The sequence below is a fragment of the Passer domesticus genome, chromosome 1 (genome assembly GCF_036417665.1).
Source record: "Passer domesticus isolate bPasDom1 chromosome 1, bPasDom1.hap1, whole genome shotgun sequence".
In the NCBI taxonomy this organism is placed as follows: domain Eukaryota; kingdom Metazoa; phylum Chordata; class Aves; order Passeriformes; family Passeridae; genus Passer; species Passer domesticus.
In genome coordinates this window covers 86,021,949-86,310,306 of record NC_087474.1, presented here as the reverse complement: position 1 = coordinate 86,310,306, position 288,358 = coordinate 86,021,949, and the positions used below count along the sequence as shown (strand labels likewise).

At 36.2% G+C, this 288,358-nt stretch overlaps 1 long non-coding RNA gene across 1 annotated transcript; it reads left to right on the top strand.

Annotated features, from left to right (window-relative positions):
- Window positions 1–142,804: 142,804 nt before the first annotated feature.
- Window positions 142,805–262,411, top strand: LOC135304952 (uncharacterized). The gene is made up of 8 exons (XR_010366204.1): window positions 142,805–142,978; window positions 179,266–179,346; window positions 208,016–208,126; window positions 212,936–213,001; window positions 249,289–249,381; window positions 258,076–258,203; window positions 259,137–259,396; window positions 261,586–262,411. It is a non-coding gene; the product is annotated as an uncharacterized LOC135304952 (long non-coding RNA).
- Window positions 262,412–288,358: the final 25,947 nt, after the last annotated feature.

Here is a 288,358-nt window from a genome sequence, read left to right as displayed (position 1 = left end):
AGGTGTGTGAAAGTTGTTTCTTTCTTCTGAAAGATCCCTTTTATTTCTTTCACAAACAGGGCAATCAATGCAATGATATTGGTGCAAAATACCCTTGAGTTTTAAAATGTTAGTTTACTGGATTGTGGCAGCTTCACTGAAATTCATACATGACAGGAAACTGTGTTCCTTATATAGAGGTTTCCAAAGGCTAATAAAGCATTCTCTTTTTAGCAGTGAGTTGTAATTTCTATATTTTGTGAATAAAATAACAAAACACAAATATTTAAAGCGAAAATTTTCTTGGAAATCATTGTTTAGAAATTTCACCCAAGCTCACACATATATAGATATGCTTGTTAAAATCAGAGTAGTTATATGTATAAGTTAGTTGTGCCAAATCATCCTTGTACTCACTCTCCACCAAGCAGAATTTTTTTTTTGTCATATTAAAAATAAGGTTGCTCTCTTGATTCATATTGCTGGTTTAAAAGTCTTGCAAAGTTAGCAGTGTCTTCAGCAACTTGAATCAAAATCAACTTGGGTAAAAATATTATCTTAATGTCATACTGGTTATGTTATTGCAATGCTGCAGGACATTTAAAAGGGGCTGAATGTTACGGGAAACAGGCTCTTTTCCCCCCTTTTATTCTTTTTAGCTTTGGAGAAAAGGGAAAAGCAAGGAAATGTTCAAAATCAAAAAGTAATCTTGGAGCTGTGCAGTGTGATTTCTTCACTGTAACTTGCCTTGAAACAACAGCCTTTTCAACAAAATCAAGGAAGTGTCACTAGCTCAGACATTTTTAACATGGACCTATACGGTTCTCTAACAATTAGTCTTGTATTTCCTCCTCTATGTGGCTGCCTCATATAAGTTGCAGCTGTTACTTTAGCTTCCAGGCGGTTTGTACTCATTTCACTCTGAAGAAAAGACAATAGTCCTTACCTGGATTAATCTAAGACACCCTTGTTTATAGCTGTAGACTTTCATCAGAAGTTTCGTGAACTTAGGTAAGACTGTATGAAGTATAATAACAAATACCTGAAGAGCTTTAGAAATATTTAATGAGATATTTTCTTCAAATGAGTTATTTTAATTTCAAAAGAATCTTAAGTAGCTTTAGAGGATTCCTGTGGTCCTTTGTGTTGCACTGCATGCAAAGCTCTTTTCTGCTCATGGTCTCTGTGATTTCATCTGGAAGGAGTTAAATTAGTATGTGTTCAGATTCAGTTTGAAGCATGCTATTTGCATTTGTTGTGTCCAGGTGGGCACAGCTCTCTCTTCCTGAACACTTTACCCAGCCAAACACCAAACTAATTCAGTAAAACATTAGAGAAATTGTATTTACATAGTCCCATACTAAGTACGAGCAAGTTAGGCTATTCAGAAGAAGCTGACTGAAAGCTGTGTTTTCAGTAAGAACTTCTTGTTACATACCCTGTAAAAATTCTGTGTATTTCAGCCTCATCTGGTTGACTGTGATCCCTGTGCAGCTGAGATAAAAAGGCACTTCTGAAACAAGACTCAGTCTACCTATTTGCTTATGGTGAGAGATGCCCTCCATGTTCCAGTGATGAGGGGGATCTTAGGATCTTGGGTTGGAGCTCCAATGAGGCCTCTACTATTTAGGCTGTTGACAGTCTGTGAAATGAACTCTTCCACAAAACATCTCCATCTGGTATGGTGAACTTTGTTTTTTGGTAGGAAACTCTGATCAGCTTGAGACAGGCTGGTGCAAATATTTACTTTGCATGAGCAGTAAACATAGATGTGAACTGGGAAGAAATCTAAGCTACCTAGGCAGAGGTACTGACAAGAGTAGTATGCCTGTTGGACATTTGCATATTTCAAAAACTGACCTATAGAAAAACAGAAAATAATTTCAGGTAATTTCTCATCCCAGTTAACAAAAAAAAAGGAAAAAAAATCAAGTCTGGCTTCTATTAAAGTAACCAAGCAAATACAAGAAAGCTACAGCATAGAGGAAGTTTTACCTTCTAATAGATGAAGTATAATAATGGCTTAAAAGAACAAGTTTGCATTCCTCTGCATTTAAAAAAGTGGAAATAAGCATGTGAGCAGAACTGCCTGTGGGATAGATAGGCATCTGCTGATTTTACTTCTTCATCTGTGTTACAGTTTTAGGCATTAAACTGCACTGTTTTAAGGAACTTTAGGGCTTTTGGACAGTTCTCCATATAACTGGAAACTTCTACTAAAATGTTAAAAGTTCATTCTATTTCTGCAGCAACAGGAAATAACCCTAATTATTATGAACTTTGAAATCTATGAATTATGATCTTTAGAAATATCTTTAATTTTAGAGGCTAACAACTGGATGGGGATTACATTTTTATTTTGTCATAGTCTGTAGCAATTCAAAAATTGCCTGAAATATATAAAAATTATATAATAGAACTTATTCTACAAGGAAGCATGAAAGCAGCATGGTGTAACTTCCAGCAAAAAGATCTCTTTTTCTCCTGCAAACCTGAGAGAAGATTTACTCTATGAAAAAAATCCCCAAAACCAAACAAACTAAGCAACTCCAAAAGCCCAAACAAAAAAGACTTCTATTCTCTTTCTCTCCCACTTATTAAATTATGCTGTTAGAAACATCAGTCCAAAACATAAATCCTATGGGTAGCACTCTCTGGGTTGAGCAATAGGGTTGCATTGACTGGAGGAAAGCTGCAATAATATTTGTTGCACACTAGTATTTCTAAGCTGTAGTGCAAGCTAATTTAGCTCAGGTGCTCTCATCATCTCCGTGGCAACAGTCCAGAGTGCAGTGGAGAGCTTGTATAGGCAGCCCCTCAGGTCCTGAGAAGTTCTGCTGAGCCACTGCTGCTTTACACTTTGCAGTTAGCCTGCAGTTTGGCCCCATGCAGCAAAGATTTGAGCCCAGTGTGCTCAGAGCACACAGAGTCCCTGCAGGATCATACTGTGGTACTTGCTAACCAGTTTCCACCTTTCAGTCAGGACTAGAAGGGGCTCATTCACAGCCTCCTATCTTACACAGTGCACATAGCACATGTCAATCCATTCATCCCAAATTCAACAAGGTACAGTCAGTCTTACCTATTCAAAATAAGATACGTCAGCTGGAAAGGAAATATGAAGTAAGCTTTCCTTAATTTTCTTTTTTTGACTATTGGATTTTTAGATTTGCCATCTTGCTACCTGAAGTCACAGCATTTTGGACTGTGCTTTTTCTCTGGGCAGTAGTTTGCTCCTGTACACTTTGTTTCTCTTCTCCTGCTGCTTCTTTATGAGAGGGACAGAAAACACTTCTAGTAATGGCTTATAGTTGTGAATAAATAGAGCAGATGTGAACACTTTCTGCAAATGTTTTACAGTTTACTGATTTGCATTGGAAAAGTTTGTATGGGGAAGATTTTTATGTATGTCTCATAATCTATGTGTGAGAAAAAAAGGCGAGTTGGGCTCATTCTGACCTCAGAAAGTACTGGAGTCTCACACCGTTCCTTTTTTTTATTTGGCTTGAAATAATTTCCTCTTCTGTTTTTCAGATTCATGTAAACTAAGAAAATATATATAAAATCCTGGACTTACATATTATATTTAAAGAAATGCAAATCTAGGACTTTGCCTAAAAGCTTTTGGCAGGTACACGAGGTTCATGCAAGCTGAAGCTGTCAGTGTAAAGCCTTCCTGCCAAGGCTAGAGATTGGTTGCCAAAAACTGTTCAGTGAACAATGCTGCTCTGGATAGAAAGGAAAAACCTCTTTAAAACTTGGTTCCTATGGCCATTTGTCTGTTTCATGTCTGTAAGCTGCTTTTGAGATGCCAAGGCCCCTGCCTGGGTGCTGAAATCCCATTGGTACTCAAAGATGCTTTGGTCTTACCAATTTCAGAAGGCAGATAGGAGTGCCTATAAAGAGAGTGCCTGTGCTGGCAGGCACAGATGGGAACGAACGAGCTCTGCCTGCCCTTCTCTTGCCAAATCAGTGTGAAAGGCGTGTCAGACCTTGCTGAGGGGTGCTTTATCACTGCCCCAAGAGCTATGCAGCTGCATTAGCTCTCACCCAGGTGTCACGCAGCCTGGCTAGCACATGTCTTTGTACAGTCCTGCAGATGGACCTTAATACCTAGGCCTTAATATAGGTATAAAGTTCCCTTTGTCCCTATTTGCTTTCCCCCTGCATATAATGGTATTGTAATCCAGTGAAATTATTGGTTTTGTCTTTCAAACCTCATGAGGTAAGAGCAACCTACCATAAGCAGAACCTCTCAGTATCACAGACAGAAAGACACAAGGGATTTTAATGATTTATTTCTCCAACTCCAGAAATTCAGGATGCTCTTGGGGCTTGTAAATCATATTCTTCCCAATTATAGGCTTCCTAAAATTCTAGTTACCTAGAGTAATACACATAGGATAACATTATTTGCTTTATAAAATTAATATTTTGTTGTTGCTTCTGTTGTTGCTTCTGCAACATACATGCAGCATTTAGTACATGATTAGAAATAATTTATAGATTTTTCCCACTTCTCACTTGTTGACACTTCCAAGTATCTTGTCTGCTTCAATTGTTATTGTTATTGTTAACAGTGTGTTTTAGCTACAGTTTTATCTGTATTTCAGTGCTTTCCAGTTTATTAACAGTCATCTATCATATCTTCTCAAACACAGGATGTGGTTTTTGGCTGTGGCACTCTGGAACTTTCTGCAGCTTTAGAGAAACTGTTAAATTTAAAGGACAGGAGATATTTTTCTTTAGATAACAAATAATAAATAGGTGGACAAAGTTTGGTATCTTATGAAAAGGTTTTTCCAAATGTCAAATATTTATAAAAGTTATTATCTGCTGAAGAGTCTTATTCAATTTGCAGAGTGTCTAAATTCAACCAAAGATCACAGGCTTAATGAATGTTTACTCCTGGCAAGCCCCAAGTATCTTCCTAACTGCCTGATTTAAACTCTTTTATCTCCGTGTTAGGTGTGTCTTTTTCTCTCTGAGTGGAAACAGTAACATGGATGAAATTCAAGCCAACTAAATATGCTTTCCATGACAGAAGTATGAATTTACAGTCACAGATTTTGAAAAAAAAAAAAATACATTAAATATAGATACAACATATTTAATGAAAGAAGTGCTAAATATTGGTTAACCCTTCTAGTATGACAAGAAAAGGTAGTAAGACTGATTTTTTTTTTCCCTAGACTCATTTGTACTGTAGTCTGTTCTTGTTTTGTGTGCATGAGAACATAGCCAATACCTTTCAGAGAACAAATTGAAAAATTGCTTTAGAAATGGTTGAGATGCAAAGTGAGATCTAAATGTGAGCTAGTATCAAAACAAGGTAACAGATCAAATGTTAAGGTTCTTGTTTTCCCTCTCCTGTTCTGTATCTCTTTGATTAAATTCTTGCTCTCCTGTTCTTCCCAAAACTCCTCCCAACCTTTTTTAAGTTTTAAATGATATATATATATATATTTCTTTCCCCATATAATTATTAAATCACTTGCTACTACTTGGATGAAACAAACACTCTTGGTTTTTTAACTTTCTGATTACTCTGGGTTTTCCTGACTATGCTATGAAATATTCAGCTGTAGAAAGGGTGAAAGAAGGGAACTGACAATTGTTTTGGTTTCTAGAAAGTAATAAAGGTTCTTTGATAATTTATAATTTGCATGTATTTTTTGTGTTTATTTTTCTACATGGAAACCTGTGTTCTCTTGTGACTCACCCATCCCCTGCTTTTCCCCTTTTTGCATCATTAATCTGTCTTGCAAGGACTGATAGCTTACCTACAAAATCAGCTACATTCATAGGAGAATGGCTGCTACTTCAATGAAGTTACCTTCTCCTATATTCCTCATATCATGCTGACCAATAGAACATAAATGGTAAATGGCCATGATGCTGGGCACTGGAGGTGCTGTCAGGATCACTGCTGTTGAGTTTTCTTTCATCATCACCTCATGTGGTCCAATCATTTTTATTTGATTATTTTAACTAAAGCATTTTTTACCAACCAATTTACTAAATCAGGAATAAATATATTTTTCTTTCTTATGGCATTGTGTGTTCACACCCACACAAAATGTACTGTTTGAAGGAGGCTTTGTGCTAAGCAGAAAAAAACTAAAGCCTGAATTTCAGGGTCATAGTGGACCACTCCTTTAGGAAATATTATGACTGCCACCTATATTCACACAGCTTTTACTGCAAAACCTGAACCTCACATTCAAATTGCTTCAGACCTCTTTTTCTTCCAATGGCAATTTTATCAGCAGAAGCACTCCTACACTTAAAGGTGGTATGAAAGCATATATTTCCTAAAAAGCTGACTTTTCAGATGTCACTGCTTAAAAAAGTTGAAAGTCTTGCTTTTGTAGCTAACTTGCAATGTTAGAAAGAAAGGGGGGAAAGTACTTAGTCAGGAACATCATTATATAAAATCTACCTTTTCTTAGATCATTTTAATGTGCAAAAATACAAAGGGCTGAAATTCACACTGGGTAATTTTTTTATGTTGAGGATATTCACAGCATATATACTTTTTGCATTTTTTTCAGCTTTACTTCTGTATTTGCATCACTTTTAAGTGTTTGGTTTATTTTATCTGTGGAAAAGTCTGCAGTAATCTACTTTGAATTTTTTCTCTGCAAAAAAAATAACCTCCTCTTCCCCTTGAAGTGAAGAAGTTTTATCCTTGTCATTAAATTTGAGGTCCTGGTGCTTTAGTCTAATTCATTTCATATATGCAATATGTCTTTTTAGCCAGAATGAAATGATTATTTTTCCTTTCCTAAACTGCTAGACTTCTGGGGTCATTTCTTTTCAACTTTAGGAATGGGGAATCCAGTGGGTGAGTAGGTTCAGATTACATGTTTCTGTCTTGTGAAATTTAAGACCTTTTCAAGTTGTAGTGGTTCCCCAACCCCTTTTATACAAAGCATGCTAAATATTTTTCATTGGGAGAAAAAATCCCCAGAAAATAAATTCATTTTTACCACACACACAGCTACTCAACTCTTCTGAAACTGCAAATACTGTCTTGTTAATGTTCCTGTTTTGGTATTTTAATGTATGAGGCCTAGAACTTTCAGACTACTATCTTCAAAATTTCCATTTTTACTTTTTTTCTCACATTTCCATTACCCTCCCATTGCAAAATAATTTTTCTTTTAAAATATGCTTCTGGTAGCACTGCAGAAAGCTCAGTCATCCAAGACTGGGTTTCTGGAATATCCAATCACTGTGCAATGCAGTTTTTCCATAGCCCATCTGATGTCTTTTGTCCCTCTGTGAATGGAGGTTTTAGACTTCTGATGAAGTCCTGTGGAGAAACAATTGGAAGTCACATAAGTAAGTTCTGAAATCCGAGAAAAAGGGCAAGTTCAAAACTAGAAAAGTCAGTGTCAGGTGGAATGGTAGTCAGTTGACTACATCTTTTAAGAAGAGATTTTGAGTGGCAAAGCAGAACTGGAAGAAGGTTAACAAGAGAAAAGCTCTGTTGTGAGACTAAGTCAGATAGATTTGCCCATCACAAAGAGTGGAGAGGAACAAGATGAAAGCTGGCAATCAGGATTCATGCTTCAATAGACCAATGCTTACAAAAAGAAAGAGAAAAGACAGAGAGATACGCCCTCAGAAAAATGTGATGGTTAGGTAACTCCTAAGTATTCAAGTCTCTGTGCTGCCTGGTTGGAAACAAGAATATAACAATCTTCATGAATATTTTGGCTCCTTCTGCAGGAGATCTGTACACTTCAATGACCAGCTGTCATCTGAGCAGGCTATATCTAAAAAAAAGTATTCAGAATATTTTCTGTAATGTGGGTGTCTAGCAGGCAGAGGAAAAAGATTTTGAGGTTCCTACTATGACAGCTTCAGTTTGGTTTATACTAGATCTTTGAGCACCCTGCTAGGTATGAAACTCAGTGTGTTTTTCTACACAATGATTAAGACAAACAAAGGTAAACACATAGTCATCATTGATGCTCAGCTTGTGAGGAGGCAGTAATACCTTATGTCAGCCATACTCAGATAGCACTAAGACACAGGGAACTACCTGGATAGTGTTTCTACAATATGGAAGTGACAGGAAATAGAAATTATGTGCCTAGATACAAAATAAGTTAGAGAGCATCTTGGAATTTCAAAAGATTCCCTATGAAAGAGAAAATAGCTTTGGGTAACCTGAACTTTTCCAGTTTAGAAGGCAGCTTCCTTGACTTGCGTTATCTGAAGGAACAAAAGAATGGGACTGACATTCTTTCCTCTCTTTCAAATTCCTTTTGTCTCTATAGAAGAGTGGATTAATATCACTGCATTTTATTCTTATTGAGACAAATAATCTTGGTGCCTATAGCCCTATGTTTCATGTGCCCTACAAATCTGTTGTGAGACTAGATACCCAAAGTCTCACCATCTGAATGAAAAACAGCGAGCTGAAGTGTGTCCAAAACAGTGACCAGTGTCTTCAGCTTGCTGTGAGCAGTGACTTAGATGGGTCTCACATGGATTTCAGGGTCATGTTTTAAATACAGTTTGAGCCATCAGTCATAACACAGACAAAAAGTCTAAGGAACACAAAGTTGAATAACTTGAACTTCATCCTACAAGCCTGTATGACTCACAGTTTATGGAAGCAAATTGCCATGGTTGCTGTCAGCCCCAGAAAGGCCAGTGACCAAAATAGAAGCTTTCATTTATTCTTTTACCTCAGAGACAGGTAAAAAGGTTGAGGCATATTTTGGAACAATGAAGTCAAGTTTGAATTTCCTCTGACACAACTGACTATGGAGTTAGTGATTTGGCTCTGTCTGCTTCATTTTATCAGCAATAAATGAGTTTAAAAGGAAAAGGCAGAAAAGAAACTGCAATTTTAGTTTATTCCTTTTCACCTCTGTATCTTTCTTGTTGATCCTGCATGGCAAGAGGCATATTTTCAAAAGGAAAACATCTCTTGCTGTATTAAAAAAAAAACCAAACAGTTGCATCCCTATCTATTAATCAAAGAATACATTTTTCCTCTGTGTTATCAGAAAAAGAGGGTGTTATGATTTAAAACTCTAACTTTGTATAAGGCAGCAATACATACAGCACTTTGTTTTTGGGCTTTTATCAAACAATACATTTCTTGCATAACCATTTTCCTTGATATGTAATAGTCTTGTGACTGGTCTGTACTTTCACATGACTGTAGTTGCTCATCACTGAATATAGAATCGGATTTTTAACTTATTTAAAAAATAAAACCATAAGAATTAGCTTATCAGACTAGATGTTTTTAAGTGTAGAAGTAATCAGAGATATTTTTTGTGATACATATTTATTTTGTTTTCCATTTCTCCTTTAGAAAATACATAATCAACAAGAGTGACTTCTATGTCTTCAAAAGACTTGTCATGTGAGACTGCAATTCAAATAATATTTACAGTATGTGCTGGTGTATCCTGAAAAGTCCTTAATAGTATCTGAAAGTCCAAAGCAGTTCTTTAAGAATGAAGAATTTAAGAAAGAAAAATTGAGTGTATTCTTTTTTCTTCTTGCACCTTAGATATCTTTAAAATATTCCACAAATGAAAACATTGTCAAGTGCTTGTCTTGAAAAATCTTCAAAGTACTTCTTAAAAGAACCTAAATATGAAACTATCATCAAAAAATGAAACTACATATAAAATTTCAGCATCTGAATCAAAATACAATGGAAAATATTTCAAATAATGAAAGTGTAACAAAGAAACAAAAAGAAAAAAGTAATCCATAAAAAATTATTTTAAATCATCTTATATGCTTTCAAATTTGGGCCATTTGCATAATTTCACAGAGTGCTCCCCAAAATGTTTCTGCATGTCTCTAAAGAGTGGTATGGTAGAGGTTCATGGAGGATCTATGCTGTTGTTGCATTGCACTTATCAAGTGATTTTTACGTCAGATGATGTTGCCAGGAAGCTCTTTCCCAAAAAATAATTTGCAAAATGAGCTAGTATTAGATCTCAGTGTATCTCAATACATCTTAATTTGCTGGCTTAAGGAATAATTGTTTTCATAGAACAGATTTCCAGAAGTTATTCATTTTCACTTTTGTGCCAGGTTTTCAAGGTGGATCTTTGGAGCTACTGAAGCTTTGAAGTGAGTGATTAGAGCCTTCCAGGGGACCCACTGTACCAGCAAGGTTTTTCATAATCTGTCTCAAAATCTCACTGTGGGAATACTTTAAAATTCTGTTCTTGTTTATTATTTGAACAATTTTGAAAATCTGTTTCCACTGTTGCATAATTTGATTAATGACATGTAGATGTTTAACAGTGGCAGAAAAATACTACTGCAAGCAAATCTGTGCATCTTGACATGCCTGAGCAATTTCTTTCAATGGATCATATCTGTAACATGGAAGTAATTAATAAACCAAAAAGATTACTCTTAGAGATGAACTGGGCAAATGATTAAATGCTCTGCTGCATGTCAAGTGTGCTGGATGGAGCATGGTGTTCTGATGCAAGGCACTCACCACTATAAGAACACTTACCAGTTCTTGGCCTGCCTGATTCTGAGCATTTGCAAAGGATATAAGAAAACAGTTTTTGGAAGTCCATTTTATCTAAAAGCATGGGTCATAACTTGAGTTTATAGTTTTTTTACACTGAGTGTTAATTTTCATCTCCTATATATGTATATTTTTCAATATTTTGCTCAATATATGTCTGATATTCTGTTAAGGATCAGGCTCGAGAAACAAAATCTTGCCACAGCAGCTTTACTTGCCACAGTAGTAGGTTGAAATAAATTATTTTTACTTTTTCTTCTTCTTGTTATTTTTTCTTCTTTTTCTTCTTTTCTATATCAGAGAATACAGTTTCTGATTGTTCTGATGAATTTCTAGCCACAGTTGTGCAAATCCAATGTGTTTAGAACTAGCGAATCATCCCAGTGGAAATACATTTGCCTATTCCTTGGAACACAGTCTTGTAAGAATATATGACATGACATCAATAAATCTGCTATCAGCTTGATTAGGGTTTGAAAATCATTGATTGAGAATGAAAGGTTTGCATCTTACTTGCTAAATATAGAGAGACAAAGGACTGTACCTTATTTATTGGGAGAAATAAATGGAAGCCCATATGCTTCCCATCATTTTTAAAGACATCCTCTTGTGATAAAAAGCTTATCAATTACTGGGCAGCTTCCCAAAATCTTCAGAACTGCATGGCCTCTTCCAGGGTGATTTCAAAACATAGGTGCTGGATTGCATCCTTCTATTAGAGGTCAGTTTAATCCTGGTGCAGTCACTTACATTTCACAAAACAGTAAAGTGGAACATGGCTGTACGTTTAGGACAAGGCTTTCCAAACTCAAAACAACTTTTAAAAAAATTTCCAAAACAGCAATCAAATAAACAAAAAGGTTGAGGTGTGTAAAAATATGCGTAAAAAATATTTTATTTTTTGTCTGGATCTTACATGTTACAAAGTGCAAACTCCATTGTTAATTGATCTAGGTTTTGTTACTGAATTTGGCTACACAATTTGTTGTCCTGACTTGCATGGAAAGTGACCACATTTCAGTTTCTTGAAGCCAAATTTCCTGACTTTGATAGACAGATGATGGAAATTGGTTTGAATATTCTCTTTTTGTTTGGGCAAAGACCCCTCTGAAAGTGGTGAGGGACTGTCAGACATAAGTGTGCTCACTGCTGAGAGTTGGGTAGTAATTAATGTTTACAGAACCCTTGGAAATAAGTGATCAAAGTAATTCAAAGCACTGTAATTTGTTCTTGAGGTACGAACATGTTTGTACATCTCTCTAACCTACTCAAAGTTATACTACAGTCATGATGGACTGGGACTGTAGGCCAAAGAAAACTGCCTTTGGTAGAAAATACAATGTGCATTTATCTTTCCTTTGCATTGCACCTTCCATCGTGCTTGAACTGTTGTCGTCTCAAAGATAAAAATGCAGTTCCTTGTCTAGAGGGCACAGTTTTACTCAGGTTTATTCCTAATGATAAGGTGGACAATTTAGAAAAGTGGGAGTAAAAATCCTTGCTGTTGCCTAGGATACACACTCAAATGGCTGGGGAAAAAAAACAGAAAGGATACAGAAGTTCCTGCTCTGAGGGAAAGCGCAATTTGCACCACAGCAGAGAACACAGTAGCACTAGGCAAGTGGAATACATGAAGACACAAACATCGTATTAATCATGCTTTCTAACAGGATAATTATATTCAAGTTGGCTGCATTTCCAGCAAAATAGGTCAGTGGTTTCTGGCTATACAGGTATTGCAAATCAGTCTCATGCTGAATGGACAAATACAGGGAGTATAATTTCACGTAATATAGCAACTTGTTAAATTTGGAGATCATGATCAAAAAGTTCTGATAAATCACTTACTTCACAATTTCTTTTCAAGAATCTATTATGTTTTTGTTTTGACACTGAAGAAAAAGTAGACTGAATTATGGAAGAAGCTGCCTAAAATAATTAAGTTTTGACATTTCTTTTTCTCTGCTATTTTTTACTTAAATAGAAACTGATAAATCTGAGGGACTCAAGTGAATAATTAAAGCACGTGTGCTATAAAATTTCCAAATTATTTTATTTTGCTTTTGTATAAGATAATGCTCATTTGGAACCCTAATTAAATAAGCAAAAAAAGAAGACATGACATATACTATCACAAGTAATAATTATATTTCAATTTCTAATTTATATCCTTCCCCAGATCTAGGGATTATGTACATTTTTTAGGAAAAAAATTCATATAGGCCTCATCTTCTTAGAGGTCCATCTTTAAAAGTGAAATGTTGCATCCTTTTTCTGCATAAAACCCCTTTTTCATTTTAACAAAATGGTCTGTCTGGTATCCAGATACCAGATAGCATTGGTAGCATTGTTGGTTGCAATGAAGATGCAGCTGAAGATGTTGAACCCTGTTGAAATGACTGTGTTTGCTTGACCTAATTAATGTGTTTATGTCTTTCAAAATCACCTTTCCATTTTTTACAGAAGAAAATAGCTCTTTCCAAGCATAAATATCTTTCAAAATATCAGCTTGTTGAATGCTCTTCTACTTTTCTACTCCCTGAAATTGTAGACGTCCCCACTGGCTGATTAAATCCTTATCTAATGAACAGCTCATTCCAATTGCTAAACCCAGAAATGAAAGTTGCTTTTGTTCCTAGACCGAAAAAGTGAGACAAGGGAGCAGAGTGTAACAGGGCTCAGTACATCCTCTATCAACCTTGGTACAGGTTCACTCACAGCCAATATCAGTTAAAAGCAATAAAAACATAGGGGACCATAATAAGAATGTAACATTAATCAGGACCTTAAAGAGCTTAACAATAACCAAGACCTTATGCATCACTTTTTTGACACTGTTTCAGTACCATGATTTTTGGACTGCATGCCTGTATGGTGAAGTCAGCTTTTTGAGGCTTAAGATAGTGAGATCACTACTGAAATGACATATCTTTTAACTCTGGGAATTATCCAGTTGGTATTTTAATAAAAGGAAACAAGGCTGCCAGGAGACAATATAATTTGCTCTTGGTTTATTTTTTGCTTATGAAGCAATAATTTTCTGTCTTTAGCTTAAGAGACCTTCTTTTGGATGAAGAGACAGTCAATCTTTAGTTACATCATCAGTGTTTATAACCATCACACTAATGCATTCAAATTTAGAACAGCTAGCCCAGAAGAGGATAAAACTCAGTGTGTTGATGTCTATCCTTTGTTCCAATCATCATTACACATTACACATATGGCACAGCCCAACCACCAAAGGCTCTTCAATACCAGTGAAATAAGAGACCTTCTATAAATATTACACAGAGCTGGATTATATTTGCAAGGAATACTGAGTCCATGTTTTATTTCAATTTGTTTTTGTTATGTGAATTTAGTTCTGGAGGAAGATGCTCTATTCACAGCTCTGGAAGTGGTTTACTTTCTCAGAACTGGTGCTGCAGAGTCAAGTCAGCAATACTGACTTCCCAAATGCTTTAGTCATGGTGTAATCACTTATAAGGTAAGAAGAAATCCACCAACAATGAAGTTGAGTTAGTGCCAGTATAGCAGTTTATTGATTAAAAAATAAAGCAAACAGTTCTGCTTCCAAACATGCTGCACTGTGTAGTTGTCACATGTAATAAAATGGCATCTTGTGGTAAACTGCACCAGAAGTCAACTGTTTCTTCTTTTAGATATCAATATCAGACCCTTAGATAAGCAGACCTCAAATCCTTTACAAAGGCAATACCATTTTATAGTAATAAATAACATTTAAAATTTTGTTTTTGTCATGGATATCATGTCCTAAAGATAGACCATTTTGTTAAAATTATTAAGAAGGTAATTGGTTATAATATGACATTGTAAATAAATAATTTTTGGGTATGGGTGTTCATCAGGTAACAGATAGTTTATGAAAGGCAGAGTTGTAGGGCCTCCTGGTTGAGAACTAATTATTACTCTTAATAAAATAGAAAACATTCTCTTGTACATCAATAATTTATCTTAACAGTCTTATATATCTGGAAGTGAATACATCTTTTGCTGTGCTCTCTTGCACCAAACCATTAAAACAATATGTGACCCCTGCTCTGCCCTGACTCTTCCTGCCTAGCTACTCCTGGGTCTTCCTTCCAAGCTGCTCATTGCAGCCCAGCCTGGGACTGCCAGTACCCAGGACTGACCCAGGACTGCTCTAGGTCGACCTGTGTCCTGGTCATGGTTCTCTCCCTTGTTGTCCTGGCTAATGGACTGGATTTGCTGGATCGACTTAGGAACTGCCTTTAGGCACCTCTGTCTCCATCCCTCTTTCCAGTTCTCTTTCTCAGAAAGGTTTTGACCTGTGTTCCAGCCCTGGCTCCATCTCTGTTCTATGAAAACTAAGGACTTTTGTTGAAAACATCCCTCAGATATTTTTTACCATGCTGGTTCCAGCCTAGAAGTTGTGGAAGAATGAAATACAGTCAAACTGGGGTGTTGCTTTCTGTTGGTGTACTTGAATCTATTTGAATTTGTCTTATCTATGTGAAGATGCTGTGTCTCCAGCTGAGTCATCATTAAAATAATTTATATGAACCACACTCCATGTAGTTTACCTAAGTTATGTTACTACACTCTAAATGAAGGACATAAATAGAGAAGGAAAAATAATTTTTTTGCGATTGTCTTGTTTCTAGGGGATTTGTGAACTACTACCTATATCAGCAAGGCTACTGTGTATGGTTCAAAAATTAAGTTAGTGCAATAAATGAAGAATTCCTTTCCATGTGCTGCATTGTCATAAGAATCAAACACTATTTTTGCTGGTATTGGGTATGTCAGAGGTGCGAAGTCAATAATCTGTGACAATCAATAAAGCTGAACAAGCAAGGAGAAAAGAACTGATTTGCTTTACTTGAGATTACAACCACACAGATATGAGAGCACGAGGGTTTTAATTTGAGATGATACAAGAAAGGATAGGACCTATATGTTTTTACAAAATTTAGATGTCACCATGATGCCCCAAAACACTATTAAACTATGAATAACAGGACATTTTTTAACTGAAACATATCTTTATACCGAACAGGATAAGAGTGAATTGCACACAATATAGGATGAAGTAATCAATTTAAAGTCAAGACCTTAGCTTTTCATTATATTTAATAACAGACATTTCCCATTTTAGGTTTCCGTTAAAGTTAGAAGGGACAAAATCAAATAAAATCTCCACAGAGAAGAAACAATCTACCTCTAAAATATCTGTGAGTCATAAATTCAGAAAGTGCCTAATAAAGGGACCTAATTCTTTTATATGTTTGCTGATATGTATCTTCATAATGCTTTACGTTTCTAGTTTTTCTTTCAATAGAGCTGCTCAAGGATAAAGCATCAAGAAAGTGAGAACTAGACAAACTTTTTCACCTGCCTATTAGTTTAAGCAGTCTGTGAATCTTCATTTGAGAGTACATACATTTTGACAAAAATAACATACTTTCTTATTCTTTCCCCTGCTGGGATTTTGCCAATTTAATTCATCTAAGATTTTGAAATGAGAAGAGGGGGAAAAAAAACCCCAAAAGCCTTTCAGCTAGCAGGATGTTGAGCTTTTGAAGTTCTATTTTTATTTTTAATTGTATTTTAATTGATTGGTGATTGTGCAATAGAAATAGAAATCTACTCAATAGAAAAACTACAGGAACACATTAGCAAAGTAAGGTTTTTGCCAGTGTGTGTCTACAATGACCTGTGGTATGCTCACTATGTAATTCATTCTCTGGCTTCTTTACTGAGGCTGTCAACAATGGGGACAATTAGAACTAATTGTAATGGTAAATTTAATTGTCTGGATGACTATACATTATATGGAGAGTGATGTGCTTAATGACCCTTGGTTGCTACTGACCCAATGTATTTTATCCCTCGCTGCTCTTATTTTTATCTGCTTTTCATTGGTTTGGGTGTCATGAACCCACTGAAGCCATTTTGTCTTTCTCTGACACAATCAATGCCAAAATCTGCAGCAAACAATGACTCTCTCATGTATAATTTCAGGATGAAAACACATCCATCAGGAAAGATATCCCACTTTGATATTCAAGCAAGAGAAAATCCCTTGGGTCTATTAAGAAAGTTTTAATGTGATTTAATAGAAGCATATTGTAATATACTTTATATATAATAATTTTATAGTAATATTACAGTAGAAGCATACTTTGCTGTATTATATATAATTATAGAAATAATAGTCTGAAGACCTTATTCAAATGCTCCAGCTTCTTATTTTGTGGTTTTTGTTTGTTTGTTGTTGTTTTTTTTTTTCTTTTTTCTTTTTTTTTTTTTTTTTAATCCAGTATTGCAAGATGAAGACAGAGACTCTGGATCAGACTGCAGCTCTGGGATAATGATCTCAGACTGCCACAAATATGAAAAGTCTTAACTGAAAATATTTCAAATCAAAATATACTGATGCACAAATTTTTTAGTTTAAGAGTTTTCTTCTCTGCTGTGTGACTTGAGGGTGACTGTGTGACGAAAGCTAGTGCAGAGGAGAGATCATTGTCTTTATATACTAATAATGGTCTTAGAAGTCTCTCTGGGCAAGAAAAAAAATGAATGGGCATTTTTCCTCATTTTTTCACCATGCTACTCCATTATTATCATACACAATTATTGTAACTTCCATTAATAGAAAAGGGAAATCAGAGGTCAGGATGCTCTAAACAGCTGTAACAAAGATACTTGTGCATAATAAAGTGGATGATGTTTGATTATAGGGCCCAACACTGGCCAAACCAAAGTGAAATAACAGAAAATCCTTATAAAAGAGACCCAATGCAATGCCTGATTCTAACAGATTCTACTCCAAGCAGTCACTGAGGGATGATATGGAACAAATGGGCAGAAATGGTGGCAAAGGGGAAAGGAAAAGACAAATAAACAATTTTAATGTGACCAAAGTCACAGCCACCTAAATCACGGAACATCTTGGATTGGAAAGGATCTTAAAGATCATCTGAAGATGATGTACCAGGATGCCATACAATAGATCAGGTTGCTCAGGGGCCCATCCAACCTGGCTTTGAACACTCCAAGGGATGGGACATCTACAATTTACCTGGTGAGCCAGTTGCAGTGCGTCGCCATCCTCACAATGAAGAATTTCTTCCTAACATCTAATATAAATCTCTCTTCTTTTGGTTTAAAATTAGTCCTTGTCCAGTCACTATCTGCCCATGTAAAAAGTCCCTCTTGCTCTCCTTTTTAAAGCCTCCTTCAAGCGCTGAACATCTTCAGTAAGGTGTCAGCCAGAGCCTTCTCTTCTCCAGGTTGAGCAACCCCAAGTCTCTCAGTCTATATTTGTAGTAGAGGTGCTCCATCCCACTAGTCATTTCTGTGGCCTTCTTCTGGCCTCACTTCTGCAGGTCCATGTGTTCCTTTTGCTGAGGACCCCAGCCATGGATGCAGCACTCCAGGTGGGGTCTCACAAGAGCATTCATTCCAGATGATTTAGAGTGATATGGATCGTAACAGTTTAAATACATTTATATGTACCAACTTTCCCCCTCTTACATAAACAGCCTTAGCAGATCAAAAAGTCTTTCATTTCATCCATGTCATAATTGTATTTGTGTGTCTGTAGGAAATCTTATCTTTATATTTTGTAACTGGGACTTGCATAACTTTCTTGCACTTGTTAAACTGCACTCTGTGACTGAACAGATACAAATATTACTTTCAAGAACTTATATGTATTTCTTACTATGAACAATTCCAATAACCCTAATACCATTCCATTAACTTTTTCTTGAAAGAAAATTTCAAAAAAGATATCTTTCACAGGATGCAAGCACAATACCTATACAGCTACAGTAAACAGATATTTAAATACTCATTATTTTTCATCCCTCACCTAAATTTAATTGCACAGTCTAGTCAGTTGTGAATAAATGAGCTTTTAGAACAAGATGAATATGTGTAAACATATATACACTATTGAGGGATATATCCACCTTTTAATATAAATAATGGGCAAAAATTTCAAGGAGGTGTAGGACTGGTTGTAGACCAGCTCTGCTTTCTTGTGCTACACATAGAGCTACAGTTAAATACACACCTACAGACTTGTAGTGCTGTGCAGATGCAGACAGCAGTCAGGCTTGTGCCACACAAAGTGACAATGAAAGTGTGGAGGGCAGTGGGAGCTGACCCTAGGGCTGCTTCCAGGGGAAGTTCAGCATTTCTGTTGAGACCTTATTATCTCCATGAGGCTCATTAGCTTAGGAGTAACACTGGATAAAAGCCACTAAAGTCCATTTGGGTCTGAGCTAATACCTCTGTGAGTTGACCTGAACACTCTGGGAAATGCAGTGCCTCAGGAAGCTGCTCTCCAAGAGCCTTTGCCTCTCACAAGATATCTGGGAGAGTGCAAATGTAGAAGATTGCTGGCACCCTGGAAAAGAATTCTTTGGTGGAGTTTAATATCCTGCTTTAGACCCAACAAAGGTTCAAGGTCACTGCAGGCATACAAGATTGTTTAGAACTGAAGCACGATTTGGGCTCAAAGTCATAATGATCTGCCAATGTGGTTTTAATATGTGAAATAAACCTTTTAATTTTTAACTCCATTTAGCTTCTTTGAGACTGAAGGGCCATGATGCATTCTTTTCGGTGTACTTTATAATTTCTTTCATATGAAAAATTCTCTTTAGTTTGAAGAAGAGAATTTTCTGATAAGAATGTCCTAAGCAGGTCTATCCAACAGGCTGCTGGGTGTGTTTAAATTCTAATCAATATGTATACTGAGATATGTGGTTATTTGCAAGCAAGCCAGTTCTGTATGTCTAGGCTGCTATGAAACCTTACAGAAAATTAAACAGAAACTGGGCTCTGAGCCCAGGAAAACAAAACCACCACTGCCAAAAAACAGTACACTGAAACATTATACATCTGACATAATACCAATTAGTCTCATTAGCTTTGTGTTTGCAAAAATCCTTTCTTAGCAGTATTATTTTTAAAGCCCCCTCAGCCTGATTCTGCTTGTAGTAAACATGTAATTCTCTACTTTAACTTGTCCTGTGATGTTTCAGTGCTCAGACCTGCAAACCCAACATATTATTTTTTGCTCATGAAATGTACCAAAAAAATCATGTCTCTGTTTTTGAAAAAAAAAATGCCCATAATGCAGTCCTTCAGAAAAAAGTGAACATATAGCTCCTCCTCTTTTCCCAAAGGGAGGCTCCAAGGTGTGAGCTATCTTTTTGTGAGGTGTAAATTATTTCTTAGTTCAATAGTGGGTAAGGCTAGCTGCAGGCACTGCCCAGGTTGTACAAGAAAGATCATGTTATAAGTTTTGTTCAATAAATAATTATGCTCCTTTTTCATGATTTCTTTGAGGCTTTTGATCACAAGAATGAAGCCTGTGGTTCTTTCTATTCATTTGGGGTTTTTTTTCTCTTCTGTTTACAAATGACTGACTCACTACTGTGTGATCCTGAAGGGTTCACAATCCAACAATGGAGTGAATCAGCCAAAACAGTCATGTCCTGCTTTAAATGAGCAGACTGTGGGTATTCAGAAACACCTCAGCTTCAAAAAGCAAAATGCTTACATTGTTGATTGTTAGAGCCACGGAGAGAGGAGCTGGCCTTGTGATAAAATGCTACTGGCACACATTTCAAGAAGGATTTTTATATTTGTATCCTGTATTTTCTGCATGCTATTGAGAAGTCTTGCAGGAAGTAGATACTTTCAGGTGCATTTGAATATATGGAAACGTGGCAAAGTCTGTCAGAGCATGAAATCAGATTAAATGAAAATACTGAGTCATGGAGTGGCAGTGGAGGATGCTGTGCTCAGAACAACATTATTTAAACAGTGTTGGTGGCAGACAGGCTGGCAGGCCACAGTAGGACATGGTTTGGTTTCACAGGAAAAAATAAGTAATTTTATTTGTGGCACTGCTGTTCCATTCTTGTTTCATTTCATCTGTACATCACATTTTGAAATCTCTGCACAGCCAAAATACAACAGGGAATGTGTAAACCTGAAATGTCTCAGTCTGGTCTCAGCAGAACATTTCAGTTTCAGTTATATATTCTCCTTTCATTTTGTTTGATTGTAACATTTGCAAGAGTTTCACGTTGAAGTTACATAACTTTTCAGTGGCATAGGATGGATAGATCTATTATAGATCAGTTGATCACTGATTTATTGGCATCTCAAGATAACAGCTGGAATGAGATACGAAAAGCAACATTCAAACAGAATGTTAAATTTGATTGCATAGAGACACAACACTAAAGACCTAACTTACCTAGCTTCTTGCATCTTGTTGATTAACACAACATTAAGTGAACACAAGCTACTGCAAAATACTGGTTGTCAGAATATAAAAGAAGTGATTGCAGTTTAAAGAACTGCACAAACAGGCCCAGCTAAAAATATTGGGTTTGAAATCCTTGCAGTTTCTTGAAATTATATTATGTGTAAGAAAATAACTGTGCATTTCATAGGAAATGGCCAGATATGCTGAAGAAAGCAAAATTCCATCCTTTAAAGCAAGAAGAGGAAACTCTTCTGCTGCTTATGTCTCCTATTTCAAAGTCCATAGTCACATGGGTAAATTGGTACTTTCATATAAGGTTTTAAGAAAAGAGTGGGAGCATGACATCTGAAAATTAATTCCTGAACATTTCTGGTATGACTTTATAAACTTTAGTAAGCTAGACTTATAAAATAATTATTTAGCAGAAAAAAGCTTAAAATGTTCACTTGAAGAATCTGAATGAACTACCTTCAATTAAATCCACTGACTAATGAAAATACGATCATTCAGCTTTATAATGTGACATTTCAGACACTTTAGGGTTTTTTTCCTCTGGCTCTTCCTTTATAAATAAAAAATGAATGATAATTATTCAGGGAGACTATTAAAAGAATAGAAAAATGTAATAGAATACTATTTTTTTCAGTGTGATCTACATCAAATCAACTTAATGAAGCCAAAGGACACTTGTTTAGTCACTTCTAAATTTCTGTCTTTATTGTGCCTGCCAACACTCGGAAACTGTCATTCACTTTTGTGCACTTTTTCTTCATTACAACCAAGGCAGCTTTTTCCCCTCTATTTTTTTTTCCCTTTCAAACCAATTAATATGAAGAGTAAGTTTACTTTGTATTTTAAAAGTTCAATTCAAGGGGTCCCTGCTGTTAATTTTTTTTTTTTTGACTTTTCATGAACATGCAGGGACCCCAGTCAATCAGTACATGCACAAACAGACCCAGCCCCTGTTATGATGAACTTACAGCCACAGCTGACAGCAGGCAGACACTGAAGACTAACAGGGAAAGAAAAGGCTTGTGGAAGAAGTTGTGAAATGATCTTTGCTAACACAAGCACAGCCCTGACTGCTCGGAAATAGTGAAACAACAGCAGAAGTTCTCATTTGTCTGACATTTCTACAGAAAGTCTTACCTGGAGCATATCCAGTCTTGTCTGGTTTAGCTGTCTGTCGGAGTCATGTGCTGTTTCTGACCTTCCCACTGAAAGGCTGACCCTAGCAGCAGCACTGTGTTGTCCATCTCCCTTGCCTCACCTTTGGACTGAGCTGCAGCCCTCAGCCTCTCCTAGTTCAGGCCTGGATCTGAAGATTTGCTTTTGCCTTTTCCAAGACCACGTGTCCCCCACTGCCTCCTGGGGCACAGGATGAGACTGAAAGGCCATGATGCCTGCATATAAGTGCTGTTTTGCAAGTAATCTTTTCGGCAGAATCATTTTGCATTATCTAATTGCAATCAAGCAACCAGTCAGTAATCGGTGTTTCCAAATCTGTTTTACATTCTGTCAAGCAGAGACAACGCTTTAGGATGAGCTGCAAGGTCTTTTGTCAAGCTAGTAAAGGTTAGCTGAGGACATAGAGTAGACACTTTCATAGCTTTTAACCATCACAGAATTGTTTCACGAGGCCCTATTTGCTCATTTGGATATACCAGAAAGACTCACTTTGAGCACAGTAGCACAGTACATGTGAATGAATTAAGATAGTAACCATGGTACTCAAGCTCTAATGCCTCTAGAATTGCTGCACTCATAACCCTCACAGAAGCTGTGTTAGATTGAACTTGGTTTTATTATTTGCCAGCTGCCTCCAAATTTCTCCTTTTCATTACATATTTTTTTCTGCTTGTTGCTCAGATACTAGTGTGGTGCTGTCTTTCTTTTCTAGTTGCTAGTCAAAATTTGTAACTAACCTCCTGAGAAGGATTCACTAGTAAATTAGATTAATTGCGAAGGATTCATCATGAACAGGCATCTTGAAAACCTGAAGAGCTCCCTTTTCTCTTAATCTTACCAATGGATACTCTGGTTTGTTTTTGTGAAACTGCCTTTTGCAGGGATCCTTTGGCAGCAGATGTAAAATCCCTCCCATGAATTCTACCTTGAGAGTCTGTGTTTCTTGTTACTGCATTGAACATCATAGTCTAATAGATCTGAATTATCAAACCCTTGTGGAATTGCTGATGTTTTTCTTGCCGACCATGAATCACATTATCTCTGCCTTTATGTATTTAACTTTTCTTGTGTCACTATTACAGCATTCTCTATGGTGCTGGAAAAGTAAACGGGGATAAGAACAATATTGTGGGGTTTCCCACTCCCCTCCAAAAAGACAGCATTTCTCCTTTTTTTATCCCAATGTCAACAAACTCCAATAGGAAAAGTAAGCATAAGTTGCAGTTAAGTAGCCTGGCTCTCTCTCTGGCTCAGTTTGCTGATCTACCAACAACTCCTGCATCTTCTGCTCTGTACAAACACTTCTTCCTCTAAATAAGTGTGCTCACACTTTGGAGCTTTTGTTTAATCAGGTTGGTTTTTTAAAAGACCTTTTATCCCAGTTCAGTGATACATATTCTGTGTAAGTTTAAAAGATCCACATCTTTCATGTGGTGGTTGTTGTCATTATTGGTTTTGGTTTTGGTTTTTTTTTTTTTTTTTTTTTTTTTTTTTTTTTTTTTTTTGTTGGTTTGGTTTGGTTTGGTTTTTTTGTTTTTAACACTGCAGTTTGGGGTCACCTTTCAGCCTAATCCCTCAGGCACTTCTGGCAACAACCTGAGTTGCCTAGTCTGGCTGCCTCTGGCCAGGGCATTGCATTCAGTTTGTAAATTTTCTCAGCACTCTTGATAGGGCTCTGTCTCTTAAGAGGCACAATTCATCCACAATTCTGTCACTCTGCTTTGTAACATTTGCCTGGATTGGATTAGTGTCTCTGCAGGTGGTCTGTCTCCATCTGCACTGCAATGAAATGGAAAGGACTGAAGGCAACTGAGTGCACTAATCATTTCTCAGGGTAAACAGCCAGGCCAAACTACTCCTTCTAACCGAGCAGAACTCACTCAAGAAATCCTAGTCACAAAAGCATTATTTTTCTGCATCAGAATCTTTTGGCCTACTGTTTGATGAGCTAGTGGTAGCAATCTGTGTGTGTTCAGACTAGTTCTTCCACCCAGTCCCTTCTTGGAGTGCATAAATAATGAATCACTGAATTTTCATCTCTATCAGGGGAAAAAACTGGACAAAGTCACTGCTCTATAGTGTAGGCTTTTTGGTTTTTTTTTCACTTTAGCCTGTATAAGTCTCATTAATCTATTATACTTGAACTGTTGTAAATACCTGACTTTCTCATAGTCTGTCACTTTAAAAAAGTGAGAAAAAAAAAGTTATTTTACAACCCTTTGAAGACATTATTTGAAGCACTTTAAAGTTAATTTAACTCCATAATATTAATTTTAATTTTAAAAAATTATGTAAAATTTTCCCCTCTTTTAAACAAAATTCTATGAAATGTGAAATCTTAAACATAATGGATAAAACTTGACTTATAATAAAAGTGCACAAGTCCCAAGGAGGAAATAAAATATGTCAATGGCACAATATTATCTATGTTCCAAAAGTTGAATGGGTAATTCTTCAATATTTTATTTTTCTTTCTATTGTATCTGTTACTCTGATAAACACAGCAGAAGAAATTATTAGCTTTTTCAAAAGTAATTGTTATCTTCAACACTGAACTATCTGCAAGCTTCAGAAACATCAATTTTATAAGAAGCCTCTGCAATAAACATTCGTTTTACACATGTGCTCCTTAAGTAGAGAGAATATTAAGGGCTTGGTTCTGTTTGCTAAACACAGACATTCAGAGAAATCCAAGGATACCCAAGACATCCACATTACAGTAAAACAACCAAGATATGCCTGTCTAGTCTTGTGATTCTTGTCTTGGATATTTTAAAGTGCATTAAATATATGTGACCAACTCAGTTCCAAAAGTCCTTTTATTTCAGCTGTCACCTGAAAAATACCTATGACACAGTTCTAATGGAGCAGTTTGAATCATATTGGTCTCTGCTTTGTGCTCATACCAGTTTCTGTTGGTGCTTTTTGCAGGTATAATTACTAAGAGCCAGGTCCTCGAGTCTTTCAGATGAGCATTCAGACGTGGCACTCATGGACATGCTGGCCTCTGAGCTAGACCTCAGCTGCCCCTTTGACTCCAGCAGACTGAAGGAAGTAGTTTAGTTCTCAGGATGCTGTTTAAGAGCCACTTGAACCCAGAAGCAGCTGAGATCTGCAGGCTGGGCTTTGTGCAACTTAGTAAGGAATGGTTTCACTGAGTCCCTGCCCATCTGGTGAGCCCTTCCTCAGCCACATGCCAGAGTTCTGTCAGGATGTGAAGAACGCTCTTCCCTGTTTGCAAAAGCACATTTCTTAAGTCTCCTCAGAAATCCTGACAAAAGAAAGTTACTGTCGTAGCCCTGAGGGTACCACCAACTCTGACCATCCCTGCCCACCGTTCCCTGGGCTTGCCGCACTTCCCACAGCCCAGGACCCCATGCCAGCCCCCCAGAGCCATCAGCCCCTGCCCCAGCATTTCCCCAGCAGGGCTGGTCTCCATCTCCCCATGGCTCTGGCTGTCAACTCCACCAAACCAGGCTTCAGCCTTCATGGTGATTTCTGGCTTGCCCTTGGACCTGGCTTGTAGCTGTGGATCTGCCCAACTGTGTCCACCCCTGGTTCCCCAGAATCCTGTCTCTTGCTGTGCCCTGACAGATACACAGTAAAACAGAGCATCTTATCCCATTTGTTTGATAAGATGCTTAAATACTATTTGTTCTAATGTCAGGAGGTTTTTGTTTGTTGGTTTCTTGACTTCACCCACCTTGACCATTGTTCAACTCAAGACAATAATTATCTATTTTCTTTCCATATAAATGACATCTAGAAAATAAGACTCCTGCTGTGCCCACAGTAAGCATACAGAAAGCTGGAACCTTCCATATGTTAAAATTAAGTGCTTTCTGATATGGTTGTGCCCAGCCTCACCAGTTGAAACACCAGCCTTTCCATAACTTTGTTAGTTCAGGAGTAAATAAATAATGGAGGAGTGTGTGTATACATCAAAGTGGGATCTAAACATCAATTTCTAAATCTTTACAAAGGATACTTTGAAGCAAAATATGCTCAGTGTGTATTGTTCAAGCACCAAATTGCCCTGAGAAGTGTGAGCATGAGAGAAAGAGCCTTTTTCATCATCCGGTAAATGACCTGATCACTTTTGCTTTCTGTTTTAAAGGGGGTATCTTTGGGCCTAGGTCAGTGAAAGCCAGAGATACTTCGCTACAGTTCAAAATAACATCTATTTTGTAAAAAACAGTGAGTTGTAAGACATACACATGTCCTTAATGACTCCTGCTGGGTGTCTGCTCAGTGTGCTGCCTTTCTGTACCTTCCTTTTGGAGTTTTAGTTCCCTCTTTATATACAGAGACTGGGTGCATGGGTATAATATGCTGGGAAGCCTTGTACTGGATGCTGAAATGTCAGGTGATATGAAATGATACTGTGATGCTTGAATTCCACCTGTAAATTTAGCTGATGATGGCACACATTGGACCTAAGCAGGCCCACTGAGTGAGCCTCACATGCTGCATTGCAGTCAGTCCAATCACTAGGTAGTATACATGCCCAAGCATGCCAAGCATGCCCAAGATGTGCACTCTCAGACATCCTTATTTCAGCTTGTCTAATTAAAAAATTGAATAAGTCTTGACACAATAATTCCCTAAACAAATTTTTATGAAAGTCAAATAATTGGTGGAGGAGGGCCAGACACTAAACACAGCATGTTAATCTCCATGTGTGGAGACAATTATTTCACAGACTTTGCACTTGTGTCTGGCTATTGACAGGCATAGACATGATGCAGTTTGGGACTTTTAGTAAGATATAATTTTGTTTGTTCTTTAATTAAAATCTTTACTGGGTACAGATTTATCCATTGCGTAGCAATGGAGAAAATTTGCACAAATGGCAGTAAAACCTGATGTAGTACCCCTATCAGTATGAGCTATAGGATGTTCAAGACTCAGGACAAACAGGACTCAGAGGCCACTGGAGTGTGGTGTTTGTGTCAAGAGGTGTCTGTGCTGCATCACACAGAGCACAGGCTCCTTCAGATGCTGAGAATAAGGAAGGATGGGACAGCAAGGATTGCAATGTATACAGCTTGCACATCATGCTTGCCTGTATGCTTGATGATTGTGTAACTCATTGCAAGACTGTAATTGATTATCTGGGCTTGTTACAAAGTTTGGTTTAGTGGGGTATTTTTGTTTGTTTTGTTTTGTGGTGGGTTTTGTTTTTCTTTTTTGGGGGGGTGGATTTTTAAGATGTTGCTATTCTGCAGAAGATGTCAAATTTCGCCCACAGGTTTTTCTCTCAAGGTTGTAACCTGATCAGGAATCATTTCGAGGCTGTCAGCTCTGTGATGGTTGGATGTCAGTTCTGTCTTCATGTTTGTTTATTAAATCTTTCTCTGTTAATGTTCCCTATAATTTTTTTTTTTTCCAGTAATTTTTTCATGTTTCTTGCCTGCTTTTCTCAGGCTTCCAGAGTGCAGGCAGAGAAAATAACAGCTGAGTGACAAAGGACATTCAGGGCAGTGTGCATCTTCAGAGAGAGAGAGAGAGAGGGAGAGGAGGGCTGATAAAGCTTGATACAGAGGGATGTTTCCTTTTGCAGAATGCACATTGAGAGACGTCTTTTCCTCCGAGAGATGTGGGACTCAAATAGTTATTTTAATACTAGCAAATATGCTTGTATAACTAAACCCTAGCATTTTCCTTGCAATAGTAACAATTTGATCTAAAATGCAAAACTGCTCTCGAGCATGCCAGGCTTTTTGTGCTGAAGCTCTTAAAGGGCAAACTGCAGCAGCAACTGCTTTCATGTTAATGACTGCTACAAGGAAGGACTTAATTTTGTGATTCATAAATATCATTAAACTCTAATTTATAAACATGATCCTTTCAAGATATAAAGTAGCCAATCAGGTCAAAGCAATCAGAATTTCTAGATTTTGTGTTTTTAGCATAAATTCCTTATTTCTGTCTGCACATTCTCAATCTTAGGGCTGCCATTAGATTGTATTAATGAGAACATGACACCGAGCCAATCTTAGCAACAGCAGCTGTACCAACAAAATGCTCTCCTGAGGAATATTGATTTCCTTTCTTGGATGTACTTAAACAAAGGCTGGTATTGCAGACATCTTAACCTCTGTGTGTGCTTTAGTCTTCTGAACATTACTGCATCATTGCCTTTATTTATGAGAGAGAATTATTCTGCACTTTGACAGAGATGTATAGCTTTAAGTGCTTAATTGATAGTCAGCACATGCAGATAAGCAGGATTAACCATCTTTTTAAAAATGTGTTTTTCTAAACAGACTAGTTCAATAATTACATTTTTGACATTAATAAAATATAACATAATATGAAGCCATAGTGGAAAAGAAAGGCAAGCACAGAACACAAAATGTTACTGACTTCTTGGTAGAGATAATTGGTCTTTTTCTCATTAAAAGTGTGTGTCATTTCAGGAAATGCTTCAGAGAGGAGACCAAAATGGTTACTTGGGATTCTTGGTGCTTGCTGCAGGAGACAGTCTGTGAATTATGCCCATGTTTAGTGATTGCTGGAGAGCTAGCAGATCTAGCCGGACCACAATTCACAACTCATCTCAAACTTGCACTTCCATGCGTTTGTCTTCCTTGCATTTTTAACACTCCTTCTTCTGCTCACAGTGTTACATGTGCTGTTCCATTTGATAGCAATTTCATGAGATTCAAAAGTGCACTGATGGTCAATGCGAATTCTCTGCTCTTCAAAAGCCTGATATATTTCTGCATAGGTATTGACAAGTAACATTTGAAGTGGATTACTCAATGAACGAAAAGCAGTTCTGGAGATATTTTGAAGGGATACAGCATCATCAGATTAGGTGCACTTAGGAGTGTGCATAATGATAGTTTTTACTAAAACTGGAGAAAAAGTTGGTGCTTCTTGCTTTGAAATGAAAGAGGAGCAAAGTACAAACTCAACATGTGAAGCAAAGATCAAATTGAGAAGTGTCTGCCAAAGCAAACATCTAGGGTGATAATCTTGGGCTATATTTCATAATGGTACAGGGGACATTCTTGTTGAATTTCATTAGCTGAGTTGCTGTTGTTCAAAAAAACCCGCTTGAGCTCTGTGGCAGCAGTTTAAATATATGGTCAGCAGGAGCACCACTGCTAGAGGGAGGGCATGAAGAAAGCTGTGGTATCTGCCGGATGCACTGGACAAGATAGATATGGAGAGGACAGCGCAGAATAAGTGTCTCTGCCACTGGTTAAAGGTTCATGTTCAGGACTTCAGCACAGGTAATGCAGATTCAAAGGGGTCACTCAAGTGATGGAAGATCTCAGTAAGGTTCATGGTGGATGCTGCTAATTTGATATCTTTGCTTTTTATTTTGTTAAAGAATCCTTGTTTCTACCCAGAAGATATGGTAAATTTCTGGGAAGGAGATTGAGAGTTTTTCCAGTTGGCTTCTTGCTGGATTGCATGGAACCTTTTTGAGGAAAGAAGTGACTAACTCTCCAAAGCAAGCAAATATGCATAGCATAGCTGAGGGGCACCTTTGCTGAGAGTGAAGTAGGGCAGGCAAAGCATCTGAAAGACAACAAGGAACCAGGAGCCTGCAGCACAGCAGACAGAGGAAGACAGGTGGGAAAAACAGGGAGCAGAAGAAGCCAGGCCTCAGGGGTCATGAGATTTTTTTTTCCCCAACAGACCCAAAGGGGAAATGTTCAAACTTCAGTATTGTGCAAATCTCAGTCTCACCCAAAAAGCAACTGAGTTATTGAACTAGGAGCAGGCCTAGAGCCAAAGGGTCACACTACAAGGACACAGTGGATGGGAGGGGAGTTGTTTATGAAACATTTTTATTTATAATCTGCCTCATTCTCAGCTTTCTCTCTTCTAAAAAGTTTATTCTTATTAATGTTGTGATGCAGTCTGGCTCTAGAGCTTGCATGGCACGACATGACTCTGGGGGCACTTGCTCTGAGAAATAGGTGCTGACAGACCTACCTCAGGGTACTGGCAAACTTGGGGTCCCTTCACAGCTATGCAATCCTAAGTGACATCCTAGCAGGCTGGCTTCTGCTTCTGAAGGATCAGGATATCAGAAGAGGAAACAGAACATTAATTTTATTAAGGTTCTATGTGCATGTTACTGGGCTTGCCAGTTGTTACTAATTCGGGCATATGATTACTTAGATTTGATATGAAACATTATAGCTTTTTCTTATTCTTCTTCATGTGTTTCCTTTCAGAGTTTCTTCTGCATAAGACTCTCAATCTCCTATCAGTACATTATAGATATATCTATTTAAAATAGACGTTCCAGATTGAATTTTAAATAGTTGCCTTCTGGGGATTATTTGAGTCTGGCCCCATTTTTGTTTTCTTTACATGTTGGGGCATCTTTTAACACCACTGCGCATTCATTTAGGAGCAGAAGTTTATTATTCTGCAAATTCAAAACTGGAAGTGTATTATCATTTTATACATTATTTTATTAATGAATAAATACTGCCTTTGACATTAGATAATGAATTGTCAAGAATAAGCTTATGTTGCAAGAGTCTTATGAATTTTTTTTCCCATAAAAATACTTAAAATTTTCAACACATTGCACCTCTTTGTCTTTGGAGTAATCTGCAGTAGGAAGTTGTGTGTTTGTCTCATGTTTTCCTGCCTGTTTGATAGCAAATTCGCTTTTGGAAATTCTTTCTTAACAGTTTTCAATGCATGATTTTCAGCAGTTACTCCAATTTCAGTATAGTTATTTGGTCTCTGAGCAACACAAGTGACTAAATGTAGTGCACACACAATTTTCAGTTTTGAGAATGGTGTAATGAGATGGGTCTATTAAAAAGACAAATAATATGAACACATGTGGGAGAAAGAATAGCTGGTGGGTTTATTGCAGTTCATCAATTTGAAATAAAGAGAATTCCGGATAGGAATTTGCACTAATTTCAAAGATGCACAATACATGCTTACAAGCACACTTACCCAGATATCTGTGCAATAAACCTCCCAAATTGAACAAAAAGTCCAAAAAGAAAAAAACCGCGAAACTTTCTTATGAGATCACTTCCCTCCCCCAGCAATTAATCAGGTAATAAACTGACCAGTGGATGGGATTACCATGGGATGATGACATGCCCTAGGCACTAAATAAATGCAGCAATTAATGGATGTTGTACTTTCCAATCAAGAAGATCTGGGCCCCATATCTGCTTGTGTGTTGAACCCAGAGGTAGACATGATGCATGGCAGTGACATCTGTACACCCTGAGTACATAATATTTTGTTAAAACATACATTCCTTGTTGGTTTATCCACATTTCCACATTACAAACCACGCCTAATTGGGAAAAAACTAAAAACTCTCTACCGTGCTGTCTGAATTAATATTACCATAAAGTTAAAGACGCTAAAAATATTCTAATTACTAGTTTTCCCCTGTGCTACAAACCTTTAGGTTTTTTATTCTTCCTGCTAGATGAGTCTATACAAGATCAATCTTCTAAACCCAAGGAGTATACTTGAGCAATCTGAAGTAGCTGCTACACATTTTCAAGGACATTCCATGTCACAACAGTGGGACCATTGGCTGAAATATGTTCCACTTTTTGGTCCTGATAATGTTCCTGATCAAACCATTTCTGTACCTGTAAGCTGTACTCTCCAAGAAATCAATACTTTTCATTAAAGGAAAGTCATTAATTCCTTTTATATAGAGGAGTTCTGAAATGTGTCATAGGGTTTTACCTGAGGAAAATTAAAATGTGTGATTTGCATCCCTTTAAGATCTCTGTTAGTCCAGCTTTGTAGTCCTGTGATGGACTTTTTGGTCAACTCTGAGAACCGATATGATTAGTTATTTCACTGAAATAATTGTGTCTGTTACAGCTTTTAAGCTCTTCAGCGTTTAAAGCATACAGTACAATATGTAAGAAAATTATACTGAAGAGAGCACTGTGATGTTTCTATTTTCATTAGAGTAGTATGTGCTCTGAAGTGTATTTTGGATACTTCTACAGATCAAAAGCATGAACTCTGCAGTAACTCTCATTTTACTTTGAAAAATGTGAATTTATCTCATGAAAATTTGAAAGGGTCATCTGTTCTGAAGACTATGTATGTAGATAATCAACTCTCTGTATCACTCTACAGTCAGTTAATTTTTTCTCTTCTTTCTTTCCCTAATCCTTCTTGTTCTCCATTCAAATATAGCCTATTTGCCTGTGAATAATCTCCATTCTGTAGGCTACAATCTGCTTGCTTTTTGTCCCCTTAAAACTGCACACATCTATAAATATTTATTTCTATTTCTGTGCTTCAGAGTTTCCACACTGGACCAGAGATGTGTGAATGGCCCATTTTAGAGAGCTACCAGCATTAGATGCTCCAGAAGACAGAAATCCCTCAGCACACAGGCAGAGTATAGGTCATCTGCTCTTCTCCTCCCTGTTAAAACTTTGCAGGCCCTTTCTAGTGGTTAGGAAAGGGCATCAGTTCAGAAGGAAAATCTGAAAGCCCTTTCTAACTTTCACATACACCCACTCTAGTAATGGGTGTATATATATAAGGAACTCAGGTACGTTACTCCTGTTCCATCTCTTGCAAAGATACATACAATGTTTCTAGTATATAATGTCAAAGCTATAGAGCAGCCTGTAGAATTATTTTTTGGCCTGTAATGATCTATATATTTTTAGACCTGTAATGGCAAGAGTTGTTTCATTTTTCACAGGAAAATGACATTGATCATCTTCAAATAAAGCTCAAAACTTCCTTCCCAGGGCTGATAAATCAGTATATTGGGTTGCTATTACTTTTATCTCTCAAACAGATTCTTACCTCCAACCATAGGTCTTCTGTCATAAACATCATTCCATAGTGAATGAAACTAAAGATAACTATGGGTGCCTCTGGACAGAAGATATATTTCTATCTGGGTTCCAATTTCTACATTTTCTACTAGTTTATAGATAATTTGCTTTTGTATGCTGTTCTTTGTAGTTTCTATATTAATGATATATTTTTTATAAACATTTGGCTGAAGAGAAGGGACGAAACCTGATTAGAAGGAACTGTGATTACTCTGCCTATGGGGGGGACTTCGAGTACTTTTGGGAAGAGCTTTTCAGATGGCACGCAAGGTGGGAGGAATGAGAATTGAGCCAATAAAAAAAATTATTCAGACAGATAAATGGAAAAAAACTATTCATGTTTCTGGTAACAGTATTACTAATATCTCTGAGAAGACAGTCACTTTCTACCTCTTGTGAGTTGTAGATCACGGGTGATTTTTCAAGGTTTTTTTTGTGTCTGTGCCTGTTTATTTGGGTTTTTATGGTAATTTTTTTTTCTTTTTTTTAAGTGAACTCTTTAAAACACCAGAAGCAGTTTGCTGTCTAGAATCTTCAACTTTCTATGGTTTTCTTCAGTCAACTTTGGACCCCAACTACATAAATTGGAAAATGTCATAGAAAAAGAGTGCTATACCTGATTTGATCTGATCCTTTTTTTTTTTAAATACAGTTATGTTTCCTTATTTGAAGGCTTTCCTGTAGAGTGATTGAGGCCTTGGAAGAAATATATATGTGCAAGAGGAGGCTGAGGTTTTGGACCTAAGTATGTAGCTTCTAAGAAATGGACTGGTAGCTACATATCTTGTTATTAAAAATATGAAGAATAGCCTTGCTCAGTTGATAGTCCTAACACTAAACTCACAAGAGCTTTTAAAAAAAAATCATTACTCCATAATTTGAACTTGCACTTTGAAAACAATATGACTGAAAAATTATGTATGGATATAAGTATACTTACAGAGCCAGAGAGAGAGCCAGGCTACTTAAGTGCAGCTTATGCTTACTTTTCCTATTGGAGTTTGTTGACATTGGGATAAAACAAGGAGAAATGCTGTCTTTTTGGAGGGGAGTGGGAAACCTTAAGGTTTATTTGCTTATATGTGTAAAGAAAAGTATTTAAATATTAATATTTATTAATTAATGAAATGCTGTTGTTCATGATCAAAAAGGGCAGATCTCAGCATACACACAACATTTAGCTGTACTGAGTTGCTCCAACACTGATACACAGATAAACAGAGGTGTTTTATCTCTTAAAAAGATATACCTGGTTAAACTGAAAATTTATTTCTCATTGGCCTTTTCCAATAATTAGTGATGGAAAAAAGCATACAAATATATATGATTTAAATTAGACTTGCTTTTAATTTTTCAGATTAAGAAGTTTCTTAGATGCTTCTGCTTTCTTTTTATTAACCAATTTATCCACTCTAGTTCCAGTGCCTATCAAATTTTATGAAGAAAATGTTCTTAAAGGCTGAATTTCTACTTTTATATTTCCAAACCCTAATTGCAAAACAGAAAAGTGATTTAACTTGGTTTCATTTGGTCATACTCAGTGGGAACACACATAACCAAATCAGTGGTCATCATCATAAATGTGGAGCTCTTCCTTATTTTTTCTTTGTTCTTGTTTCATCTTCCTTGTTCCTTTAGGCTTATTTCTTAATTATTTTTTTATCATTCACTGTTTTAATTTTTTTTGTTTGGTTCCTTCCATCCATGTTATTTCGTTCCTTATTTTTGTCCATGTTTATGCAATATATTATCTCCTTCATTATCTTCTCAACGATCTACCTTTTATTTCAGACAGTTTGTCTTTCTATCTCTTTTTGACTGCTGCTTGACAGAGACTGCGATGACCACTTAATGCTCCCTTCAGCTGGCACTTGACCATGGCAGTACTGATGCCAAACCACCATATGTGAGAGAGATTTAAGGTGGGCTAAGATTGTCAGCTGTTATTTTCCTCATCATTCTAACAGTTTTCCAAAATTACCCTTTCCTCTTGCTAGCTCCAAAATTTTTGGGCTGAAGTGTTTTCTTGAGCTTTCAGGTCTCAAACTAATGCATGGCTTCTTTACTTTTATTTCTCAAAGGGAAAGCAAAGAGGAGCTAAAACTGAGAAGACTAGTGGACCTACCCCTTTTATGATATTTTGTTTGTTTGTTTGCAAGGAGATGGTACTGAGGCTTGGCCAAGGTCTGGGAGTCATGTTTCTTGGCTGCTATTGCTCCTTGGGACTCAACCAAGAAATCTGACACAGCTGTAGTTTTAGCAAGTCTGTTTTACATGTTGGAAGAGAGATGGTTTGAATGCTGTCAGCACTCAGAACTTACTCCAAAAGTTGGACAAAACATGTGAGCCACGGTTTGAAATGAAAACTTCAATGTTCATGGCTCAACCCTACACCATGCTTGACATAATCTTCTTGTTTGCCTAGTAGAAGGAAGTATTTTCTCCAGATAATCCAAATTCAGATTGAAATTTTAGAGGAAAGAGCAACAATCCCAGAACTCAGTTAAATTTTCAAGCTCAGCCAATTAAACAAAAATACCTATAGGGCATACTGGCAAAGAAGTCTTCTTGTGTATAACAGGTTCATGTGGAAAATGTGTTTATGTAGTTTTACATCGTTGTTTTTGATGCAGATAGGAAGTACAAGAATAAAGACAGATCAACTGGTTCACACAGAGAAAATCTCTGCTTTTCACTGAAGTGGGAATTGGTTATTGTTGCTTATTTTACCTAGACTAATGCGTTTCTCCTGTAAAGGACATTTTTTGTAAAATCAAACAACTAAAATTTCTTTTGTTAAAAACATTTTATTTACCTTAAACTGAAAATGATTAATTTTATTTTGGAGAATACAAAAATATGTAAAATCTTTGATAAAATCAAATAAAGCCACTGAAGTGCAAAACAAGACAGAACAACAACAACAACAAAAAATCTAGCTACTGAAATTGGTGATTTTGTTGGTTTGTAGCCACAAATTGGCTTGCTGTCAATTTTTATGCTCTTTCCAAATCCTAGTTGATTTGAACATTAAAGAAAGAAGGAAGGAAAGAAGAGGCAAGTCAAGGCAGCCAAAGCACCATGCTGATCTTACACTACAGAACTTTCTTGTGAACTTTGAAAAAAACAAAATAAAATACACCTTTTCCTTAAATAAAAAGCTTGTTTGTTTGTTTTTCACATCACAATGCAAAAAATTTAAGAATCTTTAATTTAGGTAATAGTGATAAAGGAGATAATTTAAGTCCAATATTGAGCTCACTAAAATGGAGGAAAATCATGCTGAATTTTCTCCTAATACATCACAATAAAGGTTCTGGTGTGGAGTGCTTATCAAAATCTCCAAATTTAATTGGAATTTGTATTTATAAATAATCTTTTGAGTAAGGTCATTGATCTAGGCTATTTCAACTTATTGAAATGCATGGTTACTGGTGTAGTTTCTGTATTCAAAGCAATTTTGGAAGTCACATTGATTTTAAATAAAAGGAATTTAAAATAGCCAGAGCCATCCTCACACCTATGTGTGCTGGTTATTTAGCTGCCTGTAGGTGACCTCTTGTTTACAAAGGATTTGTGATTACTGGTTGTGCTCCTAAGCATGCCTGAAGTATCTTTTAAGGCTCCTACATGTTTATTCTGCTTTCAGCTTTTCCTTTTTGCTGCTGAATTACAGAGGGTTGCCTATATGTACAGGATCACTGTGGAACCAGTGCATAAAAACAGTTCATAAGGGCAATATATTTAACAGTGTTGAACTAGATCCTTGAATGCCTCTGATTGATAATTTAGGGAGAATAAGCAAATACTTTTAACAGGTGAGTAATTTAAAAGATGTAGCTATCTTTTAACTGGCCACTGTATTGTCATTATTTTAAAATATTTGCAACCAATCTCCACATGCCTGTGCACTTTTACAGGAGTTGCTGGTGAAATAAAGTTTGTCAAGACTGCTTGAAAACAATCCCTTTGGACTTCAAATTTTATGGCATTTTTCTACTGCCCTTCTATTAAGGTCAATAAGACTTCTGACACTGACCTCTGTGAAAGACAGAGATCTGGCCTTTCATAAATCATTCCTGCCTCTGCTGAGATAGTCACATTTGGAATAAAAAGCTACCATATTCTTAGGCTCAAAGGACACATGCTAATTTTGAGTAGAGGAATTCAAACTAAAATAGGAATACAGAGATCCTTAGACTGGAAAGGGCAAGCCCAGAGGCAAATGAGAAGGCATGATTGCTAAAATTGTGGTATCAGTTTAACTAAAAGGAATTTCCATTTATATTTACTTGAATGCCTGTGCTGTAATGTCTGGTATTACAAGGCATTTCATAAAAGGCTGCTGCTAAACTAAAAATTCTCTGTTAAAATTACTAGGAAGCAACATTTCTGTGATGAAATACATGCTAAAAATATTGACAAGAATAAATCCACACCATTCGTTTGGAAAGCACCAGGCCTTTATCTTTGAAATTAACATTCACTGAAGAAAAAGAGAGGCAAATGAAACTGTGAAAAATGTTTTGCAAATGCACACCGCTTGCACATAAATTTCCTCTTCTGTTGAAGCAGATCTTATTTTATCTACTTTGAAACAATGCTCAACATAGCTGTAGTAATAAAATAGTAAATATTTCCAATCTCAGCCCTTTAACACTCAACTTCAGTGATAAGCAAATTCCAGAACCTTCAAGTACATTTTAAAGGGTTGCACAACTTGAAAAGTTTTTTTTTTAAATGCTCAAATTAAAAGTGAATCAATGAAGTGAAATAAAGAGCCATGAATTTCTCAAATTTCTAGTAATTTCACTTTTTTCATTAATCAGATTTTAGGCAGGCTTTTTGATAATTCTTCTTTTTGATATTCTAGTTTCCTTTGTAATTCCTTCCAATGACAGAAATGTATAGGTCTACTCCTATTCTTTGAAATCCATACCATTTAAGTGCCTTTTTTGATCTACTTTTCTTCCTTCCTCCTTCAATTGATTTGTAATCTGGCAGTGTTAAATATCCTCAAATCCTCCCCCAAAACAATACAAAAAGAAAAAAATAATCCAACAACAAAGCCCCCTCCCACAAAAAAACCCCAAAAAAAACCCCAAAACCCCTATATGTTTTGGTAACATTTCTGCCCTTGTGCTTCCTTTTGCAATTCTTAGCATATTTTTTCACTTCCTGCTCCAAGCCATTGTGGGCTCTTACTGTTTGCTGTGTTTACTTTGGGGATGGCTATAATTCAAGCTAAGACAAGTTGTTTAATCTCTGCATTATCAGTAAAAGCTTGTAGAATATTTTTACGCACACTTTTTTTTGGAAACCATTAGGCAAACATCCTACCAAATATTTAAGTACAGGTATTTTCTAAGCATTTGTAAAGGTGAGCCCACATGAAGAAGAATGTAAATTATGCCCTTACAGAAACCAAAATATATTTCTCAACAACAAAATAAGAACTTCTCTAGCTGAAGTTCAACTTTGTTGTTGCTTCTTAGGCAGTTGAGGGGAAATGGGAAGGGCCCTGCTAAGTTGCTTTCTTAGCGGAAGTTGAGTATGGTATAAATTTATTTATTTTCTCTTTTCATTGGGAATGCTCACCATTTTGGCTCTCTGCTGAGTCCAGATTTTTTTTCAGTCTGAACAGGATCACAGGATCTCTGCCTATAATTCCACCATCTGCTGGTAACTCTCTGGTTTTCTGTCAATACTTGCATGAAATAAAATTTACTTGGCTGCTGCTAACCTGAGTTAACTAATTACTACCCTCTGCTTTTCATCAAAGCATTCTACAGACATTTGATTTGATGCCTCCTTAATCCATCTCAGTGGAATGAATTTAGGCTATAGAGTATTCAGAAAAATATTTATGCATGAGATTGCAGGGCAATAACCTCAAAGAGCATGGAAATGGCCCAGGGCTGTGAGCAGGAGAGGTAAACACTTAATCCGGATCAGTTTATAGCTGAGGAAGACATAAACTTTCTGGTTTTGTCAGACTCCAAAAGTCATCTTAATCAATCTGTAAACCAACGAAGCATCTTTGTTCAGACCTTTGCATGTGGTCCAGTGACTGAACAATGGATTCTCTTGTTCCAGCTCTCCTCTTTACAAAGGAGGTTTAATTTCTTCTCCCAGTTAACCAACATGACATTTAGTTTTAGAGAAGTTTCCAATTGCCCACAGATCAAGGACAATCTTGCTGGCAGATACCAAGAACCTTCAGCATAAGAATGCTTAATAGACTGGAATATGTTATAGCTGAAATGGTGAGAATTGTGAAAATTGGTTATATGGTATTTAGTCTCCTATGCCTGGTGAAGTGTTTAATAACTGGAGAGTAAGAAAGGCTAGGTTTGTTTTTGGCTGTGTGTTAAAATACAACTTCATGAAAAACTGTGCCAGGACTTCTGGAGTTCTCTGTGTACTGAGAATTAAAATTGTTGCTGTTGTGCATCAGGAACTAGATTTTAATTTTTGTGGTAGTGAAGTCATACACATTACGTATTGAAAGCTTATTTTTAGTGATGCACTGAAAGAATGCTGTGTTCAGAATGAATTTTTTTTCTTTTAAATTTAAAAGAGGCAATAGTCTTAACCTCAAAAATACTTGAGCTGTGTACTTTGATAGTGTATGTCATCATTCCTCTTCAAAACAGCTGGAGAAGACTTATGAACATTTTCTACCCCCTGGTTTCCTAAAATTGCTTTCATAGTTTGCCAGCAGTGAAAGAAATGGATGAGACAACAGAAGTTCTAAAAGAGCAGTATTATTTTACAACCTCTCATCCTTGAGTAAGGTCTTAACATGACTGAGATAATGATAAGCATTTTGATCTTATTAATAATCTATACAAACAGCATTCAGGGTTTTCATGGTTTTTATTAAATTATTTTGTATCCACAAGTATCAAAATACGGAAGAGTTAGACGACTTTGTGTCTTTGAAAGTAATGTCTTAAATAAAAACAGATCCTCTCTTTAATAACATTGGTCTCATGCACATTTATTTGTGCTATCTCTAAAGGTACACATCAGATCTGAAAAGAAAAATAAAATCTTTCTTCATAACTGCAATTCTGCTCATTTATCAGCAAAACTGAAAATAAGTAGAAGTCAGGATTTCATGGGACAAAAAACCCCCACCCGACATCAGCTGAAAACATTTTGAAAGGATCATTATTTTTAAGTACTTACCTCAAACTCATGTTGCAACACTACCAAGAGGAAAGAAGAGTGTGATAGCACTGTTTCTATCGTAAATTAGTATCCAGCCTGCAGCTGTGTAGCTCATTAAAAACTGTGTCATTTAGGGATATTTTGAAAACACAGAGGTCCATTAAAGAGACTGGCAGTGTATGGTTGTCAAACAGACATGCAATTATTGTCATAATATTGCCATCAATTGGATGGGAGAAATTACACGATGAACTGAGAAGCTGTTTTACATCCTTTTGAGATTTTCCAGCACAGTTTTTCCTTTATTTAGGCCAGCCATCACCCGTCTTTGAATATGAGGACTCAGGGTGTTTACTGGGAGCCTTTGTGAGTACTAATTGAAACTTCTTCACTCTGGCTTCTGAGGGCTACAATATTTTCGTCCTGCTTTCATACTGCCAATCTACAGTGATTTACATTGCCATGTGACACAGATTAGTGTCTGGTTGTCCATTAAAAATCTGGCAATACCATTTCTTGACATCCACATTACTCTCCAGAGATGTCCTCTTGTCATGCTTGGGTTGTTTGGGATTACTGAAGGTGGGAATCGTGTTTCTTTCTTCCATGGTGGTGGCAAAGCACACATGGTGTCTAACTCACACAGCCAAACTATGGCTGCAGCTCACTTTGTCCACATGCTTTAGCTCTACAGTGATTATTTCCAAGAGTCAGTAAAGTCCAAGACTGAGTAAAGCTTGTTAATTCTGCTCAGGTCTCAACTACAGCTGCCTGAGCTGCTGCTACCCACTTGGCAGTGTAGCTGCAGTTTGTGTACTGGCTTGAAGGCAAGCCCTCTTCTGCGGCTTTTCCAGGATTTCCTTTGCTGGCCAGCTTCTGCCTCTGCTCACTGAGGAAGCTGAGGTGCACTTTATACACCTTTGCTTCTCTCTTTTCCTTCTCATTATAAACTGTGTCCCACAGTAAACAAAACCTCAAGTGACACCCAACCAAATTCTGGTTTGCAGGGTTTAGGAGGCACTTTTGTCTGAGGAGGTTGGGGTGGTTCAGAGGTAGGGACAGAAGCTGCTGCCCCTCATAAGACTTTTTTTATCCTTCACCAATTTCACTGCCTTTCTTTGGAAGAACTCCAGTTCCCCTTTTTGCAGCAAGGATCCCAGAACTGAGCACAAGTTTCAGAGTGCAGCCTCACCTGTGCCGAGTACAGGGGGGTGATCACTGCCCTGATCCTGCTGGCCACACTATCGCTCCATTCACCACCACTTTCTTGGCTCAAACATCCAGCCAGTTTTTTATCCAGTGAATAGTAGAGCCACAGGAAGTCAGTTTTTCCAGGAGAATGCTGTGGAAAACAGTGTCAAAATCTTTAGTAAAAGTCAAAATCATAGATTTGATTCAATTCTGTTTGCTGATGTTTGACTACAGTAATGAGCAGCTATTCGTAGTGTTGGTGTTGTAGATAAAATACAAAATAGTCCAGAAAGCCACATCTATTTTGATTAAAATTATTTGTCACTTCTATGTATACAAATTGGTTAAGGTCTTACTAGTGAAATTACTAGCACTCATTTCCTGCCTTCATATTTTTTTGTCACTTTGTAAGATGCTTTATGGAACTGGGACCTGAGAGGAATACAAGTTACCCATTTATCAAGAGCTGTGCATTTTAGAGAAAGACGTGTGTGGGGGTGGGAGGGGACGGGGACAGAGAGGGATAGGGGTTAGGTGGAAGCATATCACCTATCTGAGGGTCTCAATGATGTCTCGTTGCTCCCCTCCATGTGGTCTTCTTGGTGGTGAGGGTGTCCTGCCGTGGCCATGCCATGGCACCATGCGCCACACCGAAGAGTATGGATAAATATACACTTTGGGACAGGTGGGAATGCCCATGTGCCTCCCTTTCAGGGAGTCAGTTTGACACTGTCCCTTGCCACACTGAGGGTCTGTTGTATCACGACTACAGTGCTCTGGTGCAGGGCTTGGGGACCCCTTTGGGGGGGCCCTTTGATGTGCTGTGTCACCCCTTCTGCTGTGGATAAGCTTTCCCCCGGGAGAAGGGGCCCTCAGCTGGAATCCTGTGCACAGTGAAGGATGGGTGGTCACTGCCTCTGACCTGAGGTTTTCCAATACACACCCAAAGCCTCTGTCCCCCAACCTTTGGTGGGAGGGTCTGTGTGAGCCTGGCAGCTGATCGCCTTGGGGCTGTGGTCTCTTCCCTGAAGGTATTAGACTTGTTCTTCCTGAATGTTCCCAGCCCGGAGTTGTTACTTTGTCTTATCCTCATCAATGAGTGGTCCAGGGCCTCACCGCAATGGCCTATTAAGTGTGTGGTGGAATTCTGTAGCTTTTGTAATACAGTCCTGCTATAATAGACAAAAGTCTTTCATGAAAATGTTTAAGTCATAAACTATAATATTTCAGTCTCTGACAAGTGGGAATACCAATAAAAAACTACAGGGAAAAAATAATGGGCCAAATTCAGTCCTTTTTTCTTTTAATTGACTCTTCTGAGAAGATCACATAAGAATAACCACATAAAAAGCACTAATGTGATCATGGTTTAGGAGGCTTTCTTAATCTAACAGGTCTTATTAAATGCAAATATATTCTATATATTGGACACAATAACAAAATCTTTTGTCTTCTGAGGAATAATCCACTTCAGCTAACACCAGTCTTGAAGATACAGTCTCACCTTCTCTGTTTTGATGATGTGTATTTTTCCAGATCAGATTTTTGGGAAGGATCAATAGCTAAATGACACTACTCTTTGTGCTTAATCCCAACTGGAAAGGCTGAAATTTGAACTCCAGGATTTCCTACTACTTGCACTTTGCTTGCATAAATTTAGAGGATTTGGGGGCTGTGAGGACTGGTGATTCTCAGTGTGGCTAAATAAGGGCACATTTTTCAAATCTGGTTACCCTCCAAAACTGTATTAGGACTGAAAAACATGCAAATTTAAGCAGAACTCTGTGGTGTTGAGTGGTGACCATGTCTTGATTAAGATTAAGGATATAAAAAAATACACCCACCAACTTTCAAAATTATGACTTGTGACACATTTGTCGTGTGTCAGGCTCACAACATCAATCAAATCTTGCATCCAGTGACTGGAGTAATTATCTCATCCAATGCTGGATTTGATTATTTTAAGAGACATTTTCAGGGCACAAAAAATGTAAAACCTTTTAAATCACAATGATATGGAAACAAAAATATTCACTATACAAGGTCCTTTGTGCTTTTTGTTCGTAACACATTGACTTATGTCACCTGTTGTGCTACAGAGTCACTGATTACTAATGAACACATATTTGACTCTGTCATTGTCACTTGGGCCAGAAGTCTTTCTCTCTTTACTTCTTCTTCCTCTTTCTGCCAGCTGTATACATTGTGTGAACACAGATTTTCAGTTCTCAGGAACTTCTGTTTTGTATATTGCCTGCTCCACTGATTTTTTCCATCCTTGAGTGGTCTCTATATTCTGATATTTGAGTGTAGAATTTTGTATTTGAACAGGACTGCAGTGAATATTTGATGGCAAATAGCATTATAATGTCCTTTTGCACAAATGCTTCTAGCACCTTTCAAAAGGCATAAAGTCAATCTGTCGTACACAGCAAGCAAAAATAGAAACTGTCTACACTTTGTTTCTATTTAGTAAACATCAGAGTAGAAACTGTGTTTGGTTAAGGTGTGGATGAAATAAATTTTTTATTAAAAGGAATGATTGTTATAGTTGGGGCATCATGTTATTTGAAATGGTGAGATTTTCACAGTTGAAGATAAACCTTGAGCAGGAAGGAAGCAACAATCTGACTCAGTGCTCATTTGCCAGAAAGAAGTGGCAAAGTTTTCAGAGTGCAGAGGGTGAATTGTTTTTTATTCCCATCTCTTACTATAGTAATATGAACTGAGGGGATTAAAAAGGATCTAACTTCAGCTTTTGAGATGGCAAAGGAGAAACATTGCTGGATTATGCCTCCTGTTCTTTAGCAGGCATTTCTCTCCCTCTTGGGATCTGGTCCCATAACAATTATGTAGCTTTTCATTAAGATTACTGGGGTGCCACTGCAGTTCGTATTGACAGTATTGAGTGAGTAGTTTATGTGAGTACTCAGTACAGGGGTGCGCAGTGAGATCTGACAGAGCTGAATTTCAGATACAAAGACCAAACTTGTGGACCAAACTGGTGATGACTCACCAAAAAATCACCTATTGGAGAAAAACAGGAACTAAAAAGAGGTTAGCTGCAGCAAAATTCTGACTTGAATCAAGAATGATCTTATTTAAATGTGTCAGAGGAGGAGCTGTAATGTGCTGGATTGGCTTGTAGTGGATATCTAAACAGCAACAACATCTTAGGTTAGGGTGATTTTTCCTTTGAATAAACTTCAGCATTAATTAAGTGGGATTTACTAATGCAGTGTTGGCTTGTACTTATGACTCTCTCCATTCCATACTCTTTTGTGTTTTGTACACATTTGCCTTTTCATTTTTCTTCCCACTTACCCCAGTATGGGATAGAATTATTGGGACTTCAAATTTTTCTGCATCTTTTGCAGATTTTGGTCAGTTTACTTGAATAAAGGAAAAGATACTAATTTGGGTCCATTATTATTTTAAAAGAACAGTTTAATTACATCTTTCCACTTATGTTTATTTTGCAAGATTAATAAATCATATAATCTCAGGGAGAAAGATTTATATATCAGAACCAGTAGTCTGATATCATACTTGTTTCTACCTACCTTGAAACCACCAACATTGCAAATTCCATTTGATCACACCATTCTGATTTCTAATGCCATTTGAGTGCTTCCCACAGGGACAGATTTCATCAGAGGATTAGGTAAGAACCTGGTTTAAACAATACAGTTCCATTTTGTACTTATCTGCTAATTAATCATATATTCTTAAAGAATATTTATGCTAACATTTTAAGTACACAACTTATTTTACACAAGTCAGAGATGAGCTTGTGTACTAAAATTGCATTTTATTAATAGTCATGTTCCCATAAACTGCCCATTTGGAAACATGGATGTGGCATGGAAAATATTTTGCAACCTTAAATATAAGAGTGACTAGTATCAGCAGGAATGCAATAAATGCTGGGGTTTGGTTCCGTTGTCCACTCTGACTAGCACAGAAAACCTCTTCAGAAGTTTGGGTGACTAAAATCTAGCTACTGTCTCAGCCTGAATATTATCTGCAAACATATGAACGAACGATAGACCTTGGCTTTCACTTTTGCAAGGCCAAACGAGCCCAGTTTTTGTGCACCTACCAAGGAAAACACACATAACTGGCAGTGATAAGGACAACAGAAAGAAAACATTAATTACTTTGAGCAGCATTAGAGTAGAGGGCTCCTGCCGTGCTCCCCAGTTACTTGTTCTTCCCAGCTGCCTTCTCAGCTGGGGGCTCTAAATCAGCACTGTGAGAAGAGACAGAAATGACCATAATGTATTTCTTTATGGTGACAATTATCTTCACAATGTAGAAAGGTAGTTCTCATGTAGTACTCCAGACTTCTGTTTTCCAATTGAGTTGTGCTTATTTTTTCCTATCACTGCATAAATTTAGTCAACGGAGCTTGTCTTGACTCTGTTAGGAGTCTGATCTCTGAACATCTTTACAGAAAATCATAAATGCAAAGACACTCATCGCAAAACTGATGTGTTTTGTTTTCACTAGGAAATGTTTTCTACTTCCCTCCCCCCTTGCACAGCATGCATTTAAATTATGCTTGGTCAAATTCTCAGCTGCCAGATGTAGCATGGGGGAGGGAAGCATCTCTGAAACTTATGTTAATCCAGTGCCAGCTAGAAACTGTTTGGTCAGGGTAGATCCTAAGATCCTCTTCCCTGAGAGATCAAACAGAGACGTGAGAGACAGAATTTGGTCTCAACAGATATTAAATATTTACACAGTACTCTATCCATCTTAAGAAGTTACCTATATTTTTTCAGCCAATGCAGAAAAAAAGAGTATTTCTAGGACCTATTAATCTTTCATCTGAACTCCAGCAATCTGCCTGTAATTGAGTTATGTCTGATAAGTTCTTCTTTTCAGTCACTGGCTACAATAGAAGGAGACTTAGGGGTGAGCTCAAATGTAAATGTCTAGGTTAGGTGGCACAAATCTCTCCTGAGGCTCTGTTTACCTGGGTGTTCATCCTTCACAGAGAATTCTTTGTAATTTAAACAGTGGCATTTCTGCTCTTTGTGTGAATGTGGAGTGATGCACCTTCTTTTGTTAATTGATAGATATTCTTCTGGAGATACAGCAGAACCTCCTCATAATGCCTTTCACAGACGTCTGTGCTCTAAAAGTTAGTGAGGGATAGGATGCTAATAAATAAACTCCCAGATTGTCCAATAAGTCTGTGGTCAAAATATTCTACATCAGGCCAAGACATTTCAAATATTAAGAAAGACCTTCTTGCTTTGTTTTAATGTCTTTAAGTGAAGGCTGATCACTTGGAGTTTGGTAGTAAATGGTGGTACTGTAGTCAGAGGTTTTGAGGATATGTATATTTTAATGATACATATTTTAAAACAATTGATATTAAATTTTTCTTTGTAAATGCATCATTTACAGATATACCACAATTTTCATTAGCTTCCAGATATTTTCCTTCGAAAATATCTTCGACTTGTACTGGTTTCTTTCTTACATGCCTGGAGTTACATTGTGATATGCACCTGACATTTATTCCAAAAAGATTTTGCCTAATCAGCTATCTACCTGAACATCCTTGGAAGACACTTTTTGTGTCATCAAGGTCTCAGATTTTGCCCAACAAATTGCTAGCAAAATACTTAACTAGCAAGTGTTTTAGGTATGACTAAGTACCTCATTAACACTTTTTCCAAAAACTGTAGTGAGAGTAACTCCTACAATTTGCACTTTGGAAGAACTTCCACTTCCTATCAACCTATGGTGTGTTTTTCTGATCAAGTTAACTAATGATCCTTCCAGGAAAAGTCTCCACGGCTCTTTTTTGTTAATAGTGAAAATGGATGTAAAGTACAAAGTATGTGTATCAGCAATATGTAAGAGGCAGCAACAAGAGCATTTATCTGAGACTCAGGAGACCCTTGCTCCAGCATGAGTTTTTTTTATGTTACTGGATGTAACCTTTAGATCCAGATTTATCCAATATCTTTACTTTGGTAGACACTAGAAAAAAAACAAGCAAAAATTGGTCCTGGTTTCACTTGGGATTTCCTTTTAATTACATGATTGTCACACAGTCTGGTTTCTGATTTCTAGCCAAATCTTATGTAATTCTCTACACCTCACTGAGATAGCTCATCAGTGTAGCATAAACAGCTAACCTTACAGTTGCTGCAAATCACGGGGGGGAAAAAAGCATATCAATAATCTTGTAAGGCACATCCTCTAGATACCAAACATACTGAGAAAAAGATAAATCTCATGACACTTTCAGGCCTTTTATAGCTTTATTTATTATGGTTTGTATGTATGTCAGTATTTTCACCCTGAATTTTTTTCCCCATGGGGCATGAGCATACACTTTTATCTCATGCCTCAGTTTTCCTTATAGCCTGCTTGATCTCAATATTCAGAGCTCTTCACTTTTAGTCTGATGTAGGTGGATGAGAAGTGCCTCGCTGTGTAAAGGAGCCATATAGCCTGAGATTAAAATGCTCTGTTATGTGCCAGTAAAAAATTTCATCTGCTCAAGATGCAAGCAAAAAGGAGGAGAGAACTCCTGACTGAGTCGAGCTCACAATGTCATGTAGGGATATACACGTGCCTGGCGTGAGGGGGAAGTTCCCACAGCATTTCTGTCTGAGGAGCTATAGTAGAGAAACAATACAATAACTGTATCTGCACTAGTAATTTTTGTCAGATGTATCATAATTAGCTATATGGGAATACATTTTTCCCATTATAAAGAAACTAGGAGTGATCCTTCACTGTAACAATACAGTGTTTCTGAAGCCCAATCTGTTGCCAGACTCTCCTGTGCATATGCCACTTTCACGTTACTACAGATGTCAAAGAGTGGGTTCAGAATTCCTGGTGTTCTCTGTGCGTGGCTAAATTCAGTCTGGAGATGCTGCAAAAATAAATTATTTGAGATTGTGTTTGTAAGAGCTAGAACCTGGGGTGTGATGTGCATCCAAACTGATCTAAATTCTTGCGCTGTGGCTGAATCGTCACACAGCAGGGACTGACAGGAATATGAAATGTTTTCAAATCTGTTGTATTTAAAAACTGTGGGGAAAGGGTGGAAGTTCACTTTAAATTAGAGTGGAGGGCGTGGAGAGTGAAAGCCTTGTGAAATGGTACAGAAAGTGTCAGGAGGAGAAAACTCCAGCACCCTGTGGAATCAGGAGAGCAACACAACAGATCACGCTATCACCAAGAGGGAGGTCATAAGCCCCAGTAAAGAGGGGAGGGCACATATTCACACCCCTGTTCCAGCCTGTGCCTGTTGGGAGGAGTCCTTTCCCCTCCCTGGAGCAGCTGCAGATCCGTCAGGACTGCAGGGAAGGAACGCTGCTCCCTCCCACCCTGCCTCGCCTCCTCTGCTGCTGCGGCATCTCCACTTCTTTGGGGGTTTCGCAGGGCTGAGCTACCCAGATGCTGTTTATCTTGCAAAATGTGGAAGATAATTGCATTCATGTATAAGGACACAGAGAGATTTTGTGTATGCATTTGTGTGTGTGCGTGTGTGTGTGTGTGTGTAATATTTTAAGCTGTCTGGCACATTAATTTAGCCACCTGTCCTGCCCCTTTCTGCTGCACAAATTAGATTGTCTCAAGGGAGCCTGTGCAGCTGATTGGGTCTGCCTCGTTACTAAGGCAACCCTTCTCCTCTCTGCTATATGCTTTATAGCTCAGCTTCACCAGGCAAAAGATGGAAGAGAAAAAAAAAAGTGTTTCAGACCCTGGGGATACCAGTACTTAATAGATGCTCTTAGCAGACTTATTTATTCAGACAAGAACACAGTTTCTAAATGTGGAAGAGTGGTGAAGCAAGTAAAGTCAAATATATATATATGAAGGGGATGATAAAGACCAAATTAAAGGCTTTTACAAATGCCATATGAATCTTAAATTAGCTATGCTGTGTTTAGTTGATGCAAAGGTATCATGACAGGATATATCAGCAGCTGTCCCTTTGAAGGTCATCCCTGATTAGGAAGAACAACAGAAACTCTTTATGCCAAAAACCCCACAAACGTAGGGAGGAGTCCTTATGTCAGACTGGCTACAGCTCAAATGATGTTTTATGATCATTTTTCAGAATAAAATTTTTAGTTTGTTCCTGTTTCCTGCTTTTACGTGATTTTTATTGATTGAATACACCGCAGATATGGTATGCATTTTATGATGGAACAAGGCATGATTTCTTCTTTGAAGAAGCACTTCTTGATCTCATTATTTCTTCAGCAGCAAATCCAGGAACATGAAAAACAAAATAAACATGATTATACTCGAGGATGGATAACTGATTCAGGTAATTATACATGCAAATGAGAAGCAGGGATGGATCTTTGAGTTGCAAGTTCTAGTCTTTCCTGTGAGGACCTGTGTTCAAAAGTGTAAATTTGTGTTTGCACTGGCACAGGTGATGTGCAGTTATAATCTATGATGTACCTGTTTGTGTCTTCTTGTGGTCAGTCCATTAATTGTAGATAATCATCTCCGTTTTGTCATGTTGAGGGGATCAAGGGAAATGTTGTTTGGACATTCAAAAGTCTTTGTGTAGATAGGATTGCGGTGAAGATATTCCAAGGGTGTATATTTCCTTATAGATGGATTTAGATACTTATAACTGGAGGAAAGGTTCATACATATAGCTCTTCACAAAAACAGAAAAAAGAAGTTCTCAAGGAAATACAGCAAGTTGCATTTTGGGGCTTAGGGCTTGTTTTTTGCATCCTACTAAATAACAAAAATCATAGAGTTACAAAATGTCTTGAAAGAGACCTTAAAGATCACCTAGTTCCAACCCTCCTGCCAGGAGCAGGGACACCTTTTGCTAGACCAGGCTGCTCAGAGCCCCATCCAAACTGGTCTCTAACAAACCCAGGGATGGCACAGGCATAACCCATCTGGACATCCTGTTCTTATGCCTCACCACTCTCACTGTAAAGAATTTCTTCTTAATATCTAATCTAAACCATTGGTGCTTATCCTGTAAGGACATGATTTGTACATTCCCTTGTAAATTTTTTTTTCCATCTTTCTTGTAGCCTCCCTTCAGGTATTGGAAGACCACATTTAGGTCACTTCTGAAGTCTTCTCTTTTTCAGGTTGATGAATCCTAATTCACTCAGCCTTTCAAGACAATCCATAGCCTTTCAAATTCCACCCTCTGTTGCCAGACCTGCTAGCATCACAGGCAATATCCAGTTCAAAGAAGAAGACCTGATAAAACTCACTGCATTTGACTTGGTGAGGAGGAATAAAATTTCAGTAGTTGATATCCTGTAGGACACATGATATGTACCTCCTCATGATTCCTTGAGAAGCCAGCTAATATTTTTATTTAATTTTCAGTAATGCAAGTGGTACTGATCATATGAAACTCAAATCTTGTTAAAAGTTAATTACAGAATTTGATGCCTTTCCATGCTAGGCTGCACAGACAAAGGTCATTTCACTGTTTTGGAAGACCTTTAATTTCCAGTGCAAGTCAAAGTAAATAAAATGTTAGTGGATTCAAACTCTTCCAATATTCATCTCTCACTTTTCCACACTGAAATTTAACTTCTGCTGCTCACTTCTGCTTTAATATCTTTCAGTTTAAGATTTTGTTTTAAAACACTAAGAAAATTATTTTTTGTCAGTGATAGTCTGCAATCTGCATATTTTTCCCTGAATTTTTCACAGTGTAAGCTTTTGTAGATTTATCTTTTGCTCTAGTCTTGGCAGTTTGAATGACTTGAACCTTGAACTAAGAAAGTGGAGATTCAACTCTGAAATTTAAAAAAGAAATAAGTATCGGGAAACTGAAAACATATGTTAAAATGAGCTCAACTAGGTAACAGCATGATTAATTTCCACTTGGAACAACTATCTCTTAATTTATCATGGAATGGTTTTGAATTTGTGCCTTAGTCATTTATACATTATTTGGCTTGGTGTAGTAGAAAGCATTATGTGCTGGTCTGCTATGTAGAAAAAAGCAAGTTAGATGTATTGTTCCTTGTAGATATTCCATTTAATTAATATAAATTTTCTTCCATTAGGGTAAACTGAAAATTTTCATTTTTTGTGGCTATTAAGATACAAATGGTGCATTTTCCATTTCCAATGATCTTAAATGAGCTATCATAATGTGATTTTTATGAGAAAATTAATGAGTCACCTTGTAAAAAAACACTTTTTCAGGGAGTACTTTTATTAGGTTTGCATGGCAGGGGTTTTGTAGTGGTGGAAGAGGGTGCTGCACACAAGGGGATGAGTTGTGTGAAAACCTGCTAGAAGCTTCTCCATGCAAACATAGCCAATGTCATCTGAATCCAAGACAGACACACAGCTGGCCATGGTCAAACCCATCTGGGATAACATATTTAAGAAGTGGGGAAAAAACTGTGCAGAAGCAGCTGCAGCTGGAGAGAGGAGTGAAAATATCGAGGGGAGCAGCCCTGCAGACAGCAAGGTCACTGGAGAAGGAGAGGAGGAGGTGTTCCAGTCACTGCAGCAGAGATTCCCCTGCAGCCCGTGGTGCTGACCATGGTGAGGCAGCTGTGCCCCTGCAGCTCATGGGGTTCCTGGAGGAGCAGAGATCCAACTGCATTCCATGGAGGACCACATGTGGGGGCATGTGGATGTGCTTAAAGGAGGTGGTGACCCCATGGGAAAGTCATGCAGGAGCAGGTTCCTGGAAGGACGTGTGTAGAGAGGAGCCCATGATGGAACAGGTTTGCTGGTAGGACTTGTGACCCCATGGGGGACCCACAGTGGTACAGCCTGTTCCTGAAGGAGTGCACCCTGTGGAAGGGACTCTATGCTAGAACACTTAATGAAGAACTGCATCTCATGGGAAGAACCTAGCTTGGAGAAGTTAATGGAGGACTGTCTCCTGTGGAAGACACTTGATGCTGAAGCATGGGAAGAGTGTGAGGGCTCCTCCTCTAGAGAAGAAAGGAGCAGCAGAGACAACGTGTAATGAACTCAGTGCAACCCCCATTTCCTGTCTCCCTGTGTTGCTCTGGGTAGGAAATAGAGAAATCAGGAGTGAAATTGAGACCAGAAAGGAGGGAGGGGTGAGGGGAAAGTGCTTTTAAGACTTATTTTTCTTTCTCATTATCATACTCTGATTTGATTGGTAATAAATTAAACTAATTTCCCAGTGTTGAGCCTGTTTTGCCTCTGGTAGTAATTGGTGAATGATCCCTCCCTGTTCATTTCTTGACCCAAGAGCCTTTTTTTTTGGGTTCTCTCCCCTGCCCATCTGAGCAGGGGTGTGATAGAACAGTGTTGGTGGGTATCTGCTATCCCGTCTGCATGAACCCACCACAGTACTGAGTGCCCCAAGGAATTAAAAAATATCTCAAGTATCAGAAGACCTTTTCTTCATGCATCCCTTTTTTATGTAGCTGTTTCATGCAGTTCTGTCTTATGTAAAATGTCTAATTTTTATCAGAGGCATTTACTGTTTAACAATACAGAATTATAAAGAGACAGAAGCAGAGTCCTTAGCTCAGAGTCTTGTCACTTGCTCTGGTATCATTCCCATAATGTGATTAAACACTACTTTCAAAAGGTATTTATTGTCTTTCTTGCCCATTCCACCTACTCCAATCCTATGAGGAAACTGTTTTACAGCTTGATTGCTTTGCTGTATAGATATATGTAATTCCCAGTCAGTTTGCAATAATTTCTTTTGTGTCAACATAGCCTTTAACTTCTGACTTCTTTGTGCTTAATCACTTGGTGCTTCTGTAGAGACCAATCAAACCCTTCTCATCCTTTAGGCCTGGCCTGTAAAACAGACAATCCACTCTTGTAAAGATATCCTTTCCCTGAACAACCTAAATATATGTTCAGGTACATAATCAATCAGAAGCACAAAAACCACAGATTGTCTTAGCAATGCCTAGTATACTTACATAAATATTTATCTAAGTCTACTGGGAAATACCTTGTCTAAGTTGTCCTAATGTGCTGGGGACACATTTTCGTCTCTGTTGTCCAAATTACAGCCACCCTTGAATTTATGTTCTTGAAATCTTATTATCTGCTGACCTCCACCTGACAAATTCCTATAGCCTTCAGTGTGATGTGACATTTGGTATAATTAAATGCATCCTGTTTCCTTTGTCACTCTTCTTAATGTAAGCTCTTTTCATTTTGTCATCTAGTAATTGCAGTAGCAAGTTCTTACTTTAGAATCCAGGTGAAGAGTACAATTGTTAATGAATTTTGGGTTGTGGCACTGTAAAAAAAATTAAAATCCCTGTGAACAGGACTGAACTGTATGCTGAAGCCATTCAGAGAGACATTCTACCTTTGCTGCCTGCATTGACCTTTAAGTACCTTCTTCCTGGTAAAACTTACTGTCTTCATTGGTAAACTTAGTTCTAATAAGCTTCCTTCAGAAGCAACTGCTGTGGCTTCTCCCTTCACCCAGGTTTCTGTCTATCTTATAAATTTTATTTGTCTCATAATCCAGGGTTGTAGGAATGGTTCTGTCCCGCGAACTATTAGAAACCTTAAGTAGGTTCAAATTAAATCCTTTATTTCATCTAAAGATTGGTTATTGATTAGATTAGCCTGCTTCATTATATGCTAAAAAATACTAGTTTTCTTCAAAATTTTCTTTAAACTTTACATACTAGGGAAGCTATTTTAGTTACCTTGAGGTTGTAAGTTTATTATGTATAATACTTTGAGTGGGGTTGTGAGTTTATTATGTATAATACTTTGAGTGGGCCTTACAAATGTATAGGAAGCTTATGTGTAACTTGTATCTTATGCTTCCCCTTCCCCATTAAATGGGTCATTAAAATACTGATTTCCCCAACATTTCCAGGAATATGTGTCAGCTCTTTCAAGAATTCTAGGAATGTTATTTTTATATCCATCTCAACCTTAGCACACAAAACTTCTGAGCTTTGTTTCAGCATCAGGTTTGATAATTACCATGCTGAGATATACATTCCTACAAACCATTTTATTTGTGCCCCAGGTCCAGAATAGCACTTGTTTAAAAGCTGAGGTAAAATCACTTACAGTCATTCATATATTGTCTTTATGTTCATTGTCGCTGCGTAATGGCCTGTCTCCCCTTCCACCTTCTTAATTAATGTAAATTATGGACACTTTGTAATTGCTTTTAATATTCTTAGCATGGTTTAGTTCAGCCTCACTTCTACTGAATCATACTTTTCTCCTATACTTTTTGACCTCTAGAAAAAAAAATATTATTTGCAATTTCTCTGTACTTTTGCCTGCTTTTTGCATGGTAGTTATTCATTCTGTATTCAGGTCCACCTTGAATATTTCATATTTTTAGGCAGCTTCCAGAAAAATGTTTGTACTTTCTATTTGAAATCTGAAAGTTAAATCCTTGAACTTTTCAGTCTCCTTAAATTCTCAGTGTGTTTTTCCCAATGAAGTAACTTGAATTATAGGTACAATTAATCTTTTTCATTATTTATTTAAGTCAAAGAGAGTTTAGTTCATGATCACTGGATCCATGCTCATTTTTCAATACCTGGTTCTTTTAAAACATACTGCTTAATTAATTAAATTAAAAAAAAAAATTAAAATAGCTTCCTCGTTTGGGATTTTTTTTTGTTACTATTACCATAGTAATACTACTTGGCTTCTTGGTTTTAGCAATACCAGTTTCTTAACCTCATGCAGTTTTTGCTACTATTTACATTGTCAGTTCTACCCTTACCTCCATTTGACCACTGATTCTAGACCAACTATCATCTACTACTAAAGAAGGATAGATCCATGGTGTTACTGTTTATTGCTTTAATTTACAAAATCATGATTGCAGTTTCCTGTAATTTACATCACTTTTTATATACCTTTCTTCCTGACTTACATGTAGTATTCAGTTTGACTCTTGTCTCGTATACAGTTCTGACACATCACTTTCAGGCCTGCAGCAGTGCATATTTATGGGACATGTATGCATTTCTAGTCATTCACTTTTATGGCTTAATCTTCCTGCACTGGTATAGCAACAGCACAATTTGACTTTGCACCATCCAAATTTTTAAGTGGAATAAGCGCAGTATTTCATTGCCTATATAACTGACTATAGACATTTTAAATTACTTTTCAAAGAAACATAAATGCATACTGGGAAAGTGGTTTTGCTCTGCCAAAGCCAGTACCTGGAGTTATATCAAATTTGTCCTTTTCATCTGATTATCAAGAAAAGGTGTAAAAGTTCTCTGCACTGTATAACATATCTGTACTTTATCTTACAGAGTACAGTTTGATGTCTCAAATATAGTCAGGAATATGGTTTCTATCAAGCTAGGAAACACCTCTCTCCTAATCTTTCCAATTACAGGACCAAAATCAGACAGTGACCTGTTCATCATGATGGTAAATGGTCCCATTTACTCCCTAAAGTTTGTTCTTTGCTATGAAACTCTTGTCTATAGAATGTATGAATAAATAGACTTAGACCTCGGATGAGAAATAAACAGAAAGACTTTTTTCGGCTCAGTTTCCTCTGTGTTTCTGTCTTTTGTGTCCGTCTGTCAGATGTATTTAAACATTATTTTAGTGAGGCTTTCTTTTTTTGAATCAGGGTGGTGTTTGGATGCTATTGTTCAATATAAACAGCAGGAGACAAAACAATGGACACAGAATGTAATTTAATATTGATACACTGTAAGAGTTCAGCAGAGTGATTTAATTAAATGCTAGTGGAAAGGTACTTAACCTTTTCTATTAACCAGAAATTTATGCACAAAATGCAAAGACAAAGGCAGTTTGCATTAAACACTGACTTCTTTTAACTAAAGAGCTGTGGAGAGATTGATTGCATTTGCTTAAGAGGGAGCAGTGCTGCAAATTTCTTAATTCAAGTGGCTTCCATTTAATTGTCAAGTGGCTCCAGAAAAGGAACAACTAGCTGAGAATAAATGAGACTCCTTTGTTTCTGTTCCTTCCCAAGGACCCATGTTTATAATTGAAACATGCAGAAGATTCATATATTGAGTGGGTCTTGAGCTTATGGGTTTGGTGTCTAAATATCCATATCCAGAGAGAGGGAGAATCAGGGACACTGAGAGATTTATGAGTGTGTCCCTACCCAATATTCCCTAGACCACAGAGGGAGAATATTTCAGCTGTGGGAGATGGCTGTCTTTCTCACAAGCCCAACATACACTTTCCTGTCAGGCACATTTTCTTTCTCTGGTCACAGTTACTAAGGAAACCACCTCTTCTGTGTGAAGGCATCATAGGTGCCTCTTTTGGGGGCTTGAATCTGGGACTGCAGCCAGCCACAACTTGCAAATTGGAGCCTGTACTTCAGCATACTTAACCTTTGATGTGACCATACACATTACGTAATACAGAGAGCTCCTGCATGAGGGAAGTGGCTGAAGGACAAGTTTTCCAGGGAGGGAGGGCCAAGAAAAGCTCCCTCCTTCCTTGCTCTGAAAGAGTAGTCAGCAATGCAAGCCACCATTTATGGGACACTAGGAAGAGACTAATTTACATCCTCTTAGGAAACCTGATCTACAAAGTCGTACAAAGAACATTAAATACTATTCATAAAAGATATCATGATAGTAACTGTAACAAAAGTCCTCCAACTCACAAAATTATATATATGATGAGACGAGCTGACAAACTCAGGAATATATGAGCTTGAACCATCTCTGGCTTCATCATTCAAACCATGTTGCTGACCTACAAGCTCCAGTGATTCAAAATCAGGTGACTTAAGATATCACTGTTGCTGCTGGACATAGCTATTGATTTAAAGTCCCTTTGTCCTCACATGAGCAGAAGAGGAACTCATGATTCCAGTGAAGTGTGTCCTATAAACAATAGAAAGTATGTACTGATATGTAGCTAGTAGACTCCTAATAAAAATATATTTAATATTAAATATAAAAAAATTGCATCTGTGAATACCTGAAACACTGATACTGCTGTCTGAAAGGTTTTGAGATTACAATATTAATTAATTTGTTGATGGGTAGTTTCCATATAGCAAAACTTAGAGTTTGCCGCCATCGCTCCATGGGGATGAACAACACAGGCTGTGGGCTACAAATATTATTGGTACTGATAAAAGAGAAAGTTGGCTTAGAGATAGAGCGTAGTAATCTGAGATCCTTCAAAAGCATGCCATAGTTAGTTCCTTTTGCCTTGATAGATGACTTTGAAGGCAAAGTCCACAAATATTTTTGGACTCCAACTCCCGTGAAGGTATGGAGCTACTCACACTTTTCAGCGGAAGTTCTGAGTTCCCATAGTCAACAGGCGATTTAGACCTCAGCAAGTCAAGGGTCTCAATGTGTCTCTTTGAGAAGCCTGCAACATCTGTTTACAGGTAGAGTAAAAATAAATACACATGAAATCACTTTCTCCTACCTTCTCTTTAATTAGATGGTAACTCTTGAGTTAACTCTTTCCTGTGCTCATACAGTGTCTACCAAAATAGGTCATTGATTTCAGCTGTGGCCTCTGCCTTTGCCACAGTGTGATGGTAGTCTTCATGAAAATGAGTATTTCAAGCTGCCCTGTCAGCAGAAATAAAAAAGAATTTTAATGACTGTAAACAGATTATATGTTGACATTTGCCTCCTTTCTGCATTTAAAGTTTTCAGTGTTTAACACATCAGTTATTCTGAAACAAACGATATGATTTGCATTTAGGGAGCAGCAGACAGAACTCAGTAGTAGGATGCTGGACTGAAATTCCTCTTTGGGTTCTGAATTTTCCTACCACTTTCTAATTAAAATCCAGTTGTAGTTGTCTCATCAGGTGAGAAGACAGCTGAGTGAGGTGAGTTGTACAGCCAGATAGTTATAATTTCCTTAGCTCTTTCCTTCATTCTCCATGGCTAGAGATTTACAAACATAAATAATGAAATAAATTTAATTTGAATTATGCTATTCATAGAAATTGCATCCAGAATTCAATAGATTCCCGTTATAGTAGATATGAGTGATATTAGTCCCTTCTAACCTTTCCCTTTGTGTTTGCTCTCTTGCTTTTTCTGTGGATATAGTCTCTCTGGATCTTTTGAAGCTAAATGTGCAAGAGTGCAGTTGCATTTATAGGCACATGATGGAGGAAAGGAAGAGTGGTGAAGTCACAGCAGATCCTCAGCTTTTAAAAACAGATGATTTGTTGCAAATATTTCTTGATGCCTGCAATATGTGTTCAGTGTAAACAAGGGGTTCTGTGAACAGCTAATGAACTAATGAAGCCAGATTTCCTACGAATTTCTGTCTCTTGATTGACTTTTTAACTGAGACACACTTTCACATTATATTATGTGTAAAACATTCTAGCTGCAGAACATGCCAAAAGAGGCAGTCCTGGTTCTTTACTCGCTTTCTACCATGCATTACCACCCCATCAGATCTAGAAATTATACAGCTTAGAGATTAGTTTGAAACCTTCATTTGTGTGTGTGTGTGTGTGTGTGTGTGTGTGTGTGTGTGTGGTGTTATTCCAACTGGATCAATGAGCTTATTATCTCTAAGATCAGAACCTTTCTGCCAAGTTTGAAAATTAGTCACAAAGCTCTAAGGACTTTAGACAAGAAAGTGCATGTGTCTGCAGGCATATACACGGGTTGGATGTTTAAGTGGGATGAGTGTGTGCTGCAGTCTGATTTTAGAGTAGAGTTAAATGAATAGCTAAGATAATAAATGTGACTTTGAAATGTCTCTATAGCCGGTGACAATTCATGCCAGAGAAGGACAACATTTAAAACTTCAGGAACTTAAAGACACAGTTAACTATGCTACAATTCAGTATGCTGATAAGCAACACATCACACCTTCTGTCTGGATTTCCTATCGTTTTCAGGGGTCTAAGTGGTATGTATTCAATGCACTTTGATGAAATGAATGTGTAAATGTCACTAGTGGAATATGTCAAGATGTTTCACCTGATACATATGTGTAAACAGTCACCTTTGAAAAGAGTTTATATTTATTGTCAAGCCCAGAATAAAACCAGTATCATCATCTAGGCAGACCAGTAATATGCTGTCAAACTAACCAAAACACTTTCAGGAGAATAATAGCAGAGGAATAATCAGCTACTCTGAGGGTGATAAATGACTTTTGAATCATTTATGGTGGTATCCTCTAAGCAGAAAGGCAGACAAGAGCCTAAACTTTGATGGATGTGCTTGAATTATCTGCACATGGATCAACAAACTATCAAAATGGTTTCAGCAACTGCCCTCAGAAATGTTGCTGTGTATGTGATACTTGATGTTGACCTAAGGCAATTTGGGAGACATTGCTTTAAGTGCATTTTCTTTGCAATTGTAAACGAAGCAGAAAGTGTGTCTGGACTATATGCAAATGTGCACTCTGATCTGTTAACATCTGACACTTTGTGATAGTCATGGTCCTCAGTGCCTAGCTGGTTCCTCTGTTCTCCCTACATTTGTGTCACACTTATCACTTGCTCTGATAGCCACTAGGCCAGCTCAGTGTTGTAGCCCGGCTAAGTGATCATCTGGAGCGCTGCTGCCTTGCTGCTCCTTTAGCTGAGGCTGTGGATGTGCTTGGCTTAGCCCCTGCACAAACTCTGTGCGTCCCCTCTCCGGTTCCACCCGCCCTGGCAGGTGGCCCATCTGTGTGCTGGCACGTGTGTTTCACTCTGTTGCACAGCAGTGGCTTTGGGAGCCGAATGCAAAGCCATTGTTCAGCACTGGTGTTTTCAAGGCCTGACTGAGGGGCTGGTTCCCACCTTGTGAGCCCTGCTGCAGCTCGAGCTCCTGTGACCCCAGGACTGGGCTGCTGGGCTGATGCAGTGGATGTTGCTGCCTTGCTGATGGACTGCTTCGCAGTGTGAGGAGAATCACATTGCTTCTGTTTCAGCATCTGCAAAATGTATGAAGTTGAACTCAATATTCTTCTTAAACCCTTTGATCCGTGCATGATGTGGGTTGTGAAACAGCTGGAATAAACCCCACCGTGACTAATTACACTAGTTCTGATTTACCCTTCAACTTTTCTGGCATTGCTAGAGTAGGGAAGCACATATGCTCGCTGGAGTAATAGCACAAAGACATTTCCCATCTTACTCATATAATTTAAATTTAATTTGGTGAAGAGATATAAGCAGTGGCACAAAAATAGTGATTGTTTTTAGTCAGTCATACCTGCACTGAAAGTATTTGGCAGAGTTATGCAAGATAACTCTTTCTATATACAGGTCAGGAATATATTTGCTCCTTTTCACTTTCCACAACACCTTGTTTAAAAAGAATCTTTGGTGCTTATTACTGACACAGGTTACTATTTTAGTACCATAATTTTGTCTGTATTTTGCTCATATTTTCTTCTTGGTAAGCATAGCTCTCCCCTTTCAATTACCCTTCACCTCCCCCATCTCCTGCAAGATCAAACAACAGACTTCTAAGGACTGGAATGGATTTTAGAGGGGCTGGACGGTGGGGAGGGGTAGTGCCTGCTGGAGTTACCTACCACTCTTTCACTTTTACATCCTTATAAGGGTATACCATGCAGTAAATGTTAAGTAACATTTTAATTCTGGACTGCTCACCTTTTGCTGCTTGTGGTAATAATATCAAAGAAAGTCCTTTGGTATTCTTTTACAGAGTAAATTGTCTTTATTTCTTTGTGAGGAATCTGGGGGTGGCTGGTTGTGATTGTTGCTAGCTTGGGAAATAAAAGCACACATATCTGTGGTAGCTTATTTGTCCTGATGAGAAAACATACACTGTAGATCTACCCAGAGGAATATTAAATGATAGCCAGGTTTCCAAACTTCTGCTTACATAAGCAATTTAATTTTTAAAAATGTTGTCTTTTTTATCTAGGTAAAATCTAAATGAAGGACAATAACTTTCAGTGACTCTTGCTTTCCCAGCAAGAGATTTAGACAATACAATTTGGGTATTTTTTTGTCTCTTTAATACTAATTTTTAATTTAATTTAAAATTACTTTTTTGGTAGGAGCAATAACTGACACCACAATAGCTGATGCCATAAGAATACTGCTTAAAAGGGAAGCTAGAAAACAGGACATTAATCTACAGCTGACTGAGAGTAACTTTTTTCATATCTCGTAGTCCACAAAAAAATAAAAACATCAAATCCAAATCACCCACATGTGTAGAGCCTCTTTTAGAAACTGCTATCATACAGTACTGCCTACGTACTAGTGCCCAGGGGTGCCAGGGTTCAATTGGAAGGCAACAAAAAGCCCCAAGCATTTGTGTAACCTCACCAAAAGAGCACTCAGCCCTCTCCCAGTATTTACAAATCAAATGCCAGTCGTAGTCTTAATATAAATGCAGTTAAATAAACATTTTACCCTTCTAAAATACAAATTCCAGCCCATCTCTGTCCCAGGTAGAGGTTCTAGGCTGCAGACAACTGCAACTTATATGTGGTTCATATTGAAAGGCAAGCAGTGGACATTTCTATGTTAGCTCGGTTTTGATGGCAGCATTTCTCTCAGCAGCTTTGACACTATGTGCAGTTAGCCTTCTGTTCTTATTGGTGGACTCTAATCTTGTGATTCTACAGAGATCCTTAGATCTTTATTTTTGTTTAATTTGAAAGATATAAATTTTTAGAGACACCCGTATATCTGTTGTGGCTTTACTCCAGCCAGCACTCACTCACTCCCCGCCGGTGGCATGAGGGATAAAATAAGAAGTGTAAAAGTGAGAGCACTAGTGGATGAAGATAAAGACAGTTTAGTGGATCAGAAAAGACAGGAAAAATTCTAGTGATAGTATAAAAATTAGAATATACAAAATGAGAGATGCACAATACAAATGCTCACCACTTGCTGACTTACATCCAGCCGGTTCCCAAGCAGCAGCTGCTGGCCACGTTTCTCCCCAGTTTATGTGCTGAGGGTGGTGCCATAGAGTATGGAATAACCCTTTGGTCAGTTGAGTCAGCTATCCTTGCTGCCACATTGCAGCTCCTTGGACCTCCTGGATAATGGGGTGGGGTGAGAAGCAGAAAAGTCTTTGGTTCTGTGCAAGCACTGCTCAGCAATAATGAAAACTTCCCTGAGTTATCAATACCTTTTCCAGCACAAATCAAACACATGGCCCCATACCAGCTACAAAGACGGAAACTAACTATTCCAGCCAAAACCAGCACAACATCATTTTACCTGTTATGTTTAGTTCTGACAGAGAGATGCCCTACTTTAGTCTTAGAGGTCCAGATAAGTCAGCTTACGCAGGCTTTGTAAATGCAAAGTCCATACACAAAAGGAAAGTGCCTTGGGGTCATCTCCTGTCAGGTGAAGACCAGCTGTCTGACATCACACAGCAGCTTTACACAGCAGTTTGAGACAGGAAGTTGCTGATCTGGAATTAATGGGGAGGAGACAGATTGATTCTTTGTGTATCAGCAACACAGAAAGGTAATAATGAGAAAAAAGAGACAAGGCTACATGCTGTGCTGGCTGAAACAACTGTGGAATTATAAAATTACAGTTGATGTTGCTTTTAAAAATAAAATTCAGAACTATTTTCTACCTGGTGCATAAAAGTGTAATTTGCTGTTAGCACATATTATAAATCACTGGATATGAGATATGAATACTGTGCTATGGAGAATTGAGTTGCCAGTAAGATATACTTTGGAAGACTACAAATACCTAAGGTTAAAATGATGTACCTGTTAACTCTCTCAAGGTAAATTTGAGGAATGCTTTGAGGAAGTAGTCTTTGAGTAGTAGTCTTCTTCAGTCTGTGCATGTCAGAAAACTGCCTGGTGAGCTCAGCAAGTACATTCATACAGTGAGAATTGTGTTAGCATTTGAAATCCTCTTGTAAGTTGTTATAATCTATTTAATTTATTACTATTATCTTGAAAGCTTGTCACCTACAGAAGCCAAACACTTCGAAATATCCATGCCATGAACTGGAAAGCTGGAGGATTCTTGGGGGTATTATCTTAATTTGGGATTTAAATTAAACATTATGCACTTTGACTAGAGGTGGCAAATAAAATACCTAGGCACCTTAAAATTGGAATCCTGTCTAGCTGAAGCAGCATATGTGATTCCTATTTTTTCATTTTAGAGTAGTAACAACAGAAAACACTAGTAAAAAAGAAACCTAGATTTCTCTAATTTCCACTTTCATTGTCTAACCAAGCTTGTACAGGACTTGACACACCTTGTGAATTTTGCTGTTTAAATTTTCAGATGTTAAGCATTGACAGCAACACAATCGTGTGTGAACCACTTCTGGCATCAGCAAAAAATTCAAGAGCTGACAGAAGATTCATTATATCCTTTGCTTAGTCTCAAATAGAAGGGGCTTAGAGACTCTGAAGAAAATTAGCAGTATGACAAGAAACACTACACAAAATATCTATGTCCCCATGCTGTTCTGGTTTGACTGTTTGATTAGCAAGCTCCTCAAGCAGAATGGTTTCCACAATACTGAAACCTCAGTTTTAGTATTCAGTTCATAGCTGAGGTGATGATTCAGTTCTTTCTTACAGCCTCCATTACAGATGGTTTCCCTAAAATTTCCTTTAATGTGAAAATTTCTCTAATTGCTTCATTGTGCCAAGTGGAATATGTTGGAAAGCTTAAAATAAATATATTCCACCATTTTGGAGCCAGAGAAATATTTGAAATAAGTATTGTTTAGTATTTGTCTTTTTCCAAGTTCCTTCTTCGCTCTTTGTTCTTGAGCAATCAATGTGATTTTAATTTAGCCATTTATCTTGAGACAAGGCATTGGTGGAGATGAGGAATATCTATTCTGATACATCTGTGTAAATAATGAAATTATGTGCATAATGTGCTTGGTTGGTGTCTGAAGTAGTGTAGGATACATTACCAAGTAGTCTTACTGTGACATTTGTGTATGTTGTTTTACTTGTGACATGATTAAAAAACTGATTAAAAGCCCTGCCAGACTTTTAATTGAGTGTTGGCATCTGCACATTAAAAATCTAGTGCTTAACACTTGTATCAGAACAAGTGCTCAAAGGTAAACTCATGTTAAGCTTTGACGAATAGAAGTAATGATAGTCTGTATGTGCCAATAGTAACAGAATCAAGATTAATTAATAAATTGCAATTTGCAGCTACATATGTTCATAGTATTCTAATCTCCAAGTCAGGCACTACAGATTATTTCTGTGTTTATGACAGGGATCATCAGTCAGTGTTGCCTGAGATATTTTTATTTCATAGTACTAGAGAGCTGAACTGTTTCAAGTCTGATGAGAGGCCAGAGGACAAGTGTGCAGTGTAGCTGTATTCACAAGCAAGTGGCTTCAATCATGAGTATTATTACAGTTGTTACAGATTTCAGGAAGGATGCTGAAATGTCATCAAAGAGCTTTGGATTTGTACTGTCCTTGGTTGAATTCAATCCCATTAAAAACTTATAGGATATTTTAGCAAAAATATCTTCTCAGACTTATCAATATTTTTGCATTCTTAAGATTGATTTTTAGTAAATGTACATATTTTATATTGGGGTTAACAATTTTCTGAAAATCATCCAACATTTAGGTTCTTTGATAAGCATCAGATTTCACTTCTCTGGTAAAACAGAGAAATAGAAATTTTTACTGTTACCATTTATACCATTTCACAAATAGTATAATGAAGTTTGGCTTCTACAAATTTAGGTATATTAATTGAAAGAAACTTAAAGGCAAAAATTTTCAGACACTGAAAACCAGGCGACTGAGCTTCCTTTTCTTATGCTTCAAAATACTGATACTGGGGAAAGGAAAAATACATATTTTTCCCATTTAAGTGTTTGTTTAAGTGGCCTACCTCAACAATAATGTTACAATTAATAGAATCCAGTTTGCATATATATTTTGGATATATAGTTATAGTTAAAATCTGTTGAATGTAACATTTACTCCTACTGAGCTTTTTGCAATCATATAAATACACAAACACTAACTAAGCAAAATTTTGTCAGCACTAGTCATCTATTCTTTCAATTTCCTGCAGCTAACATATGAATTATCAGCCCCTAGACATCAGAATGAAATATGTAATTGATAGTTGCTTGCTGCTATTTGTCCCCCCACCCAGGGAGCAACACTTTACATCAGTCAATAACTTTAAAGTATATAAGTTTTGTAGCAAAATCTGACTGATTTACATCCAGTTTTATTTAATGCTTTCAGTCTTGAACACACTCTGCACAGAATTTTGAAGTACTGAATTAAGATGAGAGCATTACCTGTTTAATACCTGGCTCTCTGAAACAGAAATTATGAAGCCAGAGATCCCGCATCGCCAATAAGATGAAAAAAGCTTTTTTTTAATGAAGCCCAAAAGAATAAATTTCGAGAAAGATTCAAGATACCTCGATAGATGAACAATCAGACTTGGAAGAGACCTAGTATTCTTAATTCCTTGCACCAATGGGGAAAATGAGGCACCAAGCAATCAAAGAAGGTTTTAGAAAAAGTTACTGGTTTTAATTACACTTAGTCTATAATTTTTAAAAATCCTTTTAAGTGTATTCAATATATGTTGCTTTTGGTTTTTTGTTTGGTTTTTTTTTTAAGATGTGTGAATTTTGTGTTCCTTTCTGAAGGCTCTCAAGAGGACGTGTGATGCATGCACAGTCCTATGTACACAGAATGAAATCATGGTGATTTAAGAATCCCAGTTAGCAGGAGCAGAGCTTCCATGTGACTGGCCTTGAAGAAATTATGCTGACATGAAAGGGACATATGAGACAATAAAAAGTGCTAAGAAATGGGAATCCACACAAGTAATCCATAGGTTTATGCCACATGAAGAAGGGGTAAGAATGCCTGTAGGGAAGTTATAGTACTGATCCCAAATGCATAAATTCAAGCAAATCCAGTTTTAACTAGTTTTAACAGTTGATAGCTGTGGTACACGGGTAGCTAAGTAAAATTATACTGGAACAAATCTGCTTTGGCTATTTAACTTGCCTTTTAGGTTAATTCAGTTTATCACCTTATGTTTGGTTACAGGAAATTATAATGATGGGAGCATTTGTTGATGTTCATACAATGATCATTAAGCAAGGGTAAAATAAATGCTTTACAATTAAGGTTCTAAAATTGCCATTTTAGAATTAAAATTTATTTCAGTCTACCATAATACAATATATTCATCAGCACAGTAAGCTATTTTGTCTGAAATATTTATCATTCTATACTCGGCTGTAATTATCTCTTTAGGCCTAATCCTTGGGACCATGAAAATTTCTAATGTGGTTATAATATAAAGCTAAGGCTTATGGTTATGCCAGTGTTCGGGGTAATCTCTTGCTGAATGTGTGAGAACACTCCAGACAAACAGTTTATGTTGAAGGAACAGAAAAGTGCTTCATACCAGTGAATGAAGCAGTGTAGGTGTCAAATATTGAATGCTTCTGAAAAACTGCCTTGGAGAAGCCATTAACTGAAATTTACATGGGTAAATTTATTGCTGGGCAGCTCAGCATTTGTAGCTGTGTGGGTACAGAAAATTCCATGTCCAGTTACCCAGACCGAGCTCTCAAGGGCCAACTTAAGTCTTGAGTCTTCACTATAGTAAAATGGAAAAAGGAGTTCAAGCTATAAAGCTCTGTTTGTAACTTTGCATAAATATATTATGAAAAATTGTTAGGTTATGTAGAAACAGTTTTTTATGAAATTATTCACTGGTTTCTACATTAATTACAAGCAATACTGACATGTTAATTTAATATTATTTAATAAGGAGAATCTTTTTTTTCTCCTTTATCTATCTCAGAAGATCTAGAGCCACAATTACTCTTACACAGTGAGTTTTCTGAATCACTGTCAATAAATTGACACCAAAACATCATTTATTGATGCATCATCTAATGAAATGAGAGAGGGTTCATTGAAGTAAATATTTCTCTGATTGCTGAGAGAGCAAAAGTCTATAATAAATCAAAATTAGAAGTACCAAATCCCCCAGTTTTAATATAAAATATGGAAGTTTTTGCCACAGGTGGAGTTAAATTTACTGTTAGGGATGTTAGATTAAAAAAAAAAACAACTAATTTGAATTACAAATTTTTTCCTTCCCATATGAATGAGTAGTAATTATATATTCATGTGTTAACATGCAAGATTAAAAAGTTCTAGTAGCACACCAAGGCAATCAAGCTACCATCTAAGGAATTAAAATAGAATGGATTCCCCTGGTATGTCAGAGAGAGTTACTTCCCCTGTAGTGTCCATCTCCAAGTGAAAAGAGCTGCAGGTGAGGGTAATTGTGAAATGTGAAAGTTGTAACCAAGAACTGGAGCAGTCACGTGGCTTAGGAAAAAGAAAAAATGAAGCTCTGAGTGGTCCATTTGTTAAATGGGGATGGTTTTCAGTGACCCTATATCCCCAGATGTGATGGTTCTGGCTGTCATATTTGAAATGTCTGTTCCATGACTACACTGGCTGGTGAGCCAATATGTTCCTGCATTGTCCAGCAATGCCAGGATTCATCCCCTTCAGCAGAATTAATTTTATTCCATTGTACTTTTTTAACTTTTGCTGAAACTAACTGGAAATGCAGCTGTTTTTGCGCTTTCTGAAACTACATCTACAATGTAGACCGTAGTTTTCCTTCCTCTCCCAGACTCTGCTATCAGAAAAGTGCTACCAAAGAGAAATGAAAATTATTGACAAAACCTTAGTGTGTTTCTGAAAGAGAATAGAATACAGAATTACATAAGTAAACTTTTTAGACTGTACATTAGGACTTAATTATTAGAATCCTCTTTTTTTCTCTCCCTCAGTTGCCCAGCAAATCTGATCCCCTGAGCTTGTGGTTTTCTTCAGTGATGATGCTCATCAGTATGTCCATCATTTAATTATGTAACATATTACTTTTGTGTCTACCTCTATTAATATATTTAAAATGGTCAAGAAGAGACCGTCATAACATTCAGATGGAAGGCCTTGAATTGTTTGTTTTGTTTTGGGGTTTTTTGGTGGTTTTTCCCCCCATTTTTGTTTGCTTGTTTTGATCTAGTGCTTTTTTTTTGTTTTGTTTTTGGGGGTTTTTTTGGTGTGTGTTTGTTGTTGTTGTTGTTTTGTTTTGTTAAAGAGAGCATTCAGAAAGAACATTTTCTCTTATTTATCAGCCAGGTAAAAATAGGAACTACCCTCTAAATCTTAGGTAAACTGGTATTTTCATCTGCTGAATTTGATAAGACTCAATGGCAACAGAAAGAGCTTTGGCATAAAGGCTAGGAGCACAAGCTGGTAGTCTCAACATTTATAGAGCAAAACTTGTAAGACAGTCAGAAACTGATATTGTTTATAAAAGTAGATATCAACTTGACTTCTGATCTCTTTTTTTTAATATGAAATTTGATTTTCTTTTTAAGGAATTTCTCTATTTACTGACTTACAATTAAGGCAGGGCACAAAAATGTTGTCATATCAGTTAAAACATGAATCCTTGAATTCAGAGGGACTTTTTGAAGTTATAACAAGACATACAACCACTGAAATTCTAGCATCTGGACTGAACAGTTTCTCTAAAAACATCTTTGCAGTACCAATTTTGAGACCGGTATGTGAAGCTGATAACCAAAAGAGAAAAATTTGACCATCCTGGAAAAACGTTGAAGGACTTGGAAGAAAAAGAGAGATTGGAGAACAGAGGCCAAAATAACACTTGATACACAAGCAAAACTACACAGCAAAATTGCCAGACTGAAGTGGTGACTTCCCTCAGCAAACACTCTGGTATCTCAACAAAATGCCAGTATAAGCGTATGGACAAGACAGCAAAAATCATCACATAATCACAGAATGGGTCAGGTTGGAAGGGACCACAGTGAGTCATATGGTCCAACCTCTGCTCAAACAGGGCCATCACAGAGCACATGGAACAGAATGCATCAGACAGTTATGGAATATCTCCAGTGGGAGAGATGTCACAACTTCTCAGGGCAGTCTGCTCCAGCGCTTTCAGCAGGAATGAAATTAAAAGAAAATAATAAAAAAAAACAACCAAAAAAAACCAAAAAAGATTTTGTTCTTTTTCCATCTGTGTGTATTTTTTTCTGAGTATATTTCTCTCTTTGTTACTAGTGCACAGATTTTTTTCAAAGCACATCCTGGCCTGTCTTTGTCCTCAGCATCCAAGTTAAATCAATTTTGCGTCCAATGTAAGCTTTTGAATCTATATTAATGTGTTCCATATCAGGCTACCATCCTTTGTGTTAGGCTTTGTCTTTGCTCCCTTTAAAGCTTGTAAACTGCTGTAGATAAAGGACTGCTGTCTTGTACATCCTGTTGAAATATGCAGAAACAGCAGTTTTCTATTACACTTGAAATTCAGCCTGCACTTTAATGTGTATCACACAGCTTTATGAGTCTAACTGTAGATAATCATGTTTTAGCAATAAGTAGTTTGGCTGTGGAAGTGACTGATTGTGCAGCATTTTTCCTTCACCCCCAGACTACATCATTTGATATTGGAACATCTACACCAGAAGCAGTGATGTCCCTTTAAACATTTCAATTTAATCACATAAATAAACTCATGGGAAAAACTGGCAGATGATAGGCAAAATTGGTCTGCATTAGACAAAGACACATGAAGAGACATGAAGAGACATTTTATTAGACATTAAATTTTGAAGGAACAATTATTTGATTGATCACAATTTGTGGATAAGTGTTTGAGCTTTAACATTCCATGATTATACATCAAATCTAAACTGGATAGCATCTTGCATAAATTGACTCACTCTTGATCACTTGCTACATTTTCATGATGACACCATTTGCAATACTTTGGAGAAGACTGACACAGACTTTTGTCCCAACTCTGGCAGTGAGAGCTCAAGCCAGATTTAGTTCTTCACTTGCCTTTGTGTTTCTTTTCTGTCTCAGCCAGAGGATGAATTACCATTCCTCTTGGGCACTTAAACTTCCAAATCAGAATGTTTCCTGTCACACAAACATTGCAGAGGAATGTTGGCTGAGGGGTTTACACATACTACTTTCATTAGGTAACTTAGTTTAGTGATATACCTGCCTTGCAATGTCTCCCTCACCCATATAATAATATGCTGAATACACATATATGCCATAAAAAACGGTATATTTTTATATGTATTATTATTAATATATATATTATTTCTATATAACTATTATTATTGTCAGAATAAAAAATATATTGGTTATCTCTTTATGAACAAAACAGTTTTTAAGCATGTAAGAGTTAAAATACAGATATTCTTATAACTTTCAATATGTGTAACATGAAGCTTCTAATTTACAGCAAATTAAACTCATAAATATAGTTATTACATCTCATCAAATAGAAGGGGAACTTGACTGAGTAAAATATTGTTTGGGTAGTTGTATTAACTGAGTGAGGAATCATACACTTGCCTGTTTTTGAAGGTTCAATAAGTGACATTTAAGTTGGTGTATTTTGACTGTATGAACACAGCATAAATGAGAGAAATTCCCTAAAATAACTGATTTTTAAATATATGTGTCAAGATATTTAACTAAGAAACCAAGTTGAAGACAAATCACCTATACCTTGTTAAAAACTTTCAAGAGAGCTTAATCTTAAGAACAGAAGTAATAGTATCTATTACTTGTCATTTGAAGTTCACTGGAACAACTTACAGTTTATCCAATGTAGAATGATGTGCAAAATCACAGATTCTCTGTGCTTTCTTTCACTAGAATGAAACGCTGGAAAAATAAAAGCAAATCCTCAAGGGCATATTGGCAATTGCAAATCTAAAATGATAAAAGATATTCACTTTAGATGAGAATTGTAGGGTCTGAGGAGCAGTTTTATCAAGACACTAATGTCTTCAAAATATAATTTTTTTTGGCAACTTGTTTTGGACAAGTGTTTTTTGGTATGGTTGGGGGTTTTTTTGGTGGTGGTGATGGTGGTGAACATGCTTTTTTCTGTCTAAGAATAAGTTTGGATTAAACCCACAAGTATTATAAAGAATTAAAATGTTCCCAGCTCAGTAGTTGGTCACGAGGTGGATAAAACATAAACATACTTAAGGTTTGAAGGAAGCAGAATGTGAAACTGTATGGTAGAGAGGACAAGAATAAAATTTTTCTCTGTATACAGGACTGTCAGGACAAAATGTAGGGCATGGAAATGGTGTTAAAGCAAACATGAATACAAAATCAAACATTTTTATCATAAGGATAGCAAGGAGAGATGAGGAATCTTGTGATTTTTTATTTTTGATTTGGTGTAATGTTAAAAGTTTTTTTTAGCATTGATATTAAAGAAACAAACAACATTTATTGACACAGAATTGAGATCAAAGTAGTACATATATTTAAAAATAAGTTAGTACAAATAAGCTGCAATGGGATATTTATCCCCATTTGCTAATACCAAGCAAATTCTTTTCCAGATCTTTCAAACTTGCATTTGTATAATGTTGTACATGTGTACGCTTCCAAAAAACTCAGGGAAATTATCCAAACTGCAAGTTAAACAGCTCAGATGTAGATGCATCTAGCTCAGACACAGTGCACCATTACATATTAAGGCTGTGTCAGAGACAGAAAGTGAATCATAATCTTTTAAAACATTGTTGAGTAACTTAACCACAAAGTTATCTTTGCTACTGTGGTATTACCTCCTACATAGAGGGCTTATCTTTCAGTGCATTGTGAAGTTAATTTCTATTGTCCAAATCAATATCACAATAAAATTGAAGGAGCAATCTAAATGCTTTCCTAAATTTAAATTTAGGCTAGGCACCAGTGGAAAAATGATGCTACATGAGGAGACATAAAGTGTCTGTCTACAAGTTCAATATGTGAGGCAAGGGGAAAAAATAATAATGCATCTTGTAATATCTTTTTCTTTCAATTTATATATTTTTCTAAGTGAAAAGCAAAATTTCAACTTCACTGAACATATCCAGCTGATATGCCTACTACTGCAATGTGTATCAGCCTCACTCTAAACATGTGAGTGGGACAAGAGTCCTGTGTGTTCTCCACTCAGTACCTTGAAGAAGGTGTGAGCAACCTTTTGCCTCTGAGAAATCCAGATCCAGCTGAATGTGTCTTATTGTTTATTTGGTGCTTGCAGAAGGACAGTTATTTAAACTGGACTCTGTGCTGATATTTTGTGGCTACTTTAGATTATGAAACATCTAAAAAGATAAAAAAGCAGTGCATTGCTGGAGAAAGGGAATGTGCTTTTGTCAGGATTATGGAAGCCAACATCTGGGCTAGAAAATGAGTTATGAAAGGGCTGGAAGTGATGAAGTGTTGGAAGGAATGAAATATAGTTTACCTTTAAATTGGAAGCTAAGAAGAAATTATTGTTTAAATTTATTTTTGCTCTTTTTATTATTCTCTGCTCAGTAGCTCTGTGTTTAGCAAAAACATGCTTAACATATTTAGCAAAAAAGATGCATAAAACTGAAATGCTCAAATGAATACAAGTAAATATTGCTTTTATTTTGCCCCAATTTTTTCATCCAAATTATAGAGAAGGAAATGTGGCTAGTCTTGTAACTATCCTAACAATACAGTGCTAATTATAGAAACAAAGACTATATTCAGGATGTGTAATTAAAGCAGCTGACTATTGAGTAGTCTCAAACGCCCACAGACAAGAGGAGATCTGAAGGAGATGGTACTTGAAACAACTAACAGGTTAGGAAAGCAGAGACACTGATTTTGGGGATCTGAGTCTGTAGACATAAGCTCAACGTCAGAGAAGGCAGCTTGGAAACAGCAGGAAGCAGTAACATTACAGTCATAAAGAAGACAGGGATCTGACAGGGTGAACAAGGAGAAGAGTAAGGAGAGAGGGAATTTTTAACAACCTTTTTTCTTCCAATCCTTATGGCACGATCTATAACAGATTTGGGAAATACAGTGTTAAACCAGGCAACTTTAAAAAACCAAATGAAAACATGCTCCACTGTGAGGGGTGCAGTATTGAAGAAAAAACCCAGATCTCTTCATCCAAACTGGGATCAGAGAGACTGAAGCTCAAAGGAACTGAGGAAAAAGAAGGTAAAGAAGATAAAGAAGCCTAAGGCACTGGGATAGCTGGTGATGTGCAAGCAGGTGCAGTTTTTATAAAGTCTAGTACCTATTTGCTAAATCAAAATGAGAAAGGGTTAAATAAGAAGTAGACATCCTGTTGAAAGAGACTTTTGCTGGCAGTGGTATTCTGCGGGGTAATCCTGTTCACTCCTCTTTCCTTTTAAAAGGCAGCATGTGAGCTCCAATATGTTGGGAAACAGAGAAAAGTTATAGTTGCAATAATGTATTAATTTGTGGTACAAAAAATTAATGTGTACATTGGTGTTGGGTAAGGGGAGTCATCCTAATGTAAGGGAGCAGCTTCTGCCTTGAAGGCAAAGGTCATTGACTGAGACAATAGGATAGAAGTCTCCAATAAAACACTTCTCTAAGTAGATGACCACGTCTTGAGTTGAAAAAGTGAATGTAAAACACCAGAATGCAATTAAAAGCACCTTTTTTCTTAATTCTCTGTTCGTAAGATACTATTATGTATAGTGTATATAAATTTAGTCTGTGCATTGGCATAGACAAAAACCTGCTGCATTGTTCACATACCTAGTTATTAATCTGCAGTTCATCTAAAATTACTATTGATTCTTTTTAATCATAGTAATATTTGTTTGTTTAATAGAATATAGAGATATAATGTAATGAGTGATTTAAAAATTACTTTGCAAAACAATATTGATCCTTCTTCAAAATACTGGCTAGCATAAGAACAATTTTCCCTGACTCTAGGATTGAGATCATACCCCTATCATATTTTTAGTTCATTTTAGGGGAAGAAAGTAATGTAAATTCATGTTGAAAATCTCAATACACTGCTGAATATAACCTATAGAAATGTATGATCAAGCTTCTTTTAAAGTATCTTGGGACATAAAATCACAGAATCATAGAATGGTTTGAAACCTTAAATCACATATTATTCCAATCCCCCCATCATGAACAGGGACATCTTCTAACAAAGGGATCCAGAGCTGGAAGATTGTTGTGTTAAAACACTTGAGATCTTTTTTGCATTGTAATAATAAATCATGGTTATTTGTCCCTGAAGAATCATTTACTCTGTACTCTTTTTAGAGAGAATTTTCTGCTGAAAACACTCCATGAACATTTATTCACTGGCTACATCTTGCATCTTTTTATATCCTGATGCCAAGAATCATTAAATCATGTAAGTGAAATGCTATATTTTGCACTGTTATTCCTGTACTGAGTCTAATGATTTGCATTTTATGTATTATTTTCCCTAAAGCACTGAATCTTTGAAAACATGTTTCTTTCACTGGTGAATAATCAGTCATCTTAAAAATAATAATATTAGTAGTAATGATACCTTTCATTTTTCTTATTTGCGTGTGACTTTCAAACTCAAATTTTTGACACTTATTATAACCATATCTACTGGTTTAAAAACTTTTTTATCCCCTGGAATAACGTTTTGTAAAGTTGTTGAAAACATGGCAACCAAATAATTCTCTGCATCTTATTTTAAGATTTTTCAATAAATAGGACCTTTAATTGTCTTGTAATATGATATTTTATGTGAATTTCCAAGAGTTATTGTGTATTCCTTTACATACATTTTCTGTTTTCTTTCCCAGTACTATCTCTTAGTGTTAAAAAAATAATGATGAATACAGAAACAATATTGTAGCTATGTTTATGGAGTCTATTCCCTTTTAAACCTAATGGTTGAAAAGTATTGGAGTGAAATTCTGTGTTTGATAGTGATGATCTTATTTGGCTTATGGCCAGACTTAAGTTATTCTTTGAGCCTGTTAAAAGACATAAATATTTAATTTTACAGAGGGATGAAAATTGGTAATTCAGTGGTTCACTAAAATAATCTGGTAGACAATTGTGCACGTTATTACCTCAATATTCTCTCAAACTTTTTTTTTTAAATACATACTAATACAATTTGGCTTGAATTACTATCTGAGATATTCAAAGATAGTGATCCAGAGTCACATTTATTAATTAGGAAATGTTTTCATCAGAAGAGCTAAAACAGTCAAAATATAGAAAGATGGTGATAGTAGGTGGCTGTTCTTTCCACACTTACATTTTACACCTAAAGCAATCTTACACTATTATGCAAGAAAGCATGGTCTGATGTTCTTTGCACGGCACACAGTATCATGAGCTATAATAAATATAAACTTAGATTGGTAGAAATAAGTTTTAAGGTATTTTCATAATAAATCTTGTTCTGTGACAACCAACCAGTCTCTTGATACAGTACATTTATAGTGTGGTAAATATTCAGGAAGAGTCTTTTGAATATTTTTTATAATTCCACAGAAAAAATTTTTACCATGATGTTCAGTGTTAGTTACTGGTATAGAGGCTTTGTAGGTTTGAAAATAGGTAATCTCAAGGTTACCTTTCTAAAAGACTGATTAATATGCACAATTCCAGTGTCTATGACTCTAAGTACATTATAAGTATCAGCCAGGGCTTTTTCTGGTCTCAGTATGTACTAATTTAATACAAATGTCATACAGAATGACAGCACAAAACCTGCTTAGTTCTTGGCCATCTGATACTTCCCTTTTTTAGGGAAAAAAATCTTGGACTCTAACTGTTTACAAATATAAATGTAACTCATGTTTATAAAATATTGCTACCATTTCATTTACTTCACTTTTCCACTCAATAATTCCCTCTTTGCTGTTCCTCCTACACAAGGTAAAATGTAAAAAAGAGACATTACATTTTGTCAGCCTAGACTGCTTCACTCTCCAGTCTGTTCTATTAACATGCCTTATGTATTTGCAGCCTAGTTAATAAGATGTTTTTATTTCTTTCAGTTTTTACCATGCTGGTCATCACTCTTTCCCTTCACTATGCAAACAGAAAGCACCACCATTTGCCATGCTTCATGCCTGGAAAGCTTAGAAAGGGCTCTGTAAGGGAACTGAAGGTGAGGAAAAAGGCTCAGAATCACACGGATTTATTTTAGTCAAGATCAAAAATAAAAACCAGAGTATTTATCAAAAGATTATAAATTGCAAACTGTTACTAGAATTAAAAATGAATATACTTTTGAAAGCTGAAGCACAAAACCCCCATTACCTGAGCAACAAGAGAGGCTGTAGACTTACCTGATTTTTCTTTATTGACACTGTAACTTTATAATTTGTGAGGAGAGTACACAAACGCTGTAATGAGCAATGAAGTCAGAGGTTTTATAGTCTAATTTGACTTGAAAACTTTTTTTTTTTTTTAAATAATACTATGTCCTCAGCACCATTTGTTATAAACTTTCTATGAATGCTTTTGGCAACCAGGATAAAGTGGAAGACCTTCCACTGTGACTCTTCCTCCACTACTGCTTTGTTCCCAAAACTGGGTAATGATGCCTCTGCAGACTTTCTAGCAAATTATTCCATAAGAATTATGTATTTCTGTTTCCTTTGTAAATCCTTTGTGTATGCTGAGATGCTGCTACACACTGTGTGCTATCTGAACACAAGAACAAAGCTGCTGATTCACCTCAAATTATTTGTAAAGTAAAAGATGCAAGAACCTGTGGAAAAGAAAAGAAGGTATCAAAGTTAGGGGTGAGAGAAGGCTCAGACTGCAGTGTCCCAAGCTGTGGATAAGTTACCTTTTTTTGTTGCTTTTTTCCCCCCAATTTTCTGGATAGGGAAGTAGGTGAATTTTTGCAGGGAAATGCAAAGTTACCTATGAAGACATTAATGGGTACTCATCTCAGGTTTGAGGGGCAGGTGGAAGAATGCATTACATTTTTCATTTGGGTCTACCTGGCAATGACAGTTGAACTCTTGGAAAAACGGGCAGCAGGAGATAACTTCTCACCTACTCTAAGAGGACATAGATCAGGATCATTCACCATTGTAAAGGGTTAGAATCACCTATCCTATCCAGAGGAATGGGAAGCCCTGTTTATCTACCCTGTCTGATTTCCAATAAATATAAGACACACACAGTTGTAAGTGACAAGGAAGGCTCATTTATACATTCCTTAGGTGAACAGGGACCTTTGACATCTTCAGAACCTGGCCTGACAGAAGGCATCCTCTGAAAGAGGCTGGAACCCAGTGCCTGGCAGTGAACCAGATGAATTGCATATGTATAATTCCACAGGAGGGGTTGAGATCAAGGGAGTTTGGAAACATTGAAAATTAGCTTCTAAATGATTTGGTTCCTTAGCAATTGCACAGATATAGGAAAGAAACTCTGAAAAGAAAATAAAAAGACTTCTGCAAGAACAGAGAATGGTCCTTAGAGAATTTATAAGAAAACGTTGAACTGCCTTCATGGGTGTTTCTCTTCTAACGCTGAGATTAGTGGGTGAGTTGGATTTCCTTTATTTATCTCCCAAAGTGTCTATCAAAGACCAAGAGAGATCTTGAGATGCAGAGGTGCAAGCATGGTCCAGACTCACTCAGAGTCCCCAGAACACAAAGACCTGAAGATAGGGAAGGAGAGAGCTATGTCCATTTTCCAAGAAGATAAACCAGTGTGGTAAATATTTCCATGCTCATTTCAAGCCTGAAATAAACTTGGTTTGAAAAAAGTTTTAATCAGACCTTGAAACAAATACCTTATAACACCTTCAAGTGTGAAAATTCTCCCTAAAATGTTATGTTTGTTCTCTTTGATACATAAGGATTAAGCCTGAAGGCAGCTTACTTTAAAAGCAAGAGGGGAAAGACTCAACATACTCAAGCTACAACATTACCTTTTGGAGCACATTAACTTGGGACACCTTTGTTATTCATGTCTTTTGATCTTCAATGTTTCTTCAGGCTGCAGGTACACCTAGAAAATATTAATGTGCTGAATATTTTTCTAAATCTTCACATGACATGTTTTACTGAGAAATGATAATTTTCATTTTGTCGACCTTGACTGAGGCTGTCACAGCTGTGATTCCTGTGCGAAAGAGCAGAAGCAGTGAGATAGCTCTTAATATCACACTTTCTCTCCAGTCCAAGCAAGTTCTTGGTGACAAGGCAGAAAAAGAATGTAGGGAGTTACCTTTTGCTTGCTACTTCTTGACAACTACATATCAATTTTTCGTATACATCTGAGCACAATATGCATATTTGCATATCAGCCCAATGCTCTTCAACACCAATTGCATCTATCTCCTTTAAACCTTTGGATCATTCTGTCTCAGTGTCCACACGTGTGCTCCTGGGATTAACATTATCTGCCTGGCTTCAATGGAGTTTATTTCATCCCAGCAGTGCATATAGTTCTGTGGTTTGCTTTCGTGGCTGGGATGGTGTTGATAACACACAGTGTTTTGGCTACTGCTGAGCAGTGATTGCATGGTGTCAAGGCTTTATCCCCAACTCCTGGGGGTGGGCAAGAGGCTGGGAGGGTACACTGCCAGCACATCTGGCAGACGCTCACCAAAGGAACATTTCCTACATTCCCATGATCTTGTGCTCAGCAAAGAAAGCTGAAAGAAAGAAAGAAAAAGTGGGGCTACTGGTTATTACTTTGGCTTCTCTAGCACGTGCACACAATGTGTACTGAGGTCCTGCTTTCCTGGAAATGGCTGGACATCTGCCAGCTGGTGGAATGTGGTAAATAAATTCATCTTTTTACTTTGCTTTTGTGTGTAGTTTTTGCTCTTCTTATTAAATTGAATTTTTCTCAACACAAGTTTTTCCATCTTATTTTCTTCCCCTCTTCTGTTTAGAAGGGGCAGTGAGAGAGTAGATGGGTCCTGCAGCCATGAGTAAATAGTCACTTCTGATACTTTCCTGATCAACACTTCTCTGAATTCTGTGCAACACTTCTCTGAATTATGATTATTTCTGTCATTTGAATGTTAAAACCTTTTAGTATTATTTTTCTTTGATAGTGTATCAATTACAGTATCGGAGCTTCTCAACACAACTATTTCCAATTCTCATAATGTATGTGGCTTTTTGTCATACCATAGTTCTGTGAGTATGCTTTCCACCTGTTCTTGCAGATCCAGTTTTTTAAATAAACCTGTTCTGAACTTAGGCCAGGTGTACTCTGTAAAACTCTATATAATTTTATTCTGGTCTTTTTTTGAGTGTGAATTTGAAGATTTCTAAATTAAGAAATATTGCACATATATTTAAAACTACACAGAATTAGATGTGTTCCTCTGTTAAGGATATATTTATTTCTGCCAAGAATACAGCCCACTTTCTTCTTTATGATTGTTTTTTTAAGGCTACAAAAATATACTGATGTTTCTTACTAACTAATCCTCTTTCATCATGTCTCTAGTGAAATATTTCTGTCTTGAGTACTGGCAAACAATGACGGAGGAGCTGATGTCTTAATTCAAGTTCTGCATTGGAAAAAAGAAAAAAGTAAAAGGGCTGAATACATTTAATGAAACACAGAATTGTCAAGTAGAATAATGCTTGAACTAGGAAAGAAGGAAAAAAAGTAGCTATGTTCTTGCAGTCACTTGTGGATGGGCTGTTCTTTTTGCTCTGCTGTGTTGCAATTATATCCTGCTGAGTGCAGGAAGAGTTAGCCAGCTCTCAGCCTCCCCAGAACAAAAATCAGCATGTTGCCATTCTTCTTCTCTACCAAGATGTCGTTGTCAGCTCAACTTCCTGCTTGTTTCTTGGTTAAATTTTGTTTAATGTGATTCCTTGCATCATCCAGAGACAAACTGCACTTCCTTCCTTTCTTATCTTTTGCACAGAATGGGAAAGTGTGGTCTGTGTTCTGAACTTTCATGGTAGGGACATGCACAGAAGTAAATTAGGTATTTTTCTCCTTATATCTGCTCTAATATATGGATTTTATGGAACTGTACCAGCTCATAACAAAAGCAGATAGAGTGCTCTAGGCCACATGAATTGTCTTTCTGTATGGCTGCTGATTGTGTGAATGGCTTATGGCCTGGGACAGAAAAAATGTGGAATGTGGAAATGTGATATCTTTACAAGGATATGAAAGGAAGTGTTAGAGAGGTATTTTGGAAGTACAATGAAAATCAGCAAAAATTGGGGGTTTGGTTGGTTTTTTTGGTTGGCTCTGTTTAGGGTTTCTTTTTGTTTTAGGAATATGGCTATTTTATATTAGTCAGAGCTTGATTTACTGTCATATAGAGAAATACAGGTACATTGCAGAATAGGATGCAAATTATCTTCCATTGATGTTAAATAATTTACAAATATATTATTGTGACATTTGATCTAGAAATAAAAGTCTCAGAAACACCAATATTGTGTGTTATATAATTGTAATATTATATTGTCATAAATTATCATGTATATGAAAATGATGTCCTCAAGTGCATTTATCTCATGTCTTTAAGGTGTTCCTACTACTGAAATAGGGAAACATGAGTTTGACCTTGCAATCACTGAAGAAAGCATTAGCTGTATGCTAAATGCTTGTTATTGATCTCCAACTGAGCATTCACATCATTAAGTTCTGCAGGTGCTTAAGTGTGTGCAGGGTTGTGGTTGATTTCCTTCCTTCTAATTCCTTCAAGAATAGATCTCTCCTTCAAGGTTTGTTCAGCTTTGGAGGAGTGTTGTTATAAAGGTCTGAACTTGCTGTCTACTGCTGCTACTGCACACACTAACATGTAATTAAAGAAAAATGCATGTAAATATTAACAGTGTAGGAAACATGTTCAGAATCATAGAAGAGTTTCATGCCTGTGTGTGTTAGGGGAAATTTAAGACCGTGGGTAAAATTTTCTACATTTAAAAAAACCCGATTGCACACAAGATATTCCTACCTTTCCCAGGTTGAGGCAAACATGTAGTCTATACTAGTAAATGAACTCTGTTTAATGAGTTAAACCAATTGCCACATACAGTAAGCTGCACTGCCAAATTCTCTTTGCCGGTATATCTGTTTTAGCAAGGGTATGATTTTTTTTCAGTTCTATGTTGAGCAAAGCCTTCAAATGTAGAACAAGATTAGAAAATTAAACTTTCCTTTTTAAAGGAAATAAGAATGCAAAACTTAGAACCATGAGTCTACCTTGTGCAGAAAATACACAGGACAATTATTTTTATTATCCTTTCACAAACTGTGGTTTAATTCTAACAGAAATATCTATGACATATGACAGAGGTCACCTTCCCAGAACAATGAATAGCACATGGATCACAGATCTGGGGAAAAAAAGGGGAAATTCAAGCCTTCAAAATTTATCAACTTTTTTTTTCTTTTTTTTTTTTTTTTAAATCTTCTCAGTATGCATTTTAAAAGTTACAAGAATATTTTTTGCATATCTTTATTGTGGTTTGCCACTACCATCACCATCCTCAGCACGTGTGTTTCTATTTAATTCCTCAGTAAACCAGGAATTTTTATTTTGTTTCAGATATTATATTAAGGTATAAGCTATTACAATTTAAAAAAATATATATATAATCTGTTGACTCTTTCTTCAACACTTGAGAAGATATTTACCCCCACTCATGTCAGCTTTTTTTTCCCAATTGTGCTCCATGATTACTTTCAGAATTGATTAACTTCTAGTTTATAATAATACATCTAGCAGTTGTGAAATAACCCAAATCAGCACTTCTTCCAATGCTGCATATCTGTGAGCTGATTCAACCCAATTTACAGTTATTGAGTTGGACATTTTCTCATTACTCAGGGACTGCTAACCAAGGATTCTTAAAGAACCACAGCCTCTAAAAAAAGCCTTTTCCCCCCCCTTCTATTGACATTTTGGGGGGTAATTATCTCTATCAATATGTAATTTTTTCTTTACTGAGGTTTGTCATTGAAGGCTAAAATATGGAATCTAGGTGAATACTCCAGAATATAAGCTCCTAAAAGCAGTAAAATTAATTCTGCTCCAAATGGATAAATGAGCTAGGTAGATGACTTAACTAGATTCTGCACAGATTTCTGTGAGCAATAGGGAGAGATGAGAATGTCTATTTTTCTTGAAATTATTCCAGAGCAGAATTTCACCATATGAAGATGTAAATTTACCACATTTAGGAAAGCATCATTATGTATTTGTTTTCCATTGTAACGGCCAAGAGAAAAACATAATGCTAAAAACTATATACACTTTAATTTCTTTTCAAATATATTTTAGATTTAATTCCTTTACTGTTTCACTTTTTTTGCTATGGATATGCAATCCTAGCTCCCTGTGGCGTCTTGAGTGTCGTAGCTCATTATTTGGAAGAACCAGAGTCAGCTGAAAGGATCAATCACTTGAAGAGACAATAAACTTGTAGATACTGTTACAAGAATACCTGAGCAGAGCAGCTTCACTGAAAGCCACAGAAACCATTTGCTCATATTGAGTTACTTTGAACTTATGCAATTTTTATTAGACTAAGAATGGACCAAGGTCTGACTATCTTTCTGGCCCCCTAGGCTACAGAAAGAATAAATGCATGGAAAAAATAATTAAGAAGTATTTTTAGCAGAATTTGTTTAGGAATTCCTGTGAAGCCAGTCTGTAAAAGGGAAAAAAAAAAGTTTTCTACACAAAGCCACCAAATAAGCTCTTTTTTGTCCAAATCAGGTGAAATTCAGCTCATTATTATAATTTTTTTAATAAATAAATTTTTAAGTGCTCTAAAATAAAAAATTTAAATTTTATTTTCTTCAAATTTGGATTCTATAAAAATAATCATAAATGTTATAAAAATGTTAGAAAATGAAGATTTTTTTGGTGTAAGAGCAACTGAAGTGAATTAATTTTTAAAAGGTCTTTAGGGTCAAAAATTAATTTCTTTCACTTCTTTCTCAGTTGTCACAAGACATAGAGAAGCAGCTGTTTAGTGCTATAACCTCTGATAATCATCTCCTTACTTGACTGACCATGGATAGTAGGACCTTTCCCAGGAAGCACAACTTCTCCTGAAGGTAAACAGCAAGCAAAGAACGTTACCAATAAACCCTGCCTTACTGCAAAATTACTCACAACTTTTTATCACGAAACTACTGTGTCATTTTTACTGAAATGGAAGAACTGGGGAAAGAGTGTTAGCTATGATTTTTCAGCCAGAGCTAAAAATAACCCCTGGTAGAAATCATACCAGTTATTTTAATAAAATTATGTATCTGTAAGGCAAAAAAAAAATTCTTCTTTTTGTATCGTGATGAACTTCGTGTTCTCTTTGCAACTGATTTATGTTGAGAAAGCAGCCAGCAGATGAACAGGTGTCATGTTGTAGTTTCTGGAATTTCTGAATGAGAGAGCTAGCATGATCAAAAGTTCCCAGGGAACTCACTAAATTTCATCTAAAACATAATCATTGGTCCCTTCTGAATATTCAATGAATTCAAAATTTATGGCACCATGGTTATAACAATTTGGACTATTAATATGAGCTTTGTCAGTTTGTTTACAATCTGGTAAAAATAATTTATATCCAACAAAGCTTGAGCTAAAGTGAATATTATGAAACAAGGAACAACACCATGGCCTACCAGTAGCTACTGGCTAACCACAATCATCTTAGAAATAAACTATCTTTGAACTGACCATTTACCTGCAAGGCAAAGGAGAGGTTTGTTTGTTGCTTTTTTGTTTGCATCTTTTCTTTTCCCTTTAAGAAAGGGTTTGATTTGGTTTGGTTGGATGAGTTTGTTTCTTTTTTTAATTTTTTTAAACTTAAGCTTGTAACTTCCTGTGAATAATTGCTGAGGAAGACCTGATGCACAATAAAGAAGTCTTAAAACTTCAATGGAGCTCATAGTAAGCCTAGAGACAATAGACCTAATTGCTTCTTCTTTTTCTCAGCATTCTTTATGTGTCTTTATGTTAAGTAGACAGAGGCACAAACATGCACACATAGACACAGACATATGTTTATATGTAAGGACATGTGTTCCGGCTTTCTTTTGGTTCTTTTGCCCTGTTGCATATTTTTCATATAACTATATCACACTTTAAACAAACAGTTTTCTTCAAATATGTTTTTAATATTTCTTCTTTTTCAGCTTTTTCTTTAAAAACACACAGGATGTAAGTCTCTTTAAAGAAATCTGATGGACAGGAGCAGAAATTGCAAATTTTTTATACAAAATCAGTATTTTGACAAATAGCACCATGTACATAATCCCAGTTTCTCTGCCAGCTAAACCACAATGACATCAGTAGTGTTTAAGTACAGGAGAACAAACAACCTTTTAAATAAAGACAAATATTTTAAAATTAAATAAACACTTGTTAGAAAAAGACATATGATCTTGAATGAACACGTTCAGTATTCTCAGAGAAACACAAGCTGAATACCTAGAGAAGCGGAACAAAGACTGCTAGATTATCTTCATATCCTCTGTGGAGCCAAGTTGTGAGTATTAGAGGATAGCCATAGATTCAAAAGATGTAATTTTGTATTCAATACCTTTTCTATGGTTTTCCTTTGCAAATAAACTTTTGCAGTTTCTGAATATGGTTAAGCCATTTTAAATCTGAATTTTTAAAGGATTAAGAGGATTTGAAGTTTGTGTGTTCTCAGTTTTACTGAAGACCAAGAAATGTGTTCTAGGCAGAAAGTTTCAGGTAATAATAAAGTACTAGTAGTCTAGATTTTGTTGATCTTCACTGTTTATTTTATTGATCTGTAAATATCTGTTTCCTTTGCATATAAAATCTGTTTTCTGCTTTTCTGATTATTGAAAATTGACTTTAAAATGAAAAACTAAAATAGAAATTCAAAATTTATTGTTAAAAAAATCTTTTTGAATTAGAACTCCCTGATAAAATTTTTAATTATGCAATAAAATTTGATTATTAATTCCCATCCACTTTCATAATATTTAATTGAATATCATAATGCATTCAGTATTACTCTTAAAATTATTGCAACATAATCTCTGATTTTAACATTAAAAATATTCTTTCAGAATAATTCATATTTCCTTACTAGCAGATAGGGCTGTCTTACCTGTCAAAAGTATTTTTTCATTTGAATGTTATTATTTCAATATGCTCCCAAATGTGTTTTGGTTTGGGTTTTTTTCAGTTTCTACTCTTCTGCAATCATTCTTGTTCAGTTTGCTCATTTATCAACATAGTAAAAAGTGTTGTTTAGGCTTGTGTGTACAAATGTGAGTAACAAGCAAAACAATTTGTACTGCATAGATGGTGGAAATATAAGAATTTAATAAAACCAGAAAATCCAAAATATTTTAGATTGTACTATTCTTTCTCAAGCAGGCCTCCAATGAAGTAATCGTATTTTAGCCATGATTACCACTTGATTGTGTTTTGAGTTTCAAATTGAATAAATATTTATGGCAATGGTATTTTATTTCTGATTTTAAACCTCTATTAAGATTCTTAGAAGGAAACACTTAACCCTTCAGAACTAAAGGTAATGCTTAGATGTGTATTACTTGGTAATGACAAGATATGTAAAATTTTACTTGATCAAATGAACCATTTTAATTTTTAATTTTTACATCAAGACAGTGGCAAATCTATGGCATTTCCATAACTGTGGGTCATTCTAAGGAATCCAAAGAAGCAAAATAAGATTTATGGATCCAAACACTTGTCCTCCAGTCTCAACAATATTATTCTGTATACAAAAAGCTGTTTCACACTGCTTCATTTAACATGCAGTAGTGTCAATATGAATAAGTAACAGTTGAAGAGTTGGTCCTTCTATTAATAGAAAACACATGAATTTCAAATGCAGCATTTGCAGTAATCAAACACTGCCATATATGGCTTTTAATAAATTACTTTTTCAAATGGTGTTAAATCATCATTCTAACCAGTCAAATTCTGTTTTCAAAGACCACACACATTTAGTAAAGATTAAAGTTCATGTCGGTGACCTTCAACATTTTTTAAGCTCATCTCATAGGCTGTCGTACATAAATTACATATAAGTGAGTAGAAATAAAAGTCAAAGATTGTCTGGCTGAACACATCCTGAGAAAATCGTAGCTGAGGTGGGGGAAACTGCTGCACTTGTAACAAAACCGTCTGTGAGTTGTGTACTTAGAATAAAACCAGTTGTATTTTACATAAAACTACTAGAAATGGTGTAACAGTCTCTGTCCTGTGTTGTCCACAAAACCATATTGGAAGTCTGAAATAATGCTGGTGGTGGTGATCCTAAATCATGCCAGGAACAGTGCCAATGAATCAACATTGCAGAGTTGTATTAAGTTGTATTACATCTATACGTATTCATAAACAAATATTTTGCCTGAACCCCTATCCTGCCATTGCTTACATTAGCAGAAGGAGTTGGGACATAAAGGCCAAGAACACATGCAAGATTAAATTACTATTGCTTATTGTCATGTTTTGTGTGCAGCCCACAATAAATCTTCTTGACATGATAATATTGTTACAAGGTGCATCAGGCACTCCTCTGCAGCCTCTGTCTGTCGTCCTTGTCACTAGTCCTTGAGATCTGTGCTGATTTGTTCTTTGATTTTGTTTGCTTTACTCTCTCTGTGCAGCACTTCTATATAATTATAGCAGAGGCAATTGAAATGGAATTTCTGATTTTAAAGGTGAATTATCCCATTGAATTACCTACTGAATTTAAGGTATGCTGCAATCTTTAGTCATTATGCTGGTTGTGTTGGGAATTTTAACTTTTTTTTTTTTTTTTCAAGAGAATCAGACTATAAGGATGGAGATGCTACAAAGCTGCCAGATTTTTTTAACTGGATGTTTGGAGCCTTGTTCTTAGTCTTCAGTATATATTCATAAAGAGCAAGCAAAGCTAGTTGCAGCTATAAATGTTTTACAGGCTCCAAAACCATTTGGAATCCCCACTTGCAAGTGGAACCTGTTAAACAAGATTCTAATCCTATGATTATTATGGTATTCCAAATACGAAGCTCAAAGAGAATTTTTACAGGTGTAAAATTTACAGGAAAAGTTTTTGTTTACAGGAAGTGAGAGCAAGAAAAATGGAAATTTTTAATCAATACATGGCAGTGCCAAGAAATTAATGGCATTTTTTTTAATTTGCACTCCTTTATCTTGATCTGTTTATGTTCTGCTAAGAGAATAGTCTTAGATGTCAAATCTGTAATTTCTTTATTTGGGGAAATTCCTGCCTCACCTTTGTGATAAGTAGCTGATGTGATACAACACTGCATGGGACTAAAAATATAAAAAGTTTGCACACTAAATGTCACTGATGATGAAATGATCCAATTATTTTTAACCCTTCCAAATGCCATTTTTATTTGCTGTTGTGACTTGACTAACTGTGACATAGCACGTGACAGACGGTGGAGGGAAAAGATAGTGAGATTAATATGCAATTAATATAAGCTTAATTAATTTACTTCATACTCTCACAGGACCTGCTCTCTAAAGAACAGGGCAAGTAAATCACTGCAGTAACATTAGACTCCACTGGACTCCTGATCAAAATAATTATTAAAATGTGTTCCTGGTACTTTGGAAATATTTATTGAACGTTCCAGATGTTACGTGGCACATCAGCTGGCATGTATTACAGGTTCAGCATATATATTATTAGGTGAAATTTGAAGTGAAAACTTGATTTCAAGATTTAGTCCCTTTAATTAAGTGGAAGAAAGAAATAAAATTAAACATTTTCTCTATTTATATTTGATAAAGTGAATGGGCTTAACAATCAGGAATTCTCTCAATGTGCTACATAGCAAATCTATGGTTTATAGTAGTATAAAAGAGGGTTGTAAAGAAACTTAAACAACAAAACTGTGCATCCTACTTTGGGTTTTATTCAGGTCAGAAATGATAGCCAAGAATTTGAATGCATGCCATTGCTTTCTAAAGATTTGGTTTTTTTCTTTCCTCAGATTCTTCTAATGATTTAGGGATATAAATAACAGATATGCCTTAATTTATCAATAGCAGCTGACAGAAGTATGGTTTTTTAAATTAAAGAGGACTTTGATCCGCAAAGGCTGGATTATGTTCAGTACTCAATATTTAATTTTTCAGAAATGTGAGAAAACTGGATAAAAGAAGTTACTTTCTATCATCCTACCCTAATTTCTTTCCTTCAGTACTTACATCTGAGAGAGTATTCTCTGTCAGGTGATACAGTAGAAAAATCAAGTAAATGCATATGCTCTACCAGTTTGCACTGAAAAAACCCCCATAACTGTATCTCCTAAGAAGAGCTTAACAGCAAGGGCTTATGCAAGAAGAGGGTTTTTTCACCTCCACATGCTTCTATTACTTCTCTAGGTGCCGGTCCCTGCAGCTGCTAAAAAAAAAAAAAAAGAAAAACAAAACAATTAATAATCTATTTGTCTTTTTCAAATGAGCTTGAACTATTTTAGCTTAAACTATTTTCATTATGTTTGTTCTGGGTTAGGAAAAATATGACTGCAGCAACAAAATAGAGTCCCTATTTTTTAACTTGGCTTCCAGATAACAAATATAAACATTTTAAATAGTCAAAGTAATGGTCCTCACAGGCTGCAAAGCAGCATTATAGATACTGTGTAGCTGAGGCAATATCTTGTGATCCCTCAGTAAACTGAATTTCTTGCATGAACTCCTCCAGTGGAGAGACAAAACTGAAAAAAAAAATGCCTGTGAATGGGATAGAAATTTCTCCTCTAGTTGTGTGGAGAATGTTTTTACTTGCATGTGCTTGGAAGAGGCAAACACTTTACTTAGTAATACAATTTTTTTCTTTTTCCTATATAAATTTCCTTTTAATGCAGCCTTAAAAAAACCCCATGAACATAATCTTTTAAAAGTGGCAAAATTGCTGCCTATTGCACCATGTCATAGTCTTAATTTTTCTACTTCATCTTTGCAAGGAAAAGTGGATAAAGGCAAGTTAGCTATCTAGAGGTACTTTTCTTTACATTTCCTTTTGTTTTACCTTTTCTTTTCTTGAAAGCATTTGTGAAAAAATTCTTCTATTTGAGATGAGATCTTATCCATTTCAGCTGAATTTGACCTTTTGTTCGTTTTAAGCTTCATCAGAGGAGCCTGAACACCTGTTTTGAAAAGCCAGGTTCCACCCTTTGTACAAAACAAAGAACATGTCCTTCCTAAAGGAACGAAAAATGAAAGGGAAACTTTCATAGGGGGAAGGGCAGATCACCTATGACTAGATGTCCAGGTAGCAGAAGATGCTCAGGGAGAAGTAATATGATGTTTTCTGAAACAGTTAAATGGGAGGACGAGCATTTGGAGGCAGGAGAGAACCAGAACAAAAAAAAAAACCAAGATAAAGCAGACATGAGTTATAAGCAAGTGCAGTGGGAATAATACAGATGAGAGGCAAAAGATATAAAGATATGTTAAAGCAGAAGTATATAACAGTATTAATGTTATTCAGTAGGAGTAAAGCATCCATGGCATCAGGGAACTAAAAATGAAAAAGTGCATTTCTGGTTGTCTGCTGTAGCACATTAACAGAGTTATAGAGAGAAATGTGAGAGGATATAACTTTTCAGGTATGGACTGTATGGAAAAATTGTCACTGATGTAATAGTTTGGGTAATGACCTTTGTACAAAGGACCAAAATTTGGGACTGGGATTGGCTACAGTTCTTAGGCTAATCTTTAGAAGAATGTAAATCAGATGCAAAGGAGAGGTACCATACTGCTGATGAAAATGAGAATATGTGAAAATTTCCATGGCTTGAGGACAAATATAGTTGATATTTTCCTAAGGTAACAGATACTTTTAAGCATATTCATATACAACAATCATAAAATGATGTTTTAAGTCACTTATGCTCTACTTGAAATCTCACATTACAGAAAGAAAAAGGTGATTTAATAATGATTAAAAATAATAACTCTCTAACAAAACATCTCATTACATTTCTGCATTGGTTTTGGTCTTCATATATATAGATAATTTCAGGATATCACTGATTCTGTACCAAAGTGTTCAGTTTGCCTCATGCTTTCACCTTGACAGAAATAGGGGTGTAAAATGGACAGATTTCTAAAAAGAAACCTTATTTGTATGTGTAAGTTAATGCATATTGCTGAGACAAGCACTCTAAGAGATCAGTTCAAACGTTATTGCCACTGTACATCACAGACTAGAAATCACATCAGTACTAGGCAACAGCCTACAGAAGGTAAGGCATTTTTGGAAAAAGAGTAACCATTGAAACCAGGTTTTAACATGTAAATAACCAAATCCCACCCTCAGATAAGGACATGTGGTTCAGTGTTGTAGGCTAATGATTTGAAGCTTGTAGAGAGATAAGATTTGCAAAGAGAAATAATGCACAAATGCGCACACATACGCACACACACACGTCTTTATATGCAATTATAGAAATTAGTCCAGTCTTTTGCATAAGCACCTTTCCAGAAACAATTTTTAAATAAATTCCTATTGACTTGAAATAACATGGAAACAAATTCAGATTTCAGATGTAATAAAACCAGACCAGGGCTATTCTGAAAGTCTGCTGGCAAATTCCACATGGTGAAAGACCATCTCTGCATATACTCATAAACTTCGCATTAGAAGCCAGGATTTTTCATCCCTGAGCATAATCTCTTATGGAGTGAAAATCAGAAAAGAGTTACCACTTACTATTGTCAAAGGTGTCTGCACTAATATAAACAATTCCTCTCTGCATTTGCACAGAACTCCCTGACTCAGACATCATCATCCAAAATTGAATATTCACATGGGAAAAATATTTGTCTATATATACCTTTCTCACTACAGACTATGCAAAAGTAAACAGAGATACAGATATTGCCTTCTTCAATCAGAGTTGTGGAAATGAAACTTGTTCATTTTTGTCTTAGAAAAAGGAAAAAGCCTTCATGCTTCCCATGAACAAGAAGCTTCAGGACAGCATCCTGATATAAGTGATTGTAATAAATTAATTTTTTTACTCATTTCTTGTGAGAGAAAGCCTCTCCAAACATGTGGTTGCATGTGTCTTAAATCCTATGTTTATATGCTTTGCTGGAAGGAAGGAAGAGAGAGGAAGGCACTGCTATTTGTTGCTAAAGATATAGGGAATTTCTTAAGGGAGAGGGGGTTTCTGGGCTTCATGTAAAAGCACTTGTTTTCAGTCTTGAATATTTTGATAGAAGAATTTGTTCTAGTATTTCCACTGCAGAGGAAACTCCTACCAGAAGAAGATGTGGAGTGTTGTAAAGCAGGAGGATGTACATTCCAGGTATACTTAATTTAAGAAGTGATTTACAGTCAGTTTGGCTCTCTGGCACAGGGCACAACTTCTGGTGTCTCCTCACAGAAGTCACTCCTGAAGTCTTGCCATGTCCTGACCTGGTTTCCAAAACCTTGCCTTATAAACACAACACAAAGCTCCTGACAATGAGCAATATTTTTCTGACTACTGAATCACATTGTTTCTGATGCTATCTTTATTCTGGACAAGCTCATCTGTTCTGCAGGAGTCTCCCTTATTTAACAAGGGTAATTTACATCCAGTTTTCAAAGAGAAACAAAATATAATTATTCCCAAAAGTAAAATAAGGAAGGACAGAAATGCCCCAGTTGCAGGAAACTAAAGTCTTGTGATTCTTATAAATCTTGGTTACTCCTGGATGAGACCTAATCTGAGCTACTAAAAACAAAAGGACAAAAGCTGGTAGAAAATGATGGGACAAAGACACCTAAATGAATAGCATTAAATGAACTTTCTTTAAATGCTCTAAAAAAAAACAAAGAAAAAAAAAAAGTTGTGTTTACACTTTGACGTTGAGATGTTGGCAAAGCAAAAATCCAGTTCATAGGCTGAGGAAATGCACTCTGCAGATGGCAGAAGCAAACCTTAGTCCCAGTTCATGCTCTAGCAGCTGGTATCCTAAGTTTTGTTTCCCTCATTGGTCTCGCTTCCTTTCATTTAACATCCAGACTGTTACTTATTTTCCCTGCTAACAAAAGGGGCTTTTGTTCATGTCCTTCCTTCATGCAGCCCCTTCAAGTAATCTTTGTTCCTGAACTTAGGACCAGGTTGTTGAAACATCATTGACATAAAACACAGCGAGGGTAATGTGCGTGAAGCAGACCCCTGAGCCGAGTCCCTTAGTGCTAATCCACCTGCATTTGTTCCTGAGAGGAAAATGCAGCTTGCTAATGTTATGTGAGGCACCAGAGCATTGTCAGAGGAATTGTACCAGAGCCTGCATCGCAAATATATGGGTACCATAAACATACTTGCTGTGATCCTTTGTAGGCAAGGCCAGAGCTGGGAGGTGGGTGTTCTTTCCACTATCTCATGCTCACTCTTAGAAAAGGGAGCAGCTGCCTCTTCTGCTGCAGAGCAGCCTGGTGACAGCACACGGGAACAGATGGCAGAGCAAGTGTCTCTTTCTTCACATTTAGGCAGTCCCCTTCTCTCCTCCTGCTTCTCACAAACAGCCTCACTGATTTTTTTTCATGGTATAAAGATACTAAATCTTTTCTTTTCACTCCAGGAAACAATTACCCTGGCTCTTTGCAGAGCAAAAAGAAGAAAGGGAGTAAAATCTAAAGCCTTAATTCCACACCCCTCCACCTCCCCCCATCCTTCGTTCACAGGTCAGTCAACTGAAAAAACAGAAATGAGCTTTAAGGAATCTTTTTTTTTTTTTCTGTTATTGTGAGTTGATGTATAGACAATATTCACAGAATTTGGTAGTTTGCTGTATGAAGAAACAATAGGATTGTATAATTCAAACAGGGAAATACTAGTGTATTCATTCCTTGACTTATGCAGCAATGCCAGCATTTTTCCCTTTTATATCAATAATCTGAAAACATAAATGCTTAGTTTATAGACAGTTTATACTGATGTTTATAGGCATAAATGGATAGTTTATGCAGCTATAAGCAAAACTTTTGCACAGCATATATTATCTAGTGACTATTGCCTGTCAAGTATTGCTAGATGAGGAAAAAATGTAAGCATAAAAACCAGATTTCAAATATTACATGATTTCCTTCTGATTGAGATGAACAAAACAAGTTATTGACAATATCATGCAATGACTTGCACCTGCCCTAATACAAATTAATGTGGAGGTCATAGGGACCTTTTAAAGTCACTGTTATGGCTGAACTCCACTGGGACCAAATTAACGTGGCAAGGTGCTCTGTTCTTTTCTTAGAGGAGTCCACCCAGCCATTCAGAGCCTGCTGCTGACAGCAGTGCCTGGAGCAACCAGACTTGGATGGGAGATGTTGCTGGTAGGTCACCATGCCGAGACTGATTGATTCAGACTGTCTGCAGCTCACTTAGTGCCACTGACTTGGCTGCACTCTCCCTACCTTTTCAGTGGTAAAGTCTAGAGATGCATGTATTTTTAAAAGGCAATTTTAGATTCTGACATAATTTCAAGGCCCCTGGGACCTGAGAAGCTCTGAAGTCACTGTAGTGCCTAGACTTTGATATATGCTTGCTCTCAGAAGCCTATTCCTGCAATTATAGCTGTTCCTATAACTCTTACTACCCCACATTTTGAAAGCATTAAACAGCAATCTAAAGCAAAACTCAGAATCCAAATATATACTGAAGTAAACCAGGGAGTAATTTATTTTTGTACCTAAGTATTCCATTTCCTGAAAAGAAAATATTAATCACAATTCTTTATATGCAATGTCTTAATTGAATGTAAATATTTTTCAATGCCCTGAAAGATCAGAATATAATACAATAAAATATGGCTCTACAGTGCAAAGGGAAAATTAAATATTGAATATGGTCCAGACTCTTATTTTCATGGAGAAGACTTGAACAGATTGGTTGAATAAATACTCCTAGGAGTGAAGCCTTGTGTCTTAATATCAACATCTTTAGAAATTCTCTTCTGGTCACCCCTCCCTGTAAACAAGCACTCTTTACATATTCCATTAATAGGTGTTTTGTATTGCTGCAGGTAAATGTGATGAAACTGGACCCTGAGAGATACTTTTTGTTACATGCTGGTCTCCTCAGGGCTTTGTGGAATGTCACTTTGAAAATGTGACATGATAGAAATTGGTGAGCTGTGCTCTCTCATGCAACAAAGTTTACATAAATATTTAAGTGTTTCTTCTGGTTGATATAGCCCATAACTTCTATGACATTGTCCTTAAAGCTACTATTTTTTAAGTGAGAGAAAACACAAAATATCTTGCCTGTGTTGGGAAATAGTATAATGTATTAAACTCACTTCTGTACTATTTAACTTGCCATTGAAGTGGCAAAACAAAAGAAAAATCGTCAGGCCAAGATAGGTAACATTGCAAGTATCGATAAAATATTATAGCTCTGTCACTGTTTGTGGAACAGGCAATTATGTTTGGGTTTGGGGTTTTTTGTTTGTTTGGGTTTTTGGTTGTTCTGTTTTCAGTAGGAAGTTTTTCTGCATGTCGAATAACCATAGTCTTTATCTAAGTGAACAGGCAGCCCAAGGGATTCAGATAGAGGTGTAACTGCAGAAAAGATCCTGATGGCTTTCACTGAAAGCATCCAGAGTCTGAATTGGGGTAGATAGGTAAACCAACTATAGATTTTTTTTTCTGAAAACCCAAATCTGTGTTTTCAAAGAGTGGGTGGTGCAACTGTTCCTGATGCAGGCTAAAACTGTGTGAACTTTTGTGTGATTTCAATGGCTTCTTGGACTCTGGATTATATTAAAGAACAGAAATAATTACACTGAGGGTCCTGTCCTGCATTCCTCACATAAGCAGAATTCTTATTGGATTTGCAGTGTAGGTCTGTCTTTTGTTTAGGAAAAGCTTTGAAGCTTTTTGAATAAGGACCAAGTCAAGGTCTTTGAATGAGACCCAAGTAGTGTTCTGCATAAATAAGATATACACTCCACATACACAAAGCATAATTATTTACATTTTTTATGAGGATTCTTTGTAATCAGTTTTTTTGGGTCATGCATTGATTTCATAAATGTGAACTTGCTTTTGAGATGGCAAGAAACACACCACTTCATACTGAGAAGTAGCTTCATTTATAAAATATGACTAATGGGCTTGCTGGTGTGTATATTCAGCACTGTCCTCTACTGGCTGAATATAGAAATGTGCAGCTCTATGTAGAGCAGCACTGGACAACAGGAAAAGAATTTGCTGTGCCATTCATTCAAATTCAAGAACTAGTCCTGAATCCAACATGTTCACCACCGTTTTGTATTCATCCTCACATAATGTTAGATTAAAAGATTAAAAAAAAATTATTTATAATAAATTCCCAGGTTTATAAGAGTGAGATAATACCTTTTTCTAGGCTAGATGATACAGTTAGAAAAAATGGGCAACTTTTCAGGCACAGAGCCTAAATTGTCTGGCAGAAAAGACAAAATATGCAAGTAAAGCACAGGTTAAAAACAGGTGACTTAAGTCACAACTTAACACAACTTTTAATTTAACACAACTGCTAATTGTTTAGATTCCTCTGAGAAAAGAGAGCTGATACCTGGAGGTTAATGAAGCTGCAATGGCAATGTGAGTTAGACACCTGTGAAAATGAGAAGATTTCCTGTGGCTCTCAAATGCTCTACAGTGCAAAGAGAAAATTAAATGTTGGGATCAGGACATTTAGATGTGGAATTTTGTGGCTTAGATCCCTATATAGCACCTAGGGCATTATGCTTTGATTTAATTTTGGTTGTCCACTTGGTTAGTTCTATGTTAGCCAACAGGAATATGCAAAGCTTTTTCCCTATAGCCTTTTCCTCTAATGAGTACTAATTTACCTGTTGCCATATTATATTTCTCTTAAGTATAGAATGTGATAAAGATCTTTCTTTCATTGCAGCTTAAGAATTTTAAAGAGTTCAATGTCTTTATGATTTTTCTAAAGATCATATTTGAAGAGAAAAGAGTACAGCATTTTCCTTTTTTACTGATCAGTTTTAAGCACTTCTGTATTTGAAGAAGCTTGGTTTTTGCCCTAGCATAAAAAAAAAAATTAAAAAAAGAGAGAGAGAAACAACTTATTCCTTTAGTTTTGGAGCAAAAATTTCAGTTATTACAGAAGTATTTGCTTTAATTGCATTCAGGAGAGCAGTACATGCATGCAGCAGCATTTGGAAAAATGGCTGCTGGGAGACATAAATCTGAGACATCTGCTGAGATCTCTCTGTGGTAGTGTAGCTTTGATTTCTGTGCTAATACAATAAAATATTGTCAGTTTTAATACTGCCTCAACTCCAAGTAGCATTTTATTTTATTTTATTTTATTTTATTTTATTTTATTTTATTTTATTTTATTTTATTTTATTTTATTTTATTTTATTTTATTTTTCCAGGGTGGCAGGCAGAAGAGGAAAAAAATAGATTTAGGAAAGTTGTCGCTTCAGAAATGTAATCCTGATTATCTGACACATTTCAGTGGCAGAGCTGGAGTTAATTAAGGACCACTGGCCAGAGGGTAGCAGTGTCAGGGCCACCCAGCCTGGCACTGGGTATCCTGCAGCTGAGCTGCTCCAATGAGCAAAATGGAGGCATGTCTTCCTAGCAGTGTGCAGAAACCTCAGCAAAGAAGCAGTCTGGTTCTCATGGCAACCAGGATTTCCATATACTGCAGGGGTACACACAGTCTGACATCACTTTGCTGCAGGGAGGATTTCTGTGCATAGTCAAGGACTAAATTAAGCCCTTTGTAAATGAAGAATATGTGTCCATTTTTATGTATGTAACTGTAAGTCCTTCCTCTCCTGTGAAAGGGAGAAGAATAGGGAAAGAAAAGAGGATGCAAAATTATACTTCTCTAAGTCAAAATAAAAATAACCCTGACACACCCAGCTTCTCATTTTCAGTTTGCATCCCATTTTAAAAAGCAATGATAGCTTGCACAGTTGGGAAGAAAAAAGGATGGTAGCTGTTCCTTTAGGTGTTAGTAAAAAATTGCTTTGCTAATCAGAACATAGGGAAACAGATTTACTGAATGTTAGATGATGCTTTTTGCTGCAACACCATTTATACAGATTTTATAAGGGCAAGTCTGTAATGAAGATATGATATTCATCATGCATGATACAGTGACATCTGGTGTAAGACATCCTGTGCTGTATGCTGCAGTTCCCAGCTAGGAAGATAATTCATGTGCTTCAGCTTTATCAGACTCTGCCATGCAGCCCATTGAGAGGTTTCCTTACCCCTCATTTGAGATGACTCATTGTAAGATCTTACAGGGCCCTATGTTATTCAATTCTGCATATATATTCTGTCCTGGGGAATTATAATACAAGAAAACCTGACATGAAATCTCTATTGTTCTATTACAGAGATTGGAGTTCCCTGAGTGTTAAAGGTCTATAATCCCTTGTAGATAATTTATAATATGACTCTGTATGGACCTAAAAAAGCTTAAATTTGGCTTCAGTTGGTTGAAGACAGCATACTGAGGGATCTTTTTTTTTTTTTAGTAGTAACACAAATGCTAAACTGAAAACTCTTCTTGTATAGCTTTTTTTTTTATTTGCTTGCATTGATTGGAATAATTTTGAAGCCTTCCACTTGCAAAGCTTTAGTATGGGTTTGTGTGAAATCTTATATATATAGGGCTAAGGCAGATATCTGTTATTTAATGCAAAGCTGTGGTTTTACCCTTTTCCTCACTACGAAGTCTCACTTTTCAAAATGAAGATCAGTAGAGCTCTGCATAGGCGGGACATTCACACCACCATCTCAACTACATAATTTAAGGGCCTTAGATTTGTTTAATCTCTGTACAGGGGTTTACTTTGCAATATGTTTTTCTAAGTGCCAAATAAATTTCCAAATGATCACAAATTAAGTGAAAATTTTGAACAAACATCATTATATTTCTTGTGAATCTGGTGTATGATTAAATACTTTTGCATGTTTTAATCAACAAGTTTCACTCTGCTTCTGAATTATGGTTCTCTTCTTTCTACTTCTTTGTGAACCACAATTTTATTACATTACTCTATTTGATGTAAAATGTGAGACATATAGTCACACATCTAATAATAAATGTCATTTCTTGGTCACCTATGTATGGGAAAGGAAAGAAAAAGAAGAGGTATAAATGAAAAATGAAAGCCAGACCTTGGTATTTTACCTGCTCCAGTGAATTGTTTTCATGTGGGCAGCTTCTGGTAAATGTGGAAAACAAAACTGGTGGTTATATAATGACTTCAGAGGAAAGAGAGCCTGCTTTGAACTGACAACAGCCTTGACAGCTTGAACGTTGAAGCTAGAAATATCTTGTCAGAAATATTGTCTCTAACATTGCAGAGCCCTGCTGGAGCCCTTCACTCTAGGAAGGAAAGGCGGGTGGCACCTCTGCCTGTGACTCTACTGCAACAGTCCAGGGCCACTGGAAATGGCTAGTGATAAATCCTGAGCTCTGCATCCACATCAGCACATGATGTGTGCTCACTGCCCCTTCCAGATCTCAGAAGGAGCTGGATTTTCTGGCCTTCATGTTGGAATATGGTGCCACCATAGTGACAATGAAATCAAATGGATGGCTTCTTTTAAGAAACCTATCTCTGTTACTTGGCACAAGAAGTTCCTTCTTTTTTTCCAAGTGGATCCAGAATCCATGTGCATTCAGAATTAATTATAGTTTTCTCTTTGATTGTATTTCTATGATGGAAAATATCACACAAATGGGAGGAGACTTGCCTAGGCTGTCTGTGAACTAATAAATAAACATAAGTGAACATAAGTGAATTAATGCATTTTTTTCTATCCTTTTCCACATAACTATTAATCACAATGGGTATTTTTTGAATATTTTTAAAATTTATTTGTATGTAATAGTGCACGAATACACGAATGCATCTTATTTATTTGGGTGTAATCTTAAATGAATTTCTAGGTCACACACATGGAACTTGCAGGGATGTGTAGAATCCGCTGGCATCAGCAGTGACCTGTAGATGGCATTGTGCTGTGGACATGGAGAACAGATGGACTGCCTGAAATTAGTGACTTAGAGAGACAGCAAGAGAGAAACGGTAGGAAAAGAAATTAATAAGAGAAGGTCTCATCTCTTCATTAAAAGAGGAAATATGTGACAAGGGACCATCAAATTGCTCCCTTTTGTTTTGTTTTTAAATATCTCTTGTGCTTAAAAAGCCTGGAATAGCCAAAGCCCTTGACTGGCCACACTGCACAGTCCCTGGAATCCTCTCAGGGCTGTTGCAGCACTCAGGTAACACACCTGCAACAACACCTGCAAAAGTAGCACAAAAGCAGGGCTGTGCCCTGTGTGATGCTCCATCATGCTCCATACAAGGTGTAGTTTTGATTTTGTACACCTGGAGCAACAAACCTCATTTAGTTACATCTTGATTTCTTATGTGCTTGTCTTCTTAGACATCATGGCTCATTTCTATGGCTGATAATTGGAATAGAGGGTAATTTTCCAACTCTGGGAAGGCAAGACAATTAAAAATATGCAACATGTGCAGTGTATGTGACAGTGGGCTTCCCGTCACAACAGGCAGATCATCAGCCTGTAGATTGCTTCTACTTACCAAAGCCATGTCACTGATCCAGCTACCAGCACTGTCAAACAGCAGCCCAAGTGTCAGCCCAGCAGCTCTCTCCTTGATCCGACCTGATTTTCTGCTGCAGGCATGGTGGACAGTGTTGGGGCCTTGGCAGGATTCCACCAACAATGGTGAAAGCAACAAACAAAATTATATACCTAAAGTTACTTGGACTTAATAGAACAATTTGACAATTTAATAGAAATTACATTTAAAATATTATTCAAATATAATATATGAACTACCTATATGAATGCGTAAACATAAGTATCTCAATAGATAAAGCTGAGACCCACATAAAGTACTGCCTGTACACCTGAATCTGCCTGTTGTCAAAAGCCTCAGTCCTCTCTTTGGCAGCATAGTTCCAACATTTCAGTTTCTAGGTCTTTCCTGAAACACTCAAGAAAAACTGTCCTCCATTAAAATTTTATTTTTTTAATCTCCTTTCCTGTTATAAATCAGAATGACAAATTTAAAAGCTTCTACATATCAAAAAGCTCAGTGTCTTTCTAATTAAATTCAGAGTCATTTAACTGCTTGGTTCAGTTTTCAATCAATTTTTAAATCTGTCTTAAACTTTGAAATGTATCCTTCACAAGTCAAACATTAAAATTTTCATTCCACCAATATGTTGTTTTTTTAGTAATAGATAATATCATAGCTGTGTGCTATGTCAACACCCTGCCTAGCTGTGGCAAGGTAGATGATTTAGGCCAAAGCTCTGAAATCAGCACCATCTCAGTAAGAAAAATAGACATTTGAAGGACTGGTAGTTGTGTGCCTCATCTACAATCTGCTGGGAGCAGCATAGAGGATCAAATCTCACATTCCTCAGAAACTCCATAGGTGATGCAGGCATTATGGACATAGCAGTGTCCTCACTGCCTCTGCACCTCCTCCTGGCACATGATGGGGCTGTCCGTTGCCTAAATTTCCATATCCTTATTGTTTGTTATAGCAGATTATTTAATTCACCCAATCAAGCCCTTTCAATGGTGCTTTGCTGTACTTAAGAACTAGGAAAAGCTGTTAAATGGCTTTCTACCCTCTCTCTCCTAGCAGTTTGAGCTGTTCACTTTAAAATTTGATTGCAACCACAATTCTCTGTTATTAAGCTTAACCAGGGGTTTGTTCTGCAAGGTTTTTTGGCATTTGATATAGGGTTCTGCTCTGAGCTGTGTTCATCTCCCTTCCACTCCAACCATTCTGTTTTGCAGCTATAGTTTTTATTTGATCAAATCTTGGTTGTCAAAGTTCTAACACTGCATCATGTAGTGTGATCTGTAAAAATGGCCTTCTCTTCCTCCTAATTTCTTATCAGGTCTCTGACTCTTGATTGTTTTTTATTGCTTGGATAATATTTAGTATAACATACAGCTTAAGGCACAATGATGAACATAATACTTCAAATGTAGCTTTTACCTAGAAAATGGACTAAAATAAAAAATCAATCAGTCTTGCCTAAGAAAGAAAGAAAGAACCTGTCTAGCTAAAAATACCCAGTAGCATTCAAAAACATCTCTTAAATGGTATTTCCTGGAATGGTCAGTCGGGTGACTTACAGAAAGGAGGTTTCCAATTTTACTGTATTTATTCAGACAGTTTAAGTACCTATATGATATGTTTGAAACAGAAATATGATACCATTCTTCAAAATTTTTTTTAGAATCACCAGACAAGGACTGAGTAAACCACATGAAACTTCCAGACCACTGGACGGAACTGATTTTCAGAGCTTCTGAAGAGATGTGCTGAACATGTTGAGCAGCATGTACATAATAGTGTACCTCATACCCGTAACTATAGAGTCAGAACTCTTTTTAAGTGTAGCTTTTTATTTTTTTTTATTTTTCTTTCTTTTTTTTTTTTTTTTTTTTTTTTTTTGCGATTTCACCAATATTTTATGGATTCTATGATTACAGCATGACCTCAACCACTCTCAGATCTGCATTCCTGAGCACTTTGAATGCATTCTCCAGTCTCTTCTCAGGACTAGTAACCATTCACACCTTCGAAAAACTTTTTTCTAGGATGATGAAATATCTGTATCTAAAGGTTAAAGCCTCATAACCTGAACATAAAGTTAATCTCCAGGATTTCAGGAGTATATTTTGATGATACAAAGCTTACCACAGTAGTTTTCAGAGTAGTTTTCCATGAGAAGTAGTTGCATGGCATGTAAAAATAAAAAGAGCCACATTCACCCTTGTGATGCAGCTGATCCATGCCCAGTTCAAAAGGACCTGCTGTGTTATGAGCACTAATACTTGGTGATATTCACATGGATCCAATGCAGCTGGAAGCCCAGGAAAATGAGATTATGAAATCAGCAATGAGCATAGCAATAATGAGTATTGCAACGATGTTTGTAAGAATTGATACTCAGTTTTTACATTATTATTTACTTTACATTATTCCTAAACAGCATATGAATTACAAAAAATCATCATGTGAATTATACAAACTTGAGATCTAAGTGTCCATTTTTCACTTTTTATTTTTCATTTTAGGCTCAGAGATTAAAGGTGCCTCTCAGATCATTTAATGTGAGACACTATGTGCAAAAGACCAGCCAAAATTACTGAACTTGTGCACATCTCAGCTGGTAGTGACAGAGAAGGAATTCTATGTGCAAGTAATAAGGAAACATCTTGTAAGGTGAATCACTGGTCTAAAATGCTTTGTTGAAAAGGTGATTACAGTACTGTCCAAGGCTGGAAATATTACTGATATTCTCCCTCAGTGTTCTGCGGCTCAGGTTCCCCATAGTCTGGGTCTGGATCCTCACAAGCACCAGGCTAAGGAGGAAACAGTTTTGAAGGTGACATGAAGCTTGGGCTGTGTGAATTTGGGCTCGTATCCCAGGCCTTGCATTTAAAAGCCAGATAGAGAGCACAGCATCACAGAGCTGTGTGCTAGTACCTCTGGATTTGCTGTATGGATAAGATGCACAGTTCTCTCTGCCTTCTTCTTTCATTTAACAAGGGAACGTTTGTATTATTGCAGAGACTGATGCTTAAATTTGGTTGATAAGCAATGGAAAGCAAGGACAACTGGCTGTGAGCCTCATCTGTCCAGCCCCATTTCTTGATCAAAAGCAGCACCTGCAGACTTGTTGATAAGCCTCAAAGCATAGTTCTTCAGGAAATACTGAATTCAGATACTGGCTGCCTGACAAACAGATGTCACAGTAAGAGAAAAGGGTCATTTGGCACAGCCTCCAGTAGAGTAAGGCCACCTGGAAACTAGCCCTAAAAAAACAAAAGCATAATGGATTGTGAGACAATACTGGGACAAGACATTGGTTTTTCTTTTGAAATGTCCTGTAGCAGATGGTGATTATGGCCAGTAAACAGAGGGGCAAGGATGCAAAGTGAGCTTCTATAATATTGCTGTTCTCCCTTGGAGGGCTTAGACCCACCCACATGACATCTGTGTTTATATCTGAAAATTCATCAGTCTTACAACTTAGAATCCTGCACGCTCCACGCCTATTATCACGCATATAGGAAATGTTTGCATTCCTTTACTACTTTTGAGACTGTCAGCAGTTGCCTTTTTGTTCCTCCAGCTTCAATGCTACAGAGTAATCATACAGACAAACTAACATCTCATTCATAGGAATTGAATTCCCACTGTTAAGGGAACACTCTTGTTTAGCCTCTTTGGAGAAAAAATGTGTTGCACTCCTCATGATGTCCCTTGAAAGACTGTCGGGGTAAAATTATTTGCTCTGACTTTCCAGCTAAGTTTCTACTCTTCATGAACTGGTTAAATTTCTATTAATTTTTAAAAATACAGAATAAATTTCTCCAGAAGTTATGCATTTAGATGTCACAACATTTTTCTTAGACCATCAACATATCCCCTCAGCCCTCAGCTCCATATCTGTAGGAAGTTATAGAAAGCTAGAACATCTACATGCTTTAGTTAATGATTGTATTGCCCAAGCAACATAACATGTGGACAGCTTATTTGCAAACAGATAGATTAACCAAACCCTGTCTTTTCAGCAAGGTTGAGAGTAGCATCATTATGCCAGCAGTGTTGAAATATTGCACCTAATCTCAGTGTTAGTTCACTTGGTATGAGCCCAAGGTCCCTGCAGTTGGGTTTGCTACGTGATGTAGAAAAACCCAAAGCATTCTCCAAAATGATAACAGGCCTTAATCTGGTGAGAAAGGAAAGCAATGAAAAAGCAGCTCAAAAATGCTAGTTTTTGTTACTTCTGCAGGGAGAGTTGGAACCCAATAATCCCAATGAGTTGCTGGGGGAAGGGGAGATCTGAGAACTACATCGCAGGGTGTGGTTTGGAAAGGAGCTGGAAACAGTTTGGAAAACACTGCCCTTGGCTGTCAACATAAAACTGACCATAATGGAGTGAGAAAAGTTTTGAGATTTTGCCTCCCGGGAGCCAAACTAACTCTGTTTGCACGTGTGAATTTCGCCTTCTGCAGCTAAGAGGGAGAATATTTCAGTGAGAGTTTGCAGTAACATATCGTCATTTGCAAAAGGATAGCAAAAAGCAATAAAAGCTGACTGCTACTGCGGCTGTGCAAGCAGTAATTTTTTATTCAGCTCTATTTGATTTCATCTGATTTGAGTTTCTCTACCCTTACTGTGCAGTTACTCTGCCCTTAGCAGGATTTGCCCTCAAAATATTCCAAGCGCCCATGAAACCCAACTTAACAGTGAGCATAAAAAAAATGAGTCATGAGGAGCATTTTAGAAATGGAGCAAAGCCAGAATGATTTTTTTAAAATATCTTCTTGATACAGCATGCCGGCAAAACTCACTGAAGCCTGAAAATATATGGAGCTTGTTTATTGTAGTACAAGATAAATAGTGACACACCTAATGTGTTACACTGATGTGATAAAGTACAAGTGTTTTATAGTAAAGAAAAAAAGCCTTTTCATCTCTACTTTTTCTCAAGATAATGACTCATAATAACTTGCTAACAATGCGATCTTGTGCTTTGAGTAAAAGGGAATTATTTCTCATTAATTTTATTTTCAATTAAACAGCTGTTCCATTTGTCTCTTTTGGGATACATGTACTAAAATTTGCAAAGGTTCATTGTAATTTTCCCTAATTTAATATGTTTATCAATCAATTGTATTAAAGAGTTCCTAGTTTTTCTCTCAGTTTCATTCCCAACCCTTAGTTATTCTTGTTAAAATGCTGGGGAAGGTGGTTTGTTTTGTGCTTTATAATTGACGGTTAACTGTCCTAGTTGTTGACCATAACTTTAGAAAAAAATTAACTAGAGAAGAGGCCTAAAATATATTTTCTGTAAGAACAAACGAGGAAGATGTACAAAGTTGAAGACTAGGCACCTGTGCCTAAACCTCAGCTTACTGTTGTACTGGGTGTTGTTTTAGCACTTTTTCTACTGCTGGCACTTTGCTCAACTAATCTTTGTCTGCTCAGGGGTGTCAGTTAAACTGTCTGCCTTCCTGTTTTCTTCTTGCAAGTGCTTCTGCCCCTAATATGGAGTCACAGAAGACATTTCTCCCTCTTCCTCTGGCCAAGAGGCACAGAGCAGGACTGTGCAGCGGTAGCAAGCTTCAGGGAGTGCACTAACTTTGTTGCTCCTCTTTTATGTCTACTTGAAGTAGGATCAGGTGGTCTGAGCAGTCTTGTTGGCTTCTGTGCAACTGTCTTCCACAAACAATATCTGACCTACAGTGAATATTCCCGTGTTGCTCTAAAAAGAGTGGGGTTTTTTTGCAGTGGAAGAGTTGAAAGATCAAAGTTTTGTACATTTAGGCTGGTTAGATGATCAGTTCTGACTGCAGAACCTATCACCTGCTAGAATTTTATCTCAGTTTTTAAGCAGAAGGTGTTTTAAATACTGTAACTGCTCTGTGTAATAGATGCCCTACAAAAGACCCACAAAAATTTGATATTGCCCAAGGATAAACTTTAATAAGAAGTTAATTAAGGCTTCAATCTTAACAGCATTGTGACACATCCAGGAAGTATGAGTATTACTCAGTTGCCTTAAGACTCCTATTACTGACCATAGAAACAAATTTACAGTAAAATGTGCACAGATTGTCTGTTACCTTTCTAAGATTAACTTATGGTTTGTCACAATGCTTTCAGCTACTCTAAACCTGAGTTCTGTCTGACTTCTGAATCATTGCGCGAAACAGTTCTGCAGCCCTCAAAAGTTTCCTTCCTAAATCACTGTCATTTTCCATTTAGTTTTGGTTATTTTCTTCTCCACCAATTTCCCTCCTATCTCCATGCAGTGCTTCTGATTTATTATTAGTGGGGTACTGCGCTGTCTCCTATCTGATTGCATAATTCAGCCTTCAGTGTGGACAGACATGAGGGGAATGTGTGCAGTCTCTTCTCTCCTACTATGTGTGCTTGGTGAACCAGGAGGGGTCAGTCTGGGGGGGCTTTGTGTTTCCTTGTGCTTAATAACATGACTTCTCTGTGTTCTCTGCTCATTTTGTATAGCCATGAAGTGGTTATTACACGAAGGTGGCCCAAGGCTAGGCAGATAATCTCGTCATAGCAGTTTAAAATGTTATTTTCTAATGTTCTCCAACAAGTCCCCATTTCAACAGCCTGTTAAAACAAATATCTTTTAACAAACTAATCCTAATAAAAAAATTCCCACTGTAAACATTGCTATCACATTGGAAATATTAAAAATAGCAAACAGTACTTTTTAAGCAAAAGTGCTGTTTGTTAAATTTTGTCTAGTGAAAAAGTTACATTGAAATACATAAAATAATAATGATATAAAATTAATAGCAACTCCTAACCAGTCCTTTTTGATATCTTTACTGATGATCTGGATGAGGGGATCAAGTGCATCCTTGGTCATTTTGCAGACAGCTCCAGGCTGAATGAGCTCTGCTGGAGGGTGGGAAAGGCTCTAGATCTGCACAGGCTAGATCAATGGGCCGAGGCCAATTGTATGAGGCTCAATAAGGCCAAGGGCAGGGTCTGGTCACAACAACCCCACAAAAGGCAACAGGTTTAGAAAAGAGTGGCTGGAAGGCTGCCCAGCAGAAAAGGATCTGAGGATGCTGGTCAACAGCAGCTGAACATGAGTCAGAGTGTGCCCAGATGGCCAAGATGGCCAATGGCATCATGGCCTGTACCAGCAATAGCGTGGCCAGCAGGAGCAGGGCAGTGATTGTCCCCCTGTACTCAGCACTGGTGAGGGCACATCTCAAATCCTTGTCCAGTTCTGCGCCACTCCCTGCAAGAATGATGTTGAGGGGCTGGAGTGTGTTCGGGGGAGGACAGTGAAGCTGGGGAAAGGTTTGGAGCACAAAACTTATGAGTGGCTGAGAGAGCTGGGGTTGTTTAGCCTGGAGTAAAGGAGGCTCAGAGGGGTCCTTCTTGCTCTCTACAAGCACCTGAAAGGAGGCTACAGTGAGGTTGGGTGTTGGTTTCTTCTCCCACATGATAAGTGATAGGACAAGAATAAATCACCTCAAGTTGAGCCAGGTAAGATTTAGATTTTAGGAAAAAAATTCTTCAGCATAAAGGTTGCCCAACATTGGAACAGGCTGCCCATAGTTGTGGTAGAGTCACTATTCCTGGAGGTATTAAAAACACATGTAGATATGGCACTTAGGGACATGGTTTAGTGGGGGACTTGGTAGTATTAGGTTAATGGTTAGACTTGATCTCAAAGTTTTTTTCCAATCTAAATGATTCTATGATTTTATGATTCTATTCTAAATCCACAACTACTAAAAGTAAGAACCACTTTGCATAAATAGAAAGTCCTAATTTCTCTTTGATTTGTACTCATCAAAAGGCAGACTTCCATCATTCAGACACCTGGCTCAAATCATGGATGCTTTTCTTCAGTTCAATAGTTCATTTGCCTAATTACCTGAAACAGCTGACAAGAGGAAGGTAAATATCAACATGGCTCCTATTTATTTTCCAAGTATCCATGCTTTCCAAATTTCTATTGTTAATGTCTCCTGAAGACTCAAAGTTAAAAAATATTCTTGTCTGAAGAGGAAATTTCATGTATAGTGCTAAGAAAAGTTCCTAGGAAGAGGGAGAAAATTCACTGGGTTTTTTGGATGTATCCTTCTTTCAAGAGAAGGTCAGTGCCTTGTCAAATTAGGTAAAAAATATGAATTAGAGATTAATGTTTGGGTCCTAGATAAAGGTTCTGACTCACTGGTAAGAACTGATATGGTTTGTGAAAATCTTAAATTTTTAAGAACAGGGAAATGTAAAAAGATGCAGAGTTTTGCCACCACCTACTTGAACACAGTCAAATGTTTAACATACCCTGAGTGACAAAATTTTGAAAGCTGACAGGCTGGATGTACTCCATATCAAAAGGAGCACACTAAGCATGTATGCCTGTTCTTGGATTGTGAAGGAAGAGAAAGACAGAGTTTGAGACTAAAACTGTAATGAACACTTCATGCAGCTAGTAGACTAACAAACCTTACAGGAAAGAACTTGTGAGGGACAAAATGACTGACAAAAAAGCACTCTGTAAGTCTGCTGCTATTTCTTGCACAAAACAAGAAAGATGTCTGGATCAGTCTAACATATAAGATTCAACATTTCTTTTCAACTCCTTATAAGAGACCTCTAACTACAAATGGAGTCTCTTACTATGAAGGACACTACACTTCATGGTTTGAGACTTGAGGGGAAAAAAAAAAGTAGTCATCTAAACGTTTGGCGTGCATATACCTGTTTACATCTTTGTGAGAAACTCAAATTATAAACCTTTGGATAAACATTCAGCAGGCCTTCAGGGGCAAAGCTGAAAAGAAATTACATCTTTATGGTTTATGGCTTCCATGTTATATGTGGATGTCAGAATTAGCAGGCTAGAACAAACACTGCTTACATTATTTCAGTGTTTGGAATTGCATTTCAGTGCTTTAGTTGTAAAATATGGGAGAGGGTAAGGGAAAATAGGACAATGTACTTGGCTTTGCTATAGTTGTGATAGTACCCAAAGAAGTGTGAGCAAGAACATGGTCTTGCACAGTGCCTCTAAAAGTCATGTTTAATTTGAGCTTTAGCTGTAGTCCGAGTCAGCAGTTGCTTATGGCAGCGCCTGCAAGGAAAATGCTAAAGCCACACAACAAGTCACCACTCTTGTATGCATAAATTCATCTTGCTGGTTAAAAAATGCAGTGGCAATCTGAATGGCTGCAGTAATGACTGTTTATGTCAGTAAATTTATCCTGGATGCTGCATTGACTGTCCTTCCTGAATCAACACAATATCTCCATGATGTGTTCTATTTCAGCAAAAATGCAATAGTTTGTACCAATACTGATCCAATTTGTCTTCTCAGATGGTCTGACATAGACAAAAATTGTGCTAATGACTGTGGCCTAGTAATTAGCCATTTCTACTTCCACCCTCCAAGATCATCCCCTTGAAGCAGCTGGGTTAATTTTAATAGCTCCTTTCCCTTTACATGGTAGGAATAGCTGAGCCTTGGTCAGGTATCCAAAGTTTGCTGGTGCAAGACCAGTTTTGATTATATTCCTGGGAAGCTGACACAGAGAATGCCACCAGTGTGTCTTACTATCTTGCTTATATGTAATTGGTATACAAGGAAGTTTGTTTCAGGGGTTTCAGGGGTTTGAAATGCCAGGATTTCAGTTAGGTAGTATTTTACCTTCTCTGACCAAATAATATGTAGAAAATGTGGAATTAGGTCCTTGGAGATATAACCTGTAGCTGATCAGCCCACATGGACATTATTCTTTGCTTAAGTAATGAATGAGTTGTGAACCAAGTAAGTATAAATCAAGATTAACAGAATTAAGTAAAATGTCCTTTACATGCACCTGTGGTAGATTGCAACCACAGAATGAGTGAGGTTGCAAGGGACCTCTGGAGGTCATCTAGTCTAACCACCGTGTTCAGGCAGGACCACCTAGGCCTTGCTCAGGACCATATCCAGCCAGCTTTTTAATATTTCCACGGAGGAAGACTCCAGAACATCTCTGAGAAAATGATGACTGTGCTCAGTCCCCCTCAGAGCAAAAAATTGCTTCCTGATATTCAGAGGGAACCTGCTGTGCTTCAGTTCGTGCCCATTGTCTCCAGTCCTGGCATTGGGCATCACTGAGAAGAGCCTGGCTCCCTTCTCTTTTAAGCTTCCCTCCAGGTATTTACATACATTGATGAGATTCCCCTGAGCCTTCTTTACTCAGGGTTGAACAGCCCCAGCTTTTTCTCATATGTACAACACTCCAATTCCTTCATCTCCTCTGCAGACCTTCTCTGGGCTCTCTCCTGTATGTCCACATCTCTTTTGTCCTGGAGAATACACAGCTGGACACTGCACTCCAGATATGGCCTCGCCATGCTGAGCAGAGGGGAAGGATCACTTTCCTGGGTCTACAGGAAATATTATGCCTAATGCAACCCAAAGTATTAGTAGCCTTCTTTGAGGCCAGGGCACATTGCTGGGTGATGTTCAATCTGGTATCCAGTAGGATCCCTAGGTTGTTTTCGTCACAGCATCTTTCCAGGTTGGCATCACCCAGCATATATTGGTGCCTGGGATTGTTCCTTCTGGTGCAGGATTTTGCACTTCTGTGTGTTGAACTTCATGAGGTTCTTGTCAGCACATTTGTCCAGCCTGTTCAGATCCCCCTGGATGGCAGCAAAACATTCCAGAGTGTCAGCCACTCCAGCCAGTGGTTGGGAGGAGTGCTGAAGGTACACTCTGCCCCATCATCCAGAAATGGAACATATTTTTCTGAAGAAATTCCACCCTATACCTTACCCCGAGAAGAAGCCAAGCAGTTCTAGAAATCAATGTGGGTATTAATGTGTTAGTGCTTAGGAAAAAAATTGTGGGTCAAAATTAGTCAGAGCATTTCAAGGATCTTGTTATGCCCTTGGATGAAAGTAGCTTGGATGAAAGGAATGGCTAACTTATTTATTTCATCCTGATTTGTACTTTTTAATTCCATGCTTACACCTTTTTCTTTAAAGAGGCAAAGCTAGAAACCCTCACTTTTTTTACTTATAAACAAAAACAATGGAAGAAACTCATCCCCAATGACTAATTATCTCTGCAATTTTCACTGGAAAAAATGTGGCTGAAATGTTGATAGTTCTAATGATCTGCAAAGCAAAAGAGTTTCACACTCAAATTCTTTCACTGGTTCTGGTATACAAAAACAAATCATTAAATAGAAGTGATGTGCAGAGGTGAAGGGAAACTGACTTCAAGGTTTGCCCAAAATTTGATATGTGAAAGAAACTAGGTTTACCAGCCCAGATTAAATAAATTCTGCTATTTTAGGGCATGGAGTCTCCTTGTCTTTACTTTCAATTTAATTAGATTGAACTTGATTGAAAACAATCATGTTGAAAAATTTCTTCAGGCCAGTGAAAAAAAAAACTAGTTACATCGTATTCTAAGAGAACAGTGGTTGGGTCCATTTGAGATTGTGGGCAGATTCTTAAGTGTACTGCAGAATGTCTCTCTTTCTTAACACAGGCCTCTGAGCCCAGGCTTGTTTTGTGGTTTCATAATAATTCAATGTTGCAGGATTAAAATTCTCTGGTTCTTGTGTTGTTTGTTTACTTGCTATGAATTTAATATTCTCTGAAACTTTTTTTTTATTATTTTTTAGGGAATTAGGCTAGATTAATGTTGGGAAAAAAAAAAAAAACAAAAACAAACCTTAGAGAAAATTGAGCCCAGTATTTTTAAATGGGTTATGAAAGTGCATGGTGGAAATAACTAAATATATCTAATATACCTATTTCTAAAAAAATTATACAAATGCTTTCATTTAACTCAGCAGAAGTTAGGAAATCAGTTTTCTGGATCAGTTAGGAAATAGTTATTCTTACTGCAAGACAATACTTCTTTGGAAGTTCCCTGGAATTATTTCCTGGCATTTCTCCTAGCTTCTCCTTTTGAGAATGTAATCTGTCAGTCGAACTCTCTGCTCAGGAGGGGAACACAAAAGAAGCACACTAGTTAAAAATCAGGCAATTACTTTATGACTCTGGGCTTTCTTTTTTTCCAGGTGCTCTCTTCATTAAATTAATAACTGAACTTACCAGATCTATATTGCATACTTCTCTCTTTACTGTCTAAACCACTGAGAAATAGCAGACTACATTTTCCTGTGTACATAGCTGAAATGCTCTTAGCAAGGAGTTGTGCTGTGTAAATGAGGCCAAGTTGGAATCTCTGTGTGGGTAGGCAATGCATAATAGTTTAAAAAGTGGCTCAGAAGTCAAAAAAAATCATAAAAGGAGCATCTAGTCAATGGAAATTCTCTTGCCCTTGCTGTTCACTTGAGTAAAATTGTTACCTAATCACTGCATATCTTTCTCTACAGCTCTTTGCCAAAATACTCCTACATCTCAGTTTTAGTGCATTCCCCGTCAATGTTAGTGCTTACTACCTACCATATAAGGCTTGTGTGTAAATGAAGGTGCATTGAGACCCCCGGGAAAAATATACTTAATTTTTTGGCAAAATACTTTCACTTTGGAGCATTTCTATACATGCTTTTATCAGAAACAATGTCAGGTGGGGTGATTCAATTTTTGCATAAATAACAATGTCTTCCTTCTTGCTTTCTTCTCCTGTCTGTGCTCCACACCCCCCTAGAAACCCTCCTCTGCCAAAACCCAAACATGGTCGGAGTCCTGATCTAGTCTGCGAAGGAGAAAATGATCAAAGAAAGGAGACTAAAGGCAGAACATTCTTTAAGAAGAAAGTGTGGGAACTCATCACTCCGGATGTCCAGAGCGACCGAGACAACCCTTGGGGGGCTTGGAGGTCCTGGAATGTTGCCAAAAGTACCTGGTGGCTTGACTTTGATCCTTCTAAAGAAATGGCGCCTGAATGTGAGGAAATGAGAGAATTTCAGGCCTGAATGGTGAGGGGATGACATTCACTTGCTAAAACTTGAGTTATAATGCACTGTACAGGGGGGTTTTATATGTTGTACAGGGGGTCTAGAATTCTGTGCATGGGGGTCGGGAGTCCCAAGATGGAGGAATTTGGGCGTGCCCTGTCCTTCTTCATTCTTCTCCTTGGCATCCATGTTCAGGATGATGTTGGAATGTGTGGATTGGTTCATAGAGAAAGTGCACTTGCCAACAAGGGCAGAAAGTATTGGAAATTAAAGGTAAATATCTAATATGTAGTTTTCACTATAAAAGAGACAACCGCCCCGTGGGCGGGAGAGAGTGCCCTTGGCTGTCTTGCTGATCAGACCTCGGCTAGACAGACAGAAAAACTTTGTAGATAAAAAACAATAAACTCAACTGAAGACCAAAAGCAAGAGTCCAGACTCCTTCTTCAAGAGCGCGGCCTGCCCAGAACCACCTTTTCCCGTGCTGGGGCAGAGACAAGTAACAGCCGACCCCGGCAGAAAAGAATGCTATTTTGGATTCCTTTTACCCTTCTGCCATGATTACTTTTGTCAGAAAAACCAGTGAAAGACTGAATCTAATTTTTTTTTCAAATTTTCTTTAAATAAGTCCATTTTTATAGTCAATGTAGACCAAGTGCATTTAAATCTATTATTTCTAATAATAATTTCTTTGTTTACCTTAGTGCTTAATGGTTAAAGGACCAAGGCATAATAATTAATTGGCAGAATGTGTTTGTTTTTTCATGTCTGGACCAAAAAATTTTTCTAAGTCATTGACTTTATACCTGCAAATCCATAGATGAACAAGATGGTATAACTGTGTTAATTAAATTTCTCATAAATTACACTACACAACACTAAATATAAGGGCTTTGGGATTTGCCAAGTCTCAGTGTTCCTGAATATAGAAAGTCTGAATACTTGGAAGTTCTGTAGCATGAATTATTTTGAAAACTAAGGCAGTGAACTCTATAATAAAGTATTTTTGGCTTATGGCAGCTAATGTGTTGCAAAACATCAAGGAATTTGCTTGCTACATAATATTTATGAACATTCTTTGTAATAAAAGAAATAAAACTCTTTGGTGAGGTAAAAAAAAAATGCACCAGAGGGAATAAAAGTATTGTTTGTGCTTCCTGTTACTATAAACTCAAGAATGAACAGGGACAGCCAGCAGGACACCTTGCAGGGGATTTGTCCCAGTGAAAGTTTTGCAGATTAGATTTCCCTTTAATTTTTTCACACTCTGATCTATGTACTACTACTTTCCTCTAGAGCTGATTGAGGAGGACACTCCTCTTGGCTGTTGTGAGGCGTGTGAGGTACTGGTATAAGCAGAACTTCCTGGCACCCTCTGCCTCCAGGCTCTGCTCCCCCACTACTGAATTATATCTCATTGTTTAAGTGAGGCAAGGAGCGTGTTTTTATTTCTGTCTGGGGAAACTTAATTTCCCAGGTGCATATTAAGGTAACAGCCTGTGTATGGGGGGAGTTTTTTGGGCTGTGCACCTCCAGCAATTCATCTTTGCTCTAAAATGGCCATTGGGCATTTCACTAAATCAGTTTTCCTTGGGGAGTGCTTAGAGACTGAACTGTATTGCCACAAATGGGGTGCAGGGCCTATATTTTCATTATTAACCAAAATCATATAATCCTACGCAATAAAACACTACAAAAGCATATGTCATACACATTACTGGTGAATAAAACTGCAAAATTTGTCTTTGCTGTCCCCCTTTGGCTTTTATGTGCTTGCTACCATGAATATCATAATTTGTCTTCCTTTTTCAGGATAAATTTTTTTCAGTTCTTTACAAAGCCGTAGTTCCTAAAATATTTGTATGTTTTCCTTATTAAAACACTGTATTAAAGACAATGTTTTTACATGCATGTGAATAACACAGCATAAGAGCTGTATTTTTTTTCCTATGCAGCTGACTTTCTAAGTAGTTACTGTAATTTTAAGGCACTTGGGAAATATATATGTACATAGATCCTTGCTAAAAGCTAAAATTGTATTCTAGGTTTTCTGTTGAAAATTAGATTTTTCAGGTTAAATGCTTAGCCATTTACAGTTTCAAAAGCTCAAAAGCAGTGCTAAATCTTCTTGAAGCCTTATGAAAGAATATGATGAAGTGATTTCTAAAGCACTTTTTTTGGCCAAAGTGTTTATGTTGGGATTTATAGAAAATACAAGGGAAGATAAATACTGCTTAAAAAGTAATATTCTATAATATTAGGCCAAGTCGTCAAGCACAAAAAGAGAAAAAAAACCAAAACAACCAAAACCAAACCCCCCCCCCCCCCAAAAAAAAAAAGAAATGGGAGAACTTGCTGTATATGCTGCATGAATATACTTCATTTTAGAGAACAATTTTTTGTTTTTGTTACAGAGGTAATTCTTTGAGCAATTTTGACCTACAGTATTGATGTATACATATGACTACCTCTGCTGTCTAAGGCAATAGTGTTATTAAAAGTAAAAAAATAAAAAGTTGAAAAAAACTTGAAGTGGAGGACCTGGCCTGGGCCCTGCCAGCATCAGTCCTGCTTTTTCTTTGTTTCTGCATCATGCAGAAAAAGCAGAGGACCACAAAATGCACTAGCATATGCATGAAGTTTTGGTTTTTTTTTTTCTTCTTAGGGTCACAGATTGATCAGACTGGAAAAAATCCCCCAGACACAATCCCAAAGTGTCATATTCAGAAGAAATATTTGGGCAATGACTACATAATATTATTGTAGCAATCTGCATAAAAGGAAGCCAAATTTCTGCTCTAAACAAATCAAACCCCAATTTGAAGTTTGAGATAAACTTTATTCTTTCTTAAAAATGAGTTCTGCATGATTTTATTCTGTAATTTCCATTAACTTTCACAGTTGCATCCCAGTTTTATGTTTTACTTTTCAGTGTTGCTTGTGGAACAGTACGTATAAAAAAAACAGCAGCAGTCCTTAGGAGGGCACCTTATTCCGAGTGAATTAGTAATTAGGATTAGCAAGTTCAGTTCATACACAGGCTATACTCAACCACACAAGACACATGGGACATATTCACTTCATATAATGAAACATAAACAAAAATGCTAAAAAAAAGGGTATTTGTCTGTTCTCATTGACAAGATCCATGGCAATCAAAGCACTACCTTTAAAATTAACAAATCACTAGGTATAAATAGGCTCCCATGTGGTTACTCCATAATTTTTAAATGTTCACCTTTTTTTTTTCCTTGAGAATATATTTAAATTAAAAAAAATTTGGGCAACAGAGGATATTTTACAAAACATTACACAACTGCATTCTACAAGTTTCAAGTGCATTCCACAGGTTTCCATAACTACACAGCATGTTTTTGCATCTCTTGGGAGCATGTTGGGTCTTATTGTAGGGCTGAAAGTGACCCGATTAAACAACCTGTCCAATATGGCTGCCTCAAGGAAGTACCAAGTATACCTACATCATTCCTGCAAAAATGTCTCTGTAATATATTCATGAGCACCTTCAGTGATAGGCATTCTATTCTTCTCAAAGAAATTGTGTGATGCCACTTGGTGTCCTTACATCAGGGATTCTATATCCCAGTGTCACCATCACCATCTTTCTCTTTTGCTTTTTGCACTTGCAAAAATATTCAGTTCTACTGCTTGAAACAAGACACAAGTACTGCAAATAAAAAGGCCAGGCTGGAAATATTAACATCTGGAAATATTAACATCAGGACTATGCCACTGTAAATGTAAAAATTTCTTAGGAAAGATGACATTTCTTGGTATAACCAGGTAACTGGAGCTAGTGGGGAACTGGTGTTGGAAATAAACTCACATTTCTGGACATTTTCTGCTCTCAGGGTGATGGTGAATTAATATGATCCGGACAATGAGAAAGTAATCTCTGTTGCTCTTGTTGTTCTGCAAGGGGGAAAATCTTGATGGTTTTCAGTAATCAAACCTTTTAGCTAAGTAAGATTAAAGCAGGATGGACTTCTACTGGTTATGAATTAATTATGGAACAAAAACAGACACCAACCCCTGAACAAATGTGTTCATGTTTAGCAGAAAAATAACAATAATCGTTGAGGCTAAAAAAGTAGTGAACTTCATTAAAAGTAAGCCTAGAAAAGCACATGCTGTATTATGTGCTAATGAGCATTATATAACAACTCCTTCTTCCCACCAGAGTGTTGCCTCTCCAAAGTAAACTTGGAAAAAAACTTTAGTTCCTCTCTATATAAAAAATCTTTTATTTGAAGTAATTGAGACTTTGGTTGTTTCCAATATCTTCCAGCTTGTGATTTTTGCCTGATATGAGAATGTGGCCTGCCATAGCCTAACAAATAGATTGCAAACTGAGATATCAATGAAAACATACTACATTTAAAAAACTTCTAACAGGAAGTAATTGAGTTGGAAATTATGGAAAAATGTCCTACTATCATTCTGTCTTGACTTCATCCACTACATTGATAGCAAAACTTGGCTGTAAGAGTTGAATTACAATTGACACTCTTATGCCAGGGAAGATGAACAGTTTAAGTTTAACTGTGGGTACAGTTTTAGCTTAGTTGTTGGTAACATAATTGAAGTTCCATTTTTCTAAGAATATTACTTTCTCCTTTCTGAATATTTTGCTTATATGTTACACCAAATAAGAAATCGGAAGAAGAGTAATACAGAAAGATTCAAACTTGAATTATGAACTGACCTATCAAATGCAATGCTAATTTTTTCACTCGGTTGTCTCTTTTGGATAATTTTACAAGATGTAAGTTTTCCTGTCATACTTTAGAATAAACAAGGAAATTCTATTTATTTTCAGCATACATTTTTTCCTTTTTTTTAAAGGTTAGAACTGGCATTATATGCTTGTTCTAGAAAAAAGTTTTAACTCAGGTATAAGTGAATAAGTGACAAGTTAATATTGAAGTAAATCAAGTCATTTCACCAAATTTTTGTTTAAAAAACATTAGATTTGAGATTTTTTTGTAAGAAAAAACCAACAACTGTTATTTGTGACAATTTTTTCACTTCTCTATGTTTTCTAGTTATTAGAAACTAGAGTAAAGTGGAAAAGTACCTATGGTTTTAGTCTTCTTTGGGACATGGAGGAGACTACAGAGGACTAAGATATCCTTTGCACAGCTTCCTTTCAGTGTCCAAGAACTGTGTGCCACCTCAGCCTGAACAAAGGATGATGCAGTGTCCTTGCAGAGCTACTGCCAGGTACAGCGGGTGCACTGAGATTCCTGCTCCTCAGAACAGTGGCACATACTGCTTCTCTTTCTGTACTTTGTATCCATTGCTATCTGTGAATCCAACATTACTGAAACAAATTTATATAATTTCTATATTTGACTTTTTATAGGGTATTTATTAAAAATAATATATTTTTAAAAATCCAACAAAAAAAACCCGTTAATTCCCAGGAGGCAAACCAAATTTTGTCTGCAGTTAATGCAACCAGTCCTTGTTAGGTGGGCCCTCTGTCACAGAAAGCAACTAATACCCTAGATAATTACATGCATCAAGGGCTATAAGAAGAATAATATTTTGTTGAAAGAGTGTATTATTTGGCAGTTCTACAATTCTGTAACATGAATTACTTTGAGGATACTACACATTTCTGGTCTAGCTGAGCTCCTCAGAGCTGCTTTTTTTAGGGTTTCCTAGAGATGCTTAAGATGCAAGTTGATTCAGTGTAGTACAGTGCTTCAGGCTGTATCTGATACTTTGGATATAAAGTGCTATACAATCCAGTTTCTGGGGATTTTCACTTCACAGCCCTTCCTTTTGCTTTCCTCAGGGAATCCTTTCACAATGGTGTATTTTTTATGTAGTTGCTTTCAGGCCTGGGAACACAAAATTTCTCCTTGAGTGGTAAGATATTTTACTACAACTCTCATTTTATATACATAGATATGCATGTGTTTTATAAAATAGAGATTGGAGACCAAAACTCTTTCAAGAAGTCTCAAAATTCAAAACTGCCATTTCCCTGTGCCTCTGGGGGCAGAGCTAGCAAAATCAGGAGGGTAGTTGAGCTTAGGGAGAAGAAGGGGTGGAAGGAAGGTGTTTTAAAATATTATAATTTTTTCTCAATGTTTGACTGGTAATTAATTAAACTAAGTTCCCCAAGTCAAGTCTGTTTTGATGGTAATTGGTGAGTTATCATTTCCTGTTCCTATCTCAAAGCATCAGCTATTTGTTGTCTCTTCTGTTTGTTCCCTGATCACTGAGGAGGAGAGTCACAGAGAAATTTTGGTGGGCACCTGGTGTTGCACCATGCAACCTGGAAATAAGTACCTCAATTTCTACATAATACAGAGTGGATAATATCACACCTTTTTTCTTGATACTAAGCAGATAAAACTCAACAAGAGCAAGTGCTGGATTCTCCACCTGGGACTGGCCAACCCTGGATGGACAGACAAAGTGCGATATGAGAGGATAGAAAGCAATGCAGCAGAAAGGGACCTGGAGGTCCTGGTCCATGGCAAGTTTAACTTGAATCAGCAGTGCCCTGGCAGCCAGGAGTGCCAATGTGTCCTGGGGGAGATCAGGCATAGCATCGCCAGCTGGCAAGGGAGAGGATTGTCATGATCTGCTCTGCACTGGGGCAGCCTCACCTTGAGTGCTGGGGGCAGTTTTGTGTCCTGCCCAAATATATATTTTATAAAAAATATAAAGCTAATTGAGGCCATTGAAAGGAGAGATATGAGGATGGAAAAAGTTCTGGATGGGAACAGCTGAGGTCACTTGGTCTGTTCAGCCTGGAGAAGAGGAAACAGGGGAGAGCTCACTACTGTCTGGAATTTCCTCATGAGCGGAAGAAGAGGGGCAGGCACTGATCTCTTCTCTGTGATAACCAGTGACAGGACCTGAGAGAATGGCCTGAAGTTGCATCAGGGGAGATTTAGGCTATATATTAGGAAAGGGTTCTTCATTCTTCACCCAGAGAGTGGTTGGGCCCCGGAACAGGCTCCCCAGGGAAGTGGTCACAGCACCAAGCCTGACAGAATTCAAGAAGCTTTTGGGCAACTCTCTCTGGCACATGGCGGGATTCTTGAGGTGTCCTGTGCAGGGCCAGGAGGTGGACTTCAATGATCCTTGTGAATCCTTTCCAACTCAGCAGATTCTGTGAATCTTTGATTCTGCCCTGGAAAAACCTACTAGTAAGAAGAAATACTTGCTGAGAATTGTTCTATTAAATATCCTGTCAAGAATGCTATATCAAAATACTCTCAATTTTGTTTGTGTATAAATGGCATTATTTTGCATATTGTGCTGATTTTTAGTGTGTTCATGATCATAACCGAATAAAAAAAATTGTTTGAGTTTGAAAAATATTCTCTAAAGTTGTACTGAAAATTATAGAGAAAGGATCTGAAATAATGCACAGCAGTAAAAATAATTTATATTTGTTTATCTCTGAAAGATTCTTCTTTTCTTTTACTGCTTTTATTGAATTTTAGCAAGATGTAAATAGTGAGATCATACTCTCCCTTTCTGATTGAATAATGGATTCTCTGCTGCACACTGAACATGTTTTTTTACTAAAAAGAACATATCAAAATTAATAGCACTTTATGTGGCTGCACTAGCCAAGGTTATAAGTTGAGCAACATGACATCATTTGAAAAGAATAGATGGATGAAGCTCTCAAGCCCTTTTTTAAGCCTGATACAGAGCAAGCACTAAAGTGGATAATTGCTCTGGATATCATTAGATTATATTAATAAGCTAGGAGATATTGCAAATCACTCTAAGAAACTAGGAAGTAAGAAAGGGAAAGTGTCTATGTACGTGCTTATTCTAAATATAGTTGCTACTTTCATCATGTTGAGCTCTGAATAATATGCAAAAAATTGGTGATGAATTTGAAGTATTTAAGATAGGAAGAAATTTCTAGTGTACTATCAAACCCACCCATAATTTAGGTCAAAATTTCACTTATCCTATATTATACATATTAGTAAGCAGAGTAAGTGCCTGGAAATTTAGTTTTGAGTTTTGGAAATATTTTTCCCCCTTTAGCTGAATGCACCCAGAGTAATTCTTTCCAGTGTGTGCTTGACTCATATTAGTCTTGAAAAAGGGCTTGTATGCCCTTAAAGCTTGCTCTTTCCTTTTTTCTGATGGCTCTATTTGGTCTCATACAAACTGTTATCTCTTTCAAGATGTTGATTTCAAGGAGTGATGGATTAAAAAACAGAAGAGGTGTTCCACTTTGTACCACAGAAATAAATTTTAAGATTACCACTGATACCTGTAGAAGCACGGTTAGATTGGAAAGACTGTATTTTTTTAATGTCGGGTAGTGGTATTGTTACTGATCACAGGCATTTGTCATTTCCCAGAGTAGCTCACAGTCATGTGGGTATGTACCACTAGCCTGGATGCAGCAGGGGAGGTCAGCCGATGTGTAAAGATTTTCCTAAGCTTAATTTGCTAGTTTTGCATTTGTAGATGTTAGATTTCCAAATCAATAATCCAGTAAATGCACACAAGCAGATGTCTTGAGACAGAGAATTTGATTTGCTGCTGCTTTTGAAGACAAATCGCATTTGCAATGGAAGATGTTGAACTTAAAGAGAATATGCCCTTGAAAATTCTCTTACCCAAGGGGAAATTATAGAATTGAATGTCAAGGTCATTATGACAGACAGCACGTGCCTTGCAGAAAATAAAATGGGAACTTGAGAGATGCTGGGATTTTTAATGAGGTGTGGGTTTTGGTTTTTCTCTTTTTTTTTTTTTTTTTTTTCCAGTCCACATGGCAACAGCAGCAGCTGAGGTGCACAGCTGCATTGGGAGTGGACAGAGACAGCATCCCAAGAGGATGCAGCAGCCAGGCAGGGACATGCCATGGGCAGGGGTGGCCGCAGCAGTGGCAACCAGCCCTGCATCACTGCAGGGCCAAAGGGCGCTGGACATGGTGGCAGTCACTTCCTTTGGGCTCCAGCAATGGAAAAGCGTGATGGCTTCAACTAAACAGCAAGAAATGCATATAGTTTAACAATTAAATTAGGTTTTTGGACTGCTTCTTGTCGTGTGATTGAGCCAAAACAGACTGCAAAGCAGGAATATCAGCAAACATGTTACCTGGTGTTTCTCAGTTTGCTTTTCAAAAGAATAGATGTCAGTCTGCACATATTTCACATGGTGTAATGTTATAATCTTTACACAAAATACTGTGAGTATGGTATTAAAGGGAAGTGCAGGGTACACATATGATAGCAGTTTAACATAAGAAAATACTATTATTTGAACAATATCAGAGGATGAGCAAGATAGAAGGAAGCATATGAAAATTAAGTGATGACATTGAGCTAATCAGCTGTTTCACAATTATCTAACAATGTTATTATTCTGAAGTAATGCCTATTCTCAGTGTACATCCTAGAGTGCATTATTTTCTGTATAGCTATATTGAGTATAGCTATAGTGAATAGCTATGTAGCTATTCACTACAGTGCTACACAAAATGGTTGGTGAATGTCTTTCATGTAAAAAAAAGGGAAGCATGAAAGTGCAATGGGATTTTGGAATTTTTACAAAGGATTGTACACAGAACCTATGGTTAAATCTACTGTTTAATAATGTCCAGTGGAATTGCTAGAGTTCCTATTCAGAAATATAATCCCATTCAAAAGCTAGACTGGTATGTAATTTGCAACAGCACTTCGTAACACCATGCAATTCTTTGGTTATCCTATTCTTTTCACTCTTCCTTGTGAATCTATAATTTGCATAGCAATTTTACAGTGACTTCTTAATAAAGTGTAGCATGTCAAATGTTACTATCCGATTATAGGTAATCTGATTTCCTGAAATCCATGAAAGATTGCACTCAATAGTCTCAGTATGAATGTACACGATCCTTTAACCTGATTGTCTCCTAGTCTGAGAACACTCAGGCAGGTTGCCTGTGACAAATGTGCCTAGATTAGCTTCCTTGCTGTCTTCCACTGAAGTCTGCAGAAACCAGAATTTAAATGAAAGAGAAAGAAAATGAAACAGTTCACCCTATTTATGGTACTCCACCATGCTGGTATTTACAATGCTGGAGAGAAACATCTGTCTTGGCATGTACAGAGTATGTGTATGCATATGCTTGTGAGCACCGTGTTTATATGAGTGTGCAGATGTTGATTTTTTTTAAGTCTCTGAAGACTTTTTCTTCTACATCTGTGTAACGGGGGGTGGGGTGGAGGGGAGAAGGAATATAACTAGACACCTGCAGCCGCGTGTGTCCCAACCCAACAGACACCCACTTTTCCTTCATGTTATTTAAAAATAATTTGAGATCTATTAAAACAGTGTTGTGAGACTGTCCTAAGAGGAGAAAGCCATACTTCTCCTGTCCATATCCATACTCTCTGACTGGAGGTAGTCCTAGCATAACCTTCTGTGCCAGCTGTGCTCAAGTCATGTGTTTGATCAGCTAGGTAAAGATTGTTCTTTCTCAGAAGAGACCTAGGAAAAGATCTAAAGGTTTTGCAATGCTCTAAGGAGTTTAAATTGCCTGTCTCAAACACTTCTAAGGCCACAGAAGGGCTTTGCCATGACATAAGCACAGAAGGGAGTGACAGGATAGTGTGAACTCCAGGCCTGGCCAGATCTGGTTAGCTTGTCCTGGTTAACACATCTGGGCAGAAATTCCCACTATGGCAAACTGTGTAAAGTAACTGCTTGCACACATATCACTGGTCAAAGATTACCCTGAGTTATGGGACAGATGCTATCTGCAACCACCAATGAACATCAAAGTCCACCCAAACATATCTGCTTGGGTACCCGGAACTTGGACAATAAAAGAAATCTCCTTATCAGGGCTTTGAGATAAGATAAAGGTGGTACTGTTGTCTGGGTGTTATTTTCAGACTGAAGGGGAGATTAAAAAAACTGGGGGAGAGCAATGTATCACTGAAAATGGACAAAGAAAGCCAACTCAGCAACTGTGCTGAAACCTGCTTGGACTGGATAAAATGTAATTCCTGCAGGGGAAGATCACAACTAACCAACTGAAGAAACCTACTGACTCAAAATTAAAGAGACTGAGCATGGCACAATTAGCATTAGAAGTGAGGGAATCATTTAACCAACAGAGGAAGACAACTGTGTAGCCCATAAGCATTACATTTTTTGTTTGCCTAGATGTATAAATAGTGAAAAATTTCAAACAACCTCAGGACTCCACCACGGAGAAGTTCAGGATAAAGAAGGCCCAATGGGATGCTGCTGGATCCATGGATGGTGACTATCTTGATCTCTCTCTCTCCCTTTCTCTCTCACACACACATATACCCACACTTCTGTTTCTTTCCATCCCTTAACCTCACATTCATGTTTAAATAAAATCTGTATTATTGACTTTGGGCATTTGGTATCATTTGCAGCTTAATTTGGGCAGAGGAATCTCTTACTAATCAGACCTTAACAAATGTAATCAGCAGACTGCATCTGCCCGAACCAGCTCATTAAGTGGGCTTAATTGATAAAGTAACCACATTAAAAAAAAAAAAACCTAAATTATTTGGAGCAAATGATGCCTTCAGCTGAAATCGCAACATGATTTTTATTAAAATTATTTCTCATGAATGTCCCACTGAAACTGGGGATCTACAAAAGCCAAAATCTGAATCTGTATGTGGAACCAAGAGATACCCACCCTTTCTCACTGGGCAAGGTCTGAGTTGTTAAATGTCTAGGTCAGTCTAAGTGTTTGGAATTGTGAATTTACATGTAATTACCACTTTCAGAAGAGGGGCATTAGGAGCTCAGTTACACTAAATGAAAGGCATTTTGTTCCAAGGTTATGACTTCCTGTTAACATCTCCAGAAACATCTACATGTTTTTGGATATGGATAAGCCTAAAGAGTGTCTATTCATCCTGAGAGTAGCTCTAGTCTGAGAAATGTAACTCTGGTCTGATGAATGTCTGCTGATATAGTAAAGATATATATTCTTAAGGAGTGTGCTTGTGTGTTAACATGAGAAAACACAGATAAAATATTCTCCGGCTGCAAAAGAAGTACAGCATTTGTAAAAAGGCAGCCAATGAATAGAAAACAGGCTCTTGTGTAATATCCAAGTCTTTGTTGGTAGTGAACAGATGCTACACCAGCAGTCCTGGAACTTTCATGGAACTGCTATGAACATGTTCACAGCATGAGAATATGGGCAACATGCTGTTAAAATGCTGCTTCCCAAATCCCAGGACTCCTATAGGGCTGTTGTAGCCTGCCTTAACTCAAAGGCATGCTTTAAAAAATGCATGCTTTATAGTGGAGCATTCTGAAATCATGTCAGTAGTTCTGTTTATGGCTGAAGGGCTGGGAAGGAAAATATGCATCTTGCTATTTCTTGACATATAAGAATCCATATCTGGGTTTGACATTCTTGGTTCAAGTACTAATAAAGATTCTTTTCAAAAATCATGTAGTAACTTAAAGGAATGCTTTCATTAATCAGAATTTTCTTGTGCTGCAAATATATTAAGAAGCAATGCATTATGAAGCCATCATTGTACAGTGTTACAAGTATTTTTCTCTTTTCATTAAAACACATTTTAGAAAGGATGAATGCTACTAGGCAAATAATCTTATAAAGAATCTATAAAAATACAGCATAAAAGGAAAAATTTTGTTTGCGTTTGTTTTTGTAAAGTATTTTCAGGAGCATGTTTTACTAATTAAGTCATTACTACTTGGAATAGTAAAGGCAATAGAAGAAAAGAAACTTTATTTAAATAAAAGGTCTAAAATAAAGAGGATTACTGACAACCATGATTATTTAGCAGAATATTAGACAAACTCTTCTGCTGATAATATTTAACGATAGCTACAGTCAGTGCCAATGACAACAAATACCTGCCAAATCAGGACGTAAGAAAGAGGTTGTTAGAGTTCTGGACATGTTTTAGACTGGATTATGTGCTTTCGAATCCTTAGTCCTCCTAGAGGCACAAATCTAATCCTTAGTCCACATAGAGGACATAAAATCACAAAGGAATAGTGAGAAAACAGATTTTTTGGGTGGGTTTTTTTTTTTTTTTTGTTTTTGTTTTTGTTTTTTTTTTACAGAAGCAACCTGTTACATAACATTTCTGGCTTAATGGTAGAGAAAGTATGCCTATATCAGTCTTTGTGCTGCCTTGTTGAAGCTTCTTTCTACAAGTTTATGTTTTTTGTCTGTACTGCAAGAGTAGAAATTAGGCAATTTCAGTACACTGTAATTACCTCTGAAGTGACTGCACCATGAGCATCAAATCAGAAAAAGATGTTTTTGAGAGAGAAAGACATATCCGCAGATGCTTTTTGCAGCCCTGAAAAGTAATAGCAGCTACTCTGTACTGTGGGTCACCTTCTAGGTATAGTTGAAGGTCTGGCTTAATACACTACCAAAACTCTGGGAACAGGAACATTATGAGGCACTAGTCAGTTTCTGCAAGGCTCATTTAGAAGTATTCACAGCAAAATAAATTTTTTCACAAAGCCAAGACTATGTTTGAGTGATTGTTAATCATTGGGATAGGACAACATAGTTCAAGCACTTCCAGAGTACTCTGAACCATGAAATAAATTACACTAAAAGGAAATAATGAAATTTATTTTTTAAAAGAAACCCTGGAAAATGCTAATGCAAACATGTCCTAATATATCTTATTACACTGATTAATATGAAAATCCCAGCCTATCATGATTAGACTCATAGTGTCACTGTAACTAGCTGTCATTTATTTAATGTATGGGCATTTAATAATAAAGAATTTATTTTCCTTTGTTTACAGACCTCAAACTATTCTGCAAGGCTAATTTTTATTCTGGCTACAGAATTATATGACCTTGTTAGATAGCTATTATATCCTTTGTTTGTGCATATGTTTAACATTCAAGGGCTTTGCAATAGAGAATTGAAGAAAACTTTTACCTTGGCCTCTGCAATTAAATGGATTACTCTTCCTTCTGTACATACTAAATAGTTAAGAAAAAAATGGAAATATTACTATTACTATCAATGGTAGGGCCTCTTATATGACACATATCTCCCTCTTTTATGTCTTCTTCCTCCTCTCAGAATAGTGAACAAACATGTCAAACCTCTTTTAAGTAATGGCAAAAATTGCTGAAAATTTTTCACATACTTGATACTGCTTCCATAACTTACAGCATGGGCTGAATTCAAATGTGACATAAATAATTGTTACATTTTTGTTGTGTTTATTTAGCAGAGCTGCTGTGTGTATCTGTGCACACATGCATGCACAATACTGTATGCATGCTCGTTGCTGGAAAATTTTTGTGGGTTATTCCACACAGTCTCTGAGGGAGAATGAGAACTGAAATTGCATTGAAACAGCGATTTAAAAGTGGAATAGATCCCCATGCCTGAGGCCAATTTCGAGGAAATGAAAAGCTGCTTTGCTAAGCAAGTTGCAGTCTATATGGAAGCGTATAATGCATTTCACAGGACTGCACATTTCCATAATCTCAACTGAACTTTTGAGATTTTCTTGGTGTTTTTTAAAGTTTTGACTTAAAATCATGCATGTTTTGCTTAAAAGTGACTTTTATACTAAAACATTCATGGTTGTACAACAAAAGCTTTACAAGTCATTTGCCTACAACTTGATTGTTAAAAGCCAAATGAGAAGTACAACAGGACTTAATGTGGTTTTGCTACTATTAAAAATAAATTTTTGGAGGGAGTTGGCTTGATCTGTTGTGTTTGATAGGCAGAACACTTGCAGAAGAAGGCATTTCCATTTTTAAATCTTTTAAAAATACAGCAAAACTATGGCTTGGTTCAGTGATGTTTGCTTGTTGTTTTGTATCTACAGAAGTGTGGTTTTGATTTTTAGAGATCAGAAATACCCAAACTAAGATAATGTACTCTTTAGACCTCTTCTAGGAAGGGCACAGATGTCTTGGGGAAGATTTCAAATAAACTTCCCATGATCAGGAAAATTGGTCTTGTAAAGATTTTTTTTGTGTGACTAAAAGGGAAAGCAAAAGCAAGAAAGAAGCCAAACCCTAAGATGACGAAAGCAACAGTCTGTAAAATAGCACCTGTTCCTTGTTCTGGGGATTTCAGTCCAAACTTTGGAGATCATTACATTTAAATTGCTGGCTTATTTGGATGGTGGAAGTAGACCTTTTTCACAAACTATATAAAGTGCCTCAAAATAACTTGGCAAAGTTTGTAGTGAAAAATATATTTGTTAAATGAATTAATTTGGAAAGGAGAAACAGATATCATTTGAACACAGAAGCACATTTTCTGATCTGCTACAGCAATACACAGCTGTTTTGATGTTACAACTTGTGTATCGCTGCTAATTACCTATAATTTTCCTCCTTTGTGATGTAAAAATGTGAACTGGAGGTTCTTTAGATGAACGATATCCAAATGAATTATTATGAGGTTCTGATTTAAGAAGTTGAATACCTTGCTCTGATTCAGATACAGATTTCTGAGATTTCTAAGTTACAGTTTGTAGCCTGAGCCTTATGGAGAATATCTCATTTTCTGTCTGCTCTGTCATTTTTTTCTCTTTGTTATTTTTCTGCAACAGCTATTTTCTCTGAAAAATCTCATTACCTGGTCTGCCAAAGAAGAATTTCCTATCATCATCCTTCTGGTTTCCTATTAGAGCTGTAGAAAGCCTGCATACTGTGACATCTATTTTCCAAAATCTACAAGCAAGTAGCTTACTATGAACCAGCAAAAGTGTTGATTTTAAAATTCAGAACCATAAGGGCCACTAATTTATATTTTCTATATATTAATGAAGCCATAAAACTAATAGAAATCCTGTGTTAAAGATCTAATTTTTGTTTCCTACCCCAGCCTTTACTGGGAAAATAGATGATTTTGTGTTAGTATTTTTGCCCTTGAGTTAAAAGCAGCTACTTCTGGCATCATGTTGTGTAGATAAAAGTATTTGTAATTACAATCACTGGATGAGCCATCTTTTCATAGAAAGGAGAAAAGTTCTGTTTCTGCCTCAGATTTTGAAATAAATTTGGTTTTAGATAAAAGCCAATTGCAGAGAAAATAGATTAACATTATCAAGTGTACTTTTACAGTTTTGTATACTTGTTGGGAGGAGGATAGATTTTGCTTTGTTCTTGATTGATTGTTTAGGCTAGGTATTTAAATATACCAGAGGGAAGAACTTGTGGAGATAGTATATTTGCTTTCTAGGATTAATGTGTCCCAGATATAATTTGTGAACCATTTTAGTAGTGGTCCTTGAGAAACTTTTGTGTAGGAAGTTAGCTGGTCAAAGTAGAAACTGACCAGGTCCCCATGATTCTTCTCATAAATGCACATGACAGAAGAGATGTTAATTGATTAAAGCAGGAGAACAAGACAACTTTACTGCAAATGATTTTATAACTTTTGGAGTTATTAGATGTGAAAGCTTGAACTTCAGGGAGCTCTTGGAATGTCTCAGTGAATATTACAAGCTCCATTTGAAGTCTTGCAGAAGTTACAAGGAAGGCAAGTGTGTCTGTGGATTTTTCCTGTCTGAGAACAATAATAAAAAAATGTTATGACTACAAGCATTTACAGCATAAATAAAATTTTAACCCATGCCATTCTTCTGAGCTGAAATACCTGGGTTATACTTGAAACTATGTAAGTGAAGAATTGTTGTGAGATAGGAAATGTGTCCCTGGGTATATAAGCACAGTCAGGAGAAGCACAGACTCCTTTTTCAGTAAAAAGTAACATATTCAGTTTATTCCCCTAAATTCTCATATGCAATAACAATTGGTGTCCCTCAGATGTCTGTACTGGTACTCTTCAATGTCTTTATTAGTGACATAGTGGGACTGAGTGCTCCCTCCCTGGGTTTGCAAATGCTGCTGAGTGCTGAGTGCTGCAGTTGATATATCTGATGGATGGGATGCTATCCCTTGGCAGGCTTGAGGAGTGGCCCCATGTGAACCTCATGAAGTTTTGAGGCAATCACCTGTACTACCAGTGCCATTACAGACTGGATTTAGAGCAGCTATGCAAAGGATTCAGGGGTACTGGTGGATGAAAGCCCAAATATGACCCTTCAGTGTGGGCTCACAGCCCAGAAAGGCAGTCACATCCTGTGCTACATAAAAGGAGGAGTGACCAGCAGGTCAAGGGAGGTGATTCTGTCCCTCTGCCATTGTGAGCCCTCACCTGGAATACTAAGTCCAGTTATGCGGCCTCCAGCACAGAAAAGCTAAGGACCCATTGAATTGTGTCAAGAGGTGTGCCACAAAAATATTTTGAGGGCTGGAACCTTCACTATGAAGAAAATTTGAGAATTGTGATTATTCAGACTGGGAAAAAGAAGGCTCTGGGGACACCTTATTATATCACCTCTCAGTTACAATGGGCTTGTAAAAACATGGAAAGGATTTTCACTAGGACCAGTAATGTTGGAACAAGGACCAATACTTTTACACTGACAGAGTGTAGATTTGGATTAGATGCAGATAAGGTTTCTTTATTATGAAAGTGGTGAGACACTGGAATAGGTTGCCCAGAGACATTTGGATTCTCCTTCCCTGGAAGTGTTCAAGGCCAGAATGGATGAGGCTTTGAGCAACCTCATCTACTGGAACTGATCTACTCACCCATGGCTATGGGATGTAGACTAAATGACCAGTGATTCTAAGAGTCTGTCACAAAGGTCAATGGAAATTATGGAGTTATTCAAATTGTCCCATCTGAATAAGGGACAAATATATCCCCTGGGAGGAAGAATGAATTCTGGATTTTATTTATTTCCAGTTAATCAGAGTTCTTTTCAAAGTCAAGTTTAGAACTCATGGGCATTTCTTTCTTTTCTGGGAAGTTTCTGTCATTTGCTTTCCCATAGTTCAAATCAACCTTAGGGCTGCCTAAAAGCTTTATTGTTTAAAGCTTTAGAAAAACTTGCTATGACCTTTGTGGAAACAGCAGAATTTTTTGTTTTACTGAATCTTGGGATTATTAAATAAAAAATATTGATCTTTAATGAAAATTTCTGTGGGTAGTTTTAAACATGAAGCAGAAATTGGAGGATATTAACAACATGCTTTTGTGCTGAATCATTCTAGTCTCATAAAAAACATTTTACCCATTTTTCAAGAAATGAAAGGGCTTTGTCTCTACTTGTGTTCTCTCATAGTTTATAGTTAATAAATTTCCAACATTTGCTGGAAAGCTAACATGAATTGCAAGTAATATCTGTAAGAAATATGACTATAAAAAAGAAGTTCAGAACAACATTCAGTCATGTTAATTTCTGTGAATAAAATTTGCAGCTTTGCAAGTTGCAAGCTGCAGATTTTGAGTCTTTTTTTTTCTAGTCCTGAAGAAGTCTTGCTTCGGGAGTTTATTAGCTAAATGTGTCTGTTTCCAACCCCTATGAAGAGTTCATCTCACCTTTTCTCACCCTCTCAGAAATTGCTGCTGGAAATGTAATTTTTAGTATTCATGCTTTCAGCTTTAGATTAGAACTTAGATGTTTCATTTTAGAAATTGAAAATCTTAACTGCTCTCCTGTGTCCCATTAAAAGCATTCCCTATTACACCTCATAAATCTCTTACTCCATGACTTTTGAGACATTCACTATCCATATTGGTATTGCATAATGTGCTAGAGGCCAAAGACACAAGGATCTCAACTACTAAATTGCATATGCTGACTGTTTTCATATTTGGTAGAAATTGGTCTCAAACGATCCTGGCTGATGCCAACCAATTCCATCTGGTTTGGAAGAATCTCCAGAATTATCTGTGATATTAATCTTCTAGCTGCCTCACATGTGTTTGAAAAGGTTTACTCTGCTATTCTAAGGATTAAAACTAGATTAACTCTCGTGATTTTCATCAGCCAAAGCTTGAATCAGCATATGGCCTGAGGCTCAGGAGCACTCGAGTCTCTAGATTTGGTAGGGATCAGTTCTTTTCCATCAAAGAAAAGAAGTGTCATTGTGAATTGTGTACAATTTTTCAAAAACAACTGACACCCAAGATTATTTCTAAGTCTCCTGTAATCACTCCTATTTTAAACTAATTTTCATCAAATGATGAAAGGGAAGAAGTTTACTTCTTTGTGGAACTACTTTCACTGTATTTCTTAATTTTTCTGGCTTTAGAAGTGCCTTTCTCCTTAATGGCTAATGCACAACTTCAAAGATTTTTCCACAGTTAATCAGCTGTAGGGAGCTGCCTTTCACTATGCTCACTTAGCAAACTGGTCTGATTTCATCTGGTATTCCCACTGTGGGGCAGATGGCAGAAAAAGCTGATATCTGTGCTACTCAGGCATGGTGTCTTCAGATCCCTGCGTCAGAAGTACATAATGTAGAGGGAAGCAATTTTTTGGCTGCTCACTCAAGATAACTCCCTTGAGTGATGAGGCGTGTAAGCCTTCAGGCTCAAACCACAGAACTGTTTTGTTTTCCTTGTCTCTACTCCCTTGCACTTCTCTCCCTCCATTTCCCGTTTTTGATGAATTAGGATATAAGCTTATTAATTCCATTCTAAAGCACTGCTGAATGTGAAATAAGATCGGCTTAGTAATTTCATTCTGTTTCAACAATTGGAATAAAGATTAATATGCTATTATGTAATACAAGTCTCAGTGTATTATAACTGGCAAATGTTGACAACAATCTTACCATGTTAAAACAAAATATGTAGGCTGAAATCAATTTCTTTTTTAGCTTTCATGAAACCTTAATGTCTGTCTTTCACGCAAAGTTGTAACTATGATTCTAATGTAAAAAGAAATCTTTAATGAGATCTCTTTTCTTTATGTTATTAATATTCTGCTCTGTCTTTTTAGCTTGAGTAATGACAATATAATAGAGAACACAGTTTGCTCTCATTTCTTCTAATATTCTTTCTATGCTGTGAACATCAGGGCCAAAGCAGCTCACAGCAAAAAGACCTCTAGATTCCCAGATAAATTTCCTCTGTAGAGTTCAAAACTTTAAAGGTCCTAAATGATTCTTTTAACTCATTTACATTGAATTTTAAGTCGGTATGTTATTCTCTGAACTTCACTTTTAAAATCTAGTGTAAGGTAATAGCTTAATTAAAGTACTGTAAAATAGTGAAGGTCTTTACACATTTCTTGAAGGACTGTGCACTCTGAAGTTTGACTTAGTTATGACTATGTGTCAGCTTTGCCTTTAATATTTACAGATAGTGGATGATAAAGACAACAAAAGACTTTTTTATTTTCTGAATCAGAAAGAAGAAATTAGATCCCTAGACACTCATTATGTAATCCTTCTAAGGTGGAAAAAGGTGTTAAATTCTAACCCTCCTTTCAGCTGAGTCATTTTGTCATTGATGTGCTACTAACAGAGATGCATCCATTTAAACTGCAAGCAAACTAATTCAGAGTGTGGTTTGGTGTGAAGGTTTTAACCCCATTCCAGAATGCTTGTGCCCCAGGTCTTTTGAATGCATATTTTTCCTGCTGTAACTGTCCTTCAAGTCACCCTCTCTCAAGCAGATAACTGTTTTCAGCTTTAGGGAGCTAAAATAGCCCGCCAAATCTCCTGCAAAACTACATATTTTGCCATGGTTTGATTTGCTTCACTGTAGAAAGTGTAAGAAAGACTAATTCCAGAAAATGTATTTTTTGTTGATTCTGGGATGTCTGATAGCTCTTGACAAACTGAAAGAGGTGAAGGAACAAGAATGAAACTAGTGCAATCCTTCCTGCATTTTAGAAAGTGCTTGCATTGATTGTAATCACAATGGAATCCATATAAATAAATAGATGAGAAATGAGTCTGTAGAAGTACATAGATTATTCCAGTTCTCTTTCTGACTCTCTCCTTTTCTCTTCATTTTCCACAATCATCATGGTATATAAGCAAAGATGGCCTTTCAGGTCATCTGCTTTTACGAAAGCTCATACATAGAGAGAAATTTGGAGGTTTTTTTGTGTGTTCCTAATACATCATCATGGGGAGAACAGATAGGGTGGTGTCAGGGTATGGACGAATTTTATGTGCTGACGGAATGTGCAGATAGAGGGAAGAAGAATCATAGTTTGTAGAATACTGAGCATTGTCATGACTAGGTGAGGTTTCAAAGGGACCTACACAGCCAGTTGAATTTTTTCAAGTCCAAATTCATATCAGTGGAAATTCTGCCAATCAATCATCTGTCCCAAATTTTATTATTTTCTGAAATGTTCACTGTTACCTTGAGAATTCAGGAGAAATCAAAGGTCCCCATTGTAGTAGGAGCTGTTATAATTCAGTTCCTGTTCTTTGGAAGTTCTCCAAGAAGAAAAGTAACAAAGCAGGTATAGTGGGATTGAAATAATTTAGCAGGATTTATGGAGCTTGATTAAGAAACTAGCTTTCACATTTCATAATTTGGATTTCTGATTACATTGCTGTGAAAGCCATAATCTTATATCAGAAAGTCACATCAATGCCATGTAATACCTGGAGAAATTATGAAAAGCTAATGCACAGTGGAAGTGAAAGGTGATAATATGAACAAACGTATTATCCAGTCTCTAATATTCTAACAGCATTTTTGTTTATTAAACTACATATATTTAATGATTTTAATGTACTCAGTTAGTGCTTGTTTGTAACAAACACAGACATCTGGCTTTACATGACATTTGTTCTTGGCCATAAACTCTTTATTGAAGGGTCTTGAAGGTTTTGGTTTGAATTCCAAACAGGAAGCCGTGTGTGAGACATTTGTCATTGAAAGCCTACAGAAAGAAAAAGTATAATTTGTATGTGTTTCAAAAGTATAAACATAATGGACATGGCTTGAAATTCACATCAACTTTTGAGCTAAGGGCAGGAATTGCATAAGAGTTAAATGATATTTTCAGCTGAAAGGAATAATTACAAATCTGTCTTAGGCATTTTCAAGGAAAAAAAAAAGAAACTTGGATTTTATTTTTAAAAAAGGATAAAGGACTAAAATTTGAAACATAAAAAATGAAATTCACATAGAGTTATAAATAATCTAATTGTAAATTAAGATATTATTGTTAATTAAATGATGGCATGAGAGGTATTTCTTCTGATTTTGATTTGCAGTCATCATTGTGCTGCCAGTTTTGTGTATGCTTAAGCTTTGTACCATGTCTGGTGAATTTGAAAATAAACATCATAGTTATAAAAGATTTGATGTCTTGTGGCTCATATATGGAAGTCATAGAATTATAAAGAAGATATAAACCACAATGCCCCTCTAATCCCATCCCCCCCACCCCCCCTAGAAAAAAAGCCCATAAGCTTTAATCTTGAAGGTGAACACATGAAATATACTTCAAGAACTGTGGATTGAACATTTTTAATGACTATGTTGAAAACAATTGTCACAGCTGAGGTTACTTTTTAAAAAATATTTTATTTAGTATTTGTGACAATACATGTACAGCAACTGGACAGAAAATATAAACTGCAATATGATAACTCACAAAGAAATGAAAAATAAATTTCATTACTATGATGTCAAAACCACATAAACTATGTTCGAAAAATACATTGATTAATAGTAACATAATAACAGAAATTAAATTACAGTCACTTAAAAAACAGATCAGTTTTCTTCTGATGTCAGGATTAAGTTGGCTTAAGCTTACAAAATACAATTATTACTAACTTCAAATTGTTATGAAATAAGAATTTTATACTGCTGTTCCCATTTTAACTTTTTCAGTGCGATGAATAAAGAACACTGGACTATCCGTACATTTTTGATTTTTCCCTTTTGTAGCCTTTGTACTTTAAAAAGTGAGGATGGGATAATAAAAAGATCATAAAAATTAGTATAAGAATACAAAATACAATATCAGAAACTGTTTCTGTGATTGACAAGAGCTGAGGATAAACAGCAAGTAAATTAAGGATTTGTGCAGAGCTGATTGGAAAGTAGTGCTATATAACTTTAAAAACACTGTTTATTTTAATTTTTATCTCAACACTCTCAATGATCTCATTACTTAGTCTTTAATGAGGTCTAGGACGATTATGGAAAGATACATCTATCAAAAACAAATCTAAACTTCTGTTGAAGAGACCATTTACTCAAAGAGGAGGGAAAAAAAAGGCTTAAAGCCATGGCAGATTATGCATACAAGTCTTTTTTTCTTTTCTCTACCACTTTCCTTATTCTAAAAGACATATTTGTGTATTTGACAGAAATAGGCTTCTTAAGTAGAATAAGCCAAAAGCAGGTGGCAGGAATTCACATGAGACAGCTCCTAGCTGTTTCTTTTCATGCTATGTTAATGCAGCTACTGCTTTGCAATGCTATATCAGTAATTTTTAAGATCTCATCTGAAGAAGTATTGAGATATTTCTTATGGAGTTTGTATCCTCTGCAGTTTGAAGAGCTTGGGGTTTTTTCTGGGGGTTTTTTTCCCTTTTTTTTTTTTTTTTTTTTTTTTTTTTTTTTGTTGTTGTTTTTTTGTTTTTTTGTTTTTTTTTTTTTTTTTGTTTTGTTTTGTTTTTTTTTTGGGGGGGTTTTTGTGTGGAGTTTTTTTGGGTTTTTTGTGGTTGTTTTTGTTTTTGCATTACTTGAGGGAAGAGTTTCTGTTGGTGTTAAATGTTTTGTGTCTGAATTCTTTTTTCCTTCAAAAATTTTTCATACAATTTCCTAAATGTTCAAAGTTCCTATTTATTTATATTATTGTCTATTTTCTTGCTTTTATACTTCCACATTTCTTTTTGGTTCTTGCAAGCCTTTGACTTCCTTTTCATGTCTTTAGGTAGCTTACAGCTTATTGGGATGTACACTACAAGTGCATATTCTGACCTGTGAGGTGTCTGGTGTAAAACCTTAAGATGAACCCTTGAAAGTTAATTATCTAAAAGGAGATTGCTTGTTATGTGAAAGCTTATAGTGTAGTTAGATCATTATAGTCTTCCTTTAGACTGAACTATGTAAACATAGAAAATCCAAAATACATAAAGCACGTTGAACTTTATTTTTAGGTCAAATTCTTTGCATTATCAACTGTAGAAGTATTTGACATATGCCTCAAATTCTGCCTTTCTCTTCATCTAGATTAAATATATGATCATGCCTTGTACTCTATTCATGTCACTAACACCTAATGTATTGTTGCATGCTCCTTCCAGAGTACCACAGGCCAGGATTTGGGCTTGGCATGGAAAGGGGGAAAATATTCCCAGATCTGAATATTTCTTTGTTTTGATTTCAGTTTGCTCCTATATTAATTGTTTTAATTTTTTAACCAAAAAAGTGCAACTTTTTTTCTACTTCTTCTTCTGTCCTTGACATTGCAAAACATCTTTCTGGACTCATGACTAAGGCTTTCAGTCTCAAAGTAGTCTCAAGGTTTCAGCAGAAATACTAACTGAAAGTTAAGGAGAACACCTTGACCTCTCTTACTTCAATAGATCTAGAAAAAGCAGGTAGTGTATTTCACTGTTCAATGTATTGGTGTAGATGTGTATCTCTCCATATTTTTGGATTTTAACTGTAAATTTTGACATTTATAAATTTAGAGTTCCGTTATCTTCGAGTAAAATTTCCCATACTTAGGATGTACTAGAGTTTCAAAAAGCTATTTGTAAGCATACCTAAAATGAAAGTGAATACAACAAACAAACTGTTCTTCCTTATTCTGTGAAGAATAATAAAATGCTGTTATTTAGTGTTGACTTTAAGACTACGCAAAAGTCTTTGTGGGTAATTGTGGGTGAAGAGAAAGTAGGAGGAAGAAAGTAAAATATTTTCGTAAAGGGAGGAGATGATTGTTGTCGATGTTTAAGATGTGTGAGTTTTGAGTTCTCTTATCTTCAATCTCAGATAATGAGGCAAGTGAGAATTGTGGGAAGATTAGAAACAGATTACTGTTCAGTTTGGTTATTTCTTGTTTTGTCTTACCAGGAAGCAGTTCTATCCATGTCTCAGTCAAGTCTGCAGCAGAACCCCGAGTGTTTTTCATTGGGGGTATATTAAGAAATATGCTCTTCGTGAATGCAAAAGCAATTATATGCCCAGGAAACTTGAAGCAACTGAGCAAATTTCTATGTAATATGTCATTATAAATTTGATATGGACATGTCTGTAGATGCAGACCTGAAGCAATTTTTAACAATTGAGATTTACATATGGGTTTTGGACTCTAATGTACTCAACAGCCAAAGTAAAGCACTGCTCATTGGTGTGTGGTGTCTCATAAATTCCATTGTCTTTGCTGGTAATATACTTGAGACTTTCCAATAATGCATTAAAAATGTGACTAATATCTTTTATGTATATATTTCCCAGGAGAGGAAATGAGGCAGTGTGTGTGCAGTCTTATTTTAATTTTAATAGTAGAGCTAACTGATTTTTTTACCAAAAGCCACATGGGTCTACTCAGAGTAAAAATATTGACAGAAGAGATAAAATTTTCAGGCAAGCTATTATGAAAATGTGATTCCTTTTAAAATATCCTTATTCCAATGAAAAATTATAGATGAGATATGATGTAGCTATTTGTCTATTGTATGGTTACAGTGACAAATATCACAAAAAAATAGAATAACACTGCAGCTGTCCAAATTTTGACTATTTTAATTAAATTCATTACCTTATTATGACATTTAAATTATAATAAAATATTACTTTAAATACTTTAATTTTAAAAAGTATTTTTAGAACAAAGAATAAGCCTTCAAGCATAATTTAAACAAGAAATAATAAATATGTTTAGTAACTTAGACAAACTAGTGTGGTAAGATACAAACTGGGTAACTGCTCGGATTTGATAATCTTTAATGAAATCCCTTAGCCTTTCATAAAAGTAGAAATTAAAGAAATCTAACTTTTATAAATTCAGTGCTTCAGTACTTTTAAGCTAGCAGATCTTTAACATTTTTTATCACTTCCTAACAAATGTTCCTGAAAAGTTTTATTATCATGTATTAAGTGATTATCCAAAAAGAACATAATTTCTTAAAAAGTCTGTAGTGTTTATATATTTTTCCAAAGTAAAAGGAACTTAAATTGCAGATCACATTAAAAGTGGGATTGTTTTTCAATTCATTTAAGTTTAGTCCAATGATTCATGGTTTCCTTAGTCTGTTGCTTGCTGTGCATCAAGTGATGTAACCTGAGGATGCAGCATCTTGGTGCAGCAGCAATCAGTTGGGAGGCAAAAACTAGTTGTCTTGACATAGAGGATATTGAATTTTGTTTATGATTTTAAAAAAAGGAATGTAACCCAACTTTTCTTTTCTTACATGTTACTCAGTGTCACTAACCATGAAAAGCAAACATATGATTGATTGGCAGTGTTGTTACTATTTTGTTTGTCCAAGCCCAGGGATTCTTGAAAAACATGTAACAGACGTGGTACTCTGTTATATCTGTGACTAAAAAAGAGAATGCAATGAGGTGTTTTGATATATATTGGCAAAAACTTCCATAATGTAATTTATCACCAAGAACTCTTGTGGCAGAAAAAACATAGTATGTTTTTATATCTTTTTCCAGAGTTTTTTGTGGCCAGCTGATGAACATCTTCTGTTAATAAAGGATTTTTCCTAAATGTGGAAACTTGAGGTTTTTTTAATCATGCTGGCAGCTTTCCTGAAATGTTAACATCAAAAAGGAGATCTGTGAAACTTTATTAGTGATAATTAATATTCACTTTCTCCACTGTTTTGAAATCCCATAATGTCAACAGAGGTAAGGAAGAAACAACATTTAAAAGACATTATTACCATTACCTGTGATGTCACCTCTTTCCCAGCCTGTTGAAATTGTCAAACCTTCATCAGCTATGCAGAGATTACAAAGGAAGTGTTTGCTTCCCTATAAAATATGAGCCATTTGTTCATTAGCACATTGTGGTGGGTCAAAGGGTGGGTATTCTGGTTTTTAGAAGACCCATAAAGCATGATTTAGAAATACCACTCAGTACATATGTTTTACTCTTGCAGTACAGTATTGGACAGTACACCTTGCTTTTTAAATTTCAGCAAAGCAAGTTTGTCATCTTCTGTATCTGTTCTATTTGGTTAGATACAGATAGATACATTTACCTGTATATGTATTTTTTAAGGAGAAATTTCTGAAGAGTTCATGTTGGGAAAAAAAAAGCCAAAATATAGTCCAGAAAAAGGAAATTTTTTTAATTGCCGATCTCTCTTCAGAAAAATCACATAAAAACATGAAAATTGTGATGGCTGCATTGATTGTATATGAAATCTTTTGCAATCTTCAGTTGCATATTTTCAATAAACGTTTTAAAGACAGGTAAATTGTGAAAATTATTCAATATGACTTTAACATTTATTTATAAAATAGCATGGGAAAAATGCATTTTAAAGATATGATGAGATTGTTGTTGATCTTTGCTGTACAGACAACTTTGTTTTACTTTCTATGTATCAGGTTCTTGTAGCTGATTTTAGAAATTTTAGAGTCATTCAAACAGTAGGAAACTGGCATTTTTCACAAAATGGTGTGGAAGTTGCATTTCTCTGCAAAATAAATTGACAAACATACTTTAAAATTGCATGGCAATATTTGTGTCATGTGCCATTATATTGTACTCTTTGTGTGTGAATGAGAATATGAAGCTAACTTGCTCAAATAGTCTAGATGTATTTGTGCTTCAAAAAGTTATTATCAAAACTGAGATCCAATCTTCAGAAACTCAAACACCTTTAAGAACTCAATTATTAACTGTATTTAGTTAATTATAATTAACTGTACATAGCTAGCAAGCTTGGAATTGTATGCACAAAAGAAAAATTAAGAATTTTAATAAAATTAGCTCTACAAAAGAATAGAACTACTCATACATGGTTGTCAAAATGTTTTAAAATGATGAATTTAAAAGAAAGAAGCATCAGCAAAATTTGAATTCTTTTTCTCTCTCCTCCTACTCATTTTCATTCTTCTATTATTTCTTTTAGCAGTGTCTTTAGATACAAATGCCTTGACTTTCTGAGGTGTTGAAAGTCCCCAGTTAACTAAAAAGAAGATAAATGGAGAAGACTAAACTCTGCTGTTTCATATTTTAGTGATGATGACAGTGTTTAGCATGGCTTGAAATAACATCTAAAATATAAAACTAAGAGGAGACAATGACCTGAGATAGGCAATCTTTCACAGATAGGGTCACAATTTGTCTTAAAGAATCAGTGACTTATTTATCAGAATGCCCCATATTATGTAAATACCACTATTTGATTTAAATCATGCATTGTGTAAGAAAACAACCAAAAAACATTATAACATGGAACTTAAATGGATGGATCTTTAAATTTAACAAAATAGAGAGCTAACTATTTTTTTTAAATTTCTGTATCCTGATGGATTTTACTTCTATAATACAATAAATTTTGGTTTTTTCCTAAGCTTTCTATTTTCATGCTTCCTGAAGTAAATCTTATGCTTTTCTAGATAGTGCAACTATTAATTAAAATAATAATACTTTCTTTTTCTGTAAGAAATAATTTTTGTTTTTTAGAGACTGGACTACAAGCATAAGATAATAAAATAATAGAAATAATTTTTTTTCTTGTTCTTTTACCCTATTCAGATTGCATGAATACACATTCTAGGTGTTTAATTATTTCACTCTTGATAATTCTGAAGCCTTATTTTTGCCTGACTAAAACTTTCAATAACAAACTGAACTGGGTAGGAAAACAGAACAGCTATACTTCATAGAGGAAAACTATACCACTCTGTTTACCTAAATTCTGACTATCCTTTAGGCAGGTTACCTCTTTTACTGTGCTTTATAAAAAGGTGTGTCTTGAATATACTTGTCATCAGGAGGCAAAAAAGGAGGATGCAGAAATTTAGGATTGTCAAGACATTTTCAGACAAATAATGTGAAATATGATAAAAATTTCAGTTTTTCTCTCAAGTCTCTTTGAAGAGCTTTCCTCATTTATGACAGCAACAACAGCAGAAACCTATAATGACCTTTGATATTTACAAAGTTAATTGTGTTGTCTGTGAGGAAATTATAAGTATGAAACATTTTCTTACCTTCACTTAATTTCTACTGTAGTTGTGCAGTATATGCTGAAGTCTTCTAAGAGAAAAATAAAACAAAAGAATCATTTACCTATTCAGTATGTTAGTAGAATGAAGGGTTTAATCTCTATGGGTTTCTGAAAAACCTTTGCCTCTAAAACTCTACACACTGAAAACTGGCATGAAACCAATATCACAAATACAAGGATCACTGGCAAGCACAACTGAAGGAGTCATGAGAAACATGAGTCTAAGTTTGCATCAAATACTAGTCATGTGTGTTATCTGCTGCTATGGATTGTTAAATCTCTTGTGAGGTTAAAAGTCTGTCTAATACTTGAAACAAATTGTTAGAAGGTTTATAGTAACAGTGAGCCCCTGCATGGAGAATGATGAGCCTTGACTCCACCACTGCAGAAGGCTGATCAATCTTTTTATTGTTACTACACTGTACTATACTACTAAGAAAAAGCCATCACCCTTGCCAGACAGTCCAATACACACGTGGATCCAGTTGGTCAATGAATCCAAAACACCATCACCAGAGTCCAATTAAGAAACCAGCCTTTGACAAACAATCTCCATAGCACATTCCATATGTGCACAACAACAGGTGCAGCAAGTGGAGATAAGAATTGTTTCTCATTCTTTTCTCTCAGCTTTCTCACAGCTTCCCAGGAAAATCTTGGGAGAGAACTATGTCTTTCTTCATTCAGAGGATATGTGATTACTACAAAGGTTTTTGAAAACGTGAATAATATTTGATCCTACTGAAACCACCAGGTAGTTTCAATATGGAGTAAGATTGCTCTGTAGACAGCGTTTTGGGGGAACATCCTAAGTAGAGTATATTGGAACAATTTCAGAGAAAATATGTTGACATAAGCTTTGTGTTACTTATAAATGCACTGATTTTTCTTTTTTAAACATATTTTGCAATCTATTTTTTTTTCTTGCAATCTACTTCCTCATAAGAGGGGAACCATCCAAGTTCTTATATTTTATTTTAAGGAGGTATTTCCATCTCCTGGACTGATTGCAGCCTAGCTCCTTTTGCATGCATGTTGTTGCATATTTAGTCTTTTATGACAGATGTTATTGTTCAGCATTCCAATCCCAGCTAGAGAAGTAATAGGTTCTCTTTCTCATCTCCATCTCTGTATATGCTTCCCCATTACATACTGTCAAGTAACCAAGGAAGTTGTATTTTGGCACTATGGTAAGAAGATGTGTACTCTATTACCCTGGTTTTTTTCAGCATACTCTTCTGTTTTGATTGTGCTCTTCTTCCCATTCCCATAATCCAACTTTATTATTACTAAGAAAAGAAACTAGTAGCTCAAGCCTCCCTTGAGGTTGAATGCAGGTATAGTTAAATGCAGAAACAGATTCAGTGGATAGTGTTGGTCTAAAATTAAAAAAAAAAATCCCCCCAATACTGTACGTGTGCACTAGGAAAGAAATCTCCACAGATGACTCCTCCTAAGAGCTGCAAATATTGTAGGGTGAGTAACCATTCTCTCTGTACTGAAAGATCGGTGATTCTCTATCCAGAATGTAATATTTTAGGCTTATTCAAATAAAATAGTTTGCTCTTCTGTTAAGCCAAGTTTTTTATGATTTTGTTATCTGAAATGTTTAGTATATATTGACGAGTTCAGCGCTTGAAATCTTTTTTCTGGTTTTACTCTTTTGCTCTGTAGGGTAGAAAAAATAAGCACTGGAAAGCAGGCATGAAAGAAAGGTCAGTAGTTTTGCATCTGCAGTTCTATATTTGCACAGGTTGCTAGGCAATATGAGAAAATCATAGTTCTAAACTGCAAGTGTGTTTTCAGACATCAATTATTGAAAAGAAATCAACAACTGTATTTAGTAATATAGTTTAGTACATTTACCTTTTATTAATGTTACTAATCTTTGACAATCATTAGGTGAAATTAATATTACACAGTCTGCATTCACTTCAGAATTGGTAGGCCCCTCCCTTGAAGGATCAGCTTATATTTGTCATATGATGAAAACTTCTTTTTTCCTATTTGAGCATAGGAACTTAAAAATTTTTTGTATTTTTGCTTCAAGAGCTATTGACTATCATGATACATGTTATGTGAGACTGTAAGAATGTACCTTTTTCTAGTTTGACAGATACTGTTGAAGCAGAAAGAATGATTTTGGCTGGCACTTGGCAGGTGTAAGCTGTATATTTCTGATCAGGATTGAAGAAGGGCTTTCAAAAGATTTACCCACTGTAATATCAATGTATTAGGCCTGAGCTCTATAAGAAGGGAATATAGAAAGAAAGCAAATGCAAAGAGAGAGAAGAAAAGAAGACTGGAATCAGAGAGGATGCTGCTTGCCCTGGGGCACTGTCTGAGGCTCTGCCTATGTAGATTTGGAAGTACAGTGAGTCAGCAGGGCTCCTGGGGATGTAATCATGGTGGGGCAGAAGGTGAAAGCATTTTTTTTCTGCCTCACAGTGTCACTTCATATTTTACATAGTGGATGAACATGGAGAGAAGCACAAGATCTACATGCTTTGGAGCCTGTGCTTCATTCCACAATTTCTGACTCTGTTGTAGGCAATCAAGATCAATTCCTTAAAAAGTAAAAAACTTGTAACAGTGAGAGAAAAGGAACTGGTTTTATGAATTATATGCTAATTTGCTGTCTCAATATTTTATGTGAATAATCAACTTTAAGAGAGAAATTAAAGCATCAATTCAAGATTTTTGTTTCTGTGACATTATACAAAATCTGAAAGTTCGCTTTATCTTTATTCCCTTTTAATAGATTTCACTCAAAACCACACATGTAGATGTATTCTGCTAATAACCTAGATTCTGCTCATTATAATTAAATGTCATCTGAGACAAACAGTCCCTTATGATTCCTCCCTGTTGCAGCCTGGAGGGGTTCAGTTAATGCTCTGTATGTTTATCTCTCAATGGCTCAGCTTAAATCAGTTTTAAGCAGAATATCTCTGTCTGAATATGTGAAATGCTTGTGTGACTACATAGGGTTAGAGTTTTCAAAAGCTCAAAATTATGTTAATATGATCCAGGAGATGAATATGTCTTTTCCTAGCTCACCTGATCACATCAGAGGGCACAGTTCAGAAAATTTACACCAAGGGGCCTTAAAAGTTAAACCACCTAAATCATCCAAGCATTTGCATAAGTTATAGCTGAAGTGTGAGTTTAGTTATTGAGGAAATAGAGATGAAGCAGAGGTAAAAATTATAATGTGCTCTACTAAATGACAGAAACTATTTTTAGCATAGGAAAATTTTAATAACATAATACAAAGGAATACCAAATGAAACCTCAAGTCTAACATCAAGCTTTCTTAAAATAACAGCAGTGAAGAGAAACCTGGTTTCTCTGGTTCTCAGCTCTCCAGAAGACTAAAGTCTTGTTCAGGTAGATATTATCAGTATAAGTGTAATTAATGTTTGACCCTCTTATATAGAGATTAGATATTGCAATCATAGTTAGCATAGTTTTGCAAACGATTGAAAAATTTTCTTCTCTGTGAAAAAAGTAGAATTGCCTCTCCAAAAGAAATTCCATGCTATTATACAGAAGTCTTTTAATGGTTTGATATTCCCATTAAAAGACAAACTACTTCTGTGTTCATGTGCATGCTTGTGTGCATGGGTGCAGTGCTATGCAACAGCAATCTATACTTGCCGTACCTTTTTGAGGCAAGGTGGATGCTTTATTCTTATCAATGACTGCAGAGGACTTCAGAGGGCCATTTGGGTAAAAAAGATGTGCAATAGCTGCTCCTACTGTGTCTTGTGTGGACTACATTGACCGTTCCATTTATTACATAAAATGCCCTTAACGGACTGGTTATACTGGCACTCACTAAATAACCCACTTTTTCTTTGGTTTGATAAATTTTGTCATCAGCCATTTGGAAAGGCATGCTCTTTTGGTAGTTATTTTGTGAGAGTATTTTAGTGTATTTTAGTGAATTCTGTGAGAACTCTTCACTGATGTTTCTGACAACATGTTGTCACAATAAATTCCCTGGAGGTTTTTTCAAATATTCAAATAATAAGAGTAGTATATGTAAAATAATTAATAGAGCGAAACCAGTTGGATAGTTGAGGATGCAGAGAAACAAGAAATACACTACACTTTGTTGTAGTGTAAATCACATTTGCAGTACTACTTTAGCAAACTTTGCTATTTTTTGTATGTAATTACCTTTTTGCAAGCAATAAGGTATTCAAAATGCAGAAAATATTGCAAGGACTTTACAGATGTAAATTTTGACTGCAATTTTGTAATAATATTTTAATATTATATGAAAATTGTGCATTTACTTCTTCATCAGCCTAAATTAAACGAGTCTTTGCACCATTTCTTTCCCGTAGATGGATAAGGCAAGTGAATGTAAATGAAAACTGGAAAAAATTTAAAATGTACAGCAGTCATTAAAGATCAAGGAGACTCAACTTCAAAATGAAAGCACAATCTAGGACACAAAACACTAATATCTTCTGTCTTATACTTTTTCATTTGGAATCATTAATAATTTTATTAGTCACTCCATCACTTACCTTCTTAGTTTTATTCAGTACCGCATCTCTTATACACTCAATGTAAAACAGAATGTAAGGGCCCCTTGTCATTGCACACTTCTGTATTAATAGCGGTTGATACAGAAATCCTTGGTTACAGTACATAGTGAAATTAATCTAATTATACTATATAAATCTAATTATAGTCTATTGATCTAATGCTTTATTCATACTTCTTATTTATTTATTTCATTTCAATGACTTAAGGAAAATATTGGAGTTGATAAGGTAGATTTCATGTAATATTATCGTAAATAGTATAAATTGTAATTCATTAAGGCATTGACAGGCTGAAGTCTTTAGGCTGAAATTTTTTATCTTCACTGCCTGCTTCATGGCTAATGTGTTTTCACTTGGTTATATAAGGAAACAAGACCTGTTCAATCATGCTGTCATATTAGTCCCCACTTGTTTTGCCTCGAAGTGCCAGTTTTAAAGGTTTCAAGGACATCAAATTATCACAGACTTTGTAAAAACCATCAACTATGTAAGAGAGAAAAATTAATCTGCTGTCTCAGCTAAGGGGTAGCAGAGGAACTGAACAGACTTTTAACTCTGCTAGCTGCCAGCAAGCTTGCACACAGCTATAGAGCAGCCACAGTACTTGCTGTGCTTTCACCAGTCAGCATGCTAAAAAGGCAGGCAAAGGACCCAGCAGGTGCCTGGGATAAAGGATGTGCCTCTTGGCACTTTGATAAAAATCTACCCAATTGTGCCATATTATTCTCTTACTAGTGCAGTTTTTTGTGTGCATATAAAAGCTGCTCTGACCATAACTAGAGCTGCACATTTAACCAGGATGAAAACCTTATCTATTAATGAATCCATTAACACTTTGTTGGCAAGAAAATAGCTGGTTTTGAAGATTTTGACTCTGCTCATAATCCCTGTCAGATGTGATGCTTTTATTATACTAATGACCTTATGTTTCCCCTGCCCTGTCCATGGATGGATCCCTTTGAACTCAGATCAGGATAGCTGGGCCTTTTACGAGCTTTCTTTGGACTTAGGCCTCCCTCACTGACTGGGTTTCCTAGACACACTTCAAATCTATGTACTGTAGTAGGTTTTGTCTCCTCTCTGGGCCTTGAACCTGTTTGGAGGGTAGCCTTGTCTCTTGAGTGCACTTGGATCTTATTACATCTTTGTCTCCTGGCAGCTCTGACTCTTCAGTGAACCCTGGATGTACATGATAAGTGGCTTTTCTCCAGTCTTGTCTTTGACAATCTCTACTGCTGTTCCTCTCTGGACTCTGTTGCACAGCCCCTGGGACTGGCTGGAGGGTTCCTTTGTCATGTCTAGGGGTGCAGATACAACTTGTTACTGTGGCCTTGTGACCTGGTGTGGGACTGTGTCCTATTGGTGAGAGCTCTATCTGCAAGTGTTTCCCTTGGCTCCTAGGTGGCCCTGTCTCTTCCAATGATTGTGTCTTCATTAGTCTCTGGTATGAAAATGTGGTGAAGATTTCCTCCTTTAGTTTGCTTACCACTAAGGCTAAAAATCTCCTGATATAAAATGACTTTGAAAAAAAAGTTAAACTTAAAGGAATACTGGAATTAAGTTGTTTATGGAGTCCTCATTTGCAAACTCTTGTAAGATTTCTGTCTGTGTATGTTGCTATAATTGTTATATTTTGCTCAGGGTGTAATGCGTATTCAGCAAATCAGCAGGCACATTTTGTTGTTGTTTGCTGTATTGCTCAGACCTTATTTCAGTCACATTATTTGAACACAGAGATATGTAAGACAATTTAGCACATATTTTTCTGTGCTAATCACTGTTATACTGCACAGGCACTGAAATAATTATGCTAGCTTTAGCCTGAACGTCATTGTTTTCTAATTTTTTTCTTGCATAGTAACTGTCCAAATGCACTTATTGGGAAGAGATTAAGCAAATTTATTTTTCTTTTAATGGAAAATAAGCTGCTTATGCCTACTGCATGGGAAAAGGTTCATGGACATTTTAGATATGCTTTGACATGCTGCAAGCTGTTGGCTTGCCTCTTCCTATATGCCTTCATGATGCTTCCAGACTATGACTTTAACCATTTCTAAAGCACTTGGATCTTTATACCACTCATTGCCTTTAAAATATGCCTCCCACTAACCTCATATGAAGGGGTCGGTATTCATAGTTTCAGCAAATTGAAACTCAGTCTCAGTGGCAGGGAATTCCAAGTAGGGTCTTTACTGACCATTTGTAAAAAGTTTCGTTTATACTCATAACCAAAACCCTGTCACCAGACCTCTGAGGCAGAGCTAAAAGGTCTCAAAGAGCCCATGAGCTCTTTCGTTGTGTTGCCTTTTTCCTTTGTCTTATTCATGTTTCCAGCACTTATAACAAAGAAGCCAAGTCTTTTCTAAGAAGGTTTGTAATATGCAATGCATATTTATTAATTTGTGAGGTAATTCAATCCAGGTTTGGCTCAGAAAAAGAACAGAAGATGTTCCACAGGGACTTGTCCCTCTATAGTTGTCCAGTATGTTTGCTTTCTAAGTGAAGCAATGCCTGCAGGTAAACATAACAACTTCTCTTAGGTCATCTGCAGTTTTGTTTGTTTTAAAATTATATGCAATAAGAAGGAAAGAAAAGGTAATACATCACCATTGGCAGCTGTGCTAGGGGACAAAAAAAATATCTGTAGCAAGGCTTTCTGCAATAATTTCAGAAATAAATAAATAAATGCAGTATTTTCACTAATAGAAATTCTTACACAGTAGTTGTTGCTGCTATATGAGCCTGAATTTATGGCTACTTAGCAGGGGCAGTAAAAGTTTACAAGGAACACTTGTGACAGTTTGACGCTTCTGACTAAATATGCCTGACACTAATGAGACATGGATTGTTAGTGCCAGCGTAAGTTAGAATAAGTTTAAGGATGAACTTTTATCATAGCTATTTTGGAGGAGTTATCTCCGTGCTTGAGGTCAGTTCATGATGTAGCCTCATTCCAATAAAGGCAAGGTAGTGAGGAAACTCCTACATGTGTGAGATGGGCATGAGACCATGCAACCAGACTGATGAGCTACTACCCCTGGTGGGTTCTTCATGCACCCATTCCATGAGATGAAGTTTCTCAAGAGAAATATCTCAGTCTGTGAGACTGCCTCATTTTAAAAACCCCTTGCTAAAAAGGGCAGCATGGAGCTGTCGTACCCAATTAAGAGAATGTCTCTGAACTTGGTATTGGGTACAGTGTAGGGCAGAAAAATCAAGGTCTCAACTGCTTCTTGCCATTTATGCAGCACTAGTGGCACTTCTGCAATTGAGGCCCCTTCTTCCTTCCCACCATAAAGCAGTCCCCAAAAAAGTGTGGTCTGATTTCACAAATGGGAGGAGGACTAGTTTAAAAGGTGTAATTTGATGGTTGATGCTGTAGAAATATTCTGAACAAAATCATCCTTGCAAAAAAAAATTAATTCATTTCACTATTGTAGGGGCTGCAGAGTATTTTTTCAGGGTTTTGAGAAATGTAAGTACCTTGTCTGGGACTTAAATAGCTTGGCAATAATAACATGGGCCACGTAGTTCACCTCATTATCTGCTTCCAGAGTTGATTACACAAAGAAAAAAAATGTATTCACCTTATAATACAGAGGTTCAACACTGATTGTGTAGCATATCAGCTGAATATTTTATAGAAGTGAGAGCTGAACACAAGTTGTCTGTATAACTTATTTCAGCAAATCATTATGAGAGGGCTGGGGAGGAAGTACATTTGACAAAGACATAGATTTTACAATACCTGTGCTATATTTAAAATTTGGATGTTAGTATTTATTTTAGCACAGCAACTTTCACTACCTGCACTTGTTTAATTTTAAGGAAATATTTCCCAAGCTAATCAGAGACTTCAAGACTGGGGCATCCTCAGTGGCAATGATTATGCACTGGTGGAGTTTGCAGTCCTAAAGGGTGTGGGTCACATACAGAATAAGGTTAGGTCCCTGAACTTTAGGAGAGCAAACTTCCAGCTCTTCAAGGAGATAGTCAACAGGATCCCCTGGGAGACAGCCTTCAGGGACAAGACAGAAGAACAGAGGTGGCAGATCTTTAAGGAATTCTTCCATGTAGTGCAAGATATATCAATCCCCAGGAACAAGAAATTGGGTAAGGAAGGAAAGACCTGGTGTGGTTGAGTAGGAAACTGCTGATCAAACTAAATGGAAAAAGCAAATGCATAGACAATGGAAAGAAGGACAGTAACCTGGGAAGAGTGTAGATATGAAGTTTGGATATGTAGGGATGGAACAAGGAAGGCCAAGGTGAAGCTAGAACTGAACCTGAAAAGGGATGCAAAGAATAACATGAAGGTACAGGTATATGAACCAGAAAAGGAAAGTCAAAGGAGTATCCCCCTAATAAACAATGCTGGCAAACTGGTAACAATGGATGAAAAGAAGGCTGAGGTACTCATCTTTGACTCAGTCTTCAGTATCAACCTTTCTTCTCACACCTCTTGTATGGATGGATAGCAGGATGGGGGCAGGAGGAGCAAAGTCTCTCCTACTCTAAGGAGAGACTAGTCTCTATCACTAGTCTATCACTAGTCACTATCTAGTGACTTCATGAGATCCATCCCAGAGCCGTGAGGGCACTGGCTCATGCCCTTGTCAGGCTTCTCTCCATGATATTTAAAAAATGCTGGCAGTCAGGTGATTGGACAAAGGCAAATATCGTAAACCCATCTCTTTTCAGTAGAAAGGAGGACCCTGGGAGACTCTAGCCTGACAGTATCCTCTCTCTCTGTGCTTGGAGTATCATGCAACAGATCCTCCTAGCACATATGCTAAGGCACATGGAGGACAGGGAGCTGATTTGGGACAGTTGGCATGGCTTATCCAAGGGCAGGCAAGGAACCTAGTGGTCATATATGACAGGGTGACTACATCAGTGGACATGAGAAGGACTGTTAAAGTCATTCATCTGTAAAGCCTTTGACATGAACCCCCGGAATAACCTTTTCTCAAAATAAGACATGAATTTGATGGATGGATATGGATATGGAATGGGTTGAATGGTTACATTCAGAGGATAGTGATCAGTGGCTGAAAGTCTCAGTGGATATCAGTGACAAGTGCTGTCCTTTAGTGTTCTATATTGGAACCAATATTATTTAATATCTTCATTAGTGACACAGGCAATGACAAAGTGATCCATCACAGCCTCAGCAAGTTAGCAGATGACACCAAGCTGAGTGATTCTGTTGATGCACCTGAGACATCCAGAAGGAGATGGACAAGCCCAGGAAGTGGGCCTGGAGGAATTCCGTGAAGAAGGCCAAGTGCAAGGGGATGCACCTGGGTTGGGGCAGTCCTCATTATCAACCCAAGTTGGGGGATGAGCTAGTCAAGAACCGCCCTGCTGAGAAGGACTTGAAGGTGCTGGGGGGTGAGAGGTTGGGTATGACCCAGCCCTGTGCACTCACAGCCCTGAAAACGAAATGTGTCCTGGGACAGATGGAAAACATCTCCTGCAAGGAAACACTGAGGTAATTTGGATTGTTCAGCCTGGAAAAGAGAAGGCTTGTGTGTGACCTAGTTGTCACTTCCAGTACCTGAAGGGAACACACAAAAAAGATTTTTAAAAGAGAGATTTTTATAAGGACATGAAAGGACAAAGGGGAGTGGTTTCACATGGAAAGACATTAGGTTTATATTAGAAGGAAAGCAATTATTTTCTGTGAGGATGGTTAGGCAGTGGAACAGGTTGCCCAGGTAAGTTGTGGATGTTCCATGTATTCAAGGCCATATTGGATAGAGCTCTGACCAACCTGCTCTAGTGGAAGGTATTCTTGTCCATGGAAAGGGGATTGGAAATAGGTGATCTTTAAGGTCTCTTCCAGTCTAGGCCATTATACATTTCTCACTTCAGTAATTTTACTTACTGATGGAAAGGGAGGCAGTGTGCAGTGGTGAGTTTAGATCTGTGCTCTTGCATGTCCAGTGATTATGAAGAGAACTGTACTAGTAGGTGCAGCTTCTTAGGTTTTAAACAAATCTATATGAAATGTATTTTCTTTACCTGTCTGTGTTATGTATTGATGCTTGGGTAGTTTAGAAAAAAGCTGCAATTGTACATGAGTGCTTTTATACTGAACAATCAGTCTGAAGGAAATTAATTTTTTTTGTGAGACTTTTTCTCACCTTGACTCAGTTGTAATTCAGTAGATGATTCAGGTGCTATTCTTAATCCAAATAATATTTATTGCTCCATTCTGTAGTAATTGGTAAATTCTCATTTCAACAGTGTTTGTTTTATAACATAAGACAAGTCTTGACTTGCTGGTTTGTTCCTATTGAAGTGTCTGGAATTCAAATCACATATATAAACTAAATGGCAAAGAGCACAGTAAGTTCAAATTCTGACCTCATTCTGGTAGGTTACAATGATTGTGCAGAGGTGAAAGTAAACATATAAATAAAAACAATTTCCTAACTGCTTCTCATTTTCAGCAGGTTATGATATAGAATATATCCAATATTACTGATTTATAGCATTATATCTTTTGTTGTCTAAAGAAGTAAATTAACATCTGTCCTCCAAGCTTCTCAGCAGACTAATCCATTATAAAATGAGAAACTTGAGGGAATGTTTGCCCAAAGTGTAAATGTGTATGTGATTTGCATGTAAGTGATGAAAAAAGCAACTGAATTATCAAGATTAAAAAATAAAATTGGATGTAGAGATATGCAATATATTTAATATGCCTGGGAAAAAAATATTTTTTCTTGAATAAATACTTAGATTAGATCAGTTTTATTTTGGAGTTTCAGTTTCATACAGCAGGATGCCGTAACATTTAATGTCACTACTTAATGTAAGTAAAAGCTTATACCTCCTTCTTTTCTGTGCCAAAACAAACATTTATAGGTTTAGAGAAATAAACCCAGTAATTATCCATATCTGGACTAGATTTCTACTACCTAAGTTACCATTTCCTATCAATTAAAAAGCTGACTGAATGCATTTCTTCATTGTTTCCTTTTGTTAGTGAATTGCACTGATCAACATTGTACCTGTTGTAAGAGAGAACCCATATGGTTTCAGGGAGAAACATAGGTGGGAAGCCCTGAAATAAACCTTTTATTTACTGAAGAGGTGCTCATCCATTTGTAGGTACATGGACTCCTGATTTATTACATGTTTCTTCAGATCAATCCTGTAAATATCTATTAGCCAGAGAATGAGCAGAAGAGACACTTCCACCTCTGTGGAAGAGGTGAGCAGCTGTTTCAAGCTGCAATTTGAGTATTTTGAACGGGGATGACTAAGTTGCTCAACTGGAACAACTTTGTGCCAGTAGAATTCCTAACTCTATTAACCTGAGTACAGGCATGTTCCTAATGAAAGAGAGTAAAGATGCTTCATTCAAACATAGAGCAGTGATCTTTTTCCACTGCCAAAAAGGAGATCACTACACATGCTTTCTTGTAGTAAGATACTAGCACTTCACAGTCTTGCACAAAATATGATACTGAAGAGGACGACTGGTATAGACTTCCTGTTTTTCTGGAGAATTCTTGGAAAAAAAGACAAAAAACCCCCCAAAAAACAACCCCAAAACAACAACAACAACAAGCCAAACCAAAAAAATCCATACATTTTTTTTCCCCTGAAAAGCCCTGTCATTTTGCCGCATGGACATTTTAGCTTTTGGACATTTTTCTTGCTGGCTAAAACTGCCTGCATTTCATTTTTGTGTGTTGGAGGACCTTTTTGCATTTTGCAGTTCTAATAGCAGAAGTAGGTCAGGGAGTAGATGCTCTGTCTGTGGAGACTTTAATGGTGCCCTAGACAACTAACAGTTCTAATGTCTAAGATCCTGTCCACAAATGTGATAACTTAAATGCTTCCTATCATGCTCAGTTTTATAAGCTGGCAAAAAAACCCCTCAGTAAGCACTTTTATTCTCTAATTTTTGACAGAAGATGTTTTTTTCTTTACTCTTTCTTAATTTCTTTATTCAGATAAGTGTATTAAAGATAAATGTTGGAATTTTAGAGTTTTGCTTGGTCCTTTTTATACATCTGATTTAGGAGCTTTTCTTAGTACACTTGAAATTATATAAATCACCTTTTTAAGCATTGTTTCTCACATGATGAATTTGGTATTTGGTTAGTACAGAAATTTATAATTTTAAGAGAGTAGAAGCCTTTTGGTAATTCATAGCTTCTGGTTCACTCAATATTTTAAGCAATGGCATAATTTTTGATAATGACTTGGTCAGTCAAGTATGTTCCATTTCAATTTTGAAATAAGAAATTATGAAACTGACTGTGAAAGCAATTATGTTGCAAAGAATTTAGCTAGAGGTAATTATAGCATGAGATTGGTTATCCAGGCAATTATTAACTAACTACATAAACTTTTGGGAAAATTATGCTTTCTTTTTTTTTTCATAATCCAGAAATGAATTTTCTTTACTCTGTGTATGCCCTGTCTATGATGTACATTATTTTTCATTAATCTTCATGCAAATAATCAATTATTGTATCATGCTTGAACATTGTTTCTTCCTGCAATACCTGTTTCATCTTTTTCAGTCTCTGGCATTAATATGCTTCCAATTCTTCATTTGCATAGGAGGTTGTTTGTTGGTAGCAACCAGAAAAAGGATATTTTTTACGGCATGAAAAGACATGTGATGGCAAAAGCTTGTAAGATCTAGATAGAGCCAGTTTGTTTGTTTGTTTTCATTCCAGCCTTTAAGCAACATAAGTCGGGTGTGTTATAGCAGTGGTGATACATAGTGTTGAAGTTGTGTGTTGATGACTTCAGCCTCCTAGTTGTAGGTGCTGTTAAGAAGGAAATTGTAAACATTTTTCCAGCAAAGAATCTCCTTTGGTTTTAACATGTGTTCTCCCACCACACCCACCTTGGCAGTCTGTGAAATACCAGCTGAGATATATCCATCTGTTTTTTTGAAAATAAAACCTAAATAAAACTGATTATATTTATGATCTAGTTAATCTCTGGAAATAAGCTGCATAGTCATATGAAATTAGAATGCTCACACTGTTTAAAAAAGTCAAGAGATTTAGTACTAAATACTTTCAATTTTAAAAGATCAGTTAGGTCAGTAGAAACCAGACATTGAGACATGACATATCTGAGAAGCCCAGACAGTGACCCATAAACTCTCCAAACCTGACTAGACAAAAAAAGCATGCACTGTGGTTAATCAAGCAGTCTATTACATGCACCTACTATGCATGTGATTTATTAGAAAGGCAAACTCCTCCTGAAAGAAGATGTGATTTGGGAAAACTTGCTTTTGAGACAGAAACTGTCTGTGATTAATATTTTGGCTACACTAATTGAAGTTTGACAGGACATCTGATTTATATGTGATTCTGTTCCAAGCCTGTTGACAGACGGAATACTGAACCATAGGCTTGTGATGGGATACCATTTGTGAAATCCCTTTCCATGGCAGATTTATTTTGTGCTAGCTGCAAGAATTTTTGTTAGCAAAAAACATGAACTATTATGAATACCTCTTGCCTGAGGTTTGGAACAAGGCTTTGCTGTGAAGTAGTAACTGACTTAAAAAGTCCATATTGTATAGAACAGCGATTTTGTCTGTCTAGAAATGTGGAAAATATTGACACCAGAGATGAGAAATTCAATACATGAAGATGAGGCAAATCAGTTTATTGCCTGAATTTATAATTACTCTTTTGAGCAGAGGAACATTGCTCACTTCAAAATATCTGTACTTTTCTTTAACTCAGTAAATGATTGATTTAGAAGGGTATGCTGTAATGATGTGACTAAATGCTATAAGGACTATAAAGTACGTCTGGAATTATTGGTAAAAGAGGAATTTGCTGGAGGGAGATCACTGAGATATCATGGTTGATTAAATAAATTAATTAAATTTATTGAGATAAATACAGTCCTGCTGATTTATTTCATGGTTTCTTCTTGGTGAGTGTGTGAAGTCTGACAGAAATTAAAAATTGATTTCTATTCATCACTTTTTTCCCTTAGCCCAGCCTTCAAAAATAAATGTTATTGCTCTGTGATTTAGACTACATTTATGTGTTGACTTTCATTTAAAATTGTGCTGTTAATATCTGTGAAAACTTAAACCTTCCATGAAGCACTATGTATCATTTGCCTAAAATTCGAATTGGTGATCCACACATGGTTTGACCGATTTTTGGAAGCAGAAGTCATCCACCTAGCACAAAGGATGACAGGAACTTCATAATTCACTCCTGTGCAGGAATGTAAAGAATTTCACATATGTAAATCTACTGATTCACAGAAAGAATAAAGAAAATGTTTTATAAGCGAAAAAGATCCTTCATGGCACTGGCTGTCCTTTGTTGAAGCTGATATTATTTAAGGGGACTGAAGAGTGGGAACAAGCTGACAAACTTCCTTTTCACTGTGTGGCACAGCTGACCCAGAAGGTCCCAGAAGCCACAGTCCAGGATGGTTTCCTGAGAGTTCGACCACCTTTCTTCTTTTCAGTCTACCAGATTGCTTTTGGCTTCCAGAGCCCCTCCCAAGTAATCCTTCTGAGAACTAGGATATGCCACATGGTAGATATTTAAGTTAATTTATAATTAAAAATTTTGAAATATGAAAATCCTATTTTGCTGTTTCTCCTGTTCTAATTTCCATTGCTTTTTAAATATTAAAATTCTTAAATAAAATAGTGGTAGGGATGTATTACTCACTTCTACTATGAAATAGCTTGCGTATGTCAATGATTATAGCATTATTTCCAAGAAACAAATATGTATCTATCTCAGATAATGTGCTTCAGGAGGTAAAATTCTTGGAATAGAAGGATAACATGATATTTTACACATGCAGCTTGTGGCAAAGGATGAAAGCGTGTTCTTGACATAGAGAGAAAGCTGTAGACTGTCTGCTTTCACTGGAATACTGTCCTTCACTAAGTAACATTTGTAAACTAACTTATTTTCCTTTTATAAGAAGCGCTGGAAGTCTTCCAAATCTAATTTGAAGAAATCATAGAAACATAATTGCAGGCCATACAAATAGTGGTTTTGATTTTTTTTTTATTTTACTTTTCATTCTCTTTGGATGCTTACCAGGGAAGCTGGGCACTGGATCTGGCAAGCTAAAGAATGGGGGTTTTTTTCCTCCCCTAAAGAATTGCATTTCAAAATGCAACAAGCCAGAGCAAACAAGGAGACATAAGTAGACACAGGAGCATGTTGACAGTACCATGTAGTTATTTAGTAAAGTATGGCCATATCTGAGTTGGTTTTATTTTACTTTGGTAGTTTGAGGCTTTTGAGGAGTTAGAAAGCATGAACTTTATATGAACTATGGTTTTCTGGGTGCCTGATGGCTGAGCTGCAAGGCTCTCAAGCTGCATGTAATTGAAAAGACAACATATATTGGTGTGTCAGGAAACATCACTTACATCTTTTTATGCTGCATTTAGATCTTGTAGAAACTTAACAACAGAAGCTCCCTCAGGTCTAGAATAGCCATTATGAATGGACTCCTACAAACAAGTGAACAAATACTGACTTTTAAAACAAAATATCCTCTGGAAAACAAATTTTGGTAAAGTCAGTGGAAAAGTAGAACATTAATGGATTTATTATGATTAGCACAGCATGTTTTCAATAACAACTAATCCTTGACTTTGTGTTCAGTAATTGAGAGAAGGGGTAAGGACTGGGGTAAATGACTCTCCTCTTCTTTAGTCATGCTTTAATTACCATAGCTACATGAATGGGGAAGAACAACATGCTTGAATTTCTAAGTATGTGAATTTTGACGTGCAAACCCTTTTCTAACAGATAGTGCTTAACAGGACTCACAGAACTGCAGAGCTCTTCTTCTAAGGTCCAAAAGGTGAAAGAGTGTTTAACTCTTGGTGTTTCAGAATTAAACAGATGTGAAGTAGATTGTTCAGTAGAGTTCACAAAGGTTTAAGACAGCATAGGTCTATGAGTGGTTGAAAATTGCAGGATTAACAGGCTGTTAAAAGGTCTAACTCTCTTTTGCTAAGGTTGATGAATTTAGAATGCTAAGAGTCTTTCTCAAAGCTGTCTTAAAATTTTTTATAGTCAGAAGTGGTACTGAAGCTGTTTTTCTTATTGACAATTCTCAGTAAAATAATAAAAAAAAAAGGCAAGTTTCTGCAGCAACAGAACAAAGGGCTGAACATTGTTTTTCTTGGGGAGGTACAGCTCAGTTTCACAGAAGAACAAAATTGAATTTACCTCAGTCTAGTTTGTTGATTTTTCTTGACAAGTTTCTGGAAAGCAAGACAGGTCTTAAACATGCTAGGCTTGATTGGTTCACACAGAAAGAAATTTGCAATTAAATACTTTGTCCTTTCATCTTTTGCAATGGATCTTCCAGGAAATGGCAAAACAGTATCCTACTGGTGATTGCTCTTTTATGAACAGTCATTTGAAAAAACCCCAAAAACCAAAAACAATAACACAACAACAACAACAACAAAAAAAAAAAGAAAAAAAAAGAAAAAAAAACCAAACCAAACCAACAACAACAAGAAGAAGAGAAAGAAATAACAAAACCCTATCCCAGACTGATTCAGGAGAATATTTTGAATTAAAGAGGTGTTGCAACTTCATAAATGAAAATCCTCTAACAATTGATTGAAACAACTTCCTACTGCGGCAGCATGCACTGTCATAGTACCTCAATGATACTTGTAGAGAGCCATCTGCAGCTCATGAACAGGAATTAGGAATATTATGAAGAAGGTACATTAAAGAAATATCTGCCACTAAACAACCTGTTAGCAGCAGATGATACCTTAAAAGTATTACCTGTCTGTCTTGCCTGGCACTGTCATTTCTGGACTGAGCAGCAATCAAAAAGAAGTGACTGTAAAAAGGATATACCTGATAAATGTTTTCAGAATTACATCAGTATCTTAACTGAAAGTGACCTTTTTCTGGATGATGTATACTCTCTAACTTTTTCAAATAAAGCAGTAAAACCCTAAATCTTCAGTTCTTCTCCCTCCCCATTTTTTTTGCATGTGCAGAAGTATTTAATAAACCACATGCTCTTAACTTTCCTCTGTATTTTCATTACTTATTTGTTTTGTTAAATTATGGTATGTGCAATAGAGAAATTGTTCAACCTTTCCAAACTCTGAGAAATCCCACATTTGAATATTTTTTTTATCTTTGTAGAAAAGAGTGATTTAGAAATAGCTTCTTCAGATGTATCCATTTCATGCAGAGCTGCAGGAGCTGGGTGTCAGCAGGGAACAAAACCAGACCCTACCAGTTTTTATTTTCCTTAACTCATAAGCACTGCAGGAACTCAGATCTCGTGGTGTTGAGGTGTATATACAAGCAAAACAAAATGGTTGCCATAAAACAAAAAAAAAGAAAACAAAAGAAAAAGAAAAACAGAACTCATTCCAAGTAAGCACTAACTAACTCTGCAAACCTATTTAGCTGCAAAAATATTAATCTGCTTTGTAAGTAATTTTTGTTCATTTTGGATGTCAATAATAAACGAGTGATACATTTCACATATGACAGTTTTAGCTTAATATTCTATAGTACTAAGACAGTTTTTTTGCTTATTGAATTTTGAGAAAGTAACACTGGAATTCAGAATGTTTTCAAAAAAGCAGTGGAGGAGATCTCAAGAGTCTATTTATGAGCATGAAACAGCAATATTTCCAGGTAAAATAAAAGCAGAATTTTTTATTTTGTGAAATGCTAGATACTTTTTTAAAGCTGTAGAAATAAGATCCAGGTTGTGGTTTTCCAGAATGTCTAGAACTCTCTGGTGATTTATTTAATTTTAGCTTTGTAATGAAACTTAACACTGATAGGCTTGATTGTAATATTGGGGTGCCATTATTGTTACAGAGGTATTGACCTTACATTTAGGAAAATTTTTAAGGTAAAGGAAAAATAAGATCCAACTTTAGTACAGGTTTATTGAATGTAGGTCATACCAACATAAGTGGTAGGGGGAGTACGAAATAAAGCAAATACTCTAATCAACTGATGTGAGTAACACTTTATAAGATGTCATAAAAATGGAAAAGAAATAATAGAAAAGGTCACCAACACTTTTTTGAAGGAAGAAGTCTATTGGTGTCAAGTTGCTGGCAGATTTTAAATGTTCCTTCCTCATACTCACTTTGTTATTTACTTTGCATGTTACGAAATTTTTTAGTGTATAATGTGTCTCAGGTGAACTCCAGGACTGTAACAGAAGTTCAGTGGTGCTTAGTGGTACAAAAGTCACCGACATGAATGCAAATTCTAATTCTGGAATTTCTGCTGTCTGGAATTTACACCCTGAAGTTAAAGAAGACCCACCTGAATGTGATAGGTTAACCCAAAATAAAAATGTGATGCAGCCACTGAAGAAATTAAAATATCAGAGAGGGTAGAGGTGCTGTTGCCAATATTCCATACGTCATGAAACCTTCTTGTCTGTGGAGTGGCCATCTGAACTGTAATAAGAGCAGTGGTGGCTGTGGGCAGAAATTGGGAGATGGAAGGAGCTCATCATATAACAAAAACAGTGTGGCATGGTCAGATGATGCCAGTGCTTTATTGTCTTTATGGGACAATAAGTCTTCTGTAGAAAAGCAATCCTTGGAAAACTGGAATAAATGGGAGGGGAGGAGGGAGAGGCAGGAAGAGTTATTAGTGATCAATGCAATACTTCATGAAAACAGCATATTATAATATCTGAACATATGTGGGACTTTTGTAATAGTGCCAGGAATTTAAAAAGCAATTTACAATGTGTCCCATATGTTTGAGGAATTTAAGGAACATAGTGTCAAGAGACAGCTTTGATATTTCAGTAATCCATTGTTTGACTATAAAACATTAGAAATACCTAAACCATTTGACATTAGCAAGGATGTTTATACTTTTTTCCCCCTTATCTATCAAGATAGATATGTAGCCAAAAATTTTAGTAATTTAGGTAAAATAACACCTAGACTCATTAATTAAATAGAAAAGAAAACAAACTGATCTCTAAATTTTTTTCTATTAACATGGTTATTTTATTTACTTCATCAAGACATGAAAAGAGGAAAGAGAGGTATTGATGCATCCCACAGCAAGTCCAGCCACAAGTTAGCTTCTAGTAATCTTTGAGAAGTAGTCAAGGATGTTTTAAATACTGCTTAGTGCAAAATGCAGAATTGTGGCACTGAAGCAATGAGTTACTTCTTTGGTCGTTTAAAACATAATTACAGCTGAAAATCTTACTAGTTTCCCAGATAAATATTGCACAAAACTTAATAAATTAATTGGCAAAAATGTAGCTTAGAATCTTATTCTTGAGCTAAAATTGTCAATATGCAATTTATCTAGATATTAGGAAATAACTAATCTTTGCATGTTGTGGAATATTTGTTTGGGGGGTGTTTTTCTCCTATTAATTCTAATATTAATGAAGGCTTTGAGTGCTGGGTGGGAGAGGGGCTTTTTATACTGTTTGTATAAACTGTGGTATTTTCTGACATTTGCAGCAACTGCATACTAGAAAAGTGTCTGACAAAGATGGCTTTTAATCCTGTCATTTCCAAAGTTCGTGCTCAAGTTTATATGGCCAGGGTCTCAGAGCCATTCAGGGGAGTAACATCTGAGTTTAACAGCATACAATATGAATTGTTCATGATGGATACTGCAACTGTTCCTGGAATATGCCTTACGTTGTTATGTATAATAAGAAAAAACATACTTTGGAAGAAAGGACTTACCTGATTTTGGAAAAGGAAGGCAGGAAAGAATGAGAAAGAAGCAATACAGTAAGTAAAGATGATCAAGGTGCATTTTCCTTTTCTGTAGTGTTCCTCAAAATAACACTAAAGAACAATCTAACACCCCCTCAAAATCCAGAAACCCCTAAAATCCCCAAAACCAAACAGATAAACTGTTGACTTTCACTTTTTGTATTGGTTATATTTCACAATTCATCTAGTAATATACAGTTTTGATTATAAGCCTGAGTTTAATTGAAGGTTTTTCAAAGAGCTTCTTCTCAGAACAGTTTTCATGCTCAATAATAATTTAAGAAAAAAATCTACCCCATCCAGCTAAACAGAAAATGACTATGAGTGGTTGTGCTTACTATATTCTGAGGTATAAACTTTAAATGAAAATAAGGAGCTATTTTAGCAGCAGTATCCAGCTAGAAGACTATTTATGTATTGATATAATATTATACTATTTTCTTAGTTTTGGCTAAACAAACATGCTTGTTTTGGAGATTTGCTTTAATATGAGAAACGGAGCCTCAGATAATAATTAGTTGTCATAGAAGATAATTTCCATTTCAGAAAGCAAACCTTAACTTTTAAGCAGGATTCATTTAAAGCTTTGTTAAGTGGATTCATGGTAATATCAAATATAGAGCTCATTACTTGCCAGCACACTAATGAAGTTGAAGGAGACTGAATCTGCTCAACTGACTTAATACTCTCTTAGAAAGCTATATAATTTCAACATAATTGTTGTGGGTTTTTTATTCTAATCTTATTTGACTATGAAACAACGTAGCTATTTTATCTGGAATTATTGTTCCATTCTTGAAATGCTGGAAAATTAGCCTAAAATCTGACTAGCTTGTGTGTTTCTGCTCCAATCTCTAAAGATTGCTTAGAAAAGTCAAGATAAATTATAATACAAAAAACAACTTTTACCATGGTTTCTAAGTACCTCTGCAGTAAAAGAAAAACCTTAAAGTAGCATATTACTTGGTGCATCTCTGTATTGAGGAGAATAAGCATTTGTTAATGCTAACAATGCAATAAAAAATTGTAGTAATTAATAAAATATGGATTTTTATGACTCAGCAAGATTGATGTGTCTTGTAGCCAGTGTTGTTTTCATCATAGAGAAGAATATAAAAAATCTACTCATTTCTTTGAAAAGTGCTCCAAGTTCACAGAGTGATGAACTTGCTGGTTCATTTGTTGTTGAAATAAAAAATTCTGTGTGGGAGACTGTCTAAACTAATATATCCACTGAAGACTTGTTATATTAACAGTACTTCCCATGGCTATGCTAGCACAGCAGTGCCTGGCATACTTTGAGAAACTTTGAACCAATTTACTTCAAAGAACAACAACAGCAAATCTAAAAATCTATTAATTTTAAAATAATATCATAACAGAAATTGTTTTTGTCCACAGAGGACTAGGAAGTACAATACAAGTGTCCTGGTTCTGGACAGCACAGGGTTAATTTTTGCACTAGCTGGGATGAGCATGGCCAGAACCCATGGATTATTCTGTACCATTGTCGTTTTTCAGGGATGGGGAAAGGACTCTCTTCCTGGTCACAGATCATGGCAGCACACAAGACAATGATCAAGGTTTTTTCTGTGGTGACTTCCATTGAGTGAATCCTTCACCTCTTGAACCCTTTGGTATTTATACTGTTGCTACTACTATTTGTTTTCCTATCTCATTGCTGTTTTCAGTAGATTGTTCTCATCTCAACCTCTGATCTTTGCCTTTTGTTCTTCTAATTGTCCTCTCCAGCCCTCCACAGGGAAAATGGAATGGGGAGGGAGGAGTGTCTCAGCAGTGCATTTTTTGGAGGATCTCACTGGAAACACTGAATTGGGAAATACCATTCCTAAACCACAGTATCAAGTTGCATATACATTTGGACACTGCTTTTAGTGAGGTTCTTTTTATTGGTTTTCAAATGTTTGTTTGAGGCTTTTTTTCATTTTTGGTTGGTTGGTTGGTTTGGGTTTTTGCTTGTGCAATTTTTGTTGGGTTTGGCTTGTTTATTTTTTGTTTTAGGAGGATTTGTTGGGATTTTTTTTGCATATTTAGCTAGAAGAAAGGATGACGTTACTTGATTTTCATGAAATTTTCCATCTATGGTGTATTCCTAGGACATTTAATTTAGTTTCATATAAATTCTCAAAGCTTTGACCTAGATGAGACCTCTTTTAGTTGTGCTATAATAAACCTTAGAAAAGGAGATGGAATGACTCCCTATAGAACTTCCAGCCTGATTTCTAGTGATTGACAGATGAAAGGAGTGGTCAAAGACAATAAAGCAAGGTTGCTTTATTTGTTCAGAAAGTCCTGCCATAAAGATATTAAAAGAATCACAGATTCTGAAACCTTCTTGGAAGAAGAAATGTCTTTAGGATCCAGAAATCTCAGCTCACGCTGACATTAAATTTTGGATAATGATGTTTTACAGAATCACAGAAAATCAATTAAGGTTGGAAAAGACCTCCAGAACAACTGAATCCAGCCTTTGAACTCATTCAATGAAATTCAGAATGCAGTAAAAAGACACACCTAACACTTTTCTGTTCAGAAATGGTACTGTCCACAATTACTGTGTTTTCAGTATTTATTTTTCTTGCAAAAGAATAAATCCTAAAATATTCTCCCCTCGCCCCCCCAACTAATCAACAGCAAGGTTTGTGGTTATCAGGAAACTGCTTTTGTGAACTTAAGTAACAGTTGCTTAAGCTGCAATATTTTCTTCAAAAGAAAAATCTACTGAGTTTTTTATGTAAGTTGTACAATAGCACCAAGAAATTCAGTGGTCTGGGAGGCATCAAACTTGATGAGTAGTTTTGCTTTCCATGAGTTGTAGCACACTGCAGCTGCTCAGAACTCGCTATATGGATTTCAAATGAAACCACATAACTGAAGACAGATTACCGGCTGCATTAAATTTTGGACTTATTTGGAATACAAGCTCTCTGCTGAACATTGTGAAGATAAAAATTCTAAGCTTCTCTTCCTCATCATCCAAGGGAAAGATTTGACTATCATTTATCAAAAGTATTATTTTAACTGCTTGATGTATATAGACCACTTGATTGCTATAACTATTCTGTTGTACTTCAAGGTATCCTACCTTCCTTTTCACCTTCACTTTGTACTTCAACAGAACTTTTATTTAATTCATTTACATTGCTCCATGGGAAATTGAGGGAAGGGAAACTGATGGGTAAAACCACTTACATGCTATAAAATGTAGGCAGAAAAGAGCTCTATCCTGCAAAGAATAATGTGATAGGTTTTGGAACAATCAATCTTTTGTTGCAAGGTTTGGGACATAGTTTGCTTGTTGTTTAACCTTCAGCAGCTGTTTAAATCAAAAGTAACCATGGATTTGATAGTCCTTGGTAATGTTTGCACCAAAAGTTTCAGTCAAGTCAATAGTTTAGGTCATATTATTTGACTAGGAGGTTTTTCTGCAGCAGAGGTGTGTGTAGCTGTGTCACGGCAAGCCAGTACAACACTAAAGTCAACACATTCAGTCAAATGTAGAGACTGAACACAGAGAATGATTTACAACATATTTATTCCCAACATTTCACTATTCAACTGCATTAAAGTGAATGGAGATTCACCAGGTATGCTGAGTGATCTTCATGAGTGTCTGTTTTAAGAAAGTACTTTTTGTCCTAATTCACTGTTTCTTCAGACAGTGGTGTATCACTAAATGATTACAGCATTCCTGAGTCAACAATTTTATAGAATTTGGAATATTTATTTGGTACTTTTGTCTCTAGTATCACCTAGTTCTAATAATATGTTTGTCATCTATATAACATAACTAAAAATACAAAAATAACTGTAACCTCCCTAATAGCAGAATGATGAGGCCAACTGTATGTGCTTGAAATTACCTCAGTATTTTGTACATTGTCTTGCACGACATAATATCAAGTACAAACAGAGGATTTTTTACTTTTTTTGCCAAAAATTTCAGGAAAAACTGAAAAGTATAGCAAATAAGCTATTTTTTTCCCTAAATGTCTAGAGAATTATGATTTAGATACATCTCCTGTGGAGACAGGTTGCTGAAAAAAAAAATCAGTAGAAAATACTAGAATAATGTAAATGTTTGTCTAATGCTGCACTACAGTATCAAAAGACAGAAGCTTTAAATAATGTCCCAAAATTCTAGTACCTCTAAGGATCTCCCAGTTCTACATTTACAATGTGTAAGTTTTCTCTAAGAGATTCAGTATTTCTTGACTAAAAATAATTACTTTGTTTTCCCTGAAAGTAAATTTATTTTACCAGTAATAATGAATTAAGGGGGACAGTGAAAGTTTCAATTTCATGGCCTTTATACTATTTTTAGGAATCCATTTAAGTCCTCCTCTGAAACATAATCTCTCAGATTGGAATTCAGGTGACATAAAATCTATCTGAGAAAAAGCAGTCTCAAAATGGCTTTGGTGGTCTTGACAAATACCTGTAAGTGTCAAACAGGTCTTCTGATGTGCTTTCATTTCCCCCATGAATCAGGACTGTGTATTAGTGTTGTATAATTATCTTGTTCTCTTTCATTTTCAGTACAACAATGACAAGATAAATGTTAGGTAATTAAATTGACAGGGAATTAATGGAGAAATGTTCTGCTTCTTAGTAGCCTTGGTATAATGTGTTTTCTGATAACTTGTGGATGGGGATAGGAGGTGTTTTCTTGAAAAGCGGGATAAGTTTAGATAATTTCTTCCTGGTCTATATACAATCAGTTGTGTCATAGAGTTGGTTTTATTGTGGTTCTGTGGAAATGAGATAGTGTTGGCATCTGCTGACATAGCCATTCAGTGAGACAAAATATTTGTACTAACATATACAACCTTCATGCTGTAATAGCTTTTTAAAATAAGCATAATTCTCTTTAAATGGCTTTGTTAGCACGACAACCAACAAAGGTTTACACAATAGGGGCATTAAAAACAAACAAAACTCCCGCAATCCCCCCCAGTGTTTTGGCAAAAATTTTAAAATTTCATGAGGCCAACAGCTGCTGGAGAGGGGAAGGACAGAATATTTTAAAACAAGATTGAGGGCTTTAATTGTGAATAATTTTCCAATGCAATGTCTGGAAACTAGTTTTTGCATCTCTTCTTGCTTTTGTTGCTCTATTAGTGAAAGTATCTTCTGCTCATATATTGAGACTAAATCCTTCTTGGGTACTCTTTTCCTTTCTTGCTTTTTCATAGTATGATTCATTTAGTCAAATGTGACAGACTGGCTGTGATTTAAAGTCATATATTTTACAATGGGAGCCTGAGACTTTTGAGCAACATTTTTATTATTGGTTATGGATACCACCAAAGATAACTGTTCTGACTAGAAAACTTGTATGAAGACAAACTATCTCAGTAGCAATTTTGCCATTAATAGAAAAACTGAGCTCAATGCACTGCCTTAAACAAATTTTTGAGGCTATTGGAGTAGCACATTTATTTCCTGTTTCACAGGAATCAGTTGTGGATTTACAGTGGATTCAATTGTATCTCTTAGATTTTTTTTGCTTTCTGAGTTTAAGATTTGATGAAGGAGGGATGTTGCTACTCAAATGTGATGAAATTAATGATAAGTACAGGATATTTAATGGGAAACCTTCCAATGTTTTGAGAAAGAGTCATGCTGACAATAAAGGCATAATTTGATTATAAATTACTTTATATTTTTAAATTATAAAGTAATCAGTAAGTTGATTCATAAACCATTGTAAAAATATGAAAAAATATTTGTTGTCTAAAGAAAAGGATAAACAAGAATCTGTTCAGCATTTTAAAGAAAGAAAAAAAAAACAAACACTGAAACTCAGTTCAAAGCCAAATAATTGTTTTTGTATTTTTATCACTTTAAAAGACAAAAGCAGAGACATATTGCAAAGATTTGCTGGTTGAAAATACTGTGTCATTTCCTTAAAATGCCTAGTTGTTCCTGATCTGGTTGGTGAAGGCTTGCTAATAGACTTAGAAGCCACCAGTGCATGTCTCAGAAACAGGATAATCAGGAGTGAAAAGAGATGTTTGTTCAGAAATATAGTAGAGAAAAAAAATAGCTGGGGTGGACTGAGGACTACCTTGTGGAGGAGTACATCAAGTGAGATTGGTGGAAGCAAATCTTGTGGGCGTGATATGCTTGTTTCAATAGGAATACTAGTGTCAGTGAATAATGCAAGAATCTGAAAGGTCTAAATCTGGGACAAAAAAAGTGTTTCAAAGATAAGAATAAAATAAAAGAAGTTAATGACTGAAAGGAAAGATATTTGTAGCTGACAGTGTTGCAGTAATCAAGTCCTGTGGAAAAATGTTAAAATTAATCAATAATATTTGAAATTGATTCATAAAATAGTGGTGCAAAAAAGCAATGTATAAAGCTTTTAAAGCAGAAAATTATTAATTAGCTGAACCAGTTAAGCTCATAAACCAATAATGGAATAAATTAATTGTGGGGAATTTAAAATGCTGGCAATTAATAATGGAGTCATAAATGCAAAGAAATAGTTAAGTGACAAATTCTAGTAAGATATTACATAATGCTTGACTTAATTGTTATGGTCTCTATGGCTTGCAGGATGACAATTGATACCATTAGAAAATATAAGCAAGTTCTTCATGTGAATGCAGTAGTATAATAGTTAAACATGAGAAATTATTCCAAATCTACATATGAGTTGAATTTGGCTTTTAAGATCTGAAGGGTTGAATGCACAAAATTTTGTCTCATTTGGACTGATAATATCACTTCATTCAGTATAATTTTAATTTTCCTTATATGTCTTACCTACATTCAGTATCTCTGGTAAAGGAAATGTGAATATGTTTCTGAATGCCAGAAGTGTACATTTTGGTTTAAAACTAATAAATTTTCTTTATTCAAATAATCTGGAAATTATGTGACAAACATCCTACCTGTAAGTATCTTGACTGTACTTGCAGACAATTAACATAAATGTCTGCATAATTTTTGACACATTTTTGCTCTTTACCTTCATTTTCCCTTCCATTTTTCCTATGGATGCTCTTCGTGCTGATTAAAATTTATTGTAAGCAGATACCTTCTGGAGTAAAAGGGAAATTTTGGAAAACTAAAGATATAGGAAGCTTACTTACTAGGAAAGCAATGTTAGAATAAGAAATTAATGAATTTTCTGAAACAGAAGATGCTTCTCTTAAGTCTTGCCCTTGAGATCTTTCTCCACCTTATCAGTCTTCCCCTGGACACACTCTAATAGTTTGATGTCCTTCCTATATATGTACTAAAAACTGTAGACATCCTGAAAGGATTTGGGAGCAGGTTTAAGGTGTGGCTGCAATTCCTTGGATCACAAACAGACCTTGCTGAATGGTGAAGATGCGTCCTAGTCTTCCATCCCCATCCTAAACCCAGAATTACTGTTGCTGTAGGGGTTTCTTACATGTTGCAAATCAGTCTCTTCAGAAAAATGCATTGTACTACATCAATTGTCTTCCACAGGAACTTTGAAAAGATGCCCAGAGATAGAACCTGTTTATCAGCAAGGAAATACAAAGTAATTTTCTAAATAAAACTCTTTCTGGCATTAGTCAGGCTGTCCAGAGGCGCTCAATATATGCTGTTTCCAATATTTCCCTTATGAGTACAAAATACTGTACAGGTTAAGACGATTGGTTTTCAAAATAGTAAGCAGTGACCATTATGTGAAACCTGTGGTTGTCACTTGTTTAATTTTTTATTCATGTGATTGTTCAGTGCACTTCAATTGACTTCAACCACTCACACCATGGTTTCACAGAATTATTGACTGTTGAATGATTACAAATGTTATTGGTCTGAGCACTTAAAACTCAACAAATTTGAAATGGACTTCTCACATTTTAGAGATGAGGCTATGGAAAAGGAGAACTTTCTCTTTCTGGGTTTCTCATTTTTCTTTATTTCTCTCATACTGATGTGTTATCATTTCTCTTCCAACCTAAATCAAGGAGCAAGTGTAATCCTAAGAGAATCTTCTTGACCTATTTTGGGAAGAACTACTGATATGGGAATACAAACTATGTGCAAGAATTTCATTTTGCAATTCAGAATGAAATTATTGTACTTGGAATTAATTAAACTTTGAAGAAAAACAGGTGGACTGTTAGTGCTATCAATTTTTGTGTAATCAAAACACAGCATTCAGTCTTTGAACCCCTATGTAATCAGAATCTTTCTTTCTAAATCTCTATTACTGCACCTCTCAGTAGGCAGATGGGTCCTTAGGCTACTATCTAAACAAAAAGCAGCAAGCTTGAAACAAATTAGGCACAGAAGACTGGGAGGAAAGCATGCTTTCTAGTCTAATGGATCTCAGAAATTGCTGTTGTGATCTTCTCTATAGTATTGAGCATGTTCAAAGTAAATTGCCTTTCAAGAATTGTCCATTTTACCTTACAAGGAGAAGTAAGGTCTCCCAGGTAATACAGTAGAGAAGGAAGTGATGACAAGTGTGTTAGGGTGGTACAATCTCTAAATCATAAGTTCTGTTGAGCTTTCCCTAAAATCCTCTAACTTTGACTTTCATACAATCATAGAAGGGTTTGGGTTGGAAGTGACCTTAAAGATCAGCTCATTCTGACCTCTACCATGGGCAGGGACATCTTTCATTAGACCAGGTTACACAGAGCCCCATCCAACCATGGCCAGCAGCATGGCACCTGCTGATCTTGAACACTTCAAGGCATGGGGAGTCCACAGCTTCTCTGGGCAACCTGTTTCAGTGCTTCACCACCCTCACAGTAAAAATTTTTTTCATAATGTCAAATCTAAACCTACCCTCCTTCAGCTTAAGACCTCTTGTCCTATTATGACACGACCTTTTAAAAAGTCCCTCTCCTTCTTTCACGCAGGGCCCCGTTAGGTTCTGGAAGGCATTCTAAAGTCTCTCTGGAGCCTCCTCTTCTCCAGCCTGAGCAGCCCCAAATCTCTCAGCCTGTCTTCATAGAAGTGCTCCAGCCCTCTGATCAGCTCAGTGCCCCTCTTCTGGACTTGCTTTAAGTCTTGCCTTTCTTGTGTTGGATACCCCAGAGCTGGATATTCATGGAAAATGTTTTGCTTTTGTCCTTGCGATTTCAGAGTGGGATTTGCTGGGAAGATGTTGTGGTTTGACCAGGAAGTGAGTTTCTGGGAAAGTTGTGGTCAAACCAATCAGTGGCCAGATTTGAAAATTGGCACCTGTTGTGGCCACTGGGGACCTGGATACGCCTCTGAGAACACACAGGGGTTAAAAGCAGAGGATTCCCAGAGATCTTTTGGAGTCCGGCAGTGAGTGGAGTCTGGCCTCTCCCCTGCCCAGCTGTGTCTGGGTAGGGGAGGGGAAGGCCATGCGCCTGTGGGGAGAGGCTGGAGCCCTGCAAGGTGCACGGGTGGAGGAGACCTGGGATGTTTGGGCAGCCCCCCCACCCCCCCGGAGAGAGTGATAGAGACTGTGCTGGCTGGAAATTTGATATCTTATGTCGGCACCATGGCCGGGGAGGGGCAAGGTGCCCAGCCGCCGGCAGAGCGGGCTGAGGTTTTTAACCCCGTTGGTGCTGAGACAATGGAAGCTGTAAGAAACACTGATCCTCCCCAGAGTAGAGAGGGGATGGAGGATGGGCAGATGAGAAGAAGGCTTGAGTGAGTGAAGAAATACCAGCAGATGAGAAGCACCCTAGATAGAGGAGATGATTTGGAGTGGCCTTTTGGCTGGACTTTTCTCTTACATGGCCACGAGACGGAACCAAATCTTCCTGTAATGCAGAGACTGCACCTTGGGGGAGGTGGTTGGCCAGAAGCCAGGAGTGACAAAGCCATTGTGAGAAGAAGTAGTGGGAACAGAAACTGATGGGGAGGGTGTGGTGGAGCCCTCTGCCTTCAGCGGAGAAGGATCTCTGTTCTGGAGACCCCCAGGCCCCAGGGGAGTAAATATAGGGGGGACAGGTGTCCCAAATGGTGAGGGGCTGCCACTTCTTGGAACTGGGCAAGGCATTCTTAAAAGGACCTAAGGTGCAGTTTGGATCCATGGACAGTGGTGAGAGTACTGGACATGGAAGGAAGATGGTCACCGCGGCAGATTCTCTTCAGGCGGCTGCCACGTGTGACATGGAAGCACAGGAGGTTCCAACTGTGTTTCCTTGGGAGGCCCATGGTGCAAGAGGGAGACTTCTCTCTCCTGATGAACTGGGGAGAGGTTGTGTGAAGGATGGTATTGGACTGAGAATTGAGTGTTAGAGGGGATTGAGTGTTAGAGGGGTGGAGGGAGGAGGAGTGTTTTGGAAATATTCCATTGTGGATTGCTGTGTGTGGTTTTTTTTCCCTTTTCTTCTTTCCCATTTGTCTCTTATGTTGTAGATTAATAAAGTGTTGTGTTTTTCCCTCCATTCCCAAGTTGGAGCCTGCTTTGTTCTGTTTCCGGGTCACATCTCACAGTAACCATTTTGGAAATATACCTTTCATGGGGGCACTGGCATTGTGCCAGGGTCAAACCATGACAGAAGAGAATCATGCAGTAGATAAGGTATGTCTGTCATGCCAAGAGTTAAAATATACTTGGAATATATATTAAAATATTCTTGGAATATATATATATATATATTCCAAGAAAGACTTGGAATATAGCTTTTTGTATTATATGAATACGAGCGAAACCAGGCTCTCTTGAAGGCTTTATGTATTTCTTTTCCTTTCTCCCACACCCAGTTGGTAGGCAACACTGTCAGAAACAGTAACTCTAATCTCTGGTGACTTGTTTCCTCCTGCACAAGCCATTACCTCACTCCTTTCTTAAAGAATTTCTTTCAGTATTCTGTCCTTTGAAACACAGAAATCTCTGTCTCGAGAATAAAAATTAATATTTTTCTTGCCATTCTCAATATATTTTTCTGAAGTTATCTGCTCTTTCTAAAAGTGGTTAGGATAAATGATTAAAATTTATGTTTACTTTTATATATTTTTCACATTTTATATACAAATGAGGAATTGCCTACTCCATGGCCACCTGCTGTTTATTCTACCCTAGCACCTGCTCTTACAGTTTTATCTGAGTTTTGGGTGTGACTGGCATTTGGACCTCATTTTAAAATGAAATGTGGAAATATGAAGCTTACTATCTCTCAGTATTAAATTTTAAAAAGTGATGGATTAACTCTAGTCTGCTAAAACCTGTAGAAACCTGTTTTGGCAAGCAGAGAATAAAAAAATACATGCTTGTATGAAATTGTTCACGTCATCAGTCTATTTTTCCCTTCTCCTTTCTTTGTAACTACAGGTATGATAATGTTTTTTACTCTCCAGATGTTTAAAAAAAATCTTTGCTTAAAGCTGTATATTGTAAATGCCAGCTTATTTTTTGCCAGTATAGAATTTATATTTACAATGTCTTCTTTGCTAATTCTTCTACTACAAAAAGCCTATCTGTAGGCAACCTTCTGAGCCTTCTTTTTCCAGTGGTGAATAAGCAGTCTTTGAAAATATGTACTGTATACTTTCAAGTCTCCTAATCTGGTTAGGAAGATTGAAGAACCTTTTTTAAATAAATGAAACTAACTTTGATATGCTCCACTGAGAGGAAACCTGTGAGAAAAGGTTGTAATTTGTAACATGAAAACTCCTGTTGGGTGACACATCCATTAACATGAAGTCACTTCATACTTCAAACAGCAGGACAGAATCATACATTCCAATGAGATGTTTGAAAGTGCATTGGAACCTGATCTTGACTCAGTGATTCCTACCTACACATGAATGTACAGAAGCTCTGGTTCAAGGTAGCAAAAGAAAAGTAAAAAAAACATTTCGAAGCAGCATAACAGTTTGTTTACCCTAGTTTCATTGAATGTATTCCAAATCTTCAAGACTGTGTTCATGTTTTACCTCTTGGAATAGTGTTACTGTATTATTTGGGAAAATGGGAAAGGAATTCCATCCACACATTCCTGTTAGAGTTTCTAAATTCTTGTGTAAAAAGAATTTTCGTTATCTATCATCAATAGAAACTACCTGAAATTCTTTTCTGTAAACATTTTCAAAGCTATTACATTCTTTAATTTTATTTGCATATTTAATATTGTTTCTTGGAATGATTTCAAGATATAATTGTTTTTTGGTGAAGGCTGTACTAGACAAGTCTTTGCTGTTTTTTCAGTTTAAATATCAATAAACTCTCAACAATTGATCAAAAGGAAGGATCAGTGTTGAGGTCTTCAGCAAAACCAATGTATCAGTCACAACACGGAAAGGGAGGAGGGAGGAGCCTGCCAAGCCCAGCAGGCCTACTTTGGTTGTAAATTGCAGATCCATTTGCTTAGATCACCTTCGGTAAGACTATTTCAAAACAGTCCGGGTGTCTCATGTTTTTTTTCATGATTCAAAATATAGTTTCCATGATTTAAATACAGTTCATAAAATGTTACTTCTGCGGTCCTGACACATAACATGGAGGCAGAAAAGAGAGAGGCAGCCTTTTGTTATCACTACAAACAACACGGATTATCACATAAAGTTATGTGGTTCAAACACTGATTAAAACTCTTGATGTATTTCATTGTGACCATCTACAATGCTCTGTAGTTTGAAGCCTGCCTTCAATGTCATTTAGAATATGAACTATCAGAATCTACTTTGCCACCCTTGCTTCCCACCAAATTGTGTGTACCACTTTACTCCTTCTTTTTGATGTATTTGAGGGTTGAAAAATAATAGATTTTTCTGAGTTGGAAGGGATCCACAAGGATGGGTAGGACCCACAGTCCAACTCCTGGCCCTGCACAGCACAGTCCCAGATATCCCACCACGTGCATAAGAGCATTGCCCAAATGCTTCTTGAGCTCAGTTGGGCTTGGTGCTGTGACCACTTCCCTGGGGAGCTGTTCCAGTGCCTAAACATCCTCTGGGTGAAGAATCTTTTCCTAATATCCAACCTAAATCTCCCCTGACACAACATCAGGCCATTCCCTTGGATCCTGTCACTGGTCACCACACAGAAGAGATCAGTGTCTGCCCCTCCTCTTCCACTCATGAGGAAGTTGTAACTGCAGTGATGTCTCCCCTCAAGCTTCTCTTCTGTAGGCTGAACAAACCATTACCTCAGCTGCTCCTCCTACAGCTTCCCCTCTAGACCGTTCACCATCTTTTTAGCTCTGCTTTGGATGCTCTATAATAACTTTATATTTTTTTTATAGTTTTAAATCTTTCTTACTTTGTGGCACCCAGCACTGTCCCCAGCACTCAAGGTGAGGCCTCCCCAGAGCAGAGCAGAGCAGAGCAGGACAATCCCCTCCTTTGACCAGCTGGTGATGCTGTTCCTGATGCCCCCATGACAGGGCTGGCTGCCAGGGCACAATGACTCATGTTCAACTTGCCATCGACTAGGACCACCAGATCACTTTCCATGACACTGCTTTCCAAGGTCATTCCTCAAGCTGTATGTAGATATTACTAGTAGATAGCTAGCACTGTTGGCAGTGCAAAGCTAACAGTATCTGGCAGAAGTAGCAAATAAAGTGAGTTGGTTGTTTTGGTGTGGTTTATTTTTAATCAAGAATATCTGTTACTTTTATGTGGTTTGTATTCAGGTTTGGAAGCCAACAATACTTCTTTTTATGTTTTTAGGTAATTCAAATTGCCAAGATGACTTTGGAAGGAAAAAAGCATTTTGTAAATCTTAAATGTTCAATAGACAAAAGTTAAGAAATTATTTCACTCTAATCCAAGCAATTAATTTCAGCATTTGAAATTTCATTTATGAAAAGTTATTTTTATCAAAACCTTATTTTTTCAACTCCTTTTGTCTGGTAACATAGTTTTGAAAACTTACCTAGCTTTGAAACTATGGGCTGCTCAGATCTAGACTCTGATTCTAATATAATTAAATCCTTGTTCTTTCTGTTTACGAAAACATTCTGTGAGGTGGACTTTGTTTACATTTCAAAATTAAAATTCTTTCTCAGACAAACTGGAGAGCCTAGAAGAGTTAGCAGTTTTGTGTGTTCCTCAATCTGGCTTTTTAATTTTGTAGATCTTATGAAATGACCAGGCAACTCAGTTAAAAAGTTTAGACACATCAGTAAAGAACTGATAATTGTAGAATAAGATCTGTTAACCATTTTTCTAAAATATTTATTTTATGTTCACTACAGCAGTAAGAACCTCTTTGTATAACAATCATTTTTAAGGAAATCAAATCCAATCTCAATTACTGAATCAGATGAGAATTAAAGGTATTTAAAGTATTTTCTTTTCTTTGTTACCTCCTTAAAATGAGGAAATCTCCTTTTGAGTCTCTACCACCAGATATCCAAGGGTTTTCTGCTTTAGAAGTAGTTTTGCACTTAGTCCTTTTCTAGCTGATAATGTTCTATATACACAGGAAATGCTTTGAATGTGAAAATGGGATTTCTATCTTTGTTGAGATATACAGTTATATAAACGAATTATAAGTGCAAAAATTGATATGTGGATTTTTATCTAGTTATGTATATACGCAACTTAAAAAGGTTTTCTTTTGTCTATGTAATTGAACTTTCTTGGCTTATTCTGTACGATAACCTTTCAGTGAAAAGTCAAAGGTAGCTCTGACCTGTTTGAAAGGGCATACAGCAATTATGTTCCTGTTGCTTAATAGGAAACAAAACATTTTGAAAAAGAAATGTGAAATAATGGTTTGTTAAAGCAGGCACAGCTGAATCCGGATCATTTTAACCAGTCATATTTTTAAATAACTGATCACAGAAGACAAGGTAGAGCACCTATTTACTGGTGGGGTAAGGGTGTGTATTGACAGAGATGTTTTGTCTTGCAAAAGAGCTGAAGACACAGAAGGTGGAATGCAAAGTGGCACTGGAATGAGTTTGGATTGCTGGATAGCAGGTAATAGAACAGGGTTGTCATCTGATATCTCATTATTATCAACTTCAAGCGAAGCTTTTCTTAGCCACTCCTGTGTTGGTCTGGTGGCTCAACTGAGGTAAGTTATCTCCTGATGTATGAAATTGTAGATAGCAGCAGCACTGTTCTGCTGTAAGGGCAGGTTTACTCTGCTTTGTTTTGTCTACATACATGGCTTTGTTAATACTGTATAATAAGTTAGCAGGAAATGAGCTGGTCAATAAAGATCATTGTTATAACTCACGGATTTTTTTTTCACAGTCATAATACTATATACATAAGTTTCAATGTCTGTGAAGAACTGGTGTCTTATTCCTCATATCATTTGCTAAGAGATGAAAATAAAGGCACCCATATATAGAAATACACACATTAACATTTCAGAAACAGTTATATGAGATTTACTTTGCTCAGTATATATATATATACATAAAGCAAGCAGAGTAATTCTGAACACAACTGTATCTTCTTATTTGAAAATAATTTTTAAAAGTTGAAAAATTTGACACCAAATGTAGCTTAGTCTAAGCAAGCCAATTGATCTTCCCTATTACTTTAAACTTCACACCTGAATGTTCTATTTCTTTAACCTAGCAGGGCTTAATTTCTTCCTTTTAATGAATGATTAAATTGCAAAGATTTCAAATAAGGCATTCAAACTGAGAGTGGTATCAAACTGAATTGTTTAATTTGAGATCACTTAGCTTCTTAGAGAATGCTTATGGAGTTCACAGTCCAGTCTATTGCCCAGGCATGTGTTCCTGATAAATATTTTACATATGAGACTTTGGACTAGCAGGGAGGGTTATACTTCATAGTATTTGCTATGACATGTTACTAACAGAAATAAAGAACAACTACACGTTGATCCTCAATAATTTGTTTAAAAAGACCAATGTTCCCTCTTCCTTGTAAGTCTATACACTTTCTTGGATCATCTGTGTGTGTATGTGTAAAGATGTTTAGATGAAACATTCATTACCTAATATTGAGCATTAGTTTGCATAATCTTTGTTTCAGAAGATGAAGCAGGTCTTTCTACATCCTGAATTCCTAGCCTTGATTCAGTCACAGTGGAAAATATTGGAGATATCTTTGCAGGCTGTAATTATACATCTCCTGTCCTACCTTCAACATTTCTTTGCACACCCCTTCTTTTCTGCACACAAAGTGATTGTGGTGAAGACTAAAGACAAAGGATACCACATTCCCTCCTCCCTGAGTGAGAATGATGTGTCAATAGGTGTAAAGCATAGTTAGTGCGTCTCAGCAGAAAATAAAATTGTTCCTTCAGACCTAAGATCTTTGGAAAAGAGAGAAAAAGCTGGAAGCATCTCCTTCAGCTTTTATGCTATGCACTGTAGTTGATTGTGAGAATGATGGTGCTATTCCAGAAATTCTGGAATCTCAACAAAAAGCAAAGTTCTGGCTCTTCCTACAACTTGCTACTTGGGAAAATGAGTATCACAAAATTAGTAGATTGGGTAATGGAAAGAAATAGAAAAGTGGTTTTCTTCAGGAGGAAATCTTAACCTAGATCTGAACTAGTGAAAAAGATAACTAGGTATATGACCTAGAAAATGTCATATTTCTTCTTTCCAAAATTATGTGGAAGATGAGAAAAGAAAATGTGAACAGGAAATAATCCTGACCTCCCAAATTCCAGAGGAATGAAAGATGATACAAAGAAATAAAACTAGATACCTCATGATTTACTCAAAATCTCTGTTCAGTTTATTCTAGGCAAGCTAAGGAGTAGCTATGGGAGGTTCTGAGAAAGCCCTACTTCTAGTATGGCTTTAAAAAAGAGACAAAATGAATACTACAAATATTCAGGTCATGTTCAGAGATGTTCAATAAGGTGTCTCATTTAAGTATGTTATAACAGTGGTAAATTTCACATTGACACAAAAAAAGGTAACTTTTTGCACTGAAAGCCGTCATCACCAAGATTTTTTGTTGAAAGCAACAAAATATCATATAACAATATATTGCAGAATTGTAAAATTTATGTAAGAGTTTGAATCCAACTTCATATTTGCTCTACTCTCTCTTGGGATAAAGATCGAATTTAATGATTTCACCTATATATACAATCTCCATATCAAGTCCCTAATATGACATGACAGCACACCGGAAACATTCCTTGAAGAGAAATGCTAGAGAGTATTAAAGGGTTTAAAAAATAAAATGATTGACTCAAGTTGACAGACCAGTTATTTTTAAAACAACTTCAGATAAATTTTAAAATATGAGTGATGTCCTTGCTGCCAAAATCTGCCCTGTGTTAGTTATTTCAGGAATACAAATTGTTTGGCTTGTTTTCTTTATCAAGGCATTGTATTCCTAAATTTTCCATTTTGTTTAATAAAACTCAGCTTGATATATTTCTAACGCCACTTGAGTCAGTATCTTCCAGGGAAAATCAAGACTTAAGAATTATGTAATTTTTTTCAGGGTTTAAATTTACAGACAGAGATTTCTATATGGGTGATTGTACACTTTTTTTTTCTTTTTTTCTTTTCTTTTTTTTTGTTTTTTAGGTCTGTGTGTGTTTGGTTGGTTTTGATGCCTTGGACTGGCTACGTGGAACAGAGGCTAGACAGAGTTAGAGATTAAAGCAGGTATTTATTAAATAACTTTTTAACAGGTACACCTTGGGCAATGCAGGAGCCTTGCAGAGGCAAACCCAAATGGACCACAGTCATGAGTTTTTCAGACAGATATGAGTTTGGTCTATTTGTATATCAGGGGTTAATTGTCCTGTTACAGCTCCAGGTAAGGAAGTCACATTCCCATCTTGTGCCTCCCCAATTCACATCTTTTGTGAATTGTACTTTTTGGGGCGTGAGGTTGTGATGTTGACCTTGGTTCTCAGGCTTGGAAGGATTGTTTCATCTGACCAAATGTGAACAGAACTTACTATCACTCTATATGGTGTTCAGACTTATTCACTACTCCAGTACAGGATCTGAAAAATATAAAAGCTAAAACTTAGGGCATCAGTTTTGCTGGTGTGGTTGTTTTTTGATGGCGTTGGGTTGTTGTGGTTTTTTTCCCCAGAAACCCAAGAGACTAAATTAATGGAAAAATCCTGCTTACAAAAAAAAAAAAAATTATGAAATAAAGTCACTGTTGTGCTTGCTGCAGATGATCTCATTAGAAAATGTGGCTAATTTGGTAGGTCAAACTATGAAGGGGTAAAAACTAATTTGTTAGTGATATTATTTATGGCAAATAGTTTGTCCATATTTTAATCATGCTTTTTAATCATTAGGTATACCCTGCCTTAAAATAGGCAATTATGTGCCTCTCGAATTTTGTTCTTTACCTTTATTGTTTAACATTTTCCTGCAGTTGTAAATGGCCCAATGTGTTCCAACAACTGCCAAAACCTCTTTTATAATTTTTGTATAGTACACTGTAAGATTAATTCCTTGTTCACATCTGTTTTCTCTTCTTACTACAAATAGTAGGGAAAAAAAGAAGGTGTTTCAGACAACTGTCTTTCTAAAAAATGGCAGATCAGTAGCTGGATACTTTCAGTTGTCTTAAATGCAAATTTTGTTTCTGTTATTTTTCTATGCAAGATATTACTGTAAAATATCTAAAGGGATTGTAGAAGAGAAATGTGTCCAAGAAAAAAAAAAATAAATGCAGCCTTTCCTAGATGTCTGTGTTATGAACTCCTTGTAATGTCCTGGCCACTTTTTTCCTGCTACAATTTTTTTAAACTTCTGATTTTATTAAGTCTTGTGTTTGCAGTGTTTGTAGCCATATTAGGGTCATTCTAGCACAGGGGAGCTGAGTGGGAATGGAGACTAAGAAGCTCTCCTTTTGCCAAACTACATGTGGCATTTTGATTGCCTGCAGACATCAAAGGAACAAGGAATGACACTGATGGCTTTAGCAGGCAGCTGGGTGCAGCTGGGCACATCTCTCCTGGCTTTGCCCTTCTGATCAAGGGCTCTGCTAGGCTGCTACTACTCTGAAAAGGTTTCTGCTTCTGCTGCTCCCCTTCTTTTCTCACAAAGTACCTTTGCCAGCACTGTGGGTATCCCTCCCTTCACCGTTTTTAGCATAGAAGCTGCAGGGACAATGTTATCTGAAGGCTTCATAGCAGCACAGGCTGTTTGGAAATTCTACCTGTTTTTACCTGGCATCATATAATAGCTCCAGGGCATTTGAAGCAAACCTAAATGGAAGTCTAGTTTTCCTTCCCTTTTGCAGTTCAGACTTTCAGTTTTCAGTCATTTAGAGTAAGATCTGACCCACTGAATAATTATTGAAATTTTCAGATGTACGAATATTGTGTCTGACTATTTATTTGTGCCATGAGTCTGACCCATACTAAAATACAGACATGTTTATACATAGCTGGAAATCAGGGCAATTGGCTGAATAAACATGAAGGCCTGAAGGTGACCTCAAAAAATTCCCTTTTCTTCTTTTTGAGTCATGCTTTAGCTTTCACTGTATTTGTGCTGGCTAAAAGAAGGAAGATGCATTTCAGTGTTTTAAAAAGGTGGACTCAACTGAATGAGCAGAAATGGGGTACACATCCTGTACCAATACACCAATACTGTGCAAGGCTGTAATGAAAATGTGTAATGAAAATGAAAAATCCAAGGTAGCTTCTGTGGTTGCAGTGTTGCTATAGTTACTTGCAGCTTGCCATGCTATACGTAGGTCAGGAAAAAAAAGTATCTTAACATTTAAGATGCTTTTCATGATGATGTGTGTCTTAAAGTTTCTAAAACCATCTATCTCAGTATCAAAGCATTGCTCATATATTTACTGTAGAAAACGGCAAGCTCAGTGTCTAATGTTCTTGCAGCTCACAGCATCACAGATTAAGCTGCCTATGTTTGGTTTTGTTTGGTGGTTGTTTCAGTGAGTTTTTTCCCAAAAAGGTACGAAATGCCTTGCTAGTATAAAGGTAGCAGATGTTCATCTACGCATTTTGGCATAGCAGACAGGACAGTAAAGTTCTGTGTTCCAGCAGTGTCCTTTTTTATAGCGGTCTATTCTGGCTTAGTTTTTGGAGAACGGTTCAGAGCAATATTGGAGGTCTTATTTTGGTGTGATTGGATTTGTATGCCATGTATGGAAAAAGTCGTGTTGTTCTGTCTCCCAGTAGAGAGTCCTAATTATTTTATTCTACATAAAGAGCAGAAACTGAGTCAAAGTAATGAATCATTTGGTACTCTAAACTACTGCCTGCTAAGATTCATTATCTTTGTAATGGTCCTAGATTCCTCTTGCCTCTGACATACACTTTTTGGACATCATAGCCACCAAAGCTGCTATATTAGATCCTTTAGCAGGTACTGCTTTCTCTTACCCTTGTTTTTGTCACACACCAAACTAGTTCTTCAAAGATCTTCAAATAACTAGTGACATATCTTTTAATGGTAGAGCTGTATATTCTTTTTCATGCTAAAAATCTTTCTTTAGAAGTAGCATATTAATGATTAAGTTCTTCCTTTACTGAAATCCTTGTGAAACCTTGCTTAAATCCTACTGAGCTCTAGTTATCACTGTAGCTCTCAATGTTTTGAGATTTGTAATAAGATAATCTTGGATTTAAAAAAACTAGTGTGGAATGGGAACGAAAATTTTATTTGGAGTCTAGTTGGAATTTGGTTTTTTGTCAGCTATTCTGGAAGATGAGCTGTTTCCAGCTTTAGTTGCTGAAGTTGAAAATTGCTGTGGAGATAATAAAGACTACACTTTTTTTCTTTTTTTCTTTTTTTCTCCCCAATATTTAATGTTCATCAGTTAGGGAATCTGTTATTTTCACAAAAACGTGTTTTCTGGGGGCTCTTCTTGAAGCTCAGTCTGCTATAGCAGTTACTGCAGAACTCGGGTGTCTAGAAAACACTGAATCAGTATGCAAATCTATCATTCTGCTGAAAAATAATAAAGGAACTGAAGAACCCTTTGAAACAGTGCTATTATTCACCAAAGCAAGATTTTTTAGTGCCAATACTGTCTTACCTTTCCTATAATGATTTCTTCTCATCATTTTGGGAACAACCATTATTATTTGCCAGTTCTTATCTTGCTTTTTAACTGCACTAATCTTAAACGGAATATAGTCATATGCTTGTCTGACCCATCTTCCTCTTCCAGTTTGAAAAAGTTATATATAATTTATGACTCACTGAATATGTTAAATCTTGTGTTTTTAAAACTATATTCATGATTACTGCATTGGGCACATGTCTGGATGAAAACACTTCACTTCTGATAGGAACAACACCATCTCATGAAAAAAATTAGGTGAGATCACTCAATTAGAAACTTATAAATATGGAATGTGTCCAATTTTAATATTAAATAATTAGCGGGGGGGGGGAGGTAAAATAGTACTTACAGTAACTATTAGCCATTATGGGTTTGTTTAGCATTCTATCAGTCTAGAAGAACTTGAACACTAAAACTGATAACTATTCCATGTTTGACTTTTGAAGCTGACTTTACAGACTTATGATGTGTTTTTTCATCAAATAGAAAACTGTTGAAGAGTTCTATATGTTTACACTGTTCCCTCCTAAGTCATGAATCCAGGTAATTTTTTTACTGGCTTGTGCTTAAACCACATGCACTGAGAACTGCTACATCTGTTCCCACCTCCATGAAACTCTAATGAAAAAAGGAGTGTGGAGAGATATGAGTGACAAGGGATTATAAATGTTAGAGACTTAATTAAAAGAGAAAAGCTTCAGCAAGGTTCAGGCTGGTAAACTTATAGCTTCCTTTGCTGAAGTAAGATAGGAAAAATTACTTTGGTTTCCTAGCAACTACATTGCACAAGCTAACTCAGTGGAGAATCTATGGGTTTGATAAGTAAATTAAAAATGGTCATTTTGTGTGAAGAGAATAAAAATTCTTCAGAACTTTTAGTCAACCAAAAAATTAATTGCATGGTACTACAAATTAAAATGGCAATGGATCTGGGAATATTTTGTTGGAAATTATAGATACTCAATATTTTTTAACACCTTGGTAGATATGGTGAGTTAGCTTGCAATAACAGAATACTAAGAACATTCTAAGCACACAGTGTTTGTCTGTGGAGGAAAAGCAAAGACTGAGAATCATGGTGAGAAAAAAGATTATTTTGGAAGATCTTGTTTGCATCTTCTAGTGTATAAGTGCATTTTGTACACTCATGGCATGTTAGTTTAGTGGCTTTTTGGAAATTTAGTCTTAAATAGAGAAGGAAGAGGAAAATGCTACAGAATTCACATTTTTAAACATCAGCTTCAGAGAACTATACTGCAGCATCCCAATTCTGTTAATTGTTGAGCACACACTTGCAGCAGAACTTGCTACTTGCCTGAGCTTCAGAGTGGTTCCCTACATCCTTGAGAAGGAAGCAGTGCAAGCTGTCCCAAAGATGCAAGATGCTCTTTGCATCAAGCTGTGAGTTAAAGAATGTTGCATTCATATAACGCTTATAGCTAATATTGCATCTGTCACAGGTGTCTCTCTTTCACTTCTTTGCATTCAGAAAACAGAACTCTGTTACCATAAAAATACTTTTACCAACCAGTTCAAATAAGGAATGCTTCTTAGTTAGGGTTCCTGCAGCACCCAATAACAAGGGCTGCAGGGCTTCTGTGGTCTGTGTGTTTCTAGAATGGTAACAGGTGGCAGTGAGCCTGAGCTTGTGGAACCTGTCATTCTGCCTCCCAAACTCAAACTGCTTGTGGGGATAAACTGAAACACTTCTTCAAGAGCCTTTATACAACAACTCTTCTAGATCTTCTAATGAAGACTGATTTTTTCAAAGTTGCTGTACATATACCACTGTTTAATTAAAAAAAAAATCTACTATTGAGTTTATAGGTATTTTTTCACTTCAGAAAAGTTTGACCTGTGGCTTGTAAGCAGGTAAGGTTGGAGTCACCCAGTGATGTGGGCAAAATGCTCATTGTGCTAGTCCTCCTGTCTGGAATAAAGAAACAATCTCATGCAACACTAACACAATAAGAAGATAGCATATTTCTCTGCATGACAACATCTTCTCTATGCTACATTGCAGCCTTCAGCTTCTACAATCATTTCAGAAGTCACAGTTGTTTGTGAATGATTTATTAGGGCTGAATTCCAGTGTCAGTGTTTGAAGAGGCATGTAGAAATACATGTATTTATAGAGTGATGTTCAATATCAGACATATAGGGCTAAGATTATGTTAGGACCAAAGATAACTCCTAGCTATATGTAAATTTTGATGTAGAGTTTGTTTCTGGAAATTTGTTACTGTCTTTTCTATCTCTTTTTGTTCTGCAATTAAGATTTAATGTTAAAAAGAAAAGAATTTAAAGTTGGAATTTAGAGATTATGTGATCTGGGAACAATCAAAACAAAGCAGCTCAGCTATCCTTCTTCCTATTCAGTGCAAAGAGCTATTATTGCAAGACTCTGTCTATATTATACTTTATTTTTAAATTGAAAAATATTCCCCTTTATTACCTGCTATGATGTCTGGAGCAGCTATAGTGTACTCATAATAGCTTTCATGTTTTAGACAGTGAATGTCAGTAATGTTAATAGCTAGCTGGATCATGCAATTACGACAGTTCCTAAAATGCTTTAGGGACCTTTGGTGCAGGTACTTTGAGCCTTCCAGTTTATCTTCCATAAGGATTCCTAGTCAGAAATAAAACACAAATATTTTTACTTTGCAAGATTTATTTGTTTTCAAAGCATGAGAGACTGTTATTATTTATCTTAAACTAAGTTCCAATTTAAAGTAGCAATCCCTCCGAGAAAAGAAGTATTTTAAATAGATGTGCAGTTCACAAGCTGATAAAAAGCAAAACTGACTGTACCCACATTAAATTTTTCATAAAATCAAACTAAATGAGCTTTTAATAATTAGATAATTAATTCTGCTGTCATATATTTTAGCAGCTGCTTTAAACAGTGTGATTGATCACAGAACAGCAGGATACATTAGATTGGAAGGCACCTCTGGATGCCATCAGGTCCTGCTCATCTCTCTTGAGGTGGTGAGAAAAGGGGAGATGCTGGGGCAGGTGATTCTTTTCAGCCCCTGGGAAGGCGCCAGGCTAGAGCAGGGAAAAATGTGAGGAGCAAGGAGAGGCAGAGAGGAGCTGTAGTGGACTGACTGCACTCACTCATTCCTTTCCCCTCCGTGTAGCTTTGGGTGGGGTTTGGGGTGGGAGGGGAGTTATATAGGGACTGAAGTTGTGCCTGGGAAGAAGGCTGGGATGCAGGAAGTTGTCTTAGAGTCTTTTTTCTTTGTTCACCAACCTACCCTATTTTAATTGGTAACTAATCAAAATAATTTTCCTTAGGTCAAGTTGGTTTGCCTATGATGAGAATTGATGAGTGATTCCCCTGTCTTTATTTTGACCTAAATAAACTTTTTATTATTTTCTACCCTGTCCTGTTCAGGAGAGGGCATGAAAAAGAGAGAGTGAAGGACTGGTAGCCAGCCAAGATCAACTCACCATCATACTACAAACAGGACTAATTTCAACCTCACTGTAGGCTGCTCCTAGTCTTGTCTAATTAATTTTTATTTTCTTTTTGTGAAATCTTCATGGATGAAGATGCCTCAGCCTCTCTGGGCACCTCTTTTAGTATTTAACTTCTCTCCTTGCAAAGAATAACTTTCTTCTAGCACACTTCAATTTTCAGTCATTTACTACAACATAATAATTTGATGATACAGATTGGACTCAAGCATAATATTCTTATTTTTAATGGCAGTTATGCCGTAAATCTATCAATAATCGCTTTAGATTACATATAACAAACAATGCTTTATGCTGTCTATACAACTATATTTTATAATCTCAATTTTCCACTTTATCAGAGAATGTTATCTTTGGATGGAAATTTGTTCTTAAACTGGCTTTCCACTCTAAGCAAAATAAACATTCCATATTTTAAGGCTCTGGGTTCCCTGTCTCTTCCTTCTGTTCCTCACCCAGCAATTCCATCTCCAAATGCATCAGAGGCAGGCCCAATGCTTTTTTAGACTTATTAGAAAACTAGTTTGAAAACCGCATAATTACAAGAAGAGGTAAACATAAATTATGAGAACTCCATCTTGGAACTACACCTCTGTGTTTTCAGGGTAAGCATCTGAAAACTGAAGTTCACTAAAGCCAGTACTAAAGCTGGAAGCTATGTAAAATATATTTGCAATTCTATTAAGCAGGTTAATTATTGAATTGGAAGCTTATACCAAGTTAGGAAATTCTCTGAAAATTTATCCATCACTATTCAAAGGAAGTGGATAATTAGGCCATTAGTACCTTTTTTTCCACATAATTCTTCAGTTTTTTTCTGTAGCTGTCTAAATGGCCTGCAGGACCATTTAGACAGCTACAGAAAAAAACTGAATAATTATGTGGAAAAAAAGGTACTAAACTTTAAACAGACTACAGCAAGAGGACCTGAAATTTTGCATATTTCTTGTTCAGATCTATGTCCTACTGCTGAAGTTAATTGTGACTTCTCTTTGGAACGTGACCCACCAGAAAAGGCTCAGGGAGCTGAGATTATTTAGCCTAGAGAGTAAAAGGGGAAGTGGGCTGCAAAGGCAATATAATAGGAGTCTTCTAGTCCTTGTGGAGGACTGGAGAAGATGCAGTCAGGCTCTTTAGATACATGCGTGACAGGACCACATGAGATAATAGACATAAATTGAAAGAGACAGAAGATCCAGTTTAAGGACTGGGAGGAGTAGGCATGACAAGAAGACAGACAAATGTTGGAATAGGCTTCCCAGAGATGATGCAGAATGTCTGTCCTGGAGGTTTTCAAGACCAGACTTTATAAAGCCCTGAGCAACCTGGTCTGACCTCAGAGCTTTAGTTGGATTAGAGACCTCCTGAGGCTTCTCCAGCCTGAATGACTCTGCAATTCATTATTTATTCTATCTTTAGTCTTGCCTAGTTTAAAAATAATTTCTTTAAAAAAATATATAAATGTTTTGTATGATTTCTGATATTTTTCTTCATATTGGACTTAGTTTTGTGGTAGACTTACTAAGGGGGCTGAGGTGCTGCACAAATGTACAACTCATTAAAAAATACTACAGTATAGTTTTGCTGACCTAGGTATTCAGACATAGAGTCATGCCATTTAGGTGCAGCCAAAGACAGTCAGCATCTTGTACTGTGCTCTTATTCTGCTTTTTGTCAAGGTTGTGTGAATGACTGGCAGTTATGGAGTTAGTTCTCAATCAGAAAGTTCAGATTTCTAGTAATTATAGTAATCTTGTGTGCTGAAATTAAAATCCAAGTGGAGCCATCCTGTAGAGAAGACTGACTTCAGATTGATGGCAGACAGATTGCATTCAGTCTGGAAGAAAATGGTTTGTCTCTGTGTGCTTCCAGGCTGACAAGTGGAGTGATGGATAGATTTACAGGAAACATGGGTGAAGGAAGTTTGGGTTGGATATATGGCATTCTCACTGTGAGAATAGTCACACAGTGGAAGAGGCTGCCCATGCACACTGTGTAGACTGTAGTCTGACTGACTAAGGCATTGAGCAACCCAGTCTTATAGCTGACCAAGTGGAATGTTGGAGTGGAGACCAACTGGGAATAACATCAGTCCTTCCAATGAAATAGAGTGATCAGTGGAGGTGAAAAAAATATTTAGTGCATGTTATACAATACTCTGGGCTCTGATGGTTTTGCTCACACTTGATGACACTGATGTGTTTCATTAAATAAATTATTTGGAGCAAGAATGTGAATCACAGGATTTTAGATAAGTGTGCTGTGAGTTAGAATAAACATTAAGATGTGAAGTCAGTCTCCCTGGCTTTATTTGCTTTACTATTAAACAAGAATAGGAAAACCAAGAATGAGAGCATGTTATTATAGCTACCTAAGAGTGGCACATTTGGGATACATTTAACATGTCAGGTTTTAGACTGATGATTTGAATTCCTTCTTACAAGTGTTTTTTAGACCAAATGGTACCTATGTCAACTTACACCTAGATCCTTTCTTCCACCAACTCCACCAAGAATTCTGAGGACTTAATGAAGAGAAAAAAGCCAAACCAAACAAAAAAAAACAAAAATGCCCCCACTCACAGTGAAAGATTGGTAACAGTAAACACTGTAGAAATACTCAAAGCAAAATAAAATTATGTGAAAGTGTAATTGCAGGAAAGCCATGGAAATGCACAGCTGTAATGGCAGGGCAAATTATCCCTGCCCTTACAGGTTTAATAGAATCAAAGCTTTCTATTAAAGGTTTAACAGACGTCATGTATATGCAAGAAGGAAATAATCTGAGGGCTGTGCCTGGGGTATGTGAAGAGGGGTGGCAGTGGTGGAAACATCAATTTCAACAGATGCCCTACAGGTGTGACACTGTGACACAAGTTACAGAATCTGCAGTTCATTACCTCAGTAATACAGGAGTGCAAGGAATGTTGATTGTTTATATTGATCAATATTTGTTCAAGAACTACACAGATTAATAAAATAGTCTGCTAAAAAAATTATTCAATCAATGTACTTACTTAGTAGTGAAATATTTGGAAATAAGTAAAAGTGAAAATAAATAGCTGTGAGAGTAAACATTTTAGTAAAGAACTTGCAGGAAAAAATTACCTAATCAGAAAGTCTTGCTTGAAAAAATCCATCATCCAGATATTGACTGGACAGTCTAGGCTGAACATCAGTATTATTTTTACTGTTTTAGGAATTGCAAAAAGAAGTTCAGGCAACTTGTGTATCTCGTATCTCATGAGATACTTGTGACCAGAATTTCATTTCACGTTGTTGGTAGTGTAGGCTAGAAGGGTCACTGCACTCCAATAATTTATTGCATAACTGTTGCTTAGAACTAATTGAATGCACTATTAATTTTAGTGAAAACTCTTTTACGGTACTTGGCCGGACTTGAAGGAGAACACTGCCAGAATCACAAATTGTGGAATTAATAGACTGCATTCATCCAACTTTATACAAATTCTGTGAAGACCAAATTTCTACATTAGCAATGAGTAACTTAATACCAAGAAAAAAAAAAAATTGAAAAGAACAGCTACTCCTGCACTCAGTCTTGGAAAATAAATGCAAGCATACTCTATCTAGTTTTCTTCACTCTTCCCTATGGTCTAATCTGATTTGATGGCATTATAAAAGCAGTGAATGACAGAGAATATTAGTGAGTTATGAAACAATGAAGGAATCAGATGAAGCTGAAATTAGCTTAATATGTCATGCAGTCTCTGTAATGGGAAACAGAAGAATTTTTTGTTGAGTGCAGAGCCTAATCACATGAACTTTTTTTTTAATGCTGAAGTATTGCATGCATGGTTCTCAGCAGGATAATGAAATCTAAGCCCAAACATCCATCATTAGACATTCAAATGAGAACAGGGGGGCTTTTCCCCCCATATTGCCTATTAGTCACCATCAAGTGGGTAAGCAGTCCCACATTCCATCTCTGCTTCAAACAATTTTGGAGTGTCAGATGAAATACTCTAGAAAGAAATTTGTGTTGACATTGAAACCAGTCAGTCATGCTGAAGGTTCAATGGACATCAGCTGTCTGACTATTTTGCCCAGAGCTGCATGCTCCTTTTTCATTTCTGAGATTCGATTGTCATGTAACGTCAGTCCTTATTCAATTTTAGTCATGATTTGTCAAGTTTAGTAGCTTTTGGGGTTTTGTGTCTAACTTTGCTAAGTAAGTATAATTAAAAATTTTGAATGTGACAGAATGCAACTTTCATGCATTCCCTATCCTGTATACCAACAGCACTCTGTTCAAACAACTGCAACTTACATGGTCTGGAGAGAAGCAGCAGATAATGCTATGCTGGTTCACAATCACAATTTAACAATACAACAAAATAATGAGAAAACAGGGATTAGATAGACAGGCTGGTTTGTTGTGACTCAATGGTCATTTTCCATTCATCTTTTACTTTTCTTATTTAGCAAGTTTTCCACTTAAGAAAGTAGCTATCCAAATTTATGTTCCAGTAAAACTTGACTTTTGGAATTGAAAACCTTTTCTTTATGCCTTTAGAGAGGACTAGTTATAAAAAGATCTAGACAGACCCACTACAAAAACTTTATTCATTCAGTTTTTCATGCTTCTGCAACACAGGGCAGTGCAATTAATTTTAAAATTTTCTAGTTTTTTTTTTTGTGTGTGTGTGTGGAATGTTTGTTAAAGTGTGCTAAGATGCATAGGAATTTATTTTATGTTGTGCCTCTAAGAAATAAAGCTAGTATTAAACACCTTATTTATAGATCAATTATATTGACCTGTTGTATTTTTATCTTAATCTCTTATGTGTAAGAGAACACTGGAAAATGGAAGATTAGAGCAAGTATAATTTTTTCATGTTACGGGTAGAAATAAAGACACATGCCTCTTTCCTCCATACTCTTTTATTCAGTTTACATTCACTTAGCTGCAAGTACAGTTAAAGAACTTCAGTACAACTACTCTTAGTAGTACATTTAATTACATATATTTATAATTTGAGTTCTTTGCATTTTCTGAATCTTTATTTGTTTTGACCTTGGATTTCAATACGAGGTATCTATTAGGATGGTGAAGAAAAAAGTGCAAGATCTTCCATCTTGAAACAAATTAATTTTTCAAGCCAAGTTCTAGCAAAATTATTTTCCTTATGAATTTTTCATTGAGATACTGACAGTTTATACTACATAGGGAGTATGTCATTTGATAGATGCAAATTCACAAATAGTATTTTTTTTTTAAATGTGTGTGTGCTTTAAAGTTCATATGAACTTCTTCTAAATGAACACTATGAGAAGCTTTAATATTTGTTTTCTTTCTCTTGGAAAGTCTTATTTTGCTTTGCCTCCAAAACATTTTGATTTTCACTCCTCAATTACAAGACTTCTGTTTATTTAAATTAAATTTGAATCAGAAGAAAGTAAGCTTACTTCATTAAAAGAATATTGTCTATCTATAGTTTTATTATCTTTTTTGGTTTTAATTTTTTTTGGCATCTTCTATTTTAAAAATCTATCACTAGACCTCCTGTCTGCTAGGCAGTAAAGATAAAAGTGGAGATAAGCACATCTCCTGAATTCTACATTGTGTTTGGAAACATTTGTATTGGTTATCTGACTAGATGCACTTGCATTTGGAACGTCAAAAGCAGGCTGTTTTGGAATCAGCCAGGGTTAACCAAATTTAATGTGTTCAGCAGTCTCATGGAGATTCAGAACCTCCCAAAACAAGACTGAATGGTAAGGAACATAGTACCTGCACCTCCATTTTGCAATTGCAAATGTTTATCTTGCTGCAGAGCTGCAAGGGAGTTGTATGGAGATAGGTGTCCTAAACACCTATAATTTTCTTGAATTCTTTGAGCATAAATATTGGAGTTGTTAGTTATTGAATCCCCCTGCAATAGGGCTGCTGGAACTGTCTGTGTCCTGTCACTCTTCACAGGGCTCAGCACTGCAGCCCCCACTGCTAACACTCGGCCACTTAGACCCAATCAGCCCTGCATCCAACACAGGTCTGGTCCATGCAATTATAATTATCATCCTCTTTGCCGCATTACTGAGAAATACTTCAGGAAACTTCATCTCTTTCATATCCAGACTGCTCACTTCACAGTCAGCACATGGCTGGTTTGAATGCATATTTTGGCTAAGAGATATATACAACTGTATGTGTACACAGGTATTTTCACTTGAGTGGGTATGCATAAATAACTTTTTTTCTGATGAAAAAGGTACTTCTGAGACAAAGCAGGGTTTGGGGCAGTACCATGGCCGTTCACAGTCCATACTAGTGTTGAATGCTTAAAGCCTAACACAATTTCACTTGGTGGGGGCCATGAGGAAATGCTGCTTGGTGCCTCTCTGTCATATCCCTCGATAAATCTTGGAGTTTTAGTATTCTAAAATTTACCCTGAACAAACACCCCTTTCTTCTCTTCCCCTACCCACTTCCAATATTCCCTCCCTTTACCCTTCCCACATTAAAAATGCTTTGGCTGGAAGTATTCAGAAATGATCTCAAAAGCCCAAAGGGAGAACAAGTAGTTGTGAGAGAAGGCCTGTTGCATTGTACTTAATTATGTTTGGTTTCCATTTATTTTTTAATTTTACTTTCTCTTCCAGAATAATTAACAGAAATTCAATTACTACACTACTAAGAGTGTTCTCAGTGTGTCAGTTTGGTTGAGTACATTTTTCCTTGATTTTTATTTGATTGGTTGGTTGGTTGGTTGGTTGGTTGGTTGGTTGGTTGGTTGGTTGTTTTTTTGGTTGGTAAGGTCACTTCATTTACACAAACATTAAGATTAATCTAACATTTGCTGGAAACATTGGAATAAAAATATGTAGAGTCTGATTTTTGAATTGACACCCCAGTTGGAGGTGAAGCAGAAAATATATCCTTTGCTACATTCATGTCAATTTTACCGTGTTCTAGATCACATCCTGTTGGAATAGGAACTTAAAATAATACTATGTTTTGGAGAACAAATATGGATGACTTAGCTTGCTTTCATGAAGTGAGATCTGTGAGATGAGTCAATTCCTGTTCCTACAATGAAGCTGCTGATCATCCATGTGAAGAACAGCAGGAGAATTAATGTGCAGCTGATTATAACAGAATATGAGCATCTAATTCTCCTGCACATATTTGAAGATTTTAGGCTTAATCCCTTGCCAGCATTGCCTAATGAAATATTGATAGAAATTTGTCTGACTTAAAGTTTCTATCATTGTTACTGTGACATTCAATATGCAGATGCTTTCTAAATACAGGGTTTTTTCTACATTATTCATTCAGGACCTGGGTTTCTCTTTATAAAAGAAAGATTCACTCTGATACCAAGGTAAAATAATATAGTTATTTTTAAATAAATATTGAATTAGAAAACAGAGCTTTCATCATCACTTTCTGAGTATATGGCAAGACTTTTGGGAATCAAGTTTGACTCTTTTTAAAAAGTTGTACTGAAATAAAATGCCATGCAATAGAATTATATTTTTCCACCTTCAAGTAAATATAACATTCTTGGAAGAAAGGGCATCAACAACCCCTTGCATTTGATAATCTAGCCTTTATTTTTTATTTGGTCCAAAATTTTTATAACTTCAATTCAAGATTTAGCAATGAAACAGAATCCAAGTTCCTACATAAAGAACCTGCAATACTGGATTTTACCTCTGTGTTGACTGTCTAACATGTATCACAAAGAGCAAGTGTTACCGTTTTATAAGAATTTGCCATCTTTTGCCAAATAATTGGAGCCCAGCTTCAGTCAGCTTCCACCAAGTAAGATTAGTAGAAGGACTTCTATGTGTCACTAAGGGATTTGAGGAGCAGATCCTCCTTTATTTTTCTGCTGATATTTAGAAGACGTGACAAGAAAAACTCATCTTCAGCGCTGCTTCAGATTTATACTTCATTTCCCTCTGAACCTGAATATCTAACGTGATGCAGTCTGGATATTTTCCCATATTATTTCCAAGTAGATAAGACTATTTAATATGTGTATATATTTACTCTTAATGAGGAACAAATTGAGGGAAATATCAGGAAAAATCCATTACTTTGTAAGGATACATTCTTGATTTATTTGATACACTTATGAAATTGGAAAAAATATGTGACAGATGTTTAAATGAAAAAAATTACCTTTCGGTCTGAACTGAATTTGGTAGAAATTTGGTAATTAACAAGAATGCAAGAATTCATAGATGAAACAGAATTCTTCCTTCAGAAAACCAGATGCCATTTTTATTTATGATGGTTAAAACAGTACCAGGAAAATAAACTAAATAAAATTTCAAAGCTTTTGTAAATCCCAGACTGATTTTACAAGTCAGTCAGCTTTTTTTGTTTGTGCAATGGATGCCACAGCCTTGAAAGGATTTAAGCTTTCCTTTTCTGATAGTGAAATGTGGTGTTCTGATATGAGACTGGATTTATGCCAATTTTAAAATTATTCCAAGATCTGTTGAAACAATTTCTATTACAGCTTACTTAAACCTTAGAAGGTTATATGTCAGATCAAACATGAATCCGACATTCCTCCAATTTTCCTTCCTCAAAACTTTCACAATTATGACTTATATAATTTATTTTCATTCAAATAAAAAATTTCAAAGGGAACTTAAGAAAAGAAAGAGGAATTTTTAAAGTAGTAATCATTTCCACCTTCAGCTATCTGTATTGAACACAAAATAAACCAAAACAATTTTAATAAGGCAGAAGAGACACACCTTTAAAGCATAAATCTGCAGGATTTATGGCAATTATGCAGTGGACATGAGGTTTTTGAATCAATAGTTGACTCAAACTATGCTAATAAAAATTAATTGTTTCTTAAAAGAGATTTCATAATTTCTAAGCATAAAGTTAGAAGCTTTCTCAGTCTCTTCAGTAGAAGCAAAAGTCTAATGACATCTAATAATCACTTTCTTTAAACTTCAAACTAAGTGTTTTGATGCTAAGGTCCCAGAAGTTTTCCTTATTTTTCTTCAGTGAAAACATTCCTATATTCTAAGGAGATGTTGTAAGGAAAGATTATATCTTGCACAATGCTGTCTATGGACTCCCTCTGACTTCAGGGCTAAAGCTCAGATTAAATCCTCAATTGCTAATCTCATCAAATAGATTTTCCTTCTGGAATTCATGCCTTCCTAACCTGTCTGCATCACAGCAGCCAGACTTTGTCATGGGCTTTCTGTGATGTTTGGGTGAGATGTAAAATGAAAGTGTGATTTCAACATGACAGTGGTCCCTCTCATGCCCACATGAGTACGGCATGCAGCTTTTGCCATTATCCCATTCTGTGCAAAAACAAGTAGTTTGTTTTTTTTTTTACCTTTATCCTGAATATTAAACATGCTTAGTTGAGATCTTGAGCCCATTTTTGTAAGCTGCTGGAATGCCCACCAGTTACTCTGTCTAACTTAAATACAGATCCTGAGGTAGCTATTTTATGTGAAAGTTGTTCCAGACTCTACTGAAGGCTAAATTTGACAACATATGCTTTTTGGGGTTTTTTTAATCACATAAGTACTCTGAGGTTAATTTGTGATAATTATCTCTAGAATGAAAGAGAGGGCATATATATATACCAGAGATGCAGACTCAGTTTTCAAAAATGTGTAATCAAATATATTTATTTCAAAACTGTGTGCTAAGCAACACATTTTCAAAGGATTTTTAGTGTACTGTGGGAGCTCATTTTCTTAAAACTGCAAGGGATCTGTGCATATGAAGGCTAAGATAAGAAAAGTGGAAAATTGAAAGCTGGTCTAGCATAGAGGCTTTGGGCTTTCTATGGTGACAAAGAATAAGTTGTCAGAGAATTCATCAGGCAAAACCAAGCAGAAAGTATGTGAAGATGATGAGTATATTTTTTTTTTGTAACTCATGAATATTTACTTAATGTCTTTCAGAAGATATGAGGAAATTTTAAAAAAATGAAATCAGACAACATAAATTCACAATTTCAGTCAATATCTGTGGCAATGTTTAGATGTTCAATTTGGGTTGAACTCTGATTTTTATTTAGAATTTTATTCTTTATTATTGATTTTATTTAGAATTCTCTTAGTCTGTGGGCTTGATATTTTGAAATATTGATAAAGGCTTTACTTTGCCTGTAATATTAATGTAAAATTTTCTAATAATTATTATGTATGTTACTTAAACATTTTATTTGATTTCTATTCCAAGATAAACATTATCACAAAACTAAAAATCATGCTGAGGAAGTTTAGAGTTTTTAAGAAATACTCACTTTTACTAGGGGCCAAGATGTTGGGGAAAGGTAGAGGAAAGCAAAAAGGTTAAATATGTGACCTATGCTTTTGCTTCCTATAAGTTTTCTAATATGCAACCTATAAGGAACTTCTTGAAGACTCATTCTCTCTCTTCAAGGAAGAAAAAGATGTATTCCTTTTCCCATCTAGATCTTCCAATGCAGAAGTACTGTAAATTGCTAAGACGTTTAAAAGCTATTACACTTCTGCCAAGTTAAGTGTGGGCACTTTCTGAATAGGAAGTTCAGAGGATTGTAGTCTTGGGATCAAGCAGCCCCTTGAAGGGAGTAGCTGTCATTCCCCTTCATTGTAGTCGCAATGTCATTAGCAGTTTTTGTCAGAGTTTTAAATTTGCTTTAGAATGTTCTGGTAGACTATGGCTGGTTAATGGATAAAATTAAAACAAGAAGACAAGAAGCCAGTTGTAAAGTTGTGTTAAAACTTATAAATATAGTGATAAATATCATTATTATCTATTACAAATAGTGAAATCTACAGAAGAGAAAGGAAAAGAATATGTTTCTGAGCATGGCCTGCACTAGGTCTTTCCATATTTTAATTGGTTTTCCCACCTATTAAACTATGCAACAGTTGTTTTTCACTCCAAGCACTTTAAGTGGGGGAATATAAGACTGACTGAAAGTCTTCCTTATCCTAGACACAGCTGTACAAAACATCCCTTCAGACTTGGCCACATGTGTGGTCATAGCTGTTGATGCTGCATGTTTGCACCACACTTGTAGCCCAGAGGGCCAGACTCTGTTCTGGGGAGGTGTCAGAGCAAGTTGTGCATGAACCAGTGGATTGCATTGAAGTGAAAATTCCCTGCCAGTTAGAACTGGCATAGACATTGGTAAGTACCTGCATGATCAGTGCACAGCTACATGCCAGCAGGTTTTGGAGGATGTTTGTTGCTCTGTTTGAAGTTGTACTTTTGAAATATTGCAACAAGAATTTCAGAAAATATTTTTGAGACAGTACTTTACTTTTAGACTCTGTCACAGCTGTCCTCATGGTAACATCTAGCTACAGTCAAGAGTATACTTCATCATGCTACTTTAGAGTGGCTTGAGTTCAGGCTGAACTTCTTCTCTGAGGGTGAATTGTTGGCATTTTTCATTTCAGAAAGCATGGCTTTGTTATTCTATATCATTCAAGGCTCCTGTGGGAAAATGCCAAAGATTTTCCCTCAGTGTCATGTTCAACGCTGCTACAGAGACACAGCACTGCACCTGCCACAACTTTTGCTGAGAACTCCTTAATTTTGTTTCTAAAAGCCTATTCTTGGTCCTGACACTGTCCATTTCCCTGGTGAGGCCTGGAGATGTGTGTGTGATCTTAAAAACAACATCTGCTCTATAGAGCATAATAATGAATTTATGCCCCAATTTACATCTCTAGGAAGTATATGATCTGCATGAAACAATGAATTCAGGAGATGAGCTTGAAAAGCAATCAATATATAAGGATTAGCAGGAAATACAATTTCATCAATATGCTTTTCACCTTTTTGATATACTTTGAAGCAGTTTTTCAGATTTGATAGGCCACATTTTGGGTTTGAGATCATTTGTATACTGCATCTCCCTAAAGTCTCTCTTACAGAGTGCGAATTTCGTCTTACATTTTACAATGTTTCTCCTCTTCAAAGCGTTTTCTTAACATTGAAGAGTATAAGCTGTTTATTCTTTTTTGATAAATTAAATTTTTATTTGGAGAGTTTAGTTCTGCTGAATAAACAAATTTCTTTATCTGAGTTATTTTTTAGAGAAAACAGTCAATGCATTCCATTGGCTCTTCAGCACTTCAATGACTCTTTTGCAGCTCTAGAAGAATAAATAAAACCCTTTCCTGCACATTGTTCTCTGCTGGATCTGTGTGTTGAATCTCACATTTTTTTTTATATTGTGGAAGACCCTGATGACACAGTTCCTCCTCTCAGTATGGAACCAGTGCACCTCAGTCTCTGAGCATCCCTAGCTCTGATGGAAGCTTAGTGGCAGGGCTCTGACTTTGCACCACATCTGAGGAGAACTTGCTCTCAAAATATGAAAGAATCTCAAGTTCAGTACCTGGTATAAAAACTTTCTCCATTTTGGAGACTTACTCAATATTTAAGTAATTTTCAAAGGACAGGGAATGAACACTGTAAAACCTAGTTAAATGTATTTAGCAATTTTTCTGTTCTAGGCTCCGCATAAAACCTGTGTTTGAACTTGATCTAAACCAGAAGGACATTAATTTTTTTCACCACTAAAAGACCCTTTCCTGAGGTCATCAGGTCATGTCTTTAGTTTCCACTCATCAGTTTTCTCAGTGTAATATTGGTTACACTGTACAGACACCTGCAGAAGAAATGTCTGGCCATCTTCAACAATTGAGCAGGTTTATATCCAGACTAAGCACCCTGTCTTTCTAAAAAAATCTAAAAGCCACCTCTGAGTTCAGGCCTCTTGGCATACCACAGACTATTTGCTGAACAGAAATGATCTTTTGTGTATTTTTCAGAGGGAGAAGCTAGTCTTCAGTCATTTCTCCTGAAAAGGCTCTTAGTTATTAAGCAATATTCTTTATTCCACTCTATTAGTAATTTCCCTAAAAAATGTATAGCTTTACAAAACTCTAGTTTGTATTTTGTTTGTGTGATTGTATCCTTTTGAGATGTCATCCTGAAATTATGAAACATGTCACAGCTGATTAATAACTCTTCTGATTTAAGAAAAATTGGAATACATTATCATTTTCATGGTTTTATCATTTTCATGGTTTTGAGCCTAAACATAATTAAATTAAAGTCTGTCATTCAATGTACAGCTGAATTTAGCTCACTTAGTTTGAAAGACACACAAAAATACTGAATAATTAAAAAAGTACACAAACAAGATCATGTGCAATTGTAAAAAAAACACAGATACAGATTATGAACACAAATACATTTGAAGATAAATTAATTATCATTACAGATCTTAGTTATTTTGACAGAATTAGAACAGGTTAGTTGAAATTCATCACTTTTTTTCTGCCTGTCCTCTCCTCCCTCATTAAAAAGTGATTGACTTCTGAGTCATTTAGTTCAAACCAAAATGAACCTTTGTTCTTTTTTGATTTTATTGGTTTTGCTTGATGTTACTCTTTCAACAGAGAGGTGAATTATCTTGACAGAGTTTAGTTAAGCTTAATAATATTCCTGAAATTGTGATGGCTGTGGTGCTGGGTACAAATCTTGTTCTATATTTCAACAAATTTCCAATTTTGTGCTCTAAATAATTTGGCAACTTCTTGCTATGGACCAAAACCAACATTTTAACACAGTAGGTAAGATGATGCTGTTTCAACACAGGCACTAATTTAGTCAAGCTCAGCTTGATATTCAAAATTTCACTTGGAAACTGTAATGCAAAGTTGTACTTGTTTTCCAACAAAGAGTGAAATTAGTCACAGCAGTAGTTCTGCTCTTTGAGACATGTATGCATATCTTGTCAAGAAAGATGATAATTTTTTGGCATTTCACCATCTTTTCAATATCATTCCATTGTTTTGAAAGTCCTCAAGGAGACGAGATTTTTTTCCATTGTAAAATGTACCTGCTAACTTCAGTGTTCTGAGCAATTTATTTGATTTCTTTTAATATCAGAGTTAACTATGTCTGCTACTGTTAGCATATTTGATCTGTGTTAATGCATGTCTGGCTGTTTTTAGTGAGCATTAAGACTATATACCAGAAACTGCATCTCCTCATGGACTTTCTCATTTTATACAACTATATGCATACATGCATGTGTATTACTACTGTGGATCATCACAGCTAGAGTGCAACAATGTGGTAAGTAATGAACAGATTTTCATAAAATCTGGAGATAAAGTGACTGTGATAAACACCTGACTTTTTAAATACATTCTGTACCATAATTAAATGTAAATAGCAAATATTATGAAATGTATTTTTATATTAGCTGATAAACACATGATAAATGAATATAAAATATTTGTGTCACCAGTTTGAGTATCTGGTTAGTACTCAAATCACTGTTAAGATAAAAGGATTTCTTAGGGTTGGTACTGAATCGACCTATATTCTTAAAAAAAAACTTACATAAAGGTATATTGAAAACACATATCGTATGACTAATGTACTTGAATAATTCAATCTTCCTAATAAGTATTTGTATAACTACTTTGGCAAACAGCTCAAAAATAAGAATGTTCTTTTTATTTCAGCCTAGCTCTTCAAGATTTTGCTTACTTATTTTTATAAACAAAATATATCCTGAGAGACAAGGTGCACAGAAAACATCTTTCATCACGCCCACTGAAATTGGAGGAGTTTGGGACCAAATACAGAAGCTAGTGGAGAGATGCATTTCTAGCTAAGGCTGCAAAGAAGTGGTTTTGCCCCTAATCCAATATGGAACTGCTTGGCTCAGTCATCTTCCTGCAAATAAATCACACCCCTTTGGTCAGAAAACACCCTTATCGCAGGGCTGAATTCTATATTTGAAACAAAGGGATCTTAAGAAAGGCACTGTTTGAGACTCATTAGATATCAAAAACTGCCTGGTGAACTTCAAGAACTCACTTCTAAGAAATTATATTTTAAATCAGTAAAGACAGAAATCTGTGCTGAAGCAGGTGAAAAAAATGTCTTAAGTATTGTATCACTGAAGTTCTATTACAGAATTAGGAGACTTTAAAGACGGTAGGGATCTATTCCCTTTTAAAAACTTTTACTTTTAAACTGCAGTCTTAATTTCTTTGCATTTGAATTACCCAGTCCTACATAACTGAAAATTATGTAGAACTTTAATTTCTCCTCTTGAGAAAGTGAAAAGGAAGCTTTTATCAAATACTAACTAGGGAAGAATTTTAAGGAAGCTATAATTTAAAATTTTGAGTAACAATATATTACAGTAAGTAGTGTTTAAGACTTCGAAAAGATTTTAGGAAAATAGTTTCATTGTGCATTCTTAGACACAAGAACTTACACTTGAGAATGTTACATCTATGTAGGTATTTCTATGATCAACACTAAAATTGTAATTTTGTTAAAATAAAGAAGTTCTAAGATAATGCATCAGTATTGGTACTTGCAAACTTGTTCAGTTTTGGCAGTTTTAGTATCTGAATCTGATTTTAAAATTGCATTTGAAACTTCTAATAACATAAGGAGAGTAACCTATATTATGAAATTTCTACATATCACCAGATATTTTAATTATTGCATTGCTTATATATAAAGATCTAAGATTAGTAATGAGTATTCTGGATTTCATATAGTTAGAAATGGCTATTTTATGTCAGGACTTTCTCTACTGATAGTAGACAGCTGAGTAGAGTTTCTTGGAAGAATGCAAATTTTGATTAATAAAATAGTGTTGTGTGGTCAGTAAGATAATATTACATTATTAATAATATGTAGGTGTAGGCTCTGTCTCCAATTGCATTTAGAACATTGGCTTTCTCTTAATTGTCAATTAAATTGTAATGGAAATAGAAAATACCACAAAATCACAGAAATTGCTGAGTTGGAAGGAACACAGCAGGATCATCAAGTCTCACTCTGGCTCTGCACAAGACACCCCAAGGTGCCTGAGAGCATGAAATACTTTTTGAACTCTGTCAGGCTAGTGTTGTGACCACTTCCTTGGGAAGCCTGTTTCAGTGCTAGAAGTAAAGTGGAACTGGTTCTTTAAGGGGATGAGAGTAGTTGAGTATTGCTCTAGTTTTACGCATAAAATTTGAATGTAAGCCCAAGACATGTTGGCTTATCCTAATTATACAATTATAGGACCCTTAGAGCTTAAAGCCCAACTTACTAAAGAGTACTTGACCCCCTGAGGTGCTTATTCCTCCCTGCAATCCTGCAAAAACTGGTCATATATCTGGTGCAGGCAGATGTGCGCTCACTCTGCCCCTATCATAAGCTCATTGTAGACTAACTGTGTTAGCAAAGCAGAGAGCCCGAGTTAATACATTCTGCCTATTCAGCTTCTGGTTCATTTCAGAGCGGATTGACATTTAGTTAAGTATGGGCAAAGGGAGCCTGCACCTTTCTCCAACATAATGCTGATGTATCCTGTAGCAAGCACTTAACAACCTCTAAGAAGTGGCTCCGAAAATTACAGTGTGTGAACCATTAGCACTGAAGTTGCTTAAAGCAGTCAGTGTATATTTTATGAGCAATAGAAACCCTCCTGTTATAGTGCCTAGCCCAGAGCTAGCTGGAATTGCTCCTGATGCTGCTGGTATGGGAATCCTTACCTCAGAGTGTGGGAGTCTTTTCAGCAGTCATTTTGAGCTGCATGTGATACCTTTCTTCTGAAGACACACCATGTGTTCAAGCGCAGTGATGTTCCTTATTGTAGCTTAAAGTGTTGAAATAAACATCTAAGCCTTTATGACAGTTCAGTCAGCAAGAGATTTTGTGGTTTGTTTTTCTTTTGAAGTGGATGCCCAGAAGAGGACAAATATGATAATAAAAAACTAATATATAATTCTATGTTAAGTTGCCTTAAGTTGCATTATTGAAATGTAGAGCTGATAAATGCTTGATTTGACATAGAACTGGGTTAATCACAATAGAAATTTCATTGAAGAAAATTGAAAAAAAGCAGTTTAAAATATCTCTCCCCTTTGTTTGGGTTTTTTCCTCCTAACAATTATTTTAGTAACTTTAAAATCAAGAATAGCCGAATATTTAGTGATTGGACAGAGGTAATAGTTTTAAACATAAAAGAGAGTAGATTAAGATTGTTAGGAAGAAATTCTTCACTATCATGGTTTGAGACACTGGAAGATGTTGCCTGCAGAAGTTGTGATATCCAATCAAGGAAGAGTTCAAGGCCAGGTTAGATGGAGTTCTGAACCACATGATCTCATGGAAGGCATCCCTGCCTATGGCAGGTGGTTTGGAACTTTATGGCAGTTTGGACATAAAGTTGGTTTGGAGGCTTATGTATTTTAAGATCCTTTCTAACCCAAACCATTCCATGATTCCATGACAAATTAAAACTATACAAGTTTTCATACCATAATACAGTATGAATGTCATAAATACACACAATAATTAGTTTTGTAGTTTGGTTAAAACATAACTTGAGGTTGTTTTTGTACAGATTAAACATGCTGCTGCTCTCTTTTTCACGCTGTCGTGGCAGTTAAAGTGAGATGTTACTAAAAACTTAATGCAGGGCAAAAAAATGCATAGGTAAGTTGTGTCTGAAATACCAGGTTACTGTGAATTAGGCTTACAGAACAAGTTTGTTTTGTGTGGCTTGATATAATGCTTAACTTCTCCCCTGCAGCCAGCGCTGGTGAGGCCATGCTTTCAATGCTGTGTTCAGTTCTGGGCCCCTTGCTACAATAAAGGGTGAGGTGCTGGGGTGTGTCCAGAGAAGGGCAGCAGGTGAAGGGTTTGGAGCACAAGTTTATGGGAAGCAGCTGAGAGACCTGGGGCAGTTTAGCCTGGAGAAAAGGAGGCTCAGAGGGAAATTTATTGCTCTCCACATGTACCTAGCCATGTGGGGGGTGGTGTTTTCTCCTAAGTAGCAAGTGATAGGAGAGGAGGAAATGGTCTCAAGTTGCACCAGAGGAAGCTTAGGCTGGATATTAGGAAAGATTTATTCATGAAAAGCATTGGAACAAGTGGGTCAGGGAAGTGGTTGTATCACCCTCCCTGGAGATGCTTAGAAGTGTATAGATGTGGCACCTGGGGACATGGTGTAGTGGTGGGCTTGGTATTACTGGCTTAATGGCTGGATTCAATCTTAAAGGTTTTTTCCAGCCTAAATGATTCTATGATTCTAATAGCATTCTAACAGGTTTCTACTCCTGTATCTCCACTGAAGGGTCACCTGTAAAGCAGGCAAAATGGAAAAAAAATATCTCAGCATATATAAAAGTTGATTCAAATATTAATTTTATACATGGAAAATGCTATATATATATGCACTCAGATAAGTGCCATAATACCTTGCAGTTGCTATGGTAACTAGAGAGCAGCTGAGGTTTGCTTTTTCTATATTTAGAAAAAATATCTAAAATGTCTCAACCAGCTAAAACCCAATATTGCTAAGAAAATTTTACTTAGAAACGACTTATCAATTATTCAATAAATGCCTTTAATTGATGTTTCTGAGGCATGTCTATATGGGGGCACATCTGAGTAAACATCCTGACCTGACCAACAGCAAATGTAAGCTGTGTAGCCCATGAGAGGGACCATGTATTCAGGTATAGTTTCAGGCTACCTTGGGTTTCTAGATTACAGTCAGCTTGTCAAGTCTGTCCAAGGCACAAACTAAAAGTATGTTTATTTGTGACTTCACCTGGCCAGACAAAATGTTTCCGTTTCAGCTGGACTTCTAAATTGTAAAATGGTTGGTTGCCTAGGTTGTTGAGGATTGCAGATGTCCAAAATGCAGCCTTCATTCAGCACCATCTGCTGCAGACAGCGATACAGAGCACACTGGAGAGGTTACAGGTCTGTGAAGCTGTGGGAATGAGAGAAACCCCTAAAAATGGTGAAAAATGACAGCCAGACAGTTTATCCTCTTATTAATGCTAATTGATCTGGAGTTTAGCAGGGAAAGGCTGCATGTTAGTGGCATTTTACTCCTCACAACTAAAATGCAGAAAACACCCATATTAATGAGAATTCTGATTTTAAGTCAGGTGTGAAGTAGAAATCATTTTATGGCAGCACCAGTTGAAAAGCTCTCCTGCACTCTCTAAAAATCTGGTTGCCTACTTTTTCAAAGGCTACTTCGTTGGAAACGTTTGTTAAGTATTTTGGGTACTGGGGCACTGAAAGACATACATTGACTGAGCACTGATCATGCAACATCTCTTAGCTGTGGATAAACACTTTCCTAAAATTAAAAATCTTGTAGGAACTGCCTTTAAAAATGATATCACTGAGTGGTTATATTAGATGCTTAGTTTGTAGATTCAGTTAAACTTATCAGTACATAAAGACCAAGCTGAGTAAAATCAGGTTCCTCCCTTAAATTACTTTAGGTCTCCAGCTGAAAGCCTGCATAGTAGAAGATGCAGCTACAGCTACTTATTGGTACTTGTGCCTATCACCAAGGAGTTTTGAAAAAAAGATGGGTTGAGGTTGAAAAGAAACAACAGAAAATAAGCAAAGTGACTGCTTAAATTATAGTTAATACTGGTACCCTTAAAATTCTCTGAAAAGTTTTCATCTAAAGTATAATGACCAAATTTATCAATCTGTTGGTCCACTGTGCTGACCCAGTTGAGTTTTGAGTTTTGTGAGCAGTGCTGTGGTGAAATGCACAGATCTCTATCTTTTTTTCCTTTCTACATTTCAGACCCATGCATGCTTTGTATATGACAATAAGGTTGAGTGGATGCATACGAATTTGAAAATAATAATAGCTTAATGTCCTGTGTTTTACTTGATTTATAGTCTCTCTTAATCAAGAGCATTTTACAGCCTGTGTCTCCAGGCTTTAAATATAGACAGCTACTGAGTGCATGATGTGAATATAGAGGGCAAGAAATTTCATTTTGAGAAAGGGGAAGGTGATTGGTTTTGCTTTACATGAATTCTGTGTACATTTTAAATGCAGTTTTGTTCCAATACAATCTGCTTTTTTTTTCCTAGAAGAACAGATAAGAAGAATATTTGATTATCTATTCATCTATTGTTCTGTTCCTGAGTTAATATGTGTCATCTGCTGACTGTTATCTGACAAGTATTCTGCATCAAAGTGCATGAAATGACAGTATGATGTTCATATTCCTTAGTATAAGCCTTCATGCTTCTATACAGGATAACTGATCAATAAAAATACTGTGCTTCAACTATAAAAACTAGAATAGGCCAGGGTATGAATCTTAAAAAAAAAAAAAAAAAGGTGCAATACTCTAGTATCTTATAAAATCATTCTAAGCCATTGTGTGCAAATGGTAGTGTCATCTACAACCCATTGTGTGCATGGGAAATAATATCAAACTAAATTTCTGAATCTAATCAAAGCTGACATTTCTTAACTTATTTTATGGAAGGCTAACTTAAAATTATATTTGGTTTTTTACTTCCTCCAGTCTCTACTAGCATTCTCTGTTTCATAGGGTTACCTAGGAAACTGACTGGGATAGTTTTCATGATCAGGAAGGAATAGATTTGGAAAGTACAGCCGCATTCCCTCCATAGCTGCTGAACTTGCCTTTCCCCACACAGATATTTTTTTAAATGGAAGTATTTCTCCACCTGCTGGCTCCAAGGAAGATATCACAGCCTTCCAAGCAGAGAACTACGTACAGGCAGTGGAATACCTGCATAATAAAAGCCCGTTTAGGGGATTGACAACATTTCTACGCTGATGCTCCGAAACTGCTGCATTTGTAGTAAGAAGTTTTGGAGTAGGTTAGTCTATTTTTAGCTCATTCACTCAAGGGTACTGGATGCAAACCAAAAGATAACATTGCCCCACATATCTTTATTATAAGTGAGACAATTCTGTGAAGGTAGCCTGTGCTTTTCAATCTCAAACAAATTATTCAGGACCAAATCTCAGGCTTTTCCAGTGCCTTAGTGGAAAGGCACTACTAGTCTACGTGTAGACATCATGTATGGACACTCAATTGTACAAAATGCAGAAATATTTATAGCTAGTAAGGCAACATCCATTATCTGGTAGGGAGGATTACAGCAAGTGATGCTTTCAGGTATATTCTGAAAAGAGCAAAGCCTACAACACTAGACCAGAGACATGAAAATTATTTATGTATCTAGAAGCTGCAAGTAGAAGATGAGACAATGAAAGTGCCTGTTATACAGACTTTCTGTGTCTCTGTGCAGCTTTTTGTTTTTGTTGTTTGTTGGGTGGGGTTTTTTTGTTTTGCTTTCTAGGGGGCTTCTTTGTTGCAGTATTTTTTATTTTCTGGCTCAACATTTTGAGATTGAGCACATGTTATCTCAAGGCATTGGTATGTATTCACTACAGTAGTTGGTGCCCTTCACATCATACCAGGTAGTCTTTTATGATGCAGTCCGTTGGGGTGAAGTTATTTGGTTCAGAAATAATGTTTCACACAAAAATGCAAGAAACATCTCAGTAAATGAGACTTCCTATGGAAGTTGATGGAACTGTGTTCATCTTGTTTAGTAACACATTGACCTTGTGGCTTCTTCAGCCTGTCCTTTTGCTGATCTCCAGTTTGCAACATGTGAAAAAAATACCTGCTTAAAAGCCCAATATCCTGCAAAATGCTGCACATGGTGCAGCAGAATAAAACTACCGAATGCCTGTTTGTAAACCCTGCACTGTACAGGTGATGAATAACACCTCATTTTCCTCTTAGCACTTAATTTCTTGATTTACTTAAATTACCTTAAGCCTCCTGCTACTGAAAAGATTAACTTTCCTGCATATTGCGGGACTGATGTTTGTGTGACAGTCAAAATCCTACTTGAGCTAAACTTGATTGGTTTGGTGTATTTCTCTTTGTTTGCTTTCAGCATATCTTTGGTCTGGATGGCTGCATACCTGCATGAGTGGAAGAGCTGGAGGAGGATGGAAAACACAGAGTGCCCAGGGAAGAAGATAGAACATCTCCTCCAGCAACTCAGGTTTAGACTGGCTTTTGAAAATACATTCTTTGGGCAGATATTTGTGTTTAATAGAGTACATGTACATGCAAGCATAATTTTTGGAATCAGTTGTCTACTACTTGGAGAAAAAAGATTTTAAAAGGGTTTTTTTTACAGAGTGCTACTCTTTATACAAGCTCATTTTCCTCACTGATTGTCCCCTTCAGGAGAACCATAGTGGACAGTAGCGCCTCCAGACATGTGTGTATGAAAATGATGCAAGCATAAATCTTTCAGGTGAATGCCAGTGTTCCTTTTCTACAGAGATAGGCAGCTATCTCATTCTCACATCTGGAATAAGGAATCATTATGCCTCGCAGTAACTGATCCCAGATGATCTTATTAACTAGGACAGTGTGTGGTTTTTGCTCAGAATATAGAACTCCTTTCTTCAAAAAATAGGAGGAAAAAAGTAGAGGAAGTATTCTTTTGTTATCTGTATTGTCTCTGGAATTTTTAAGTTGTCTCTGTGCCCATATTTAATTAGTTTCTGCAAGCCTGAGGTCAAATGAGGTGCAGTGCTGGCACATGAAAATAAACATAGGAGGTCAATTAAAATCATTAAGTCACTATCAAGCTCATCTGGAAAAATGGAAAGAATTTTCTTTTCCTTTAGCAAAGACTTTTGGGAAGCAACAATATGCTGAAGGGTTCACATTCCCAGCACTAGCAAAAGTATAGTGCTCTGAGTAAAGATTGTTTCATGACAAAACACATTATATGTTAGTAGAAAGATAAATGGCAAAAAGTCTTGCAAGCACCTTTTTTTTCTTAGCTTAGGTTTTCTATTTTTACTTGCTCATTAAAATCTCTCTCTTTATATACCTCTTTAGGATATTGGTTTATCCTCTGACATTTTCTCTAAACCACTTAATCTATTTTTGTCCAGGTGGAAGCTTCTGGTTGTCCTAAAGCACATCTGCTCATAGCCTTCTTAAATGCATGTGAAGATGCCAATAAGCCCACTAAGTGTGTCTTACCTCTTTCTGAGTGTTAGATAGTGACAATGACAGCTGTTTCTGTGGTGATATTTCCAGCATACAGCAGATATCCATACTCACCTCAAAACAGATATTTTGTGCTTCAAATTTGAAAAAAAATAGGAGGTTTTTCTGATTTATCTGTATGGGCTGGACTTTGCTGCTTCCAAATTACTTTTTTCATTCTCTGAAAAAGTGGTGTTGATTTAACGGGACTGAATTTCCTTTCCTTGTCTGTATCTCTGCCTTGGTCAGTGTATCTGCAGTTTCTCTAGATACATAGTAGAAATTCAAAGACAATGTTAATTCATAAACCAGATTATCTTCACAAAAATAAGTTCATGTAATCTTTTTTAGGTGGGACTAATTAGGGGGAGGTGGGCAGGGGTGTCAGTAAAGACCTAGAAGAAAAAGAAGTGGCATCGAATTGACCCTGGCTGGATATCAGGTGCCTGCCAAAGCTGCTGGGCAGGGGAAAGAAAGGAAAACAAAATGTCCGTGGGGCGAGATAAGGGCAGGTAGGGATCACTCACCGATCACCGGCATGGGTGAATCTGAGTTGACTCAGGGAAATAAGTTTAATTTATTGTCAGTCAAATCAGAGCAGGGTAAGGAGAAACAATAAGTAAATCTTTAAACACCTTTCCCCCATTGCTCCCTCCTTCACAGGGATTGAGTTCTTTATCTCCTCTCATCAGAGGCTCAGGGGACATGGAATTATGGCTGTGGCCACTTCATCACACATTGTCTCTGATGCTTCTTTCTCATCAGGGAGAGGACTTGCCACACTCTTCCCATACTCCCCAGAGGGGTCATGACATATTTTTGACGTAGGAAAACTAAAATCTGAATAAAATACTGTAGTAAATCCTTTCTGCAGCAAAATCAATATTTTGGGGTTTGGTGTTTTATTAATTTATTAGTCTAGAAAATATTTTGGCTTTTTAAAAATCCATCCTTGCAGTACAGTTTTCTTCTATTTTTAAATCTACATATCTCATATAATTTTTTCAGTTACTAGTTCACATAATTTCTTACTAATTTAATGGATTTTTAAGAATTTTAAAAACGAACATGGGATTGTATTTGCAGCACTCCGAAAAAAAAACCCTCATGAGCAGTTGCAGTTCTTTGAAATAAATACTCCTTTCTCAATTCTTGGTGTCCTATAACACCTCTTCTAGCGCTGAACTGAGTCTCTTTTCCTTTTACTTGAAGATGAATGTAACTCCATCTGTTGAATAATTATTTTGGTGAGCATCTTTGAATAGCAAAATAAAGCTGATCAGAATACTTCTCATGTTACAAGACTGATGAGAAGAGGACTAGGGGATATAACATAAAATGCCTGCATCAGTCTAAAGCCTGGAAAGTTTTTAATTGATTTAATGTGGTGAGTAAATAGTTTTGTGTGAGTACCACAGGCTTGGAGACCTTTTTTTTTTTTTTTTTGGCATTTCTCACCTGAGATATTTTCCAGGTTTCAATCTGTTTGTTCTCCTCATCTAGAAAGGTGAGCACTGAGCTGTACAAGTTATACCATAGCCTAAAACCTGCTCAACATAGAGATTAGGTGTTGCTGGAGAGCTGTTTTCTGTAGGTCACTATGTAGTCATTCTTTCTTGGATTTTGAGGAAAACTTGCTTTTCTGGGAGAGATATAAAACAACCCAACAAAAAAATCAACCAATGAACAAATAAACCAAACCAAATCAAAACCCAAAACCTCAAAACCACACAAAAGCAAGAAATATAAAGCTGTATGTTTTTTACAAGATCTTACAATAGTCAATGCTACATTTCTTCTAAGAAGTGTCATAAAAGCAGTGCTAAGACCTATTTTGGATCCTAATATTGATTTAATTTTTGTCTGTAAAAATAACACTGCAGGCAATGTGATCAAAATGACCAACTATATACTGCTAAAAGAAGTTCGCAAACTTTTTATGACTGCTGTAGTTGTAGGGTTTAATTACAGGAAGATAACTAATGTGTGACCTTAAAGAGAAGACATATGAAGATATGCGCAACCATTTCCAAAATTTTGTCTTTACTTAGACCTTTATACGTCTGGCTTTGGAAGAAAGTGCAAAGAAACTTAGTTTTATTTGAATCTTGGTTTGGGTTAGACAATGTGACTGACCCCATTTTACAGTAGGCTACAAAATCAGTATGCATCCAACAAAATTTTGTATAATCAGAACAGTATCTGAAGTAAATTTTAAAAAAAGAGTTCTTGGTAGAAAATTTATAAAAATATATTAATTTTTTATTATCCATTTACAGTTTGATTTGGAGCCCTTTGAATTTAAACATGCTAATTGTAAACCAGTATCAGGATGGAAAAGATAATTTGAAAATATTTATTAAAAAAAGTGAATATTAATTTATAGTTATTTTGATATACAAGCACATACCTCATTAATTTTAATCAGAGGACAGAATGAAAACTAGGTGCATCTGACATACTGAAAAAACAACCCAAAGAGTTCTTTCAACATAGTAATCTGAAATGAAAGCTTTAAACTAAGCAGAATTCACTGCTGATAAGTTAAATAATTGGAATTAGGTCCCAGAACGGTATTCTTCATAGGCTGGAATAGGATAATCACATAGATATAGCTTGCTATTCAGGAACTTGGAAAGAAACTTTTGAAGGCAATAATGCTGTTCTACTGAACTAAAACAAAACCAAAACAAAAAAAAAATCTGTCTGTTCAAATGCTTTGGGACATACTTGGAAAAAAGAAAATAGTACTTTTGATACTTTGATACTGTCTATAAAGAAAGATGGAACAATTCTATCCATAATGGACAGACTTATTATTTTAATTTATCTGATGGCAAAAAGAGGCAATAGTTATTTTTCTTCAACATAATACTGCAGACACCTGATAACTCTATAGATAGAACAAGAGGTTTTCTAAAATCAGATTTACATGTTTACACGTGAAAATGGAATATTAAATGTATGTTTCTCAATAATTCCATGATCTGCTGAAATAATGAGTTTGAAAAATCATGTTAAGGGGTATAGAAATAAGATTTCTGAAAAAGTGAGGCAGAAAATTTTGGAAGAATTCAGAGAAACTGGCAGAATCTGTTAAAAGTTTAGCCTTTCCCTGTACTATCAGAATTAGAAGATGCTTTGATACTTAACCTAGAGATGAAAATATTGGACCTTGTAGGTCCAAATTGTCAATGCCATTTAGATCAGGTTAAAGCAGGCAAGGAAGACTCACTGCTGTCTTATATTATATGATTAGTCTGTAGGCTACATGTAATTTCTTGTTGCCATGAGCAGTTCAAAAGAGAAAATCCAAAATTCCGTAATCTGTTTTATGATAATAAAGGGCTTAAATTCTGCTGTTATCAAAATTCTGATCTTTTGAAGATGAGAGTATCAGAGTTTAATTTAAGCAGTGCAAAGCAGATCTTTCAAAAAGATCTTAACATCAGCATTTCCTTTTTTAAGTGGGCAAATTAAATATAGAAAACATGTATAATTCAGATGCAAAGGAAAAACACATAAGTAGGAAAATACCCCTAGAAGCAACAATTGGTGCTATGTATAGTTGCTTTCTACAGATCTTTTTTTAGCATGATAGTTTTGTGTGGTTATATGCCTATATCCACACTTGCATTGAATAAATATGCCTTAAAGACCTGTCCAGTCATGAAGGGAAGCTGTATGTATTGAGCTTCATCTTCTTAGTGTTATGTAATTACTGTTGTGAGGAGAGAAATTATTTCTTTATCTAACAGTACTTTGCCCTTTTATTTCTTCATTTCTTCCTTTTGCCACATAGAAGAGAAAGGTTAAAAGCTGACTGACTTTATATGGAACAGAATCACAGACTCCGAGAATTAACAAGGTTGGAACATATTCATTTGTTTTGTGCGGTTATCCATCTAGATTGTGAAACATCTGTATAGAATTCCTAATATGAACCTTATCCTAAAAATTCTCAAATGGTAATACTTAACCACCTTGGTTTCCTTTGAAAAAACCCAGGAGGTAGAAATAATGAATTGAATAGATTTATTAACAAAAATCCATAGTGAAAGCTCTTAGCCAGTCACTTTCTGGGTTTCAGCCTGTCTGTTCCTGGGCAGCTGAGGGAGTATTTATGAAGGCAACAGATAATTTCATAGCTCACAAAAGAAAGTCACAAAAGCTAACAAACTTACATCTCTCCAGTGTCTTCATCAGTATATGCAATGCTAGGAAACCTGCCTAAACATTTTGGATGATGTCCTTCATTTTAGGGTAATCAGTTTGAGATTCTAAATACTTAATTGCCAATGGCTGAATGCTCAGAGTTGCAATATAAGAATCTATTCAAACTGCGTTTGGAATGTATGATCTCTAAACAAAATGGGTACACGGAATTATTAGAAGCTCTTACAGTTCTATCTTCAAACTCAGATTAGAGTGCTTCCTCACTTAGAAGGTGTTGCAAAGATATACATCATCTGGCAAATCTTCAAATGCTATAATGATGGGCCAGTGAGAAGCCCCAGGGAAATCAACAATTCAGCAAGTCTTTCTTCAAAGTGGAATCAAACGGTGCATAATAAATAAGACTTAGGAATGACACTGAGAAAGAGAATAAACTATATAAAAGCTGCCCATTTAATGAGAAAGGTCCCTCTTGGGAACAAGAGGAAGTGGTAGTTCTCTGGCAGATGTGTGCAAAAATATCATTAGAGTGAGTTGTGCACAAAAAATGAAATCACCAATGATTTAATACAGTATTTTATGTGTTAACAAAGCATTTTGAGGCAAGCAGTCTGGATCATGGGGTGACTGCCAGCTCTAGCTGACAGCACCTTGTATGGAAGAAAATAGCATCCATGAGTGGATGTTATCTATTTTGCCAGATGTTATAAAACTTACTGAACCCTAATTTTTTATATAGCTGGAGCTTTCTGCCTATCTCCTTCCCATGTTACTTTCTTCATCATTATTCCATTGTAATTTTTCAGAGACTCTTTTTTCCTCTTATGCTGCTCTTCTGGTCCCTGTATGCAGCAAATCCTGTTTCCACTTAATGATGCCCCTTTTATTCTGTCAGCCTTTCCTCTAGCATTCAGCTGTCTCCTAGTCTGACTCTGTTATATTTACTTGCTTCTCCTCAGTACTTAACACCCATTTGGTGTTAAGCACTAGGCCAAATTTCCCCTACCACTTCTTGAGGTCTTTTTCCCCTGTATCTTTTTCTTTCTGCTTTGTTGTTCTTATAAATCTCCCAAGTCTATTTAATAATTTCTCAGTATTGTTCAAGAATCTATTTATTTTCCAAAAAAGAAACCGAGTTCTGTTTTCTTTCCAATTTTCCTCAACATTTTCATTGCCTCTGCTATCCAATGCCTGCTACTCTGGGATCTTGGTAATCCCTTTATCCACCCTGCAAAGAATGAGAATGTCTCTTTAGAGCCAAGATCTGGGCCACCTGAAGACCTGCAATCACTGGAAAAAATCTGCAAGCTTAAGTCTGAAACTTATCAGTAAGCATATTCCTTTAAATAAGGCTGGGGGGAGTTAATTTTTCAAAATATTATGATTTTATTATGCTTGGGCCAGTTTTTTGTTCATCACATAGCTTTACCTGTTATATGTCCATCTTTCAGATTCAGGTTTCAATCCCTGCTTAACAGTGTGGGAACATCTGAGCTTTCCAGGGAGACACTAAGGTTTTAATGCGGTCTTACTGGTGTTTTAATAAACCAGAAAGTAAAGGCATTCTCCATTGCATACATTGCCACAGGTCTGAAATATTTCACTTGTATTTAAAAAGGCAACTAGGAGTGCATATTTACAAGTATAATCACAAATGAAAGAAAATATTCCAGTGAACCAAGGGTTGATGAAAAAAGAAGGATTTTAATATACTTTTTTCCCCTATATTTCTCATTATGCTAAGGAACCCTCATATGTATATTCATATGTTTATTCCTTGTGAAAAATCTCAGGTGCCTCTCTGAAGTTCTAGTTGCACTGTAATATTGAATTACCTGATCAATTTCTATGATGAAAAGACTGGCTTTGTAGACAAGAGAAAAGGAAGGAACACTGTCTACCTGAACTTCATGTGACTTTTTTTCCCCATAAGTTTTGTATAACTCTTGTTTCCAGAACATTTTCAGCCCAGAGGAAACACTCCTGAGAAGACTTCAATGAATATTAAATTAAGATCTGGGCATAAGGAAAATTCTTGGTTTGATCATAAATATTTGCTATTGAAGGTTCTCATATAACTACTATTTCTTTGCAAATAAGTTACTGTTACTGTTACTGTATTGATTTAAATAAGTTCAAATTACATTATACATAAGGCTATTCTTAAGCATAAAGCAACAGATGATGCTGTAATTTTATAATTACCCCTTCTTAGGGAGAAAATTTTTGATGAGAAGCTGAGCAGTTTTCTCCGATGAAGGATTTAATAGCACAGAAAACATGCTGGTAAACTTGAAATTTACTTTAACTAAGGCAAGTTCCATGAAGCAACTGAATAAGCTGATGCCATAAGAAGGTTACCCCTATTTCCACCTTGGTCTTACATTCCTTCTCTCTCCTTGTTCCTGGCTGGGTATGCCAGCCCATTCGTTTTAGAAGTAATGGATATTTGGAAACACAATAAAGTAGACCCAGGCTCTCACAGAGAAGGAAAATTAGGACAAATTGTCTCATTTTGAACTATCTGGCTGCATGGGTCCTAGTACTAGCATAAGGAAGAAAAGGGATGGGAAGCACCTCTGGCTTAAATTAACCAGTTGTGGAACTGTAAGTTTAAGAAAATTAAAGCAATATGATAACTTCTAAGAATAGCAGTGCTAAATAATGTTAGCAAAGTAAGTGCTGAGCAAGAATTATTTTTCAAAATATTTACTTTTCCTACAAATACAGATAAATACAAGTACAGATACCTGGAACATTTGGCAATTTTTCTCTCTTTTTGTTTTTGCCTTTGATACAGCACCTCCTTTTGAAGTTTTTTTTTTCCAAAATTAAGTAGAAGATATTTTTAAAATTCCCTTCCCCATGGAGTTTAGTTGTTTGGGTTTGGGTTTTTCCGGTTGTTTCCTTGTTTTGTTTGGTTGGTTTTTGTTGGGCTTTTTTTTTTTTTTTTTTTTTTTGCCTGATAGGGGCAAGAAATTATTTGCACAGTTGTATCTTACATGTCTGGCTAAATGCCAATCATAAGACTCATCTAAGAGGGTTATGTTATATCTTCAGCAATTGTTTTTGTATTATTTTATAGTCTGAAAGTTTGAGAACAGTCTCTGTTTAGGACAGGATATTTGACTTAGTGTGGTGACTGTGATCTGGAAATTCAAGCAAAAGTTCATATACGGACAATCCAGGTAAAACAGCATTAATTGAGGTAAAACAGCAATAATTAAGACACCTTTACCAGAATTTTAAAGGTTACTATAGAAACTAGATACCTAATTGTTTTCAGTTTGAAACAGTACTCTTAAAGTTCAGTGCAGCAGGATTTATCAGTGAGCTGATGTTGAGCTTTTCATTCACCCTAAGATTTATACCAAGCTTTGTACATACTTATACAAAATAACTAAAAGTAACTCATATAATTTGCAAAGTTTTTATTTGAATAAATATTGTATTATCATACTTTTTTGGTGGTATTTATACTTTAAATGCTGAAAATAGAGGATCTGTAGGCTGAATATGTAGTTCTAAATTAAATAGTGACCAGGAGCATCCTGTATCACCAAACTGTTAGAACAGTAGCTTGTGTGCCTGTGTCCTGTCCCTCAGGTCATTCATGGGTGCAGTCTACAAGCTAGAGAGATCGTTTTAAGGAATCACTCCCAGCTGGAAGTTAATATGTGAATTTGTTTCAAAGCATAAGTTTAATATTAGGTATCCAGGCTGTTCAGTGGCAGCTGGCCTCGGGACGGGAGAATGAACTCAGGCATATTTAGTCTCCTAAACCGAGCACAGTCAACATGGCACACCATGCTAAAAGTGAATTACTGTTTGATACATAATTTCCTATGTCTGAATTTGATGTGTATATTATTTAATAATGTGATTTCTGTGGATTCTCAAGTCCATGTATATTCTAAATTTCTCCAGCAATGAAGTTTAGTAATTTTTGAAATTGAACATTCTTCAGGAGCTCTTTGCATATTTCCACTTGGGTTACATAACACCTCTGAAGATACACAATATCTGAGACTAGCCGTTTCCTAGGATGAAAAAAATTGAGTGAATCCAGCCACATCTTATTTTCTGTTTGGCTGGACAAAGTGTAAAAAATCAGATTGCAAATGATATATTCAATATTTTCACATTTTTTGCACTGTAATTTCTTTTATCTGGAAATAAATGTCTCATTTTTTAATCTACTGCCTTTTTCAATAGCATTATACAGTCACCATTCCTGAAAGATTGCTGAAGCAGAAGTCTAAGCTGACTTAGGTTTACACTGCAGAGGGCACATATAGTTTAAACAGTGGTGTGTAGGTGCTTTTGCTCATGTGTAGTCTTAGTGGTCGTACACCCTGAGCACTGAACATATTTTTCAGCAGTGATTTGTTGCTTGTTGGCCACAGCACTCGGCTGCTGCAGCAGTTGCCTGTTCACTGCTGCTCCCTGAGATAATGGGCAGCCCCAGCTGGAAGGAGCCTACTCCCACAGTGCTGAGTGATCCATCATTCCTCCAGCCAGAGTGCTCCCACTCATATCGCACTGATTGCTAATCCTGAGATCTGAAGGCTTTGAGTTTTAATCTTTTATTTTTTTTTAATGTACAAGGTCATGTCTTCCTTCAAACACCAAGGAGCCCTCAAAAATTTTGTAAGCCTGAATATTTAGGGAATTACAAAGGCCTCGGGCATGATTTTTGTTAAAGCTGAGATTTAATTCCTCAAATCTATTTATTATTTGTGTCATGACTCTGCAAAAATATTGTGAATATATAGTAGTTAAAGAATTCTTGAGTTATTCACTTTATTTAGACTGTTCATTGTTGTGCTATATTATTCTTGATAATCTATTGCTCTTAAAGTAGACGTAAGCAAATTTTTTGTTTTTTCTACATGGGGAAAGAAATATAGAGGGAAGCCTATGTGTTCAAACATAGGTGTAAAGTTACATCTCTAAATAGTGTTTTAACCAAGTCAATACTTATTATATTTGAATTTTGAAATTATTTTTTTATCTTCAAATGTGAACGTGTATCTGTTATAAATCCTCTAGATAGAACTGTCATCAAATATTATACTACTAAGGCTTGTGAAGTTTTTCTACACAATGCTGTGGGTAATGTTTTAGACTCTTTAACCTAATTATATTGTTTCTGTCATTTTACAATAGCACAACAACCTGCAGGCTGTTTTCCCTTTTGGGGCTTTATCATCAAAAATGTCACGTTGCATACCTGATAAAAGCACAGAGCTCTGTGTAGTTTTTTTGCTTACAAAGTTGTCTTGAGGAGGGTCATAAGAGCCTAACATAGTTGAGAATATGAGGTGTTGACAGACAGCAAAACAGACAAAGGGATTCAGAAAGGGACTGCTGCCACTGGTTCACCAAATGTCTCACTGAAACAAGTAGAAGTAACAGATAAATGCAAATATGTAGTTTTAAGACCCCAGAGGATGACTATATAAACATATTTTAAATTCTGGTTGGCCATATAATAAATTATTAATCAGTCACTCAATTTTCCCACAATAGAAATTACTTATACTGTAACATTTCTCCTTACAAGAATATATTTTTTAATTGTCTTGTGCAGAAAGTTCTGTATTTTTTGAACCTCACAAAAGTTGATGAGATGCTTTCATACAGAATTCATATTCTGCCTTCAATAAATCTGCGCCCTAAACCACTCATTTGCTGTGTTTATATAATAAGTTGGGACAAACAACTTGTTCTAATTCACAGATCTCTCAAGATTCAGTAATTTCACTCGTGCCTCATGTTAGTAACAGAGATAAGTGACTTCAGGGAGTGAAATAAAAAAATAAAGAAAAATCCAGGAAACATAGATGTGATGACACTATACTCATGGAATGACAACTTTGGAGGACCTGACATTTCAGAAAAATCTGATCCAGTGAGCTTTGGTAAACAAGCAGATAATCTTCTACCCTCAAAAGTCTCCTTTTGATACAGATGGCCTTAAGTGTGTTAAAAGGTTAAATATTATGAATGAAATGATCAAAACAGAATTATACAGGTAATTTTTAAGACTGACTTGGTTTAAAACCAGCTGGCAACTAAGCCCCATGGAGCTGCTTGCTCACTCTTCTGGATGGGATGGAGGAGAGAAATGGAGAAGTGATAAAGCTCATGGCTTGAGATAAAGAAAGATTAATAGGGAAAGTAAAAGCTATACATGCAAGCAACAGGTCTAATTTTAAATGTTTTGTAATAGGAAAATGATGTTGCATAATCTTGTCCTATGAGACGTCTGAGACAAATTAGACAAGCTCCAAATTTTGAATGAGATAAGCTCATGATAATATATGCCTCTGAGATACATGGCTTACCTTACTCCTGAAGCTCAGATTGAATATATGTAGGAAACACTCTGTGAGTTTCCCATGTGATACATATTTCATGCTATTGAGTTCTGCAAGCTTTAGAATTTTATTGGATTCTTGGAAAAAACCAAACCAAAACAAAAGCAGGATGTTTAATTATGCTTCTTGCAGGGATACTCTTACAATTGAATGAAGAAATATGTAAACTGTCAGTGTAAGAATAACACCATAACTGGTTTAAATCTAAAAAAATACTTTTGTAGTTGGCTTATACACTTTGAGAGACACATTTGCATCTTTTTTTTTTTTTCATGTGAATACCATGCCATGTTTTTTGGATTTAGTTCAACTCCATAATTCTTTTTCCTTTTCACGCCTGTTAACATTTTATATAAATTTCTTGTTGGCATCACTTGTTCTAAAACATTGCAAACAGTCCCCATTGTTGACATCCAGGCCCTTCTTTCTGGCAATAAGAAATATAAATATGAACACTCTTTTACACAAAAGACTGTTTAGCTTTTGAAAGGAAGTGTCTACCAGTTCTCCCTTAGCATTTGACAGTAGGTGCATCTCTCTTCAGGCCATGGAAACTTTCTGTGAATGGAGAATCTGGAGAAACTAGAAGTCTTTCTTCAGAAAAGTTTGCTTTTTTTTCTGGTCAAGTCACTTTGATGTGGTACTTTGCCTTACCTAAATGGATCATATTCTCTTGTGGTTTGGTTACTTCCATTTGTTTATTTGGTTTGGTTTGGTTTTTTTAAACATAGTGTGTTATACTATATCATAGTCCACTCAAGGAGGTGCCATCGTGGCATTCATTCCATCCTGGCTCATAATCTGAACGAAATTTTTAAAATACTTTTTGCTGTTGATCATCTAGGTGGGTTACCCTGTCACAAAAGGAAATTATATTTGATAGCAGTAAATACTATTACTGTCCATTTAAGGGAAGAACATAGGTGTAGGATTGTGCCCCTGGGGGGTACATTCCTACATATAGATAATACTTACAATTATTATAACGAGATATTTTTTATTCAAAAAATAGAGGAGGTCAGTTTTAAAACCATTCTATTTTGGCAAGGTGTTAAACTCAAGAATGACAAAAGTTAAGACATTCAATCTATCAGTGTTTATAACAGCTCTCAGAATACCTGAGCAATGTCCAGATTTTAGGAAAGACAGGTATTGACGTGCTTACATATAAATTATTACTGCTTTTAACAGGTTAACTAGTAAAGTAGGTATTGATTCTAGCCAAAACTCCTTATGAATTGGATGAGTAAAATCTCCTGTTGATCTTCATACGTCAAGGGTCCACCCAGCTATTCGAAACCACATTTTCAGAAAGTTCTGCCTCCAAACAAGATCTGAAGGCCTGGAAGTAATCTGATCCATCTCCTAGTTTACAAAGGTAAATTAAGACAGATTTAACATGCTCTTCTTCGCATGCATTCCCATTTTACAGAAACTAAACAAAATCGGTCGAGAGAAAAAATGAAAGTTAGGAAAGGTGATTTAAATTAGTAGGAAGAAAGTGACAAAATTTAAAAGACACAATATTCTATAAAGTCATTAAAGTTAATAAGAATAGAACTATTCTATCTAGGGTTTAGTTATACATAGAAAATGTTGTGACTTACAGTATGAATAGCTAAGAGAAAACAGTGGCATCATCACTAAAAGTCTGTGCAACAGACGGTGTAAAGCCAACTAAATCCAAAGCAAAAAAAAGTCAATCTTACTTCTATAAAATTTTTTGTTTGTTTCTTGAATGTTGTGGACTTCTAGCCACATTTTGAGAGCTTGTTCTCATCTGTAGGAGAGAGACAAACACAGCCAAATATGTTAATTAGCTGTTATACCACATGTGAAGGAATAAAAGCCAAACCATAAAAGAGACCTTTAGTCAGCAAAAGTTTTATGAGTTCAACAGTTAAAGGGTCAAATATAAAACTTAATTAAATTATCTGAACATGGTTTTGAAGGGCCACAGTACTACCTCTTGCTTTGAGAAAGGTCATAAGAGACTCAAGAATGCCTTGGTGAGACTTCTTGAATAATGAGTTTTGGCTTGCCCTGTGATTTGTTTCAGGTATGGTCTGCACTGTAACATAACAGATGACCTTTTTACAAAAAAACTCTACAAAAATGCTAACTGAGGATGACATGAGGAAAGAAAATTTTTAAAGAGTTAAGCATGAATAAAAGCTTGAATAAGTATGCTTTTTATTAATAGATCTTATTTCCTACACATCTGCTATAATTTGATCCCCGGATGCACAGACTCTAGTTGCTACCTGCTAATCTCTTGTGGTTAACTTGGTCTGTATGGGCAAAGAGCAATCAAGCATCCACCATCCACATTTGTGTAGCAGATTAAAAAGAAAAACAAAAGAGGATTTTCTTTCCTCAGGGAAAAAAAAAAAAGGAAAAAAAAAGTAAGTTTGACGTTTTCTTTGAATTTCCCAAAGATGTTGGATAGAGAAAGAAATCATCTTTGGATTATGGGCTTATTGATTATGCCTCTGTAAAGCTGAGTAAATATTTTTATTACATAGTATTAGATTTCAAGCTGTAAAAAAGAATTACATAAGATTTGTACTAGACTTTCCAAGGGATGCAAACTATATAAATCAATAGCAAATACTTTATTCTGTAATTGTAAATGGCAGTACTAAATATAAAACTTGTAAATCTAAGGTGGAGTAGAGTGTAAGAAATAGTTTTGCTGATTTTCCTTAGTTGCTACAGTATTACAATTCACAACTAGACAAAATAGTTACATAAACTGCTTAACCTTTCAGTACTACTGAAACCCACTATTTTTTCTTTCCTATGATAATTTCTTTTTGAAATTTAGGAATGCTAATTAGGTTTTTTTCTTTGATGGAAACTAAGATATTGTAAGAGAGCGTATTTCAGTCTTTTATCCATATTCATCATTTTATCTTTAGGCTAAGAGCAATTAGATATTAGACATTAATTTTAGAAGCTTTTATGTTCTGAAGAAAGTTTTCCATGGCAAATGTAAATGAAAAATTTATTTTGTGGGCTATGTTGACATATTTGTATATCTATGATAATGAGGGTTTTTTCCTGATTTTTTCAGAATTCAATGTGATATAAGTGATGCCATAGTTGAAGACTACTCTCTAGAACAGACCAAAATCACAGTAGTGTTTGCTAACATACGCTGTAACCTCACATGATTGGCACTGTAACTTTGTGAAAACTTCTACATGGTGGTCATTCCACAAGCAATTGCAAGTAGTTTTGTTAGTTGAGTGTTGATCATTTGATCAGAAATTAGCTAGCACTATCTATTCAGTATTCCATCTTGCACTAGAGAAGACATTTATGCTATCATAAAGCAATGTAATTCTGAAAATCATTCTACTGTGATATGAAAATATGGGTGAACCTTATTCAATCCCATAAAGGGAAGTATTTTTATGACTGAGACATATTTAGTTGCCAAAATCCACTCAATTTCTAAAGCATTTTAGTAAAAAAAGGAGACACTATAGTGTGTTTTAAAAATTTAATAAAGTGAAAGGTGCATGTACCTGTGAAGATTTTTTTTTCCATGTAATTTCTTCATACATGAGCCATGGTCCCTAATCATGACAATTTTTAGACTTAAGACTGACATTCAGAGATAATGTACATACAACTGACAAAAATTTTTTTGCTAAACAGAACGAAATGCATAATGAGAAGTCTAGAAGACAAAGAAAACAAAGATGGGAAAGCACTGGGTTTGGAAAAGATGCAAGAAAATAGATATAAAATCATACATTCTCTCAAAAATTTACATTGTTCTTTAAGAATTCAACCATTAATCCAGCACTGCCAAGACTACCACTGAACAATGTCCGTAAGCGCCACGTCTACACAACTTTTAAATACCTGCTGGAATGGTGACTTCACCCCTTCCCTGGGCTGCCTTTTTCAGTACTTGATAGCCCTTCCAGTGAAAAATGTTTTCCTAATATCAAATATAAACTTCCCCTGATTCAACTTGATCCTGTTTCTTCTGTCTTATTGTTGAACATCTGGAAGGAAGGATCAACACCCAGCTGGCTACAGCCTCCTTTAAAGTGGTTGTACAGAGCAATAATGTCTCCCCTCAGCCTTCTTTTCTTCAGGCTAAACAACCCCAACTCCTTCATCCACTCCTCATAAGACTTATGTTTTAAACTCCAGGTCCTTTTCCACTGGACCACTTTCCAGACATTTTTTCCAAAGTGTTTAAGGGCTGCCTGAAGTTGTTGTGACCCAGCCTTGTTGAACCTCATACAAATGGCCTTAGCCCATCAATCCAACCTATTCAGAGGCTTCCTACACTCCAGCAGATCAACATTCCAGCCCTGCTTGGTGTCATCTGCAAACTGACTGAAGGTGCACTTTATCCACTTATCCAAATCATTGACAAAGATACTTAACAGGGCTGGCCCCAGTGCTTAGCCCTGGGGAACACCACTTGTGGCTGGCCACCAACTGGATGTAACTCCATACCCCACCACTCTCTAGGCTCCATCATCCAGGCAGATTTTTTTACCCAGTCAACAGTAAGAAATGCAGAATTCTGTGGGAAAATAAGTCAAAGTCTTTACCTGATATCCACAGTATATGTATTAGATGACCCCACTCCTTATTTGTCAGAGAATCTAAAAATGTCATTTTGTGATCATTGATGAAAAAGTGAAAAGTTGGTCAGTAAACAGAAAGCATTAGAATGTTTATATATTAAAAAATAGTAATTGTTAACAGTGTCATCCAGTGGCTATGTGAATAAACAGCAAGGGCAAAGAGACTCATGCAGGAGGGGAGTGTTCTAGTAAGAAAGATTTTCCTGGTTCTATCTAAGTATATTTGAAGAGTGGGAATCTAGGCTAAAACCAAATTCTTGGCTCTCTGAGCTGACAATAACAGAAGTGGTCACTCTGTTCTACTTGAAACTGAGGGAGAACAGGCTTTAGCATAGAGTGGGCTAGTTTAGCTGTTTTCTCACAAACCAATGAAACAGGTAAAACAGCTCTGTTTTGTAATGTATCGATGTGCCTCTTCTGCGTTCTAATACTTGTATGGCTATTTGATCCAGAACTTCTGGAGAAAGATTACATCCACTTTCCTGTCAGTGAGGCATAACCAGACAGCATTCTGAAAATCTGTCCATTAGGTGAAAAAGCATCTAATATTGTAAAAGGAAAGAATTAGTGGCAGAGGAGGGAAGAATGAACTAGTTAGTCAGCAACAAGAAGGTGGCTATTTTAGGGAGCAGAACTACAGGGTCAACTTCACATTTTGAATCAATGAGTAACAGCCATTAGCTACACATTTTTTCTGAGGAATAAAAGTGGAGCTGATTGAAAGTGCATATGACAGAATTCTAGAATTATTTTTAAGCTTTTTTAGCAAGGTATTAAGGTTATTTAAAAGTAAACTTTGTTTAAACAAAAGCCCAAAAGGAGACCAAAAAAAATCTTCTCCCCCAAATTATTTTTCTGACAATGGTCAGTAAATTAAAGGGACAACAAGTGCAAAAAAAAAAGTCATTCAACTATTGTAATTATTTTGCTTTTTTCCTATATTGGCATTTCAATCTGTAATGCACATCATTTATTACTATATCTTAAACTATATCTTTTACAATATTAAAACTATACATCTTCATCACTATAATCTTAAAACAATTTTTTCTTAATTAAACTGGTCATCTGTGAGTAACTAGAGGATTTCTAATCCAAATAAGTTTAGAGAGTATTTGTGTCTATGTGTGTGAAATTATCTATACATCATATTTATGCTGTGTTGTAAAACAAGAAAACCTCAACCAAGTAATGTATTAAAAAGCCTCTTCATAATATTTTTTATTTAAAAAAAGATATAATTTCTCTACAGGTTTAATTTGCTGCTTTTGAACCTTTTCATAGAAACTTTAAAATATTTCTCTTAATTGAGATGCCTATGAATACAAGCAACCGTGGGGTGTATAAATAAATTGGATTTGTTGTCCAGGAAACTAAACTGCAAGATGCAGGTGGGCTTCAAATGCTTTTAAAATTCTGGTGGAAATATAAATGTCCAGCTCAAAAGTTGGTTCTGCAGGCAATGCTGAACAATTTTGCTTATTGTTCTGCAGACTATTTCTGCTAGTTATGTCATTTGCTATTTTTTCTTAGAAAAGTCATATGAAGTCTAACTTCTCAGGCAGAATATAATTATTCACACATAAAATATCTTTTCCTGAAGAAATTATCCATAGCTTTATTTTTGTGTAAAGTTATTCCATAATTGCTTGCTTTTGTTTATAAATTCCAAAATATTTATGGCAACTTAAGTCTGGAGGGTTGCCTAGTGAATTCCTTGTAATATATTTCTGGAATATGTTATTTGCTAGAAAAGGCTTTTTCTGCAAAACTGCTGGGATGGGTGGGTGAGCAACCAAACCATAAACTTACGAGAAAACCCAAAAAAATTGTTTGAAATTTACCAAATTGATATAAGAAAAACTTCCATTGCCATATCCTGCAGCTAGCCTTCTAATTCCCCAAAGATGTGCTAGCTTTCTGAGTCTTTCAGTCATTCCCAGCTAGCAGAACTGAGAAAAGTCTTTTCTTTGCTAGAAGTGGTGTAGTGCTAACTCTTGGACACCACAGAATTGTAAATCCTTTCTAATATCTCATTGTGACATAGCTAACACTTCTGATGTCATAGATTAACCGTAGACCACCAGCAGTTCTCCTATTTTTCATCTGAATCCTAAACCACACTTTTTCTAGCATTACTTGAAAGTGTTTTAAAAAATGTATAAATGCCCGAAGGTTGCTGTTAAAAAAAAAAAAAAAAAAAAACCAACAAAAAACCAACAACAACACAACAACAAAAAACAACCTGGAAATAGTCATTGTGATGATTATTATCAAAACCTGAATACATTAAAAATTTTGACTTGAGGAAATTGAAATATGTTCTTTTTGAAACAAGACCATCAATGGTAGGACCAAAAGTAGAATATTGATATAAGGAGATGAGGGCAAAGTATGTACAGCAATCATGCTGAAGTCCTCATTAGTTGTAAAGCAAGGTTTGTCAATAAAAGCTCTGCACCTGATGATTCATCTGTCTGCATCATAATGAATTAGTGCGCCACAGGATTTCTGGGAGAAAATTCCATTCATTATTTCTCCATATGCTTGAAGTAACTGTTCACCATGGAGTGTACTACCACTTTTGGCAAAGAAACTAAACTTTTCTTCCAGCTCAAAAAGCTACATCAGCTTTGTGTCATTTGGAGCCAGAACAAAAATCGAATTCTCATGAATGTTTACATGTTCATTTCCCCACTCAAAGCACATGTACCTTTAGGGGACTAGTTTAGAATACAGATGTAAGAATTGACTTTATTTATATTTTTTTCAAACAATGTATTTTAAATTCCACCTTTCCTTTTATGAAACTGTATTACCTAGTGGTCGAAGCATGTGAAGAAGAAATTAGCTGCTCTATCTAGTTAGAACTAGAAACTGCTAGAATAAGTCATGGATCTTCAAAATTGGTATTAGAATCCTCTAATTAAATGCTTGATTGTATCAAGCCTTTGTAAATATCTCCCAGATTTTTAAAATTGCTGATGCTCAGTATTTTCTTAGTACAATGGAAGCTGAAGTAGTTTATTATTTCAGATAATCCGTCATAGTTATTTTTACCACCTAGGCTGAAATTACAATAATGAATTTCCTATAAGTAAAGAATATTACCCCACTAAAATACAAGTGTTATTTCTTAGCTGCATTAATTTTCTGAATTTCCCATATATAGGGAAATTTCCCATATATAGTTACATATATAGGAACTCTCTTAATTTTCCTAAAAATATATTGGGCTTTCATGCTTAAAACTGAGCTGTGATTTAGACCCTATTTGCTTTAATAACATGAGAAGTTATTTAAAAAATAGGGTAGGAACTCAAAATCCCTGATGCCACAAAGGTGACAACCTTATATAGAAAAGCGAGTCAGCATATAACATTTCAAGACAAGACTACCATCTTGTGGCCTTTGTGTACAATGACTGGTTGTAGACATAGATTTTGCATGAAAATAGAAATAACATTCTCTTGTGCTCTTGTTTGTTTCTAACAGTGTAAGTCTTTGTGTGGACAAAGCTTATATATCTTTCAATAGAAGTTGTTTTGAATCAAACAAAGACTTATTGACTTTTTGTATGGCTGCCATAACAGATGCAGAATAATATTCAAAAGCACAACACAAATGCTTTGTATAAATCAGTACTGCTGAAGATGTGTCCTGTTAAAAGAGACTAACACATCAACAAAACTGTGCTAGTCTCTCTGTTTGACACACATGGCATAACAGGACGCTGCTTCTGTTTCTGGAAACAATACTGTTTGATGCAAATAAGAAGCAGGGCAAACACTCAGCTGATTGTCCTTGTAAATTCTGACATTTGTTTGGAATGGACTGCTATGGTTATCTAAGGTGGCTGACTTAAATTGTTTACTACTTTGTGGAACTGGATTTAGGTGCATTTAATGTGGTATTGGAATATAACTTTCATTCAAAGTGAAACTTTTTTCTACAATATTTCATCTGTACTGTGTTTGAGAGATCTGCCTTCTTAGTACAAATGAGATCAAAATCTCACGTGGTTTATGAAAAATGGGGCAAAACTGTCTTGATCATAGCCATAAAAATGCTTAGAATTTTCCTTTTCAGGGCAGCGGAAGAAGCTACTGCTTTACTACCTGACGTTCACTACAATCTTACAAATTATATGTTTACATTTGACATGTTTTACTATGTAATGTCTTTGCAAATTTATACCAGCAGGGCTTACTTCTAGCTCAGAAGAGATGCGAAATTTTTAATTTTACCAACATGGGTATTGCCCTGCTATAACAGCATCTAGTGATCTCTGAGTTAAATCTCCTTTCAAAGGAGGAAAGACTTCAGGCTTCTTTGCTCACTCCCACTCTGCTACCAGATGCACCCACCTGGGCAGTCCAAGAGCAGATCTTTCCAGCAACAGCTGAGGAGAAAGAAACCTTTGTGGCCCTGGGCTTTTCCCTGTCTTTTGTCATGAGGTCGACAGGAGGCCCAGCTGTTCCTTTGTGTTCCACTGGTTGTAGATGTCACCTGAGCATCTTTTCTGGCTTCTTGTGACTTTAGTGTGAAGCTGTGAGAAGAGCCTGGTTATGTCCTCTGGAGGATGTTGAAGGACAGCTGAACAGAGCAGGATGCAGCCTCATCAACCTTTCTTCTCCAGAGTGATTGAAGTCAGCTGTGCAATGTTTCCTCACAAAATCCATGTTCAGTCTGCGTGCTCACCAGTGTCTCTTGGGCATTTGCTGTAGTTTGCTAATATCCTTCGTTGTGTGATGAGTGTTAAACTGGGTTTAATCCTCCCGCCATGGTCTGGCAAGACAGAATTGTCTTTGCCCATACTGATGGCTTGAGTCTGATGAGCAGTATGGTGAGAGTGGTGAGTAATGGAACCAGAGTGGGACACCTGCCTGAAATCAAGGTGCCTTGAAAACAGTGGGCACAAGCTGTAAGGGTCTTCCAATAGCTACTGGAGATGGTGTCAAAAATTTTACTAAAATCCATAAAACTTATTTCTACTGCTTTCATCCCATTGAGTAATTCATCTCATAGTAGAAAGTTATCAAGCTGACCAGACAAGGTATAGTTTTTTAACTCTCACTTTACAGTACACAAGACAATCAAAGTTGGTGTAAAGCTCTTATACTTGATCCAGATTCTTGTAGGAACATGAACTATTCAACTTTTGATGCTGTTTACTCTTTTCTTCTTGTTTTTCTTACAGTGAGCCAAAGTAAAGTGGGAGAATGTCCTGAAAAGCTTTAACCACTAGTTTTTTGTCTGTCTTATTTATGAAGAGAACTGCAATCTTTAGTATGAGTGTGTATTCTTTTTTTGCCCAAAGACTTTATTTCTGCTTAGTCTTTGATAGGACTGATTTAAAAAGTATCTATGCCTGCTATATATTTCAGTTTTTCACTATGACCTAAAAAGAGTAAGGAAACACATATTACCAGAAACAAACAAACAATAGTCCTTTTTTTTTTTAAACTCTTGAAAAGTACTTTATATCTAATATTAGGAAAGACAATAGATGCTTATCAGTGTCACTGAAATATAAATTATTGCTTTTAATGAAATATGTAATTCCAGTGTTAATCAACATTAGTTCTCCAAGGCAAGTGATAATTGTGGGAATGAATTGTAACATTAAAAATTAACAGACCAATTATAATGCTGCAAAACTGACATTACTTGCTCATAACACAGCATAATCTGAGATATCATATGGTTACTTCACTACAACTTTAAAAAAAAAAATTCTCTAAGTAAAATATGTTGTCTATAAATCAAATACATAGTTAACTACATAGTTTTGTAGTTTTTCTATCTGAAAAATATTCTTGTTTGTCATGAGTTTGTATTTTCATAGCTTTCAAGACAAATCATGATTGCAATATTTTTTAAAAAAAGTTTAAGCTAAAAATAAGTAAAAAAAATGTACAACAAAACCAACAAGAATAATCCAAAGAAAAGGATTTTCTATACACACCTTTCATTACATGCTTTCCTGCATGTTTTCTCTTCAGCTTTGTTAAAATAGCTAATTTTCTCCACCGAAATGTAGTGCTGCCCTAGTCCCATATGATTTCATGTTAAATTCAGTAGTATCTATTTAATTCAGTTTCCTCTACAGAGACATAGGAAACATCTTGGGTTATCAGAAATGCATGACTGTGTGTTCTTTTTATAGGAAGATGCAATTTCCAAACATTTAGCTATGTAAAGTGGGTTTCAGCTTCTCTGGAGTACCTCTCATTCACCCCAGAGACTTTATGTCTTGCAGGAATAGTACTGAGCAATACATCAAAAATATCTTTTTTCATCTGTGCTAAACAGATCCTATTAAAATAAATCAGGTACATGTTCACACCACTCTTCTGGGAGCATGAACACCAATTGGATTAAAAATAATAGTTTGAAAAGTAATTTCATACATCTATGTATCCAGAAAAACATCTAAATTAACATCCTTTAAAAAATGCAGTTGCTGAAAGACATGTATAGTTGGCTTGGTTATTGGAAAGACTATTTTTAATGTAATCTTCCTAAACCTGAGTTGTAAATGAATATACATAACAATTTTTGGAAATGCTAATCTGACAAAAATTTTACCCTGTCCGATAAAAGTACTTTATATCCCAGAATCATAGAGTCATGTTGGAAGGGACCTCTGCTGAAAACAGGATCAACTAGAGCAAGTTATGCAGGACTGTGTCTGGTTGGGTTCTGAGTGTCTCCAAGGGCAGAGACTCCACAACCTCACTGGGCTGGTGTTTCATCACCCTCACAGCTAAAATTATTTTTCTGATATTTAAATAGAATTTTCTGCTTTTCACTTTGCACCCATTGCCTGCATCAGCATTGAAAAAATAAAAATATTATCTTCCATTCCGATTTTTTTGTTGATTTTAAAGATGATAGATGCAGCAGCCTACCTAATTTGAACTAGAGTGCAGCCAAATGAGTGAGCTCTGTATCTATTCTGAATTATAAGACACATACACATTTAAGGCTAAGTTGTTAAAATGACACAAAGTAGTCATCATAAATTAGTGTTTTCATCTCACCTTCACTCACACTGTCTTATCTCTGGCTTACATTCTGCAAGAATAAACTTGTCATGTCCACAATATTTAAATCTTTTAAAACCATCTGTTCTTCTCTGACAAGGAGAGTAAGTCTATTGCAAATGTTTTATTTATTGTGGACTTTCCCTGTTCTTCCTATCTTTTCTGTTACCCTTAAAATTAATTCTTCCTACCCATATCCTTCTGCAAATCCTCACACATGGACAATATCACTGGTACGCAAAAGTTAAAATTTTACTTTTCTAGATATTTAAAGACTAAAAAAATTGAAAGCATAAAAAGCAAGCCAAAGGAACTTCCAAAGGGAAAATTTATGGATATTTTTTTCTTAATAGTGTTTTAATAGGCTATGGTAATTTTTTCTACAGCTGTTTTAACAACATGCAAAGGAATTATCAATCTTCTGTAAGTAAACTACTGCACTGACTGTTCACAATGCAATATTAGCAAAAAATATAATTTGAGAACCATATTTCAAAGCTAGTTAACCTATAACAGACTCAGATTTCCAAATTAATTTTCATCGATTATTGTGCCTAAAGAGATATTGAATTGTCTTACATCCAGCACCTCTTATCTTCTAATGAAATTTACAGCTCTTCTTACTTTCAGCATACCAATCCATTTCATATGATTATATTTGATTCTATTGATGAAATCTTCAGGGTTAAAATGTCATCTATACAGTTCCAGAAACACCATCAGATCAAATTAATCAATGATAATATTGACCCGATCAACAGGGTGGAATTATTTTGTTTGCTCTTTGTATGAAATCCAATATTAAATGTTTTCCTCTTTCAGAAATGCCTACTAACCTTTTTTTTTAATTTCTTAATGTTTGCATTTTGATGAGTTGAAAACATCTCCCCCATAAAATAGTTTTTAAGTAACATATTACATTAAGAACAAAAAAATCAAACTCTGTTTTCTGGCCTTAAAATTCTTGATTCTGCTAATTATCATTGAAGCAGTGTTGTAGACTGCACAATAACCATGTGATGGAATTTTATCTACAAAGACGAAGCAAAGATTTGTTGTCTTACAATAATTGCACTGAATCTTTTACATTGCTGCTCAGGCTGTCCGTTCTATTATTTTTTCTGTCCGAAAAGATTACTCATCAGATGACTCTATTCTCCAGATCTGATCATTTCACAACTACACTTAATCAATATTCTCTTCCTATTCCAAGATGAAAACTTCCTGGATTTGTTAGGAAATAGTAGAGTTGGGAACCTACTATAGGTAAGAGTTGAATTGGCTGGTGGGTTGAGGTATTTCTGTTGATGCCTGGTCATAAGTACACTCTTCTTTCCTAGTTAAAGCTGGATAAGGCCATGCAAATTTTGCTTCTCTTGCACATATCTCTGAGCTGTAGATGTCACTCTAGGGCTGACCAAATTTTGCAGGCTGCTTTCTTACCAAAATAATTTGTCAAGTGGAGGAGGAAGGTGCTGAAAATTTTAATTGTTTACTCCTGAAATATTTATGTTTTTATATGTTAGCTTGAACAGACAGGAATTGCAGTAAAAATCTTGCACTGAATTATGAATTATGGGTAGTGGAAAAAACAACAGTTTTGTAGTCAGTACCTTACCTGACTGATAACTCAAGTATTTTTCAGTAGATACAGTTCTAGTGAATGCTAATTTTATTGGGTTCAGAAGTCTTCTAAAAGACAGAGAGCTTAAAAATTTTATTTTGTTTTAATAGCTACCAAACCAGAATTTTTTAACTATATATGCATTTAGACCTGTATTTTATGATGACTGCCATGTGAGGTGTCTGAAGTTGAATGCCATTTAGGTAATGTTAGGCTGGCTGAATAGCAGTCTTTGCATTCACTTATGTTCAGATACAGTAGTGTATTTACATTAAATTTAAAATTAGACCACCAAATAAAAGCAACTGCATTTGATAAATTCAGAACCCTGTTGAGGACAAAACTGGAACCTTGCTGGTATGGGGAGAAAGCAATTTACAGTGAGAAAATTAGCATATTAACAGTCTATTTAAAATAAAGATAGAATTTCCATTAGTCCAGTTAAAATAACACTAACACAAGCCAAAATATTAAAGACAGACAGGTCCTGATGCCTGAGTCATCAGGGCAGTACTTAGGCTTGTGTCTTCTTCTGCCAGGGCTGGGGCCACTCCTGGCTGCCAAGCCCTGCCATCACCCACCCAGGAGAGCCCCAGGGAAGCACCTTCGTGTCCCAGGAGGTATCACAGACAGTGCCTATATTCCAAGGGCTGAGATGATACGGGATCTGGATCATGAACAGGGCGGAGTGATGCTCTGGGCCCAGGACAGTCAGGGCCAGAAAGCAGTGCACTCAAAAGCCTGGAAAAACCACCCTGGAGACACCAGCTATTTAAATGAGATGTTAAAACTGGGTGTTGTGGATACTGAACCTGTTCCTTTCAGATGTTACCTTGCCATGTGTCATTTATTAATAAAGCCATCAATGAACTTTAGAAAGCATTTGCTTTTATTCTGTTCCTCTAAAATTTTGTTTAGGAAAGAATAATATACAGAGATTTTTATCCCTGCAGAAGACCTTGGGTATTATGGGTGCAATGTTCCCCACTCCACACTTTCTCATTCCAATATCCAAAATTTCTTTCTGAAATATGCCAAGAGGATCAAATCCACTGTTAAATGGATTTCAAGGCATTTGAGAAGAGTTCATATCAAGTCTAGAGATCTTAAAAACCACAAAAACCAATTTGAAGCCTCTACTTAAACTGAAGGAAATAAGAGGTCTGGAAGGCAGGTGACATGTTTTCTTAACTAAAAGTTTGGACAAATAGACTCATAAAAGTATGCAAAATATTAGAACAGTATTTTTTTAAACTACTGTATGTTTATATGTTGATATATCTGAAAAAGTCACACCAATTTTGGATTAACATGGTGGAATTTAAGTTTATAGCTTTGGTACAGCCAAATGGATGACTTTTTAGAGACAATATAGGCCTTTGGAAAGTAAAAAAATAGATATGGTTAGAAAATGAGTGAAGGTATTCTCCCATTTGAGTACACAAATACAATAAACATTTATTAATCTGAGACAATCTGTATTCATTTTTAATGGGGCAGGTAAAAGAGCAGCTGGAAAAGAACGTTCATCCTACTTTATCTGGTCTGCCAATGCCCTGAATAGTGCCAGTCCAATTGCTATATGACTTCAGTAACTTTCTGCTCTAAACCAGAGCACATAATAAATATGACTTAGCTTCTTTCTGTAAACTTCTCAGATAAAAATCAGTGTCATTAATTATTTATCTCATATGACTTGCACAGTGGTATAGGTTTTCTTTTTTTCTTTCTATAGTGGTCATTCTCTTTACGGTCAGCATTAACTAATTTCTTCTCAGCCCCTCTCTAAGTGTGATCAGTTTTTTCAGCAATTATACAAATCCTTAAAAAAAATGGATCCACAACTCCATAGGATGAATCACAGCTCTTATTTTTTCCAGTACATCCTCAAAAATTCCATCCTTTTTGAAAATGATCGCTTTCATGTCCAGCTTTTCCAATAGGAACTCTGGGGAAATACTGTTGCCTAACAGAAAACTACAGGTCTCAGCATGAAGAGACTGTGCTAGAAACTCTTTACTGAAAACATATCTGCTCCTCCCTGGCCACGACTCCCGAGCCATTGCTGAGGATCCTTGGTTTGATTGCCTGTGCTCCAGACCATCTGTGGTCCAGCCCAGCCCTGAGCCCTTGGGCCTGCTGCTGGAGAAGCACGTCTGGTTAATTCTTCTTAAGTGTTTATACTGTACACTATACTTGTGATGTTTTATTTTGTCTGATCTTTGACCCCTTTAGGCCAAGTAGACAAATCTGAAAATGAAATCTATGTTTTTGATTCAATTGCATGTGAAATCTTTTATTAATATGTAAATATTTCATGAGAAAATGGAGTCCTATGTAATTTCTTAAACTTTTAATTGTCACAGTCCAGGTTAAATTGTTTTACAATGTGACTTTAAATATACCTCCAGCAGTGTGAAATCAATGTGTTAAAATATCTATAAATAAATTACCAATCAATGCAGTAAAATATCTATATATACATTTTTACAACTTTGCAGCTTGTTACTGTGTGTAATGAAATTCTACATTAGGATGATTCGTTCTGAAAGTAGGCATTTGTACATATACATTGTGGACCTGTCAAAGACGATGTTTAACTGCTCATTGTGGTGACTCCTGAACTGATATGACAATGTAAATGCTGGGAAGTCTTTACATAATTTTCTTCTTAAGCTATGTGTTGAGACATGAGTTTTTTGAATGTAAAGAAATCAGAATGGCATTTAAAAGCAATGATATTCAGGACATACATGCATCATTCTATTATCTACAAATACAATAAGCAGCTTAGCTTCCCTTTGCTACAAATATTTTTTTGCTTCAAGAACAATTTAAAAATAAGGAATAGTTAGTTTTGTGGCCTAACAAAGATCTATAATCTTTACATCAAGCACTGGGTGATTAAATATCCACTCGTTGCCATTTTAATAGAAATAAAAATAGCAAATTACAGAAGTGCAGAATCCAGCTTTCTTTAGTGCAGGATTGTCTCAGCTTAGTGAGATCAATTCCAAGTGGCATATTTCCCTACCCCCACAACATGGGTGTTGAGTAGAACAATCTTTATGACAGAGCAGAAAGATTCCAGCCATGGGATCCCATGAATTTCAAGAAATACTCAGACAAAGCAGAGTATGATCAAGTTGGAGGTCTTTGGCAGAACTTTGAAGAACTTAACTAGTCTTTTCTCTTACAACAGTCATGTAAATATCAAGAAAATTGTTTTTTTGTAAAGCAGATGTAAAGCAGACATAAAGCAGACCTGTGAAGCAAATGGGGTACTAAGCATACTAGAAAGTAACATTACTTTGGGGGAAAGGTTTGTGGCAGTTGTAAGCTTTTTCCCTTGGAGTGACATTTAAATCATTTAAGCAGTGCTGTGTTGTTTTTTTTAAGACCAAATTGATGATTTATTACTGTAAATAAACTGAATGAAAGAGTAGCATGCAAAAAAGTCAATAATTTAGGAGATACGGCGTCAAGACTACAGCAAGAATTAACCTATGACATTGTAGCTGTGGTAAACAAACTGCAGCAATCAATAATGAAATTAATCAACTTCAGATAAGGGAACAAAGAGATTTGCCTCAGATTTCAGGTCAAAACCCAGTCAAAGGATTCTTCCTTCAGCTGATGGAAAAGTGTGTGGCTGTTCAATCAAATCCTGAATGAGCAACTGATGAGATTAATCTGCATGTACTTAAAAGATGGTAGAGTTCTTCAGCATGGGAACATGCACCTTATATCTAAGCTGATCTTACTAAAAATACAGGATCAGTTACGGATGTTGTGCTCAACACTGGTGTGGTCCATAGCTATGGACCATACATAGGAGGCTGTGGACCTCACAAAGGAGGAAACATTATACTGTGTTAGATGTGTTTCTCCCTTCCTTCCTCTCCAAATATTTTTTGTGTGGCAGATAGAAACTGAGAAGGTGAAGATGAAGCCCAGGGCACTGTTTGTGAATGTGATTGTGTGCAGATGCAAAGATCAACAGAGGAGAAAAGACAACTCTCGCTTAATAGCTTTGAAATGGAATTCTGTAGTGCTTGGGACTACAGTTGCCCTGCCAGCTGTTGAAACCATCATGTCAATGGCAATATGCACTTTTCAGTAAGCATGTTTTTGTTTCCTACCCCTCCATTCTCTTCCTGTACTATTAGTGAGAATGTAACTCAGGAATGCTACTGAAAGCAACTCAAAATATCTATGAGCTTTCAGCTTTGCATTTCTGCTGGGAATTAAGTCAAACTTGTAAAAAATGCTTCATAATTAATATTGATGTGTTTTCTGTTCATACAGGCATTTCTTTAGTTCTCCTAATCTTACCAAAGATTAGAAAGTATTTCTGTTTTTGTCCCTGTAGTCTTGTAAAAGCCACAACCTAAAAGAAGATATTTAAGACCCTCCATCTCAAACTAAAAAATATGTACAAATGTTATTTCAATATTATCATTGAGTCTTATATAATTTTCAGTCTTTTAAATTGAGTTTAGAGACATTTCTATGTAGAGAAACAAGACACAAGTTTTTATTAACATAGAAAAAACTAAAGACCATACAGGAAACAAAATTGAGGGGTGGAAAAAAAACCCTCATGGTTTCTGGTTTTCTAAGAAAAGCTTTCAGAATTTTCCTGACTTGTGTTCTAGATCCTGGTTGAAGTACTGTATGAATAATTTAGGGTAGCCTTACTATCTAGGTTGGCTGACTAAGCAGGCGGCCTTAGAAAACAGAGCATATCACCTGTTGGAGAAGAGAGCATTGTCCTTTCCAGTTTAGTACTTGAAATATACACTTGAAATATTTTGAAAATTAAAGGAACTGCGGCCTGTTGGGACCTCAAGCTGGATCAGTCTTTTACTAAGCAACTGTAGCCCAGCCTGCAGAGGTTCATGAAGAATTGTAGTCTGTGAAAAGGTCCCATGCTGGAGCAGAGAAAACTGTGAGGAGGAAGGAATGGCAGAGAGGAGCTCTTACAGGCTGACCTCAGTCCACATTCCTGATCACCCTGCTTTGCTTCTGGGAAAGAAGGTAGAGGAGTCAGGAGTAAAAGGATAACGTCAAGCCTGGGAAGAAGGGGAGAGCTTAGTTTACCTGCTTCTGACCACCCAACTCAATTTCTAATTGGTGAGAAATTAAAATAATTTTACCCAAGTTGATTCTGTTTTGTGCACCACAATAAGTGTTCCAAGCACACCAGAGTAGGTATCCTTGTACTCAGTGGCCCTCAGTGAACAAATCCTTGGAGGAAAAAATCAAATTGCTTTTGCAACCCTTACAAGAATTTATCGCCTTCAGTCCCCTTTGGCTGTTTTCCAGATTACTTATCCATCACGTGAAGACTTTTGTTTGTAACTGCCATCCATTAGTTTCATCTGATATCACCTAATTCTTTTTTTGGAACTGACAGTGAAAAATGGATTTCTACTTTTTTCACTGCCCCTCATGACCATGAAGACCTCTTTCATATCTCCTTTATTCATCTGTTCTTCTATTTCCACTGTTCAGTGCACAGAAGCCATTTCAAGTCACTCTTGTAATCCCTTCTCTGTACATCTTCAAAAATTCCTTTGAATCCTTTTTCAGAGGTAGGGGATCAGTACCCATAACATCACTGTAATCAGGATGCTACTGAACCATGGATTCATAGTGTGTCATAAATCCCCTTGTTTCCTTCTTCTTTCTCAACAGCTTCTAGCTATAAAATTATTATTTTTGATAGCTTCTGCATAGTGAGCCAATATTTTATATCTATCTATTATAGTTCTAAGTTTCCATCTGAGCTGTCAGTCAAAAGACCACCTTTTTATATGTAACATATTCAATGGACAGCATCTGACATTTATTTAAAATTAATTGAAACTGTAATTATTAGAAAAAAAATTTTAATTCTTCCCTTGATCCTGATTTACCCTTAGTAGCTTAGCATCAATAACAAAATTTGTCATATTATTCAATCCTTTTGAAATTATGTTGAATTGCACAGATTCCCTTGGTGATCTGAGATGCTACTGTTAACTCCCTTTACTGAAAAAAACCCTCCTGTCCCATTTTTCCAATGTTTTGATTAATTATTCATCCATTCTTCATCCTAAAACTGCCTACATAGGTCTCTATGACATAAATGTACTGTGAGCAAGTGAATATTCACACTCTGCAGAATGGAGTATGCCATGTTACAGCTCCTGACTCGGCTGGGCTCCAAAACTTAACAGAACACAGGGATCAGCTTCTGTTTCAAAAAACAGAAATCTGTTTTGACTACATGTCATTCAGCTGATGCACTGATCATGATCAAGTAGCTAGTTGCAGCGCTCTGTGTTTTCAGCTATATAGGAAAATATTTTCTATGGCAGAAAAAAATAAGGACCACTTAATGCATTATTTCTGAAATAAAGAGACAGAATTAACACTTTTTTTGTTAGTCAAAGATTTAGACTACTGGTCTGGCTGCTCCTAGAAGAAAGGATGGCTTAAAAGGAAGAATTTTCCGTAGGTCACTGTTAGGTGTTGTAATTGTGTGTGTAGTTGCATAGCAGTTGTATGTGACAGAAGGCTAATGTTTCAGTCAATTTTTGGCATGAGATAATTTTTGAATAGTTTACCAAACATAGTCACTGAGGGACAGTCATGTCTCAGTTGCCATGCAACTATGTAAATTGCAGGAGAAAAGAACAGATGTTAGTCTTCTTATGCAAAAAATATAGTTAATGAAAAACATGCTTCTTGAGAAAAATGTTTAAATGTATGTCATTACTAATGAAGATATAAATAATTGCCGTGGCCTTTTTGTGAAACTTGTATTTAAGTTAAAATGTTAAACAAAACATAACACACATTTCAGTATGTGTTTCAGTATGTGTTACCTAAATATGGTATACAGCTCAAGAAACAGAAAGAGAAGAAAAATCTAAACTTGCTGTTCAGAATGCAAACTGCAATATTGGTGCAATTTGATGCTATGAGATATATGTTGAAATTTGCTATGGATCTCTAAGAATATGAAATTAGTGACTCAAACCTGGTTAATTAATGCCTTGTGTTCATGCAGAAATAAATTGACAGACTACAAGATTTTGTAAAATTATGTAATACCATACCACTGCCAGCAGTTGTCATATGTTATAGCACCTTCTTCTAGTGCTGTATTTTGATCTGAACTCCATTGTTTGGGAACTAAACAAGTGTAGATATTAAAAATTTAATTTTTATTTGGAATATTTTATGTTAGAATATAATTTTATAATTTTAGATCCACAAAATTTTACCAGGATCACTCTCTTCAAGTGAGTTAACATCTTAACAGACACTATTCTGCAATGCAAAAGTGTGGAAGATGAGTTTCTTTTGCCAGTTTAAGAGTCACATGCAGAGCATTAGGTATAACTGTAATGTACTTTAAAAATACATTTAATATGTGTGAACAATGATTATTCCACAGATAGACTCTGTTTTGAAGCAGAGAGAAGATGAATTCAGGATCCATTTCTTTCTAGTTATTCCACAAAAACCAACCCTCTAGCATCACCTTCCAAGTCTACAATTTATCTCACCTAAAATTTTGGCAAATATTCTAAAATTTAGTCACTAGTTATTGAAATGCCTAACTCCTTACTTAGGTGAGAAGAAATGTCAACTTCAGGCAAAGAATTTTCCTTCTTGTCTAGGACATCAAATGTCTTTGAGAAACGATGTCTTTTTCTCCGCCATAAAAGGAGTTTTGGAAGGTAGTTTTAAATGGATAATGAAACTTCAGATAACTGGCAAACATAAAATTTATTTTGAGCTTTGCTATTTTCACAGCTCTAACCATTGCTCATGTAGATATGTATTAGAAACCCTGTGGGATAGTTCAAAATTATGTTTGAAGAGAGATAAATAAAAGTACAGTTCACATGTTCAGGGAACAGAATATGAGTGTCACTTTGAGAATTCCTTATATTGCAGCAGAGTGCTCTTTGAAAAAAAAGTACAAGGAAATATGAGGATGTGAATTTGTTTAATCTAAAACATATTTCCTTAGGGTCTATGGTTAAAAGACATTTATCCTAAAGCACTTTTTTTTTTTTACTTGCAATTCTTTCTATGAAGCTTATTTGAACCTTTTGGTTTGTGTGCTTTACTGGTTGCACCTTCGGTAGACCCATGTATCAGTAGGGAGGCATGTATGTGCTTTTAAATGTTTTTCAGATATGGAGGTTTAATATAACTGGAAATAGTGGTCTTTCTTTGGACCCCTGGTAACTAGCCTTTTTTGCTGAAATGGCATATCTGAGATTTTTCTTCCAAAGTTTAGATAAATAAATAAGTGAGCCTTACCAAAGTTTAACAAAATTAATTTCACAGTGCGTCCTTCAAATATCACAGACTCATAGAATATGCTGAGTTGGAAGGAACTCACAAGGGTCACCAAATCCAAGCCCCGGCCCTTCACAGGATCATTCCCAAAAGCCACACCATGTGTCCAAGAGCATTGCCCAAACACTACTTGAGCTCTGACAGCCTGGCAGTGTAACCACTTCCCTGGGGAGCCCGTTCCAATCCCCAGCCACCAGCTGGGTGAAGAACCTTGTTCCAATAACTAACCTAAACCTCCCTGACACAACTTAAGGCCTTTACTTGGGTCCTGTCACTGCTCACCACAGGGAAGACATTGGCCTCTGTCTCACCTCTTCCCCTCTTGAGGAAGCTGTAACAGCCATGAGGGCTCCCCTCAGCCTTCTCTTCTCCAGGCTGAACAGACAAAGTGACTCATACAGCTTTCACTCAAGGCCCTTCACCATCTTCTATATAGGGACTTCTTGTTTATTCAGAAAGATTTTGATTTTAAGGCATTCATTTCTTTAAGGAAATGACATGGCATTTTTGTACAATAACTTTTATGTTTGCAATTATGCTTAGGGATTCCATCAAAAAAATGAAACGTCAGCGTTTGGATTTAAACAGTTAATAATTTGAAAAGTATAAATCTCATAGTTATTCACTGCTTTTGAGTCAGGTTGTTAAATCTTAAAACTGTGACCTTATATTCAAGGTTTGTGCTGTTGCCTTTCATATTCTGCATATATTTTTTGCAGTATGCTTCATCTTTAATACTCTATTTTCCTTCCAGACGTGAATACTCAACATGTGTTACAGGTTAATTCAACTAGGGAGTTTTTAAGTTGTAGGATTTCTGAAAACATTGATTATTAGTTTCCCCTACTTCTTACTGCGTCTTGCAGTTTTACTTTTATATCGCAGGAATGCCATCACTATCTTTGACCTGTAGTCAGTGAAAGACCATTAGAACTTCTCAGCTTCCATTGAAGAAGTCTTATGTATATGCTTATTTTATTTAACCCAAGTATTTGATTAAGTTAAAACCTAAAATAAAAGCACCTCTAAAAACATTTGGTTCTCCTTTCTGGTAAGAAAAAAAGAGCAAAACTCAGGTTACAGTTAAAGTGGTATTTTTTTCTTTCTAGCTGTAGTTTAACACAGATATTTTATCATGTTAACACAGAGATGTAAGAAGGTTCCTACAACACAATTGCAGATAATAGAACATAACTATATGTTTATGTAGCTGATTCTAATGTTGCTCTTATGTAACTGCAAGAGGAAGGAAAAAACTTGTTACCATACCATACCTGATGAATATGACTGTCTCACTGTATGTGTTAGTGAGAAATGCCACTGTACTACGGAACTTTGCATGTGTAAAAATTATATTGAGAAACCAAAATAATGTATTGTATCAATGAACTCCATGGGAAAAATTCTTTTCCACTAATTAGTAACCAGGAAATTTTCCATCATGATTGGACATCCTGGTGAAATAATTAATTGGCTGGGTTTTTTTTTTTCTTTTCACAGAATGGAGTTGAAATTGTAGCATGGCTTTGCACTATGTCTTCATGTGTGCAAAGTATACTACAGAAAACATATTTGTATTTGACATTCGGTATCAGGTTTTGTCATAAATGTAGGCAGGGCAATTTTCCAGGAATGTAACACAGTAAGTGTATGATAGCTCTGGAAGAGCAGCCAATCTGAAATATATTCTAAATCTTGCTTTGTTATCACAAGAGCACCTGGACTCCTCTATGAAAAGCTGGCAGGTATTCTTGATTCAATAAGTTTCATTTTTTTCATTCTGTCTAAGTCTTGAAACTAATTTATTATGTTAGTGTGTGAAAATACAGGTCTGAGAGAATAAAGGAATGTAAATACTTAGTATTTAGCTTAAAAGCGAACATCTGCAGGGTCATTTATTTTCAAAGTAATGCCATCAGAAATGACTAAATATTTTTCAAATAAATAATCAAAAATAATATATTTGTATTATACTATTAATACAATGCTAATTATATTAGCATTATATCTGTGTGGTTTCTGAACAAGTAGACATTTGCCAGCAGTGACTGGCAAGTTGCATAATCCAATTAATTTTTGTAACAATATTAAAAATTTGTCATTAAAATCATGTTGCACGTTTATTAGTGGTGACACAACTTAGTCTACTCAAGCATAGTACATAAGTAATTTAAATTGAGAAACATTTTTATACATTAAATGTATAAAAAAATTCTCACTAATACTGCAGAACTCTTAATGTTCTATTAGACATCATAAAATATTAATATTATTCAGGACAGTATTATAACCATCACTTTATAAAAAAATCAAATAAATAAATATTATATTGTATTAGAAACTGTTTTCATTTAACCTTAGGTTTTCCGTTTCTTATTCACCTTTTATAATAGGAGGGTATGGTATAACAGATCCGGTAGGAACTCTTTGTTATTGGAGAACTGTCAAATAAAAACCTACAGTAAAAGAATAAGGATTTATTCCTTTATCTGATTCTGCGTTACTTTACAGGAGCATAGCATGTAAAATTTTCTTTTAACTTAAGGATATACCTGTTAATATATTCTTAATTCAGAGAAAACAAACTTAAACCCTGATAGATTTTTAATGTTATTTTTTCTTAGAAAAGTGAGGTAATAAAGGGCCAAATACCATAAAGCATAACACTGATACAAAATATAAATGAAAATTATTTAATAAACTGTTTTCAACATGTCCTTATTGATTTGTGCTGAGAACCATTGATAACATGCTGGAAAATATATTTAGCTCATACTGTATACAAAGTGTGTCAACGTTTTACACAGAGCAGCTTATATAGCTCAGTGCAGAGTTCTGCTTAAAAAAAAAGATGGTACCATATGGCTCTCTGCTGCTCAAAGCCTCAGCCTCCACTTCCACTGCTGAAAGATGTTAATGTCAAAACAGATCAAGCACATTGTCACTGAAGAAAATTACCTTAAGGCAGATCTAACATAGAAGGCAATCTATCATTTAAAGGGACAATTCTCTTATGCATATTTAACATTTTTCTGATGTTTTTCAATTTGAGAGTTTGTGGTTGACACACTAAAGAAAGAATTAAACAAAAGAGTCTGAGACTTACCTAATTAATATTTTTCCATTACAAAGGGATTTCCCATGATCAGATGGGCATAGAAGAAGAGTGAGATCCATTTGCATAATTTTCTGCATGGCAGAAGTCAACCTAAATTTGTAGACAAGTAAATATGATGACGCCATGGAATGTCAATGCCAGCCCCTAAATCCCACTCAGCCCCATAATAGAACTTCCAGTAAAGATTTCACACAAGTTTTCTCTGGTTCAGTTATATTTTCTGTTTGGTTCAGTAACCCTTAATCATTCATTGTCTTACAGAACCACGTAGAAGTTCTGCTTCAATGCCAAGCTTCTCTGTGCCAAAACATAAGAAGAAACAGAAATTGCCCCACAGATCAAACTTTCAGAGGAAAGGTATAAAAAATGAAGAATCAGTGACCATGAAGTCATATTATTATGCACTGTAATAGTGCAGCATTCCTCATTATTCTGCTACATAAATAACTATTTCTAATATTTCGGTCCATGGCAAGCAATAGCTATTAGTAATGCTTATTAATTAATTAAAGACAAGTTAGGTCTACTAGTCAGAATTTCTTTGAAGTACAGGTTTTAAGAAATGGGTGTCAGGTATGATTTGGCTTCTGATTTGTCCATAATGTACCAGAAGGCAAAGCTGATGTTAAGAGTGTGTAACATTACAGATATTTTTTCATTTATTAGTGCCAATGGAAAATACCTTCTATTCAAATATATTTTTTAGTTGTGAGCTGTTTATTTCAGCATTTCTGTCTTGAAATGAATTCTTTGGAAAATATGGAATAGGAAAATCATGTTTCTGAGGGGAGAAATGTTTTACTCTTGGTATTTATATTTCTCCTTTCTGCATGACTCCATGTTGGTAAACTGAATTTATGAACTTGTATCAGCGTAGGCTGAATTCTCTGATATTTACAGTACCCTGAAATTTCAGCCTCAGCAGTTGAGTCATGAATCTTTCACATTTTGTATAATTTAGTCATCAGTGTCTCAATTTCTTGATTGATAGTTCAATATTTTATTATGTGTTATATTAGGCTTATAAATGGAATCTTAGATCACTCTGCATATAGTATAAGTTCTTAAATTTTGATTACAGCAGCCAGGAAATGCTGCATAAATAAGTTCAAACCTTGACAATCAAATTATATTTTCCCTTTTGAACTGTAAACAAAGGTCTATCACCATAAAAACCCAAAGTCATTAAGTTACAATGGTATAAACTGGACTATGTAGACTTTAGAGATAGCGGCATCAGCTTATAAATTTAGCATGTCCTAGCCTTTAGAGGAAAGTAAAAAAAGTTATTTATTAAGAGAAAACAATACTCATAACCAGAGGGAAAAAAAATGTGGGTTTTGGGTTAGAATAGAGCAGGTCTCGTATTTGGGACTTTGACTTCTCTTTTGGGCAAGGGTCCACACTGACTGTTCTCTATCACCTTCTTGTCCTGCTTATCCTTGTGCATTGTTTCCAAGAAAAGTTGATGTATTATCTTCTCTAGTAACAAGGTCAGGACAACTAATAGTTGCTCAGATCCTTCTTGATATTCTTGAATGTAGATATAATTCATATTTCCCAGCCCTAAGGGAATTCTGCTTTAAACCAAGACCTCACAATTATATCATCCAGCATTTCTAACTATCCTGGGTACCTTCTCACCACTGAGCTGATTTCATGGGCTTGTAGAACTCCAGTTAACTTAAGCGGTCCTTATTGAATTTTTCTGCTGTGGTTTGTTCCCCTATGCCACGCTGCCTTGAGGCCGAGATCTGGAAGGCTTGAGGGCAGATTTATCACCAAAGACAGAGACAAAGCTAGCAAGAACCTTTTATATTTCTATGTCTGTTGTTAAATAAAGTTCTGTAAGTATAGGACCATACTATTTTAGTTTTTCTCTGACTGGTAAAATGACAGTAAAGGCCCTCCCTGTCCTTCCCTTCCACTACCAAATTCAACTGCAGCTAAGTTTTGTTGCTTGTTATTCCTTCTCTTCATGTTTAGGGGATGTTTCTGTATTCCTGGTAGAGCCTGGATCATTACAAACATGTTAGTTTGTGCACAGCTATCCCAAGAATGTACCATTTATAAAAAACACAAATATATTTTATATTTACCTCAAGAAAACTTCTATTACAAAATGTTGCAAACTGATGCTATTATTATTGATTATTGTTGATGAATCAAGACAAGGATCTCTTAAATGAGTCATCTAATCATGTAGACTTTGCACGAATAATGATATCTGTGCTTTGTTAATAAAAGACAGATGTGGAAAATCCATTATAAGCATTATGTTCACATATGTTCCCCTTTACTTCATCATGCCACAAAGATTTCACAGTTTTAAGTGGATTTAAGCAACATGCATAATTCACAAAGTAAATAAGCTGAATAGTCAGGATGCAAGTAAGATTTGGAAAATGGCTGCAAGTAAGGTTCAAATGTATAACCTGAGACTGTATGTTTAAAACAGTAGTATTTGTTTCAGCAAATCTAACATAGAGCAGTGACTGCACTCCTGTTTCTGTCAGTGGGCCTGATTCTACATTCATTAGTGGCATTTAATATCCTACTTTGTATGTAGCAACAAAATCTGTATAATTATACAGTGTAAGTAAAGGTAACAAATTTGAGCCCAGTGGGATTGTCTCAAGAGACAGCCTATAATTTGTTGATGTATTGACACTTACTGCTTGCTAGCTTCCATCTGTTTCTCAGTTTAACAAAAACTCTGTTTATGAAGCTTTTAAATGTTTCATTCTGCTACATTTGTGAAAGTCAAATTCAAGACGTGGCTGAATCAAACCACTAAAATGACAGCCAATTATAAAAGATGAAGGTAGTATTTCTACTACAAGCAGTTGATGACTAGTAAATCTCTAGTATCCCCAGCATGAGCTGGCATTCATGACTTTACACTCTGTACAGAACCAAGATGGAATAATCATTTTTTTGCTGATATCTATGTTTCTGGTTGTGCTGTGTGTTTGGCTGTAGCAATTTCCTTCACAGTAGGAAGAATGGGGCCATGTTTTGTATTTGTGCTGGCAATAGTGTTGATAACACATTATTGTTGAGCAGGGTTTATGGAGTCAAGGCTTTTCTACTCCTCATACTGCCCTGACAGTGAGAAGGCTGAGAGTCCACCATGTGTTGGGAGGGGACACGGCTGGGACAGCTGACCCTAGCTGACTGAAGGGATGCTAATTCCCAAATGATGTCATGCTCAGCACAAAAATCTGTCGGGGAGGAAGAAAGAGAGGGACATTTTGAGTGATGGCATTTGTCTTCCCAAGTTGCTGTTATGTGTGATGGAGCCCTGCTTTCCTGGGGATGACTGGACATGAGAAGAAGTGAATGAATTCTTTCTTCTGCTTTTTTTGTGTACATGGCTTTTGCTTTGCCTGTTAAATGATCTATATCTCAAGCCATCAGTTTGCTCACTTTTCTGATTTTCTCTCACACCCCATCAGGGAAAGGTGAGTGATTGGCTGTGTGGTGCTTAATTTCCACCTGGGGTTAAATTGCAATACTGGTAATGTTCTCCTCTTGTTATAATAAACTTTGAAATTGTCAGATAGAATACATTATATTGGATATTCATGAAGATAGCTTAAAACCATGAGTTACAAGACAGACATGTTTCATCTCCACTCTTAAAATACTAGAGATAATTTAGCAAATGGTCAGAGAAGGTACGTTGCTCCACTGGAACACTTTAAAATTAGCTGAAGAAATTCACACATTTTATGTCAAAAGCAGAGCAGGATAATGAAAAGAGAAATAAATATTCAAATTTTCTTCCTCCCCCCACCTTCTCCTCAACTCTACCTCCTCCCCTGCAGTGGCCCAGGGAGACAGGGGATGGATGGGTGTGATGGTAATTGTTCCTGCTGCTCAGGGAGAAGGGTGTTTCCCCTGCTTCAGTGTGGAGTCCCTCCCACAGAAGATTATTCTTCATGAACATCTCCAGTGTGAGTTGATCCCATGGACAACACTTCTCCATGAACTGCTACAATGTGGTTCACTCTTCCATAGGGTACAGTCCTTCAAGGACAGCCTGCCCCAGCCTGAGTCCCCCAGCGGGTCACAAGTCCTACCAGGAAAACTGGTCCACCCTGGGCTCCTCTGTCCCTGGGTCTGCAGGTCCTGCCAGGAGCTTTCTCCGACCTGGGCCTCCCTCAGGGTCACAGTCACCTCTCAGGCATCCAGCTGCTCCAGCATGGGCTTCCTCCATGGGCTGCAGGTGGATCTGTGCATCCCCACGTTTGTTCATGAGCTGCAGGAGGACAGCCTGCTATCGAAACCTAGCCATGCAAACCCAGAATATCATCTTTACATAGAATATGTAAAATAAACTTAATAAAGGATAAAATGATATTTCTTTAGCCTTGATGGAAAAGGCTTGATCTCTTATCTGGAGTCATCTTTCCAGTAGTCTTTACAGAGTAGTTTTATATTTCAATTTTCTACCCCTGAGTGGAATAAAAATGTTAAATTTTACTTTCATTTCTAATAGTCCCTCATACTTCTGTTTCTAAAAGTAAATCTTTATACAAAATTAGAACTGGCAGAAGATAAGCAATGCTTTTTTCTTCCCTATTATCTCTAAGGAAAAAAAACCCCTGTTTATAAAATAGATTAAAAACTAATTTTATATTGCTAAAATATTTTATTTACTTTTTATTTTTAATTCTCTTCCCATTGTAGAGGGGAAGAGGGGGTTATGAAGACAATATTGCATTCAGGTTAATTTTATCTCTCTTGTACTGTTTGTTTGCTTTAAGAAATACTATTCAAGGTGTCATATACCCTTGTTCTCTTTATCTGCTAGAAATCCCTGTTTGAACAAAATTTCTGAGGCACATCATACGAATCCCTCTGGGGAAAGTGAGTCATCAGGACCTGAACTAAACTGCAAAAGGAAGTAAGTAATAATTAGTGTTCTTAATGAACACTGTGGCCTGAAATAAAATGTTAATTTTGGATAAGTTAAAATACAGAAATCTTACTAAATATTTTCTTAGAAACAGGCTCAGTAGAAGCACTATTTCTCATACAAATCTTGTGGGAAACCTGTTAAGTTGTTCTAATTATCACAGATTGACTTACTCGACATTGTTCTGAAACAACATATTTTGAAATAATAAACATAAAAGGCCTCTGATTACAAATTGCATCAAAAACAGTGCTTTGGATAGTGTTTAATTCATTAATATAGAGATGTTTAACATAACGGCAAGTGATTTTAGTTTCAATTTGGAAAAAAGCATTCTGTCATTCTGTTGTTTTGAGAAGGGCAGATTGAAAAAATGTTATAGTTTTATATTTGGACAGGTAGTAGATTTTCACAACAAAGATCAAACATTCTGGAAGAATTAATTGTTGCATTAATTTCTGCAAGATCTTAATTGTCTTGATAGCACTCATAATTTGCATTTTCCTGAAATATGATGACTTATTAAGCTCCATCTGTCATTTTTGACCTTATTATTTCAGAAAGATGCTCTCAGTAAACTTTTCCATGTCTCCATGACATTGCACTAAAATTTCAACTTCCATCTGAAACTTCAAAGAAAAAATAAATCTATGGGCAGCTTGTCAGAGTTGATGATTTCAGCATTTCACATTTATGAGGAAGAAAGGCAATTTTTTGTTTTGGTTCTGGTTTTGATTTTTTGTTCTTTTTTGTTCATTGAAATTAAAATCCATGTTTTCAGCATTCTGTTTATCTTCACAACAGGGTTAAGCAGTGTTGGGCAGGTAGCATGGATCTTTCTTTTCAAGTACTTATTGAGCATTTCAACGAGAAATCCAACCCAAGAGACAGTATAGCTCCACATGTGTCAATAGATAAGGGAAATTCATCCAGCTAAACATTCTGACAGTGATTTCAGCCCAGCAACACACAGTTCCTGTGTAGTAAACAGAGTGTCAAAACTGTAGCCAGCACTGTCTGCACAGTGTTCATATCTACCCTGACACAGGCAGTGAGTTGAATCTGTTCCACATTGAGGAACTTCTGGTTTATTCAAAGTTATTCACACTTTTAGAGCAATCCTTCATCTCTGTGAGCTTCTGAGTGTTTTCATTCTCAGTATACTAGGCAGATAACTGATTTAAAATTGTCACTAGAACACCATTGTGATTAAGATAATTTTTTCCCTCACTTAGAATATATGCAACTTTCAGATTTCTTTCTTTGTTTTCATCTTGCTTGTAAAACCCCTTGATAGAAAATCCATATTAAAAAAACCTCCTCTATCAAAAGTGTAGATTTATTTCATCTACAGTCCTCATGCTTGATAAACAGACTATGCTCAAAAAATCATCTGTATGTATTTTCCTTTTAATATCTGTTCATCTGTAATAGCCAATGTTTGGAACTGCTAGTGGGTAGATACTTGAACAGTTGGTGTGTAATTGACATTCAATATACATGTCTGAGATACAACACTGAAACTCTTTTTCTATTTTAGCAAAAGATTGGATAACAATCAAAGCTAGTGTTCCTGGAGGGCAAAGTGTCAGGAAAGCAATCAGCAGATGAGCAGATAAAATGGTGGTGGAATGGCATCACATATCAGATGAGGCTGAGAATAACAATCAAACAAGGCTAGAGAAAGATGGAATGGATGTGGAGAATACTTCTGTCACTGGCTCCTCCAAACAGCCTACATTTCTTGATATGAGTCTGCTGAAGAAAAACAGGAAAATTACTCTTGCCACAAAGACAGTTTTAGAACTACATTGTATGGCATTGCAGAATGCTTTGTCTCTTGCCAAGATTACCCTCATTAGGTGAGTGTAACAATAGCTAAACTATTTGCTTTTCTCAGAATTCTGAGGCTAGCATACATTACATGAAACAGATCATTCATACAAAAAAAAAAAAAATCTTACTCAGAAAAACCAGTCTTAAAATGTTTTAAAAACTGAAAAATAATTTTAAAAAGCTTGAATTAATTTGAAAATTCACATTGTCTTCTTGGTGAAGCATTTCATGAAACTACGTAATTGTGTATATTCAAGGGATTAGTAAATTATTTCTGCAGATTTATTTTTGACAGTTTGCTACACTCTGCAGTAATTAGTTATTTTGGTGTGAATTTCATTTATCTTACAGGTATGCAAGTCCACAATAATTCCAGTCATTTTTTTGGTTGACTGACGTTAGACACAGTGAACAGGCCTTAGCTACGTTTTTAAAATTAAGACAAGCAGCTGATCTATAATGAAATATTCTGGGATTTTTTAATGTCTTTTTTTCTTTGCAGTCTTTTAAATATAAAATTGTTTATAACATGTGACCTCAGGTAAAACAATTCCAAAGTTTTACAAGTCAGACCTATTTTTCAGTGATTTTCTTAGACCATGTGTTATTTAAGCATTTCATCTGGATAGATTTATTACAATAGAAGTCCATATATCAAGATATGTATTGACACCTGCATCTTCTAATTTTTTTAAAATAAATGCACAGTACTGTGATGAACTGGTGAGCTTGAAAAATATATAAACAAAGAAATTGTATTCTGCTGTTCCTGTATAATGGAATGCCTACTGGGGAAAATTCCTTCAGGGTTAGATTGCAAAGACAAAAGTGAGTAATCTACTCCATAATTTATACACTGCAGTGTATTCAAAAAACTTGTGTGGCTAATCATTAGAACTATGTATTCATCCTTCTCAATGCAACTCAAATTCATTTCAATTTTTAAAGAAAAGACTTACAATATTATTAAAGAAATATCATTATATTTATATTAATTAGTTTAGTGTTTAAGGCAATACAGAATATGAAGACATCTGTATGTTCCTAATCTCTCTAATGCACACACTCAGTATAATGGCTACCGTGATGTAGAATTTTCTGGGAATGGGAGCTCTGTTAAGAGCTGACTTGGAATTACTAACTATAAAGAAGCATGGATTTAGGACTAACTCAGCAGTCACATAAAATCTGGTAGATCCTGGGTCAGATTCCATCCTCCCGTCCAGGACCAGCACCTCTGAATTTGAACTTCTGAATCACAGAAACACATACAACAATCCAGGCTGGAAGGTAATTCAATCGTGTCTTGAAAACTTTCAGTGACAGGGACTCTATCAAGTTCCTGGAGAGGTTGCTCCAGCGAATGATTGTTCTCACTGTACAAAAAGGGGGAAAAAAACCCCCATGTTTTGGGATCAATCCATGATGAAACCAAAAGCTGATAAGAGTCTTGTTCCAAGTGTTTTCTGCAATGAGAATGTGGAATAGAGGAAGGAGAGCCAGCTTCAGGTAAACTAAAATAAATCAATCAAAATGATAGTGAAGAATCTGGAGGAAAAGCACTGTGTCAGAACTACGGGTGAATGATGTCAGATTGAATGAGTGTATCCTGCCAAACCTTTCTCTAGAAACAGGTTGCTTTAGGATGACATTTTAATCTCCTAAAATCTTGTTTTCTGGATAGGTAGCACTCTCAGCAGGTACATGATATGCCCGCGTTCCAGATCTTGTTCCAAGTAATATTTTCTGTCTGAATATATCAATATGAAGGTTTAATGATACCCTGGCAGGTAGTGCATTTTTCTGGGAGTCGGGACTGTGACTTCAAACTTTGTCAGAGGAGAGCATTCAGCTGGAGATTTTAATACCCTGGTTAGAGATCCTGCTCAGTATTTATTAAGTGAACAAAATGAGCAGAGGTACTTTCTTCTTACCTGGAAAGGTAGTCCATGCCCTCCTATTTTTCCACTGAAAGCCATATCTCAACTCAAATCTTGTTCTATGGAGGAAAGCCTGTAGAACATAAGGAAAAAAAACCCCCATACCTAACATGTAAACTGTTTCTGAATTTAATTTAGGATAACACTGTTGTATTTTGGTTTGAATTATTGCTGCCAGTTACTTAACTGATCTTAACTTTTTAGCTGGTAGTGGTTTATGCATTTATGAGAAATAAAAGGGTGAATTTTCGTGTTTATCCTTCAGCTTTTTGAATGAATATCTGCAACTTGAGAGCCTAGGGCAGGGAAGGCACTGCTTCAGGCTTGGCATGTTGTCTCCATCCTTGGCATATCTCTTGTAGCTCCTTTGTTGAAAAGGGGCCTGAGGACATTGACCGAAGTAATCCGAGAAATATGAAAGGCAGGTTTATTTTAAAATGATTAATATTACTCCCTGCTAAACCTGTTTTTCCCTTGAAAATGCTCTAAGGCAATTTATTTTGATGCTACAGGTGTGTTTGAAATATCTTATAAATATATGAGAGTACAAATTAATGTATCTGATAATTTTGAAAAATATCTTTGATTTTTGATTTGTTATTGCTAAAAGTGGGTGTTAGCTATATGCAGACAGAATAAAGTTTTCTGTAATACATGCACTGAAAATATATTTTTCTTAAAAATGTTTTAAAGATATAGAGCTGTAATCTATACAGCCTACCTAGAATAGACAAGAAAGGCATTTTGAAAGATAAAAACAGTAATTTAAAATTACATGGGTATCAGTTTTAATTTTTCAGTATGACTAGATGGCTTTCTGGACTAATTTAGGATCCTGTATCTCTGTTTTGTATTCAAAAAGATTTGCACTAAAATTTTTAATAATAATTTCCTCTATTAGATGTTCATTCTCTGACTGTGTAAATCACAGCACACATGTCTACATTTGGGATAATTTTTACTTAATAAATAAAACTCATGAATAGGTTGCCTTAACTTATGCTGCTCTGTTTGTAGTGAAGATAGACTGAATACAAGAATCTTTTGTAATGTTCAGATTTGGAAAGCAACTTAATAGCGTTCAATTTCAGATTTTCCTGTCTCAGAAATGAAAGAACAGTTGCCCTGAACTGTGTGTAGGCAGGAATATTTTTCTGTTTCCAGTACTTCTCCTGTTCTGATTTTTCTACTAAAGGAAGCATCTGCAGTTTCCAGCATGAATATATTAATCTGGGGTATGTGCCAAAACATCAGAAGTAATGCTGCTCTTGAGTAAAGGGCAGGATTTTCATCCCTCCTTGATCTCTTATCAAGATAAATTTACCCCCAGTCTTCAGAACTACCACTATTCTTTGCTGTTGGGCATCCTTTGAGGGATCTGTAAGGTTTTTGCTCTTTTCCACTAAGCTGTGGACAGTGGGATTTTGAAGTGGAAGGACTAAATGTTTAACTTTTCATTTTCTTATGATAAAAAATATCAATTAACAGTCAGTATTGCTTTCAACAGGCTGTGTGTGCCTGCATCCTTAGAAGCAAGTCTTCAGTTTCAGTTGCCTAGGAAAGAAATAGGGATATAGTCAAAATTAGAGCTATTTGAAATTTCAAATATGCATTATTTGGTTATGTTCATGGAAGCATTTTAAATAAGCTTTTGTTTTATCATTTCTGAATTTTATTATCAAGAGATGGTGCTTTCAATGGAAAGTAAATAAGACTGACAGCACTTCTAGAGTTCAGAAAAAAATAAAAGCAAGCTGTTCAAGGATGTGAAAAAATGTAGATTGACATAAATGGAGTCAATATTACAGAAACCATTTATACAAAGCAAATATCAATGCCATAGCAAACAATAGAGTGAATACAGGGGAAGGACTATTTTACTGGTAGTGAGTCATACTATTCTTTATTAACAGAATTGTAATGTATATTTGATTAAATATGGGAATTTTGGACATCATTTCAAAACAAAACCACTTGCTATAGAGAAAACTAGTAATTAGAACTAAACTACATCACTGAGTTTGAATGGCTTGAAGTATGACAAAGATAAATTATCTTGATCAATAGAGTAATAGAAATTGATTTGTAGCATGCCAGAATGTCTGATGTTTCATTCTGCTTATCAGGTAAAAAGGAAAGATACATGGATTAAAGATGAAAGTAGGAGTCCAAATCACAAAATTTACAGCTGATTGGACCTGAGGTATTTCTCCAGGCTTTCAGTTTTTGCTATATAACTCTCTGCAGTCAGCTAAATGACTGTGCTTCTTGGCACTAAATTTCACTGTCAGTTTTATTGCCAAGTGGCTTCCATTGTACCCTTTGTGATGCTGTGACTGCTTTCAGTGTCTTAGCAGATCCTTCCACCTGTCCTCATTAGGGCTAATCCACTTATTTCACATTTAACACCAAAATTCTGGAAGGTATGCAAAGGCTTTCTAATTTATAGACCATGCCATGGAAATTCACTCAAAAAATTACTGTGCTCCTTAACAATGTTTTCTAAACATTCTGAAAACAGGTATGAATAGGCCAGTTTCAAAATGCCTCAGAAGAAGTCTGGTATTTTTTCAGTTTAGAAAGCTATACTTCACAGTGTTCTTCAAGGAGAAGGAGATTAATTTTTTTCTCTTCTCTATTTTCCTTTTTTTTTTGCCACCAATGTATTTAATACCTTCCTGAATGGTGCTGATAGAAACCACTAATTCTTCATAATTGTCTTTTCTTTGGATATCAAGTAACCTTTGTAATGTCAGCAAATTTTATTACTTTTCAGTTCTCTCTTATTATCCAAATCACTTCTATGTAGAACTGTGGATAGATAAAATGTAGGAGAATAGAGATGGTGAAGGTAATCTCACCCCTAAGGGGTTACAGCTGTGCTGATTAGCAAGCATTAAGAACAAGCCTGCCCTTAATAGGCCACAGCTGGATCCAATTAAGAGGGGTATTATAAAAGAGCAGGTTGGCTGGTCGAGAGGTGAGATGGAGTTTGTTGGCTGTGCTGAGAAGAAGGAGTTAGTGCTGTGAGGAGCTGCTCATGAAAATCACCAAGAAGGTATGAAACCTTTGCAGCAAGATGGCAACATAGAACAGCATGGGTGTTGACATTTAAGTGATATCAATACTGATTATATTCTGCTGAAAAACCATATCACTTTCTTCCTCCTATATTGTACCTGTGAATTCTTCTTTCAAAAATAATTTCTTTCATCACATCAACTTATCTTCCTCTAAATATGTTGTAAAGTATTCAATCACATTTCTTTGCTCCACCACTAACCACACCTTCTGTGATAAAATAATTGAAATAATTTGTTATTGGTGGGGTTTTTGTATTTTCCACAAAGAAAAGCTTGTAGCTTGTATCTTAATTTCCTGATAAATTTTCAGGCTATAAAACAGATTGTTGTGATAGATCTTAGATTTTTATGGTTAAGCAAGTGAGACTTCTATGGTCAAAGTCAAACTATAATTAGGAAGTAAGAATGACTGCATGTGTCCAAGTACTTTGTGTGTTGTCAGCACGAGAAAATTGTTTAATCATAATTTACAGTTGATGAGACATTAATGGTCTTTCACCATTGAGCTGCATCCTACCTAATGTAATCCAATAATTTACTACAGATTTTGCCTGAAATAAAGGACTACAAGGCAGTCACAGATTAATTCTGTTTGCCTGGTTTTAAATTGCTTCCATTTACACGGATCTCAAATTATATATCATCTCAAATGCACTTCAAACATGTTCAATCCTATATAATTATTCACATCTGTTTATTAAAAATTACTGAGAAAGAGGAATGGACGATATTATTGTTCATAGCTTAAGGACAACAAAACTTCTGTACCATGACTGCTGTCTCCAATATCAGTGGGGCAAACTATGGGAGATCCAGCACCGGAACCCATGCTTGCAACTCTCAGGGACCTGTACTAGCTATTATAAAATATTGTTTATGCCTTTTAAAGCAAAGATGCCAGATTTATATCCCACCACATATCTAAAAGGTGCAATGAGAGCAGAAGTGTTTCTCTCACTGATAAAATATTAATGCTGAAAACTGAGGCAACTCAGGAAACCATAAGAAGACAGTTCCCTTGGAAAACCATCTCAGGCACATTCCACATGCCTTCTCTCTGTGTACTGGTTACACTAATAAAACATTATTCAGTGCATTAAGCTTTATATTTAACACAAAAAAAAAAAAGGAAATATTACTTCATTTGTAGAATGGCCAAGGCAGTGATTTAAGAAAAGCATTGTCATAAAACTTACTGAATTTTCTGACTGCTGCCTGCCTGTCCTAGGGTGACTTTATGATGCTTATATCCCCAGCTGTCTGTTCTGCTTATGCTGGATATTGAGTTCTGTGCTTTTAAGACTGGTTCCAAGAGCCAAAGAGGGGAGAAGATGTGTGCAGTTGATCTGCAGAACCTGCACTTGCTGCCCCGCATTCCTTCTCACGGACTGTGAGAGCCTTGTCTCTTCTTGGACAGAGAGACAGGGACAATGCTCTCACTACTGTCTCAGAGTTCTTGGCTTTTTGCAAAGAAAGAGAGAGACGGGGAGTTTTTCTTTGCTTTTTTCGCTGGTTTCCCTCATTGGCTACAGCAAGAAGGACTGTGCCTGGAATGTGCCTTCTTTTTCTGGGCCTGTTCAGCTTCTTTTTTGTCGAGGACATCAAGAGAATCTCCTGGGACCCCCAAGCTGCACACCAGGCCTGGCACACTGGGCCCAGGCCCCCAGAGCATGAGAGACAGAGCTACATCCACTGAAGGACTTTCTGAATTTGCTGTCTCTTTAGAACAGCGAGAGGTTTTGTTGTTTAATATTATTCATTTTTTCTGATGTTTTTGAGTACTTTGCTTGTTAAATAAACAGTTTTTTCCACTTTTCTCCAAGGAAATCTTTCCCAAACTACTTGGGGAAGGAGCTGCTTGAATTTGCTCTCTGGTAGAGACTACTTCAGAAGTTTCCTCCCATATTTGTCCAAACTAGCATATTTGGCCTCAACTGTATAAAATCCCAAGGTGTGTTATTCTTTTTGCATCCCCAGTTAAATTCCTCTCCTGCGCTGGTGAGAAGGTAAAAAAAAATTAAATGCTCAAAAAAATTAGCATATAATTCTTAAGTCCAATTATATGCATGTCTGTAAGGTTCTGGAGTAACTGGTAACCATTGTCCCAAGCAAAAAGCTACCCTAGGACTGACAGATGTGAGATATTCTGTACTGTGTTTTATCTTTCCTCATTTTATTTCACAGTACCTCTGATAATAGACTATTTTTCAGGTACATCCGTGCTTTGGGCAGCTTTGTTACAAATGTTAGTGACATTTTGGCAGTTACCATTGTTACCATCAAGGCCATTTTACTGCAGAATTTCCTAAGGTTGCATTAAAATGTGCAGGAATACCTTCCTTGATTATTACATTGCATGAAGTTAAATGACAATGTCTCTGTATTTGACCTCATGAAGTTTCCTGTTATTGGGCCAATTACAGGATTCATGCTTAAAGGCAATTATTTTTATGAAGCTTCATTTTCTTAAGAGTAATTATTTTTATGAAGCTTCACTTTATTCAAACAATTGTTCTATAAGAAAATATGTGAAAAAACCTTGCTACTTACCAAAATCAAAGCTCTTAAAACCTAAATTTTTCACAGATCTCAAAGCTGAAAAGTCATCTAACTAGGTTCTTTTTGCTTGATATTTTGGAGTGATAACTCTCATCTTTATGAATTTGTGAGGATATTGCTGAAACACCAGAAAATTACTGATTATCTCTAAAAGACTATGTATGTTTTCCTAAATTGATGAAAAACAATAATATTTATGTCTAAGTTGTATTCTGGTATAGATCACCTTTTCCTTTTTAAAATGGATTAAGAGAAAAGTTTAAAATTGTTGTTTGTGCTCTTATCTGTAACAAATATCAAATAAATTTAATTTGTCTTTTTTCAGGCATTAATTTTGTCAGTGATTCACAACAAACTTCATTATCCTGAAAATTGCATTAAAAACTATGATTATGACCATTAAAAAAATCAAAAATTAATAATTATTGAGTCCTTTCTATGAATAAAACCCCAAGTTTATGATTCCAAAGAAAAAGTGCCTTGGGAAAATAGGAATAGAAGATGATGGTAAACTGAAATTCCTGGGCTTCACAAATCTGTTTCTGTGTGTCACTTCCTTGAAATTTTTCAGGGAGAAGACCTTTGGTAAGTAACTTCTATTCACGCTTCTTTATGAGAAAAATTACTGATATTGAACTAAGTAACAAATTAAATGCCTGTGATAATTTTCTATAACAGCAAATTTAGATATCTACCAAAAATACTATGTGAAAAAATAAAGTGAGAATGTCTACAAGTCAAATATTGTTAATTATTGTAAGAGAAACAAAAACCGTATATTTTCAAGCTGTGATATCTAAAAGAAATGCATCCATTTCTTGTGGGAAAAGAGAGAATGTTTTCTGTTTACTAACTGAGAAGGAAGATACTTCAACAGACTTTTAATTTACAGCTTTTCAATCAGCAGAGCTATTGTAGTGTGTAAATGGATTTTCTGTTCTATTAAAAATTAAGGAATAGTTTGGGGTTTGTTTTCTATTAATAATAAATTACTGTTGTTTATTAATTTAGGAATGTTCATAAACTAATCGCTTTACTAGACCCCAGAAAATTCATTTTGTTGCCAAAATATTTATATGGCTTGAGAGAAACTTGTAATGGGCATGAAATTTTGTCAACAATGCAAATAACAGAACTGTACTAAAATAATTTCCATTCTGTATGTCATAAATATCAGTTCATGTAATCAGATAAGCTGTAATTAAGTGCCAGTGAACATGAATAGTCTTCTATTATAGGCAGATAGAAAATGACTATTGCAAATAAAATATTATTTTTTTGTTTTCCTAAGCTGTAGGTTATTGATTCATTTATTGGTTGTGGCATGCACTGTTAGAAATTCAGAGGAAGACAAAACTGCTCATTCTGCAGGTATGTTCCCTTTTTTCATATGCTTATTTTCGTATTTTAGACATTGAAAAGAAATGGGGAAAAAGGGACTTCAAAAACTGTAAATATCATTCTAACCTCATCCTTTGTAGAACTTTTTAGAATAGGTCCAATGATGCACTTATTTTCTGATAAAAGCATTGCTTTGACCATAGACTTAAGTTGTGGCAGTATGCATATATCAGCTAGCCAAAAAAAAAATCTTAGCATACCATGGCTTTGTGAGTGATTTTATACGAAAATAAAATAAAATGTTCCTCTGTTTTGATTTGTTGGGGTTTTTTTGTCTTTGTGTAATTCTTCATTTTCACTCCCATTTTCAGTAGTTAGTTAAATTTAATTTCTATAAAAGTTCTAAAACTTAACAAATCAACATTTCTTAAGGTAATCAGGTATACTACCCACTGTATTAATAGACTGCAGTTGTATTAATAGATACAAAGTAAGAATGATGTGTTAAGAATAGCATTCCTAAATATCAAGAAGAAAAGAAATTCTCCAAGGTTTTCCACACAAACCTTACCCTAAAGCACCTGAGTTATCACACAGTTCAATTTCATGCAAGACCCTTGAATTAGGACCGGGTTTGGGACTGGAGAGACATTGTGCCATTATGACACACAGGGCCTATCAGCTCAGTGCTGTGTATCAATATCGGCTTGAGGAGCTGCGCACTACACACTTGCATTCTGTGGTCCTATCAGCTTGGCTCTGTTGAATTAGAGTGAACATAAACAGATTACATCAGCTGGATCTGACAGCCTAAGAATGTCTGGAGAAACTGCCTACTCTTATTTACCCAGTTACACTAAGTCAAGCATAAAATTATATGTAAGTAATTTGAAAAAGTAAGATAAATTTGTATAACTGTATATTGGATCGGAATGAACTTGAGGGAAGGATGAGAAAAGCCTCATGCTGCTAGGGTACAATATCTCATTAGGACCTAAGGGCAGACAATTCCCAAATTCTGCACATAAATGGCAAGTCTCAAAGAGATGCCACTGTTCCTCACCTAATTTTGAGTGGAGTTATTTTTACATGATCATTTTCATCCTGTCATTGATCATTGTCACTGGTAACTTTGTTTCTTTTTTTGTGTGTGAGAAATACTTGGTTGCCTAGTTTATGTTCCAATCTGGCCTGGTTGGATCCTGGTGGAGTTCAGGGATGGAAAGGGAGAAGTTTCAGTAATTCAAAACTATTTTGGCTCTGTTGTAATAAGAGGCATCAACATGACATCTTATGAAAGCTTTTCTGTTGCCATTGAGATGTAGCTATTATGTTTTGTAGATAAACTTATGTAGATTAAAAAAACCCAGTTGCTCATAAGATGCGCGGCATATCTACTAAGTAATCATACTTGGTGTGTTGGTTTTGCACAGCCTGGTTTTTGGTAGCTGGGTGCCAAGAATGTGGCTTTTCTGAGAAGCTGCTGGAAACTTCCACCATGTCTGGCAGAGCCAATTCCTGATGACTCTGAAGATGGACAGGCTGCTGGCCAAAGCTGGGCCAACTAGAGATGATGGTAATGCCTCTGTGATAACAAATTTAAGAAGGTACTTATAGAACATATGTCCCTAGCCAGGGAAGAGAACATGTGAGGGAAACCACATGGAGACACCAAGGTCAGTGGAGAAGAAGGGGCAGAAGGTGCTCCTGGCGCCAGAGCCAAGATTCCTCTACAGTCCGTGGTGAGACCATGGTGAAGCAGCTGTGCCCCTGGAGCCATGGGGATCCATAAAGGATGCAGAGATCCACCTGCAGGCTGTGGGGGAGGTGCCAAGTCTGGAGTGGGTTGATGCCTGGAGGAGGCTGTGAACCAGTGGGCGACCTATGTAGAGAGAGGGCCCCTGCTTCCAGTCTGGAACAGCCTGTCCTTGGAGGACTGCACATTGTGGAAGAGTGACCCACAACAGCAGTTTTGGAAGAACTGTGTGCCTGTGGGAGGGACTCATGTTGTGGCAATTTTTGGCAGGACTGCTGCTTGTGAGACTGGAACCACGTGGGAGAAGTTCACAGAGAACTGTCTCCCATGGGAGAGAACACATGGTGCAGCAGGGGAAGGACTCCTCTCCCTGGGCAGTGAAAGAAAACCTTGGATGATGAAGTGACCAAAACCCCCATGCCCTGTCTACCTGTACTGTCAGTGGGAAGGAGGGAGAGTTTGGGAGTAAAAAGGTGTTTTTAAGGGGATATTTTGCTTCTCATTATTCTGCTCTGATTTTGTTAGTAATAAATTAAGTGTTAAATACTTCTAAGTTGAGTCTGTTTTGCTCTTGAAGTCTTTTCTTCTGGTCGCTATCTCAGGTCATGAACCCTTCATTAAATTTTTCTCCCCTCTGCCCAGCTGTGGAAGAGGAGGGTGAGCGAGCAGCTTTCGTGGGTACCTGGCGTTTGGCCAGTGTCAAGCCATGACACTTGGTTATAAAGCCTTATACAAAAAGGAGTACTATATGGATAAAGAAGCAGAGGTTGATGGGTTGGACAATGGCAGAATCCTTTCCATTTCACTCCAAAGACTTCACAAGGCTGATGCACCTTGCTGCACTTTAATGGAGCTGAAGAATTTCAAATCCAGTCTTGGTATGAAACTTGTTTTGTGCTTCCCTGATCCATTCTGCTACATGCTCTCCCTAAGGGAAAGATTTCTCCTGCCTTCTCATAGGCTTCCTATTGCACTTAAAACTTCAAAATGTCAGGCTGTTTAGGAGAAGTGGCTTCTGATGCAGCCTATGACTAAGCAGCACCACAGGTACACTGCAGTTGTAAGGAGCGGCAACTGTTTGTTTTCTTTAAATTAAAAAAAAAAATAAATTTGAGATTAATTGCACCTTGGTGTTGTTCACCATGTTCTTTCTCTAGTCCATTTTATTTAGTAGACTCTTAATAAAAATAGTTATAGGTATTATTCAGTTTAGGACTGTAATCTGTTATGCAGCTTTGCATTGATTGCAAAAGCATACAGTTTAGTCAGCTGTGTAGCTAAGATCTAGCATCAAGTGAAAGGTGCACCAACAGCCAATTCCAAGCTCAAGTTGCACTCTGTTGTGCAAAAGAATAAATTTTGAAGTACTGTAAAGTAAAATAGATGGGGACAGAGTCGGGGGGAAGGAAAGGAGGAATTGAATGTCAAGGCATATAAACCAAGAAGTGATAAATGTGAAGAACAAAGAAAATCAAGAATACTTTTCTGTTTAACCACAGAGTTATGCTTAAAAATTATTAATCTCTCATGACCTTGCAAGTAGAGTACTGAGCCTTCATAAATTTAATACTGTGCAGAGTTACTGCCTTTCTTTCCTTATGCTCACATACAGCCAAAGTGAGGTGGATAGAACAGTGGGTGAGAGGCTCAAATTCTCTGGTTGTTCACGGTGACCAGTGTAAAACATGGACAACAGCAGTGCAGTGATACACAAAAGATTAAACCTAGATAAGAACAATCAATTACCCGCCTTTAGGCACCTCTCAGGTGACTATGTGACATTTGAACTGAGAATATGACTCAACTCAGCTTAGGACTTTGCTGTGTAGTACCAGTAGTGGCAATTGCAGCTCCTATGCCCTACAGATGCTAATGAAGTCACTGAGGAAGAGGGAGGAATCTTATATTTTCCTGGTCATTACATTCCTCTAAAAGAACATGATCTGTCCTCACTTCAAAATCATAGCAAATACAGCCATTATGGTTTCTATATTATACCTTCTTTTTCAGTCTTTTAATTGCTTGTAGGGGAGGAGGAAGGGCAAGGAAATGCTGTAGTTCTGTGTTCTATGAATTGCGCTGCTTCATGGCACCAAATTAATTGTTTCTTAATCACACATTATTTTATTCCAATATTGTGACAGTATAGTGCTTTCTGGGGTGGAATGAAAACCACAATTTCTTCTCCTTAAAGATATTATTCAGCTTGAGGAACGACTGAAGAACATAATTATGCTGTTAAGATTCTGTGACAGGAATTAGAAGGCAAATGAATATTAGTGTTAATAAGCTCTGAGTTACTCTATCTGTACATTACATGTACTGTAACTAATCCAGGCACAGAGCTTGTAATTTCAGGATAAAAACATAACTCATCCTTGGGTTTGTCAGTTTTCAAACTGTTTAATTTATAATATTATGTACTGTGTGAACACTTTACACAGACAACTCATTTTTAAAAAATTTCCTCTTAGAATAAAAAAAGTCTGAGCTTCTTCTGTCTGCAAAATTTCTTCTGAAAATGCCAGTGAAATTTCAAATATTTTTTAAAATACCTATAATCCCATGTGGATTGTGGTTGTGAAGCTTGTAAAACAAATGAGATTCCTAGATTAAACTCTTCAGTAGTGCTTGATAAATTTGATTTTAAATGTGCATAATTTATAAGTGCTACTCAGCTTGAATTATTTATTATGATGAGATGAACATTTATATTCATATACCAGGGAAATAAAAGATAGCTTAATATGTCAATTACTAATAAAGAATTTACAGAAAGCACTGATAACAGGTAGAGTTTTTGCATGACTGTTAAAACTTGTCCCTGGGAATTAACAGAAAGGTCTGTTGAACTAGGAAATTAATTTATTATAATAATGTGAATCTGTCAGATGCAAACCAACTGTATCTGAAGTATTTCCTACCATCTCATTGAACAATTCTTCAGAGTGTCAGTACAGCACATACTGCAGCATGCACTCATTCTCAGGCTGGCATTTCTACAACAATTAGCAAGCATTGGGTTGTCTGTGATGTTAAATTATATTTACTGAGACTCAGTTTCATCTGGAGGTAGAGTATATACTCCTTCTTCAGAGTACTATGCCCTTTAGGAATATTTCTTTAAAGAAAATTAGTTGCTAAAAGAGTGATATGAGAGAAATGTATTTCTGCTGTCACAATTTCTCAAGAGAGGTTTGGGTTTTTGTCTGTAGTAAGTAATAAATTTTAACAGAAAGGCTATAAAAATGCACAAACAAAGGCTATAAACAGCATAAATTTTAACTAGCTTGATTAATGCAAGTTAGAAGATCTTATATTGATCTCCACATTGGAGACACTGTTTACTGAAGCATTGGTTTCAAGTTCTTATTATCACCTGGGGAAAAGGGAGTGAAAATAACTAAATTTTCTAGTCTTTAATTTTCTTCTGAATGTTTCTTCAAACAAATTTTCTAAAACATATACTGAATCTAATTGCTTGATAAAAATTTTGATAAAAATTTAACATATATTAAAAGTCTAAACTAATTTAAAAATTTATGATGACCTTATTTTGACATTTCCTAATAATATTAGTAATTAAAATTTACCTATAATGATCTTACTTAGATCATCAGGCATGCCACAGAATTCTTTGTGAATATTTGCAAATTTTAGCACTTGTTTTCCATGAGCAGCAGCAAACAAAATTATGTTCATGGAATTAAATTTAATAGCTTAATGTTCAAAACAAAGAAACAACATAACCACTTTAACGTCAAAGAACTGTTATCAACAGGATGATTTTTTTTTTTTTCAGAAAAAAAAAAAGGTACTTAATGTCCAAGAATAGAAATTAAATATAACTGGGGAAATATGCAACTTTGAATGGACAATTATTAAAAAGAAAATGTGAGATTTTAGCATAAAATCGTTATTGCAATGTAAGATATATGGTGAAAGAAAACGTAAGCAAAATTATTGATAGTAACATGTCTGAATTTCTCTTAATGTAGCATATATTTACATCTTAGCCTGTTTTGACCTTGGCTTTTTTATATCACAGTTAAATTGAACAGCTAAGTTTGAATACAGATATTTAATATATGATCAGCTACTACCTGCTTCTTTCAAATTTTCATGTAACTGACATTGCCATTTCTAAGTGATTGATTATGCCTCCTTTCCACTCAAAGTAATGTTAAGAATAAATAAGTGAAGGTCAATATCTGAATCTTCTGAAGTACAGTTAATGATACAAAGTTGACATTTTGGACAAAGTTCCCTCAGATAACGAGAGAAGCAGGTATTCATAAATTCAAGATCCTGGTGAGACTAGACTGTGATGTTCTGAGGTGGTATGAAGGTTCTGAGGTGTTCTGAGGTAGATGAATTTCAGGGAGGATAATAAGCTCTGCTCAAGCCACAGGAGCAAATACCAAAGAGTCAGCAGAGCAGATGCTGACAAAATATTACTCGAGGAATTCTTCAATTAAATCCTAGCCAAATTTCTGATCAGCTTCCTCAAGATATCGTTCTCTGGTGGACAGAACCATTAGGAGAATAATAAAAAGTCATCAGACAGCTAGAAAACCGCTGTCAATGATTGCTATATTGTATTCTAAAAAGATATAGGGAAGCAAACAGGGACACACTCATCACACATTGCAGGATGAAAATTTTACTTCATACAGATACTCTTTTTCTTACAAAGTGACACACAGAGGAAGCAAAATCTTACTGAGTTGAAAAAAAAAAGCCTAATCCACATTTCACTTATATAACAAAAGACTCAGGACAAGAGCTCAAGATTTGAAGGACTGGGAGCACCAAATCCACATGATCATGCTTTTATGTCAAGTTAAATAATACCATAGCAAAAGCAAAATATCAGTAGGAATTTACAAAGGGAAGGAACATAACAAAAGCTGAAAGGAAAAGTACGACGAAAAATTGACCAAAGGAACAAATTTACAAAGGACAGAAGAAAATTAAATACAAATGACAACTGTAGAAAAATGGGCAGTGAAAAACTTATTTTCTGTCCTCTTGAACAGATGAGACTTTCAGCTTGTGAACTATTCTGTTATACATCAGTAAAATAGGTAGTGCTGCTTAGTCAAGAAACGTAGAATTGGACAAATTACTTCCCTTCAGATTGTATCAAGAAAACTAAATGCTCTGGAAAAAAATTGTTTAGAATATACAAAAGCTGGGAAAATAGCAGCTTGAGCTACATAATGAAAATAATTCTGTAGAAATAAGCAATCTCTATACCTCAATCAAAATGCACAAATTTTGTTAAAATACGTCTCTATGGATACTTCAGTCTATAACTTTGTTTCCTTTTTGAGGTTTATTACATATGCTGAAGAATAGGTGGCAATCTAGTGACAGACTGAAAAAATACATGAGGATTAGACTAAAGTTATAGTGGAAGACACATCATTTTAGCTAGTAACTTTCCCCTTGGTAGTCCACATATTTGAGTATTCCTATTTAAAGAAAAGTAAAAATTATGCACAGCATAGTTTCTGGTGCATAGTGCATAGTAAGTTACTTGATATGAAAAGAATTATTCTGAATAGTTTTTCCCTGACATTACCCACTGGATTGATTTTTTTTTCAAGCAGATCCTGATATTAGCCAAAATCTTGATATAAGCAAAAGACCAAAATATTAGTGAAAATAAGAAAAGAAGCTATTAAGCATCATGACTCATTCTGCAAAATTCTGAATTTTTTGAAAAATCCCTTACCAAACTCAGAAATTAAAAAGGCAAGTTATCACAGTGCAGTGTTTTTAACCTGTGCAGTATTACTTTCTAGGTTTTGCAGTCATTTTGCTCCCAAATATCATGTAGACCCAGGCAAAAGTAAATATAAGTAATTGAACATATTTCCAGTTATTAAAGTGTAATTGGATCTCACTAGAGCATGATAGTTGTTTGGTAGCTGCAGAATACTAAATATAAGCCTGATAGTAAAAGAAACTCTGTTGCTGCTTGACGTTCTTGCCTGCCTTTCATTTTGTTTCATTTTCTGTCCTGCTGCTTGAGTATAATTTCTTATCAATTTCCATAAACAAATAAGGTTTTTAAAGCTACTTCACAGATATCTTATAATTTAATTTATAATTTCAAGATCTTTGCTTCAGTGGATCTATTGTGGCAACCAGTTCTGAAGCAGTTATTTAATTTGCAGTTATACATCAGATTACATAATATTTACATAATTAGCATGCATAAACAAGAAATTATAACTTCATGACTGAAATATTGTATTTCTGAGAATGATTAGGAATGCAAATATTTCCTTTTGTAAAATGCCAAGTATATGAAAGTACAATGCTTGCAGGCCTGGAGGACCAGTGGCTGTAAGTTTAAATTGTTTACCATTGATGTGCTCAATACTTGAACAGAATCAGATGAGATAATATTGTGTTAATGAATGACCTTTTCCTTGTCTGTGTTGTCTTCTAGAAGTTAATGATATAATGATAAGCTGAACTGTATACTCTGAATACAAAAAATTATTTTGTGTAGTAAGAACTATGGGCCCTTTCTTCTCTCAGCTATGGACTATGAAGAATGTTTTACATTTATCTTTGTTCTGCTGGTGAACTATGTTTTTTTTGAGTTTACACAAAAGGAGGATTTTAGTACTTAGAAAGTGATATCTAAAGACAGATCCATCAGGTACAATATTCAGAACAGCTTATTTTCAGTCTCTGTATGCCTGAATTTAGATAGAAGGCATTCATTAGAAATAAAATTTTAATTTAAGGTAAATATATCCAGCCTTTTTCATTACCTCTATTAATTACAAGCCAGAAATTTTTGCTTGGGCCTATGCAGACAGCAGAAAAGTTGTGTCATTTCTTCTCTAAATAGTATGTGGTCTTTTCATTTGCACAGGCAATGTCTTTCTGGTAAAAGGAGGTTAAGAAGATAACTGCCGGAAAACTTTTGAAGTGTTGAGAATATAGTCAGAAAATTATATTTGATCAATATGTAACTTTCACCATATTTAAGTAGCAATAACATTATGGCACATGATGATCTTCAATTGTAAACTCATTTAGTTACATGAGTGCTGTAGCAGTTTTCTCAGGAGAGATTACAATACAAGACAGAGGCCAGAACATAAGATTCGAGTTCTGTGGAGCCTGGGGCTGAATTAGTGGTTTGCTGGGAGCAAGTCACATATAACAAGAAAGTTCAGTGCTCTTTTAAAAATTGTTTTTTATTATACAGGATAAGGATACAGTTTTTCTGCTGGCTTTGACAAAATGGATAGCATGCACTGTAGACAGTCATGGCAAGAAGATGTATTTTGATTGGTATTTTTTTACAAAGTGTGAAGTATTCTACTTTAAAACAAATCATAACTCTGAAGTAAAATTAGACTTGTTTCAGTAGAGTGACTGAAATTTTCTGTACTAGTAGTGGAATCATCTTCATAATAAAATGTGTAGTTCTTTTTTTCTTGCAGAATTTACTTTTTTAGCTATCTTGCTGTGGTTTTTACCTTGGAAATTCAGGTCTTCTTTTGCTCACACTGGCTTATTTTTCCTTTTGCTCTTCTTTTGATCTTGTTCAAAGATAACCTAACATTTGCTTCTGAATGCAAACACACGTTCTGAAATGTCAGATGTCTGAACTATCTTAATTTTTAGATAATGTCTTCCATAAACTTATGTAACACTCATCAAGAAAATGATTTAAAGTTCATAAAGAGTTGATATTTTAAATAACCTTTTGAATGAAACTGAAATCCCTGTTTTATATACTGGAAAAGTAGATGCAAATAGTCCCACTACTTGTATGGCTGGTAATCTGTGCAAAGAAATGGCATCTTCTGATTCTCTGCTTCACTATCCTAATTTTAACATCCTTCCACTTCAGAATAACTATACAAATATGGCATTCTTTCTTGTCTCACATTCTTCAAAGTCAAATTTCCAACATTTTTATAGTAGGATCAGACTTAGGAAGTTGTATGGATAGTGTTTCTTTTTTTCCAGGATATTGCTTCTGAAAGGACATGGTCATTATTAAAGAGGTCTACAAACATGAACAAATTTATTTGATAGACAGAATGGCTCACAGACTTTATGATTGTTTCATCATTATTCATTAAAATAATGATGTGGAGCTGAATCTATTTATTTTAGTAGACCAGTAAAAAATGCAAAATTCTTCAGTAAAAGAAAATGTTTGATCACAAGACCAGTAGGGACATTACACAGCCATATCATGGTTCTAGAAATTTCACCAAAATATCCATTCTAAAGACTGGCCAGATGGAATTGTTATAGTAGCCAGATCAAGGTCATGCTAGTCAGAATCACAGAACATTCTGAGTTAGAAGGGTCATCAAGCCCAACTGTTAAATGGACTTTTAAAGTAACTGTCAAGTGGCCTTAACTGGCATTTAACCAGCAATCTTGGCATTATTAGCACCATGCTCTGAACAACTGAGTTACTTTCAGAGTCACATAATCTAAGGCTTACTCTGTTTATAAGATAGTGTTAAGAATCATTAGTGACTTGGAGCCTTGCGCTAGCTAAATCTGAGATTTAATTGAGCTTTAAGAAGGAAAGATGGTAACTTGATCATGTGGACAAGACAAGACAGGGAGATCAAGGATATGCTGCTTAAATTATTTTTAGGGAAATTATGACCTTAATTCAAATTTTTAAGGAAGAAATTTTCATTTATTGTGCATTTTATGTTTATATTACATTTGCAATTATATTTGATAGAGATCACACTTATTATATGCAACAGTTTTAATTGATATATGCAAATAATATACCTGACACATTACTGAATGTAGGTGCAAGACTGTTCCTTCCCTGTTAAATTTGTTTGTATTGTTTCAGGAAGCCTCAAAAATTATTAAGAGATCCATAAGATGGAATTACACAAGAAAATGAATTTATCTTTTTTGTTTTTCAATCTAGCTAACAAAATATAAGAACAAGGACTGCAATGCATAAAAATTATGATTAATTTTAGGAAATATATGGAATAATCAATTACTTTTTTCCTTGTATTTATAAGTGAGATGAAATATAGTTTATTTCTTTTGGACAAGATAAAGAATAACCCTTTTGACATATTTACCACCAAAAGCTCTAGCATTTTAACCTTTTCAGAGGTCAATGGGAACAGCCAAATCATTAGTGTATTCTTGTTAACAAATGTACTGTCTCTTCTATGGCATTTCCCTCAATCCTTAATTAACAAAACCATGTAACTGAGCTCCTACAATTATCGCCACATTAATCTGAGTTAATTTCTAAGCAGATATAGCTGTCTGGAGCCTTGTATCTGATTGCATGCTTTAGTATTATCTGCAATACATTTTCCCATGAAGTAGCAATGAGCCAGGCTGACTAATAAAAGAGAGAAAAAATTACAGCTCTTGCTGTCATTTAGATGATAAATATTTTATTCCTATCGTCAGCATCAGTATTTGTTTCCTTTGCTATACTGAATGACTTTATCAATCTATAATTAGAAAAATTATTAAGGAGGACTCAATAAAGCTTAAGAAACAGAAAATAGTGATCAGTGCTCAGTTTTAAAAGAACAACCACATTAAGCAAAAAAAAAAAAAAACCCAAACAAAAAAAAACAAAAAAAAACCAAAAAAAAAAAAAAAACCAAAAAAAAACACCAAAAAAAAACCAACCAGTAAATTTTGTTGTCCCCTGAAAAATAAATTTCAGTTTGTACTGGTCTGACATGAAAATTCTCTCATGGTAGCTGGGGAGATACAGGGTAGGCTTCTGTGAGAAGCTGCCAGAAGCTTTAAAGTTTTAAAGTTTTAAAGTATTCATTTGAAGTTTTACTGTAGTTAAATTATAACCTCACAGTACATTTTAGCTTCTTGGGGGGTTTGCATGGAAACTCAATGAAAATAATGTTCCTGCTGAAATCCTTCATATGAAACCAATTGTCTGTCCCCACAATCTAAAGGGTGATTTGACCCATCCCAAAATACACACACGCTTGCTGCAGTGTCCTGCCCTCCTCTTAATCCATGGACTAACTACACCCTGATGCTTCTCCAGTAAGAAAAGGTCTTTAAGCTATAATTAGATTGCTGAACAAAAGGGAATAGTGACAGGCACATAAAGCCATGTAAGGTGAGCCCATTGTTCGAGAATAGAATTTGAATAATTGGTTTCCAAGATCTCTTGGAAGTTTTACAACCCAAGTTCTAAGTCATTTGTCATGTAGTTTGGTTTTCTCATAATGTATACAAAGGTTTTCTATTGTCACTTGGTTATCATGATTTGTCCGTTCAGTTATGAAGTAGTCAGTGTCATTTATGTCTTTCCAAGTTAATTCTGGATGTCTGTAAATTATAACTCTTTATTTAGAAGCTGCCAGAAGCTGTGAGAATCTTCCCCCATGTCCTGCAGAGCCAATGCCAGCTTGCTCCAAGCTGGACTCACCACTGGCAGAGGCCGAGCCCAGCAACAGCGATAGCACCTCTGGGATAATGCATTTAAGAAGTTGTAAAAAACCCCACCCAAACTCCACAGCCGCTGCTGGAGACAGGAATATGTGAAAGAAACATCCCTGCATACACCCCGGTCAGTGAGGAAGGAGGGGAGAAGGTTCTCCTGGTGCCAGAGCTGAGATCCCCCTGCAGCCCATGGAGCAGACTGAGGTGAGGCAGCTGAGCCCCTTCCATCTGTGGAGGACCATGGGGGAACAGTGACACACCTACAGCCCGGGAGGGACTTCATGCCAAAGCAGGTGGATGTGCCAGAGGGAGGCTGTGACCCCATGGTAAGCTGTCAGGGAGGTGCAGGGAACCAACACGCAGACTAAAACCTCAGACAAAATTCAGTTTGCAAACAAAACCGAAACTAACCAACAAGGGTGATGATGACATGCCAGAGACTTCTGACAGGTGATAAGTTTGGTGTACCCACTGGGTGATATTGTTACTGCTGGACCAGAATTATCACATAATGCACATGCAAACACACACGAGATTCTCACCCAGGGGTACCGAGGAGATGGGTTCACCCTCAGAGGCAAAGGATCACTCATGGACGTCCAGCAGTAAAACACCCAGACAGTTGGAGGGGTGGGGTGAGGGAACTTCATCCCAGGAACTCTCCCTCCTCAGGTGCCATCCCAGGCTGAAGAACAGGCCACCCTCACAGACACGCTATAGGACAGTGTAAGGGCCTGAATAAAACATTTGATTTGGTACTACATGTTAAATAATAAATTTAAAAATTAAAAGGTGGAAAATAGAACAAGAACTTGAAAAATTATCACATGGACTGAAATGAAGGCAATGTACATGAAAAAGAAAAAATGTTTAAAAGAAAGGAATTGCTAGTCAACAGCTCCTTAATATTTTATATTGAAACTGAATTCTTTCATTCTTTAATGACTGGGGAGAGTTCTTCTAACTATAGGCAGTAAAAGCAGAATGAAAAATATCATGAGTTCCTGAAATGTCCATTGCTTGTTTTTTACCATTTCCTGTTTGTTTTCTGAATGCTCAGTGAGGAGAAGAAAAAAATTTATAAATTTTAAAAGTTAGGCATAATAGAAACAGCAAAGCAACAGTTTTAGATCTGGTTTGTCAACAAGAATACCGTGTTCAGCAGGCATCCCAACATCATATATTTTGTCATAATAATAACTATTATGATTACTAATTATTATAATACTAAGATATTATTAATTATGTTTCTGTTCAGCTTGAGAGATTAAGTGAAACTGATTTGGGAGTTTTTGGAAGACAGAGTGCAGTGGGTTCAATAGTCATGCAGTGGAGTTCTGGTTTGCTACATCTAATTTCTATGTACCTTTAATATCCTGAAGCTGCTAGCAGTAGCAAGAACCCCTGAGAGAATGGGTTTCATTTTGTGTTATTAAAGGAAAATTTGTCTCCTGGCAGAGCCCATTTTTATCCATTGGTTTCTGAGGCAGCATATGCAAAGTCCATAGGTAAGGTATCTGTTAGACATCATCATATCCTATATTTGTTATTAAAGGCCATATAAAGCAATAGTGAGCCACAATTTGTAACAGCTCAGTGAAATATGGAAACATATCTGAGATAAATACAAAAAGAAAACTGTGAAGATGCCCCTAGTAAAACAAAATTACTCTTATAGACTGTGTGCTTAAATACTTGCTACATTCTTCCTATTTCACCATTATTACATTACTATAAAGACTCTGGCTGATACTATTTCTGGGAACTGGCTTGTCTTACCAGCTTCCCACTATAGCCTTTTTACAAAACATTTGTTTTAGAAACAAAATATTTTGCACGTTCATATAGGTGATCAGTGGCTCTGCCTTCAGATTCTTCTCTGTATTTGTGGATAAATTACTGTGCCTTCATTGACCATATAGATAAAATCATGTTCAATAGGTATTTCTCTTTTATAACATTTTGTAGATATTAGCAAAGTTTCATACTTTAATGTGAACCTACATATCAGAAATTCTTTTACATATAATATAGAGCATAAACAATATCCCCAGCTATCTCAAACAACATGCATGTGCAGTATTTGGTAGGAAAACCTTTTATTTAATTGGAGTAGAATATTTCTATAAAACAACCTAGAATTGAGATCCTTTCAATCTTTCAATCTCAGAATCCACCCTCTTTTTTTTTCTGAAATCACAAGTCCAAGAGAATGGAAGAATTCTGTTTTCTGTAGGCATGTCTAACCATATTGTCTAACTGTGCTTTTCAGTAGTTTGGGATCTACTCCTGAAAATCAATGTCTACCCTTATATATCTCCTCCATACACATTACAGTTTGGAAATATGTTGGTCTCAAAGCTATGCTACAGCAACTACTCATTCCATACTGTGATACTGGCATCACCAATAGATGCAGAGTTGTCTGCTCTTGTTCATTTAATGTGCCCTTTAAGAGCTGTAGAGTTGACTTAAAACCTTTGTGCCAGAGAAGTGCAGCAAGCAAATTAGTAACTGTCAGAGAAGAATCTATTGAAAAATTCTCCTCTGTGAGTCATCCAGCTGTTAAGTGAAGGATTATCATTGCTTGCATGATGCTTACTCACAGAGTTCAGACATGCTATATGGATCAAGTTGACAACTTTCTGCAAGCTGTGAGCATCACCAGCTGAATCATTTTCCTTCCCACTTCTGTCCTGCCTGTATATTTTCAGGCTCAGCACGCACAAATAGGCCATTGTCATATCACTGGAAGTATTTCATTGCTTGTCAAACTATTTTTCATCTGGGCTAATGATCTGTGTGAGCTTGCATTGATCTCCCTGAAGGAGAAATGCAGTATGCCCAGTGAGAAAAAGAGAAATTAGGCAAGGAAAGACAGGTGAATGCCAGTCAGGTTGCAAATCTTCCTTTGTTTAATCACTCTGACCTGTGTTGTCATCAGTGACTTTAACAGGTACTTTTGTGTGCTGTAAATAACTACAACACTGACCTTTTTTTCCCCCCTAAAACTGTTGTCCCATTATTCTCCAGAATCAGACAGTTTAAACCATCTGATTATGCAAGAAGCTCACTTAGTTTCTTTATGGAAGGTTACCATGAGCCTTCAAAATAAAGGCATTCACTGCTTCAGAAAGGGATGTTAAATATATCAAGTGACCTGTGAGACTTAAACAAGAGGCCAGTAAAAGGAGTTGAGTTCATGTCTCACTATTTTCAGTCTAGTATTTTTTTCTACTGAATCCACCTTTCTGCGAGCTTTTAAAGTAGTCACACCATATATATTAGAATCAAGGGATTTGGGGCCACCATAACATATATTGAGTTGTGCCCTGATAATAATTCTCAGTTTTGTGTGGTTTTAGTCTAAAATGTTTCACTGGACAATGGATGGCAGTGCACTATCAGAGTTCATCTGATTGTAGCTACTTGTGTGCACTCAGTGCATTAGTTATTAGCAACTTTGTTATAATGTCAGCACAAAGGGATCAGTGAGAGAGTAATGATGTCCAAATATTCTTAGCAATTAGACAGATATGTAAATACATGAATTACTGATGGGGCTAGTATAGTATGTACTTTTTCTTTCCTGATACAGTGAAATAAATCTGAAATATTTCATATATACTTTAGTCAGAAGTGAAATAAAATCACCTAGCTTATATTGCCTTACAATATTTCAAAGCAAAGATAAATCCCACTAGATTGATGTAAAAATATTTGAGGTTTTTGCCACTATATGACAGAAAACAGTAATTGCATGACTTTTAAGAATGTAATTGCATTACTCTTTTAAGAAAACAGTAATTGCATGACTGTTTTAAGAATGTTTGACACCAGCATGAAGTTGTATGAAAACTTACATTTTGAATGTATTTACCTTGTGACTGGAAATTTTAGAAACCTTTTGTTTTATATGGGATAAATATCAGGCTATACACCATGTTCATATATTTCTCTCACAAAATGCTAAAGACATGTAAGAAAAGAGAGAAATAGGTTGAGTTTTTAATTTCAGAAATTCTGTTCCTATGTACTTAAAAATTGATACAATATTCTGGCTGTCAATCAGAAAAGTTGTCAGGAAACTGTCACAAAAGCAATATACGCAGGCCAGTTTCTTCTATAACTTCTCATTTTCCTGCATATTAGCATGCTATCATGGACTTTAAAAATTATTCAGGAGCTGGAAATTCACAGATAATTTTAGTGAAGAATCTGTCTGTTTCAAACAGTCTGTCAGCAACAGATTAGTAAATTATTCTACAAATACAGAGAGGTTTGCATATGCCAGAATTGTTGAACTACCAAAACATTGGTTTATTTCTCCAGAACAATGAACTTTCTTTGTGTCAGCTTTCTCTTCCTGTTGCTGAAAAATGTAACTAGCAACTCACAGGCAGGTGGATATTAAAGACAATTTATCAGGTTTTATTCTTATGAATCAGAAAATTCTTGTTTCAAAGGCCAGCGAGATTATAATTCTCTTACTTTGTAGGGGAAAATGGATGAACCCGGGATAAAAATTGACATATCAGTCCAAAGAGACAACATTGGTCTGCCTGATAAAAAGCAAATATATTGTATTGTCAACCTAACCACTACTAAGTGGTTTTGCATGCTCTGTGGTAAAAAAAATTTATTGTCTTGGAAAAGGGCACTTTGGTAACCATTCCCTTGCAACCCAAGCCTTTCTATGATTCTGTGATTCTATTCCATGATCCTATGTTCATGAGCCAAAAAATATCAAAAAAAGGAGATGGACATACTTTGAATACAGCAGTTTTTCAGACCTATGAGAATACAGACTTCACAGAGTATTTGATGCAAGTACAGAGTGACACAGATTCTAGCAGCAAAGCAGGACTGTGGCAACTGGTGTGCTTCTAATGGGCTCAAAGACATCCCAAAAAGTATATTCCATTAATTTCTGCTTTATTTACCAATTTCCAGATGCAAGGTCACACAATATTTTATTTCAAAAACAGTGCTGTAATGGAACAGAGTTATGACTAGACCAGATGAGCAGCCAAATATCAATTTATGTGTTCAAATAAAATTTGTTGTGTTTAGAAAGGAACTATTTCATAAGAAACATTTACCATATCTACATTAACATGGATTTAAAATATCAGGTTTGGTCTCTCTCCTGGTTGCTGTTATGAGTGCTAAGTTTTATCTGAGCCAGTCTTTGCATCAGTGAATTTGAAACATGATTTCTCATCCCGTGGGGGTAAGAACTTTCCTGTACTGCAGCCAGAAACTTTTGTGCCCAGCAGCTCTGTCTGAAGTCAGAAGAAATACAAGACTTCACTCATTTTTACTATACAGTATAATTAAGTAATCTTGGGTATTTTTTAATCTTTGTGAGTGAAAGTCCTTTTGCATAGGTCCAGATTCAGCACTGGAAAATTTTCTGAAAAATATATTTAATATTCCTTAAAGGTATAGTGACAGCCTTCCTATTTTATTAGCTTGAGATGTTATTAATTATGATTTTTCCAAGGTATTGATTTGTAACTGATTACTGCTATATCCTGAGAGAGAGCATATTAATACCATGCAGTTTCTTTCTTATCTTCTCATGTTTCCTGATCAATGCCTTGTTCAAAAGAAGCTTTACAATACAGAATGATTCATGATTGGTTTGCTGATTTTTTTTCTTTTCTGTCCTAAAGAACTGGTCTCCAACTGTACTTAGCCCAGACTTTCACACTCTTTCAAAGAGTTAAGCTATAAAGGTAACTTTATAAAAACATAAACCTGGGATGACTTTCCACCCTCATAAGCTGCCGTTCTTCAGTTTCCTTTGAGTCACTAATCCCCGAGGGCCCAGCCAAAGACAGAACAAGGACTACCTCTTCTACACTCCTGCTAGAGAGAGCCCATGGACAAGGTTCAAGGACTGATTATCAACCTGTCATAGCATTACTTGCAGCAGTGCCCATGGCAACAGTCCAGGGACACACAGGTATGACCTATTCATGAACTGACACAATAGCAAGTGTTTAAGTGTTTTAGAGGGGCTGAAAAATTCATGCAGCCTGCAGCTTTCCCCTCTGCCCTTGCCATGATGATTTTGTGTAGAGATGACAACTGGAGACACTTACTGCAGGTGCTGTTTTTGACACTGGCCATAGCAGAGGTGTGAGGAAGCAGCAGATAAGATTAATTCAAGTTGCCAGCAAAGGACGTGATGGATGCTGTGTATAGTGTCTTAGGGACCGGCTGGACAGTGCAGGGCTTCCTGTATGCACTTTCTGTCTGGCACATTAGAGATGCAGATGATAAACCCTGTCAGACAAATTCCTGCAATTTCAGATGTTTCACATTCTCCCTCCAAGATACATCAAGAAAAATAAGGATCTTATTTATATTCACTTTCACATGCATTCTGTTTTAGCCAAGTCTGATATGCAACCACTTATTTTTTTCTACTTTGTACCATAAATGATGCTCCAGTGATTGGGGATTTTTTCAGCAGCTGTACATAAAGAAAAATCTGTGAGAGGAGTTCCATTCATACATATAATGTATAAAAATGATACATGTTTTTATTAATTACATGGCTATTTGTGAAGAAAATATGATAATGATATTGAAATAATAAGGAAGTATTCAAAAAATTACATACACACACCCCATTTCTACATAAAATAAACATATTTTTAGAAATATCTAAATTAACTAAGTAGATAAAATAACCTTAATTCCTGTGGAATGATGAAGCTAATCCTAAAAAACATTTCTTCATGCATTTATTGTATGAAGAACAATAAATTTACTGGGAGTAGTCAGTATAGATTCATCAAGGAGAAGCCATGCTCAATTAAATTGGTAGATTTCTATGATAAAAACACTGGTTTGGTAGATGATGGGAGAGAAGTGAGTATTTTTTACCTGGACTTCAGTAAGGCTTTGGACACTGTCTCCTGTAAGACCTTAATAAAGAAGAATGATGGAGCATGAGCAGGATGAGCAGACAAAGAGTGAGGTGGATTGTGAACTGTTTAACAGCTGTGTTCACGGGGTGGTGATCAGTGTGAAAAGTCTAGCTGGAGGTCAAGAAATAGCAGTTTACCACAGGACTCAACAGAGGGCTCATTCTTGTTCAATATCTTCGTTAATGATCTGGATGATGGGGAAGAGTGCTGCCAAAGAGGCAAAAAAATATACCAATGAGAAAAAAAATATATTCTACTTTTTCTTTTAGCTTTGGTTTAGACGTATATTATCTAAATAATCAGTACTACTTGAAGTTTTTAATATTTTTATAACATTGAAAAAGTGATTATTATATCTTAAGATTTTTATAAAATGATTCTGCTTATTCCAGAATATGCAGAGTTCAAAAAATTTTGGTTATTTGTAGAAACTTAGGCATCTTTAATCAAATATCTTAATTTAATCTTATTATTACCTCGGAGAGACATATTTCATACTGAACTTATGAAATTAATATGAAATTGATAGTAGTTTCATACAGATATGCAGTTTTGTTTGCAACCTGAACTCACTTGCAAATATGTTCTTTTTATCAATTAAAAAAAAAGTCTTTAATTTTAAAGAGATTTCAGCAGAAACAGATATTCCTGGGTTGTGATGAGATAATTTATGTTAACTCTTCTCATTCTAAGCATTTGGGACAACTTCTCAGATAAGGTATGAATCTTCATAAAAATATGCAACATCTGTACAACACCTCTATTTGTGTCTCACAACCATTTAACTTTTCAGAGAGGACACTCTGTCACTGTGTCTGTTACTGAGGCACAAGGGGTGGGCTTCAGTTTATAACCCTATATTGATTTAGTGTTCGGAGCTGGCTTTTAAGTAGCCAACCCAGACAGCCTGTGGACAGATCTGTCTGTTCACAGAGGAGTATGTCAACATGACTTAGAACTTGCTCAGGGATATTTTTGTCAAGGTGTCGCTGCAGCACTATTGTATGCTTATTATTTAAATAATTAACTTAATGTAACTAGAAAACTTAATTAATTCAAATCTATTTCAAGGGCTAAATTAAAAATTTTAAATGTTTCTAAAGGATATTCTGGATTGTCATTTGTGATTATTAAGTCCCCTTGAACAGAAAACTTTTGAGAAATTGAGATTTTCTGAACTGAGAAAGGCTTGTCTTCAATTTACTTTACATATTAGTTTTATTGTAATTTATTGTTGGTCCTGGCTGATGAGGGAGGTCTCAGATGATCGGAGGTTTGCTAACGTGATATCCGTCCACAAGACAAGCTGGGATGAGGATCTGGGGAGCCTGTCAGTCTGGGGGCTTGACCTTGGTGACTGGCAAGGTTGTGTAACACATTCTCTTGAGTGGTGTCACACACCACGCGCAGGACAACCAAGGGATCAGACCCAGCCAGCATGGATTCATAAAAGTCAGATCCTGCTTGACCCAACTCATCTCCTTTTATGACCTAGTGACCCACCTGGTGGATAGGAGAAAGGCCATGGATGTTGCCTACCTGGACTTCACTAAAGCCCTTGATATTGTCTCTCACAGGATTCTCTGAAAAAGCTGACAGCCCATGGCTCTGACAGATGCACTGTTGTTCTCTGGGGTAAATACCAGCTGGGTGGCCAGGCCCAGTCAGTGGTGATGGATGGAATTGCATTCAGCTGGAAGCCGATCACTAGTGGGCTTCCCAGGGCTCAGCATTGGGGCCAGTCTTGTTAAGTCTCTCTGTTGATGATCTGGATGGGGAGACTGAGTGCACCTTCAGTACATCTACAGACCACATGATGTTGGGCAGGGGTGTGGATCTGCCAGAAAGCAGGAAGGATGTACATAGGGATATGGACAGACTGGATTACTGGGCTAAGGCCACATGTATGAGGTACCATAAGCCAAAATTCCAGATCCTACCCTTGGGTCACAACAATCCCATGCAGTGCTACAGGCTAGGGGCATAGTGGCTGGAAAGGTGGCCAGTTAAAAAGTTCCTGGGAGGGCTGGTCAACAGCCAGTTGAACATAAGTCAGCAGTGTGCCCAGGTAGCCAAGAAAGCCAAGGACATCCTGGCCCATACCAACAATAGTATGGCCAGCATCAGGCCACAGCATCAGGGCAGAGATTTGCCCCCTGTACTCGGCACTGGTGAGGTCACACCTCAAATCCAGCATCCCATTCTGGACCTATCACTACAAGAAACATTGACATGCTGGAGAATTTCCAGAGGAGGGCACCAAAGCTGGGGGAAGGTCTAAAGGGTAAGTCCTATGAGGAATGTCTGAGGGAGCTGGAGTTGCTCAGCTTGGAAAAAAGCAGTCTCGGGGCTGACCTTATCACTCTCTACAACTACCTTACAGAAGGTTGTCGCAAGGTGGGAGGCAGTCTCTTCTCCCAGCCAATTAGTGACAGGATAAGAGGACATTGCTTCAAGCTGCATTACAGAAGATTCAGACTGGACAAAAGGAGGAATTTCTTCATGGAAAAGGTTGTTAAACACTGGAATGGACTGCCCAGATTGGTGGTGAGTCACCATCACTGGAAGTGTTCAAGAAATGACAGGACATGGCAATTAATGACATCGTCCAATTGAGAAGGTGGTGATTAGACCAAGGATTGAAATAGATTATCTCAGAAGCCTTTTCCAACCTAAATATTTCTGCGATTCTCCTTCAGAGCTGAGTGTTGCATACAAGTAGACCTATTATAACATAAACACCTTATAAAATATGGTTTAGGCCCTGCTACTCTAGCTAAGCTAGCAGTCAGCTTGTGACTTCCCATGTGAAAAATCATAGGAATGAAAGCAGTTAGTAAAACAAGCTATTCTGGTAAAAGAACCGTTTGCACCTGTAACATTAAATGTGACGCGTGGAAATATGTATGTGAAATATGAATGTGAACAAAATATGTAATCTAACCAAAAACAGAGAGACTTGACAGACGTGCAACCTGGCCATTTACCGACCAGTAAACGGAGTGTCAGTGTATTGTTAGCCAGTTAGGTCAAACACAGTGCCTTCTGATATTTCCTATAAATATAAGCTTTGTGAATATACAATTGACTTTCCTGCACGAAGAAACTGAATTCTGTCTGCTTTACTGCTGCAGCAGTTAAGCACTTTGCTCTCCCAGTCGTCATCTTGCAGTCCACTCACTAAAGAGGTGTAGAAAAAGAGGCTGCTCTTAAAGAATGAGGCAAAAAACTTGAGTGCTCAAATCGGAAGTATTTGAGCCTTCTCATCTGTAGCTACCAATTTGGCAGCCTTCTTTATCAGAGGGAACATGCTTCCTTTGACCTTCCTTTTCTGGCCAACATTACATCAGAAGCCCTTCTCATTTTGTTTTCTCACCTTTGCCAAATTCAGCTCCAGTTGTATCTTGGCCTTCCTCACTTCATCCCAACACAAACAGACTGCACTCCTCCCCAAATACTTATTCTTGCTTTCACTGCCTATGCTTTTACTTCTTGCCCTTTAGTTTGATCAGCAGGCCTCAACCACCCATTGCCTTCTTTGCCCCATTTCTTGTGCCTGGGCATCCCTAGTTGTTGTGTTCTGTGGAAGGAGTCCTTAAAGATCTGCCAGCTCTCTTCTGCTTTCTTGTCCCTAAGAAAAGTTTCCCAGAGAGTCCTCGGAGTAACTCTTTAAATATCTGAAAATTTGCTTTCCAAAATTCGAGATTCTTACCATGGAATAAAATTCCTCTTCACCTGCTGAACACAATTCCCTTTTTATATTAAGAGATTATACAGTATTCCTCATTAAAGTATTTAATAGCATAACAGATTTCATTACTAGTCATAAATGACATTATGTAAGTAATAAGACAGAATATCAAATTATCCCTCCAGAAGGAAAATTCTATGTTTTCAGATACCCTTCAACATAGTAAATTAAAACTTAACCCTGATTTGACCTGAGGTTTGAATCAGATGAACCCCACCAGTCCCATCCAATCCAAACCCTCCTATTATTCTGGAAGCACTCAAATAAAGTTTCAAGTAAAGAATAATTTATTATCTTTTCCCCAAAGATTTTCACAAAGCTGGTTGCATCAGCTTCATGCTTGTGCCTTAAATAATGGGAAAAAAGTTGGTGTCAATTCTGTAAACATGCATTCCATTAGCAGTAGTGATACTGTCTGCAGGTTAGAGTGAGGCTGCTGTGAAATGTTTAGTCTTCTATTGCCAGATTTTCTCAGAGGAAATCTTTAAGAAACAAGAGCTGAAATAGAAAAAGGTAAATAAACTTCAGCGGCTAATGCCTGTTAATAAATGTAAAGGAGACATGCATGGAACAATACCTTTCTTACAAATATTATACAAACTCTGGTTATCCTTGCAGCAGGTATAAAGGTTATTCCTTACAGGAGAGTTAGCTTAATTAGAACATTAAAACCCCATCACTGGCAAAGCACTCAAAAATTCAAATTCAAATTCAAACTAGGAAATTCAAAAAGCACTGCACTTTATTCATATCCAAGCCTTGCTTGGCTTGGATATGAATAAAGTGCAGTGCTTTTTGAATTTCCTAGTTTCTTAAAAATAAGACAATAAAATAAAATAAAAAAGAACCCAAAACAAAACAAACAACAACAACAAAAAAAACAACCCAAAAAACCAAAAAAACCCCCAAAAAACAAACAAAAAAAACCCACAAGAAAACCCCACACAAACCAAACAAAAAACCTTAAAAAAAAAAAAAACCAAACCTTGAAAAAAACTCAAAAGCCCAAGGTATTCTATATTTAGAAACCAGAATGCTCTTTTATTCTTTCACAATCTGACTTCAAGAAGGCAATGTTTATTGGGGAAAGAGGGCAATAATGAGCTTGGAGATGCTTTATGTGCCTTGCTTTAGACTGTGTAATATTGCACTACTTAGCTGATTAGTATTAAATCAAAGGAGATTGTTCAAGAAAAACTAAAAAAAAAAAAAAAAAAAAAAAAAAAAAAAAAAAAAAAGAGAGGGTTATTAAGCCTTACAGAGGCAGTGTAAAGAACTAATAGCTGGTGAATTTACTTTTTGCCTTCAGCTAGACTGTCTGGATTTAGTTCATTACAGGACTGACCCTAGGATCAGTCTAAACCCATGAAGATCCTAGAACTGGGAAGACACTCATCATCAATTTATTTAGTTAAGAGGCAACCACACAGCTCTGCAATGTGTGATGCTTTATCAGCCTAGGGCCAGTAGCAGGATGCCCAGGGCAGACAGGAAACTAAAACACCAAGAACAAAGTATTGTTAGGTTGTTACAAAAGGTCTATCCACACATACACAAAGGAAGCTTCATGTTCTAATAACCTTGTCAGAGAGGAGGTCTGACAGGAGCTGGATTGGAGTGTGGGCTCTAGAGTTTGTACACCCAAATGTCATCAGAGGATGCAGATGGACCAAGTACTGGAAGAGCCCATATCCTATACATGTGTATGTTTTCCACTAAGAGCCTGAGAGCAGAACAGGATGAGATCATTTGTGCTGTTTGTGGTTGAGTGAATGCTGTGATCCTCGTCAGTGCTGATCTCAGTGCATATATATGTATATGTATATTTATATGCACATGTGACGTGGGTGGTTGTGGCTGTGAGGGTGTGTCTGGGAATGCATGTCTGTGGGGACCTGGGAACAGGGAACTGGCAGCCTCCTACCCATTGGGCTACTGCATTTAGCAGCTTTTATCGGGTATAAAATCCCTTTTAGTTTTACCTTCTTTAAAATATACATACCTTTTGGCAAAGTACTCTGGGAAGGAGGTGGGTGCTGCCTTGCTGAAGTCCCTTCTGCTAACTTGCTATTTAAATCACTTTGTTTTTAGAAGCTCAGAAACGCATTTGTGTCATGCTGTGACCAAAGAGATGTGCTGTTTTAAGAAGATGCCCTTCTATTCCAGACACAAGCTGACTAGAATAAGAGAAAGCCCATCTGATGCATGGGAACATGCTGTAGTCTCTCTCTGTCTTTGTCTCTTGTCATGCTCATAGAAAGGTGTTTAAATCAACTGCTTTTGCTTGAGTCTGGAGGTCAGACCTTTACTGTAAAAAAACCCCCAGAATATCAATACTGTTCATGAACAAATTACTGCAGTTCAGAGATATGTTTGGTGAGATGGAGAAATTCAAGCCTGTAACTTTAACGGTGCTCTTAAGAAGTGCCAAAAAATGGCCTAAATTTATGTATATCAATAGAGCGAGCTTTCCTCTATTCACATCATTGAGGTTTCTTTTGATATTTTATCATGGGATGAAGCTTATTCTTTGCTGAAATAATAATGCATGTTCATAGCAAACAGCATACTGAGGTATTTCAAACCCCACTAAGCTCATCACTCTACAGTATCACACAACACTTCAGTTCTAGCTTTCAGACACTCAGATCATCTGTTTTTGCTGGAGATTAATACACTTATGCAGTATCTATTTGTCTAAAAGATCTGCTAAAATAGCACACTATCTCAGATAGGGATTTGGATGCAACTACACCAGATATATTTATGAATTCCCAGCTTAACCAGCAGCAGATGAGTAATACAGATAAGGATCTAATTCATTTTTTTATTGCTTATACTTGCCAAATACTTTTACAAACTGAACAAAGCTGAAGCCGTCTATTAAATATTTTGGCACTTGCATATATTCTTTTGTCTAGTTCTTAAAGTACTGCACTTTCTAACTATTCCGGCATTTCTTGAAAGAAGGATCATGGGATAATTTAATGGATTATGTGTTTGTGGTTATTAGTGTCACATTGCATTTCACTATTGGTTTTGATGTTGTCCAGGGCTTCCCCGGATGTTTAATTTAGTGCTATAGGTGCTATCAGGATTAAGAAGTGATGGTCTTGACGTAACAAAATATTGGTAGTGGTATGTTCTAGTTGTGTCATTATGATGTATTGGCACTTAATATTCAGAGTCAGAAAAGAATGCTTCTGTCTTTATCTAAGGGTCTGAGTAGCCTTCCTTTCCAGTATGGAAAACATACAACAGCATGGAAGAGAAAGGTCCTTACAAAGCACTCATCATTTTCTGAAATGTTGATCCTGCATTATGTCCCCAAATCTTTGTTCTGTATTTAAGAGATTTTATTGAAATCTGCAAATTTCAAACTCCTCAAAAATTTACATTGCCATCGAGCTTCAAATATGATTCTTCTCTTTTGCTTTAGAGTCATGTTCAAAATATCTTATGGACTGTGTCTCTGAACTCCAGTGTAGGATCTACATGTGACACAGTTTCCCTGGGATCAGAGGAAGCAAACTGATTAATGATCAGGGCAAGAGACTTCTATGCAATAGAGAATTGAGGAAAGAACACTTCATCCTGAAAAATAAATAAATGAGAGGAATATTGGAAGCATCTATGGATATATTGAGAAACAGAGATAAAAGTGTACAGGGTTTAATTGCTTTTTTTCCTCTTTTGATAGAAAAATGTGGGAGAATTTAAGGAATTTATAAAGTAGCAAACTCAGAACAAGGGAAAAGAAGTAGTCTTTACCACAAATTTTAAGTCAGTCGTGGAAATAATAGGCATAGGATGCTACCAATATTGGTAACCTTCATGGAGTTTAAAAGGAGGATGCTGAATAAATTCATGAACAAAAAAAAATTATTCAAAGTTACTCAGTGCTTAGGATCGATCTGGGGAACAAATGCCTGAAGGTTACAACAGTGTATATATAAATGCAGTATAAACACATAAATATCCTTATTCTCATGTAAATATTCTTATACTCCACAGACTTAGGCTGTTAACCACAGTCTTGGCCTGACTCTCTGCAGATGCTGTTAGGTTCTTCTGTTTGTTTGACTGATTTGTCCCTGCAGCCTTATTGCCTGAAGGACTAATATCTCACTTTCACAGGGTGTCTCTGTTTATTCCTTTGCCTATTAGAGGACTGAGATAACAAATGAAATATTCGCCCTTTTTTAGCAAACCATCAGGTTGAATACCCTGTCAGTTCCTTTACATAGTTTTAATTGATACAGACTTCAGCACAAGACTAATTAGTTTATTCTTAATGTGAATTATAGAAATTTTGGAAGCATTTGAAACTAGAATCAGATCACAGGGTTTTGTTCTTTCTTTTGTTCTAAAGAAAACCATATCCATGTTTGAGCTAGACTGCTCTGCTACCTCTGACACTCATACAGGCAGACTGCTCTACAACTGTTCTTTCCATGCCAGTAGGTTCTTGGATTTGAATATTTTCTGTCCTTTCCAGTAGCTATATTCTGCTGTGTTTAGGCAGAGGTGTATTCCCTCTTCATTGTATTGTGCCAAGATGAATAAATTGAATTTTCTTCATTTCATTCCATGGACAAAATCCTCTATTCTCATCATGCTGAGAGCTATTTTCTCTTCCTCCCTTTCTGTTTAAATTCATCTTCTTAAACCCAGTTTATCAAAATTGTTCAGTGTCCATTTTAGCAATACCTTGTATTTTTTTCACATTAATACTCCTGTAGGTGTCTGTATACTTGACATACTTCAGGATCTGAATAAAAATTTTCAGTTCCATATTGTACCCATGACTCATATTCACCCATTTTGGTTACTTAACACTCCTGGTCTTTCCCTTCCTTGGATTGCAGTAGAAAATCCTAATTTATAACAGACAAGCTCGATATAAAGCTCTAAGTGAATGATCTGGCACCTTTGGCTCTACCATCATCTTGTCATACTACCCTTCTCCCCTGTTCCTCGCAAGTTCACCTTCTCATTGACAAGTCCTCCAAGGTTTTTCCTCTTTATGAAATCATAAACTTCCAAATATATGCATATAAAAATTCTAATGCTTTATTTAAGTCTTCCTTAATTTATTCAATGCCTTCTTTACAGTGGTCAGTAATTGCATCATGTAGTTCATTTTCAATCAAGCAGGGATGTAACCACCACTCAAGTGTGGCAGTTAGGTGAAAAGTGTATGTGTATTTGTATATGTGCATCTTGCAGATTTTTGTTGAGGGCATTTGTCCAGTTGATTCCATAAGTTGAATAAAACGGACATATCG